The sequence below is a fragment of the Denticeps clupeoides genome, chromosome 10 (assembly GCF_900700375.1).
Source record: "Denticeps clupeoides chromosome 10, fDenClu1.1, whole genome shotgun sequence".
NCBI lineage: Eukaryota > Metazoa > Chordata > Actinopteri > Clupeiformes > Denticipitidae > Denticeps > Denticeps clupeoides.
In genome coordinates, this window is record NC_041716.1 from 5016306 (window position 1) to 5255803 (window position 239498).

General features: G+C 43.6%; 18 protein-coding genes and 2 non-coding genes across 32 annotated transcripts; 10 read left to right on the plus strand and 10 right to left on the minus strand.

The window, feature by feature from the left end:
• Window positions 1–369: 369 nt before the first annotated feature.
• On the minus strand, window positions 370–13604 carry samd10a (sterile alpha motif domain containing 10a). The gene is made up of 6 exons (XM_028992492.1): window positions 13524–13604; window positions 12545–12796; window positions 8403–8584; window positions 4403–4571; window positions 2405–2545; window positions 370–2080 (listed from the first exon to the last, which is right to left on the minus strand). The coding sequence occupies exons 2-6, from the start codon at window positions 12555–12557 to the stop codon at window positions 2058–2060; spliced, it is 528 nt and encodes a 175-aa protein (XP_028848325.1). The 5' UTR covers window positions 12558–12796; window positions 13524–13604; the 3' UTR covers window positions 370–2057.
• An 11827-nt stretch (window positions 13605–25431) lies between these two features.
• emilin3a (elastin microfibril interfacer 3a) lies at window positions 25432–28876 on the plus strand. Its single transcript, XM_028993368.1, has 4 exons — window positions 25432–25568; window positions 25759–25878; window positions 26025–26860; window positions 26949–28876. Exons 1-4 carry the CDS (start codon window positions 25432–25434, stop codon window positions 28874–28876), a joined length of 3021 nt encoding a protein of 1006 aa, XP_028849201.1.
• A 19475-nt stretch (window positions 28877–48351) lies between these two features.
• On the plus strand, window positions 48352–70522 carry opn7d (opsin 7, group member d). 3 transcript variants are annotated; one of them, XM_028993869.1, is made up of 6 exons: window positions 48352–48804; window positions 64569–64656; window positions 64985–65147; window positions 65963–66090; window positions 67798–68183; window positions 68402–70522. In XM_028993869.1, the coding sequence occupies exons 2-6, from the start codon at window positions 64569–64571 to the stop codon at window positions 68891–68893; spliced, it is 1257 nt and encodes a 418-aa protein (XP_028849702.1). In that variant the 5' UTR covers window positions 48352–48804; the 3' UTR covers window positions 68894–70522. The 3 variants fall into 3 exon arrangements, with proteins under 3 accessions (XP_028849702.1, XP_028849704.1, XP_028849703.1); XM_028993871.1 differs by having other exon boundaries at window positions 67849–68183; XM_028993870.1 differs by lacking the exon at window positions 48352–48804 and adding an exon at window positions 57198–57236.
• Window positions 66788–66951, plus strand: LOC114798948 (U1 spliceosomal RNA). The gene has a single exon (XR_003751157.1). It is a non-coding gene; the product is annotated as a U1 spliceosomal RNA (small nuclear RNA).
• Window positions 70523–83062: 12540 nt separating the features above from the next.
• On the plus strand, window positions 83063–88257 carry LOC114798630 (neurotensin receptor type 1-like). Of its 2 annotated transcripts, none has more exons than XM_028994493.1 (4): window positions 83063–83839; window positions 85065–85251; window positions 85331–85415; window positions 86776–88257. In XM_028994493.1, the coding sequence occupies exons 1-4, from the start codon at window positions 83177–83179 to the stop codon at window positions 87056–87058; spliced, it is 1218 nt and encodes a 405-aa protein (XP_028850326.1). In that variant the 5' UTR covers window positions 83063–83176; the 3' UTR covers window positions 87059–88257. The 2 variants fall into 2 exon arrangements, with proteins under 2 accessions (XP_028850326.1, XP_028850327.1); XM_028994494.1 differs by having other exon boundaries at window positions 86779–88257.
• Window positions 88258–92943: 4686 nt separating this feature from the next.
• Window positions 92944–97349, plus strand: rad21l1 (RAD21 cohesin complex component like 1). Its single transcript, XM_028993369.1, has 12 exons — window positions 92944–93087; window positions 93177–93306; window positions 94080–94182; window positions 94373–94473; window positions 94644–94763; window positions 94929–95018; window positions 95324–95544; window positions 95715–95805; window positions 96027–96181; window positions 96269–96391; window positions 96578–96652; window positions 97161–97349. The coding sequence occupies exons 1-12, from the start codon at window positions 92944–92946 to the stop codon at window positions 97347–97349; spliced, it is 1542 nt and encodes a 513-aa protein (XP_028849202.1).
• A 278-nt stretch (window positions 97350–97627) lies between these two features.
• snpha (syntaphilin a) lies at window positions 97628–104211 on the plus strand. 3 transcript variants are annotated; one of them, XM_028993769.1, is made up of 5 exons: window positions 97628–97734; window positions 99213–99325; window positions 99499–99630; window positions 99717–99866; window positions 100654–104211. In XM_028993769.1, exons 2-5 carry the CDS (start codon window positions 99282–99284, stop codon window positions 101894–101896), a joined length of 1569 nt encoding a protein of 522 aa, XP_028849602.1. In that variant the 5' UTR covers window positions 97628–97734; window positions 99213–99281; the 3' UTR covers window positions 101897–104211. The 3 variants fall into 3 exon arrangements, with proteins under 3 accessions (XP_028849602.1, XP_028849603.1, XP_028849601.1); XM_028993770.1 differs by lacking the exon at window positions 97628–97734 and adding an exon at window positions 97742–99130; XM_028993768.1 differs by lacking the exon at window positions 97628–97734 and having other exon boundaries at window positions 97742–99325.
• A 117-nt stretch (window positions 104212–104328) lies between these two features.
• Window positions 104329–111797, minus strand: mfsd2al2 (major facilitator superfamily domain containing 2a-like 2). Of its 3 annotated transcripts, none has more exons than XM_028994303.1 (14): window positions 111363–111797; window positions 111068–111190; window positions 110880–110989; window positions 109931–110063; window positions 109583–109661; window positions 109332–109495; window positions 109134–109224; window positions 108942–109063; window positions 108760–108843; window positions 108245–108328; window positions 106264–106376; window positions 105273–105416; window positions 104845–105027; window positions 104329–104770 (listed from the first exon to the last, which is right to left on the minus strand). In XM_028994303.1, the coding sequence occupies exons 1-14, from the start codon at window positions 111468–111470 to the stop codon at window positions 104509–104511; spliced, it is 1800 nt and encodes a 599-aa protein (XP_028850136.1). In that variant the 5' UTR covers window positions 111471–111797; the 3' UTR covers window positions 104329–104508. The 3 variants fall into 3 exon arrangements, with proteins under 3 accessions (XP_028850136.1, XP_028850137.1, XP_028850138.1); XM_028994304.1 differs by lacking the exon at window positions 111363–111797 and adding an exon at window positions 111300–111329; XM_028994305.1 differs by having other exon boundaries at window positions 104633–105027.
• A 2206-nt stretch (window positions 111798–114003) lies between these two features.
• fam110a (family with sequence similarity 110 member A) lies at window positions 114004–117911 on the minus strand. Of its 2 annotated transcripts, none has more exons than XM_028994283.1 (2): window positions 117762–117911; window positions 114004–116422 (listed from the first exon to the last, which is right to left on the minus strand). In XM_028994283.1, exon 2 carries the CDS (start codon window positions 116330–116332, stop codon window positions 115016–115018), a length of 1317 nt encoding a protein of 438 aa, XP_028850116.1. In that variant the 5' UTR covers window positions 116333–116422; window positions 117762–117911; the 3' UTR covers window positions 114004–115015. The 2 variants fall into 2 exon arrangements, with proteins under 2 accessions (XP_028850116.1, XP_028850115.1); XM_028994282.1 differs by having other exon boundaries at window positions 117740–117911.
• Window positions 117912–119704: 1793 nt separating this feature from the next.
• Window positions 119705–141145, minus strand: prickle3 (prickle homolog 3). 4 transcript variants are annotated; one of them, XM_028993994.1, is made up of 12 exons: window positions 140691–140756; window positions 140414–140495; window positions 138225–138307; window positions 130183–130366; window positions 129004–129117; window positions 127122–127259; window positions 126597–126800; window positions 124863–125049; window positions 124025–124363; window positions 122877–123158; window positions 121071–121421; window positions 119705–120990 (listed from the first exon to the last, which is right to left on the minus strand). In XM_028993994.1, the coding sequence occupies exons 3-12, from the start codon at window positions 138269–138271 to the stop codon at window positions 120500–120502; spliced, it is 2337 nt and encodes a 778-aa protein (XP_028849827.1). In that variant the 5' UTR covers window positions 138272–138307; window positions 140414–140495; window positions 140691–140756; the 3' UTR covers window positions 119705–120499. The 4 variants fall into 4 exon arrangements, with proteins under 4 accessions (XP_028849827.1, XP_028849826.1, XP_028849825.1 ...); XM_028993993.1 differs by lacking the exon at window positions 140414–140495 and adding an exon at window positions 139977–140099 and having other exon boundaries at window positions 140691–140706; XM_028993992.1 differs by lacking the exon at window positions 140691–140756 and adding an exon at window positions 139977–140099 and having other exon boundaries at window positions 140414–140491.
• Window positions 141146–142371: 1226 nt separating this feature from the next.
• plp2b (proteolipid protein 2b) lies at window positions 142372–150857 on the minus strand. Its single transcript, XM_028994165.1, has 5 exons — window positions 150558–150857; window positions 145332–145487; window positions 144303–144401; window positions 143945–144041; window positions 142372–143417 (listed from the first exon to the last, which is right to left on the minus strand). The coding sequence occupies exons 1-5, from the start codon at window positions 150654–150656 to the stop codon at window positions 143404–143406; spliced, it is 465 nt and encodes a 154-aa protein (XP_028849998.1). The 5' UTR covers window positions 150657–150857; the 3' UTR covers window positions 142372–143403.
• Window positions 150858–153744: 2887 nt separating this feature from the next.
• Window positions 153745–164747, minus strand: LOC114798576 (synaptophysin-like). The gene is made up of 7 exons (XM_028994379.1): window positions 164659–164747; window positions 163404–163469; window positions 157238–157362; window positions 156959–157157; window positions 156680–156871; window positions 155775–156104; window positions 153745–155483 (listed from the first exon to the last, which is right to left on the minus strand). The coding sequence occupies exons 1-6, from the start codon at window positions 164674–164676 to the stop codon at window positions 155805–155807; spliced, it is 900 nt and encodes a 299-aa protein (XP_028850212.1). The 5' UTR covers window positions 164677–164747; the 3' UTR covers window positions 153745–155483; window positions 155775–155804.
• Window positions 164748–165402: 655 nt separating this feature from the next.
• cacna1fa (calcium channel, voltage-dependent, L type, alpha 1F subunit a) lies at window positions 165403–184826 on the minus strand. Its single transcript, XM_028993699.1, has 48 exons — window positions 184632–184826; window positions 183889–184099; window positions 183664–183769; window positions 182166–182305; window positions 181924–182069; window positions 181657–181809; window positions 181373–181569; window positions 181180–181283; window positions 180964–181106; window positions 180781–180846; window positions 180627–180693; window positions 180489–180515; window positions 180167–180327; window positions 179846–180071; window positions 179202–179409; window positions 178991–179111; window positions 178799–178874; window positions 178645–178708; window positions 178518–178572; window positions 177828–177924; window positions 177628–177757; window positions 177442–177501; window positions 177104–177210; window positions 176739–176826; window positions 176541–176648; window positions 176409–176461; window positions 175752–175898; window positions 175459–175660; window positions 174444–174602; window positions 174113–174223; window positions 173867–173950; window positions 173740–173760; window positions 173530–173664; window positions 173346–173411; window positions 173169–173260; window positions 172924–173083; window positions 172713–172840; window positions 172513–172609; window positions 171771–171873; window positions 170463–170564; window positions 170241–170365; window positions 170048–170161; window positions 169716–169957; window positions 169271–169393; window positions 168819–169189; window positions 168626–168738; window positions 167884–168213; window positions 165403–166744 (listed from the first exon to the last, which is right to left on the minus strand). The coding sequence occupies exons 1-48, from the start codon at window positions 184648–184650 to the stop codon at window positions 166538–166540; spliced, it is 6165 nt and encodes a 2054-aa protein (XP_028849532.1). The 5' UTR covers window positions 184651–184826; the 3' UTR covers window positions 165403–166537.
• A 2629-nt stretch (window positions 184827–187455) lies between these two features.
• Window positions 187456–190069, minus strand: LOC114797739 (tubulin alpha-1A chain). Its single transcript, XM_028992778.1, has 4 exons — window positions 189943–190069; window positions 188970–189192; window positions 188635–188783; window positions 187456–188553 (listed from the first exon to the last, which is right to left on the minus strand). Exons 1-4 carry the CDS (start codon window positions 189943–189945, stop codon window positions 187573–187575), a joined length of 1356 nt encoding a protein of 451 aa, XP_028848611.1. The 5' UTR covers window positions 189946–190069; the 3' UTR covers window positions 187456–187572.
• An 8646-nt stretch (window positions 190070–198715) lies between these two features.
• On the minus strand, window positions 198716–202833 carry pmelb (premelanosome protein b). The gene is made up of 12 exons (XM_028993889.1): window positions 202714–202833; window positions 201797–201910; window positions 201563–201709; window positions 201351–201488; window positions 201068–201229; window positions 200601–200951; window positions 200245–200508; window positions 200039–200155; window positions 199857–199956; window positions 199574–199779; window positions 199397–199487; window positions 198716–199191 (listed from the first exon to the last, which is right to left on the minus strand). Exons 1-12 carry the CDS (start codon window positions 202766–202768, stop codon window positions 199041–199043), a joined length of 1896 nt encoding a protein of 631 aa, XP_028849722.1. The 5' UTR covers window positions 202769–202833; the 3' UTR covers window positions 198716–199040.
• A 2133-nt stretch (window positions 202834–204966) lies between these two features.
• On the plus strand, window positions 204967–212296 carry alas2 (aminolevulinate, delta-, synthase 2). 2 transcript variants are annotated; one of them, XM_028993175.1, is made up of 12 exons: window positions 204967–205106; window positions 205709–205836; window positions 206929–207113; window positions 207705–207866; window positions 208541–208639; window positions 208817–209039; window positions 209307–209491; window positions 210157–210336; window positions 210421–210585; window positions 211226–211494; window positions 211584–211746; window positions 211855–212296. In XM_028993175.1, the coding sequence occupies exons 1-12, from the start codon at window positions 205104–205106 to the stop codon at window positions 212016–212018; spliced, it is 1926 nt and encodes a 641-aa protein (XP_028849008.1). In that variant the 5' UTR covers window positions 204967–205103; the 3' UTR covers window positions 212019–212296. The 2 variants fall into 2 exon arrangements, with proteins under 2 accessions (XP_028849008.1, XP_028849009.1); XM_028993176.1 differs by having other exon boundaries at window positions 205003–205106; window positions 205765–205836.
• Window positions 212297–212424: 128 nt separating this feature from the next.
• On the minus strand, window positions 212425–219487 carry LOC114797907 (large neutral amino acids transporter small subunit 1-like). The gene is made up of 11 exons (XM_028993177.1): window positions 219293–219487; window positions 218274–218750; window positions 217355–217480; window positions 216841–216946; window positions 216389–216433; window positions 215991–216114; window positions 215787–215890; window positions 215602–215698; window positions 214683–214832; window positions 214227–214401; window positions 212425–214052 (listed from the first exon to the last, which is right to left on the minus strand). The coding sequence occupies exons 1-11, from the start codon at window positions 219360–219362 to the stop codon at window positions 213985–213987; spliced, it is 1542 nt and encodes a 513-aa protein (XP_028849010.1). The 5' UTR covers window positions 219363–219487; the 3' UTR covers window positions 212425–213984.
• A 3203-nt stretch (window positions 219488–222690) lies between these two features.
• On the plus strand, window positions 222691–222854 carry LOC114798949 (U1 spliceosomal RNA). Its single transcript, XR_003751158.1, has one exon. It is a non-coding gene; the product is annotated as a U1 spliceosomal RNA (small nuclear RNA).
• A 2632-nt stretch (window positions 222855–225486) lies between these two features.
• Window positions 225487–232709, plus strand: lrif1 (ligand dependent nuclear receptor interacting factor 1). The gene is made up of 4 exons (XM_028993819.1): window positions 225487–225746; window positions 229197–231102; window positions 231185–231433; window positions 231597–232709. The coding sequence occupies exons 1-4, from the start codon at window positions 225739–225741 to the stop codon at window positions 232218–232220; spliced, it is 2787 nt and encodes a 928-aa protein (XP_028849652.1). The 5' UTR covers window positions 225487–225738; the 3' UTR covers window positions 232221–232709.
• Window positions 232710–235318: 2609 nt separating this feature from the next.
• Window positions 235319–238649, plus strand: LOC114798514 (uncharacterized). The gene is made up of 5 exons (XM_028994287.1): window positions 235319–235462; window positions 235900–236478; window positions 236552–236695; window positions 237397–237504; window positions 238019–238649. The coding sequence occupies exons 2-5, from the start codon at window positions 235933–235935 to the stop codon at window positions 238523–238525; spliced, it is 1305 nt and encodes a 434-aa protein (XP_028850120.1). The 5' UTR covers window positions 235319–235462; window positions 235900–235932; the 3' UTR covers window positions 238526–238649.
• Window positions 238650–239498: the final 849 nt, after the last annotated feature.

Below are 239498 nucleotides of genomic sequence, written 5' to 3' on the forward strand. Positions count from 1 at the left end.
TTTCCAGATGGGTGGGATTTGGTTGTCAGTCACGTACTTTGTATTTTACAGGTTCTCCGAATCTTGATAAAATACGAAATAATATCTGAAACTAAAAACTAAACTAAAGTTAATGTACAATGATTTACATCATTTACATGAGGTTTAAAATATTCGTAGAAAAAAAAACTATGATAAACAAAATTTAACATTTCCATAGTGTTGGTTGACTGGTGGCTATAGTTTTTTTTTTTTTAAGTTTTTCTATAATATTTTGTTATTTTTTTTTTTATTGTTCTCATTTACCGACCTGTGTTGTCCTACACCATGGAACCACAAGATGGCGACGTGTGATACAGTCTTCAAGGTCAGAAATGAGAAACTAGATTCTATTATACAAAATGCATTATTTATTCATCAAATGCATACATACAGATCTACAAACAACAATACGAACTTTTTTTGGCAATATCTGCATAACCTAACACATAATGTCTGACTACACTGTACCCAGAATGCTTCAATTAAGCTATTAAGAGTCAACATGGTATTTCTCTTTCGCTCTCTCATTGTTTGCATTGAAGCGTGAGAATGAGACAACATGCAAATGTCCTGTGTGGTCACTGTTGGCTCTGGAATGGGAATTTTTTTGGGGGGAGTGCATTGACATTTACCATCTTGTAGCTCTTAGGTGTTCACATACACTAAACATTGAGATGTACCTGTCATACATCACTCCCTTCTCATTATTTTCAGAAATCAAGTCAAGTCAGTATATTTACAGAGCACATTTAATAACAACAGCAGTTGACCGAAGTGCTTTATGCTAAATATTTTAAAATGTCTAAGAATATAAGATTTAAAGAAAAGAAAGAAAAAAAGAATTGAAAAAGTAGCCACACAAACATACAGTCAAAAGTTAAAAGCCAATGTATAAAAATGCATTTTTTGCCTTGAGTTAAAAATATTTAGAGATGGTGAAGATCTGATGTACAGAGATGCACGTTTTAACCTGGATCTTGGAACACTGAGGAGTAATTGTTTGGCAGATCTAGTAGGGGCATGCATGGTTAAAGAGCACACAGGTATGGAGGAGCTGTAACAACAGATGTTTATAACAGTAAAATCTTAAAATCTGTTCTGAAGTGTACAGGGAGCCAGTATAAAGAAGCCAGTAAGGGTGATATGTGATCCCTTTTAGGTATGCCAGTTAAGGGAAGATAACAAATACCGGATGCTGTTGAACCAACTATTAAAATGGGCATCCAAAATCAAAGTATGCTATGCAGAAATTAGAATGTCACAAATAATATGTAATTATATAATACAAAAAAGCTGTGAGGCTGCATTTTATTGGTGCTATGCGCAGCACAAACAAGTCGTAGAACAGGGCCAGTCTCACTAATATCATATCAAGTGCATTAAGTGGGCAATAGGAATGAATACAGGCTGACAAGAAAAGGCTCAATTACTTGCCAGCTCCATGTTTCATTTCCAGTAATGCAGAAGATACCTGGTGAGTAGATTGGCACAATGGCATAGTGCTATCCACAGGGCAGTCAAAATGCGGCCTTTGCTCATTCTGGACCATTAAGCTCACAATGTGTGTACTGTGGAAGATCTGAGTTCATTGTGAGGCCTGTTCTCTAGGGCAGAGATGTGTCTGTTTTATGAATGCTATGAAACTGAGAAAAGGGCCGTGCATTCCGAACTTGATGTGTGACTTCCGGGGAGCTCGGAAGCCAACATTCCTTGCCGGTCAAATTAAATTTCACGAGACACTAGTCTACTGTACTGGCTGAATTCCCTGTTTGCCCATGTTTTGGAGAGGAGGCCTGGTGTCCCACCTGTGCCGACCCTTCTATTGCGCCTTGGATGAGCGAATTGACACTTCACTCCAGCTTTCAGGTGGAGGTTCACGTCTGAGGTCTGTCCCAATGGTTTCTTCGCAGACCTGTGTATCTGTCGAGTCTGTGGCTCTGCTTCCCTGACAAGCATGCAGGCTCCTCCCCGCATGGTCCGATCCCCCCCCCCGCTGTGGCACCGTGCCTGGGTGAGCTGCCCCACGGATGGATAGACTATGACAGGTTTCCGAATGAACCTGGGAGATAGCATGGAGAGAGGAATGGAATGACAGGCTGATGGATAGAAAGCTTAGGACATTGCACTCCCCAACCCAGGATCTCAGAGCAGCTTGAACTGGTTGCTCCTGGGCACACAAGAATCTCTGAACGCACAAACTATATTTAGACACACATTCAGGCCTGGAAAATATACCCTAACACACAAACATGCACACACACTGCTGAAAACTAGAAATTCTAGCTGGACAAGAACTCCACATAATTCATACACGTCTCCTACAGGACCACACGTACATAATGCCACACCTCACTCCCTCATGAACATGCACACACGCACGCACCTCGGCTGAGCAGCTGCAGGTTGCGGCCCTCCTCCTGCAGCTGGAGCTGCAGCACCTGCTGTAGAAGCTCCTGTCTGAGGGTCTCCTGAACCAGACCCATCCTCTCCAGCTTCTCCCCATTCAGCCGCAACAAGGCACGACCTGACAGACAGAGAGAGCATTTTCACTTCGCGTATTCAGATTGACCCGAGCTACAATCCTGCAAATCCAGTGAAAAAGGACCTCGAGGACGCACAGATTTCCCAACAAGAGCTAATCCTGCTCGCAGAACATCATTAAAGTCGTCAGATCATTGTTACTGCGCAACTTGAGAGGATTCCGTCCAAAATCCTGAATAAATTGTGCATGTGTGTATTTCGCCACATGCCATCTAAAAGCCTCTCAGCCCGGGAGCGTCTTCCCCCAACACACACAGCTCGCTGGGGCTCTAAACGCTTGAGCGCTAAGCCTGGAGAAAGCCCCCTCCTCCCAGCCCGTCCCAGCGTGCCTCTGCCCTTGATGTTTTGTGTCCAATTAGAGGGGAGCAAGGGGAGCGAACAGCGCGCCGGCCTGTTCCCCGCGGACCGGAGCCCGGCGACGGGGCTGGTGCTGCCGTCCTGGCGCTGGCTCGCGCGGTCAAACGCGTTCAGATGCAACTCAGGAAATCAGGACAGGATTTTACACAAACGCGCAGGCGAGATCATTTTCGCGTCCACCGAGCAGGAAAGACCTGGTGGGCGAAAGGTGGTTTGGAAGGAATCCCACCAGGTGTTCTGTTTTCTCGCGTTCGTGTGAAGTGAAGTGATTGTCACACGTGATACACAGCAGCACAGCACATGGTGCACACAGTGAAATTTGTCCTCTGCATTTATCCCATCACTAGTGAGCAGTGGGCAGCCATGACAGGCGGCCGGGGAGCAGTGTGTGGTGCTTTGCTCAGTGGCACCTCAGTGGCACCTTGGCGGATCGGGATTCGAACCGGCAACCTTCTGATTACGGGGCCGCTTCCTTAACTGCTAGGCCACCACTGCCCCTTGGTAACCATGGATCCTTCTGGGCGACGGAGATCCATTTTCATGAGGAAGCTGTTTCTGCGCACGCCTCTCCTCCCAGGGTGGAAACTCGGGAGGCACCTCAAAGCCATGAGCTGATTCGGCAACAGATGTCTTGCTTTCCCTCCCTCTCCCCCACGTCCTGCTCTGTGGTTCTTCTGCTCGGAGATCTGAGATGGCACGGTCTGGCGCTGAAGCTCATTTAGATGCAGCACCGCCGTCCATTAACCACCGAAGGGCTCGAGTTCTGATCCCCACTTAGCAGTGACTGCAGGAGTAGCGGAACTTCGGGTCACAACCCTTTAATGACTTCAGAGTCACTGGGTTTATTTACAATTTTCTTACACTTCATGGGTCCAGTGTTGCCGAGATAACCCCCCCGAAAAAACACACTCGTCCGATCCGGCAGAAGAGAAATGTTCTTCGTGACGACTGACCATGCAGAGTGCTGCGTATTTACGACTGCTGCCTGGGTTTTTGGCACCACTTAACTGCCCTCAGGCTACGCTGCCTGTTACGTAACACCGCAGACTGCATCTGGAGCTCGCGAAAAGCCCCACCGTAGACACGCATTCGCCACCAGTCGGTTTAGAGCTGCTCATGCAGAAATTTTGCTTTGCTTGGACGTCAATATGTGCCTATACCTACAGAACTGTGCAAAAAAGTGCTAGGTGTGTCGGAAACGTTAAATCGGCCGCCTCAGCGCCTCAGTTGCGTGGGATGTGCTGGACAGGGAGAAGGTCCCCCCAAAAAAACAACCAGTCCAAACGATGGTTATAGTACGTGCAGCCATAAACCTGGAAAAATTTACCACAAGACTGGATCAGCATCTATAAAACAATAACATGCTCATTTATTTTATACTTCTGGCTGGATTGTGATTGGCTGGTTACAAAAAACATTCTCTTTAGCTTCGGCACAGTAATGCATGAAAGCATGTTGATTTCCAAAGGTCTAACGTTGCTACCTGTGATGGCATGATGGGAGAAGGCCTCCATGAAGGTCAGGTAGTTGTGTGGACAGTGTCTCTTCAGCCACCGACACACGTCCTGCTGCGTCCACAGCACCACCGGCCGAGACAGACTGGGGAGGGTGGGACTCGTGTGGAATTTGGAGTAGGTGTCCCCAGTGCGGTGCTGAAGGTTGCAGGAAAAACACACACATGTACCCAGTAAGACATGAACAGCTTAAAATAAACTTTTTTCCCAATGTTTTGAGTGGTGTGCATATGGTGGGCCTAATGTGATCTTCTGGCACAGCAACAAACACACACCCTCACAAACTGGGATGACATTCATGCGTTGTGGGTTTTATTAACCACGTTCCGCCGTATGCGCCGGCCTTAATTAAGATGGATCATTTAATCCCAGACAGGTAGCTGACTGGTTGGTAAAGGGACCCGATCAGGACTGTGTAAACCCTGGTCATTAAACACCGCTTTGGCGCTTGATCCTCGCTTTCATGGACGCCGGGACACCGTGTAATGCGAGCATCCTTCAGATGTCACTCATCTCCGGTGTCAGCGCCAATCTTGGAATAATCAGTTTTGTAAACACCATGAGAGGACATTGTGTTCCTCCTCCATTTATTGTTTACCTCGACCGCATCTTTCCATTCACTTCCATTCACTCTCTATTCATTTTAAACTCTTTTTAACCGGCTTGATCAACCAACATCTGCAACTATGGCAGATTAGACTGTCAAATTAGAGACGGTATTATTCCAAAATGTATTTTTTCCCCCAGTCATTCTATTCCCGTCTACGTCTACCTTCCTATGGAGCTCGCCCCCCCCCCCCCCCCCCTTGTCTTTGACTCTAATTGTGATCCGTCACCGTTTCCCACCACCTCACCACCTACACGCTCATTAGCTCGCTCGTTCTGCCTCCTGCTCTCAAGGTTCCTGTGTCCTACCTACGCCTTTTAGCCATCCCACCCCCTCTTTCATCTCACTCCCCACTCCCCACTTCCCCTTTCCCCCTCTGTGTGGTTCAACCATCCACAGCCCGAGGGCTGTTGCACCGCATAGACCCAACACACACAGATTTACACACTGTTCTCTCAGACACAATGGAATGGTTGGCCGTTAGGGAATAGCGGCGCCCGTTCCTCAATTTATCATGGAAAATGACTCTGAAAGCAGCGCTTAATTACGACATTTATTACAGGGCTAAACACAAAGAAATGGCGATGCATATTCAGCATGGCTGGTAACGGTGATACTGAGCACCTGGTTTATACCCAAAGCTGCGCGCCGTAATGTGTCCGCTGGAGCCAACTAAAAAAAGAAAAAAGATGAAGAATGAGGTAGAATTAAATCTGGTTTCAGTGCCCGTACATGTGTCGGGTTTTATGAGGGAGGCTTTCATCCTCTCTCTGCAGCAAGGCCTGCCCTTTCACTCACACACACAGGCATTAAAGCAACGCGCTTCCCCGGGGTCACTGTGGGGTTAGGGGCTGGGCAGACAGGAGAGTTAAGTGGGAGTGTCCCTGGAGCAAGGCGGGGTTAAGTGCTCCGCTGCGGGGCACAGCTACAGTGAACGGTGTCAGCAGAGCCTTGTGAGTGACGAGAACTTGGGACGTCCCACACCGAAGCACTTATTTTCCTCCCCTGGGTGCCCATTTGGGAATGTGCATCTGTAATCATGGCTACAAAGGTCCTCACGCGTCCTTTTCACAACCAGTACAATCATACAATAGGAGGTGAAAATATTAATATCTGCTGAACCTCCATATCGCAATCACAGTTTTATTATTACTGCTGCATAAGCAATTCACTGCAAGAATGAATCACCATCGCCACATGAAAAGGAGAGAGACAATGATCCATCCCTTGACCGACTTCCTGTTTATTTCCAGCATAAGAAATAAATGACCGTGGTGGTCTAATAAAAAGCAGGGTTTGATCATGTATTCACTTTATGAAGGAAAAAAAAAAAAAAAGGAAAATCAAAGCAGGGCACATATCGCCTGCTCTGCTCCCCTCCTCTCCGAGAGAGGCGAAAAGTTCAAGAGCTTCAGATTCAAACTTTGTGCTGCTGCCCCAATTAGACCTCGAAAGAGGTGGAAAGAATGGCAGCGATGATGTGCAAGGGCGTCCGACAAAGCTCATCATGCCGCCCTCATGCCACTCTTCTCCCAATTAAACCTGGAAATTTAACCGGTCCACTCTGGACCGTGGATGGTAGTGGCCTAGTGGGTTAGACACTCGTCTATGAACCAGAAGACCCGGGTTCAAATCCCACTTACTACCATTGTGTCCCTGAGCAAGACACGTAACTCTAAATTGCTCCGGGGGGGGGACTGTCCCTGTAACTATTGATTGAAGGTCGCTCTGGATAAGGGCGTATATGCCGTAAATGCCGTATATATGTATATGTACTCTGAAGTTCAACGGTTTTAGTTGAACCAGCTAAACAAAAAAAAAAAAAACTTGTCGACTGATGCACGTCCAGCGTTATAATGGCTATGAAATGCGAAATAAAATGACTGACTTATTTCATTTATCAATTCCATTAAGCATTATCTGCCCGACGCAGCTTTAGCACATAAATCGTTCTAATTAACAAAGAGTGAGTGCATAATGGAGCTCGTGTGAAGGGGCGGCTCCACGCGACAGATTAGAGAACTTAATTTAGCTCGTGACAAAAGGTGACGGACTCTTTGACACCCCTCCGCGCTACATCGCTAGGTAATAATTGCTTCTGAAAAGCAACCGGCCTCCTCATTAAGATAACAGTGACGCCATCGAATTGGGGCAACGAATTTATGGTTAACGAACGCGAGTGAAACTAAAGAGCAGCCCACAGTCGGAAGCCGGGATCGATGGCAACGGCGACTTTACTCTTCCACGGACGTCTCTTCTGCTTCCTGACCGGGTGGAAGTTGACCACGTTAGGCAACCCCGATCTTTTTAAAGCCACGGACCGTGCCTCCTAGGTTAACAGCATCCGTCCCATTCTCTACAGACAAAGTACTCATTTGGATGGATGGATAGATGGATGGTTGCGGGGATAGAGGGAGGGAGGGAGAGTCCATTTAGACCCCCCCCACCACATTTGTCCCCTTCTTTTACTAGGAAGAAAGTCTTTGTGCTAATGCCTTCCGGCTTGCAAGAACCAGTCAGCTCAATAATGCAAAACAAAGACTCAGAGAGATTGTGGGGTAAATAATAAATGGCACCTCCATCCCGGTATCTATCATTTTTCAAACGCGAAAACAAGGACACAAAGAGAATGGACCAGTGAAAGCAGACGGGGCATTAAAAGAGCATGTTGTTCTTTGTGTTGCACAACTTTAAAGTGCTGCACAGCTCACTTTTTCATCTTCTTAGCTTTGCCGGGAAAAACACACAAATGCACAGGATTTGGTCCATTTGGTGCACTGTGTGTACTCATTTTTGCTGATGTTGAGAATAAGATTTACATTCATTGCAGAACACGGACACCCACAGCATTTTATCATTTATCATCATGTCATTATTTGCAAGTCATTTAGGGTATTTTTTAATTATTATTATTATTATAAATGAGCACAATTAGGGACAGGCCATTTTAAAGAAGTTTCCCTAGATGAAGTTTCTTCGATACTAGATACTAGAGGTCAATCTGAGAAAAACATTCAATTAGAACCACGGCTGTGGACTACAAGCCACTTTATTTCACCACCATCCACAGATGTGGGTGGTGGGTTGGTGGACGGGGACATAATCAAACTAACTTCAATGTAGCATGAACTGCATTGCTGTAAATGGCAACTTGAGCTTCCTGTTCCCGGAGAACCCCCAGTAAGGGTTAGGTGATCATTCACGTTCTAACAATGAACATGGCAGGATGAAGACAGATCCCACCTCTAGCCACAGTAAACAGGGTGGGAATGATGAACCTTTTCCTCAAATTCAGCAAACAGAATCCATGGAGGATGGAGAAAAAAAAAAAAACGACGTCCCTCAGACAGAAAATTGTCTACCTGGGGTCCCTCTGTCCCTGGCTGCTGGAGGAGCTTCACCGTTCGACCGCCTGCGGTTTTCTGACCCCGGACCTCATGCCAGGTCAGGTTTCCCCCTGTGCAGCGTGACAGCTGGTACTTAAAGTCCTCAGGCAGCGCTTTGTACTCCACCGCAGGCCGGCAAAAGCTGAAGCTGGAGGCGGCTGGAAGAGAAGAAGGGGGTTCAGGTGAGATTGGGGTCACGCCTCCTGCCATGGTTTAAAACAGCACTTCATAAACCATCATTTATCACCCAGGATGTCAGTTTTATGAAAATATCACGAAATCCGTTTTTTCGACACATCATTAAATCCTATAATGTTTCTTCTGGCACCGATGCAACAACTCCGTCTTCTTGATAAACGATGTTTATATCCATTCACAGAGCCGAATTCATCTCTCAGATAAAAAAAACAAAAAGAAAAGCCGGCAGCTCTAACCTGCTGTGGACACTGGGCTCGATCGGAGGTGTGTGTGTGTGTGTGTGTGTGTATGTGAGATCCCTGTTCGCCCCGTGGCCGCAGATGTGACCTCTGACCTTGACCTAATTGCGGGGCCATCTTCTGGTTTCCTCTGGCGCCAGCACAGAGGTGCGGTGTTTAACCTGTAGCCTCCCCGGGCGGAGCTGCTGCGAGTGATTAAATGGCCGAAGACAACGCGCCGTCACAATCAGTGTGACCTTTTGACAACTGTGGCGCGTGGTGATTTGAACGGTGAATAATTTATGAGGGCGTCGCTATAAGCATGTGTTTCGGTGTCATTTAAAAAAAAAAAAAAAAAAGATTTCAGTGCCGCCGCTTCAGCTGAAAACGATTCAGCTTTCGGATTTGCCTGTACTGCACGTCTCGGGCCCCGCAGCCCGATCCATTACGCACTCGCCGATGACAGGCGACAGATGTTGCCCCCGCTTTGCATTCTGGGCACTGGCGACCTGGCGGGCTCTCCTGCAGCAGGTGGCATGTTTTCTCATCATGGTGCCGAGATAAACATGCGTGTTCCGGCTCTGGAGCCTGGCGCGGAGGATTTTAATGATTCACCAGCCTAGGTTGGGCTGATTTTCTGGTGTGTTTGTGGGCAAGGCGAGGTGTGTGTGTGTGTGTGTGTGTGTGTGAATGTGTGTATACCCTCATTAAAAACTCTCTCCTCTAATTGACACCGTAGGTTTTAGCACAAACGAGGACAACCAGTCAACTGTGATGGCAGTAATTTGGGTAGGGGAAGGTGGGGATGGGAGAACATAAAAGGGTTGTCTTTGGTCCCTTTCCTTGAGTGTGTGTGTGTGTGTGTGTGTGTGGAGGGTGTGTGCATGCGAGTGTATCTGTCTGACTCTGCCTTCACTTCCCCAGCCACACACAGGGTGCACAAAGGCACTTCTCATCAGGCCAGTTCTAACGTCTGATCTGTGTGTGTGTATGCCGCTGGTTTCAAATTGAGCTGGAAAATGAACAAAGTGCCTTTGATTTCATCCCTCATGGACTTCAGAAGTGGCCTGGTGTGTGTGTGCATGTGTGTGTGTGTGTGTCTACTCTAGTTGTAGACGCACTTACAAAAATTCCACACAAGCTAAGCAATGACAATTGTTTTTGGACCCCATGAGGAACCAAAAAAAAAAAAAAGATTTTTCTATACAGTATTTTTTTTAATGATCTGGTGTTTTCAGAATACAATTTGTTTATATAAAACCGATATCTCAAACCATTAAAGTATTACCTAAAATCAATCAAAAATACTTGAATGGGGATGAAGAGTTGAAGATTCTGAATTAAATAATTTTTAGTGCACTAGTGTAAAAATGACCTACTCTCCACAAATACACAGATGAACTCAAAAGTAGGGACGCAGGAACGAGATGACCTGATTTCCAAAACGGCATGAAGATCACACCAAAGTTTTTTGGTTTTGGCCCATCTTGGAAAAAACGTTTACTTTCGAGGTTCAAGTTTTTACATTTAAGTTGCCTGGACCTTCAGCTTGTACATCCATGACGTTATGAAGGAAACCATCATTTTTAAAGGTTTGGTGTGATGTGCTGGCATTTTAATTGGGTTCGCTTCCCCCCTAAAACAGTGTTCCACTGCATGATCGATTTTGCTGGAGAGATTTCCGCACCCTGTTTCCTCCCAAACACACCGTTGCACTGCTTCCTTACTTAACATTGTCAGTCTTCAGAACCTCACTGGGCATCAGGCTGGTTTAGATGTTCCATTGCAAATTTGTGACCCTGCAGATGTTCCGGTTGCAGTTAAATGGTTTCGGATCAGCACTTTACAACCTCACAGGCAATTATCTCTTAGCCCCTCTCTGATTTCGTGATCTACCAGGCTTCGTCTTGACCTTGACTTCCCCAATATAGGCATGACTGACACACATGGTCATTATCATGACAATGTTACAACCCCTGAGGAATTAGCTCCCTCACAATGCCTTGCTATCGTCTTCTAGACCGCTCCTTCTTTATGAGAATCATTTGTTATAAAAGGACTTTGAGGAGCCGAAAAAAATTCGAAATTTGCATTTGAACAAGCCATTAACAGGCCAATTAAGGTCCGAGACCTTAGTTATTAAGTTATTACGTTACCTCGCAAACATTTGAACAGTTAAATATCTCAAGTATTCTGTAGACCAGATATATCGCAGCCTCCGATATTTTGACCACGACCGTCCCAACGTTTTCACGCCACAGTGCAAATATAAAGTCTGGGAGGCGGTGGGTAGGTTATGATTAAAGGGAATATGTGAGCGTCCAGTATGCATTGCATATATTTATCCTTACATTTGAATATTTATGTGCTTTTTATCTGGAGCAGTTTACATGCTCCTACAGATGTATAAGAGGGTGGAGGATGGCAGTGGGTGCAGCACAGAGACAAACACTCAATCCACAGCCTGTCGTCTGTCAGAAAAAGTCCAGTCGTGTTAAGTAATAATTCCATACGTGGACAGATTAGCATGAAGAACCCTGCAATCTGATTTGCAGATCCACCTCCTTTATTAAAAGTCGGCTGCATTTAACTTGACTTTGTAAATTAATGCACCATGTGGTGATTTTATGTTGCCTCTCCTTACTATTGTTGCCAGGCAACCGTAGCCTTCATGCTCTGCACTATTTGGCGCAGGATATGGCTGTTTGGATGATTCCTATTAACAAAAAAAAGTTATTATTTTATAACTGACATAAGTCATAGGCTACTCGTAAGTATGTGTGTTGTGGAGGCCACATAAAAAATTGCATGACCTGGCTCCCAAGGCTATTCAGCATTGCATTGTGTCCAATTTAGTCTGAGCCTGGGGCAAGTGGAGGACCATTTTCTTGCCCCAACTCTTCTCCAACAGGGCAATTGGTGCCTGACGCTGCCCCTGGGCACAAATACCACCCAGCAGGTCACATATCTTCTCCACACCTACCTGTTACATCTGTCTTATCGTCATCGTTGTCAAGTTGCTATCGAATTCATCCCCAGCCCCCCCCCAATTAACTCCGCCACCGGAGTGACGGTCATTACCGATGGCCAGGGTGCCATGCAAGCGTGCTTCCATTAATACAGCACAACCGGCCAATTAATCCCCAGTCTCACAGGTACTGGCCTGCACTAAACAATGGCAAGAACACAGAATAAAAGGCAAGAACAGAATCTCCAAAGTACGAAGTTGCCGGGGAAAAAGAAAACTGGTTTTAAGATGATTAACCTGGATGACTTTTGACCTGCAAGATGAAGGTGTGTTTTCATACAGTTAAAAACCAGTTTGCCTGTATATTTATAGATCTATATTTTGTCGCAGGCAACCTGTTTGCGTGATTTAACCTCGCACGAACCCGTGGAACTCGAAGAATTCGGGCTTCTCGAGAAACGGCCAGCGTCATTTTATTACATAAGCGCGCAAGCAGACGGACAAACGACGACAATTTAAACGATTTAAAGCCCGCCTACAATTAAAAAAAGTTTTAAATGACTTGATCCACGTTTCATTACACTAACAGACAAATGTTCTTTTAGTAAACGGCTGCATTTAAACAAGTTCTGTTCGATTTGTAAAAAATATCACATCGTACCGTCGCCTGAAATAATTCGAATATCTCTGCATATTAGACGTGGGGAAAAAAAAGAGAACCGAGATGACGGTACCGTCCACAGCCATGGCAGGTGTCCTCCCCTCCGCAGGACGCGGGTTCAGGCAGCGCAGCCCATCCTGCCGGCCGCCGGTCCCGGGAAGCTCGCCTCGTTATCCGGACTCCGGCTCCGCGCTTCTCTCCCCGGCGGAGCTCCGCCCCTCGGACCGGACAGGTGTCAGCGTGTTGGCGGCCCGGAAACCCTCGAATCGGGGGAGATAAGAGGGAACATGTCTCCTGGACACCTGTCTTCTGTAACAACTATAAACTATTTGAAAAAAACAATTATCGATTTTGTAGAGAATTAACCGAGAATTACAGGAAGATGCGCATACTGCCACCTGGTGGCAGAGCAGGGAACAAAAGGGAACAACAAGACTGATTTATATATTTCTTTAGAAATGTGAATGTAAATATTTCACAATATAATATAAATGTTTTTGAAGGGGGGGGGGGGGTATTGCAAACACCATGACAACAGAATGCACACAGCCGGGCTAAATAGAGGGATGTCTTTCCTCAACATGATGCAAAAATTGCATTGTAAGCATCTGCATTGTGATCCTAATCAACAATTTATTTCTTATATAGCCCATAATCACATACAGTATGTCTCAATGGGCTTTGACAGGCCCTACAGTTGACACCCCACACACTGACGGTGTCACTTTTTTACCCCTGATTGCTGGTGCTGATTTTCTGTGTTAGCTGAGCGCTACAGGACCACCACATGAACAAACACTGCACATCAAATAGCATTTGAAAAACCTCACTGCTATTAATACTTTTAAAATATTTAGTCTCTTGCAAGCCGGTTCCAGAACCTCGGTTTTGACAATGGCAACAGAATCCAACAAAGCTCATTGTGAAAGAAACAACAACAACAACAACAACAGAATAAATAAATAAATAGGTCACATCCTGTTGTAATGTACATGCTATAAATTGGTTTGTATACTTAGTTGCTCTTTTTAAAAGAGTAAAAATGTTCTCACCTCATTTATGTCCTGCTCATTTTCATTCTTCTGACAGTTTTTCCAGTAATGACACGTTGATCCAGCTTTTGACCAGGAGGGTTTGTCCCCGGCTGGAATAAAAGTGTGTGAAGGCAGGGGAGTCGGGGTAATGCTGCCCAGGGCCAGACAGGAGTCTCGGAGTGAAGCCTGTGGAAAGTCCCGCTAGCTGGAGGTCTGACTCGTCGTGAGAAACCCCGGCTCAGCCCTCTCCCACGATTTCCTTTAACAAACTACAAGTGTTGTGCAGAGCCCTGTAATTAACTCTAAAAGTGCAGACTTTAAAATGTGTATGATATGACGTAAAGGAAAAAAATATCTCTGCGTGGCGGAATTCCAGGGCCCCAGGCTGATGCTGCATTTATCTCCATTCATCACACCATATAACTACAGCACTGAGGCATAAATCAGTTAGGAATTTGGGGTCTTAGACATTTACTGAGTTAAACAAACAGTCACACTCTGTAGCTATTAATAAATGTGGATGTCACGCTGAGAAAATGCGAATGTCACGCCATCAAGACGTAATCTGGAAATATATTTTTTAATGTTAATATTAACATGTATAGAACAGATTAAAACATAAAATTTTGTGAAAAGGTTACATTTTTTTCACTCAGTTCAGAAAGCTATAGATTCTACGTGTAATGGATTCATTACACAGAGAGTGAGCACATTATTTGTGGTCCTTTTGATGATTATGGCTTACATATAATGAAAACCTAAAATTCATTGTGTTAGAAAATTTGAATTTTATATAAGATCAATAAAAATTTATTCTGAAAAGGTTTCTGAAAAGTATCCATGTTCTCAATCCTTGGTTAAGCCTCCTTTTGCATGAATTACTGCATCGGTGTGCATGCCTGGATGCAGTCAGCCTGTGTCGTTGCTGAGCTGTAATAGAAGCCCAGGTTCCTTTGATAGTGGCCTTCAGGTCATCTGCATTGGTAGTCTAGTGACTCTTATCTTCCTATGGAAAATACAGATTCCATAGATCCTCAATGGGGTTCAGCTCAGGTAAGTTCACTGGCCAATCAAGCACAATAACATCATGGTCATTGAACCAGTTTTTGGTACCCTTGTTTATTAAAAAAAAAATTTAATCGTCTACATAAAGCTTGTCATCAGAAGGAAGCATGAAAAGCTCGAAAATGTCCTGGTAGGCGACCAGCAGACGACATGGCATGCCAGATCATCACTGACTGTGGAAACTTCACACTGGACTTCTATGCCACTCCACAATGGCCCAGTTCTTTCTCTCTTCAGGGAACATGTTTCTGACCTGGTCTCTGGCCCAGGTGTGGCTTGACACGGGAAATGCAACGTTTGTGAGCAACCATGCCTAGGCTATGTCAGTGCACATTGGCTCTTGATGCCCTGACTCCCGCTTCCTCTTTGCATGAAAATCCTTTCAGAGCTGCAGTTTTCCCTGTTGCTGGTTCACCATTTCCTAACTTTTTCCTTCCACTCAACTTTCTATGAATATGCCTAGATGCAGCACCCTGTTAACCGCCAAGGTGACACTGCTCCCCTGTCATGGCTGCCCACTGCTCACCAAGGATGATGGGTTAAATGCCGTGTTTGTGAAAGTGATTGTCAATGTCATACACAGCACACAGTGACATAACAAAATGTGTCCTCTGCTTTTAACCATCACCCTTAGTGAGCAGTGGGCAGCCGTGACAGGTGCCCGGGGAGCAGTGTGTGGGAATAGTGCTTCCTTAACCGCTAGGCCATCACTGCCCCATTTGCTGTGCTATGCTGTAAGACAATGAAAAAAAAAACCTTTTCAATGACCTATAGTGGCTTGCCCTCCGTGTGGAGGATGTCAAAAAATATTTTTTCCAATATTCCAAATTTCTGAGACACTGAATTTTGGGCTTTCATCATTTGAATGGTTTCTGATATGAGTGACAAAAAAACTTTCACAATATAACATTTTTTTAATCATTTACAAAAAATGCAGAATGTCACAGGTATCACAGGTATTCTGCAAAAAAATCTGGTATTCTTGGAATTTTGTGCTACAGACCTTATATCTATATTTGAGATCCATATCTATATTTAAATAGGAACTTAATTTGATCAGTTGGCTCAGTTTTGTGGGTAAGAGTCACAACTACGCCTAAAGCAGCAACACAAACAGGGATGAGATGCGGTGGCAGAAATGCGCTTTATTAAAGAGTGTCAACATGCCGTTCCATTTCCAGGGACAACTTGTCTTGACTTGTCCTAACCCCCCCCCACACACACACATACAGACATTTCTGTTCACACAGAACAAAAAGTGGTGGAAATGAGCAAAAAGTATTTTTTTTATCTCCTGCTGGATCTAATTTTTTAAAACCAGTTTCTCTCATTATGGGACAATATCAGTTTCATCAGGCCAGTGACAAGCTTTGTACACAGATGCACACGTCCCTCAGAAAAGATGACATTGACACAAAAGGCATACATTTCTCTTGGTTGGCAAACATTGGCGAGAACATTTACATTACATTTACATTTACAGCATTTATCAGACGCCCTTACACTCTAAAAAACGCTGGGTTGTTTTTTCAACCCAAATGCTGGGTTGAGTCTGTTGTTGGGTTGATTTAACCCAATTTGGGTTGAAAATCGGTCTCGATCTGTAACCCAGCGGTGCTGGGTTGGGAACGCGGACCTGAAAGAGAGCACGCACGTCACGTGAACTACCTGGGACATCAGCGAGAGGAGCCGCCATTGTCTTTGCACCGTCTTTAGTTTCTGAGGGGCGAAAAAAAAAATTTCTGAAGGGCGAAAAAATTATTTTATGAGCGAAAGCCGCGGGGTTAGGAGACGGGCGGAAAAAAAATTCTGAGGCAAAAGCTGCGGGTAGAAGGACAGAGGAGAATTTTTTTCTTGCTAACTAACACTTGCTATGCTAACAATGCTTAATATCTTGCGACTGCATTGGGGCCAGCAATTTGTGTGTACTCACTCACACGGAGATAGGTAAGCTTTATTTTGCATATACAATGTGAAAGGGGGTTTTGGGGTTTAATGTTGTATTTTAGAAGTATACCTTTCTGTCTACATTTGTCTGTTTCTCTCAAGTTTGGACTTTTTATTTTAAAAGGAGTTTTGCTTGCTGCAACGAGAACCATTTTGTGGATGAACAAGGTGAGTTGTTTTCTCTATTCAAATTAGAAACTGCTGGAACATTTGTAGTTTGAAACATGCATTTAATTATGAGGTCATCTTAAGGGAACAGTGAGCATTTGATACTTGCAGCAATGTGTTTTTAGAGTAGCTCTCTACTTATCTACATACAGTTTTGTAGAATTCAAATTATTTCAATGTAGGTTTGAAAAAGTAAACACCCACTTTCAACATATGCCAGTTTTTTTTTTGCACTACTAGTTTTGTTTAAAGCCACTTTAATATGCTTTGGAAATGCAAGTACTATCTGCGAGAAGAGCACAGTTTTTTAAACGTTACAGGCTAAAATATGGAACTTATGCAAGAAGGAACTAAGCCCTTTCCTTGCTTGCATCAGGAATCATGTTTGTTCTTAGACGAGAGGAGGTTGTAAAGGATGAACCTGACATCAACCAGATGATCCAAAGCTGGCCAGTGCTTTTTTGACTGAAAACCAGGTTTGTGGATGTGTCCTTTAATGTTTTTTTTTTTCTTATTTGTTTTACATACATGATGTTCAGAGAGGTTTATTTGTGTTATAAATAACTCTGCCTGAATATCAAAACTGAGCATATTTAATATTTTTCAGGTTTACCTGGAGTTTAACAGGATTGTTGGTAGAAATTTTAAAGAAGAGTTCTTTGGTGTTCTTGATGGGTTGTGTCCAATTTTGATGGAAATTTCAAGAGGAAAACAGGTCGGATAGAAAAGCAATTAGCTGACCTGCTACATCACAACGGTGGGTTGATATTTCTCTTTTCTTCTCATAATGATATTGATGGTTAGTTCAATACATAAACTGTTCTCTTGTGGTATTTCTCTATATGGACAAATAAACTGATATAAGATTAATTTCCTTTGTTCTACATTCAAGTGTGTTTTATACCACTTTGCAGAGCACAGAGCCAACAGCCATTAGATGCCTTGTCCTGAGAGGACTTCCAATAATTCTTGGAGATGATGCATCTATGTTCTTCAAGAGCAGTTCAGTGAGTAAACCCTTTCTCCATTTGTACCATTCAAATATCAAATTGTGTAATATACCACCTACTGTCACAACATGAAAGATGCCTATATATAAACACACAAAATAGATTGTTTACAGTGCCTAAAATAAAATCACATTGAATTACAAAATCTATAATATTAGATAATTCTATACAGTTGATTGTAGACAAATTGCTGTTAACCTGCATATTCTCTTTTTGTCATGTTTCTTGCACTATGTAGAGTCTATGGAGACTCCATGGACATCCCAGTGGGAATCCTCTATTATGAGGACAACAGTTCAGCAAGCCCAGCATTGCCATAACTCAACCCCTCAAGACTGGGCATCAACCGAGAGGGCAAGGGAAGCACTCACCAACCTACCTCAAGCAATGTGCCTCTTGTTTGGCTTAACCTACGCACTTCACCTGCAGCACCCAAAGTGCTTGAAAACACGTTTACCTTCATTCAGCAGGCAATGTGAAATTAAGGTAGAAGTGAGCTACCTCCAAAGGTTCAGAAGCTGAAGAATGAGCTAGCAGGGTAAGACCCAATTATGCTTATAGCACAGCTCTTCATGCCTGATTGTTGTACAATTACTTTGCAGTGATTAGAGCAAATAGGCTTGCAGTTGTTCATTTTGTATCTGATTCTTCTTGTGCTTGATGTGTCTAGTATTGTATTATTATTTTTTTTTACAGAGGGCACATTTTAGGAAAGTTGCAAGTTTATTTTGACCAAATCTGATCCTTACTGCATAGATGTTCTTAATGCCTGCTTTGTTGTGTGTTTCTTACAGATGACTCTTATATCTTAGTTTATGCATGATAAGAAAACTTTTTTTCATTACATTTACATGTCAAATTGTGTTTTTCTAAAGTTAATTTGGCTTCAATCTGATTCATTGTTACTGACTTTATTCCAGAAACACTGTGACTACAGTTTGATACATTTTCATAAAAATTGTCTTAATGTTGAGGTGGAGATGGAAAAAAAAGTCTTAAATTCATATGGACACATTTTTTACATGTTTTGTCATTAATAAAATTCCATTATTGAAATATGTATTGCTGTATAATTGTTTTTATTTTAGTAATTTTAATCACAAGTTTCTATATTAAATTTCTGACCCATTTTGGGTTCCATTCAACCCAGCAGCGTAGTCATTTTTAACTAATAGTTGGGTTAATAATCACAACCCAGCATGCTGGGTTAAACGTGTAACCCAACTTGTTGGGTCAAAATAACCCAGCGTTGGGTTGGTCCCTTTTTGACCCAGCGCTGGGTTACCAAAATAACCCAAATTGGGTTGTTTTTAACCCAGCAGTTTTTAGAGTGTATCCAGAGCGACTTACAATCAGTATTTACAGGGACAGTCTCCCTGGAGCAACTTAAGGTTAAGGGTCTTGCTCAGGGACACAATGGTAGTAAGTGGGATTTGAACCCGGGTCTTCTGGTTCACAGGCCAGTGTCTTACCCACTAGGCTACTACCACCTTCGAACAAATGGTTACAAACATTTTTCCTGCATCACTCTGGTCACTGTCAATGTTCACTCCTGTCATTGGAAACGAAACATGCCCGGGAAAATATTAAATGGGATAATATTTCTAATGGAGAGGTTGTTCCTCTGCAATGCTCCTGACAAAGAGCTGTTTTAGTTGGTAACAGCTGTAAAATGTTCAGGATGTACAGGACAATTTGAGGTTTTGGTTGTTCTTCTGATGGATAGTGATCTTCACATTTACATTACATTTATGGCATTTATCAGACGCCCTTATCCAGAGCGACTTACAATCAGTAGTAACAGGGACAGTCCCCCCTGGAGCATTTTTTTTAGGGTTAAGTGTCTTGCTCAGGGACACAATGGTAGTAAGTGGGATTTGAACCTGGGTCTTCTGGTTCATAGGCGAGTGTGTTACCCACTAGGCTACTACCACCCTGATAGTGATCTTCACACAACATTCAGTGCAGGAATTGCCAAACTTGTCAAGATGGATGTATTTACTTTGAAATCTATGCATTCTGATTCTGAATTTGTTCTCTATATTCTGACCACAGAGACAGAGAGGAAAAAGTAGAAGAGAGTTAATATAGTAGAAGAGGTCCAGGAATTGAAGAAAATCTCGAATGCCCTGGACCAGCTACCCTCCTCTGAGAGACTCTGGTGGAAGGGATTCTGGACACAGGAGACAAGTGAGTGGGCCAGAGAGTGGTTATGACATCATAAAGGATGTGTGCCATGCTGAATTTAATGACAAGAGATTTCAGGGATCGGTGTCGCAGAATGACCTTGTGCCACTGTAATTTACTGACCTCTGGTGGACGACTCTGGCAGCAATTTTGATTTTGATGATGCTAGATAGTATGTTAGAGACGCACTGTTTTTAAAGAATGGGGTGGAATGGGGTGCTTCACAAGGAGCTGTGAGATCAGAGTACGTGGGTGGTAGTAGCCTAGTGGGGAACACACTCGCCTATGAACCAGAAGACCCAGGTTCAAACCCCACTTACTACCATTGTGTCCCTGAGCAAGACACTTAACCCTAAGTTGCTCCAGGGGGGGACTGTCCCTGTAACTACTGATTGTAAGTCGCTCTGGATAAGGGCGTCTGATAAATGCTGTAAATGTAAATGTAAATGAGTACCAGTTGTATTTCAGGGATTTAATCACACAGTGTGGATTCATGGCCCGCATTGATGTTGTAAAAGTGCCATCCCACAGGTCATGAAATGGCGCTACGCCACCCTTACTTTGCCGTGCCTTGATCTATGCAGGTATGAATTGCTCTCTGCAGTGGTGTTGCTTTTGAAAGAGCGCGGTTAAATTGGGTTTAAGCGGTCATAAACTCCATGTGCGGCCAAGAGAGGGCAGCTTTCTCACAGTAGGCCACCACCTCCAGTGATTAGTGATTAAGTAATAGTCTTAATATTTGCTCATTAGCCATTATAGCATGCATACTACTGATCAATGCATTGGACAGCATTTAACCCAATTTGAGTAATTGTACCTGTTTTATTTGGTTAAAAGACAAGAAATCAACCCTGTCTTCATCAATGCATCAGTTAAGGTTATAAAATATTTTCAATACCTATTTGCTCATATAAATTTGATATGCATCAAAGTGATTGTTTTTTCACTTCCAAGCAGGGTGTAATATAATGTAATATAATGAAACACTGAACCTCAATAGTAAAACAGTAAAATGCGGTCCATTTTATTTAAGGAAAATACTGGCAAACTTTATTTGGTTTGTTAAGTGTAAAAGCTAAAGGGCTGGCGGGGCTGCCACCGAGCCTTCAGAGAGGTGTGAAGTGTGCAGCAAACTGTTGTTTTCCCATCTGGCCATCAAACGGGTTTCACTTTCCCTGCCACATCACAGTCACTGGCAACGTCAGGAAACTGCACGTTCCTGCTGCCACACACACACACACACACACACACACACACACACACACACACACACACACACACACACACACACTCTCACATAATAAAACATTTCTGCATGGTCATGTCATGGACAAACTAAACGTTTTTTTTTTTCATAGACTTTTTTTTTTTTTAAACATTTTTTTTCGGCCCTCACTCTCTTTGCCACACTTCACACCCATGCTAACTGGTGACAAACAGATGGCCGGATTTAGACTTTGCAGCCGGGGTCTGAATGTCGATATCCGGTGTAAAGCGGTAAAAAGGGGAGAAGCTGTTCAGCTTACGGGCACAAAGACAGACAACAGCAAACACAAATGCTAGGCTTCCCGAGTTTTGCAACTAAGTGAGACATTCCACCACTGCTGAAGCAACTTTTTAAAAATTCTTTATTTTCTTGCTTTTAAAACGTCCACAATTTAAGACATAACAAGACACAGGGCAAGTCAATCAAGTCACTCACAGCATTGATTTCCACATCCCTCCTTATTTCAGCCACAGTTTCATGGAAAATGCCACGGTCGGTCAGTAGGAAACACAAATGCCACCCTTGTACGGCCACTTCATGTCACAGGCACATTGGTGTCCCACCTCTGCATAAATAAAAAAAGTTATAATGAGCAGAAGGAGTAGAAATGGCGAACACTGGCTTCGTTGTGAGGTCACCATCCTTGCACTTCCTGGGTGGAGTCCGTCTGTTTCTTCCTCCTCTCGCTCCAGACAAAAAGCCTTATTTTCAGTCATTATGGTCATTTCTCAAGCGCACACAAAACGTTCGAAGTGTTCAGCGGCTGAAGGAGAACAGAAGCACACAGCAGCAGTGTGTTATGAAGTGTTATGAAGGAACTAGTGCTGGGGCGTTTCCCGGGTAGGCGGTGGTTAGGAAGTGGGCCTTTAACTTGGACACAACGAGAAAAAAAAAAGCCAGCGCGAAGTAAGGGACACAAAGAGCGAAGTGTGTTTTCTGCACTAATTGCATATTTACAAGATTAGGTCAGATGGGAGTTTCTCTGATGGAAACCACTAAAGGTCCATGTGATGTTGCGTGAAAAGCCAGAGGTCACCTGGATTTCCAGAATCTGCCCTTATTTATACACCGAGACACAAACTTCACACATGCATGTAACAGTTTTAATTATGACGCAAATGCAATCTTTTCATTATGAAGGTCACATTTTAATGTAATTCCAAGAGAAAGTTTATATGCTCGTATGTGTGACCATAGCAACAGAGCAGGTTTAGGTTTATAACTTCTTTCTTGCCCACCTTGATTCAGAAGCTACCCAAACTGTCTAAAAACTTCAGCAGTCTGGCTGAATGCACTGAAAGTTGCGTTTTGAAAGTGAAAGTGAAGTGTTTGTCATTGTCAAGCACAGCACACGGTGACACGACGAAATGTGCCCTCTGCTTTTAACTTGTCACCTTAGCGAACAGTGGGCAGCCATGAAAAGCACCCGGGTGAGCAACCCTTCGATTATGAGTCTGCTTTCTTACTTAGCCTGAAAGTGAGTTAAACCAGATTTAATGTGGTAAAAACAATTCTATGAGAAGACTGATTTAGATAGACAGGCAGAAAAGTATGAAAGCGTTTGGCTGACTGAAAGGGATTCGTTGTCACATGTGACACACCACAGCGCAGCACCCAGTGCACACAGTGAAAATTGTCCCCTGCTTTTAACCATCACCCTTGGTGAGCAGTGGGCAGCCATGGCAGGTGCCCAGCAAGCAGTGTGTGGGGACGGTGCTTTTTTGCCACCCTGGCGGATCGGTATTCAAACCGGCATCCTTCTGATTAAGGGGCCACTTTCTTAACTGCTAGACAGCCAATTATCAGACAGTCAAAGTTGTGAATGTGTTAAAGAACACTTTAAAATAGATGGATTTCATCAGAATGAAGATAATCAGAAATGTTCTTAAAGTGACATCACTATAGGGTAGCATGTACAGAACCCTGAGGCAGCCCACAGGAGCAAGGCACTGGCTGATGTTAAAAAAAATCAGGTGCATTAATATTGACATTGACACAATTCTAATACTTTTGTCTCTATACACCATCACAATGGATTTGAAATGAAACAAAATGTGCAGACTTTCAGCTCTATATAACCAGTTCCATTGGCAGCCATACATGCCCACGCCACGACAGCACCACCACCATGGTTTCTTTCCTTCTAGATTAATCTTCTCTTCCCATCGCTCTTTGTCTCATCTGTCCATATGATGTTGTTTCAGAACTGTAGAGGCTATTTTAGATCTAATCAGGCCTTTCAGTTGTTGAGGCTTACCACCGGTTTACATCTTGTGGTGAACCTTCTTCTTTGGTGTAGTGTTCTATTGATTGTTGACTTTGACACACATACACCTCCCTCTTGGAGAGGGTTTTTTCTTTGTTCATGCACCACAGTTGTTTTCCGTGGTGTTCCGCGTCTTTTGGTGTTGCTGAGCTCACCAGAGTGTTCTTTCTTTTTAAGAATGTTGATTTGGCCACACCTAATGTTTCTCTCTCTGATGGGTCTGTTTTTATTTTACAGCTCTTTGGATTTCATATTGAGGGATGACAGCAACAGATTTAGCAGACTTGAAATTAACTTCTCTTTGTAAATGGGATAAGGAGGGAATAACACACACCTGAGCAGCCAATTGTCCCTTTTTTACCCTTGTTACTTTTGGTCTCTATACAAACTGTAATTCCTACATCATTCACCTGATTTGAAATTAAAGTGAAAAGTCTGCCATTAAGGCAAGTCTTGTTCATTTAATTTCAAATCCATTGGTGGTAGAGCCAAAAAAAAAATGGAATTGTGTTGATGTGCCAATATTTATGGTCCTGACTGTAGATGAAAGCCAGGCACAGTGTCTGAATATTTAAATGCTATCATTCATACGGGGAGGAGTACAGTATTAATAGCAGGATTTTAATTTAAATGAGGTCACTCATATCAGTAATGTTATAGAAACACATCAGAAAGTTTCATTAAAATTAACAAGTTTGGATTCAACAGAATCTGAAATAAAGGATTGAATGAATGAAATACATTTAATTTTTTATCTAATTTTTTACATAATTTTGTATCTACACCATGTGAGAAAACCATCTTCTAGGAGTGGGACATAAAACATGTCATGTTAAATGAAAAGTATCAGTAATGCTAATAAAATCTAAGGATTGGAGGTGGAAGGGGTCATCATCAATGGAGATAAGAAAACAAGGCTGTGAAAGGTCTGTAGAGACTCTGTGATCCCAGAACTCAGGACTTTTGAACAGGGTGGAGTCTCCCATGGAGAACACTGCACCATGTGCAGATCCCACAAGTTTTCCAGCAGCGGTCTCCACATCTCCATAATTCACACTTGTGATGGCATATCAAATATACAGGCTGTGGTCCAGGAGAGAAGAATGACAGATGTTGGTTTTTACCCAGTAACATGTTTGAAAACCCATTTTAACAACTGACCTCTGTAGAGCTCTATAGAGGTCAAAAAGAAAGAACTAATTAGGCCTGGCCACTAAACAGAGAGTGCTCTGTGTTCGCTACCCCGATGGAGAAGTTGAGATGTTGTTTACACTGCACAGTAATGATGCTTTCTTAAAAGAGGCAATGGGCGGGATGCATGTCTGTGAATGTGCTTCTGTGTGTGAGCTGTGGAGTCAGATTCGTTTTTGCACCTGATGTGCATCACAATGTTGCTCAGTGTTCATGCGAACCTGAACGATGCAGAAGTTTTCTACAATCAAGCCCCTGATCCTCATAGAAAACTTCTGGCCTTCTCTCTTTTAGACTGATCACTGCAAACTGTCGGAGTTTACAGAGTGTGTTTCGTGTTTGTGTGAGGGACAGTACGTTTGCTCCATGTGGCTCAATAAACAAACTCCTTTGTTGGGTTTATAGTCAGCTGTGGATTTAAATAAAACTGAGCAGGTCAATAAAATGTGCCATCTCATTTTCTGTATTGCATGTTTGACACGTTATTTTTCGAAATAAGTTACGATGTATTTTGGATCACAACTATTTAAACATCGGTCACTTTGGAATCTTTAATTGAATGCATACTGCATTGGTGCACCATTGAAAGCTCTACACACACCTCCCCCTACTCCGCAGGGGCGGGGACATGAAGGCCACTGATGGGAGTTTTCAGCCACCCGGCCGGCCTACTTAAACAGCAGCTCCTGCTGGGGAGGGTTCATGCGAACCACTGGAACCTCTGGTGACCATCCACTGAGCAGGACCGTCACAGTTTTTTCACGGTTGCACACTGGGCTTTTTGGGGGGTTTCTGCATGCGGAAGAAAGGAGCCAGTAAATGAAGATGCTTGTCCTGGACCGGCTTTATTCTCTTGCCATTTTCATCATTCTGCTTCCTCTATCAAGCGCCTTCCACTACAGCCTATACAAGTCAGGCCCAAGTTCTCATTACAATCATGGAAAGCCAACAAGCAGATATAAGTGAGTATAGAGCAATATACATCTATACTGAAGATATTAGCGAAAATCAGATATAAGGCTTACTGCATTTAATGTTTGCTATTCTTGTAGCCGTGTTGTCATGCCATTGCCAAAAAAATTTTAGTGTATATTTTTGTAAAGGATTCATAGTTTGTTGTAATGAATGTGCATCCTTTTATGAATGCGACAGGAACTATTGTTCTTATGTGGTGGAAAAGATGGTCTCCTTCACCATGCAGGATGGTGTGGCACCTCATGTAAAGGCCGAGTACAACAGGTGTCCCTGGCACATGAAATGCCCACCACTGAAGTAAGTTCAGCTACATATATTGCTATGAATGGGTCATATAAAAATAACTAAAACATGTGGCATTACATAGTACATTATGAAAAGTATGCAAAGATTGAATCCACTTAGTTAAGAGTATATTTTTTGCTTTTCTTTTGTTTTCGTAGATATCATCTTTACTACAAACCCACCTATAAAGTTGCACATAAGACAATGACAGAGCTAGAATGGCGTTGCTGTCCAGGATATTCTGGTATGAAGTGTGACACAGGACCTTATGCACAGTTATTGCCCATGCAGAAAGGTCCTTTACAGAAAAGTCCCATGCCCATGCAGAAAGGTCCCGTTCCCATGCAGAAAGGTCCCATGCCCATGCAGAAAAGTCCTTTACAGAAAGGTCCCATGCCCATGCAGAAAGGTCCCATGCCCATGCAGAAAGGTCCTTTACAGAAAGGTCCCATGCCCATGCAGAAAGGTCCCATGCCCATGCAGAAAGGTCCTTTACAGAAAGGTCCCATGCCCATGCAGAAAGGTCCCATGCCCATGCAGAAAGGTCCCATGCCTATGCAGAAAGGTCCCATACCCATGCAGAAAGGTCCCATTCCAATGTATGAGATACCCAGAATCCCAGTCCAGCGTCCATGGCATCTAGAGCCTCAGACCAACACTAATGGAGAAAACTGGGGCTACCATAATGGACCACAAAGTGAGATGACTCAAAGTCATTTTCATCAAGGGGACCCAGTTGCCTCGTTCCAGCTTTTTCCAAATCATGGCTACCCTGAAGACATCCCAGAAGACCACAATCCCCTACCTGATCAACACGATCCTGTCATAGATCACCATGATGCGACACTTGATCATGAACCCCCAGCACATCAAGACACTGTTACAGACGGCTATGATTCTGATCCTGAACACCATGAAGCATTGTCTGTAAATGTAGAAACTGACCTGATTCATGAGGACCAGACATCCTCAGTTGCCAGCTCAGCAAACCATGGTATGTATGATCTATGTATGAAGTACATCCATTTTAAACATCATAAATCGATATTTGCAATGAATTTCAAATTCAATGTTTTGGGCAGATAACGAGCCTTACACTGAGGTCACTGAGCGTCTGGACCGGATGGAAGAGGATGTGCAGCGTCTGTCCCGAGGTCTGGAGACACTCCGAGGCACTGTCACCAGTATGGAGGATGGCCTGCGTGCCTCACTGCGTGAGGATGCCAATCGCATGATCTCCGCTCTGCTCTCAGCTAGCCCTGGTGCGGCTGCCCACGTCGCCACCCATGACTCAGCTGTCGGCTTCGGCGTCCTTCCTGGTGGTCCTCCACACACAGAGGTCTTGGATGGAGTCCAGTTCTCCAGTCTGAGTGAACTGGCAGGGAAGGTAGCTGAGCTCCACAATGAGCTCCAGGCCAAAAGTGCTGAACTGGTGGAGCTTAGAGACACAGTGCTGGGCCATGATGGCACCCTAAGGCAGCTAACAAACCAATCAAAGGGCATCCCAAAGGGGCCTGACCGCCAAAAGGCCGTGAAGATGCTTTTGGAGACGAAGATGAATGGGACACAAGCTGCCCTCCTTGGAAACTTTGTGAGACGTTTGGAGAGTGCAGAGAGACGATGTGCGGAGAGGATTGGTGAGGTGCACAGCAATTGCCAAAAAGAACAGATGGATGGCCAAGGCCATCTGCAGGAGGCCCTGGAACAAAGCACCACTGATCTCAGGAAAGACTTATTGGACCTCCAGGCCCAGCTTCACGCTTTTGGTCTGGATGAGAGCTGCTGCAACCGAATGCCTCATCTGCTGGAGAGGGTTGTTCTGCTAGAGAAATCAGTCTCTGGGCTCAATGAGTCGCAGATTCACCTCCAAGCTGAGCTGGGAGGTCACAGGGACCACGTCGAAGGCATGATTGAAGGCCGCCTGGCTTATGTAGAAGATAAACTGAACATTAGCTCCACTGAGAAGGGAAAACAGAGTGTGAGCGCTCTCCAAGATTTCATGGGTGTGGAGGCCAGATTTGAGGACAAGCTGAAAGCCTTGGAAGATCGTCTGTTTAGAGCAGTGGGTGAAATAGGTAATGGTTCAACACCCATGTTGCTAGAAGGCCAGGTGATCCCAAGCGTGGAGGCAGACGTGGAATCATCCTGGCGCAGAATGGAGGTAGACGTGGACAGAGTGCAGAAGCAGATCAGAAGCTTGGAGGTTCTGTGCACCTCGTCCTGCTCTTCAGCTCGCATGCTCAGGCGAGATGATGATCAACTACAGGCCAGTGAAGGAAAGGAAAGGGAAGAAAAACAGACAGAGAAGTTAGACTACCTCAACGCCACCCTGGAACTTCTTCTACGTAGGCTTGCCGAGAGAGAGGATGAAGAGGGAGGTGTTCTCGGGGCGGTGACCCTGTTGAAGCTGAAGGTGAACACAGTAAACCAGACACTGTGGGGCTTGCAGAACACCCTCGGTGCCATTGAGCAGGAAGTGGGTTGGGCCAACACCACTTGGCAGCAGCGTGAGCAGCGGCTGGCCCAGCAGGTGAAGGGTGTGGTGCAGCTGGTGGCCCGGCAGGCCTCCATGCTGGGGGCTGGAGACAGGAGGCTGTCCCGGGTGAAAGGCGAGCTGCAGGAGCTGAGGAAGCGGTTGGCAGGGGAGCTCCACGGCTGCCGTACAGCGGCTCTGGGTGTCCAGAAGGAGGTGACAGAGGTCGGTGGCAGAGTGGCCCGGGTGGAGGGCCAGTGCGAGGGCATGGCACAGCTGGCAGAGGACCTGGAGAGGATTCGCGGCGAGCTGGACAGACACTCGAGTGAGTATCTCTCACAAGTCAACGGGACCTTGGTTAGCCACTCCCTCCAGCTAACGGAGCTAAGAGACAGTTTAAAAAACTGCACGAGTTCAGAGATGACCAAGGACGCGGGCGACTGGCAGCCAGTGTCTACTCAACACGATATAGAAGTTGCCCCGGAGCCAAGGGGAGACCAGTTCACAGCACCAGTTCACCCCAAGTTCAGGAAATAAACCAACTCCAGTCATCTGCACTGCACTATTTTTTTGCACTAGACAGTTTACATACCAATCAGGGTTTAATAAGCTGAAAAAATATACAACAATTAAGCTGTCAATATGGGAAGAACTTATATTTTATGTAAAATGCCTTGCAATACAAGTTAATTTGTGTGGTGGAGGTGTCCATCTTTAAAAGAAAAAGATGTAATTGATATTTTTATACCTTTTTTATGCTGATGTTAGTTATAAACCAATATAATTATGTTGTTGAGCTTCTTTTTTTAACTTTCTTTGTTATAATCCATTCTGGATGCTTTTCTTGATTTACTGTGTTTTACAATTTTGGATTTTATTTTTGTGTTCATAATAAAAACGTTTTGAAATTATAACTGTTTCTAATAATTAATATGAACCACTTCTGGTAGCACACAATTTATTGATTTTACGAAATATTTCACAAATACGTTGAATTGTTAACTGGATTCTCCATTAAGAAAACTGCTTAAGAGATGTGAACTTTTCCACTTGATTGGGTGTTTCAAAGGAAACACTCACCAAGTTTAAAACAGAATGGAACTTTACTCAGTGTAATTGACATAATTAAAAATGAAAGTAGGATTTTACAGCTGTTAGTCACGTCCAATACAGCGCCATGTGGTACAGAAAAGACTCCACTAGGGGGAGCCCACAGCAAATCTTTCAATTTGGTTTATTATGAGAGTGGAAGCTGCACCAGGACACACATCTAGATCTCTCTGATGACAAAATGCCTCTTTATTTGAAAAGCCTAAACAATGAAACATCTTGCTTTGTTGACTACATAACATCTATATATTATTTTGATTGTTATAGTTTATAGTTTTGAGTCTTTGGTTTGGTACAGTGCAGAAATTGTACAAAAAAGAAATGAATAGGTGTGCCAAAACTTTTGACCGATAGCGTAGTTGCATATTTTAAATCCATAACTTGGATTTGTTTGGGATTTATATTAGTCATAGCATATTCCTCTGAAGAGATTAAATTGCCCTGGTTAATGCAGTTGTTAATAAGTTCGAAAAGTTGAGGACGTCATCAAACATTTCATTCTAGCGTTAATTAAGTCCACAAGAACAAATTAGATCCAAAATGAGCTCTCCCAATGCATGGGTAGAAAGGGTCCGCACACATTCCCAAAGATGAACTCTTCCTCCTCCGTATGAACCCACAGAGAAATCACTTGAGACCTTGAGTTGGGACCAAGTTGAGTCATGTGACCGCAGCTCCAGCAGGTGCCCTTGAGTGGGAAACAAAGAGTCGAAAGAAGATAATTAGACACCAGAGGGGGGGAAACGTGCAGCGAGAAAGCTGCAACCCGAGTTGGGTGAGTAAGGAAGAGAGAACAACACAGTCTTGGAGGGTCATCGAGCCCTGAGGCTCTTCCCACTTGACCATCCTGCTGCAAACCAGGACCTTTAATCTAAAGAAACGGAACAACACATACTCACATGCATCCTGCAACAGAAAAAGATGCCCAAGGCTAAAAAATGCCTCCTATTTTCTGGCATTTTACAATCAGACTTATGAGAAACGTCTCTGCAATACTGATAATAAATGTTTATTATGCGGCTGAAAATGCAGTGCGGATGCAATCAGGCAGCACCTTCATCAGGTCAGAGGGAGACCTGTCGGGAACTCGGCTGACCGGCTGCCATGCCGCCACCCGGCCACTAATTAAGTGGCACCCATTTCCAGGATACGGCGCTCTGCAGAGCCGAGGTGACCTTTTTTCACAGACCCACCTCAGTCATGTTCAGCGGACGTCCCACTATTAAAATGACAGATGTGGCCGAGATGAACCATTGTTGTGTGAAAGTGTTCAGTGCCGCATTGTGCGTAGCATCTCAAGTAAGATGGGAAAGCAAGAAACAGAGAAAGGGGATAAAGTAACCAGCTACACTGCATTTTTCATGCCATAGATGTCAAGTCTAGCTTGCCAGGTTGCACCATACGGCACCATTTGTGTCTTTTATTAATAGTCCCTGTGCATGTCGCTTGTTTATCACCATCCTTAGTTAATGTCATGTGTCTCTATTATCTTGAGCGATGGATGCTCTCATTGTATCCCTGTGCACTGTTCTGATCTCACATTCAACCGTGGCAGACGAATTTCACGCTAAAGCTGGCAAATGGAACACAAGATAGGAGTTCAAGGGAGTGAAACAAGGATTCCCAAAGTAAAAATTGATAAATAATTTCATTAAGCATGCTGCTGCAAAAAAATTATATAGCGATGAAAGAAGCTTTGTATGAGCCTCTCTTTACCAGGGAGTCAAACATTGGTATTTACCAGTGAAACTCAGGAAACTCATTTCCTCCCATGCAGTATATACAGATTCACGGCTTCACCCTCGACCCACAGGTAAAGGAAGGCCTGGGAAATCAGCAGGACCTGGTCCTTGGTGATATAAAGAGCTCCATTTTATAAAAAAAAAAAAAAAAAAAAAAAAAAAATATATATATATATATATATATATATATACACACACACACACACACACACACACACACACACACACACATATATATATGTATATATATATGTATATATATATGTATGTATATATATGTATATGTATGTGTGTGTGTGTATGTGTATGTGTATATGTGTGTGTGTGTGTGTGTATATATATATATATATATATATATATATATATATATATATATATATATATATGTGTGTGTGTTGTGGGTACTGAAAACTTTGAGATCTTAGAACACAAGACATTTTTAGCTGTGAGAAGATCAAATATTGCAGCGCTCGGCCCTGCAGTATTACAGACATATGTCAATGTGGGATTGGGTTGCTGTGTGTCCTCTGTCCCCTGAGTGAGCAGTGTCCAGCCATGAAAGACGCCCAGGCAGTGGTGTGCGGGGACGGTGCTTACCTCAGTGGCATCTCAGTAGCACCTTGGCAGTTTGGTGATAGATTATATGTTCGTTTGGTGGAACTATGGTGACATTTAACTGCATGTTCTCAATTTTAAATAAAATACATGGCCTACCTGGTGGTCCTTCGTCCTGACAAACATGACAGGAAAATATATAAATGTAAAAGAAAAATGATAAAATGGAAAAAGAGAGAGGAGGGGTGAGAGGGTGGCCTGTTGTCATGCACGGCACTTCCTGACGACTCTTCTTATCCAGATGAGACCTGACACACAAGCTCTTATCGCTTATCCGAAATCTCCTCCACACGCCTCCCTATCAATCCAGCCACCGTTTTATCTAAACCTTATCGCGAGGCTCTCTGCGTAATCCGGCCCCCAGAGCTTCATTTTTATACCTGGACGGGTGTGTAAATCACTCTGATATACATTTACTTACAGATGAAGATGTTTGCCATTGTGTGTGGAAAATCTTCGGCATGCTTGATAGGAAACAAAATGCACCAGGGTCCCACAGGGGGATGTGCGTCTGTCCTCAGTCCTCGCAGCGGCTTCGATTACATTCAGGCCATAAGATAAATCACAGACTAAGACACTGGTTCTGAGGAACAGATTTTGCTCCAAAAATTGATGAGAGGAAATCGACGTTTAAATTCACTGTAACCTTCTTGTAACTAGACCTGGGGGACCTTGGGGGCCAAACAGAATACTTTCTAAATAACTTTCTTCCAAATTTTCTAAGCAGTGGGGTAGATATTTCTCTCTAATTTTTTAATTAAATCACTGATGATTGACTTATAATAAGAGTGTTCTAGAGATCAAGTGATTTCTCGCTGATGGAAAGGTATTTTAGTTGCATAGAGGACAGAGGGAGGAACGAGCTGTCAATCATGTCTAAAAGCTCCTCACAGTTTAAATTTTTTATAAAAAAACAACATAATAATAATAAAACACCACTAAATATCATTTTCTGGGTTTCAGGAACAATTTTGCACGTGCCAAAATCCGGGTTAATATCTGTGAAAGTGTGAAAATATGTATTCCAAAGCAAACCTCAAGATTGAAATAAGTGCATGGAAATATTTTCATTAGTCACAAGGACATTGTGAAAACGGTGCCATTTCATGTCCCCATCTTTCTTAACCTTTCCTGTCTCCAGCCTCTCCGCCAGCTCCTCCCTCCCTGTTCTGTTAATCATATTGGTGTCAACTGCAAATGACTGGTCCCCCTCCGAGCAGCACCCAGCCCTGCCGCCACTGAGTGTGCCACTCAACCGGAAGCTGAAAGTAATTTAAGCAGCGATGTGCAGCATGTCTTGGCCACAAAATGCGTGCGTTGGTTAGTTTCTGCCAACTGCGAGGGGAGCGCCAGCGCTGGGGAGGGCAGGCCAGGGACGGCCACTAATGAGGGGGAGCACAGTAATCCACAAGGATCATGCAACAGCGCCGTTCATTATTCATAATGCAGTGTTTCATTCACACAGATGCGTGATGCTTGAGACTATCGCGCTGAATATAGGCACGCTGTATATAATATCAGATGCTAATATGCTGTTTGTGTGAAATTAGTTATTTATATGTATATATTTGTTTTTTTATTTATACAAATATAAATATTTGTATTTATATATTCTGCTGACGTGACTGAATGTGAAAGTAACAATAAAAAAAATTCTATTACACTATACTATACTTTACAATACTATACTTACAATGTTTATCCTATACTAACATTTATACATGAAACTATATTATACTTCAGCAAACTTTTAGAGAAATGCACAAGTATTATTTGAGCTAAATATTTTCATCAAAATATAAAAAAGAATGGTCTATTCTCACCTTCTAAAGTAACTACTAAATAAACAGTTTATTAGTGATATATAGTACAGGCCAAAAGTTTGGACACACCTTCTCATTCAATGTGTTTTCTTTATTTTCATGACCATTTACATTCTCACTGAAGGCCTCAAAACTATGAATGAACACATGTGGAGTTATGTACTTAACAAAAAAGTAGAAATAACTGAAAACGTGTTTTATATTCTAGTTTCTTCAAAATAGCCGCCCTTTGCTCTGATTACTGCTTTGCACACTCTTGCCATTCTCTCGATGAGCTTCAAGAGGTCGTCACCTGAAATGGTTCTCCAACAGTCTTGAAGGAGTTCCCAGAGGTGTTTAGCACTTGTTGGCCCCTTTGCCTTCACTCTGCGGTCCAGCTCACCCCAAACCATCTCGACTGGGTTCAGGTCCGGTGACTGTGGAGGCCAGATCTCCACTTTTTGTTAAGTACATAACTCCACATGTGTTCATTCATAGTTTTGATGCCTTCAGTGAGAATCTACCAACGTAAATGGTCATGAAAATAAAGAAAACACATTGAATGAGAAGGTGTGTCTTTTGGCCTGTACTGTATATGCATATTATAATCATACTGTATACAGGTCCACATTGCCAACTGGATGGGACAAAACTTTCTGCAGTGGAATGATTATAAAACAGCAGTTACTCTATTATAGCAATAAAAAAAAAACTTGGCTGCTTTTCTAGATTCAATAACCCTTTAAATAAAAGGCCTTTATTTCAACCAGGATTTAAAAGTGTCACGGTCTCCTTCACAAAACAGCTTAATCTGATTCTCAATTGGGTTAAAATAAGAGAAGACACTACCATTCCCAGACCATGAGGTACAGAGAGCTGCATGGTGCAGGGATTCCAAGGGACATTTGGCACGTTTTCATCACACTTGGTCATCTGCTGCCTTTCACTGCTGTTGAGAACTTTTTCCATTTTCTTTTCACTTTGGCCAGCCTCTAGGGCAATACTTACACACTTATCTGAAGGTTTCATTAATTCCTCCTTCGAGTCACCTACCACTCATCTCTTTCTTACTGAATGACCCACCAAGCCAAATCCTTCTGATAAGGCCTTCTCTGAGGGGGTGTTGAACAAGATCTGCTGAGATATGCAATCATAGCTCAGGCTCTCTGAAAAAAAGAAAATTCTGTAGGAGCCACGCTCATCTATTAGAAATCATAGCAATAGTCATGTTAATTACTCATACAAATCATTCAGGACTTCAAAGTAGACATATGAACATATCCACTTTACTTTATTACCACTTCATACTAATTCTGTAAATTTGGAGAATTCGGAAAATACAGCACCCGCTGAGCCAGTCCCAGGGTTCATGTACAAACTCAGGATTATCCTGGATTATGTGTAAGGGTGAGATGAGGCAGTTTTCCGACAGGGGATGTGCCGGATTGAAGAGAGGCTTCACACACAAAAAAAGGAAATTATATTTAGTTAGTTTTAAACGCTGCTAGAATTGTTTTTTTTTTTTTTGTGTTTCATGAACTGGCTGCTCGGAGAAAATAAATCTTCTGCATGTCACAGCAAAATGTAATCAGTGCTGGTGTGGCACATTACATAATTCGATTAATTTCAGGGGTCGAAATTCTGCAGACTGCAGAACTGTTTTAAGCAACAACGATTCTTAAAAAAAACCCTATACAAACATAACATCATATGTTATTTCTTCACAATCTCCTGATGTCACGTCCACACCGGCTCCACCCGGAATATTTGGGTTTATATCTGTGCCTGCTTGTACCACCCTACCACCCACAATCATTTGGCAGTAACCCTTCTCACTCCGGGTTGTACGTTCCTTATCACGTTCCCTCCCTGGGGCCCTTTGGAACGGATAGTGATCCTTTTAATGTAACAAGTATCAGGTGCGGCTTGTCTTGTCTAATCGACCCCTATTTAAGACTGTGTGATCCGGAGTCCTACAGAACTGTTCTCCCACACGCATCTTGAGATGTTCCCTGTGTCCTACCACACTAGTTTGTGTTTCTTTATGAAGCTTTTTTTTATATGTGTGTCATACAGTATCGTGTGTAGTCACAGGCTTCTCCTGGGCCGTTCGTCTGCCATTGATCTGGGACTTTCTCATCAATGCTTCCAAGCGGTAGGACAAGAAGGCAGCAGAGAGACAGCCTGGAGTAACACACTCTCAAAGACCAGAGGAGATATTATTCAGTTGCTTGGTTATTCATTCATTCTCTGTTGTAATAAAGTCTGTTTTTCCCTCAAACCTCTGTGTCCATCGTACCTCAGCACCTTGGTCGTGACACCTGATGATGTTAATTTTCTTACTCATTGTATTGTAACATTGAACATTGACATTAACTTTTTATAAAAGTAAAGTCAAGAGGATAGGAAAAGAAGACTAGGTATTTTCCATTGTATTCCGACAGCTTCAGCTCCTTAAACTCGCCATTGATGACTGCAGTGTCCATGAAGTGGTACAGTAATGGCTGTTTGTGAGTTTCTTTTTTCCAAGATTAACTACCCTGCTAAAAATGCTATATGTTTCTAGTTTAATTAAAACCCAGTTTTTCCTGTCATTAATGTAAACGGGAGGAACTGACTACTAACCATGCCCAGTTTTTAAAAATAACAAATATACTATCCATATCCATATTATCTGATCAATTAGTATATTGAAAACATTTAAAGTAATTTTAGCATTTTACATAAAAAAAACATAAAAATTTACATAAAAATTTCTGTCATTTATCAGATCCAGAGTGACAATCAGTAATTACAGGGACAGTCCTCCTGAAGACTTGTATTGATCAGGGACACAATGGTAGTAAGTGGGGTTTGAACTTGTGACTTTTCTGGTTCATAGGCAAGTGTCTTATATACTAGGCTACTACCACTACCATTTTGGTGTAAATGTATGGAAAATGTATGTCAAGGTGTAAATGTATTGCCTGTATAAAAATGAAGCCTGTCCTACACCCATATGAGGCGCTTTTGAAGGATATCAACATTAATCTCTGTGATTGACAGGCCAACCCCAGCCCAGGTCCTGGTGTCCCAGCATGCATCTCTGAGCTTGCTGTCTCTATAACCTAGATTAAATGCATCTCAATGGAATCTGTCAGTCATGATGATCTCTGTCTGAACATGTGTGTGTGTGTGTGTGTGTGTGTGTGTGAGTGTCAGGGTGGTTAACCGTCCGTCTCTCTCTGTGTGTGATGCTTGATGATAGGATGGCCTGAAAAGTGTCATCAGGATGACAAGGTATGAGGGTTTCTGATGACTGATGCCGGAAAAGTGACCAAACTTTACTCCCGCATTCCTGCTGAGGCCTGCACTGTCACAATAAAAGCATCCAGGAGGTCCAGACAGAATTTTACACCCATTTGTATTAAATTAACATATAAGAGCAGTGGCAAATATAACATCTTGGGAGATTTTAAGGTTTTTAGGGTGGTGTAACTGTTTAAGATCATAATAAAAATGCAACACATTCATGCTGAGTCACCTGTTCTAAAGCTGCGGTGCTGACGCTGACAGTTTTTCAGGACATTCTTTCTTCTTGGGGAACTTTGACAACCTTGCTCTACACAAAAAGCTCTGAAAAACTAAAGGTTGCCACTCTCCTCCGACTCAAGCATTTCAAACATGGACATTGTGCATCATCCCATAATATAGTAAAGGTAGAGACAAACTAATACCAGATGGAAAAGTAGCAGCAATATAATAATATATCAGTGTATGGGTATATTTAGTGTAATATAGTATATTATATTATACAGTATATTAGTATGGACAGTAGTAGCAGAAATCCTGCTTTCTGTGATTGAAATGAACACACCATGTACACAGAGTATTTCTTTTTGAAAAGAGTTGCACTCTGTGATTTTATGCTAGCCTCCAGGGGGCCTGGACAAAATAAAAATTAAAAGAGCACATTTTGAAAGTACAGTCTCATATTCTTATGCACAAAAAAATTGCCTAGGTGCAAATGCAAAATGGTAAAAACATTAATTATAAGAAACATGCAAAACACCCCGAGCCCTGACGACAAAAGTAAAACTCACCCGAGCTTTTAAAATGCAAGTTCTCCACATAAACAAAAACCGCGTTTAGTCATTGAACAAGGTTAATTGAATTGTACTCTGATAAGGCCGTGGCATGCTTCAGCAGATGATTCACTGGGCAGAAAGCCACCCAGCTCCATTTCTCCTGACTCACTTTCCTGACTTCACTTTCAGGCTGATGAGGGCAAACACTTTTTTTTTTTGCCCAAAAAGTATAGACTTTTTCCTTTTGTGGTAGAAATATTTGTTAGAATTCACAGCTAATTCAAAAAAACAGGAGGTGCCAGAAGGAGCAGGATTTTTCATTAACCTTTGGAATGAGACTGGAAAAAAAAACAAGGCCAATCGCCAGAATAAACTGAGGGCTGCTGGCTTTTCACCGGCGGGTGGGTCCGATTTAGATAAAAGGAGTAAAACAAATTGTAGAATTGTGGGAGCGAATGACTTATTTTGTGCCACTACATGGGTCTCATTGGATCAGTTTACTGTTTGCTCCTTCTCGACAGGTACATTATTTGTCATTCATTTTTTGAAGGGGGGGTACTAATCGATTGCATGGCAGATTAGAAGACTGCATGGCATGTTTCTGAAATATGAAGTGAGCCCATAAATATGTAAATATGAACTGTCCCTGAGGAGACGATGGTTAACCCTCAGTTTCATTAGAGATTAACAGGTTTTGTCATTCTTCCTCATTCAGTCAACACAAAAGCAGCAGCAGCACGGAATGGAAATCTGTCCACAACGAACTCAAAATGTTAAACACCAGTTTAAATATGAGGCAGGGATATGAAAATATGTCTTTAAGTCTCTTTAAAGCTTACCTCTCAGAGAGGATCTCTAAAATGGACAGGGATTAAATGTTCGGTTCTCTTTAATCTTCAGCAGTGATAAAGAAATGGACATAATGTTGCTGTTGTTGAGGAGTTTTTCAGTTTTTCTCAAACTCAAGCACAACAATAAAATAAATGGAAACTGATTGCTTTGGGGCATTGGAGTCAATGTGCAACAACATGGACCCTTCAGGACAGTTGCTTTTGACTGACAATAATCAGCTGTTGCAACGCTATTTTCCTCTTTCCTGCCTAAAACTCCTCTTTTATCGATGCCAAACATAAAAGCACAACATGGCTGCATGACAGTAGCTCGCAGCGGCCTCTCCGGTTCCACAATGGTGCTTTTTTGTACTTTTCTGTCTTTCAGTGCACCTGAAAAGACACATGTACATCAGTGAAAACAATGTCCATTTCAACAAGCTTCATCATCCTTCTAACCTACAGGATGCCTTACGAAATGGACTGCAGGCCTCCAGGCCCCGGTGTTGCCTGATGAAAGTGAAAGTGAGGTAATTGTCAATGTGATGCAGAGCACAGCACACGGTGCACACAGCGAAACGTGTCCTCTGCTTTTAAGTGGGCAGCCATGACAGGCGGCCGGGGAGCAGTGCGTGGTGCTTTGCTCGGTGGCACCTCAGTGGCACCTTGGTGGATCGGGATTCAAATCGGCAACTTTCTGATTAGGGGGCCGCTTCCTTAACCGCTAGGCCACCACTGCCCCTGTTCCTGAGGGAAACGCCGCTGCAAGTGTTGCACAAGAATCCGGAAGTGTGGGAAACGGCTGGTCGTGAAACATATGAAGACATTGAGGCCTCTACCCTGGACCCACTGCAATTCACCTCCACGGATGATGCCACCCTGCATCTGACCCTCACATCTGACCAGGACAATAAGGACACATACGCACAAATGCTGTTCATAGACTTCAGATCAGCATTCAACACCATCATTCCTCAGCACCTGGTCATTTCACTGTGTACTAACATGTATGTAGCTGAAATGACAATAAAGCTCAACATCAATTTGAACTTGAAATAAAACAACAATGGTACTGTCAGATTGATCCAAATCCAGATTTAAAGATTTTAACAGTCCTGAGATTAAGACAAAAGGTACAATGGTGTTTGGTAAATGAAACTTTTTTTGGTTTAAATATTAGATTTTTTATTTCTAAATTAAAAACACACAAAAATGACAAAACGTTGGACTTAGCAGGCCCAGTTCTGTGAGTTCATTTGACGAAAGCCAGTTTAATATTCCTGCTGCTGATAAATGAAATAATAGGTACACAAGTGGAGGGCTTTGGCAGTCTGACAACAAATCACTTTACTCTCCTGAATCTGACACTTTTACCCTTCTGGCAAATGGCTACAGTTTAATAAAACGAAGCACAGCAGTGGCAGCTACAGAGAACGGTTCCTACATTATGATGAACTGCATATGACCTGAAAGTCATATTTATCATGTATGGTGGGTCAAGGATAAAGCTTAAAAAAAACTGAGAATACATGTGTGTTACATATGCACATGGGCAGTGTGCGTTTTGTGTGTGTTCCAGGTTGTGGGTGTTGCTGTAAGGGATTCTGGGTATATGGAAATAAAAGAGAAAAGAAGCAGACCGCGTGTCGAGAGTCCGCGTGGTTATTCGCAAATAGCAAACATAATCAGGAATACAGAAGGAATGGTTTTGGCACCAGCTGTCCAGATTCTCAATTGTCAGGCTGGCCATAAACCCACAATGCCTATGCTTTTGCATCTCCTTCTTCTCACAATTTACAAGCATCCCTTATCTGGTCATTATCGTGTGGTATAGTCTCATAGGTTCTGCTTGAGATGGTCACTGTAATAGTTAAAGGTGAATACTATGTAATATAGTATGTAACTCTGTCCTGTGTACAGATATGGAAGAGACATTGCACATGACATGCTAATTTGTTTTTCAATTAAGAGAAACCTGTGCATGGCCAATGGAATGAGTTTTTTTTATCAAGCTTGTATGGAATAACTTGATTTTAAAAATCCCGATGCCTTGCAGACACATTGTTCACATCTTTTCAAGGCAAACCTGGTCTACTTTCAGAATCAGAATAATCCTATTAAAAACACAGACGACTCATAATGACAAAAAACAATCGTCTCTCAGTAAATTGCTCAATTAACCGAGGAGAGCAGCAGACTTATTTAAATGGGATGCCATTGCAGAGACAAAGAAAAGGCAGATAGGGAGAACTCTTTAATTGAGTTGAAAGTTAGCCAAAGTCATTAGTGCCCTCACTGAGTACTGAAATCCGCCATGGAGGGTGTGCCACGATTCAGTTAAGAAGCATGCTCCCTATAAAATTTTAATTAATTACATAAATCACAGAGGCTGGGGCCTCAGATATATGCTGTTACATTGCAGCACCTAACCATGCAAACCATGTAAAATATGCCATTTCTATAGACAAAATATTATTCATAATGATAAAAGATCATAGTCAAGTGTAAATTTTTGTTTTATCATTATCAAAAAGAGAAGGGGCCAATATCAGTGCTTGCTTGTTGAGCTGGATAAGATAAGATAAGATAAACCTTTATTAGTCCCACAAGTGGGAAATTGCATTTGTCACGGCAGAAAGTGGATAGAACAAAAGTAAGAGCAGCAAAAAAATACATACATATATGTATTTATCTACACAATGTACAATCGGTATCTAAATGATTTTTAACATGATTTTTAAAATGCTAATTGCACACACACACAAAAAATATATATATAAATTAACCAACCAGAAATCCTCACAACAGAAGACACCAGAAGACACCATGGCCTTGATGAACAAGAACGATGACTGTTCCCACCAACCGCCCACATTGCTCCCTACTGTTTTTTTCCCCAGATATGAGCTTTAGGAACATATACTTCTCCTCTGCACAGCTCTGTACCCATTTTTAGACCGTGCTCTGAGCTTCGGAGATGTGCACCAGACAGCCCATGGCAGAGACTTGTTGGCTTGAGTTAGGAGAAACCGGTTAGGCGAAAACAGGAAAAGTGGTGTTCGAATAATTCCTGCAATGTCTGGCTATGTTGTAAACAACATTCATCACTGTCATCACACATACACTTTTAATATCTCAGTCCAAGCCAGCCAGTGGCTGGTGACAGGTCCCTCCAGGAAATAGTTATGGTTTTAGAGTTTAGTTTGTCTGGAGCAGGGTCTGTGGCTGGATTGTTGTTGTTAATCTGGAGAAAGTATATTGGCATCTGGGTTAATTATAGGATATTGCTGCAAATTATGCTGCAAATTAAAGTTATACAGGAAATATACTGAATGGCATCATACTTAATGGAATTAAAATTTCAGTCATATTTTAAAATTCATAACATCTTAACACCTTGTGTTAATGGAGGAACATGTGAAGATGCTGCTCATGTAGAATTTATGTCTACCCTGCTTAGTTGCCAATACTGAACGTCCTATACATATCCTAAAGATTAGGCTTCAAGTAATATATAGTAATATATTGATCGATATATCGATTACTAAGACACTTTTCATTCAGGATTTAAAGTTGATGCGCTATCTGCATTGATTTTTGTTTATTCATTTGGCCTGGGAAAAAAACATTCAGATGAGCAAAATGCCACAACCAACTATGACATTATAATTACCACCCTAACTTGGAGAAGGTCCTGAAACAGCCCCGACCAGTTGAGCTATGGACACCATTAGACAGCTGAAGGTCTGAATATTCACCACTCTATGAATATAATGGTGTCTCCATGGATCAGTGTTCGGAGGCAACACCTCAACCTCAAGGTTTTGTTCCTCAGACCTCTCTTGAACCAGTGTAGTGTGGCAGGATGCATTGTCCTGACGGAAGCGGATGCTGCCACCAGAGAATACCGTTTCAATAAAGGGGTGGACTTGGTTGTTTAGGTAGGTGGTACAGGATCAATGATGTCACTGGTCTTTTTTCTCCGAAACAACAAAAATATTTGCCATTTTTCTCCTTTAGTTGCCCTATCACTTAATTTTCTTGTCAGTTTCACTTTTGGACTAGTGCTATTGAAAAGGATGTCTAATGGACATAATCAGGGCTTAAAGAATCATTTATCATAAACATGACATTTAAAAAAAAAAAAGCGAACGCGGTGTATTGTAGAAGAGTGGATGGTGTTGAGTGGCACTTAACCGTTGAGTCACAGTGTTAAACTATTTGCCTTGTAATTTGGAGATATGCTAATGGAACGGCACTGGATGACGCAGGGAACCTCGCAGCAAAGCTGATTATGAAGAGAAGACACTACATGCCGTTATGTAATGCAGCGCGTCTGAATGCTTATGCTGTGGAGCAGGATCAGGAACCTGGTTGGAAGAGCACGTGTGAAATGGTGTGACGTGATCCCATGGCAGGCCAATCGTGTAAAATTGCCAAGCCCACCCACCCCTTAACTCGACCAGACAGTTTCTCCTAATGGTTTCATGCTGGGTAACAAATGCCCGGCGGAAAAATGGCAGCTCATTGATACTCATTCTTTAGCATGCCTTTTTTAAAGCACAGGTGGCCAAAGCATTTTACAAGCTCTCAAGAGGGGATATTTCAAGGAAAATTGAATGACCCGGAGATCTGAAAGTGAAGTGAAAGTGAAGCAATTGCCATTGTGATAGACTGCAGCACTGCACATGTGCACACAACAAAATGTGTCCTCTGCTTTTAACCATCACCTTTGATGAGCAGTGGGCAGCCATGACAGGCACCCGGGGAGCAGTGTGTGGGGACGGTGCTTTTGCTCAGTGGCACCTCAGTGGCGCCTTGGCGGATCGGGATTGGAACCGGCAACCTTCTGATTACGGGGCCGCTTCCTTAACCTGTGGGCCACTACTGCCCCCACTGTTTCAAAGGCACATCTGCTTTAGTAGATCATAGATGATCTATCTTACCACAATGTTCTAGCACATTCTGATAATCTATGAAATATTCATATCCTCTTCGAAGAAGTGCTCCTTTGAAGTTCATACTAGATGTGTGAATAAAAAACCCAGGGGGTTTGTAGAGAGTCTTGATGAACATCCTTTTTCGGAGACCCTGTTTCTCTGCACATGCTTTCTAAAAAGTCTCAGAGTCTGCTGAGGAGCATCAAACCAGAATCACTGTGCTGAAGAAATTATTGGACACAAAGTCTGAATGACAAATATATGCGCAGAACACTACACCAGAAAATTGGTATGGGACAATACAGATAAAAATGTGATATTCCTCTTTCTAAATGCTACAGTCAACATGCACAGCAAAAATCCAGCAGACAGAAATATCTCCCAGATTTCACTGCCCTCCACAGCAGCCAGCAGCAACTACAGATGGCTTTGGAAACATGGTTGGAGGGAGAGATAGATCCTCTGTGGAAAAACAAATATAAAAAATATCACCCCAAGATTGGTGGTTGTGCTCTACACTTTGCAGGAAGTGAGACATTGGCAGCCGGGAGGAAAGAAGTGGGAAATTTTATGAATGGTTTGATAGAGTACACAAAGAAATCTATAAGGTAAGATGAATATATGTATTCAATATTGGTAGGTTAGCATAGAAATTAACAAAACGTTATTGTCATACACAAGTGGTAAACATCACCATTATGTGAAAGTGACTGTTTTTTATCATTGTGATGCACGGCCAGCATAGCACACGGTGGGCAGCCGTGAAAGGCACCCGAGGGGCAGTGTGTGGGGACGGTGCCTTGATCAGTGGGACCTCGGTGGCACCTTGGTGCTTCAGGATTTTAACACACAATCTTTCAGTTAAGCGTCCCATTCCTTACCGAATACTAAAAATAGATTGATCATATACTGTGTTCAAGTCCATGTCCTAAGTTATTCATTCCCAAATCATCAGCCAAATTTCTACAATGTATACTGGTCATTAAATGTTCCCTATCGACTGAGCTGGACTCTGGTGAGCTGGTACATTTGAATCCAAAATCAGATTAGTTCTAACAAGCATTAAGAAAACTGTGAAATACCAACATGTGAAATAAAAAAAGTTGAGTCGGCATGGTGCCAAGCATACCCAGCTGTGACGCAATTTAACAGTGTTTGTGTAGACTGCGCGGATCATTTTTCTCAAACCGTGACGAGTGCCGTGTCTGCCATGGGAAATGAAGAGGCTAACTGCAGGTAGGCACTCCTGATATCACTGCATATTCTGCATTCTGCCATGAAATCCAAAGCAGTGCCAGCCTTTGGAACTAATTGACCCTGAGATGTTTTTTCTCAAAACCATCCTCTGACAAAAAAATAAAAATATGGGCGTGGCAGTAAACCAGCGCTATGCGGAGGTGAAATGTCAAGCAAACACACAGTTAAACGGATAATAAAGGAATTGGCTACACATCCACTTCCAAGTCCTTTCGATTTAACAAAGGACACTAAAGAGGATTTGAAACTGACTAGATTGACTCAATCCACTACCTATTGAAAATGAATTCATGCAGGACACCACTGACTTTAACAGAGAAGGGATTCACTAAGCAATACGCCTCTTCTCTTCAGTTTGAAATCAGATAAAGCCTTTTTTTTCCAAAGCTGTGCTTCACAATCACACATGGGCTAATGTCAGCCATAACAAATCCCACAAGAATAGCATGTGCACGACATGTTACCATAGACATTGGGGGTTGAAGTCACCCTATTTTAAATTTAATAGCAGTGTGACTATTTTAACTACTATATGAAAGTAATTTAACTAGTCACATTTGATTACTTTTTGATTACTTTTCTAAATTATTGTGTAATTTCTTAATAATTTCTTAATAATTGTGTAACCCAGCAGTGTTCACCTAAAAATCGATTATTAACAACAATAAAAAAAGAGCCTCTTGTCTTCTATGCTTTTTATGTTTCTAACACCAAGTTAGCATTATTTTCTGCTTGATGTTACAGATCAAAACAATTAAGAAAAAAAAACACCATTTTATGATCTGAAAAAGATTATGATACTGCCTATGACTGTAGCCTTTTATTATTTAGAGAATAACATGTTTCTCTGTGGCTGTTTGTATGGTGCTTTGTTGAATGATTGCTTTGCTGTTGTGGACTCTCCCCACTGCTCGCTCAGTGAAAATCGTGAGCAAATGGCAGCGTGGCAGTAATTTCGGTGAAGTGAAAGTGTGCACTTTAGAAACTCCTTTTCCTTTGATGATTCCTAGTACAGCAATGTTTTTTAAGCATTTCTTTAGTCAAGAACAATTTTAAACAATTTAAAATTTAGACAAGATGTAGGCTTGTGCAGTGAGTGATTGGAGCTATTTTTAATGGATGAGCTGCCCAGATATTTTACTTTGGTCATTTTACATTTACATTTACAGCATTTATTAGACGCCCTTATCCACAGCGACTTACAATCAATAGTTAGTGTCTTGCTCAGGGACACAATGGTAGTAAGTGGAATTTGAACCTGGGTCTTCTGGTTCATAGGCAAGTGTGTTGCCCACTAGCCTACTACCACCTTACGTGTGATCATTCCCCACCCCAGTTCCTGTTTTATTTATTTATCACAGCTCTTATGCTCTTTATTGACAGAAAGAGATTTTTCACTAAAGAAAGAATAAAATCCATCCAAACAAGAAGAGGCTCAGTCTAGACTGAGATTTCAGTGCTGCTCCTCGGCACCACCGTCTACAGCGGCACTGTGAGAGATGCTGATAAGACCGTGATGGATTTAGATATTTGGTGAGTGAAATGATGATAGTAGGAAAGTAAATGAGTAATTTTAATTATTCACAGTTAAGAAAACTGCACAACAACATGCAAGATGAATGACTAACATTCATGCCATGAAGTGAAAAGAAAGGGAGTCTGACATCTCGTTGCATGGACTGTAAAGCACCGTCACATTTTGATGTTAAAGTGAAGTGAGGGACAGCTAAAAGATCATTTGAGGAGATCTGCATCTAGATCTAAATAAGATTGCTCATATAAGATGGGGTAGTCTGGGAGTCTTCTGCAGACTAAGGTAAAATCCTATTGGCAATATTTTACTCCATCTCTATTTAAGATGCCTTGTATTACGTCCCCATTCACTAGTTTTTTTTCTTGACTTAAGTGTCTGATGTTATGTCAAGCTCATGAGACCAAGGGGATACATGAGACACAAGCCTCTATAAGGGCGTAGTTACAGCCTGTAACAGCCAATGACCTTACTAGGTACGTGGTATATGGCAGAAATCTGTGATTTAGTAAAAAAAAACTGAATCTGCAGATGTGGACAGTTGCCAGCTGTAGCATATTCACCAAGCCGTCTCATATTTTAGTCTAATTCAATAAGTCACATGGCAAGTATCCAGAGGACGCAAGTGCAAGTCTATGGTTAATACCTCGTCTCGTTAATGAAGAGAATCAATGAACAATAGAAACTGAACTCATTATAAAGGGGAGGACAGGAAACAAGGGATTTATAGAACACATGATCACAACACAAACAAAGGGCCACACGGTCCAAGTGTCAGTGTCAACAGATGGCCTCTAGTCCATGGGACTGTCACACTAATTGCATCTCGCATTTAAATACAAGGGTGCGTTCCTGCTCCACAGACGCAGATGCAGGTGTGAAGGACAGTTAATTATGAATAATATTCTTGTTGATATTTCAATCGTGTTCATGCTGAAAAAGTATTTGAGAAATAAATTCTTTACAAATGATGACACAGCACATCTGTGTTACTTATTTTCATTACTTTTCTAGTACTTTTTCAAAGTGTTTTGCCCAATGTTGCCCATGAAGAGAGGAGAAAGGGAGGAAACGGATGTTCACTTTTCGTCCAGGATCCCTGCATGGTACTCCAGCTGTTGAAGGTTTTGACTTGAGACAAATAAGACTATTGAGTCAACCTCTCGTCCCACTCAGCTGATGCAGAGACACGATGATGGATACATTGGCCCTTTGGGCGTTTCTCCAATGGTAATGTAGAAAAGAATTCTGGAACGAAGAGCATCTTCAGTAAAGTAACCCCCCATTTCAGAGGTCTCTGGAGACATCCCAGCAGAAGAACTGACTCTTATTGCTATGATCTCATTTTCTCCATTGGACTAAGGGTCAGCGGCTTGTAGTGCGGGTCACCAGCCCCGGGGCAGAGCGAGGGTCACCGCGTGCTCCTGCATCCCAGCATTCAGAAAGAGACGGGATGCGACAGAGAGAGAGAGAAAGCGAGGGCGAGAGAGCAGGGGCACACATGCGAAGCTGCCTGATTCCCCTGGGGCTGTGCAGCATGCTGAGCACCAGCCAGAACCTTCATTCCCAGTCCAGCATGATGGCTGAGTCCGTGTTGGTGTCGGCCGCCTGGTGGAAACCGTTATTTTGCAGATTCATGCATGCAGCTGTAATCAAGAAATTCTATTACATATAGCTAAACAGGATGCGCATGATGCGCAATTCACCTTGCCCTTTAACCCCGCAGGGTTCATAACTCTGCCACACGATGCACATTAGTGGCACTGAACAGTTTCTAATGAAACGGAAAAAACAGCCCGCAGCCGCTGAACTGCATTAACGGGAGGGAGTGTGAAACCCGCAGACAGATTCGGCCAGTAAATCTGTCGGTCGAATGCACGGATATATGATCCAATGTCGTCAAGCGTCGTGCGTGATCGATGAGCTCCTGCAGTCGTGGCACGGGATCGCGGTTTGGATGGCAGCAGAGGGGTAGAGGGGTGAAGCTGGGGGAGTGAAAGAGCAACATAGTGAGAAAAGAGGCTGATGTGGGTGAGGAATGGAGGAAGGAGGAGGAGAGGAGGGGTGTAGAAGAGAGAGAGAGAGAGAGGGAGGGAGGGAGAGTCAGAGTGACAGCACAGCTCACTGTTGTGCTTTTCTCTCGCCGCTGTGTGCATGGATTGGCATCACTGGGCTGAGTTGCTGCATCTCGGACCGCCAGGATTCTCCTCTATGAACCTGTGTCTGTGTGTCTATGTGCGCGTTTGGTTTTTAATCGGGTTGAAAGCACGTTGTCCCTCTGTCTATTGTCCCTGTGTGTCTCGGTGGCGGGTCTGTGGACCCACACTTCTGTCTGGGCTGAGTCTGCCCGCCTGTCTGACTGTGTGTGAATGAGTGTGTGTGCCAGTGTGGCAGAGGACGCTGCCTGGGATGATCACTCCACTCGGGTCTCCGTACACTGCCGCTGGCTCCACGTTTACCTGAAGACGCCGCGAGCCTCTCTCCAAGTGGAGTGAGTCCACGGGGATGCCACCCTGGACCCCACCTGGCCTCGATGAGTACAGCTGCTGACACACACCCTCTCCCTGAAAGGTAGGTGCTTCTCCAGAGCCGGTCAGTCTGAGTTTGGCGACACACGCTCTGCAGCCGTGCTGTGTTGTTATTATTGCCATCATCTACATGCTCGAGCCTCTGGAGGCGTCTGGGGCGGGAATCTGATACAGGTGAGCAAAAAAACAAAACCATGTGCATGTGTGGAGTCTGGGGGTAGATTAGTGTCAGATCATTTACCTTTCCAGCATTTACCAGACGCCCTTATCCAGAGCGACTTACAATCAGTAGTTTCATGGACAGTCCGGCAGGAGACACTGAGGGTTAAGTGTCTTGCTCAGGGACACTATGGTAGTAAGTGGGATTTTAACCTGGGTCTTCTGGTTCTTAGGCGGGTGTGTTACCCACTAGGCTACTACCACCCTGCTACATCAGAAAATGTGTAGACATATATAGAACATACATAGAAACATAGAGTCTGGATTTCACTATTAAGCTTCGTTCCCCGGTATGAATCCCCACTAATCTGGCACGTGTCGTAATGGTGTTCCGTTGGTAAGCCTGGTCTAAAATAAGTCTGATCAATGGAATGGTCAGCCTGAGAAGCCATTTGGAGCAGAGCATCGAATCATAAACTACAGACTGCTGTGTGAATGAGCCTTATTAGGAGGCTGTAGACTGCATTTTATTTCTCTGTATGGTCTCTGTGATCCATCGTTATACCAAATGTCCCTGGTCCTAACTCATTTAATTGGCATATAAAAACCTCTGCTGTTGACCAGTAGGTTAGAATGACCATGACTCAGGGGAATGGCTCCTGTTTCTGCCTGTTGTTTTTACAAAAGTGGAACATTTCAGTGTGGCTGAAGACTTAAATACACTACAAATGGAACTGAACATGCAGGCTTGTTGGTCTTAAAACATCCCAATAATTTTGCACCCAAGGGTAGACTGTGCTGTGTTTAGTTTCAAATTAGCAAGGATGTCCATCTGCGTAGCAGCATATCGCTAAACTGCGATGACTAGCTGATAAAAGACTCCAAGCACCCAATCCCATAGTCCCAGTACAGTCTCACTGATCCCAGGTCAGTGTCTAATGTGACAAGTCTGACCAATGTGACCGGAACTTAGAACGACCCCACCGAGTTTGGAGGGTCGATCTGAGAAACCGTACAGCATCCCAGCTGAGGTCAATTTATTGTCATCCACTCACTCACTTATCCAAATCCAAATGAACATGGCATCGTCCAGAGCCCTTCCCAGATTAACCCAGGGCACACACACCATTCACTGTGGGTGGAAACCGCAGAACCTGGAGGAAACCCACTCCAACACGGGGAGAGCACGAAAAATCTGCACACCTCGAGCCGGAGCCGGGGTCCAACCTAGTTCAACCACTATTTTAATTTAAACAATTCAAATCACGAACGAGATAAATCGAATCAAATGAATCTGAGCGCTACAAAGACATGTGCCTGTAATCCTGGAGAGAGACAGCAGCTCAGGCAAAATTGTAATTTGTAAATTGTTCATTGGTCCTGGGTTCCATCACCATTTATTTAGCGATGAGAAATGATTGAAATTACAACAATCTTGACACCAACTGTGGGCTGTAAAGGGTGCTGCTGGTTTGCTCATAGTTTGACGCACCCACTTCTGAAGCCTGTCGCTAGGTGTTCTTGTGAAGCCTGTGTGAAAGCTCTATTCATTCTGAATTAATATTTCTATGCACATATGAACTCATCCATAATGTCTGATAATGTCTGTTGCTTTTCAACGTCAACGAGCACTCCTGTCCGTGACTTCATCATGTCCATCGGCTCAACCCGACTGCTGTAACAGAATGACCTTTGCTCTGCTGTTCATTCTTGCACACCTTCAGTGCCTCTGGATGGTTGATCTCCATCACCAAGAAGCTTATGAGAGACATCAACGTGGAGACACAGAGACAAAACAAAACAAAGCACGAACCCTTTCACATCTTGTGTTTATTTCTTGAACAAAAAAATCACGGAAACGGCTCAAGCTGCGCTGGCTGTTGGGCAGTAAACAATACTGACAGCGTTTGTTGAGGCCTGAAACGCATCCCTCTGCAGATGTACTTTTCAGATGGACACCGTTTTTATACGTGCCCAGAGTCTGACGGCCAGAACCGGGTCCCTCCTGAGGCGTTTGGGTCACATTGTGCTGCTGAGAGCCACTCACCACGCATCATTTCGCAAAGAGGCGGAGTTGAAAGCTGGCTTTGGACTTTTTTTTTCCCCCAAACCTTCATGAGCACGCTCGGCTTGTCTCCGATCCTTGACAATTTGCCTGGCTTCACCCGAGGAATCCTGCTGAAACGCATGATTGGCGGCACTTAATTTGGCATGACAGCGTGGCGGCAGATATCATGCTTCTGATGTTTGATGCTGCGCCCTCGCCCTCCCCACGTGTGCCTTAATGACGACTGCTTACATAATGGCATGTGTTGTATTCGCTTATTTGCTTATTTACGCTTGGGAAGAGTTGGAGCAAATGTGACAGGAGGGAGCCGGGTGGAGGAACATGACCCCAAGCTGAGGGCCCTCACAGCTCCAGTCCCTCAGACTGTCTTTTCTTCTGCTATTTCGGCTGCTTGTGTCTTTTTTTCTGATAGTGGACTTGGTTAAGTAAAGGAATCTCCTAAAAGTTCCTTACTGCAGCGGTTAAGGACTCCTGACTGCCGGGATGTACTGAATGACCACACAATCCATCAATGTACTTCTTCCTCCTGTGAGCCAGAATTGTGAAAGGACGGTTCATTTTCACACATGGATCGGCCACCGCAGTGTCCTGGCAAGAACCTTTGGGATGTGCTGGAGAAGGCTTCTTTTCTTAGTGAAATAAATGAAACGACAACCAGAAGACAGACAAACAGACCCGTCCCGCAGGGCAAGGGACGTAACACAACCAAATATCGGAGCAGCAGGGCTGCATATTTCTATTCTATGGTTAGGTTGAATGAGGAGAATGTGGAATTCACATCTTTATATTATAGAATCCTGCTGGAAACCAGGCAATCGGAGCTTATCAACACATCAACGACCTTACCCAATCGTGGAGCATTTTCTATGCCAACCGTAAGTGGTTGTCATGCACAAGTGTTTGCAGCATTTGACTTCCGTGATGCGTCCGTGCCTGGTTCACAATGTTTTTGATTTCTTTTGTCTTCCATATATCTCAATGAACTTCATTAATCATTTATTCTGAGGAGTGGAGTGATTGAGGCCTTGCATGATGGATGATGCCGATAGGCACTTCTGCATCCTGGTGATGCTTGAGTGCAGAAAACTTTCACTCTGTATTCAAATTTTGGGCTGCTGCTCGGACAGTGCACCCGAACAGCTGCCGAGAGCCGTTGGTATATATATTCGTTTTTTCCCTGTCATCTTCTTGGCATAATAATGACACAATTTACATGGGATACATTTTCTGCACACTTCTATGGCAAATTGCTTGGAGGATTAAAGCAAAACGGAGAATAATTTCTTGTTTACTGGTGTTCTGAAAAACACCATTATCCTGATTTTTATTTTTCCCCTCAAAGGTCACTCGCATTTAGAATTTTGCAGAGAGGAAGAGAGTCTCCGACCCAGAAGACTATGCAGCTAGACTCCCATGTCACACAACAGGGACTCTTTTTAATAAACTGCTCAGACAAAACAGACGCTGAAAGCTGCAGGCTTAATGTTGCATTTCGTTTCACCAAAAAAAAAAGTCACCTTCACAGTTATTGACAAGTGACTGGGCATGTAATGGTACACAAAAATCACAGTTCCACATGTGCCGTGGAATGTACCACAGTTTGATTTCGGTCCAACAGGGGTAAAAGAAACAAAACAGCTTTTCTTTATTAAAAGACCCCTATCATAAAAATTTCACATTGTGAGATGATCTAACATTAAGAGTTCCCCCAGCATGTCTGTGGTCCTGCAGTGGCTAGAAATAGTGATATGTATAAAGAGTGCTTTGTCCATTCTGCTTCACCATTCAGCGGTCAGAGCTGGAATTTGTCCCCCTATGATGTCATAAGGGGAAAGGTTACCTCCCTTTTCTCATGTTTTGTCCGCCCAGAGAATACACCCACTCTGCATTTAAATCGTTTCCATGAATGCCCACTCACTTCTATAGGCCGCGCTCCTCCTCGTCCTGTAATTCTGCACCAAGGCTGAATTTCGGAAAGAGACTTCTGATACAGAGTTAAGGTACCAGTAGGAAACGATTATGTCTTTTAAAATGTGTAAAATGTACCGCTGCAAGACACAAGAGAAATCAAGATAAATATTTTAAAGGTAAATAAAAATAATAAAATATTAATTAATGTGCACATTTAAAAATTGTACAACGCACATAAACCAAAATATTAACTTTTTATTAGTGAAAGTGATTGTGAAACACTGTACCACAGCACAGGGTGACACAATGAAATGCGTCCTCTGCATTTAACCCATCTCCCTTAGTGAGCAGTGCGCAGCCATGAAGGCCGATCGGGGAGCAGGCCAACACCACTTTATAAGTAACGTTGTGAATGTTGAATTGATTTTTGGCATGTCCTATTCAGGCATATTAGTTTCATTAATAGTATATGAATTGTACATTAATTTTGATTAGATGTTACATAATGTTGCATTAGGGGCAGTGGTGACCTAGCAGTTAAGGAAGTGGCCTCGTAATCAGAAGGTTGCCGGTCCAAATCCCGATCCGCCAATGTGCCACTGATCAAAGCACCGTCCCCACACACTGCTCCCTGGGCGTCCTTCATGGCTGCCCACTGCTCACCAAGGGTGATGGTCAAATGCAGAGGACACATTTCGTTGTGTGCACCGTGTGCTGTGCTGTGCTATATCACAATGACAATCACTTCACTTTCTTGTTCATGTGTGAATACAGAACTCTTTCACTCTGTATTTAAATTCAGGGCTACTGAGGACATAAAGAGGGACGAGACTGTGTGTGACTGACAGCGGAGCATTGCTCCTCTATTTCCAAAAGATGTTACTTAAATTATTTGACATTAGTATATTAGAGGAGGACATGTCTGCGATTCTAATCAAGCAGTACATCGTGTGACAACCTTCTTAACACTGTTCATGACGAAATGTCACTTCATTAGTACTTGACAAAAATAGTAGATATAATTTCTCACATTATTGCCACTTTCTGTGTGCATCATACACGCACAGGCATTTTTCTACACATCTGCTACAAAATGGAACTTCTTCCTGTTTGCTGCCAAAAAACATGATAGCACAGACATGCTCTTTTTATTATCCCGTCCAAAAGTAAAGAAAACACACAATATCATCTTTTTATTATTAAATCCCACATGGTTGTGTTCACAAATTGGCTGAATCTGGCTGAATTTGAAATAGTTTAATTCCTTTTTATGGTGTAATTTACATGCCCTCAGCTCTTTGGGCTGGTGCAGCCTGGAGATTTTAACGGGGGTCCTGGCCCATACAGATAACGTGCAGTCAAAGATGCATTTCCTGCCAGAAGAAGATAAGTTTGTTAATACAAACACGCCGTACATCCAGCCACGAAGCTGAAGAAACGCTTTCTTAAAATCTGAATCTCATGTGGGAGTCGCCCTGAAGTCATGGCCCCATGCAAATGGACTTCGGGCAAGCAGCCGCTGCGGATAAAAGCACTTCAAAGTGCCCTTCTTATTTGATATGCAGTTTCCGTAAGCAAGGTTACAGACCATTATTGTTGTAAGGAATTTCAACAAAAGAAAGGCAAGGGAGCGAAAAGCAGCCAAGGTGTCGAGGGCCATAGTTTTTGGCAGTAAGGTGGATCATCACATTAGGCATTTAACATTATTTAATGCACTGCTACTTATCATCTTACCATTTATGATAAGCTAATGATTAATACATATGTCCACACACCAAATCACTCTTTCTGAAAGGAATATAAATTAGGCTATAGACGACATTTTAAAAAAGTAAAAGTTTCATACTTTGATATTCTTTTATGAACAGGTTGTATTGTTTAAAAATGTGCACAGATGCTGAAAAATTGATAAAACTTCAGCAATCAGCTGCTGGATGATTATGATTGGTTGCAATGGATGCGTCAGAACTTTAGAGTATGTTTTTCCCATCTGTTGCACATTACTGACTAGCTGGTTCAGAAAAAAAAATGAATGCAGGAAAATGTTCAAAATCAAGAATCAATGTAATATAAATGAAATTTCTTGGAATATACATAAAACACTAATTAAGTTGATAATATTTTGACAATATTTTCAGCAAGACAAGTTTCCATGTCTGCATGTTTTTTTTTAAAAGTTCGATTAAAACTAGACAAATTGGATTTTTAAAATGTTTTCTGATATATCAGTGTAATGTGACACAGCCAATCCAACGTGACCAATATCAGCTCAGGACTCAGGGAACTGCGGCCCATACAACACAATAAAGTTACCTCTTGCCTAATTAGATAGCAATTATAAATAATGAAATCAAGATTTCCCAGAAAACCTTCTGAATTCTCTGAAATATTAATCAGGAAATTAGAGATGTGCTAATTTGAAATTATCTTGGCCAATTTCGGATTTTTTTGTGAGCGTGATTGGTCGATATCGAATTTAGATTTTCTGAGAACAGCATATACAAATAAAAATTGTTTCATCAATGCCCTTTTTTTCATAAGAAAATACGTTACAAAATAAAAAGATTAGTTGAGGATATAACTAACCAAATAACTCAATACGTAAGGACAGAAGTCGAGTGAAATTCACAAGATGAAAAGACAAGCTGCTGCCATAAGGATGAAACACGAGAGAGAGACCCAGTTTCAGTGCAAGAAAGGTTTGGTTAAATCATAGTTTGGCACTTTGGGAAATTGTACAAGAGACACTGAGAGATTGAAACACTGTGCATGTCTTTTGAAGGGTGCAATTAGGCTCAGGTGGCTTATCATCATTAGGATTCATCACTAGCTGGTTTATAATTTGGTTGGGTTTTCTTAACTTGGAAACCCACTTTTCATGTACAAAAGTGGTGTGTATGCAAGCTTTTCTTGATATGGGATCCTGAGAGTGAAAAAAGTGAGTTAAAGTGATTAGTTGTCACATGTGACACACCATAGCACAGCAACCAGTGCACACAGTGCACAGTGAAATGTGGCCTTTGCGTTTAACCCATCCCCTGAGGGAGCAGCGGGCAGCCATGAGAGGTGCCTGCGGAGCAGTGTGTGGGGACAGTACTTTTGTCAGTGGCACCTTGGTGGTTCGGGATTCGACCTGATTGAGCCAGCAATCGGGTTTATTTCCTTAACCACTAGGCCAAGCACTGCCCCTAGATAAAGCTTACAGGACCTTCTTTAGGCTATACCACGCAGTGCACACCTACACCTGCTTGAACGCTGCAGCAAGAATGGTGCTTTCACTGGACTTTCAATACATTAATTAACATTATTAAAATTGATCAATTTAAAGGTAATCTAATAACAGCCACCACAAGGTTAGACTTCAGGCATCACTTCACCCAAGATTATGCATCTTACAACACATTTTTATCAAATTTTTTCCTCGTGGTGTCACGGTAACTGTTGAAATAAATTGTTATAATCAATTTAGAATAACTGCTATAATCATCCTCTCCTCCATCTTAATTTGAGAGCCCACATCAATGCTCTATTTTTATTGGTCATGCGACAATGCGTCACAGTGCACAGAGGTCAAGGGTCAACAAAATTCATCTTTGGCGGTTTTGGTGTCTGCAGAGGCTTGCTTTGCCACGCTGCTCGATAAAAAATCAATAAGTAAATGCACTGAAGACACTGAGTGCGACATGGGCGTGGTTCAGATTCATTTATTGGTTACAGGGTTGGCCATTCAAATAGTTTGAATAGTGTCCCTCATGCCCCCCATGAATCCCCTGTGATCTCGTACCTTACACCTACTTCATAGTAGCTGTCTATTCTTGTGAGATTGTTATTTCTATATGGCAAATATTTCTTTATTCTTCTGACATCTCTTTATTTGATAATGGCGGACACACACTGGCAATAGAAATATAATAGCGTGTCTCTTAACTTTATAATGATGGATGAATATAAATAGGAAAGGAAGCTCATGACTAAGATTATTCTTACTTTAACCCTGTAGTTATAGCTTTCGGGGGCAGGATACAGTGCACAGACTGTACAGCTCCAACATCCGAACAGACAGGTTCAATCTCAGATCCTGCGACTCGTCACGTTCAACTAACAACATCCGCTTCAGGGGGATTTTTATTGTATACAATATTAAGATGTTAACAAAATATTAACAAAAACTGTAATCGAGTAACTGTAATTTAATTACACCTTTTCCTTCAGTAGAGAGGCATGGGGTTCAAAGATGCTGCTGAGGACCTGGGATTGCGTCCAGAGCCATATGTTCCACACATCTTCACATGGAGGGTTTTGCCTTTGTTTCCTCTCAAGGTCGAAAGACACCTAGCGTAAGTGAATAACTCGCCCTAAATTGGTCCCAGTGTGCCCCTGTTCACAGTTGCTCCTGCCTTCCCCACATCCCTGGCTTCCATAAGCAGATTTGTCTTGAGGGGTTACGTAAACCCCTTTAGCCACATCTCCGTTCTACCTGAAACTCACAGAGCTACTTTGTACCCCAGTATTGACATGAAAGTCCTAAAGAGAGCTTCTCTAAACTGTTTTGCAGGTAGGTAACTTAATCTCAAACTTTACAATTCGATTGCATTCTTACCAGACTTGAATCTCAATGCAGATGCTCATAGCTTCAGCTGTATGATGTCATGCTCTGATCAGATAACCTTTACAGCGAGCCTTTTTAAGCGGGATTCTACCTGTGGGGTCTGACCACAGGGTATGAAGCTGAAAGTCTGGGGAAGCACGCAGTCACGGAAAGGTCCTTCATTTGCTTTTTTTGTTTTGTACGTGGTTTGATTTTGGAGAGAACTTTTCAAGCCGAAAACTAATTGCCCACAGTCCTTGATCATCGTGGCAGAGGACTGGGACACCAGGAGAGCTTAATTACCGATGGCTAATAGCCAAGTTGCATTCCGGCCCCGGAAGTGCAATGTCCTCCCCCTCTCTGAGCACCCATCAATCATTCTCCCAACAATTAACTCTCCACATGGGACTGGCAGGCTGTGTGGCAGACGCGGGTACAGAGAGCCCTGAAATGCAGTCAGCAGAATAAACTTTTCAGAAGAAATGTGACAGTCTAGCAGGAACAATTTCCTGTTATTAACTACCAAACAAGAATCCACGCGCTATTACTCTGCAACAGTTTTTTAAAAAATTTTTTGTTGTAAACCTAAAACGACTTGTATTTATGATTACACCATAAGCGGGTTGTAAACTGTTCTTAAGCATTAATTCATAGGTGTCAGCGATTCACTGTGTCATGTCAGTCAGTCAGCCAATCAGTCATAAAGATACTTTACAATGATGTACAATACCTGGTGCTCAGTGAGAAAAGGAACCAAGGCTCGAGAAGGTGAACCCATCCTGCTCTGGTCAGCCCTGGTTATTAACTAAGCAAAAATTACATCACAAATGCATCATTTGTACATTTTGCTACGATTATTGCAAATAATCGAAAAGACTAAAGTGTACTATTATGTAAGTATTACAGGGGGATGTGTGGGAAAGCGTCTCAGAGAGTTTCAAGCAGACTGAGCATCATTATAACCACAAAAGAACCAAATGATTTGAATTCATTTAACCTTAGGACAATGGGGATAACTGACCGCTCTCTCTCCTTCTGAACAATTTGAAACCCGTTCTGTCCGTATGCTGCACCCCGTTAAGTGTAGTGCACGGTCCCGTGTTCACAGGGCTGTCAGCAGACCGGATGAACACAATCTCCACGACCGAACCAAGCGATAAGTGCAGAGTGTAGGATAACGCCCTGCTTTTCACACCGACATGGATGCTCTGCCTCACCACATAGTTCCCTGCAAAATAACTCCAGTGAGCGTCCCGAGCTTTGACCATATGTGACATGGCAGATGTCATTATGTTATGTAAGCGCCCACGCTACTGTCAATGTATATTCATGGTCTGAGTCATAAACATCCAGCACCATCAGGGACAAAGTATGTTTTGCCTCATGTTGGCTCATGTAGACGAGACCCCGTCCTTGGTCTCAGTGCACACAGCCACTCCAGCAGTGCTATCTACCCACGGCCAGACGCGGAGACGCGCAGTCGGGCTGATGCATCCCGTCCGCCTCGGTACCCCTCCGTCCGGCGCCCTTCCACTGCCCAAGCCAGAGGATTAATGAGCGCACGGGCCAGCTCACTCAGCCGCCTGGCCCGACACCCAGAACGAGCGGAGCAGTGCTTTATTTTTAGCCTGCACCAAAATCCAGGATTAAAAGCCCCTTTTCTTGGACTCAGGGGGACTGTGTTTTTATGTCAGGATATTTTGACTATGGGTACTGTACTGTCACCAACCGCCCCCCCTCAGTGTGACTGCAGATTGTCGGCCGGGCTCCCAGTGACTCACAGCTATTGCGTTCATTTTTTTCCGCGTTCAAAATTCCTATTTATTTATTTATTTATTTTGTGCTGTCATCAGTCACATACTGTACATGTTGAGTCACTTCTAGAAGAAGAGGAGCAAAGGCAAACGAAGCGCTGTCTGCGGAGGGGGATCACGCCGATGGCAGCTCTGTGCCCCAGGGGTCCCCAAGTTTCACTTGTTCAGCGCCTATCTGGACTGATTTGAAACTCTGTCTGCTCCTCTGCTGGAACACCGCCTGCAGTAGAGTCTCTGGCTATGCCTGAAATAGCCATGGTACATTTCTTTATCTGCCCACGGCCTGTTACGAAGCACCGTGCATTGAATATTTTTCTGATTACTTGATGAATTAAAATATTGGGTTCCATCATCTGGAGTTCAGAAATGCCAAATGTTGCTGCCTTGGTCAGGTGCCATGCCGAGTTTGTAAAATAGATATTCATCCTTCGACCGTGTGCCATGACAGTTGCAGTATTTTTGTTTCCCAACTGAACTTATTTTTACATTTACATTTTACATTTTTTACAGCATTTATCAGACGCCCTTATCCAGAGCGACTTACAATTATTGACGTGCTTCATTTTCACAAAAAATGTACATTGCACACGACAAGCATTTAATTTAGATTTTTTTTTCTCCAGTTCATTCATCTGAGTTGCAAATGAAGTTTGAAACAGTGCAGTGCTGAAGATGGCAAGAAAAAGTTCTTTGTTTTCATAACTGGAGTCAAACATGAAAAATTGTGACATTTAATTACAGTTAATCACGCCCTCTGATTTAGGTGCATCAGATGCAACTCTACTCCTCAGGCGCATCTGGGACCACATCCAGTCTGGTCCCATCGTTCAGCCACTTATAATGCTGCTTAGTTTAACAAAGCGATCACAGCAACAATTCAGACTGTCAAAGTGAGTGTTTGCCCGGTCCCTTTATACAGTCGTCCAAATTGGAATTCTATCGTTTTCGGAACTAGCTGGCCAAGCACTACCGGCAGCAATCGATGCGTGGTGGCTCCACTTCAGACTCAGGACATATAATTAGGACACATAATGAGCCTCAGACAGGCTCAAGATGCTGTCCAGACCGGAGCCGAACTCTCGGGTTGCCAAAGACGATTATGTGGTTTTTTGCATTTTAACAGTCGGCCCCCTGGATTTGGCACTTCTTCAGAGCTGCATACATCTCCTGCCTTACTGCTGGGTAATGAAATCACAGGGACTGACGTGCCTTGCTGGAGGAATGTATCTGTCTTTGAAGTGTCAGCCCGCGCTGCTGCCATCGTAGTTTTGTATTTACTTACATCTCCCTTTGTAACACAGCAACAAGGCATGATGTAACATTTTAAGGAATTTTATGTAGGTCACTCAATGAATAATTTTATAAATGGTGGCCATGAGGCAGACAGAGCAGGAGGCGGATATTAAAAAAATCTACTCCAGAATGAATTAAATTGACTGAAAATATATTTAAGGTGCAGAATTTAGAAGGGAGGAATTCTAGTAATCATGTTTTTTCTTTGCTAGTGCAAATATGAAGTGTTGTGATGTTTATAGAAAGTGGGATGATATCACAATCAGCACTTTATCATTTTAACATTATTATTTAATGATTCAATGGCTCTTTTTCAACATTAATTGTGATTGCCATTCATTTAATCCTTTAAACCACATATCGACCTTTCTGACCACAATTCAACCCTGCATCAATACTTTTGGCATCTGGCACAGAAACCGGCATTTCAACAGTAGCAAGGAACAGACAAATTCATATCTAGTGGCATCCTGAATGGAACAGTTAAAAAGAGCAACCAATGATCAGATATTTACAAATGTTAGCATGCCAACCAGCAAGCAGTTGCCATCTTGTCTTGTGCAACAGAAATTATCAGCGTTGCTTTATTTATCTCTTTGAAAAAGGGACTTATTTGATAACATTAACCTTTTGGTGGGTGAAATAAACGTTCGCTAATATGAAATTAAGAAATATGAAATGTAAGCAATGTAAGATCAATGTCTTAAGAAGACAAGAAGGTCTATGGCATCATTGCTGGGTTTCTGTTGGTATGCTTACGCTCCATGATAATCAAAATGAATCATTTGAGCGGCTGGGACATTTCATTTTCTTTTTTGCCCCGTGTTTGATGTATAAGGTGAGCAGGTGACTAAATGTTACAGATTTGCACCTTTAAATTCAGCACCAACTGGCATTCAGCAATAAGGATATTGGAGAACATTAGAGGACTCAGCAGGAATATTTCAATCCATTTTTGTCAGTATGACTGCTGCACTGCAGCGCTGGCTGCAAATTTATGGGTGTGCATGACACGTTGATTGAATCACTTCGCATGGGGGTGTCTGGCACCGTGACATAATATTTGGCATGCTTACTCTCACTGAAATATTGGTCGCACCTTACTGTGATCTGACGGCCACCGTATGGTCCAAAACATGTTTGGAACAGGAAGGGTGAGGAGGGGTTTTTGGCTGGCTGCAGTGGTGCAACGTCAACACTCGAGATTAGATCTTACTCCTTTAAAATAATCCTTATTACTACTAAAGAAACCATTTGTTTTAATACTTCTGTCACAATGGCTGGACATGGCGAGGAAGAAGGACGCATACACATGATGACACGAACTGGGTTTAATACATGACCACACGACAGGGAAACATCACCCGACGGAGAACAGACACAAACAGGGCAGCTTTATACAGTCAGACACAGGTGAAAACAATCAGGAAGCATAATAACTCAGGACCAACATGAAGCTCCAGATCCGGAGTAGCCCCTGCCAGACCAGATCATGACAAATTCTTGAATGATTTCCCCTTGTTTAATTTTTAGAGGGAGGGTAGTTGAGTAGTCTCCTGCTTTCGGATGTCACACTTTCTCACACTGAGGTCCAACATTCTCCAACAGAAAACATCCACAGTCTTGTTGATCTGCTAATTTTGAACTTAATTACACTGCCATGCCAAACATAAAGTGAAAGTGATTAGTTGTCACATGTAATTCACCACAGCACATCACCCAGTGCACACAGTGACGGGATGGAATGGTACTTTGCTTAAACCTTCTGATTACGGGTCTGTTTCCTTACCTGCCAGGCCTTGTATGGTAAAGACACACTCACAGCACTCACTCAGAGACAAAGGGGACCCTGGCTAGAGAACGGCTCTGTAGATTCTGGATTACATCGGGGAGGATGCCTATCTGTGGAACCTGGGAAGGGAATGTGATGTCCCGGAAGCGTGAATGAAGTACCACCAAATGCATACTGTATAGGGATTGGGACGTTACCAGGGCGCCCGCGGCTACGAGCGACACGGCATGCTGACACAGACACAGACCCTGATACTCAGGGAAGGTGGAGCATGTCAGGGAGCTAGTTTGTTGACATGTTGACTTCAAAGGCACAAGTTGACGCCCCCTGAGAATAGTTGTCAAATTCTGTTTTTTTTTCTCTCTTTGTGTGCTTTTACCCCACAAATTATCACTCCATGATGGAAGGTGATAAGACAACTTACTAAACACCTAAACATGTAGTGTTGTGAGCAACCCCTCCCAGCAGCATGCGCGGCTGAACCCTGCCTCATGCAGAACTGAACCTGTCGCATGCTGGCCCGCATCAATCCGGGCTAGGAGGAGGATTATTATTCACCGTGCTGATGTGCGGGGAGGAAGAAGGAATGAGGGTAAACTGATGTGTTAAGGTGTGGCCAGCATGGATTATTTCACCCTGCCCCACCAAAGTATTGTAACGTGTTTCAGGAAGCACGACTGCCTTTTGGGGGTTTGTCTCCTGGGGTGAACCAGAAGTGGTTTCAGTTCTTTGTGTGTGTAAACTCGCTAATAAAACTGACACAAATTCAAACATACATATAAATATATATTTATTAAGGGGACATATGAAGGACAACTGGAGATGGTCATGTAGAATACAAAGTTGGCGGCTGGGATTACGCATGCGAAGATGACATCATGTTGACATTGACTCAATTGATAGATAAGTCAATCTTTAAAAAAATCGTAAATCGTTAATGCCATAAACCTTCAATTCAATATTAAAAACTGAAAGGATGGTAGGGAGCCATCATCTCTCAGGAAAAAAAGAAAATCCATGCATAGATGGACTCAAATGGAAATCAGTGGAAAAAGGTCATGTGGTCTGATGAGTCCAGGGTCAGGCCATGGGGTCACTGCCCCACCAGGTGGCACCTTTACCCTGTCACGCCTGGTGTTAATTGTGTTTGCCTGATGTGTTGATTGTGCTCACCTCATCCCAGTGTGTCTAAACTGCCTAGTTGCATACAGACCCTAATGTTTCTCCAGTCTGGGTCGATCCTCCGTGCTGTTACCCGTTGTGGTTTCTATTAACCTCGCCTGTGAGTGTGTTTGGGTTTATATTTTCAGAACCCAATGCCTTTTTTTTGGGTTAAAAATAAATTTCACTTTTCACTATGACGTGTGATTGTACTTCCTGCTTACCCCATGGCGCGAAAACTAGACATAACCTGGTCCAGAGTGATTGGTCCATCTTGGTTAGAAAGTCTCTGGAAGGCTCTGGAAGCAGGGTTAAATTCTGGGAAGCAATAAAAATAAATCAGCTTACTACCTGAATATACTGAATATCCATGCCTTGTCATCAATGGATTTTGTCTGATAAATGTTAGTCGCCATAAATGTTAATGTTCTGTTCCTCTCTTAAATGTCTGATGCATATTTCAAGACAACAATGCCAGGATTCATCAGGCTCTAATAATGAATAAATCAATCAGGTAGCATTAGAAATCAATCATGGGTTCTGAGAATCTTTGGGATTCTATTCTATCACCCGCAACACAAAATACTCAATTTTTTAGAATAGCAATTTTTTTAGATTGTGTGATTTTGTGACAACAATCCATGCTGAAATCATTGCGGTGATATTAGTGTGCAGATATTAGAGTGCATATTATGTCACTAAAAAAATAGGTTCCACAGAAGCCCCATGCCCATATCCAGCATGTCCTCTTTATGTCCAGGAGAATGGATTCACTGAGGATGCTGAACATTTTAGGACTGCTTTGAGCGGCAGTATCTCAGGCTCTGGAAAATGTTTAATGGAATTTAAAATGGGTTTTGTGAGAGGTCTGTTGAAATGTCTCCTGGGATTCAGAGGAGGATGGGGGGGGGGCGTCTCCTTTTTAATAACACTTCGACCAATAGAGAGGAATAGAACAGCACAACAATACAAACCTGTTCAAGTATTCTGCAAATTTCTGTGTTTCTGTGTTTTTCTGCAGATGGGAAATGCTTCAGAAACTCAACTGTTTGTTTCTAGCATCACAGCAGAATACGACGTCTTCATGGGAATCATGTACACAATCTTTTGTAAGTCGCTGTGACTGGGTTGGCTGTGATGTGATCTGTCCTGAATGTGCCTATTTCTCGATGTCATGTCACAAAGCATAAAGGATTGGTGAATTGGGGTAAAAACAAGAAAATAAAGTCACTGAACAGTGGAATTGGTCAGGTACAGCTGGAGGAGGGTCCTACATGAAGTTCAGAAAATCCGGTGATGAAAGCCAAATGATTCTAACTCCTCTGAAAAGGAAAGAAAAATGACAGTACATATTTATCCCACCACTGCTACTGTTTCTGACATTTAGAGTGAATTGCAGGTTTTAGTTCATGCCGCTCTTCTCCTTAACCCTTGCAGGTGCTCTGTCCCTGCTGGGGAACGGTGTTTTGCTGCTTGTAGCATATCGGAAAAGGTCGTCACTGAAACCAGCAGAGTTCTTCATCGTTAACTTGTCGATCAGTGACCTTGGAATGACCATCACCCTCTTCCCACTGGCCATCCCCTCAGCTTTTTATCACCGGTGAGTTCACCTCCAATTGCTCCATTATGTAAATAGAAAATTTGAGAACATTTGCTGTGTGTTTCATTATACTTCACCACAATACTGCTGTGCTTTATAAATCATTTCAATTATAAATATTATTTGTATTAGGATTGAAAATGATACTTGTAATTTTGCATATGTAGGTTGGAATACAAATGTTTTAGGGTCATTTAGTTCTTATTCTGTACATTAAAACAATTATGGTAGTTGGAAGTTGTACTCCTACATTAATATCAGCAAAAAATTGCCTTGAATTCCAGTGTAATGCATTTTCACTAATGCAATTCTGTCACTTTGAAGGCTTTGATTATTGGAAAAATCTTTGCAATGATCTTAATACAGATGAAATTAGTTGCACTGGTTGAAAAAGCAATAAAACTAGCTGAATTAGCAAATGTGGCTATTACTGCATTTGCTTTGTCAAAAACTTTTTCTTATTCATGTTTTTAAAAAAAGTTTAAGATCCGCAGTACTAGAACATTTGCAAACATCATGTTCATAACCATGATTCACTAAACTTTAACAGTTAACAGTTCCAGTCGCCCTTGATCGCGGTTTATGTGGTTTAAGTTGCATAATTTAAAAAAAAGAATGTGTCTGAATGTGTTTTTACTGTGACCATTTTTGGCAGGACAGAGGTTGGTTTTTAGTACATGTTAAATGAGCACCATTAACTGCAGTAAGAAACCACTGTAAAAAAAAAACAAAAAAAAACTATTTTGGCAAATTCGCTCTGATAATTATGTCCTTAACTCTCGAAATGTCTTGTTTGTGTCTGATTGTCTTTCCAGGTGGCTGTTTGGAGACTGGACCTGTCTGTACTATGCCTTCTGTGGCGTCCTCTTTGGCCTTTGCAGCCTGACTAACCTCACGGCTCTGTCCTCTGTCTGCTGTCTCAAAGTCTGCTTCCCACACTATGGTGCGTGTCGGCGGTCCCTTTATCGCCCGTCCTGGTCGCTGCCTCCACCGTAGACCTCGCGCTCTCCACACAGGTTCTAATCCAGTCCTGCGGCTGGATTAGCGCCGGGAGCCAAGGCACATTAGCTGCTTTGCTCTGTTTACATATTGTGGGATCCGTCAGCTTTGTCAGTGTTAAAAAGGCCAGAAGAGGATCAGCGAGCAGAAGAAAACGAGAGTGGTAGAGAAAGGCGGGAGAGGCGAGGCTAGGTTAAACAGATTAGGGGAAAAGAAGTGGCGACTTTTTCAACGTAATTAAACCCCGCCATCTTGGCCTCTTCCAAGAGACATTGACACACAGAAGGATCATCTCCACAGCTGGAAGACCTGATAATTCGTACGCACGCGCCACCACATTCGGTGTTGGCAAGTGCAAGAAAACAAATTAGCAAAGTGCTTCAAGCTGTAATGGAGTAAGAAGATGTGCACTGCCTGAAACGGAGCCTGAAAACAGACTCTAATTAAGTGCGTCCATGTGGTGGTGCGGTGTAGCATCTGCAGACACTTGCAGGCCTCAAAGGCTCGCCTCTACTTTTGCAGTTACTTAATCCAAAACTCGCCTGATTTTTTTTTCGCTGAATTAGAAGTGCAAATTACTACCAAATATGCATTGCGGTGCATTTCGCATTGGTGTGAATGATTGTAACAGCTACCACTACTTACTTACCTGTCGGGGGAGATACCGTGATCAAGAAGGCGGTTCACCCAGGGCGAGGCTCAGCCATTGCACTTGGGCTGTGCTGACCCCTGCGAATTCCCCAAATGTGGGAATCTCGACTGCATAGTTTCTGGTGGTGGGGGACTGCGTTCGCGCTCTCCCCTGATTGGGGCAGTGGTGGTTAAGGAAGTGGCCCCGTAATCAGAAGGTTGGCGGTTCGAATCCCGACCTGCCAAGGTGCCACTGAGGTGCCACTGGGCAAAGCACCGTCCCCACACACTGCTCCCCATTGCTCAGCAAGGGTGATGGGTTAAATGCAGAGGACACATTTCACTGTCTGCACCGTGTGCTGTGCTGCTGTGTGTCACAATGACAATCACTTCACATCACTACCACTGCAAAATAAGAGGTTTCCAGTGTATTTATGGCATAAAATACCTAAAATACCTACTCATGCAAGCATACAATTTGTGTGATTTGTGGTGACATTTTTATTTCACATTTAATGAAAGGAGCAGTAAAATAGAACTACATCTCGTCACTCACAGTGGCTGAACAGTGCTTGCATAGTATCAACAGTACAGGCTGCAGAAATTCCTGAAAATAGCACTGGCAACACTCATATTATCCCACAGTCCACTCTATTTATTTATTCCCCAGTGGAGGAAGCAGCCCCATGATCAGAAGGTTGCTGGTTCGAATCCCGATCCGCCAAGGTGCCACTGAGCAAAGTACCATCCTCACACACTGCTTCCCAGGCGCCTGTCATGGCTGTCCACTGCTCACCAAGGGAGATAGGTTAAAAGCAGAGGACACATTATGTTGTGTGCACTGTGTGCAATGCTGTATATCACAATGACTTTCACTAAAATGATAAATGAGTGGAACAAGGAAGTGTGTGCCGTGTTCAATGCTGAACTTTTGGCAGACGTATACTTCAGCAAGTCCTTCCAGTACTACATATATATTAATGTTCTAAAGTGACTGTGAAATTAATTATTTGTATTACAGTGTGTGCTGAACCTGCTCGTTTCCTCACCAAAGCCTCATCATTGGTTCTAGGGAATAAATTCTCATCGTCCCATGCACGTCTCCTGGTGGCAGGGGTGTGGCTTTATGCCCTGGTGTTTGCTGTCGGCCCCTTGGCTCACTGGGGACGCTACGGCCCTGAGCCCTATGGTACAGCTTGTTGCATTGACTGGTACGCACCTTCCGAAAACCTCTTGGCGATGTCATACATCGTCTGCCTCTTCATCTTCTGCTATGTGCTGCCCTGCACCGTCATCTTCTCCTCTTACACTTTCATCCTGCTGACTGTCCGGGGTTCCCGTCAGGCCGTGCAGCAACACGTCTCTCCACAGACCAAGACCACCAATGCACACACCCTCATAGTGAAGGTGAGGGGAGAACTCATACAGCTAATATTAGACATATGAATGTCTAATATAGACATAGGAAATAATAATAATAATAATAACAAATAATAATAGACATAGGAAATCTGCCAATTCCAACAAATATAAGACCCTGAAATGACAGACCACTCAGTTACTGATTGTGTTGTATAACCCTGTGTGTGTGTGTGTGTGTGTGTGTGTGTGTGTTTACCACATAGCTTTCTGTGGCCGTGTGTATAGGTTTCCTGGGAGCATGGAGCCCTTACGCCGTGGTGGCCATGTGGGCAGCTTTTGTTGAGACCAGCCTGGTGCCTCCTGTTGCATTTGCCCTGGCAGCCATCTTCGCCAAATCCTCAACCATCTACAACCCAGTGGTGTATTTACTGTTCAAGCCCAATTTCCGCAAGTCGCTGTGCTGCGAAACGGCACAGTTTCGGCGTAAAATCTGCTCCAGTTCCTGCCAGGGGACGCCGAGGCCTGGCCTGAAGGACCCCAACAGGCCAACATCCCAGCGCGGCCACAAGGACGTGACTAATTCCACCCGGCTCTCAAACGGTCTGCCAGAGAGCCACGGGCCCTGTCTGCACTGTGCGGAGGCGGGGCCCCAGTTGACCACGCCCCAACTGACTGCACGGGTGCTAACTGGCTCCACCCACAGTGAGGTCACAGTTAGTCAGCTTTCCGACAAAATGCAGGGTGACTTCCTCTGAGCCCCGATTCTGGCCACAGCGTGCCAGGGAGTCGGAGCGACAAGCAGACAGATGGACGGGAGGAAGCATCTGGAGCAAAATCTGCAGTGAATAAATGGTGCAAGATGGCGAGACAGGAGGCAAGACTGGCGAAGCACAGCTCTGTGACAAAACCTCTTGCAGGCAATATGGAAATGGCCATTTTCCAAAGGAACCTCCAAGACTCCAATCTCTTCAACTTGGTACGTCCTCAGCCCACAAACGATCCCTTATTTTTGCTGGAGAGACAGGGAGCCGTTTGATGCTGGCGTACGATAACAGGGGTCTGTGCAATCAATTCTCTTTCTCATTCAGGACGTGAACAAGAAATCAAACACAAGAACGTGTCACTTCTACCGGGAACGGGACGTGAAACAAAATCTGAGTGCAACTTATGCAAACCATTATTACTTATGTGCACATTCTGGCAGGATGCTACCACTGAAGGTTTTCCGCACTATTGTAAAAAAGCGTCTCTTACAGGAGGTTCGACACCCATCCCAACCGGATAAACATTATGCATTAAGGACTGATGTCATTTGGATTTTTTAAAAAGGAAAAATGAAAAAAATATTTTACTCTTCAATTAGGGACTGTGATTTGGATTTTTTTTTTACCGCACTGTGCACAAATTCCAGCTCTGTCACATTATGCAATACAAGATTCAAACATTCAAATGCTGAGTGCAGGTTACCATGGCACCGGAAGAGCATCGACTTTCCATGGTTGTGAAATCCCACAGGATAATATCATAATTTCATATTAATAAATATACTCTATGCGTGCTTGTATACCTGACAATCGCCTGGCAGGAGAGGGACAATGCAAAGTGTGGAACTCTGCAAAATTTTGCAGACCATCTCTCTCTGTAAATTCTCCTCGTCATCCTGCCAAAAAAAACACATACGTGAAGATGATCCCTGATCGCTCCAGTCCTCTCTGACTCTGTACTACTGTTGTACGATGTGTTTATAGGCTATAAGTGCTGTTTAAAGTTCAACATATCCGGTTTATTATTGATGGTGGTGACACTGCAGAGTTTTGAAATGCACTGTATTAATATGTTTACACAACTTGGCCGTTCGCTGAGTTTGGAATTAAATGTTTTATGAAGGTGATTGGTGAGTGGTATCTGAATCACAGTAAACATGGTCACAAGACACCACAAATTGCACAATGACCGGATGACAGGACACAGTAAGGATCGATTTATACTAAACATGACATGTGCATACGATCAGGAAATCAGGAACACACACACTGAACGTGAAACTTTGGCCTGGATCGCGGAACCAGAGCATTGTTAGGATTGTGACAGCCACATTTGGTTGTTTTATATTTACTACCATTGTGTCCCTGAGCAAGACACTTAACTCTGAGTGTCTCCAGGGGGACTGTCCCTGTAACTGCTGACTGTAAGGCGCTCTGCTCTAAATGTAAATGATATAAAAATTTATACCACTTCATCACTAGAAATGTTTTTTGCATACGTATGCAATCAGACGTATGTAAATCCATAGCTTTTGCTGTTATGGCAGCATTTCACATTCTTGTCCTCTCTCCACCAGGTTAGACAATGGGGATTGTTTCCAACAGTCTTGAAGGTTTATACTGAACACTTTCTTATCATTCACTCATGTTAATTAGCATCTCATGAAGCAGCTTTTGATGATGACAATAGTGAACAAAGCCGCCATGAAGGTAAAAAAAGGCGACTCTGCAAAAAACATCAAACATACTTCACTTTCTCCTGAAAAAAAAAATACTAAATATACTTCTTCAAATGGCTCCATCACAGTCTCCATAACTGCCACAGTATAGGCGGAGTCCACACCTTTGACTGGTAGGGTATACATGTATAGGTAACACAAAATATATGTGTGGCAAAGCAAAATGTTCTAATGAGGTTTAAAATGTATTTTTTTATTGTACTGTTTGTTTTGTGTTTTTTGGGGGTACAACACAAGTTACATTTATAAGCAGATCTTCATCAGTTACATTCCAAGTTACTGGAAATGCAATCAATGTTCCAGTGTAGAAGACAGAGTCTCAAATAATGAAACTGAAATAATAAAGAACAGGCAAAGACATTTTTCTCAAGAAATGCATAAGTGAAAAAAAAAAAAAAAAAACAGGACGAAATTGCATCAGGTCCACAGGGGCAGCCATAACTTCCTAACACACAACTTTTCAAATGTAATTTCATTAACAGAACATCCCAATATCTACACAGAGTTCACAGTGAGGGAAACACTGTCATTTGAAGACACCGAGGGTTACAGAGATCTTACAGAAAAAATACTGAATGAATGTGGCCTCATGATAACTCTGCAGACAGACGGGCGGGGGATGCGCTGTTTACTTTTGCTATTGCTTTCCTCTCCAGATCCATATGTGGTGCAGATGGCTGCGTTGCTGATCAATAATTTTGCAGCGCATATAATGTTGGAGGACTTGGCTGCTCAAACTCCTGTTGCCAAGTAAACACACTTGTCTAAATCCACTGTATCAACATGGTTATTATATACATGTATTTATTTTTTAAAAATGTAATGATGGATAAAATTTGTCTGAAATCATATGCTACCTTTCCTCACACGGGCAACCCTTTGTTTGTTATTTGGCTAAAGTTAAAACCCATTAAAGGATGCAGACGAACAAAATAATCTGGTGGCACCATTAAAAATCAAACAGAGCAAATGAGTTCATTTTTTTGGTGTAATATAAATCTGCTACTCTTGGAGGCCATCGATTTCCTTGTGTAAGTACAGAAAAATAAAAGTTTGTTCTGGAAGAAACCCTCGATTTAGTATTAATGGCTCCGATGCCTCACTACGATGCCTCACCACCAACCGGCAAATACACGCCGGTTAGGTGATGTCAAATTGTGTGAGTGCATCCCTGAAACAAGCCAGCTTGGATACTGGATGTTTGGGTGCGTTCCTGCAGTCTGGAACCTTTTGCAGATCATTTGCTGACACTGAACTTCATTTCTCTGTCCTTGCTGCCTCTTTTATGCCTAGAGGGGCAGTGGTGGCCTAGCGATTAAGGAAGCGGCCCCGTAATAAGAAGGTTGCCGGTTCGATCTGCCAAGGTGCCACCGAGGTGCCACTGAGCAAAGCACCGTCCCCACACACTGCTCCCCGGGCGGCTGTCATGGCTGCCCACCGCTCACTCAGGGTGATGGTTAAAAGCAGAGGACAAATTTCACCGTGTGCTGTGCTGCTGTGTATCACAAGTGACAATCACTTCACTTTACTTAGAGCTGTTTCTACTGGCAAAAAGATTATAAAATATTATAATATATTAAAAAAGCCAGTATAAGGATTTAGAAAAAACGCTTTTGCATAAAATATTAAAATGTTTTTAAAAAGAGACAGTTCTCACCCCTTAGTTTACAGAATATAAAGCTAATAATGTGAAACAATATATGAAATAATTAATAATGTGAAATAACAGCAATATGAGCTATGTGTGAGTCTGTAGGACTGTGGTGGGTAAAATGCAACCAAAACAGGAACAAAAAGAGACTCTTCCCTCTGCGCTGCCACCAACACTGTTGTCGTCCTTGTCACTTAGCGAGCTGGCAGCCAGCATTTTTTGAAACATTCTAGGCCACTGCAAGTTAAAGTATTTCTGACTGATTACAGCTGCCCTTGGCCAAAGAATCCTCAGGGGAGGTCAGCAAATGGAGCCAAGTCTGTCGCCGCACGTCGCCCGTCCCTGACTTTTCTCTCTTCTTTCGCTTTTCTCTTTCTGATTTAATAAACGAAATCCCGCCGCCTGTTCCCGACTGGCATTCCGCAGCCCAGCAGCAAGGAGACTAAACAAATGACATTTAATTGAGTGACTTTGCTCCGCGAAGCCGACACATGGGCTGGAAATGCGCTCGCCTGCGCATCTCTGTCCTCGCGTGTTTAGTTGATTTACTGTGTTTTACATTTTCCTGAGGATCACTTCAAAATTCCCACCACAGGTGTCATCAAAGAAGCCCGCAGCTGAGATTAATACTCCCAAAGAGTCGGCAAAGCCGCAACATGTTTACCCCAAAGCCTCAAAGCTGCAGGGAAAGGTGGCTGGTAGTAAAGTATTCATGAGCACTCATGCAAATGCATGCAAGCTGCATACTTCAGTCTTTAAAATGATCTCAAAATAATGCTCTTTTTGCAGGTTTGATGAATTTAGAGTGTGAATGTATTAAAATAAATTAACCCAAAAGCAAGCAACTGTAGAGTGGGCTTCTAGGAGGCACATATAATGTGTAACATGATGCATGAACATGAAGCTTTTTTTTTTACTTTTAATTTTACTTCCTTTGAACATGTGACTGGTCACATTCTCTGAATTGCAAAAAAAAAAATCTGATGAAGGATCACCAACTTTCAAGGAATTTCATCATGCTAAAGGGCAAAGTCAATTTATATACAGCTACCTCAGTAGCTGTTATGTATGTCTGCTCTAATAAAGTCACATTTATACATATTCCCCAGGTAGCAAACACACATTGGACCAGACTTGACATTGGCTGGACCAACACAACAGTGTGTTTGGCTGGAAAAGCGAGCCAGCCCCAGAATAAATATATTAAAATACATAGTTCCTGCCAATTAGTCATGTTAGCTGTGGGCGCGACCTGTTGCATGCAGGAGCATTAAGGTTCATCTCATTTCATAGTTCCATTTCTTTGAAATTACCAGACTAACCATGTTATCGATCAATTCCATTCCCCAAAGGTTTCAGCTTTGCTCTGAAAATGTATTTAAAATAATTTAGGGAAAGAGCATCTTTTACAAAATACCTCCATCAGATTCCTGTAATTCCATGTGTGAACCTGGCATATACAGTCCCTTGTGTACAAATTGACCTCAAGTGCCGCTGAAATATATTTCAGAAATGGCTCATTTTATTCCCAAAAGCTTTTGTAATAATCATTCAGTGCAAAACAAAACTGTCAAAAGCTATTCTAATATTCAAAGCTTGGTAAAGCCCATGGAGTCAATTTTTGCAAAGACATAAGTGTTGTCGCCTTGTCATATGAGCTTCACCTGTCACTAATAATGGATCAATTAGGTCTCATGTGTGTATAAAAAAGAAGCCCAGTAGACTAGACCTTCACATCAACTACAACTAGACCTCTGCAAACATGCCTAACATTCACCCTGAGACTAAAGTGTTGATGATCAAGAGGCTGAAGACCAGATCCACTGTTGACATGGCAGACACCTTCAATGTGTCTCAGCGTCAAGTACAGAGGATAAAAAAAATATTTGAATAGACTGGAGACGTTTTTGAGGAGCCCAGGTCAGGTAGACCATGCATGACAACTGCTCGAGAGGACCATTTGTTGGCTCGAAAATCCAAGGCCAACCCATTTTCCACTGCAGCAGAGCTCCACGAGCCCATGTCACCTGAAGTCCCTGTGTCAACCAAAACAGTTTGTCATATTCTGTCTCAAAATGGCCTCCATGGTCGAATCAGTGCCCAGAAGCCAGCACTACACAAAAGACAACTGAAAAACCGTGTGGCATTTGCCAAGGCCCACAGGACGCTGGGTTTTTCAGATTAATATTCTGTTGAATTGCAGGAGACCTACTGGAACCCACATGGATCCGAGATTCACCCAGAAAACAGTGAAGTTTGGTGGAGGGAACATCATGGTCTGGTGTTACATCCATTATGGGGTGTGTGAGAGATCTGCAGGGTGGAAGGCAACATCAATAGTCTGAAACCCAAAGAAATGTTATCTACCTTTTATATTCTCAACCATAAAATTCTGCAGCAGGATGGTGCTCCATCACATACTTCCATCTCCACATCAAAGTTCCTCAAGGCAAAGAAGATCAAGATGCTCCAGGATTGGCCAGCCCAGTCAAGCATGGAAGACGAAACCAAAGAATATTGATGAGCTCTTGGACGATTGCAAGGCTGCTGTCTTTGCTATTCCTGATGACTTCATCAATACATTGTATGAATCCTTGCCAAACCGCATGGATGTAGTCCTTCAAGCTCATGGAAGTCATAAAATATATTAAATTTGGATCTTAGTTAAACTTAGTGAAACTAATTCATTTCAGTGCATTAAACATCATTTAGTAGTGTTTTAGCTTTTCATATGAGTTATTTCTAACACCAATTGATTAATTTTAATTTTCAGGTTAATTTCAGGTGTTTCTACAAAATAGATAAGGGACAAGAATTTTGTCAAGGACTGTATGTATGCATGCCAACACATTCTTATATACATATAGATGAGAGAGAGAGAGAGAGAGAGAGAGAGAGAGAGAGACACTGCTCCCTTTAAAAGAAAGGCAGAAGTTGCCAGAAGCGTCATTGTCAGATGTTGGACCCTTGTCTGTTGGAATTCTGGAAGATTTCTTCATTGGAAAAGGATGAGGTGAGGGAAGGTTGATCAACATTCCAGTCAGACAGGATCTCCAGCTCGGTGCGTCTCGGCATGTCTTTGTTGACTCCCTCAGGCCACAGTAGAGGTTCCTGGGCTACTGAGGAGATTTGTCAGATGAGCTACTCCAGCCGGTTCCCAGCCACCTCCCCCAGGCAATATATATTTTGCTCGAATCACAAATGCACATTGGCACGCTTATCCATCAGGCCAGCGCATCTGCACCCCACCCCGGAATGTAAGGCAATTTCTGCTGGCTCGGATCAGGACGCGCTCGTGCGAATGTGCAGCTCCTGGGCACGAATTCGGAGGACATTCAGCACCACTCATCTGTTATGCTAATGTGATGAAAGACCCAAGCGCAATTTCCGCCATTGGCTTTGGACAGTTGGCTACAAAACAAGGCCATTCAGGCCACTGATGTGTTAATGAAGCGAGCTTCGTTACCTGCACACATTTTTAATCGTAAAACTCTGTGTAGACATGTGGCTCATGGTTATGGTTTCTATTTAATCTTGTTTCGCAAAGCGTGGCAACAGGTTGTTCAGCCCATGCTTCCTTTCCAACAAATGAGGGCATGAGAGTCTCAGAGGCAGTTTGGGATCTCGGCCTTGCCTTGATTACACTGAATTGCATGGAATCGGTTTCAGCCTCTCCTCCTGAGAGCCTTCATCAGCGTCGCACGCACCCCCCTTTCCCTCTCAATTCCACTCACGTTCCCCAACTAGGCATTGATTTATGGCTGGGGCCGGTGAGCGAGCGCTCGCGCCATGTCGGCGCATCGGGTCTCCTGAGTGACAGCTTCCATTAGGCGGCTGCTGGGTGACGGTCTGAGCAGGGAGCCCAGAGATCTCCGCGCCGAAGGAGCCCAGTCGGCTGTGGACACTGTGGGGCTGTGGGGCAATGTGCTGTTTATCTCGCATCTCCCGGTCTGTTTCCACCTCTCCTTTCACCTTGCTGCAACCTCTTAAAATGTCCATATAGGCATTTAATTCAGAAGATCACAGCCTGTCTAGAAATAAAACGGCCCACGTGGCCGATTTACAAGCGTCCACGGACCTTTTATACCTCATCTGCTGCCCTCTAGCTCTTCTGCCTTTCATTATTTTCAGGACGGCATGGGATGGTGCACAGATCAATGCTGCAGATCTTACAGAATAACAAACAATCAGTAATCACCGCATTTCATCAGCCCTTTTATTTATATAATTTCATCTGTTTTCTTCTCCTACTCGAACAATCTATACCACATCCAATTTCAGCAGCCGTAATGACAATCGATTTGGAAAAGAAAAAGATACGTTTGAAGTGAATTGTTTTTAATTGTGTAATATAGAGTAATATTACAGAAGCTGTAATCATGAGTTCAAGTTTGAGATGTGAGATGTGCTTTCCTACAGCACCCTCTGCAGGCCTGAAACAGAAGGGCTTTTATTGAAGCTGCGATTCATTGTGTTGATATAAATTTATGATTCTCGTTATTCCCAAAGTACATCTTTTGTTGTTGTTGTTAGAGTAGCCGATCAGTCAAGGGAAAAGCGTATCACTTTATCAAACACTCATTATGTGTTTTTGTTGTTTATTTTTGACTATGCAGATTTGTAATTACAACTTAATCTATGCAAATTACATTTGATCAAAAAGGCCTCAAATGCAATTAACTCAGCAACCATCCTTTGGAGTATATGCACTTGTGTGCATGTAATCTTTCAAAAACTTCTGCCTTTTTTAGTTGAAACTGCAAGTGCTGGCCAGATTGTTGGGGTGCAATTTTCAGAGATTTCACTTTGATTGGGTCATTTTGCATCGGTCGTTGACCTGGCGGGAAGAAAGGTTCCTATCTGGATTCTGCGGGGAAAATGTAGCATTTTTTTATATAGACTTTGCTTTTAAATTGCTGAAGCAGAGCGGCAAGCCTGTTCCATTATATATATACCATATAAGAACCGGCATATAACAATGCCATTGTTCTCCTGCCAGCTTTTTTTTTATTGTGAATGAAACATTCACAATACATTCTTAGCAGCAAGGTCAAGGGAACAAAATGCAGCTTATTATGCGCAGATAGATTTTCCATCCTTTAAAAAAATTTACTGGAGATCGCTGACCCTTTCTGCTTTCTATACATTTCCTGAGTCACTGCAGTAGGAAAAATATTTCTTCTTAGAAAATATGAAACATTTTTAAAGTCTGGCCATTGCAATGTGCTTTGCAGTTGGTTACACGCTGATGCGTTCATGGCCTTGACGATGAAGCTTTTATGGCTGTGGTGAAAGTGAAAAAAGAAAGCAATGGACATTTGAGCAGGCATGTTGGCGAAAATGGGCTCGGCTGTACTGCAGTATGTAGGTATGCTATTTTGAGTGTACCATTCTACTCTTTGGGCTTCGTGGGGTGACAGAGCATTTTCCTCAAGTATGATGAATCGACTGTTCTGGAGATGGCACCTGGGTCCTTGGGATGTGCACGGCTTGCAAGATGCGGGTTTTTTAATCATGTTAGCATTAGACCTCTCAGACACCAGTTTGAGGTCAGAATCCCATAGACCCCCGTGGAGCCAAAAGTAATTTTGTTGGGTTGAGCCCTAGATGCTGCACACCACCACAGTGCACAACACATTCTGGGGTGCACTTCTACTTCTTCTACTTCTGGACATGCTCTATTAAATCGGCTTTGTTTTACTTTAAAGGACTCCAGTCCTTGATGATGTAGATATTGCAAGTAGTTGTGGAACATGGTGGTGTAGCAATATGAAATATCTTCATACTGAAAACAATTTATTGTTAGCTCTGTGTTAGCTATTGTCTAGCAAAATATGTAATGACATATATGGGCAGTGGTGGCTTAGTGGGTTAGGAAGCGAACCGATAATTGGAAGGTTACCGGTCCCGAACCGCCAAGGTGCCACTGAGCAAAGTACCGTCCCCACACACTGCTCCCCGGGCGCCTTTTATTGCTGTGCACTGTTCACTAAGGTGATGGGTTAAATGCAGAGGACATGATGTTTCACAATGACAATTACTTCACTTTCCACTTTCCACCAGCGCATTGCATATGCTTAATCAAGTCAGTATTTGACTGAGATCCGAAACACATATCTAATTGGTGCAGATCACTTATTGGTCTAGTTTTGTCAAATGATTCCATATATTGCTACCTTCCACACCAGGAACGGAACACCAACACTCGATCAGACACATCAGGACTAATTTTCATATTGATAATAAAACAAAACAATATTGCTTATGTGTGTTACATGGATAAGGATTATTGCATGCAAATCACTCCAGATTAGTGTAATTCCACCCAGTCATCTCAACGCAGTGAATACGACGGCCCAAGATTTCATCTGGTGATGATAACATCATGGTTGCAGGATTTCTGGGCCTGGCATTTCTATCTAAATGCAGGCAGGGTGGTGGCAGCTCAAACCTTTACAACAACCTGAAGCCGTTCTGGAAGGGAAAACCACTATTTGCATCTGAATGTGCCTTGTGGCAACCATGGTACTTATCAACTGTTGCTAGGGACTGGGGACCACTCTCTGGTTACATAAATCTGCCTTTATTGTGTGACAGTGAGCCATTGTATGGACCTGTGTTTAATTATACAGCACACACAAGGACAAAGCGCAGGAATAAAAGGCCAAGCAAAACAGTCACAAATATTTATTTTTATCTTACTTATGGCACGAAAGGACAAGAAATTGAAAGAAAGAGCTAAAAAGTGCATGCATTATGGCTCTATATAAGACATGTCTGAGCATTTTGATGCCTCTGTCATCCTGTTTGTTTATTCTGGTCCCTGTGCACAGCGGTGTCTGCTGTTTTTTGGTCTGAGCCCCTTTCGGACGCAGCATGCAGTCAGGCTGAGAGTGTGCACCCTCTGTGGCTCCATGCGGTTCCTTACTCCGCCCCTGACCATTAGGGCCTCCACAACTGCGGATAAAGCGGGAACACTCTCATGGAAGTGATCTGTGGACAGCTGACCCAGTGCACCTGCATTTTTACACATTTTACAAATCCTCTAATTTTGTAGTACCATACAAAATTACTGCAACCATTTTATAATTTTCTATTCAAATGCCAGAGTCCTGCTTCTTAATGGAAGAAGAGTTGGTGAAGGTCCAGGGGGTCATTTCTGTTTCTCATGATCAACCATCATACATGACAATGTCTTGACATGATTAGTGCTAGATTATGGCTGCACCTACACCTGGTTGATCTTGAGGAAAAGGGGTTGAGCACTGATGGTTCAAAAAGTCCCCTCGGTGGTGGAATGAACTTCCCCTCGAGGTCAGAACAGCTCAGTCACTGAGTATAACGACAGCTCAAGACCTTCCTCTTTAAAGAATATTTAGATTAACTTGTTACTTTCTTATTGTCAAACTTGTGTACAGAATCTACAACAGCGTGAATAAAAAGATTGTATTCATAGTTGGGGGTCCTAGTGAACCAGAACTGATCACTTCATCAATGGTAAATTGAAAGCACATTGTAAGTCGCTCTGGATAAGGGCGTCTGCCAAATGCCTTAAATGTAAATATAAGTAGTAGGGTGGTAGTAGCCTAGTGGTTTATGAACCAGAAGACATCAACATCACAGGTTCACTTACTACCATTGTGCAACTGTCACACTGCATAATGGTGTCTGCTAAATGCTGTTCTTACAATATAAATGTAAATGTAAGTTGAGTGTAGGCTGTATTTTAATCAGTATCATGATCGATTCTCCTTCAGTTCAGAAATGCTGCCTTCATTCTGAGGATTTTAAAGAATGCATCAATGTCTAATGAGTTAATTGCACAGTTGGCAAATAATTAATTGTGATTCATTCTTAAGACTAAATCTGTTTAGTTAGTTTTAACAAACTAATTATATCAAATTAGCATTTAATGCATTAACAGTCCAAGCCTAGATGTAACCAACAATTTTATTATGATGTGTCTTGTTTGGTTTATGGTTTTCTGCAACTAGACTCTCTTCTGCAACGTCCTCTCCCGCCTTTTTCTGTAGGTTCTGTGGTGTGATTGCGGGCGAAAAGCCTTGCTAGACTGTCTCAATATCTCCTCTTGTCTGCGAGAAGGAGTCTGTAGGATTCTAGTCTGGACATGGAGACACAGATTGTCAACAGAAGAGTTCCTTGTCAGACCCGCCAAAAACTGGGGACAAAAGTATATCTTCCATTGTCCTGTGGGTGATTTTGTGGGAATCTTTTGTCCACCAAGACTGTGCCATGGTGGAGATGATGAGAGGTGTACTCAAAGTGGAACTTATGTTTAATACATGACACCCAGCAAATGATTGAAAAATAAAAAAAACATGATGCCAGTTCACCTTCAAAGACAATACATTAGCTGGATTATGATTCTTCCAGTCCACAAAGTCTTCCTAAAATGTATTTGCTTACTTAATTTTGCTTGTAAAGACCCAGGCACCTGATCAGCCCGACTATCACTCTAGTATTAGATTAAGTGTAGACGTTGTCTAAATGATGCAGCCTTGTTAAGCATTAAGCACAGCAAACTTACTGTGACCTCTGATGTTCACATCAAATATAGTTCAGGGAGCCCAAGAACTGGACTTCCTCTGAACGGGCTTAAGTGCAGCCCTGTTTCAGAACACAAGCCTTTTACAGGCATCAGAAGAACATCACTTGCAGACATCAGACCTTAAACCAACGCTAAAGGCAACATCTCCAGATAAAGGACTGTTTTCTCTGCATTTGGGTGACACAAAATGTGACTATTTAAGAAAGAAGTCCTAAAAGAAATCAGGTGTCAGTCATTTTTTGGAGTGATGGCATTGAGATATTTGTTCCAGTTTTTTCTGAGATATTTATTTTGTATAATATGGATGAGTACATGCAGTTTTTGTTTATAATTATGCAGCATCCAGTGTCCAGAATGATATAACTTGGAAGCGGACACGTTGTGAAATGTCTGGCTGCGCTGTGGCCACTTTTCAAACTGGCTGAAATCCCATCAGATGAATGCCTTTATTTTAGATGTGTCCATCAGCATAGATCACGTCTAATGCACAGTCTTTATTTAGATACTGACTGCAGGATGATTCAGAAGGACATTTCATCCTGAATGATCACTTTTACAACAACAAAGCAAATACTGAATTCAATGAAGGACAAACATATGTTAAAAATGTATTAGTTAAATTACTTTTAGTTTGGCAAAAATGGGACTTCAGTGATGAGCTTATTTTGGTACTAAAAGCTGCCGGAGCTGCAAGACAGGAATAGACACCAGGGTAGGATTGGTCTTACTGGCTTCGGGGTGAGCTGAGTCGTGGCTGGTTGCTGGTCTGCAAATCCAAGCCATGACAGCCATCCAAGCACCGGCGACAGGTGATTAAATACGATCACGTCACTCGTCTCCGTGATCCTGGTGCGCGTGTGCGGCATCACGTGACATAAAATCTCAAACAGATTTCAAATCAAGGCAAATATGTGTAAAGGTTTTACTCAGGAAGGGGACTAAAAAAAGTCATGTCACCAAAGAGGAAGTGGAAACAGGGAAACGGGGAAACTCCTGAAAACAACACACCTTCATATATACCAGACCCCAGTGACTAGACTCAGTAAAAACGCTGGCAAGGACAGCATTGGGTCTGGCCAGTCCACCAAACACACACACATCGTACACCACCACATATTCACACTCACTCATACCACGCACAGGCACTTCCTTTTTTCAGGGCTGCAGATTGATGTTCATTGTGTGGGTTCCTAATGCCCTGATTGTGTCCGCATGTTTTCATATATATAAAAGTACCGTTGTTGTGTCTCATCAACGTCTGATCATTTATGGTGTTCAGTGTGTATCTGTCTTTTAAGTCTGTGTCTGTGCGATGTTAAATTGTTACGTTCACGAGTTGAAAAAAAAAGTAAAGCACACAAATTATTCAGGTTAAAAAATGAAAGTATGAATTATGTTGAAAAAAAGGTTGTTTATATGTAGAGATGAGCTAGATGAACTGGGGGTTGGTCTCTTCAGTTTACATTCACAGCATTTATCAGACGCCCTTGTCCAGAGCGACTTACAACCAGTCAACAGGGACAGTCAACCTGGAGACACTCAGAGTTAAGTGTCCTGCTCAGGGACACAATGGTAGTAAGTGATATTTGAACCTGGGTCTTCTGGTTCATAGGTGAGTGTGTTACCCACTAACGAATGATCTACAACAAGAAAGAAAAATATGTTGGTTGGTTAAAAAAATCTGAGATAAACCAGGGTTTTGTTCTTGCTGGTTCCTATCAGTACTGTATGCATATTATTCATCTCTACATGCACAGCAAGTGTACCTGTTGTATTTGCACATCCGAGCCTCTGAAAATGTTAGATCGTATCGAATTTGCGTTTGGTTGCCGTCCAGTTGCGTAACGCAAGCGACCAAAACTCCCAATAGCTCCTCGAGCATAAATATTCAAATTAGGACTCCGAATGCAAGCAGTTTGACAGGCAGAATATTTTACCAGGAGATCCTCCTGATAAAAAGATTAGTGTTGCGCAGGCAGGGTGAACGCGATGCATGCAGCAGTTCGTTTAAAACTATAATGACTAATTATGACTTCTTGGCAAAGGCAAAAAAAAAATTACAAAACAACATTTTTGGACTTTAATATACTGAATCCGAAGTGTCACGCCGAAAATGAGCGTTATTAAATACAGATGTAATGGTTTGTTCGGAACGCCTCCAGCTGCGGCGGACTCGCTGCGTAATTCCCTCACCAGACAAAGGAGCGTCGCCACCCGTTACGCGCGCCGCCCTCCCGTCCCCGGTAACCGGTGGCCCGGTGGAGTCCCGCGGCCGGCTGCCTTTTAAAGTTCGCGTCTCGGCTCCGACCGCAGGCATGAGCGCCGGCAACGCGTCGCGCCCCGCCCACGGAAAAGTGCTGTCCGCGGTTCGCGCCCCGGCGCCGGAGAACGTCTCTCAGGTCCTCCTGCTCGGTAACTCCTCGCTCGGAGCCGAGGACTACCTGGACGTCAACACGGACGTCTACTCCAGGGTCCTGGTGACGGTGATCTACGTGGCGCTGTTTGCCGTGGGCTGCCTGGGGAACGCCATCACGCTGCACATCGTGGTGAGGAGGAAGCCCCTGCCCCATCTCCAGAGCACCATCCACTACCACCTGGCCAGCCTGGCCGCGTCCGACCTCCTCATCCTCGTCCTCTGCATGCCCGTCGAGCTCTACAACTTCATCTGGGTGCACCACCCGTGGGCCTTCGGGGAGGTGGTGTGCCGTGGGTACTACTTCCTCCGGGACGGATGCTCCTACGCCACCGCGCTCAACATCGCCAGCCTGAGCGCGGAGCGCTACCTGGCGCTGTGTCACCCGTTCAAGGCCAAGAGCATCGTGTCCCGCGGACGCACCAGGAAGCTCCTGTGCGCCCTGTGGCTCGTCTCGCTCCTGCTGGCCTCGCCGATGCTGCTGACCATGGGGCTGCAGACGGTGGGCAACGAGACGATCTGCACGCCGATCTCCTCCGTTTCCACCGCCAAGACCGTTCTACAGGTGGGTGAAATATTATTTTACAGCCAACAGATGTGACTGGCTGAGTATTCATGTTTTATTATCACTCATTATGAGTTCAAACCCACTGTGACCCTGAGTGACACCCTAATTTGTTGGAACTGATTCAACGTATAAAATGCACCTTAAGTGTCCAAAGTATATTTTTTCTGACAAAAGAAAGCAATATATATATACACACATAAAATTGTTGGGTCACTCTTAAAATGCATAACAATCATTGTACTGCATGCAGTAATCATTCAAGCAATCAATTTACAAGGGTTAGACCAAGGATGTCAATCAGTTAATGTCCAGATCCATTTTATGCCTATAGCCTAGAACACCTGGCTGTCTCTGTCATAGCTACTCGTCTCTGCCAGATGGTTTTAGTGGAACTACTCGCCATTACCGTGACGGACGTCAGTGAATGACGCAGTCAGATTGAAAAGTCTAATTTTTCTTGTTCGAACCCTTAGCAGGCATAACTTCCCTTTACTTATATGCTTTTTTAAATTTCAGACTAAAGTTAAAATCCTTAATAATATGGAATAACTAATTAGGCAAAATTAGATGATGGGACATTGAATGTATTGTAATTTACACAAACAGAGGCTGGTACAATAAAATTCTGTTCATGCCTGTAAATGTATTATTTCGGTATTTTGGAGGAACAAAAAGAAATGCCTTTAGGGTTAGGCATAATTTCATAGAAATAACATCTAAAGAACCATTGGGTGAGGATATCTGTTTATGGCTAAAGAACACAGATTATCACTATGGTTACAACATTGAGATGAACGCGTTGCGCTCGGCAAGACACAGGACCTCCCGCGGATGCAGATCCTCAGACGCGCAAATAAACGGGATTTATTAATGCCACACGCCGGCTTTGAGCCAGTAATGGGGGAATGGAGAAAAGGAGGTGGAGCACTTCAGCACTGGATAGGGATTTTCTTGCTCACTTCAGGCTACCGTTACTATTATTACTTCGTTGCCTGTGTATGTAGTGCACAGAGGAACAAACCTGCCAGAGTTAATCTTTTATTTGAGACCTAGGGTTAATAATGGATTACTCTAGGCCTTCCACCGGATTTCTCATTTGATCTCTCTGCCACTCAATTTCAAGTCTTATTCCTACGGCTTTTCCGAACCAATCTTGGCATGGCAAACAAGGTCCCGTGTGCTCCCTTTACTGAGACATTTCACTCGTTTTTCTTTCTGAAAGGTCAATGCCCTGCTTTCCTTCGGAATACCGGTGGCAGTCATCTCGCTGCTCAACTGGCTCATTGGCAGACAGCTGCAGAACCTGTCCCAGCAGGCCATGCTGCATGACTCCAACTGCGCGGCTGGCTCCAGCGCTGCTGCCGAGACGTCGCGCGAGCGCTCGCTGCGTCACAGCGTGGCCATGCTGCGTACGTACGTTCGTCCGGTCTGCACATACCGGAATACCAGCCAGAAAACTAACTGCAGATTCCTCTGTTTCCTTGTCAGGAGTGGTAGTCGTTGCTTTCGTGGTGTGTTGGCTTCCTTACCATACACGCCGCCTCATGTTCTGCTACATCACAGAGTGGACGGAGTAAGTACAGTGACAAAAATGCGAAGAATGGATTCTGTACAGGTGAAAACTATACGGTCCAAATGAAAGTAAAAAAGAAGAAGAAAATAATACAAATTCAATAATTAACACTAAAACAATAAAGTTCTAAATTGCATAATTACAAGTTAAAAGTCAGAACATAATGAGAATAAAATGTTACATTGGAAGAAGAATGATGATTTAGTGAAGCTATACTTTTGTATTGGATTTGAATTTTTTTAGATGAGCATCATATCATCATTAGTGGATCATATTTAATCGCCTGTCATCGGTGCTCTGATTCTAAAAATGGAACTGGGGTCAGCAACCTTTAATACTAAAAGAGACATTTGGACCTGCTTTCCACAAAAGGGAAAATTCAGAAGCCGCAAATTCTTGACTTGTAAAATGAAGATAACACTGCATATATTGTTTTTTCACGTACAGTACAGGCCAAATGTTTGGACACACCTTCTCATTCAATGTGTTTTCTTTATTTTCATGACCATTTACATTGGTAGATTCTCACTGAAGGCACCAAAACTATGAATGAAAACGTGGAGTTATGTACTTAACAAAAAGTGGAGACCTGGCCTCCACAGTCACCGGACCAGAGCAAATGGGGGCTATTTTGAAGAAACTAGAATATAAAACATGTTTTCAGTTATTTCACCTTTTTTGTACATAAGTACATAAGTCCACGCGTTCATTCATAGTTTTGATGCCGTCTGTGAGAATGTAAATGGTCATGAAAAAATGGATGAGAGGTGTGTCCAAACGTTTGGCCTGTATTGTATATGCTATGTATAAAAATTAGGCAAGCTTGTGAAATTTAATTTATGCAAAGAAAATAGTTGCGGGGGTTGGCAACGATTGTACGTCTGTGGATGTTTTTTTTTCACTAGAATGAATATGCGTGTAGAAGCTGATGACGTGACAAATGTTTAATCACCAAAACCCATTCGGACACGTTCGGGAGAAAGAGGAGATCTGGTCATCCTGATTACTAATCTAATTCAACAAACTGATTGACAGCTCTGGTGGAAGTGGCGGGCATAGATGCATATACATTTGCATTTGTGACATATGTTTAGAAAAAAAAAAAAAACATTGCATTTTAATGTTACAAGATCACAATAATTACTTCAATAACTGCTACAAATAAAATACACTTAATTTAATTTTTTGTTTTTTATTTAAGGACAAAGAGCCATGGGTTGCCAACCCCTGATCTAGAACTATTTTATGACATATTCTCAACTCTATTTCCATAATTTAATGACATTCATTTTGAAAAACAGAGTCATGATATTAAAAGGACTACTGTTTTTTATTTTTTGGCTCTTTTTTTCCCTCTCAGTAGCCTGTATGACTTCTACCACTATTTTTACATGGTGACAAACGTCCTCTTCTACGTCAGCTCCGCCATCAACCCCATCCTCTACAACCTGGTCTCAGCCAACTACCGGGAGCTGTTCCTCTTCTCACTCGGCTACTTCTGCCTCCCCTGCTGCCGGAGACGAGGGCTGGAGAGGAGAGCCACTGACCACCAGCAGCTCCAGCAGCTGCCCTCCACCGTGGCCACGCCACACACCAGCCGCGTCGTCCTCTGCTCATCGATTGTTAAGGAAGTGGTGTACTGAACAGAGGGCCGGCTGGGGCGTGTAAATGGAGTCAATTCATCACTGGATTCCTTAAGAGGCATTGCGCTTGTGGGGAATATTAAAAGAGACGTAGCACTTGGCAAAGGCCAGGAGATTAGGAGGATCAGAAACCTAAAAAAAAAAATAGAGGAGAGTAATGGGAATGGCCTGTCAGTAGACGGAAGCTCCGATCGCATAATTATTTCATGGGTAAAGACTTATCATATGTTCACAAGCGCAGTGCAGGCCTTTTCTTTTCATCCCCGTTTGAGACTATTGTCTATGACGGGCCAAGAGAAGGGCTTCAATGGACTATTGCGGGAGTCTGAGCTGTGAGCTGCGTATCAATTACCAGCATTGTTGCGGCTGGTTTGCGTGATGTCGCGCAATAGCTGTGTAATTTCTCACTCATGCTCGCCTCCATCCAAATATATGTATTTTTAGTTGCTGTGCGTTTTACACAAGGCTTATAAATGAATGCTGAAAACAAAATTAGTTTTAGGGGAAGGCATTGGTCCTAACGGTTTTGCTGTTTTATGTTATTCGAGTAATGGTGGTGTGGTTGCAACAAAAATACACAAAGAGGACATTTCAAGAACATTTTAAGGTCAAAGCTAATATGATTTTCCACACATTGAAAGCATTTTCAATGAAAGGACAATTTTTTTTATTAACTATCCAGCACAACTCCTCAGCAGGTCCAAGAAAAGCTTGTGACAGAGTGCAGATATTTGGACGTGACCTGAGCAAGGCAGTCCCCAGGCAAGGCACCAGCTCATCACAGTGTGACGTTATACGTGGGCTAATTTAGCACCTTCATTGCACTGAACCGTGAGTGTTAACGTGTGTCCCCACAGGGTTCTAACCCAGGTACACCAAGGAAACACCATGTGTTGCAGTGTCTTCATTTTTTACTTGAAGGACAGTAGGGTAGTCCCTGAGAAGAGACAGGCGCTCATTGCTGCTGTCTGACTGGAAAAAGGACTCAAGATGAACGCCTTTCAACTGCATGCATAATTTCTATGAGTCAAATGCACTTAGCCCCTTATGAGTGAGGCAAATTATGGACTGAATGTACAGCGATACTACATGATGTAGACGAGCATCTATAGGACACCATTGGTGCTGGTTGTCAGACAACCATCCAGCTAATTGGCCTTTGGCATAATACGACTCACCTTTTAAAGACACATTGGTAATAACGAGTGAGAAATTAAAAAACTGTATGTAAAAATGTTCCACCCCTCCCTTTCTGACCACTGTATGTCAGGTTTGTTTGCACCTATGTGACATATATGTGATGTTTTATTCGCTGTTATTAAAATCCTTGGGAAGCAGGTTTTGTTGTGCTTTGAATTGGCTTAGATTTAGAAATCTTTGGAAAATGACACCATATAAATAGAAATAAAAAGAATGAGCATGACGTTTTTACACATGTACTGTAAAGCCAAACCGAGGTCCGTTTTTCCAAGTGAAACCCTTACAGAAGACATCCCCAAAACTTTGTCCTTTTATAAGAAAAAAATGGAATGAGTGAATTAGAGAGGTAGAATAAACACGAGCCTTGTAATATGCATGTGGGCCGTGCGGTAGATAGCGATGCGGACTCACACCTCCAAGGTTGTGAGTTCGAATCCCAGTTTTGCCCATACTGCAGCTTCCTCCTGCCTTAAAAGGGCTGATCATGTACTCCTATATTAAATGGCAAATCTAAAAGCAAATGGTACATGTGCCCTGCACCCAGTGTCCTGGGCTCCGGCAGCCACAACCCTGAATAACAGGAAGGTTAAGCATAGTGACTGATTCCAGGTTGAGTGACTGATTCCAGATTTTTAAAAAATGTAAATCCACTGTGAAAGTTGAGAACAACTAAATACTGATGCCTACCATTGGTGGATCAAATCAATGAGAAATATGATTAGTGTGGAATTGTCGACCGTTCTTAAATGGCAAGCATTTGAGGTCAGCAGTGTAATTGAATGCTACCTTCATGACGTGCATCTTGAAATGCCAAATGCCCTTTTCTGAATAACCATTTGTATTGTTACTGTCAAAATGAAGAAAAGATTATTAGCCATGAATAACGTTGCATCACATGCATGCCATGCTACAAGCCTTTTGGAGTCTAAAATGCCATTCATTTAACCCAGGGTCAACAGGGCATGGAAAAAAATCCCGGGAACTGTGGCCCTTCGGCCATAACAGTTCTGCTTCTCTGAAATGACCACACATCTTGACCGATAGCCATACAATGAGAGCTGAGACAATGAGAAACCTTCAACAATGTCTATAATTATGGTGGCAAAAGAGGCCAAAATCTACACAGCGGTCCTTAAGGGGGGTTAGTGGTGGCCTATCGGGTAAGGAAGGTGCCACTAAGGTGCCACTGAGCAAAGCACCAGCCCCACACACTGCTCCCCGGGTGCCTGTCATGGCTGCCCACTCCTCACTATGGGTGATGGTTAAAAGCAGAGGACATACTTAGTTGTGTCACCATGTGCTGTGCTGTGTTTCACCATCACTTCCATTTCACTTACAACTGACAACCTTCATTGTAACCTACAGATTCATAATTGAAACACACATCCACATAATCCAGGCCACTTCTGTTGCTGTCAAAAACTCATTAAAAGCTTCACTTTTAATAAGGCCTGGCATAGCAACCCTGAAGGTCTCTAATGAGAACTCTGAACCCTGAAGGTTCTCAAAGTTCTCTAATCATTTTTTTTTTATCTAGGAGAAGTTCATTAAAGAGGAAGTAATGAGGAAAAACTTCTACATGCCCCACCCACAACTAAACATGAATGATATAACTTGCTACATAACTGTCTGAGAACTGTTTTATAACTGTAAATATGCGCTTTTAGATTATTTTAAAATTTATGTCACTCTACATCTTCCACTATCATACCTGTCTAGACTGAACATCATAAAGAAATTTAATGAGATACATGAGATTCCAGGTTCCACATGAGACTTGACAGGTGTTATGCATTTTTGTATTTTTAGCCAACCATTCAGCACCATCCATTTCCCTACCAATTTCTTATACTACATTATCATAGTACATCCCAGCAATTTCACCCTGTAGATGGTACCAGCGGAAGACCCACACAACCCTGGTGCAATCTGGAATCTCCAATCGACTTAACCTACATGCCGGTACTGAGAGAAAACAGGATGAAACCCGAGCAAAAAACATTTCTAGGTACAACATTCCAACATCTCCCTTCACCACCTTCTAATGCAGCATAGGACAGTATGTAAACAGAAAGTATTAATGTAATTGTAAATACAGCATTTAAGATTCAATATGAAAATATTTAAAGTTATAAATTTTGGACTGCATGTTTATCACTTTGCATATTGAATCTTAAATTCTGTATTTACAATTGAGATACAATCAAGCATTCAGTTGCAGCAATTTTGTATTTTTTATTTTTAATTCTAATACTTTTTCTGCATAAATACTTCCATAAGACAGTGGCCATTCTGTGTATAGGTTTACTAAAGGGTAAAAAACAGTTATCTACAGCTTTTAATGTCAATCTCTCTGCACTCTATGATATTTTCATGCTCTTTTGTTTCATACCAGAAATCGCATTTTCTGCCACATTACCACAGAAGTGAGAGCGGGAAAGCTGAGCTGCCTGTTATTAAATTACCCAACACACTAAAAAATTGGGATACCTTTGCTAAATAATTTGTCAATCAAACAAATCAAACTTCATTTGGCTTGTGTGGGTGGACCTCATAAGTAGCATAGCAGGTCACACAGGCCACATAAAATATGTTCAGGAAGACAGATCATGAAGGCATGTGAGAAGTGGATTTCTTTATCACAAGTTTATGCCAAGAGATAGCGCTGCTGCTGATGTTGTATTTCTGAATGTGGCTACATTCATATCCTTGAATTACCAAACAGATTCTTTTTCAAAAAATAAAATGTTGCATGATTGTTTTTGAAAACATGAACCATAAACCATGATGCATTCTCTTGTGAATATATTCGGCTAATGATGAGCAATTATTGAATTCCTTTTTTAAAAGTCCATTGTTCTTAAACCCGCTTAATGAGAATGACAGAGATTGACATAGACCGACTCCCACCCCAGAATGCTGAGATGATGTTTGGATGACAAGGACCATCCATTACTGACCAATGGGTGGTTCGCGTTGTCTGACCAACCTATCCAATACATGAAGTTACAGTTACATGATACAACATACAACACCAGATAAAGAATGAAAAATCCATGCTCCATACATGGCCCGGATTTTGAGGTACAATATTAAATGTAACGCCATGGCCACCGTTATAGACAACCAATCACTTGCATGATTTAAACCCCTTACAGTTAAATACAAGATCAGCAAACCCTCCCAACATTATCAATAGCATCTGTGAATAGGCAAAGTAATAAATTACTAAATAAACAATGGGCAAACACAAACTCCACTTCCGCTTCCTCAGTGGCAGCGGTGGCCTAGAAGGTAAGGAACTGGACCTGTTATCAGAAGGTTGCCGGCTCGAATCCCCAAGTTGCCACCGAGCAGAGCACCATCCCCACACTGCTCACCAAGGGTGATGGTTAAGAAACACACTTCATATAGTTCTATTTATGTCAATACATCTATAGATGTGGTAGTAGTAGCCTAGTGGGTAACACACTCACCTGTGAAGCAGAAGACCCAGGTTCCCCACTTGCTAACATTGTGTCTTTGGGCAAGACACTTAACCCTAGACTGTCCCTCTAACTACTGGTAGTAATAAAGGGCGTCTGCTAAACACCTAAAATGTAGATGAATAGTTTTTAAGATAAAAGAAATAAGGGTAACATTTTCCCCCAATACATTTTAAACGAAGGATGATTTATGTTGAGTCATCTACAGTACAGGCCAAAGGTTTAGACAGACCTTCTCATTTAATGTGTTTTCTTTATTTTCATGACCATTTACGTTGGTAGATTCTCACTGAAGGCATCAAAACTATGAATGAACACATGTGGAGTTATGTACTTAACAAAAAGTGGAGACCTGACCTCCACAGTCACCGGACCTGAACCCAGTCGAGATGGTTTGGGGTGAGCTGGACCACAGAGTGGAGGCAAAAGGGCCAACAAGTGCTAAACACCTCTGGGAACTCCTTCAAGAGTGTTAAGAAAACTACTTCAGGTGACGACCTCTTGAAGCTCATCTAGAGAATGGCAAGAATGTGCAAAGCAGTAATCAGAGCAAAGGGCGGCTATTTTGAAGAAACTAGAAAAAAAAAAACATTCAGTTATTTCACCTTTTTTTGTTAACTCCACCTGTGTTCATTCATAGTTTTCGGGCGAACGAACGTTTGTCCCATGCACGCCCTGTATGAAATTTGAAACTAAATCTATTTATTTTAATTGACGCGAGCGCTACAAGGCTCGTCCGGCGGGAAGCGCGAGGCCGCAGATAAAAAGTCTTCTTTTTCGCGTCGGCTAAAACTGACCGACAATTAAAAAATATATATATATATATAAATCACACACACAAAATCACGAAGAGACGAAGACATTTGTGCAACTTTCCTCAGCGGCTGGGTATCTCTGTCGAAACCGGTCTCTTGCTGTTGAATGCGGCGCCTTACCTTATTATGTTGATTATGCTAATGTGAAATGCTAAAAGGTATCTGAGGTAAAATATTGCGCTTTTTGACGTCAGTGACCTTGTTTCCTTGTTGTTTTTTTTATTATTAACTTTTCTTATCACCGTTGGTATCCCCAGTAAACGAGAACGTACTACTAGTCAGCTAGAAATGCCACGAGGTTGCGGACGTGTCCATTAAACCTTTAGCCGAAGCTGACTGCCGTTCTGACCGAAGTCTGCGTGTGTAGGAGCGGTGGCTCAGAACGATGTTCTACACGCATCTCTTCACCTCCAAACGAGGAACGCTGGCCAGGATCTGGCTGGCCGCCCACTGGGAGAAGAAGGTCACCAAAGCGCAGGTGTTCGACTTGAACCTGGAGACCACGGTGCAAGACATCATCGGTCCTCAGGTAGGTCTCGGCGAAGGCAGAAATACACGCGCTGTTAAATATGAAATATTTTTTTTACGATGTAAACCGTCGGTTTGCTCCAATAGCAGGTGAAAATTGGCCTGCGTTCCTCGGGCCACCTGCTTCTGGGTGTGGTGAAGATTTACTCACGCAAAACCAAGTACCTGCTGGCTGACTGCAATGAAGCAGTGGTCAAAATCAAGTTTGCCTTCCGTCCAGGTTTTTTTTTAATTATTATTATCATTATTAATGTCGTCGTTCTTGTATTAATCGCCATCATCTGGTATTTCATTGTTGTTGTTTTTTGTATTGACCTCACAACCGTTGAGGTGGTTTTATTATTATTATTATTATTTCCACACTATTGATGACAGCAGCAAGGCGTTTTGAGCATTCATTTGTACATGCTTTTAGTCACCGATGTTGCCAGATCCTAAATGTTAAATTATGGTACCAGAATCTTGAAATGACCGTATTTTGAAAAAAAATACGCAATTTCCATTCTTTTGCTTCTGAGAAAATGTGCTTCAATAATACATATTACCATAAACTGCATATTATATTGTATAAGGCAACTTTTACCTACAGAATGGATTGCGTTCAGCAAGGCTACTGAAGCACTGCATTATGGGATCTGTAGTTTGTGTGTTATCAGTGCTTCATATTGCCAGGCCAGTATAATAGATCTAAATGATAGGTCCAGAGGTGGCCTATGGGTCGCGAGTTTGACACCTATGTGTTAGATTGTGCATTGATTGGCTATAAAGGCACATGAGATCACTGTGCATAAACAGGCTAAGTATGTGTGCAGCCAGATGAAAACATCTGTACCCTGTCGTGGGTACTAATGAAATAACAGCCATTAAATGAAGGGGTAAAATAATCAGGATTTTTTCGGGAAAATGATGGGACCTTTGGTAAAATTATTGTGCCAATATGCTAATTATCATACATCTGGGAACACTTTTAGTTACTGTAGCTTCTCAAAACAGAGCAGACTGACCTTCCGCAGGATGGAATGGAGGCCATGGTCAAAGCCATTACGCTGCAGGAGGACTTCACCGACTTTGACCCGCATCTGACTGAACCCAGGTTGTTAATTACAGCACACATCCTCTAATTTATACCATACATTACTGGTTTTACTACACTAAAATGTTCTCCAGCATCAGTTACTTTCATGAAAAATCTCAACCAGCATAATTATATATATATACGCAGTTTAGTCTCTGTGTAATTTCATTATTCATAAAAGAATGTTATCTGGGTGGGCTATGTGGGACAGATTTGATGCTGTGGACCACTTCACACTGAATCAGTGTCGTACGGAGGACATCACTCTAAAAGAAGAGTTTGGAAATAGCATGCTCACTATGGAGTTTTTAAGTATATACTTCATTCTTTTTTTTTTTTTTTTAATGGAACACAGTAAGATGTTAAAAGTGTATATATTTTTTCCAAATTCACAGTCTCACAATAGCCCAGATACTATTTTTTTTCGACCTGTGATATGAACAAAGAGAATAATGTGCTTAATAACATATTTTAATGTTTAGGTGAAGAGACCTCATTGAACCAAACCGGATTGTTTGGATGGGCAGATGTGAGTTTTGCTAGTCTCGGTCTCCATGGTGATGGCTTTGGTGATGAAGGGAAAGAGTTCAGCCTGCTTGGTATGTCACAGTGCTGGCTGGCAAAAAGAGCTGAGCACAACTAGTAGCAATAGTTTTAGCAATAAAACCAGGGTGAAGAATACTGTTGTTATTATTTTACGTTATACATTGTTTTTAATCATGGCAAGTATTACATCATGTATTTTTAGCATGTTTGTTTTCCTGCAGACTTTATTGATAACTCCAGTGAAGAGATCATACCTTGTGCTGTTAATGAGACACCTGAGAGACCAGCGCCAACAGCGGTCACTGATGAAGGTAGTCCATGGGATGAAAGCGCACCCTGCTGGCTGTAGCAAGTATTGCAGTGAAACTGGGGGGAAAGGAAAAACATTTTGTTTGTAAATGAATGTCTGTGAAAGGTGACGCTTCAGTAGAAGTTGTGCAGGATTTGTCCACCCAGGTTTGTGCTCAGACTTCCACCATTCTGGTGGAGAACATGGCAGAGTGTTATGTACTGGAACCAGATGCTGCAACACGTAAGTGTTGGCACTTGCGGTTTTCACATAAATGGAGTTCATAACTCATAAGGAAACTGCTTGTCACGTGATTAACGACTTCAGAGATGAAGAGACGAAAGAAAAAGCGGTCTCTTTTGGTTGATGAAACCATTGGACTCTCTGATGAGGTCATGAAGGGCCAGGTAGCTGATGCCAACAGTCTGCTAAGGCCTATGGAGATAGCCCCGCCCACCCGCCAGCTTATGGAGTGGATGGCAATAGCAGGAGTGGACAGCCTCTTCCAGAGCTTTTGCACTCCAGTCATACACCCCACCCTGCAGCAGGTGACAAGGAACATAACACATTCATATATTCCTCCTGGTACCAAAAAAATGTCCTAAATGTCCACTTCACCTCGCTTGAAAGGTCGTTGCACATTTCTCATGCCTCATTGTTGAAGAACCGTGATGAGACAACTGTGATGAGCAAGTGGTTCCTTTCTTTCCCCTTCCAGCTTTTCCTGAGGGAAGTGTCTCCTGGAAAACTGGTGGCAGATGGCATAAGCGATGACAGCGACCCCGAAGACATGCGGGAGCGAAGAGAGGGTGCAGCACACATGAACTAGCACCCACGCCACACAGCCCCGTGCTAAGTAGTAAACACTCATCTTAATGGTACACACAGCTACAGTGTAAACCTGCTGTAATGGTCTACAGTTGTCCTCAAAAACTGCAGCTAATCTGGGATGTTCCCAGTCTGCAGGCCGCAAAACTGGCTTCAAATTCAAGTTTTTAGCCGTCCTCATATAAAATGTGTCTGAATTTAGGGGAGAGGGAGGCCAGCGCCTTTCCCTTGGAGGAGGCCACCTTTCTCCAGGTGTCTGCGGACTGGGATGGAAGTAGAGCCGCAGGAGCAGCAGAGGTTCTGGAGAGGGCCGGCCTTCATCGAACACGTCAATCAGGGCTTTGGGAACAGGCGAAGGTACCGGAAGGATTTGTGGTATTATCTACCCTCACCGTTCCCTGTCTGCCTCTAACACTCTCTCCATCCTGTTCTTCATCATCTCAGCACGACTCTCGTGCTCAGGAGGTGAGCATGCAGGATGTGTCCCTGCCCGACCCTCCTTCTGAGGAGTCCATGCTGCCCTCTGCAGAGGAGAGGGAACTCCCATGGACCGTGCCACATACTCAGGTGCTCACAGAAAACCTTCCAGTGCTTTTTCAATTCTGATCTACAAATGCCTTCAGCCGTGTTTCACATATTTCCATGAAATGTTTACCAGTTTAAAATTGAGCACTAGTTGCATCAGCATCATGTTTAAAGGTTGAAGACTCTCAACAAACTTTAATTGAAGGCCACTTTGTCCTTTGACTGCAGTCTGAGCCGGTGAGCCAGGACACGGAGGAGAGAAGGATGACCAACCGAGCACAGAACCTTCTTCTGGCCCTGAAAGTGAGAAGCAATCAAAGGCCTATTCTGAGCTTCATCGTCTAAATGCCTGTCGCGTTGCTCCCTGGAGTGAAATCTGAGCTGCTGTCCCGTAGCATTGAGGACGAAAGAGAAGGGATTAAGCGTCAGGCTGTGGGTGGGAGTAGGATGGTTTATTACAACACAGAGGGCACAAACTCAATCAACATGCCAGGCTTCTGCTGATCCCTATTCCAAGTGTGACATTCCACAGTCTTCCCAGTGATTAGATGAGTCTAAACTAAAGCCACAAGAGATTTTAAATTTGGCATTTCTATTCTTATTTCTCTTATTTCAGTCAATGGTTCATAATTAAATTTAGTCTAAATGACTTGGGCTTAAACTTTTATTGGAAAATGGAATTTTCTTACTTTTTATTGTTTGTATATATGAGGAATCTACTATGAATGCTACAGTAGCCTTAATTGTCAGTTCACGTTCTGTTTTTTTTTTTTTTTTCTTTACGTAAACGTGTGTGTGTGTTTTGCCACAGAGACAGAGCAGTAGCCGTAGCGCTGTGTACAGCCTGCATGCCCTGTGTGAAGGAAGCTCTCGCTCCCGTGCTGCCGCCCTTTTCTTCAGCCTGCTGGTGCTGAAGAAGCAGGGCGCTCTGAACCTGTCCCAGAGCGGGCCCTACGCAGACATCGTCGCCACCCCGGGACCCCACTTCCACCAGCTATAGGCAAAAGAAAAGAATCTACGAACAAGTTCTCTCTGAATTGAACATTGAAAACCACAAAACTTCCCAGTAACAACATAAATTGTTATGTGCGTTGGCATGGGTGTGTGGTTTCAACTTTTGAGCATTCAAAATAATATTTATTCAAAGCCTGAATATTTACATAAGATTTAAGCGATTTTCTTTGACCCCTGTATGGTTCTTTATTGTATTGATGCTTGGTTAATAAATATTGTGTAAGCTGCTGCGCTGGCCCTTTAAGACGCAGGAGCGCGCAGACGCGGTGGCGGCTGCGGCTTCAGGAGCGCCGCAGCATCCGCTCATACCCACCGGAGTCGCGGGCGACATGGGCGGCCACCGCGGGAGCGTCTGGAGCAGGCCGGTGAACGTAAGGGCCCGGTGACCCCAGGTTTTAGATTTCGGGCTCCCCCCCCCGTCTGGGCATTTTAGTGTCGCGCGTTATGTATGTGGGACATTATCACGAGTTGTCGCCTGAGAAGGGGCCACGTGACTTTGTGACATGACCGCGTTCGGGGACCTTGGCGGGACCTTCTCGATCCGTAAATAAACGGTTCGCAGGGACGCGCGTGCTCCGGGTCGCTGATTGGGCCGCGTCCGAGCAGCACGGTGCGTGACGTCACAGCTCGGCCCGTCGGTCGTGATGGAGGGGGGGTCGCGCTGCAGGCCGCAAGGTGAATTATTCCAGATGAGATTAGCACATGAATTGCTGCGGGTTTTTAAAAATAGCCACCCTGACTGGGACGACCTTCTGAACGTCGATTCGTTTATTGAATACAACTAGAATTCGGTTGCTCGTTTATTGATCGATGTGACAGCATGTCCTCTCTTCAAAATTCAAGATAATTCAAGACCAACTGTATGTTGGATTTATGATGCATGTCATTATTTGCTTGATAAAGCTTTATGGCAATGAGTGGTGGAATTACAGTAGATGCAACCCCTGCTTCATCTTACAGCCATATAACAGGTTCAGGACCTAAAACTTTGATGGATCTAAAAGTTAAGAGGCGCTCGTGAAATAAAGAAAAGTATGTTATGTAGAATTGAAAATCCTTTCAGATCAAAGTTCATTTTTAATCCCTATCCCTGGTCAACAATACGATGCAGCAATACGAAGTATCACGACTTGCACTCAGAAAGTGTAGCATGATGAAAGTCACCTATTTTTCCCCACCTGCTCACATGCACACACACGCCAGCTCTTTTCCATCAGAGCAACATTGCAAGTGACAAAAGTGAAGTGATTGTGTAAGACTGCAGCACAGCACACGGTGACACAACGAAATGTGTCCCCTGCTTTTAACCATCACCCTTGGTGAGCAGTGGGCAGCCATGGCAGGCGCCCGGGGAGCAGCGTGTGGGGACGGTGCTTTGCTCAGTGGCACCTTGGCGTTTCGAGATTCGAACCGACAACATTCTGGCCACTGCACCACACAAGTGGGTCAGTTGTGCTGGTAGCTTGAAGGCCTCGGCTGTGGGCATGCTGCCACTGTGTCTGCTGTCTGTGTCCAGCGTGTGAAATCCTGGCCTTGTTCTTCTGTTCTGGGGGGTTGGAATGAAGCGGGCTGACAGCGATGCTTCGCGTGTCATGTGATGTCACCTCTGATTTGCATGGGTCCCAGCCTTGCGTGAACGTGAATGTGATGAAGCAGCTTGTCACTTCAGGTCAGCCAGTTCGCTGTTGTCCTGTGACAGACATGCTTTGTCTTCAGCTTTGGACACCATGACTTCTTTCGCTTTGGCTCAGTTGTCGTCATGATTTGGTACGAAGAGTTAGTCTGTTTGTGAACAAGTCGTTCCTGGCATTATGATGAAAGGAATCAACAAGCACTGTATTGATCTCAGAGTCCCGACCTGATCACACCTCAACGTCAGCACAGTCGTATCTGAGGCGCAGGGAGAACATCGCCACCCATGTCTCTTCCTGCCAGTAGGAGGACCTCTGCAGGATCTCGCAGGTACGGAACCTCTGGCGTCCCTTAGCGCAGGGTCACGGTCACAGGATTTATGGTCACATAAAATAGACAACCGCTCATTATTCTTAAACAGTAGTTAGTTTTGGTTGGATGAAACGCTGCCAGACATTTACTGTAAGATCTTTGTTTAAATCCCTTGTCGCCTCTCATTGCAGGGACAGACGCTCCACCGCCTCTGGCAGCACGAGGCACTCGCATGGGGACTCGTCCACGAGCAGCTACTCTACAGGCTCCTGCAGGGGCAACGATTGCGCCGCCGCGTCCCGCTCGCAGCCCGCGACGCCCAGGTACGCAGCGCTGCTCCAAAGCAGCTGCTTTCCAAGCCTCGTGTCGTCTTTCTATTTATGCATTGGATTTTTTTTTACGACTCCAGACGCCAGGCCAAACACTCGACCTGCACCGATAACCACGGGATACGACCCCCCGCCCCTGAGCAGTACCTCACACCCCTGCAGCAGAAGGAGGTTTGCATCCGCCACCTGCGCGCCCGTCTGAAAGAGAATGTCGAGAGGCTGCAGGACAGGTGGGTCTTGTGTGATGTATGAATTGATAAAATGCCCGTAACGGTCGCACTTGATAACAATGCAAATAGATGAAATATTTATCACTGGATCACTGGACTTTAAATAACACCAGATATATATTAGATTATTTACATTCACGGCATTTATCATACGCCCTTATCCAGAGCGACTTACAATCAGTAGTTACAGGGACAGTCACCCCCCTGGAGACACTCAGGGTTAAGTGTCTTGCTCAGGGACACAACGGTAGTAAGTGGGATTTGAACCTGGGTCTTCTGGGTTCATAGGTGAGTGTGTTACCCACTAGGCTACTACCACCCTACTATATTATAATTTATATACATATGCATATACATGTACATATTATAACTTCTTTACAAGAGCTTAATTTCATGGATTTATTTCCAGGGTTGTGTAATTTATATGCACATTCAGAAAAAGAGTAGTATCTACTTGGGGGTGTGGATCACGGTCAATAAAAAATAATGTTCATGTTGATGCTGTTCGTGTTTATACCGGGACATCCCCTATTTTGGGCTACGTTGGTTATGCGTCAACATGAATATCTCCCATGACACAAAAGAAACCTAAACAAATAATTATCTGCTTCACACATGCATTATTAAAATATATTTTGTAATACTTATTCATAATAACAATTCTGACAGTTAGTATTCAGCCAAATATTTTGTCAAATTAGTGGATTTTTTTACTGTATTGGCCGAACATTTGTCATTTTGGTTGTTTTCGTCGCACAACGTGCAGAATCTTCCTCTTCTCTTCCAGGGACTCGGAGATCGACGGGCTTCGCACCCAGCTGGTGCGCATGCAGGAGGACTGGATCGAGGAGGAGTGCCACCGCGTGGAGGCCCAGATGGCGCTGAAGGAGGCCCGTAAGGAGATCCGGCAGCTGCAGCACGTGGTGGAGACCGTCCGCACCAACGTGAGCACGCGCGACCCCGAGCACGAGCCCAAGTCCGAGGGCTGGTGCGGGCCCAGGCTGGGGCCGCGCCCGGGGCTGTCGCGCTCCTGCGGCTGCTCGCCGGCGCACTCTCTAAACCGCAGCGCCACCTACACCCGGCTGAGCACCGACACGTCTCCGGCCGACCGCAACGGGAACGTCGCCGCCGAGGTCCGACCCGGCCAGGGCAAGAGCAAGACCTTGCCCAGGGGCAGCGGCCGCACCCACCTGCTGCTGGAAGCGGCGCTGCTGGCGGAGCAGCTGAGCCCGCGCTGCCCCAGCGTGCCGCGCTCCGCCACCTACGAGCGCCTGTGCAGCGGCGAGACCCTCCTGCCCATACCGCGCCCGTGCCACGCCCTCAACAACAACTGCAGCTGCAGCACACACACCTACCTTCCTCACCATCACCTCTTCCTGCACCTGCCGCAGGAGGACGTGAACCCGCCGGCTCCGCCCCAGGCCCCTCCCCTCTCCGAGCCGGCGGAGGCGTGCGACAGACCGGGGTTCCGCTCACAAGCCTGTAGCCCCACCATCACCTGGATCTCCGAGGAAGGGGCTGGAGAGGAGCTCAGCGTCATCTCCACGGTGACCGGCGGTGAGCCGCAGCCTTTTCCTCCGTCCCCAAGTCCCTCTTCGCCTCCTCCTAAACCCACCTACGTGGACCTCTCAGAGACCCCGGCTACAGAGAGGGGACCGCCCGCGGATTTATTGGCGGCCAAAGCGCTGAGCCCCACCGTCCAGACCACGCAGCCACGGAGGGTCTCTCTGCCGGCAGAGTCCGAGGAAGTGGCGAGCCCAGCCGCTGAGGAGGCCAAAGAGGAGGAAGACGCACCGCAGGAGCCGCCTCAGAGGAGCCACTGGAGCCGCTACTTCCTGGTTGACCTGCTGGCGGTGGCCGTCCCCGTGGTGCCCGCGGTAGCGTGGCTCTGTCGCCGCGAGACCCTGCCCGTCTACCACATGGGCTCCCTGCTCCGCGGCTGCTGCGCCGTGGCCCTGCATTCCCTGCGTCGCATGAGTGGGACGAGGGGGCGGGCACCCACAAGCACAGACGGGTCCACCCAAATATAAACGCGCCGACCGGGCACTATTTTCAAACTGGCGCCAAGTGCAGGGTGTGTTCGGTCGAAGGGCAGCCTCACTATTTACAAGAAACACCATCTTGGCGTTTGCACATGTGACGTGGTTGACGGAGACGAGTTAAAACCATCCAGAGTGAAGAGGTGGCGCACGTGAGAGGCGTCAGCGTGAAAATAGTGCGTGTTGCAGAGTGGCCACTGGGCACGAGGCAGAAAAGCCAATTCACAGCACAGGTCATATGCCCATGCTATTTACTAAAGAAAAAAAAACCTCTGACACTGTTGCCGTCACCACATAGCGTAGTAAAGTCATACTAAAATAATGGTGTCATTAATGAAATGTTATATAGCAATATTTTGTCTCATGCCTAGTGGCCACCTCATAGAAGAAACTCATCCAAAAAAAATGAAAAAAAGTATTAATATTAAACCCATAATGAACCAGACCCGCAGTGGACCTGGACTGGGTTTGGGGGTCTTGATTCATCGCAGCCCCTCTATTCAGAAGCCATTTATGACATTTCTGTCTTGAGAGCATCTTGTACGTTGACGTGTGAAGGTGACCCTGTGATACCGGTGTAGGAAACTGCGATCATTTACGGGATTTTTTTTGCCAGCATTTGCGTTTGAACTGTCTAATGGCCGGAAGTGAGTTTGCGTAACAGGAAAAAAAAAAAAAGTCTATTGGATGTGTGTGTCTGGAGACTACCAGGAGACTTTTACTTGGGCTTCTGTTTGTGGTTCAGCCTCAGGACAAGACTTATCTCAGGTGAGCAAGAAGAGTTATCCCAGTCCCACATTCCCAGCGTGGCCAAACGTTCTCCTACAGTACCACAGCATCTTAGATTCTGCACTTCTGCATCAAGGAATTATTGGACTATTCCATTTTCTGTTCTAAAGTTGATCGTATTGTCACGCAAACAGGATGATTTATGACATGGTTGATTTTTGCTCCTTTGCACATTGATTCACTTTAAAGGGTGAGGATGTTACTTGAACTTCTCGGTTGCGTTGAATACATTTGGTGACGTTCCTCACTCTGAAGTTCAAGAGGTTTCTTGTGAAACGTTACTTCTGCGAATGGTTTATGCATTTAACTAATAACGATCAAGATAAGCAATGATTTACGAATGTGATTTTGCTTCATCGTTGAGATTTTTGCTCAGGAGTCGGGGGGGGGGGGGGAAGCTACAAAGTTCCAAGCTATTTCTTTTGGTAAATGTCAAATCAACTGGGACTCTATAGTCATGTGGTTCATCATGTCCACTTTACCAATGTGCGTCAGTGCTGTTAAACGTAGTTTTCTGCATAGATTCCGTAACAAGTAAGATTCAGATCTGAAGATCTGGTTACATTTACATTGAAGGTGCAATGTGCAAGATACGTGACGGTTTATAATGCCAAAGAAGTCGATGCTTTGTGTTGGTTAGAAAAATCATTTGAGAAATCCAAATTATTGTGTTAGTCCGACGTAAACCAGCCTTTTACAGTACAATGGAAATGTGACTAAATCGAACTTCTCAAGGCCGGACTAATACACACTAATAATGCAAATGAAAGTTGAGCCACTCCTGCATGTAAACCAGAGTATTTGCGGATCCTTAAAAGTCTTAAGGCCTTAAATATGTCTAAAAATCAGTAGTAATCCTTGCATCCACAGTTCAAAGGTCTTAAAACACCACAGACCCATAAACAAGATCATTCTTTTCTGAGATCGGAATGAGTGGAACTGCCAGCGTGGTCCAGTTGTGGCTTTTTCAGGTACGAATGGATAAATCCCACATTTGCCACAGGATTAAAACCAGTTCCAGGCAATATCTGTGAGTCCCGCTGCAAACCTGATTCGGTGGGAGTTAGAGTCTTTGCCGGTTTGTGACACAAGCGAATGCCTTTAAAAATCTGGTAAACGTTCAGCTGGTCATTGCCAGTCTAACATTTATGGAAGGAACATGCAAACCTTCGTGGAAGTCGCGTGGAAACTGCGGGCTTATTTAATAATTCTAGAGCGAAGTAATAGCTACTGGTTTTGCAAGTTTTGTGCCAGTATATGCTGACCCCTATTTGGACACGTTCTTGCACATTGCACCTTAGTTAGCAGGTTAGGGTTTTTTTTTGTTTGTTGTTTTATTAATAGACTGACTTTATGGACACATCCCTGTTGTTCAGATATGGAGAATCTTTTCTTTATGAAGACTAATGGATGTTAAATACTGTAGTCCCTCTTGACTCTTGTCAAATGAATTATCTGGAGTTAGTAGATGCATTATGATTAGCTTCAAAATAAATAAATAAATATGGTATGTCTAATGCATATTGCATGTGTATTTATTTCATTTTAAAAATGTAACTGAAAACATTTTATTAAAAACCCATCAGAACACATTTTCATTAACCTGTTTATTGATGAAATGATGATGTGCTCTTCCTGAGAAGAAATACTGATGATATTTCTTGAGTTGAGTGCAGAACAGACCTCTAATGAAGTCAAATTAAACTACTTAAAAGATTAATAAAAAGGAAATTAGAGAGTGTATGGTAAGAAAGTGGCTGTACATGCTGGTGAGGGAGCAGCAGACCAGTCTGGATCCAGTCCACATTATTAATCTACACCCATGTGACCTTTGCATTTCTTGTGCATGCGTCACTTGACAGAAGGTGAAATTCTTCTGAAGTGTTGTATGAGCAAAGTCTTGGATTTTCTGTCCTTTCTTGCATGCTTACTGTGGGAGCGTACACATTTGGATGGGAGTTCTGAAAAGACGGGGTGCTCCTGTGACTCCGTGAACTTGACCATTGGCTTCTTGGCCGGAGAGGCCGTCCATCCAACTTCAGGTTTTGTAAGAGAGGGCAGTCTTTGGCTTTGGAACTGAAAAGAGAACAGGTTCAGCTAAATGTCTCTAACGTTCAGACACAGAAGCAGGGCTCTTCTGTGAGACTTGCCTCATATGTTCCTCGTATGCTCCTGCTGGGGCCTGCCGAAGCTCTTTCTCTTGGATGGGATAAAGGTAGAAGAAAACCAAGCCAAGCAGGAGCAGAACAATCGGCACAGGAACAAACAGGACCTGCAGAGCGGTGACCATTCTGTCTTCATGGTGGCAAGCGCCTGCTCTGTACCCGGTGAAACTATGAGAAGATAGACGGAGAAGCATTGAGACTTCATGACATATCTACAGTACATCCGGAAAGTATTCACAGCGCATAACTTTTTCCACATTTTGTTATGTTACAGCTGTATTCCAAAATGGATTAAATTCCATTTTTTTTTACCTCAGAATTATACACACAACACCCCATAATGACAACTTGAGGTTTTGGCAAATTTGTGATGAATTGCCTTTTGTGGATGAACCAGGACTGTGGAAACTCACTGCAGAACCAAAGTAGAGATGCCCGCCGATAGACCTCCACCCAGCTTGTTGAAAAATGTGTAGCTGGAGAAAAACAGCGGCTCCAGGTGCTTGCAGGAGGGGTTCTTCACTGCAAAGTCATCAACTACATCTGGCAACATGGACCTAAGAAGACACCGTAAGCATCGTCCGGGAGGTTATAGTGCAACTGCATTTCTGAAAGTGTGTCTATGAGACTTATTTAGTGGCCCATTTTCACACTTCGCAACACACCTCTGCTAGATCAGACTGAAGACCATGAGCTACCATGAGCTGATGGAGAAAGATGCTGAGTCACTTTCTCCTGGTCAAGAAGGCTGCTGGACGAATGCAGGAATAATGGCTGATATAAAATCTCGTAGCCAGGTATACTATGTCACCTTGATCGTCTGACAATGATGCTGACTTTTAGCACTCACTGTAAGAAATTTGTCTAATTGCTTGATGCATGATGTACTTTGGAGTCTTGGTTATCAATCTTGTGATACACCAGGAGCGTATTCTCTGCTGCTGTGTGTTTAAACTATTCTTCATATCATCAGCGTCAGACAGTTAACTTTCTCACTTGCTGTGTGTTTGACTGCATTTTGAATAGTGGATGACAGTAAACAATACACAAAATTCACATTTCTTCTTTACATTTCAATGCCACTCAATGCCACATTTACAGCATTTACCAGACGCCCTTATCCAGAGCGACTTACAATCAGTAGTTACAGGGACAGTCCCCCCCCTGGAGCAACTTAGGGTTAAGTGTCTTGCTCAGGGACACAGTGGTAGTAAGTGGGATTTGAACCTGGGTCTTCTGGTTCATAGGCGAGTGTTTTACCCACTAGGCTACCACCACCCTCTGTTCTGACTGAGAACACGATTCAACATGTGGTTTTATTTTATGTCAGTGAGTGTGTTGAACGTAGAGATGTATTCAGTATCATGTTAGAGCTACGAAACCTGATCTACGGGTCTCACTTACCAGGGAAGCAGGAACAGGGTGCCCAGGCTGCTCCCGCACAGAATACACATGGCCATGTAGACGGGCAGGCTACCCGGCACAGACGCTATGACAATCAGAACAGGCATAAAGATCTAGAAGGGAGTAATAAAAGAGCAATAATAATTACAGCAGCCTCCTCACTCCCACAGAAAAAAAATCATAATTTATAAGCAGCAAGTCGACAAGCGTCTTTATTGTGGGTTTTCTCAGCACACAATCTTCTAACCAGCCGATGGGAAACAGACGAAAATCATTAACACACACATCTCTGTCGAAAGGTTTGGATTGGAGTTTGGATTGACGACAAACTGAATCTGAACCATCACGTTGCTGCGATCTCCAGATCCTGCAAGTTCACTCTCTACAACATTCACAAGATTAGACCTTTTCTCTGGCAACAGGCTACGCAGCTCCTCGTCCAGGCAACGGTCATCTCCAAACTCGACTATTGTAACTCTCTCCTGGCTGGCAGTCACCATAAAACCACTCCAGATGGTCCAAATTGTGGTGGCCCGCCTCATCTTCAGTCAGCCGAAATACACCCATGTTACACCTCTTCTCACCTCTCTCCACTGGCTCCTGGTAGCTGCTCGCATCCTTGATGCTGCCTACAGGGCTGTAAATGGAACTGCACACTCCTACATCAATACAATACTACCTAGCTACACTCCTGCACGCCCTCTCAGATCAGCAAACGAAATGAGACTGAAAATTCCCTCTTCATGGGGTCTCCGTTCCCAATCGACTCTGTTCTCCGTTGTTGTCCCTGGCTGGTGGAACAACTTCCCCTCCTCCATTCGACTAGCCAAGACTACTACCACCTTTAAGATGCAGTTGAAAACCCACTTATTCAAAAAGTATTTCAGACGAGTCTAACATACACGCACACACACACACACATATATATATATATATATATATCCCAGATACCTTGAAGGCATATATATATATATATATATATTTCGTCTACTAATTAACAATTCCCTAGAATGTTCTTTTCCTGACAAGTTAGGCCTTATCAGGGCTCAGAGTTTTGTAACTCAAAATCTATAGAAACCGAATGAGAATTGCTGGTGTCTTCCTCTTGTAAGTTGCTTTGGATAAAAGTATCTGCTATGTAAAGTAAAGTAAAGTAAAGAAAGGTACAAAGGACTCGTAGAACTCTACATGTCAAAGTGACCCTTTTCACATAAAAACTAAAAAAAATTCACTGATCCACTCGCGAAACAAACCAATCAAAACACAAGAGCAACTGAACTCCAGACAGTATAAATTGCTGTGTTCAGAAATGTTGTAATTACTGGTTAGTGATTATTTATTTACGAGTGACAAACTCTGTGATATCCTAGATGCTGATTTATGATGTAGAAACATGACACCGTGAAAGACATCAGCCGATGGTAAGACAGTATTTGTTTTTAAATAATAATAATATGAATCAAAGTTAATCATCCAAACTTTGTCTTAATGATAATACACACCTAATATTTACTCTCCTCTTCAATTCTTTTTTGTTTTGTCAGCCATTAGCCCCAAAAATTGTGTTTTTGCCAGATCGTCCATTCTTATTGAAAAAGCAACTTTGTCATTTTCCATTTTAGCCACAGTTGAAATGTAATTTATTTAATATGTGTCTTTTTATTTAACTGTTCCTATAAGGCGTCCTCTCCTAGACATACTCAGCTGTTTTCTGCTGAACAGATTAGTTCTTCAGTTATTCCACTGCTCTCAAGCTTTTAATGTTGTATAACCGCATTTGCTACAGAATTGTAATGTAATGTGACATACTGAGTTTGACACGTGATGTCCTCAAGCATGTTAGGACTTGGCACCTTTACGCCAGCTTAGAAAACCCTGCATTCTGTATTATTAAAGAAACATTGAGGCATTTGTTGTTGCAGAGCAGAGCTTGTGTTACCATCTTTTTTGTACATGTTCAGGTGAAAGTCAGAAAACTCACAGGCAGACCGATGAAAACAGTCGTCCTTTTGCCCATCCTGACCAGGACCACCTGCCACAAAGGCACAGAGAGGGTGGCTGAGACCTGCGGATGAGACACAAATTCATCCTCGGCTGATCTGACTGGAATTACGGAAGCATTGTGTCGTTTGAATCAGAATCTTTTGTGATTGTAGTCGTTAAGTCACACTTTTTGTGTAACAAGGACAGTGGTGGCTCTAGTGGGTAAAGAAGCAAGCCCCGTCCCCACACACTGCTCCCCGTGCGCCTGTCATGGCCTCCCACTGCTCACCAAGGGTGATGGGTTAAACGCAGAGGACAAATTTCACTGTGTATCACAAGTGACAATTACTTCAATTTCACTGAGGTCCCCTTGAGCAAGGTACAGTCCCCTTTGCTCACTGAGGGTGATTAAATGGAGAGGACACATTTCGTTTCATCATCAAAATGACAAAAAAAAAATCACTTTGACTAGGACAGCATCTTTTGGTGATTATCACCAGGACAGTAACTCACCAGGAGCACCAGTATTAGGTATGGAAACTGGACCCCGAGTCCTGCAGCGTAGGTGCAGTATAGTGCAAAGTTCCTCAAGGACATCTGAACATGGTGGTGTGACAAGGACAACACTGATTAATAAATAAACCTGATAAGACAATTAGGAGAGCAGTAGGGAAAGGAGCAGAGGGATGGCGGACCTGGAAGGACAGTGTACAGAAGAAGAATCCCAACACAAGTCGTACATATGGGACGTGCTTCATCAGCTTCTTCATGCTGGAGAAGTATGGCACATTGGTGTGTTCTTGACTGCGGAGGAGCCCTGGGGACAGGGATCACAACTGTGTTCCTCTTACTGTATGAAAGATGGGAGATAAACAGTCTCAACTCACCGGGCTCCTCCTTCACACCCAGGAAGAGGACCAGGCTGCACAGGAAGTAGATGCCTCCGATGGCCATCCCAGATACCTTGAAGGCATTTCGCTGATGAAAGCACAGAATACATTAATTTCACCATCATGTGACCAGATTAATGTCGGAATTCCCAAATTCTTTCTATGAATATTGAAAGTTTTAGTCATTTTGGATACCGTGTTAATGAGTGTAATGTTATCTGAGGTCTGGCCGCTTTGGGTGTTGCCGTGGTTCAGGTCTATGTCCAGACAGGCAGCGTCCCTCTCAGTGTTGTAGACACTTATGACCTGACCCTGAAGCAACGATCCCAGTAGCATCGCCACCATCTCTGCACACATCCCTACCAGAGATGTAAAAAGTAAAAGAAAGGCAGAAATCTGAAATACAGCAAGATGTCGCTGGGGAACGTAAAGAAGACGGGTCTTACTGTAGGCCGTGGCGGAATCTCTGTCCCTCTCATCCCCACCCAGGAACATGTTGAGGGATATGTATGGAACGTTGTATAACTGCAATAATGCGAGATGCCACAACTGGCATGAAAACTACACACAAATGTGCACAAACTTAACACAACCACAATGTGGCTGTTTTATGAACCATCTGCTCAGCAGAAGGGACCAGATGCAAGAGAGACAAAATGGGTGAGTTCAGATGGAAATATTGAGGGGTGAAAACACCAATTTTTGCCAATGTTTTAAGTTATACATAGCTTCTAATTATAACAACAATGTGTATAGATCTGTTATATGGACAGAGAGAGGAATCTCAACCTTACACTCATGAAGGTCTCGAACAGGCAGCTAGTGATGAGGTGCCACAAGATGCAGAAGGTCACCGAGGCAAAGTCCTGCGGTGTGAACCACAGAAAGACGTAGGACATGATCCCCAGGGGTGTGGAGAGAACCACCCTAAAAGGACACAGATACTGTGGAACTATTCATACAATTCAAAAACAACAGGAACCACTGAGTATTTTTGAATGTGCTGCAAAACTATTGGAATAAGATAGAATAAATCGCAGAGAATGACCACAAAGTAGCATGGAGCCTCAGCATTTCCCTTCACTTTTGAAGTTTATTGCCATAAAGGAGGGCATTGAAGATTTCAGATATTCTTTCATGTGTTCTCCACATTTCATGGAATTCAGGCAGGAAGATTTTGCAAGATCAGAAACATGACCACCATGGTGGAACAGAAAAATGAATGCCTCTACTCTCCGGAACGTGGATCCCGGTGCATTTTACCTGTTACAGAAATAACATTCAAACACAAAAAGTGCGGTTCAGGTTGAGAGTGTGAATTTAAAAAGTTAAATGTCACCCACAATAGAACAGAAGGCCGTCTGTGAATAGATTAGTCTTCTAGAGAGTCTTCAAGAAGTTCCACCATGTAAGGATCGTGGTTGAGAACTTCCTAGGCTGCCCAGACTGCCTGGTGTGCATGGAGGGCAACACCAGGTGACATTCCGTGGAGGAGCATGGTTCTCTGGATGGAATCTTTCATAAAGAACCGAAAGGGGTTCTAGTTGCCTAGTGGTTAACACACTTGCCTAAACCAGAAGCCCCGGGTTCAAAGATTGTCACCCATTGTGTCCCTGAGCAAGACACTTGCTCCAGGGGGACTGTCCCTGTAACTACTGGTTGTAAGTCGCTCTGGATAAGCGGCAACACCTGAACAGGCCACCAGAGGTTCATTTTCAATGAGATGTGATGTGGCCAGCTTACCAAGGAAGGAGGCGGCCACTTCTGCTGACCAGGTAGCCCACCAGAGGGTCAATGACAGCGTCCCAAGTCTGGCTCACCAGCAGGATCAGAGACACAAAGAAAGCCTCCATCTGTATGTAGAAGACAGGTGGGAGTTTAGGATTATGAAGCACGGATTAAAACGATAACAGGCAACGACGGATACTTACTTTCACAACGTCCAGAAGAAAGATCTGTAAGGTGAAGTCGATGGAGATGTTGGTCATCCGATTGGGAATCCCACCCACAGCATAGCACAGCTTTCTGTAGATTGGGATTTGGCTTTGCTTCTTCTGGAAAAAAGGGTAAGTGGAGATTTTCATATTTCTGCTCATTTCAAATCCAAAATAAATAAACTGAAACAATCACGGCAGCAAAAACAGAGGTTCTAATTCCCCAAACCTTCTTATATCAGGAGGAAATGAACATGCCTTGTGCAGCCTACGAACGGCGGAAACTACTCACAGAATTGCTGTCCAGCCTGTTCTCCCCACGTCTTCGGAGCACGTCGCAGGTGAAAATGGAGCCGCTGCAGTTCCGGATTTTGCTCCTCCAGGTCGGGCTGCCGGTCATTATTCCACTCGACCAAGGTCAGCCCACGGCAGACGCGACAGGTCCCTTCACCGGCCGGCCGGAGACGGCTGGGTTTGCTTCTTCGGGAGGACGTGGCTCCGCCTATCTGCCGCTGCAAAGTGGAACACTCAGACACACACGGACACACAAAAGCCCACACACCTTCCCCGACTCCGACCTCGTACCAACGCTTCCAACCACTCAAGCCAATCAGAGGCGTGTGATTAAAATATGTCCAGCATGTGCATGTCTAAAGTCCTTTGCTTTCATTACAGGACTGAGGAAATCATGGCTGCCCAGCATGGCAGATTTGGGAAGGAACTAATGTTATTGTGCTTAGGACAGAAACGTAGTCCGACAGCCACCTGCAAATACATGCGCCTGGAAGTGCCGAAGGTCTCCTTCACACGGTAAACACGGCAAAGACGTCCGAAACACCACCTACTGGAAGCTGGACGTCTGAAGAGCGGTTCGCGGCGGCAGGAATCTGATATCCATGGGACTTCCTGAGGAGCAATATGCTTACATTGTGTGGAAATGAGTCCATTCAGGCCTGATGGGGTGTGAGGGGTTATCAGGTTACTGTTGTTCGCGCTGAAGGGGGGATGTGTGAGCAAACGTGTGTGTGTTTGTGTGTAAAACTCCAACAGACTGCAGTGAAAGCCAAACACAGTTCACAGGGTTGTACAGCTACAATATTATTTATAAAACGATCAGAAGAAGAATACAGTCCTACTGTGGATTTAGGCCTGTAGCTTGTCTTGTTTAAATGAGTCTGCTAAATTTCTCTTAGGCTAAATGAATTAAGTTGTGTGATATATCCCTTTTTACTATATACACACACACACACACAATGCAGACAGTTGATGATCACTAGAAGAAGCTGCCAATGTTCGGATGCCCACACATCTCCTGCGTGCTGAGGAGCATGACGCCCCTTTGTGGTGGTGTGTGGTGTGAGCAGCATTTGCGCAGCACCTTTCATCACACGACACCAAGAACTCCTCACTCCTCTTGTCCTGGCCGTTGGTTGATGATGTGCTCTTTACCGGATAAAAGGGACTGATACTAGAACCTTATTCATTTGTGAAAGTGTTTGCTTTTGTCATTGTGACACACTGTGAAATGTGTCCTCTGTATTTAACTATCACCTTAGTGAGCAGTGTCAGCCGCGAAAGGCGCCCGAGGAGCCGTGTGTGGGGACAGTACCTTGATCAAGGGGACCTCAGTGGCACCTTGGCGGTTTGGGATTTGGAGTCCTCTTCCTTAGCCACTAGACCACCACTACCCACCCCAAAAAAACACAAATGACATTTTTTGCCTAATTGTAATTGACGAGATGCTGTCGCCATGTCTCCCAGGTTAGGTGAACTGGCGTAGGTGTGGATGTGTATGAGAACCCCGCCCTGGGCCCAGTGTCCCGGGATGGGATTCAGGTCAGCGGGTGAAAATAGTTGTTAAACACCCTCCTTTGAAAGGCAGGCCCATGTGCACAATGTTTGGCTCTCATAGTTTCAGATTTGATTCTAAAAATAAAGTGAGGCGAGAATGTGGCAGTGAAAGGTCTTATTTATCACCACCAGATGGCAGTATTAACACACAGGAGTATTTACACTGCATTTATTCATAGGGAACCAGTCTTGTGTTTTATGGAGCTCAAACTCAGTCAAATATGGTTTTATTACCGTAGTCTCAATATTTTATCCAGTGAAAACATTTGCTTGAAAGAAATGTGGCTCCTATATATCATATTTATCTGACTAAAAATTATAAGTAAATACTCTTCAACATCAAAAGAAGTCTCATAATAAGACATTTACATTGGACTTTTACAAATTACATAAGGGACGAAGATATAATGATATCTGCCCGTCACTGGAACTCGATGTGCGTCATGGTGCCTTAGAAGAATTTGTTATCCTCTGAATTTCATGTCTAGACACAAACTGACCTGCATTACCACCTGAGTGTGTTCCAGAAGCTGTAAATCTAAATTCAATATCGCGGCATAAATAATAAGAGCATGTTTCTACAGGGGTGGTAGTAGCCTAGTGGTTAACACACTCGCCTATGAACCAGAAGACCCAGGTTCAAATCCCACTTACTACCATTGTGTCCCTGAGCAAGACACTTAACCCTAAATTGCTCCGGGGGGGGGACTGTCCCTGTAACTACGGATTGTAAGTCGCTCTGGATAATGGCGTCTGGTAAATGCTGTAAATGTAAATCTATTTAAAAAAAGATGGATTTTCAACCCAAACACCACGTGAAAAAAAACACCTTGAAAATTGGAGAGCAAAGTTTTGTATTCGGCGCTTATCTGACCCTGACCTGCAGACAGATACCCATCCCACGCAGTCCCAGCCCTGAGCAGGGCCGGTCTACCGCAGGGCGAGGAAAACGTTCTCCAGCATTTTCTTTTAGGACAGGTGTGCTGGTTAAAAGCGGAGGACACATTTCGTTGTGTCACCTTGTGTTTTACAATGAGAGTCACTCCGTTTCTCCTATAATTATAAAACCACAACGAATTGCAATCTTGAGAATTGTCGTCTTTATTGTGCAGTGGTGGGTGAGAAATGTAAAGACCCCGGTGGCTCCATCTGAGCACATGAACAATGCCTGGAAAACTAATACAGGATGACCGCTGCATTAGGGAAGCAGTGAGAGACAAGACAGAGAAATGCACAAATGCGGCTACACAAAACCATAGCGTTCTGGAACAAGGCGGGGAAATCTGAAGGAATTTGAATCCTTACACCATTTTTGGAAATGTAAATAACTACAGTTTATTGTAATAATAATAATAAAATAAAAACAGCAAAGCTTCCTGGTACACAAAAATAGATTTTGAGACGGTGACTTTTAGTATGAAAATCTTTGGAAATTTACGTGCTTGCCAAAATATTAAAATATGTGTGAGCTTGCATGCATCATCCGCATGATAACTATGATAACTATGAATAACTTCAAATGTTATATTTATAGCCAACTCTCATAAGAAAATGATTTGTAAACAGTTGCCAGGGAAAAACGGCCGAGACTGGCGACCGAGAAATCCACGACAGCCCGAACACCCAGACTCTTCCGGAAGGGATGTAGAGTGTGCCGCATTATTGCATTCGCCTCAAAACAGGAAAAAATGGTCAATATTTCTGTACAATGGGAGGCAATTCCTGAGAACCGAACTATGAAGAAACGGCACGTTCCCAACGTGGAAGAGCGCACATGAGGGCCACAGCCTCATAAATAGATAACGTGATCCCTTCTTCTAAACCTCCTTCAAAACCCTTTCAACTCCAACAGCCAACTAGTTAAACAATAATCCAGAGACCCCGGCCATTCCTCAGATGCTTGAGGAGAAATGGTGTGAAGCCAGCAACCCAGACGAACCTTCGAAGCTGCAGATCATGAGAGCGGGGGCTCATTCCACCGTACGAACCCTTCTGGTTTAGGATTCAGGCTTGATGGCTAAGATTTGGGTTTATCGGACAAGCCTGGTGCCTGAGGTACCCGTGCTGGGCAGTTTCAGACGGGGACCGAGACGGTTACACATTGGCAACCTTGGCAGGGTCCCGAGCTTGCCGTATTCCATAAAGCCATTTGATGACCCTGGCGTTCCTCTCGATGACTGAGATCCCATAGGCAGGGCGCTCCGGATGCTGGGCCTGCTCCTCCTCCTCGTCCTCCGGCTCCTCCCCCTCGGCCGTGTGCTCGGAGGCGGGGGCGCTGGCGCTGCGCAGGCGAGAGACGGACGCGATCTCGGACGCCGACTGGGCCAGCTCGTCCAGGTCGGTGGGGTCCAGGCCGCAGTAGTTGAAGAAGCGCTCCAGGTCGGCCCCCACGCGGGAGAAGCGGTCGCTCACGTCCGATTTGGAGCGGGTCAGGGACGGCCGCTTCCGGGAGCTGGTGGAGGACAGGCGGGTGATGGCTGGAGAGGGAGGGAGAGGCGTGAAGGTTGGAGAGAAGGGACCAGAAAGACCCGCCGAGGTCGGGGTGCGAGCAGCGGAAGGCTGGCCGGGGCCTGGGGTTTTAGGGCTCGGTACCGGAGATACGACAGGCGGAGAAGGACTGGGACCAGTCTGGCCGGAGCCGTTGGCGTTCTGGTGAGCGGGTGGACAGGCCTGGGTGGGGCTGGGAACCATCTGAGCAGCGAGAGGCGTGAACTGAACGGGGGATTTGAGCTGGTTGGGCGGGAATTTGGCATGGCCAGGGGGTAAAGGGGCAGGTTTAGGAAGGACCTGGGACTTAAGGAGCTGCAGGAGGGGCGACTGGGTCATTGGCAGCGAGGGCAGGCAGCCTGGGTGTGGCATCCGGCCGGCTTTCCGGAGCTGGGGCACGTGTGGCAGAACGTCCACCCTCCGAACAGTCACCGTGGCAGAGCCTTGAGCCTCGGATGCCTCTGGTAGGGCCCTCATTGGTGGGTTCTCGTTAGACGCCCGCTGGCTCCTCACCGGCTCAGCGGGGGTGTTGTGGGCGGGGCTGTCGTGAACGCCGTTTATCAGTTTGTTCAGATGTTCCAGGTCCAGCTGGCAAGAACCAGGCTGAGAAGTTGATTGGGACTGGACCTTCCTGACTGGCCAGGAGTTTCCGGGTCGGGCTTGGTCACCGCTGCCAGGAGACAGAAGGGGCTTGCGGATGGTGGGCGGGGCTCGGAACGGTTGCTGCCTGGTCTGGGCCACCTGCTGGCTCTTCACATATTTCACTTTATCGGCTTCTAGACGCTCCACGGCACTCTGCTTGCGACCTTCTCTGGATGAGGCAGAACGGATGCTGAAATCCTGGAGGATGTCCCTTGCGAGGACACGTTTGGGTGGGACAGGGGGACCTTGGGTCCTCACCAATCGTGACTGCTCTGCAGACATACTGGAAAATGTCTGGGCGTCAATCTCTTATCTTGTTCTTTGAAAAAAAAAAATTGTGGCTAATGACCTGCACAGCAATCCTGGTTTAATCTGAAATGCAGAAGAAAAACTGATCAGAATGTTGTACCTTCTTCGACAGCGCTTTTAAAATGACGTGACATCCCTCACGGGCAGAACAAGCCAAATTGGACGAATTGAGCAGACAGACGGGACGCGGTCACAGACACGAAATAAAGCGTTGCTTCGGTCCAAGACGGGATACGTTTGAGCCGCAGTAATCTGGTCTATAATAACACCCCATTACTCCAGAGACAACAGGCTGGCATGACCGCACATGCCGGGCTCGTATCTCAGCGAGGGATCTGCGTGCAAAATATGCATGTCTCATGGGCAAAAATAACGCAACATCACCAGAGGCGAGCGGCGGCGCGGCGCTTGTTTGGAACTCTAACGGGTAAACCGATCGTTACAGTTGCAGTAAAAAGCAACACTCCGGTGTTTCCACACACTGATGCATCACAGCCGCGTCAGTGGAGGGACCGACGGGCCAAAGAACGGCTCCTAAGATCCCCTGGCGTTCATCGCTATGAGGGGAAGTACAGAACTTCATCAAACGTGGTCAGGGTGTTCGTCACGGCGGCAGGTTGATTCTGAGCCACGCGGCTCACTGACCGCAGAGTCCAGTGGGGATGGGACACGGAAAGTTTTATGTCTACGCGCCAGAGATGTTCACTTAGGAACTAAAGGCAGGAACGCAGTGATATTAAAGCATGATAATGATCAAATTCTGCCTTTTAAAATACAGAAACAGGGGGGGGGCCGTGCCTGTCACTACTGATATTTACACAGAATCCACAGCAGAGCGACCACATCGTTGCCGCTGACGACAGGACTCCTCATGTCCATCCACTGGTCCCCCTGTCTCCGTCTCACCCAGTCAGTCTTCCTCTGCTTATCCGGGTCCGGGTGGAGGGGACAGCATCCCAAGCAGGGAACCCCAGACAGCCACCTCCACCAGGACCCCAAGGCGTTCCCAGACCAGAGCTATCATTGCTCCAGCGGGGGTCTCCTGACGGCAGGACATGCCGGGAACTCCTCCCCAGGTAGGGGTCCCGGACCTCCTCAACTGGCTCCTCTCGATGCGGTTCTACTCCGAGTCCCTCCCGAACGTCCGAGCTCCTCACCCCATCTCTACTGAGGAAACTCATTTCGGCCGCAAAAACACAAAGAAGTCGGTCCCCTCCGCGCGTCACGCGGCTATTGTCCGCGCAATTTAATCCCACGTAAAACAGCACAGTCGCGCATCTGCCTGCGGCTCAGAACCAGAGGGCGAAGGGCAAGAATCTGGGGGACCACGACCCCCCGACACCTCAGAGAAAACGGTCACGGCGGCGCGCGGCGTCTCACCTGCGCGCGCCCGACGTCTCACCTGCGCGCGCCCTGCGTCCGGAGGCCTCGAGCTGCCTCCGAGACGAGAAGAACCGGGAGGAGAAGAAGAAGGAGAAGAAGAAGGAGAAGAAGCAGAAAGCGGCGACTTCCTGCATCCGCGCGCGAATGGGACGGAACCGGCCAAACCTGTTCGGATCCTCGGCTCCTCCCACCCGGCGGAACACGCCGTCCAATCGGAAGGCCGCCTCGGAACGAGGAAGTGGGTCACGTGACGCGGCCCCTCACCTCCTCCACTTTCGGGAAAAGGGGAATTCCCACCCCCCGGAATTTCAACATGCGATGGGCTCCCACTCACCTGGAGAACTTTACTTAACAAAGTCCAGCTTGACACGTCACAGCAGAGTCTGTTGTGGCACTTTCCAGCCAATGGGCCCGTGCGAACTGGATTTGCCCATTTCCCAAACGCAGAACTCTGTCACTTTATGGAATTATGAATTGCAGCGGCCGCACATTCTGTCCATTTCTAGGGTTGTCTGCTCGTGGGAGTGCTGCAGTCTAGTGGCTGGGCGGTGAAATGCCTCCTTGTTGTGCGGGTCGCTTCGTTCTATTCCAACATCTAGAAGTAATGGTATGGGGCGCTAGTAGCCTAGTGGGTAACACACTCGCCTATGAACCAGAAGACCCAGGTTCAAATCCCACTTACTACCATTGTGTCCCTGAGCAAGACGCTTAACCCTGAGTGTCTCCAGAGGGAGTAATTAATGTCCCTGTAACTACTGGTTGTAAGTCACTCTGGCACCTTCAACAAGGGGACCTCAGTGGCACCTTGCCGGTTCGGGATTCAAACCCGAAACCCTTTCCTCAGTTTAGATGTGGATTCATGAAAAAGGAGCCGTATCGATCTGCCTCAACGAGTAAAACCACCACTGCTTTTGTAATGTGGAGGCCATCCACCCACAGGACACCCACACCTTGTGTTCCTCATGTGGAGAGAAGGCAAATTTATATTGAAAACATCAAAATAAACTAAAACTTAATAAAGGGGAAATAACTGAAAACATGTTTTATATTCTAGTGTCTTTGCTCTGATTACTTTACTTTACTTGACTTTATTTAGCAGACGCTTTTATCCAAAGTGACTTACAAGAGGAAGACACCAGCAATTCTTGTTCGATTTCTATAGAATTTTGAGTTCACAAAACTAAGAGCCCTGATAAGGCCTAACTTGTGCATGCTCGGAGATTGTTAAGTGCTAGACGAAGAGAAAATTTTAGTGTATATATACATTTTTTTTGTATTGTTTTGTGCAATGTGTACGCATGTGCGTGTGTAAGTGTTAGATTTGTCTGCTTTGCACACTCTTGCCATTCTCTCGATGAACTTCAAGAGGTCGTCACCTGAAGTGGTTTTCTTAACAGTCTTGAAGGAGTTCCCAGAGGTGTTTAGCACTTGTTGGCCCCTTTGCCTTCACTCTGCGGTCCAGCTCACCCCAAACCATCTCGACTGGGTTCAGGTCCGGTGACTGTGGAGACCAGGTCTCCACTTTTTGTTAAGTACATAACTCCACATGTGTTCATTCATAGTTTTGATGCCTTCAGTGAGAATCTACCAACGTAAATTCATGTGAGGTGTGTCCAAACTTTTGGCCTGTACTGTATATTAAGTATTTCCAAATAAACTGGGGCAGTTGTCTTAATATCACATGTTAAGACCATGTAAATGTGTTCATGTTCATGTTTTTACTTGGCTTTTTTTATTATGCAAGTAAGGCTGCTATGCTTTTTGTGGCCATTACTCTGTTGGGGTCAAGGGTGTAGATTACTTTGTTATGTCCACATAAGGATACTAAGTGTTATTTCTTTCATATTAAAGTTATTTATTCTCCCCAATTCAACAGTAACTTGAAACAAAAGGCTAACCATGGAAAAATTGCGCAATTTCCTAGAAAAAAAGAAAAAAAAAAAAGAGTAGTATCACAAACAATTTACCGTAAAAAATATAATACAAGACCAGCACCAAAAAGTATAGAAAATTGCTTTGGACCAAACATTCCCTTAAAACATTTCAGCAGTCAATGCATGTAGTGTTTTCATCTTCTAGCAACACGGCGGGGTCTTGAAATGGGAAAATGAGTCTCGAGCAAGCGGCCGATATACCGCAGTAAAGTACGCTGGGCGTACTCAGCCGAGCTGTGGTGTGTACGTGTGTCAGGGTCAGTACAAAGTACAGAGATACCAGCGCAAACTGTCTAAAACAGAGCAAAGCTATTTTCCCCTTCATTTTACAACCTGACATTAAATGTTCTAAATGGACTAAATATGTGAACCTATCAAATAAATTCATCCGTGGGACACGTAACATATCAGAAACATAACAGTAGTAATGCAGATTTATATATGAAAATCTAATCTGGAAGAAAAAAATAAAATAAAAAAATCGCTCTATTTTACAATACAGAAAGCGTGTGGTGAGATGTGTCTAGTGTTGGGTCTCTCTCAAAAACCTTGCATCCTCTCCTCCCGAAGCAACGAGCCAATCTTACAATCACAAGTAACATTATGCCTGAAGGTTTATTTACTTGACCTTAACGTTTTAGGGTTCCCTTAAACTGTGGACGTTGTTTTCTTGTTTCAAATGTGCATTCCTAACACTGCTGCAGACCAACTGGAAAGACTGTAAGCAAGCTCGCTAGATACTGAGATGGACCCAGTATTTCATGATGTGAATTTATTTAGTCCGTGAACGGAGGTAGACTCATCGGGGTCCAGCGGGCCACTCTCAGGACAGCACACAGTTTTTGTCTTTGTCTTTGCCACTGAGGCTGTGTGCCCTCCTTCTCCTCCTCAGGCTGCCCCTCAGCCCCGCCCACTCCTTCTCAGCCTCCTCCTTCCCCACTTCCTGTTCCTGCCTTGCCCCGTCCGCTGTGGCGGCCCGGCGCAGCTGTGGCGGGAGGGGGATAGGTTGGCCCAGGAAGAAGCCCTCCTCCTCAGAGTCTGAGGACGAGGAGCAGGTGGAGCACGAGTCCTCGTGTTTGTAGTGGGCGGGTTGGAGGGTGAGGGGCGGAGCTCGCTCAGGGGGTTCAGGACTCTGTACTGCCACGCCTCCAACACTCGCTGCCCCTCGCCAGTCCAGGGTGTCCAGATGCGGGCGCTCAGTGCGTGAACGGCGGAAACGTTTCTCCGTGCCCAGGTGCAGCGGGTGGTCTGAGGACATGTGGCCGCGGCTGCAGGCTCCTCCCCCTTTCCGGACACTGCGGTGGTAGGAGCCATCTGAGGACAACAGACATATGACATGAGATTCAGACCAAGAATGAAGGCATGATCGGGATGCATCGGAAACAGAGTCTCACCCAGGAGATCCATCTGAGGTGGGATTCCCTTCTGAAAGCGAAACCTTCTACCCAAACTCCCAACTGCCTCTCCTCCTTCCTGTTCTTCATCCTCGTCTGCTTTCTCCTCCTCCTCCTCTTCTTCCACTGAGTAGCTACAGCTGATTGGCTCCCGGAAACTGACACGCGTGGCACTGCGCCCCGACTGGGATGCAGGGGGCGAGGGGTGGGCTTCAGGCTGGGAGCAGAAACTGGAGTCGTGGCTTGGTGAGTCATAGGGCCCATTGAGGAGGGGAGGTGGGACAGGCTGCTGCTCTGTGGAGCTCCAGCTTTCTCCTGGGACAGGGGAGGGGTGTTGTGGAACAGGGTATGCTGGGAGTGGAAACAGAAACAAAAGGACAAAGAGACAAATTCAAAACAAAAAAGCAAAGGAGCTGACTGTAAAAAATCTGATGAAATGAGACTGAAAAATGCAACTAAAACAGGATCAAAATTTAGCCAGCGTCACAATTTTGTCCATACATTAGTATTACTTGCATTCACTAGTGCATCAAAAATCATAGTGAAAATTGTAGTCTTTTTTTTTTCACTGTATGCCAAACAGATAAACCTACATACATGCTACACTCATTACACGTAGAGCATTTTTTTGTGGAGAGGGTCCAATGTCAAACTTTCGATCATTAAACTGTTCTTTTAACTGCTTTTATTTAACAGGTGTTTTCTAGTATCATGCTGTGTTGCTTAATGTTTACTGTTAGTATAATATGATAATATAGAAAGGTGGTAGTAGCCTAGTGGGTAACACACTCGCCTGTGAACCCGGGTTCAAGTCCCACCTACTGCCATTGTGTCCCTGAGCAAGACACTTAACCATAAGACTGTCACTGCTATTACTGATTGTAAGTCGCTCTGGATAAGGGCGTCTGATAAATGCTGTAAATGTAATATGAAATTCTACTAATGAATGATACAGTTCAATTGCACTGCCTTGCACAATTGCACTGCCACTTTATCTGTTTTTTTTTTTTTTACTTTGTATTGAGACATGTCCAAAGAGTCATGTTGTTTTTGTCCAGTCCTTTTGGACCGTCATGTCTCGTCTACACCTTGTCTTGTATTGTTGCCCATGTCCCACCATTCTGGTGTAGAGGATGCTATTTCAACCCTTTTCTATGTGGCTGGGCTGACAATAAGATAATAATAAAATTCAAGAATGTTTAATTTTAAATATCTTTGGTAGCTGGAAATTTAATAGTTCAGCTGGAATGATGCTCTGTTCACTAAGTCTGTCACTTTGAAACCTTCAGTGGCTATCAGAAAAGCGCTATGCATCCTATTGCACTGATTCAACAAGCAATATAACTGGCCAAATTCAGTCTAGTTGAGTATACAGGGCATCAGCAAATGTGGGTTGAGCTGCATCATTGATTCTTATCAATACTGATCAGTAGCCTAGTGGGTAACACACATTCGCCTATGAACCAGAAGACCCAGTTTCAAATCCCACATACTACATTTTGTCCCTGAGCAAAACACTTAACCCTAAATTGCTCCAGGGGGGACTGTTCCTGATTGTAAGTCGCTCTGGATAAGGGCCGTCTGATAAATGCTGTATATATGTTATCAACATTTTCTATTCACACAAATGTATGTTTTTTTTTTTTAGATAAAAACAATGACATTTCTAACTTTTGAATAGTAAAATCATGAAAATCAGACAGTACTTTTTTCATTAAATGATGCAAACAAATGACTTTTCCCACCAAAGATACATTTTTCTAGACGCACTAGGATTCCAGGTTTCCTAATTTCCAGAGTGCATACCTGCACAATCCTTTTCAACCCAGCTCCCAGAATCCATTGTAGTTGATGTACCCCTTGACATGCAACTTGGATGGGAATATCCGTTCGTTTCAAGGTAGCTGCCTGGATGATCAGCCCTGTCACTTGCTGAATGGAGGCTTTCATGTGACTGGTCAGCAGGCCAAGAGGGTCCCCAGCCATTGGCCGAGTGACCATGAGGGGAAGATGAAGGGGAGTTTTGGCATGGATCACTGGTAGGAGAGGGAATCCTGATTGGCAACATTGGAGCAGAGACACAGGTACCTGGTGCATGGAGAGAGAGCGGGAGTCAGACCAAATGGACACAAGCGTGATCCACACATGGCCTACAGGGTTCACAAATTGTGACAATGAAGGAATATATTTTGCAGAATCTAATACAGGAAGATTATAGTGTACCTTCTGTACACTATAATCTTCATATTCAGCTTCATGAGAATGAAATGATCATCACCACAAATCAAGGAAAAGCAGCAACATATGAGGTCAGGAAGAACCTAGGAAGAACCTATGAAGGAATGGGTTGCCATCAGTCAGGATTTGGATCAGATGTTGAATGACTGACAGGATGAATTGCAGAGGTCTTGAAAAACACTGCAAATATTGTCCCGTTGCATAAATTTGATGTAATTTTCAGTAAAAGCCTTTGAAACTTATAAAATGCTTGTAATTATACTTCAATACACCACAGCAACAACAGACAAAAAGATCTAAAAACACTGAAGCAGCAAAATTTGTGGAAACCATTTTTGTGTCATTCTCAAAACTTCATAAAAATAGTCAGAAGAAAAAAGCACTGAAATATGTGGAGGTCTAACAGGACCTAGCATTACGTATAAATGGTTGAGAAGTGTGTACTGACTGTGTTGAAAGGTAAAGAGCCAGATTTAATTATTCTGAAAATACACCCAATAAGTTCAACCTGACAGCGTTAAAGATTAAACCAGACACATTCGGTAAAACGGATCAGGGTTGCATGAGTGTGAATGATGATGCTTTAGTTGGAACATACATTTTAGCAAGGTTCACGGGTCAAGTAAGGCATGAAAGGCTTTTTAATGCAGTGTACCTGGTAATACTTTGCATAATCTCCCTTTATTATACTAGTTTAAGAAGTTGGGATTTCATACCTCTGCTCTCCAGGCGAGGAAAGCTGCTGCCACCTGCAGAGATGGAGGTGCTGATGACAGAGGCAGACGTCTTCTTGATTCCTTCAGGGAGCGGGGAGTTGTACTGCTGCTGCTGCTGCTGTGATTTGCCCGGGCCCGGGTGGCTCTGGAGGGCGGAGTCGCACGAATCAGAATTGTTGGGGTCTTCGCCGAGGGAGCACGGCCGCGAGCAGAAGATGAGCCCCCCTCGAGGCAGGAAGGGCCGACCCAGCAGAGGCACCCGGCATCGGGCGCAGCAGAAACAAGCCTCGGATGCATGCCAGTGCTGACCCTCATACGTCATCTGGCCCTGATCTATACCTGAAGGGAAAGAACAGAGCACTGCGTTGGTGGCTGATAGTAGCCTGTGAACCAGAAGACCACAGAGTCACAGGTTCAAATCCCACTTACTACCATTGTGTCCCTGAGCAAGACACTTAACCCTGAGTGTCTCCAGGGGGACTGTCCCTGTAACTACTGACTGTAAATTAAGGTGTCTGATAAATACTATAAATCTAAAATCTAAATGAGTAGAAAAAATCTCCTTTTGTAATCATAATCAACTTTTCATAATGTTTTAAATCAACCTTCAACCCCCAACAAATCTTGTCTGTATTTTTTTCAGAATTTGGACATTTCTGTATAATGAATCCTTCTTTGATTCATTATATATGAGCATATTGTATATAATATCCTAATAATTTCAGATATTGGATTTCACACCATGACGATGATTATGTGCAACGATTAAATGACAAAGATCCACTAGTATATGTATTATGCCTGTGTGTGTGTGTGTGTATGTGTGTAAGTGTGTTACCTATGTGCTCGCCACAGGTGTCGCAGTACTCAGCGTACAGCGCCTCGTAGCACGAGCAGCAGTACGGCCGGCTCTCCCTCATAATGTAACGCTGCCCACCCAGCGCCGCCTCGCACTCGAAACAGCAGAAGTGCTTCATGTGCCAGTGCCTGCCCTCCGCCTCTGTACACTTATCTGCCAGGATTATCTGCAGTGTGCACACACACAAATACACAAAATTATTACAATGAACGTCCACATGAAAAATAAGATATACATTTTGTAGAAATTATGATTAATGACACACACACACACGCACACACACACACACACACACACATATATATATAAACATTTTAGGTAAAAATATACATGGATGCACCACTAGATGGAGCAGTGATGGAGACAGGCAGCAGTGTGTGAGAATGGTACCTTGATATAGGAGACCTCAGTGAGTTAATAGTGAGCTAATCAACCCACCCATTATATACTATTATTCTGGCACAGAACAATATATCTAATAAGTTGTAGTGGCCTTGGTTAAATGCCATTAGGTTAGAGTGTCAGATGGCATTGGATCAGATGTCATCAGGTTGTTTCATTGTACTGAAACAAAATGGCTTTTCACAGAACACCTGTGTGTGTGTGTGTGTGTGTGTGTGTGTGTGTTAGAACAATATTTGTGTTATAATCCGCCTACAGCAACATATCTTCATGTTCTGATCAGCTGATGCTGCATTTTTACCAACGCTTAAGACAAACTACCTTGCCAGAGAGCAGAATGCCCTGCTGAACGTCCCTGAAGAGTACAGTATGCACGGTATCACGTTTGGAAAATAACCAAATGAAATCTGTGTCACGTGGAAGAGAGTTGGAGGTTAAACCCGCCTGTTGAGTGTAAATGACAGCTTGAAGGTACCAGCAAGGCACTGACGCTGCCCTTGTACTCAAAGTACACGCAATAAAGAACACAGAAAAATGATGTCCTAATGTCCCATGGTCTCCATGAAGGTGTGTAAATGGTCATAGAGAGAGAGTGTGAGAGAAGTGTGGGCAGGTATGTGGGCCTGATTCCCTGGCCCCTGTTAGATGGGGGATTACTATCATCGCCACCAGTAGGAGCTGAAAGGTAAAGTTTTAAAGCTCTGTAATCCTGCACCGGATTGGACAAGATTTCCTCAAGTGAAAGTGAAGTGATTGCACACAGCAACCATGAAAGGTGTGAGGACTCGAACCGGCAACCTTCTGATTACGGGGCCATTTTCTTACCCACTAGTCCACCACTGAACCTCAAGTGAGTTGGTTAAAGTGTAAGCCCAGCACATTTCCGTCCTCTGGCTGACCTCCTGAGACTATTGTCACCCAGAGCCGTGGTTCCCAGCCTGGTCCTCTAACGTTTGTTCCGAACGTTATTCTCTTCCAGGTTTCATCAAGGCCGCCAGAGGGTGCAAAGATATGTGACAAATGCAGACTAGCTTCACAAACACATACCATGGGAGAACTCATAAATTATACTATTCAGATTCAGAATCTCTTTCTTTTGTTTTGATGATCCATGTTGTCCCTGAATAGAACATTCCAAAGAGATGATGCGGAATGTTGGAATGCTACTGAACGCTTGCAAATCTGACCTTTATATGCTCGTTGTAACAATAAATGTGATTGGTGACATGAAAAGTGTGAAGTCTTAAATCTTGAAGACTTTATTTTATTATTTATCAGTGGAGTCGGGTTCATAAAGGGAAAAATGGTTACCTCATCACAGGCCTGGCAGCGGGGTTTCAGCCTCTCGGCGTGGTGGCGGCCGCAGAAGATCTGCCCGTCCTGGTAGAAGTAGATGAGGTCCACCAGCAGCTCACTGCACGAGGAGCACTGGAAACACTGTGGGTGCCAGCAGCTGCCGTGCCCCGCCCGACTGGCAAACACAGCAATGTCGCCGCCACAGATCTGCCTGCCACACTTACAGAACAGAGAGGATCTGAATCATTTTTAATGTCTAACAAGCGGAAGTGGATCTATCTATCTATCTATCTATCTATCTATCTATCTATCTATCTATCTATCTATCTATCTATCTATCTATCTATCTATCTATCTATCTATCTATCTATCTATCTATCTATCTATCTATCTATCTACTGCACCAATGCTAATAATTCTTTCATTTGCAAAAAAATAGATCTCTTTAGACCAAATCTGACAAAAGTCCTTGGCCTGTAATGAGAAGGGCCGACTACAGCAAGAGGTCCAGTTCATCCAGTATGTGCTACTGGTTCCCACCTGCTGACAGATGGCTCCGGTCATGGTGACGGGGAAGAGACGGACGACGCCCCTGCCCAGGTTCTCCCTCTTCCGCTGCTGACTGAACAGCCGGAGCTCCTTCTTCTCCTCGTCATCCAGGGAGTTACAGTACTGAGGCTGTGAAAACGCACACTTGCATTCATATTTTTATGATGACCATGCACACTCAAAACATTCCAGACCAAGTACCCTGATTGTAAGGTGCTCTGGATAAGGACGTCTGGTATATACCGTAAAAATGTAAACGTCTACACACAAGAGCCTATAACCCAAAATTAAAGGAAAATGGTTTTGGTGCGATTTTTGTTGTTTTTGAAGTCCGCGGTTTCACAAAGGGACCAGAAACTCACATATACGCATCTATTCCCTAAACTACCAGCTAAAAAAACTCCAGATCTCAAGGCAATCCTCCCCACCTGTTGCCACATCAACGGCCACATTCACACCCAGGCCCAGCAGAAAAGCCAAAATAAGCTCAGATGGTGCAACTGGAGAGACTTATTACACTAAAAACCACATATGCCCTGTTGATGCAACAGCCCCGGTGGGATGATGGTTTAGAGGGCAGGGGTTCATGATGAAATGGGAGGCGGCTTTTCCACTCCTTAATGTACCTGCTATTTAATGTCAACTCATATTACTCAACAAGTCTCTGTTAGATATGAAGGTAAGTGCATGATGACGTCTACTGTCTACAGACAAACAGGTATTTAAAAAAGGTTTAACTTCTAGGGCTTCTGCAAAATTTAAGCATCATGTAAAATGTCACTTGTTTTTGGAATCTCATTACAAAACGCTATATTTATTACACATATAGAGAAATATATATGCTTTATGTTGACTAAGCCATAATTGTAGTAATAATACCAATATTATAATTTAATTAGAATATTACCCATAATCAATCAACAAAAGGTGACTAGGAAAATCCTTGAAATAAAGAAATTATTACTATTAGAGCTGGGTCATTATATGATCTCGATTAATGATCACAATCAGCCTTAGTCCTTTTTCATGATCACAATACAAATGCCGTAAATTAGCTTCTGTGTTTGTATTTAAATGACATTTATATGGATGTAATGCACGCAGCACCACGGCACATGAGGTTAACTGCTTAAAGCTAGCAGCGTGAAATTATTGAAAACGGAGCCAAGAAGGGCAGTGATAGTCATTGTTTAAAATGTTACGGGACTATTTATTATCTCTGGTGTCTTTGGTTTCAGTGAAAGTGAAGTAAAAGTGAATTAATTGTCATTGTGATACTGCAGCACAGCACACAGTGACACAAGAAATGTCCTCAGCTTTTAACCATCACCCTTGGTGAGCAGTGGGCAGCCATGACAGGCGCCCGGGGAGCAGTGTGTGGGGACGGTGCTTTTCTCAGTGGCACCTTGGCGTTTACGGGGCCGCTTCCTTAACCGCTAGGTCACCTCTGCCCCAATTTTTTTTTATGCAGTCGAGATTCCCACATTTGGGGAATTCATAGGTATCAGCACAGCTGGAGTGTGATGGGTGAAAGGCCTTCTCCCCAGCCAGGTATGTATCTGGCAATATCAGATAAATTGATGGAAAGAAAATTATCATATGATATGGGTATATAATATAAGTATATCGTGATCAGTTATTTTTATCGTATAAGTATATCATGATCAGTTTTTCCCATTTTGCCCAGCCCGAATTGAGATTTGTTTTATTTTTACAAGATGCTTCATTTCAACTCACTGTAAAGAATGCATTATTCCTAATGCAATGCAAGTCCAATGCGATACTGCCTCGATTCACAATGATCATATTGTAGTGTGTTGTAATGAAGAACAGCAGCTGCGGTGGCGACGGTGGCAGTGACGGTGACGCCTACCTCACTGTCGTGGGCCGGTAGCTGGTGGAGGAGCTGCTTAATGCGATACCTCTCCCCGGGGCTGTTCACATAGGGCACCCTGTCCTCCGGAATACAGCTGAAGTACTGATACACCTGCATCAGGAGGGAGGGGGTTAAAAAAATAAAAAAAAACACACAATATTTACACGCCAAACATACACATTAACAATAAAATCCCACTCTCACAAGGGACGTGTCCAACGTTTGCTGCGAGGGCAACGGTCGCAGGGCGCGCAGTGTAAGGAATATTTTTTAATGCGGCGTAACCGAACACCCCTGCAGTTCAGGAGACAAAAGCCTCGCCACAAAGCAGAAAGGTGAGCTGAGCTGCCAGCAACCAGCACGAAAACACACACACACACACACGCTCAAGCACAAATTACATGGAGGGTACAAACACACATGCCCAGACAGAACGCGCAGAACCCGGTTCTCCACCGCAGAGTGGAGGAATCAGGGGTGATCCTGAATAACAAACACTCCCACATTAACATGCTCACTTCTACGGGCTCCTAATATTTACCTTTTCAAACCAGTCTACACTGCTCGAGTGTGAACAATAATTGACAATTACCAACAATTATTGGTGACTGTCAACTATTGAATATTAAATAAAAAAAAAATGGATATGCAGTATTTGAAGTGAATACTCCTAGTTGGGTACATGCACGCATCATTAACACAGAGCTGTGGTAAAGGGATCTGGATGAGAGGGAGAGATGGGGTGAAGAGAGAGAGGGCGCTGATTTCGAAACGGCAAGAAACGCAGCGCTCGTTCGCCCGTGTAAGTTAAAGTCGTCCTCGTGGCTTTACATGAATTCATAGACAGAAGCGAGAAGCAGCGGCTCTTCAGCGACGTCTGCGCATGTGACGCATTAACATTTCGATATTTTGAACTTTGTTCCTCCCCTTTAAACCTTCATAGAAACTTCATTAAACACTGAGTTCTGGGTGACAGGAATAAATGCACACGGACGAAAAAAAGTAGTTATCTTCTCTTCAAGATACACACAACTTGAACGGGGTTTTATTTATCGATTTATCCTCAGGACGCCTTTGACCTTACACGAGCGAATGTGCTTCAGCGAGAGGGAGATACCTGCAGGAAGTCAGGAAGGGACCAATAAACCCTTTTAAAAAGAGAAGGCGGAAAGGCACCTGCTCCGGTTTGAGTCCGGGCGGGACCCAGGCGTACTCCTCCGAGGCGCAGCCCGAGTCGTCGTCGGAGATGGAGTGTCTCTGGAAGTCGGACACCAGCTTGGTCATCATCCTCTCCAGCTGGCCCGGCACGGCGCGCACAGCATGCTCCTCCCTCACACACTTACAGTGAACGCAGATCTTCCTGCACAGACACGGCACGGGCGTCAACGTCTCCCGCAGCGACCACCTCCATCGAGCACTGGAAAGCTTACGCAACAGGACCGGTCGTCTAGTAACGGTCCTGGTCACGGGTCGGAGCGATTTGTTTCGGAACTCTTCACTTCCTGTTCAGCGTGTATCGAGCTGTCAACTCTGTTCATGCAAACATTATTCTGGGTGTTGAAAATAATTACACACACAAAAAAAAAACCATGCAAATAACTGGAAGAAGCAAGAAAAAAAAAAACTGCCCAGCATTTTTACCCATTTATGCTTTATGGGTGACATGAAAGTTTGACTCGTGAGATTACTTAACATTTTTTTCTGGAAAAACGCAGACATTTTTACATTTATAGCATTTATCAGACGCCCTTATCCAGAGCGACTTACAATAGTAGCAACTTGGTGTTAAGTGTTACTACAATGGTAGTAAGTGGGGTTTGAACATGGGTCTTCTGGTTCACAGGCGAGTGTGTTACCCACAAGGCTATTTCCACTCTACCACTTCCAGTCTGCGGCAAACCTTGTTGGTAAAAGGTGTCGATGACGTTGATTTCTGTGAATGCCCGCTCACTTCTATAGGCCGCTCTCCTCCTCATTAGCATTTAAAGCTACAGACACAGATACGGCGAGTCCGGGGCGAATCGCATTGTGGGTCCGGATAAAAGTGGCTGTAATTCTGCACCACGGCTGAATTTCGGAAAGAGGCTTCAGATACAGTATTAGGGGACCAAAAAGATCGATATAAAGCAAAAAAAAAAAAAGGGTTAATGTCATGTGACCTTCAGTATTAATACCAGAAGTATTAGGAAATGCTGCATTTAAATGTGTGTTGCATGATAGGAAATGCTTCCGTTGAGTAAAACCCTGAAAGTTCTCGTCTCTCTTGTTTTTGTTTGTCTGAAACAGGCTGAGGTGAAGTTGAGGCCGAGGGGGGAAAAAAAAAAAGGCTGACGCAGAGCAGACTATAAATTATCATTCCACATGTAGGAGTTCTGTCCCGACACACAATACAGCTGACAAGTACACACCCACACACACACTTTCTGCTCACGCTGCTTCAGAGGTGTGATGCCAACACGACTGCAACCCACTGCAACCAATGAATGGACCCCTCAACCCTGAACCCCTAAACCCCGCCCCCATCAGGGTAGAGGATAGAATCACCACACCGACGATAAATCATCTGGGACACCGATTCAATGGGGAAAAATCCAGTCCGACTGTTTTCATAACCCCCGCCGAACACAAATCCTGCTTTTAAAGCCAAATCGGTCGCTCGTGTTACACAACAGACACAGGAAGCAACATAAAAATCTGATCATTACAACTGGGCACATAACACTGTTATAAATCCTTCCCATCATGCCAATTACACTGCATTTCAATTTTGTTTGATAATTCATACTTGTTCATACTCTGTAAAGTCTACACTACACTAGGGCATCTGGAAATGAGAACATGGCAATTTTTATTCCAAAATTTTAACTTTCATATTGAAAGTTTCATACGGGCCTGAGTGACATTTTTGCCAATTTTACAGGCGATCAAAATGATGGTGGCTGACAGTCAGGTTCTGGACCCACGACACCATCTGCATATTAGAATATTGCCACCTACCACTGAGCACTCAGCCACAACACATTAATCCAGTAATAGCTTCAGTCCTGCTACTTCACTGCTCCCGTCACACAAGGGCCACATTATCCGGAGGGGATTATGCGGAATTACGAAGAAAAGGAGACAGTTGAGCAGCAGAAATAAATAACGCCACATGTGAACGCCACACTGATCTGTGTGTCTGTGTGCACGCTTGTGCATCGTCTGATAATGAAAAAAAATAAAATAAAATAAAATAATGAACCCTCAGTACTTTAGTGGTTTACATTTACATTTACAGCATTTATCAGAGGCCCTTATCCAGAGCGACTTACAATCAGTAGTTACAGGGACAGTCCCCCCCCCCCTGGAGCAATTTAGGATTAAGTGTCTTGCTCAGGGACACAATGGAACTAAGTGTAAGATTTGAACCTGGGTGTTCTGGTTCATAGGCGAGTGTGTTACCCACTAGGCTACTACCACCCCCAGTGGTTAGCATAACCACTCTCTCTCTGAGAGAGTATAACTCTCTCTCTCTCTCTGTGTCTCTCTCACTCTCTCTCTCTCCCTGGTGTGTTTATATACAGAAGAGATATCAGATGCAGAGGAGGCGGGGCCTTTTTACACCTTGTCTGAACTGGGAATAAGGACCTGGCCGTGGTCTCGGGGCGGGAAGGCAACACTTTCGCTCTCCTCCCTGACTCAGCTGCCTCTGGTCAGAATGAGGTCACAGCCCAGGTCCCCGCCAGCCGAAGAAACAGTGGGTGGAGATGGTGGGTGTCGGCACGGTCCCCTCCATCCCACCATGGGATCTGAGGGGGTCTCTGTGCAAATCTGAGAGCTGGGACCATCTCCAAGGCGCTTGAGGTTGCGTAATGCCGCTCTCTTGGCCAGGAGGGGGGTATTTGTGGCGCAAGGCTCTGCCCCCGAGGCACAGATGGAGGACAAAAGCCGCTTTGCGTGGACTTGCTCTGTACACCCCCCCCCAAAAGGCAATCCCTTCTCGTGTGGATAAGCTGCCACTTCAATTCCAGCATCCGACTGCCCCCCTACCCAACTCCAACTCGCCCTCACCCTCTCCACACACTTCCTGATCAAAAGCTGCTGCTCGGCATGTGAAAATAACAGGTTCACGGCGGAGGCTCCGTTTCTCCACATCAGCAGATTTCTTTTCCTCCCCCGTGGCAAAGACCCCCAACCAACTTCCAATTCCCGAACAATGACCACACCCACCCAGAACTGAAGAGGGGTGTCACTAATGCAGCACGCAATCAGATGTAAATTACATTACACCGGTCCTAACAAGCACCCTTCCACAGACACACACACATACACACACGCACACACACTATAACATGACGTGGCCCAGGATAAACAATGATCAACATGACCGGTCAGGTAAAGCCCCATTGGCAGGACTCCAACGTTCCGGCTTGCAATCTGCTCTCACCAAGATGTGTGTGTGTGTGTGTGAGGCATCCAGCAATTAAAACAGCCACAGCTGCCACATCATGGGGAAGTGTGGCCTGACCTCACCTCCTTACCTAATACGGGCTTATCTTCACTTGAACTTGAACATCCTGCATCGGCACTTAAACGCGCCACCCTCGCAGAACCTCACAGAAGCTCCCAAAACCTCACTGAACATCCCAGAACCTCGCTGAACCTCAAAAAACATTGCAAAACCTCACTGAACATCACAAAACCTTGCTGAAACCCCACAATACATTGCAGAACCTCCCAAAACCTTGCAAAACCACACAGAGCCTCACAAACCCATGCAAAACCGCCCTAGACCTCACAGAACCATACACAACCTTGCAGAAGCTCATAAAGCTTCACAGAACTGTGTTCCCCTGGGATTCATTTCACAACTGCGCTTCTTCATAAACTTGTGTGTTTTTTGACATCCTCGTCCCTCCATTACGTCACCGCTGGGTTCTGCGCCCACGGTCATCTTGGGCTGTTTAGCGATGGCGGTGTGTAAACTCAGAGCACAACTGGCTCTTGCTGGATTATCCCCACCCGCCCCCATGTGACAAAATACTTAGGATGATGAAAAGGGGGACTGTGCTTCTAAATAAAGCTGCTGGGGTCAGGAACGGGGTAGCGAGGATGAACTGTTGATGGAATAAATTAACAACAACAACAACAACAAAAAAAAAACATGACAGAAACAATATTATATTTAAATATGCACATATGTTCACACCGACCAGAGCTTTCTACAACCAGTTAACCGGAGTAAAGAGGGACCATAATTCAACTAAAACCAATAAGAACATTCAGTACAGTTAAATTCAAGCCATTCTACCTGTACTTGCATAAAAAAAAAGTAGTAAAAGTTTGATGGAAAAAATATATATTATTATTATACTATATATATATAAAACTATTATTATTTTTATTTTTTAAATATATATATTTTACCTTTGGCTGCATTGTAGTCCCTGCTGCCCCTCATGCATCCTCCCATTAGTTAAGGTTAAACCAAAGTGCTGCTGAGAATCCCAGACCCTCCTCCAACCCACCCTATATAGACGTCCTTCACAACGTGCACTCCCCCTCCATCACGGCCGGTGACGCCGCACAATGGGAGGCTTCTTCAGGACACACTCACTCTCTCTCTCTTCCTACCTCAGGAGGGGCTCAGGATGACTTCCGTGTGACGTCCAATAACAGTAATTAAAAGTGCAGGACTGGGTTGTGTTTTCAGATGAATGTTCTGGTATAACTGGAGAAGAAGAACACTTCTAACATTGATTCCAATGATATGTAATCATTAGTTAAACACGTTTCATTACTACCAGACACTAATGTCCCTGCTTTTTTAGGTTCCGTCCGATTTGTTGCATTTATTAAAAAAAAAAAAAAAAAAAACACCAAAGAACCGACAACAACAACGAAAACCTACAGCCCAAAACCCTCATGAAAAGCAGAATGAACGGTGTTGGACGTTTCAGCCTATACACACGACCGCGGATTCGTCATCACCGCGATGAGCCGCGGTTGAAAGTCGGGATCTGTGCTTTTCCTGTGGGACAGATGGACACCGGCCGGCTAATTAGGCCCTGAGTAATCGCCGCCTGGCACGGGCCGCTAGTTGACGGCAGGGACAGCGCGCAGGCGGGGGTCGATGGTAACTCGATCCCACCCGGGCGCCACCGCAGCGCCGCCGGGTCCATCTGGGCGCAGGAAGACGGATGGCTTCCCTGACGCCCGGGCCTGAGCGATCATTTAACAAGCCAGCCATCAGGGTGATCGGATTAATTCATTAGCGGACGTGGAATTTGTGACAAACTGATTGATTTCACTGCTTTACAACAGGCAGGAGCCGTACTAAATAAATATGCTAAACATACTGCATCTAAAAAAAATGACGTTGTAAGAATTGATTTGTGATATATTTCTTTCACAATCATTTTTTATCTCATGTAAATATTTCCATCCAGAATATCACAATACAGAAACATTCAACTTCTGAAAGGGTTGAAAAATGTTAACCTTTGTGAATGAGAAAAAAAAAGCTACTTACTCCACAATATTTTGAGTTGCATTAGTACAGTAAGTAATGCAGTAAGATAAAAAAAGACCTCTTCAGGGCCATCATGAAGGTTTTAAACCCTTCAGCGCACGCATGGCACCCCTACACCCCCTTTTAAAGTTTCTAGATGCCTTTCCACGGCCAAGTCTGGTCTCGGTTGGACAGATATCCCCATTTATGGCTTTTTTTTTTGTTAATCCACATTATTGCCCTGTGTGGGCAGGGAGGATGCAGGATGCTGGTTTTAGTTGGTAATCACCTGTGCCCGCCGACGGCTCTATTACTGTCGACTTGGCAGCGGCTCCGGCTGTAGCGGCAGCGGGACTCAAAAAAGTTAATCCCATTAGCCTGACGGACGAGATCAGGGCACGGAAGAAGGGGGCCGGCTGGGTGGACATGTGGGGTGAATGGGAGGAGGAGGGAGTAACTGGGGACTTGAATAAAAGCTAAAAGGGAATAAAGGGAAAGTGTGTTGGGCGAGGGTCTCGTTTGACCTCAGGAACAGTCTGTGTTAGTGTGATACGGCGTGTTAATATTTAACCGATGCACAGTGGGTGCAGAGAGCATTATTAGCATTAAAGGGCACCCCTCCAAATATGAACATTATTTCTGTGACTGCGTTAATTAAACATGAATTGGTTTGGGAGGGGCGACATGTGGGTTCATGTAGAAGAGCACAAGAATCGAGTTAAGGCGGCAGTGATGTATGGGTTTGGCTGAAGCTGCTGCTTGTTGGAATAAAGGGTTGCAGTTGGGGGGGTGAGATGAGTTCAGGTTTTTGGGGGTGACTCCCTGCGCTCCCTAATTCACTTATTCATTTACCGACAGCATCTAGCTGAGCAGCATTTTTTTTGTAATTATTATTTTTAATCTTCGGCAGCCAAACTCAGCCAGTGTTATCAGCCAGTGTGCTGTTGCACTCAGACACACACACACACACACACACTGTGTCTAAGCCCTCTGGAATTCCCCAGTGTCCTTTAGAGTTTTTTCCGGTCGGGTACTTCATCTCCCAGCTCGACGGGTAAAAGTGTTTGAGACACGCCAAACTCCCGTCGCAACAGACAGAAAGCAAGGAGGCAAAATCCACGCAGACCATCACATACACACAACGGGACCTGAATCTATATATATATATTCATATACTGGACAATAGCATACATAGGGCTACATGATATTGAAGGTGATTGTTTTTGCCTGTTTTTATACTGTAGCGCAGCGCGCGGTGGCATAACGAAATGTGTCCTCTGCATTTAACCATCACCCTCAGTGAGCAGTGGGCAGCCATGACAGGCGCCCGGGGAGCAGTGTGTGGGGACGGTACCTTGATCAAGGGGACCTCAGTGGCATGTTGGGGGTTCGGAATTCCTTACCCGCTAGGCCACCACTGCCCCAACATATGGGTTACAATTAAATGTATGACACTATAAGGCGATATATGCGTTTTTAAACGTAAAAGTTTGAAGATCTTATAGTTTAAACAACAGAACCATGCAAACACAGTTTACTGCTTGTTACTCTAGAATGTCTACAATGAATCACTGATTCTCAATAACTAGGGTGGCAGGAGGCGGAGCCTATCCCAGGAAATCACGTGTTACCCTCAGTGCCAATTTAGAGTCTACCAATCCGCCTAGCGTGCATCGCTAATATTGTGCACCTCTCATATTGTGCAGCACACAATATTCATAGAATGACAAAGATTCAAAATATACTGATATAATGCAGAGCGAAAAAAAAATTCACCCAATAATTCGCTCCCTGCTGTAACACAACCCTGGTTACAGATACTGTGATTCTGGATTAAGAGCATTACATCGCTTGCCATGTCAGAGCGAGTCAAAGGTCATCAGCTCAGCTTGCCCTCCGCGTACATGAAATACCTGCAGAGAGTGCTGTAAAAGTTGCCGTGCACACCAGGCGCGGAGCACCCTCGCTCGGTGCCGCCAAACCTGTTCCAGCGCGGAGCGCTAATTGACCTTGAGCAGTGCTTATGGAACCATCTGTATTTCGGGCCGGGACTAAGTGGAGTTATATTCTTACCCGCCATCAACTGAATCCATTTTCGCTATGACCAGGTCATCAGGCCATAAAGACTGGAATGCATGGCGGCCATGGTCATGGTCATCAACTGAATCCATTTTCGCTATGACCACGTCATCAGGCCATGAAAACCGGAACGCATGGCAGCCATGGTCATGGCTTCGCTAAGCTCCTGTTACGGTTTTCATAGCGTTGTGTGCTTCGCCGGTGGTTAACGCCAAGTAATCTTGGACCTCAGAGGAGACGTGAGAATCCTGTTTCGTGGCTAATCTGCTCGCTCTACGTTCACAGTCCACGGGGCAAAGCTGCTTACGCCAAGGAAGGTGCAACCTGGCTTTGCAATGCAGCCGCCCGGCATGCGGTAAACAAGGAATGAAGAGAAGCCAGGCATGCTCGCTGCATTACATTTCATCTATTTTACACACGGCCATAAGCGCTTAATGTCACTTCGTAGATGTTTGGGCATGCCTGCTTGACAAGGGAGAACATGCATACGGGAAATCTGAAAACAGGTGCTGAGCAAAGCACAAAATGAGCAAATGACGGTAACGCAACACGGCAAAAGCTGCTCCACGCCGTGTCCATTCGTCTAATGAATTGTGCTTTTGTCATTTAAAGCTGATCGTAAGCATCAGGGCGTGAGGAGCAGGCATACCTCCAGCCATGCATGCGGAAGCCAGGGCACTGGTCCCCACAGCGCATACACGGCTGTCCTCGATCCGGGTCCTCGTTCTCATCCTGCAAGCACAGCACACAGAACAGAACCGGCATCAGCACTTCAATCCAAAAGCAAGAGCGAAAAGTGAACTGGTGAAAGGACAACACCCAAAAATACACAGCTAAAGTTTGTCTTGCAATGAAAAAGTGTTATGCATAATTCATGGGAGTGCATGATTAATATTAATGTGGTAGAAAGACGCTTTAGAGTGATTTATATGGGGACACCGATGCACACGTATACATCTTTCTGCGAGATGTTTGCATAGCATGGGGCGACAGAAGAGTATAAATCACTGGGAAGTATTTATGTTTTTTTTATTATTATTATTAAGTCTTAAAGGGAAAAAAGGTGTTCCCAAAAGTCTAAGGTGCATCAGATCTCCGGTTTGTCCCCACAAAAAACCCACTGCAGTGAGCCTGCTGTGTCTCTCTGTCTAGAGCAGTGGTAACACACCAAAAGGACAAAAAGACTAATAGGAATGTTGGATATTTTGTCATTATTCAGCTATTACACCACATATTACAATTCAGTTAGGGTTCTAGGATTCAGTGATTCTCAAATTTTCACACTGACGACCAACTCCACAAATACCAAGTAGTGCCAAGAAGCTGTCGTGAAAAATCTGATATGAAATATGCATTCAAACATCACAGCAATAAATCAAAGCAATGATAAAGTAAAAGCAAATTCTGAATAATAACTAAATTATTGTGATAAATAGAATCTAAATAGAATTTTAATGCACAGCTTGCATCAGTTAGCGCTCTTTTTCAATGCAAATTCCCGAAAATTCCTCCATAACTAATAACCAGAAGAAAAAAATTAGCTCGACACAATATTGGACTTGGTTATTGTGAATTTATTCTCATTTAGTACCGGGCAGAGTGTGAGCAGAGTGTCCCTTTTTTAGCGAGGAAAGGAAGGAAGCTGCACAGGACGTGTGCTGCACCCTTTCCTCCCTGCCGGCTTCCTCACCGACTCTGTTTACACTTTTCTTTTCACAACCGTCCTGCCTCTCCCCTCGTGCACAGCGTTAACCGAGAACGTTCTGGCTGTTTCTGTGTCAGACCTCCAACGAAATGATGCATAACAGCCAGAACAGTTTCAGCTTCACCAGGCAATGGGTGTGTCAATAAAAACCACATGACCAAACGATGTGACTTTCCCGAGATTCATAGCAACACGCGCCTAGGCTCACAGCCGCAGTCATTTATGTTGCCTCGCAGCCCGACTACAGTTTCTACTGACCCTGATATCTAATCTTCACGTTATTCTTACAGAACCCAACGTATATCAGATCGGCCTGGGCCCATTTTCCTCTCATGTTCACCTGCAGTTGTGTGCAAGGAAGTAGATGTAACGGCGTTTGATTCTAGAAGCTTCCAGGCCGCTATAGGGGAAAAGTTGCACGTTTCCATAGCAACACCCGGTCATAATTAACGCATGGGACAGGTCACCGTGAGCTGTGCCCCCCGTCCCAACCCCCCTCAAGGTGATCAGCCTGCGCGGCGTTCTGCTCGTCTAGGCAGCAGTTATACATTAACAAGTGTAAGGTGAGAGGTCATTAGCCGGGGGCGTACAAGGAAACCCGACAGGCGTTCTACCACGTCGCTGCGTCAGACACCGACGGCAACGGCTATTCGCCGAACTTCCATGAAGGAGCAACCAAAGAAATCCATCACGAACCTTGCACCAATGAAATCTTTCAAATGTTCCTTCCCTCGGTTTGCATTCTCAAGTTGCATAACGGATAAATCAGATTCCACTCCAGTTTCGGCAAAGTCTGTGCCGTCGGGAAAAGATTCTGGACTTCAAGCCGCAGGAAATAAAGTATTTTACAGTGATGTTGAAACAGAGGACTGATTGTTATTAATGAAATGTAGAAATAAATAGACAGAATAAAATAGCCATCAACTGCAATAATCACGAAAAAAAGATACGCAGGACTGAGCAGTAACTATGAAAAATGTTAATTTTGTTTCAATAAAACGAACATTGTCCAGGCTGCCAGATGTTCCTGATATTGCCGCTATTGTTCCAGGAAAGAGACATTCGTGACACAGTCACAGGTTCGAGCCCCCAGAGGAGGACGCCAAACACGAGCTTTTAAAATGAACTAATACCTGTTCAGGTAAACAGCGGTGACGTCAAGACGTAGATTTAAGCCCCTCCCCCACGTCGCATACCTCCACTGCTACATCTTAACTACAGAAAGACGAGTGGAGATGGGAATGAGGGCTACAGTTGCACAGAACTCTGGTTACATAAGTGGAAACGCGTGGAATTCTGTTTCACGCACCGGGCGAGGCGTTACGCCCGACCAGGTGCCATCCCCTGGTCCCCCCCTTCCCAAAAAAAAAAAAAAAGTTCCCGCGGATTTGGTGACGGTCGCCAACTTACCGCGCGAGCGGACCGGCGCCGCTTCGATCCGCGCGTGAACATAGTCGCCCGATCCGTCCGCTGACGTCACATGTCGTCAAAGTGCGCTTCCACCCACCGCGCCCGGACACTTCGTTGCTGCTTTTTTTTTTTTTTTTTTTTTAGTTCATCGCGGGAGAACCGATCCACGTGACGCGAACCAATAACAATAATGATAATAAGGATGATAATGATGATGATAATACAATAATAATCATTAAAAAAAAAAGCGCTCGGTCCTCACGCAGCACCAAGTTCAGGTTCCACTCCGATCTGCAGCCAGACGATCCAGGCATGAGGCACCAGGCGGGTGGGAGGGGTCACGGTCTTAAAGGTGTAGCGGCGGCGGCCAGGTACCTTTAATCAGAGCCTCGCGCTCATTAATAAACAGTTAATAACCCGTCAATAACGCGTCCTCCACACGGACGCCGTCGACTACTCAGAACGGCCCTCTTCACCGACAGAATACTTTACCTGTTCGCGGTGATGAGGTGGGGCGTGGCCTGAATCACCCGAGCGCACCTGGAGCAGAACAATCCAGTTCTGGAACCTCTGGACGTGCGCAGAGATCAGACGGGGCCAGATTATATCAACTCTAATCCATACAAAAAATCTGGCGGTAATCCATAATCCCCGATTTATCGACTGCATATATGAAATTTGCATAGAGCAGGAAACAGTTGTGTGGCAGACCAGGATTCGCAGAAATGTTCAAAAGTCTCTGGCACCAATGCAAACCAGTGAAAACAAAACCGCTGTTTATAAATTTATATAACTATAACAACAACAAAAATAAATATTTACCTAAATATTGATTTACCTAAAACGCCTATTGCAGAATTTCATTATTGTCGTGTGTAGAGAAAGAGTCTCTCTGAACAGCAATACAATATTGTTCTCCTGTAGACTTCTTCTAAGACATCTCTGCATATCAACGTGAACAGTATTATCACATTTACTTTTTAGTCAGTTTTATTTATGTTTTACACTAAAAGACAGTCCCTTCCTGAATAATTTCACAGTTACTATTTCCATCAGTATGGATCGGTTGTAATTAGCATAACCATCCAGACAATACATTTTCGCTGAAGATCCAGGTCTGATGTTCAAGCTCTGAAAGTGGTTCCATTTCGCCTGTGGATTTTTTTTCCGGAATTCTGTCTGATAACGCCCTCTAGTGGCTGAATCTCACACCTCACATCTTATAACACCCTTACATCAAAGATAAAGATTTTAGACTGATGATTATCCTGATTATTTCTGATATACAGTACAGGCCAAAAGTTTGGACACACCTTCTCATTCAATGAGTTTTCTTTATTTTCATGACCATTTTCATAGGTGGATTCTCACTGAAGGCATCAAAACTGTGAATGAACACATGTAAAAAAAAAAGGTGAAATAACTGAAAACATTTTTATATTCTAGTTTCTTCAAAATAGCCGCCCTTTGCTCTGATTACTGCTTTGCACACTCTTGTGCATTCTCTCGATGAGCTTCAAGCAGTCCAACAGTCTTGAAGGAGTTCCCAGAGGTGTTTAGCACTTGTTGGCCCCTTTGCCTTCACTCTGCGGTCCAGCTCACCCCAAACCAGCTCGATTGGGTTCAGTTCCGGTGGCTGTGGAGGCCAGGTCTCCACAGTCAGAAGACATATACACACTGATTTAGTGACAAAAGTGTTTTATTGCTTTTTTGCATCTTAACATAAAAACAAAAACCGATATATTAAAACACAATGGTGAAACCCTTTTACAAAACTGTAAAGGTCTGCATTTAATATTAGTTCTAAATGCTTTAGAACATGAAAAGTTACACGTTTCAAACCTTTATATAATATTAGCAAATGGAATGGCAGTAAACAGTGTTACCCCACATGTAACGTTTCCTGATGAAGCAGGCATAAGACAGGTAAGATGCTTGCAAGACTTTTCAAAAGATAAAAACTTCTGCTGTGAGAGGTCGCTCACCGCAGTGGCAGTGCAGTGAAAATACACAAACCTGTGGAACGGCACGAGTACAGTAAACGAACTACAGCAGCTAGAGGGATATATTTGGCAACATTACCGTTCGGGTTTAGAACAGAAAGCACGCCTGACGGCACAAGGAAATAATTTGACTGCAGTTCCTGAGCAGGGCACAAAACCAACGCCGGTAAGTGAAACAAAGTGAAGTTCCTGCAGAGATCAAAATGGCATCAAAATGGCGCCAAACCAAATGCTACCACATCACACTACACCACACTACTTGTTCAGTGTTGTTAACATCTTAATAAGAGGTTATCGCGGATGGGTGTATGGGATTTTATGATCATGGATAGTTACCCGGTTTCCTAGGATCATTCAGAAGAAGCAATTGATACTACATTGTGTTATGTCTGAAATTAAAATGTTAATGTAGTACTTTTACCCTAAAATAAAATAGCACCGATTGAACTAAAAACACATTTTCAGCCTTTTTGTAATATTTACAACCTTCCCTTTTATTGGAGTTGACGTGGTTCGGCCTGACTGTACTGAAGCTTTTCTCTCAGTCGTTTGATCTTGCTTCTTTGTATAAGAACAGAAAGTCCGTTTTGTGCATTTTGTCTTCACCATCTTCACCATATTTTGCGTTGCTTCAAAAAAATAATTGAAAGTTGCTGTGGCATATTGGTTTTCCCTATTTTTGTCTGCAGCAGTACCATCGCAGTCAAGCCTTACACCCTGTCATCTGGAAAGACAAAGAAGCACAGAAAATAACTTTAAAAAGCTTTTTTTTCCATCTACAAAATTGTAAATGTTACTAATAGCATTATGAAGGAAAATCAATCATGTGACAGTATTACACCACATATAAAACCAGACAATTTGCAGTTCACAGCCACGTTCACTAGGTGGCAGTAATCAACCTGAGCATCTGAACCAGGAGAACAGGAATGCGGTCTGCTCTAAAACGGAAATCTGTGTTATGGCTGCATGCACGCGTTACAGATGTCATTGAAATTTTGTGGTCAGTCGTCCCACATCTAACACGAGCCCCCCACGGGCTGAAAAAGTCTTGCTTGACCTGCCTCATTTCCTGTGCATTTCCCATAAAATGAAACCACCGTGTAAATGCGCTGGCATGATGAATCATCTCTTCCTGCTCTTTATTTCAAAACTACAGATTCCTACCGAGCTAAACATCCAGATTTCATATAATATAGGAATGCATATATTACATTGTGTGTGTGTGTGTTTAATGGAACGTGTGTTAACCTGTAGGGGCAGCGGTGTGCTGTCTGTTGCTCTTGATCTGCAGGAATATTGTGTAGGTATCATAAGCAAACAGGACTCCTGCCAGTAAGCCAAATACCTGCAGAAAGAAAGGTCAGCATGAGCAGAAGAATGGGCTGTAGAGCAGGATAACAGCAGTACAGTATATGCTGACAAAGGCAAGAAAAATGATGAGGAAGGAAGAGTTGGTCATGGCCTTGTGTTAGGAAGTTGGGTTTAAACCTGGAACTTTGTGCCGTTCTGGTTCATAGGTGAGTTTCTTACCCCCATAGGCTACCACCACATATATAATGATATAGAAAGTCTACACATCGCTTTAAAATGAAAAAAAAAGTCTCACCCCGCCAGCGATCAGAGCGCCATCCCCTGAGCCTCTAATTACAGCGATCAGAGAGGTGATGAGGAACAGGCCTGCACCAACTGCAGCGCGAAAGAAGTCCTGCAGAAGAGACACAAGTCACATGAGCATCCTATATTCTCAAAACCACTCAACATTAACAGGCCTAAACTAAAATAATGTAAATTCAACGTATTAAAACAGAAACAACAATAGCTGGAAATTCCGTGACGTTCACAGCTTACACTGCGCAATAAAAAACTTATTTCTGATGTAAATATGGCTATTTATTGATTTGCGTACATGAAAGGGAACACTGTGCGGTGAAACACTGGCACTTGTGTATTCTTTTCTAAGGCACAACGCCAAAGGCAAAGTTCAGTAGATTAGCACAGAGGCGGCGGTATCTAAATGCGTAGCACTGCCTTGACTGTGTTTATTTATGGGGCAGTACAGACTTTACATCTATCTCTTATGCACTGGTAAACTGTGGAATGATGTTTATCTAACTAAGGGCAGTGGTTGCCTAGCGGTTAAGGAAGCGGCCCCGTAATCAGAAGGTTGCCGGTTCGAATCCCGATCGTCCACACACACACACTGCTCCCCGGGCGCCTGTCATGGCTGCCCACTGCTCACTCAGGGTGATGGGTTAAATGCAGAGGACAAATTCCACTGTGTGCACTGTGTGTTGTGCTGCTGTGTATCACAGGTGACAATCACTTCACTTTTATTATTTTATTTATATTCTATGGTGTCTCGCAGAGCCAGGAACCTAATTCTAAATTAATTAACATTAACAGAAATGTGTTAAAATAATTATTGGCACTAGTATTGCAAGGAAATTTGGTAAAGCGCAGAAAACGTCCACTGATTTTTGACTAATACAATAATTCCTTTATTTTGTGTGTCAGAGCTGCTGCCCGGTACACTTCTGTCTTCGACCCCGTGCCATCCCATATTTCCCCTTGCTATTAAGTATTTAGTAAACCAGTACCACATGCTGTAGTCGTTGCACAACATGAATGCACTCACAGTCCAAATCCAGTTAATCACTAAGAACTGCTTATCCAGCTCCATCATGAAGACCACCAGGATGATAATGGCGAATATCATCTCAATGATGGGCACCGTTGAGTATCCTCCATAGCTTGAGGCCGCAATGCAGATTATGTTCAGGAAGCAAAGGAGCTGAGGGGCAGAGAAAAAAGGCATCAAAATTAAAACCTGTTTCACAAGGAGACACAGACTAAGTAGAAAATGGCACTGAGATGATCTTAAGCGCTGTTTTCACATGAATGCATATACCGAGTGAATGGGAGAAAAAAACAACACGGTTTTCAGAATTCGTAGAGCACCCCAAACAACTAGAGTAACACTGGGGCTCACATGGATTAAAGCAAAAAAAATGTTTTATGTGTGTTTATGTGTCACAATGGCAGAGGTCAAAGTTGAACAATGCTGCTGGCCGCTCTGCGCACCGCTGGCCACTCTGCATTTAACCCACCACCTTGGTGAGCAGCAGAGTGAACACTCAACCTTCTGATTATGTTTACCTGCTAGGCCGCGGCTGGTGCGCTCAGTTGATGGAAATTCCTCATAGTGACATAAAACAACAAAAATGCATAAAAAAAAATCATATAAAAAAATAACAGATTTGACATATTGTATTGTGCTTACAGCAGTCACCATTCTAAACAGCTAGATCAGGGTTTGGCAACCTTTAACATGCAAAGAGCCATTTGGACCTGGCTTATAGGGCATATGTGATGCATATTTTGAGGGACAAAAAAGATAATAATAATCTTCATTATTATTTTATTGTATTGTTTTTATTATATTATCACATTCATTAATCTTTCGTATTACAATAAAAGTAAGATACACTTAAATTTATATTTATTTTGTAAAGGCACATGGAGCGCAGTGTAAGGGTGTGCCCCGACCTAGAAGCAGCACACCCATTCTTGCAATACCACCTTACACCTTGAGAGGCAATAGTGAGTTACAGAAACTTTAAACAGCGTGTCCAGAACGTTCACTATACAGCCCACTACGTCATGAGCAAGTCTTCATTAGTCTACATTTTGACTTGTTATAGAGCACTTGATGCACTAAACAGGGAACTAGTGTATATTTCATACACTGCAGTCAGCCCTGTCCCCCTATCTGATGCAGTACAAAAGTTTCATATTTTTACAAGTTGCACCTTTAAGCAACACCTTTAACATTTATTTTACAAACTCATTACAATGAGGAATATGCACAGTTATCCTTACTTTATAAATGTGTAAAAAGAATGGATCGGTATGCTTAATTTGATCAAATCAATGAAAGGTTTACCCTCTTGTTGTGAGGTGAGTGCTTGGGGCGAGGATCTGATTGGACACACGTCAGCCGGTTTATGTAAAGCTGAGGTTTTACAAATCACTGCCAATCCCACAATTCCAAAGGCACGGTTGTATCTGGGAATGAATGGGGAGTGGGAGTGACTTGCAGCGGCTGCTCCGGCGGGAACGCGGCGTAACACTTGGGCATAACATTCCTCACATCTCCTCCCGGCCTCGTGTGAGGACAGCCTTAATTACTAAAACATGTCCGTGTTGGGAGTGAGACGCATTCCTCACAGTGGCACACTGCCCCGGTTTACTGGGACGGGGGCCATGTTCGGTTTTAACCCTTCTGGTTTAAAAAAATTACGCAGGCGGGCCTTTAGGGCACGCCTCTTCATTACATCACTCCTATTCTTTGCTCCAACTTCACTCGCTGCAAACTGCTGTAAAGTTTGCTCTTCTTTTGAATGTGCAGAGAAGAAAAAAAAAACCCAGAACTGTCGGGTTGCTGCAGACACAGTCTCTCCATTGTCCTGGTGGGACTCTTTTACTGCGGAGAGGAGGGCATGAAAAGACAGAGAAGTAACTCGTTTTAATTTGGAATACTGCAGGAGCTGTGATCGTTTCTATTTCATAAAAATGAAAAAAAAAAAAAATCCTGAGCCTGAATCACGTAGGTGACAGATTATGGGTCTGTGAACCAGAAGACCCAGGTTCAAACCCCACTTACTACCATTGTGTCCCTGAGCAAGACACTTAACCCTGAGTGTCTCCAGAGGGGGACTGTCCCAGTAAATACTGATTGTAAGTCGCCCTGGATAAGGGCGTCTGATAAATGCTGTAATAAATGTAAGGTTTGTACAGGGAGGGGTCCACATGTGATGGTATAATCAATGAGTCATGAACCCAAAGTGCACAGCGCTGACAAACGCGGCGGGCAGATGCACGACGTCAATGAACAGGCCGTTTATCAGCAGGCCGGCTACACCTGTGGCTGTAAAAGTGACACGACTTTGACGGGGTGGGGTCAGCTGTCTGGAGCGCAGCTGGGACCAAGAGGAGCAGGGGGGGGGGGGGACTGGAATAAAATGCCTGCTGGCTTCGCAGTGGTTTTTAAAGCTCAGCCTGCCACCTAACCCTGATCGCACTGCAGCGTTGACCTTCCCCGCATGCGGTATATACCACAACAGCGCTGCTGAGCTACCAAACTCTCCGGCACATAAATCTCTGAAACATATAAATAGAGGGTTTTCAAATAGGGAAAGCCCAAAAGGGATTTTCCACTGGATGGGGAAAAATTACTTTCCATAAGGGTGATGTCAGAATAGTGCATGTTAAAAAGGGCTTTTAATGGGTTCAACGCACTGTTTAATTGATTATGTACACACACAAAATATGCACAAATGAAAAATCATTTAAAAACGGTTACAGTGTGCTTTAATAAACCAAAAAATCTGGTGACATTATTCAATTCTGGCAACATCAGTTTTTCATTAATGTGTAAATAAAAAAACAATTTACCGGGCACATTTTCTGCACTTTTCAGTCATGCAAAGCTTTATAAAAAAACACATGCACGTTCCTACCTTTCCATACCTGATACACAGCAAACACCAAGCCAAACTACAAAGTCATCCTGTTGCATCACCATGCAACTGCCCTACAGCAACAATTGTCACGCATCCGTCGGCATTACCAGCTCAGCTCCACTAAATAGTTCCACGCTCCCCCCCCTGCCCGCCATTCCATATTTTCGGTTTCATCTATACATACAGGGTTTCATTTCATATTCTTTCTTCTTTCTGTGTCAAAATGTGGAAGTAAGTATTTGCCTGCCTCAGCTTTTTTTCTGACATGGCAAAGCAAAAAATAGCAGCCATGGGAAATGCCACCCTCAACTGAATAGGAATCTGCCACAGCGTGGGGTCTAAATGCAGCTTCGCCTGCGGGCCCCGTGCCACTTTGACACCTATCCTGCTGGAGGTCTGTAGACTGGCCGATACAAGAAAGGAGCGTCTGTGCCTCGCCCCGGGCTGTTAACCCCCGATGCAAAGAGATCAGGGCCCGGCCCGTGGGCCGCGGAGGGGCCCGAATGATGCAAGAGGCCACGCCTCCCCCGACACGCGCATGTATCGGGGCTTTATGCGCACCCGAGACTGGCACAAACTGCCTCTGTCGAACAGCGGGGCCCGGACCGGGCCGAGGGCCGCGAACAATGAGGCTCTCTGTTCCGCCGGACCCCCCCCCCCCCGGCCGCTCCGAGAACACCCACGGCCGAGGGCTCCGGCACCGCGTGCTTGAGAAGCACCGCTCAGGGGGACGCGAAACAAACACATGCACTTATCTCTGGCCAGCCCACGGCGCGCCACGGGCGCACGCGCAGACGGGCCTCGTGCCACCTTTATTCCACCTCACTCTGTAGGAGGCCTCGACCCGCGTCCAAACCTTATCGGCGAAGGCGTGTCGGTACTTTACCTCCCGACCTTTTCAAACGCTAGTCCAATTGAATTCACCAACCACAGGTACTGTAACAGTACCTATACTGCCAGCGCTTGAGTTAAAAATGCAAAAACAATATTCTATTTTTTTATTTTTTTAAAGCAATGCATCACAAAAATGTCAAATATTTCCAGCACGGTGGGGAGCATGGGCAGCTAAAGATTTTTTTTCTGTCTCAGCGCCACATTGCCGCATTGCTTGTGTGTGCATGAGATACCGCTGGTGCGGGCGTCAACATATTTACAGAATAAATTCAGTTGCTACTGCAGAGGTGACATGTTATCTTATATCTTTTTTTTTTTTTTTTTTTAAAGCTCACTCTTCGAGTTTCTATTAATCTGACTTTTGGAGCGGCTTGGGTCGATGATTTACAAAGCATTCAAACATTAGTGAGTATTTGAACTAAATCCTTATGCTGAACTAAGCCTGCACTGCTGCTTCCCTTTTTACACTTATGCTGTAAATGTGAAAAATGAGATCAGTAGAAAATCGAGCCTGTTGGGAGTTGCCAACCCTGGAGTGACATACTCTGTCAGGTGCTTAACATACACGCAGCCTACAGAAGTGTCCCGATGACAAAAAAAAAGATCAAAGGGTTTGATGCCTACTAAAAGCCAATTCTATAATGCATATATACTTATATTTAAATTTACAGCATTTATCAGACGCCTTTATCCAGAGCAACTTACAATCAGTAGTTACAGGGACAGTCCCCCCTTGGAGCAACTTAGGGTTAAGTGTCTCGCTCAGGGACACAATGGTAGTAAGTGGGATTTTAACCTGGGCCTTCTGGTTCATAGGCGAGTGTGTTTCACACTAGGCTATTACCACCCTCATTTATTTACAGCTTTTATCAGACGCCCTTGTTCAGAGCGCCTTACAGTCAGTAGTTGCAGGGACAGTCCCCCTGGAGACACTCAGCCTATAAGTGTCGTGCTCAGGGACACAGTGGTAAGTAAGTGGGGGTCTGAACCCGCGAGCTCAGGCTCCTCTGGTCCACTAGGCTACTATACTCCACACAGGCGCAGTTCTCACTCAGGGGGGTCACGAACTGTGCGATTCCAACGTGCACCATGACCTTTCGGGCCATCAGGGCTCCAGTCACACCCAGCACCACCCCTCCACTTCTGCGCATGCACGTTACTCACACGTTACGTGCACGGTACTCACGCGTTACGTGCACGGTACTCACGCGTTACGGAGCGCTCGACTGTGCAGCTCCACAGCCCTACATGGTCTTTGTAGTTTTTTTTTTTTTTTTTGCGCTGTTTCTAAGTAACCGGCCTCTGTTTGCAAAACCAAGAGATGTCGGTCGTCACGGAAAGAAGCGTGGGCCGCGCAGTCACGCCGAAAAGTCGATATATATATATATGTGTGTGTGTGTGTGTGTGTGTGTGTGTATATATATATAGAGAGAGAGACAACTCACAATCTCCGCCGACAGTATGGTGCCTTTGCGGGTCCGCACGTAACTCTTGAGTTTCTCCAGACAGTTGGCGGCGGGGCTGGACTGCGTCGCGTCTGCCATTCTGCTGCTCGCTCGCTGCTCCGCTCCGGATGTTCTGCTCCTCGCGTTTTAAAAGAACAATCGCAAAGTAACGTCCGTGTCCCGTGTCCCGTGTCCGTGGTGTCGCCTCCCCCCCCCGCACAGAGTTAAAAAAAAACCCAATAATAACAACAACAAGAAAAACGCTGCGTGCGAGCAGACGGGAGCGGAGAGAGTACCGGGGAGTAACGGGGAGTAACGGGGCGTTGGCTTCCGAGTCAACTTTCAGGGGAGGAGGAAGAGGAGGAGGAGGAGGAGGAGGCCTGTCCCTCCGAATTTCTGCCATTAGCCTATTTGTACCGGAGCTGGCTGGTAAGGGCAGCGTCTGAAAGACAGGAAACGAGCTGGGTTGGATTTGTTTAAAGTTCTTTTTTTTTATTTGTCTTTGCATGCACCGAAATGCAATTTTATATTAAATGTACAGTACAGGCCAAAAGTTTGAACACACCTTCTCATTCAATGTGTTTTCTTTATTTTCATGACCATTTACGTTGGTAGATTCTCACTGAAGGCATCAAAACTATGAATGAACACATGTGGAGTTATGTACTTAACAAAAAGTGGAGAACTTACCTCCACAGTCACCGGACCTGAACCCAATCGAGATGGTTTGGGGTGAACTGGACCGCAGAGTGAAGGCAAAGGGACCAACAAGTGCTAAACACCTCTGGGAACTCCTTCAAGACTGTTGGACCGCTTGAAGCTCATCGAGAGAATGCCAAGAGTGTGCAAAGCAGTAATCAGAGCAAAGGGCGGCTATTTTGAAGAAACTAGAATATAAAACATGTTTTCAGTTATTTCACCTTTTTTTGCTAAGTACATAACTCCACATGTGTTCATTCATAGTTTTAATTTCTTCAGTGAGAATCTACCAACGTAAATGGTCATGAAAATAAAGAAACACATGAATGAGAAGGTGTGTCCAAACTTTTGGCTGTACTGTATATAATATATAATATAATATATATACTATCGTTCTTTGAGAAATCACATCTTCCAAGGGTGTTGATATAAAAGACATGAAGACATATAAGATATTAGACTTAGACATTATCAGTGGTAAATGTAATTCCCTACTGTACTTAAGCAGTTTTTTTTTACTTTACTAAAGTATTTATTTTTGAAGAGACTACATTTCAAAGTCAAATATCGTACTTTTTTCTCCAGTGCATTATGCAAAATCTGTATTACCTTTTTACTTATGAGTTTATTACGTAGCGACATAACTGCTGCATAACTGTTTCTTATTTTATAACCCCCTGGCTTAATAACAAATTATTCTTTTGCACACAGTCTGCGCACCTCCGTCCAGAATCAGCCTCTGTTCACTGAATGTTGGTGGGAATCTGCAACCAGGATTTTTTTTTCCAAAAAGAGCAAATTTTAAACATGCTCTTCATGTTCAGTGCAGCAGACAATCAAAATATTACCAACGTCATCATCCCTACATATAGTATAAGACATACGTATGAGTCTGTATAAGTAAGTTTATGGTTTGGCATCTAGTAATCTAGTGTAATTACATGAACTATTTTTCCTCTAAGTAGAGTCTATTCAAAACTGATGTTTGTGCCAAAAGTGAGTCTAAAATGAATTGATCAAGCAAGCGCTCTCTTATCAGATGTTGTCCAGTTATGTCCTGTGCAACCGGTTCATTTTACAGAAAAGTTGTACTTTTCTCCTATAACCTGTACAGTATTTTACTTTTAGTTAGTATAGTTTAGTTTAGTGTGTATATTCATATATATATTTCTTTTATGATTGCATTATGGGGGGGTCTGTGTGAAACATTATTTCAATACACGGTGTACGGTGTATACTGTTGTACTGACAATAAACCAATCTTGAATCTTGAAAACTAATAATAGAACCATTATAGAACATTAGAACCAATAGAACATTAGAACCATAATAAATCACTGTACTTTTACTGCTAATACTTAAGTTCATTTAAAGGCAAATGCTTTTCTACTTTTACTCAAGTAGTATTTTAAAGGGAGGACTTTAACGAGTACGTCATCCACCACTGGACACTGTTGATGTTGTAAATGACTCTGGTAGCAGGAAATGCCTGTTAATGATGGAATATCCGGATACATGTACCAGGAACTGTGTTTATTAACCAGAGTCTGTCAATATAAAAACTTTTCTGCTGAAAACAGTTGCACTTATTCAAAAAGCAACAAAACTATTTTATTTTTGGGACACAGGGCACAGGATGGGGACACAGGATGTCCTGCCCATTGCAGGACACAAGCCATTCACTCACACCTTTCAATTCTTCGACGGCAGGAGGAATTCGGAGAACCCAGAGGAAACCCATGCCAACACAGGGAGAGCATGTTATCTCTGGCTTGAGCCAGGGTTTGAATGTACAACCTTGGTGTTGTGAGGACACATGACTAACCGCCGTGCCACTGTGTGCCCCAAATGAACTCGATTTCTGACTGTGTTGTTCGGAGGCCTATGCAAAGTGTTTAAATTTCAGCAAATTATAACAGTAGTGATGGTTTTATTGATTACGGTTATTTCCTAACTTGGTTTCCTGGCGGTAAAGGTGGAAATGACATGACATAAAATCAAATTTGCGTGTAGCACATGTTTAAAACTATCCTGCAACCTGGGTGATAGGGAGTTCGTAGCAGACCACAGAGTCACAGGTTCAAACCCCACTTCCTACCATTGTGTCCCTGAGCAAGACACTTAACCCTGAGTGTCTCCAGGAGGACTGTCCCTGGAACTACTGATTGTAAGTCGTTCTGCATAAGGGCATCTGTAATGTAAATGTAACTTGGGGAAGGACTGACCAGAATGCTCACGTCAAGGGTTTGTGTTTTACAGTAATTCTTTATAAGGTATAATGGCCTGAAAACAGAGCAGTAAAGGAGAGGTGTGGCCATATGCTGAACAGACATTAAAAAAAAGCATTTCTGCCCACTTGTGGCCATTTGCTAGAATACAACCTTTTTTTTTTTTTACAGCAGGGACTTTGCTTGGTGGTGCCAAAAAAAAATAAAAAATCCACAAATGTGATACGGCATCAACAACCAAAATAAGCATGCTCACACACTTTTAACTTCAACAGAATAATGTCAAGTTTATTTAATTTTGTTGCACATGGATTCCATATAATAAGAATACAACATAATTCTGCAGAATTCCGGGTCATCTTCACTCCGAACGGAAATAATCGGTAATACTAATAAGAATACAGTGTACACAGGAACACAGCACTACCCAAAAGCATTGAGAGTATCACAAGACATCGTTTACCACTAACAATAAAGTATTTTATGTATTTATATATAGGCTATTTATAAGAGACACACAGAGAGAGAGAGAGAGAAATTGGCGGGGTATAGAGGATGCAGGCTCCGCCCCATTCATATGAGTTTGCTGCAGCAGAATGAGACTAATAAAACAGAGTGTAAAATATCTCCGTGAGATGCTATTAACATGGTTTCAGGGGTCTTTATAAAAAGAGGACAATTCTAAACAGACCCATGTTGGCATCTGGTGGACCCACAATCAGTGCAGTTACTCTCAACAAGGTCAGGAGAGGTCACAACAAGAGCAGATTTAATCTCCTGCAATAACCCTTCACGGACGTTCGGTCGCACAGCCCCTACTGAAAGCCGAGATACAGCGTATGCAGGGAAGGTGTATGGAATACGGGAATGCGCAGCGATCGGGGAGTGACATGGCCGAGATGCCGTATAGAACATTTGTGCGTTGGTCCCAGCATCATGTCTGTGGCCGTCATATGCAAATTATCCGATGCACACACTTTTGCTGTTCCACTCTCTCATAAGCAATACTGCTGGCACCATGAACATGCTGATACCGTTTGGAGTATATCGGTAAACGTTGATGCATGCACTCTACAGCAGAGAGTGGGGCTGACTCAGCAAGGGGAAATAAATGAAAATTCTCAATTTTACATCATTGGATGAATTTTTTATTCAGTCTCAGAATCATAAGTCTTCGGGAAATAAGAGCATTGGTGATGTTCTACAGTTCCTGTAACAGCAGAGCAGGTTATTAGCACATACCAAATGCTACCATGCGCACGACTTGCTATGAACAATTTTGAACGTTTTCACATTTCAGGTATTGAAGAGGTTTTCTCGAACACGTGGTACACAATAAGTGTTTGCGTAGACATATATTCTTCAGCAAAATAATTTTTTCATATAAAGAATTTTGTACAAAAACAAAACGGAATAATACATGCAGAATCAGCATTCTTGCATCATTGTACCTGATGTATAAATGCCAGCGTTCTCAGCTCATTCCCTCTCTCTGCACCATCTTCTACTCTCACCCACTTCATTATCTTCATTACCTCTCTAATTTTATTCCATTCCCAACTAACCCTTAAAGAAATAAAAAAAAGTTGGAAAAAAATTCATCCCTCTGATCTAAAATGAACCAAAATGTTGTAGAGAAAAGGCAGAGGGAAACAAACGAAAAAACCCACAAATATATAGCTATTTATATTTATTTATATATCTATATCTTTTTTTTGTTATTTATTAATGTTTGGTAAAGTATTCAAGTTTTTCCATAACAGATCACATGGAACAATCCCTTGTGGTCTCCTGCGGCTGAATACAGGCTTGAGAACAAACAACATGTTAAAATTAGGACCCAGCTTCCTCCTCGTGCCCACACAGGGACGCCCCCCGTCAAGCCGCCAGACACCCAAAAACCCCACCCCACCCTCCACCCCCCACAGACGCAGAGACGAACGGAGGAGTGTGGAATTGTGGGTAGCAGTCAGCTTCCACACCCCCCAGTTTCACCTCCCTGTGGACATACAAAGTCACAAGGAATTACTTTCCTGAGCATCACACAGTTTAATTTAATTTCATTTATTGTAACTTACTCATAAGTAAGTTATTAACACTTGATAATCATGCATCCGAACCACTGGCTCTTTGAGTTAAACTTTCATGACATTTCCAGCTATAATATAGCTGTGGGTGTTGTTGCTAGGCAACAATGTGCAGTCATGCAGCCAGGCAATGACCAGTAAAAATGAGAGAATGATATTTAAAGAAATGTGGTCTCAGCCAATGACAATGCGGTAGAACTCACCAGCAAGAATCCACCGCTCTTCTGCCAGCCTCACATCTGATTGGCGAAGGAGGTGGGTCCGCCTTGACTGTACCCTCCCTGGTTGTAGTCTCCGCCCTCGTTGTAGCTCTGTTGGCCGTAGTCGGGCTGGTAGCCCCCCTGGGAGCTGGCGTACGGGTCCTGTTGTCCGTAGCCCTCCTGACCGTAGCCGTCCTGGCCAAAGGAGTCGGGTGCGGGCTGCTTCTCCTGGGATGGGACGTAGGTGCCGGCGAAGGCTGCCATCCAGCCGGTCTCCTTGAACACAAACCACAGGTTCCCCGCCCACAGGACCAAGTTACAGAAACCAAACGCCTGCAGAGAGAAATGAGGGCGATTAGTTAAAGATACAATGAATAGTTACAAAATGTGGAGAAATGGGGTTTCAAGGAATCTGATCAAGTATGAGCAGCATGGGACGATTTATGTATCGCTGGATGCTTGATAATAACCTTGCGGTGTTATAATATGCTCTGTGAAACAGTGTTCACATGGCATTACAATCTGATCTTTAAACAGAGGCTATGCTGTGAAAAAGATGGATTCTAATTAGAATTGTACATACAGAGAAAAGTATCAAATGATTCAGCCCACCCTGCATGTTCCAATATACCCTCATGGATCACGGGATTTGCAATTCATTTTGAAATTGTTAACTCGTGGGGAGGCCTTCTGCCCATTGGCGCTTACAGTCTAACAGGCTCGGATGCCCAGTGTGGAGATCGTTTCTTCTTCTGCAGTCCCAGAACAGCAGACATCACTGTAGCACCAGAACCCGTTAATCTAGAAGCGGCAATGGGCGAAAGAAGGCCTAAACCGAAATCCGTGGCCCAAGAAACACGGTACGGGCCACAGAGTGAGATGTTTCTGATGTTATTGATGCTGCGTACCACAGACGTGTTGAGCCCAGACACCACAGGGTCGGCGACTTCACGGCAGCGGTTCTCCTCGCGGTCACAGGCAGAGATGAGCGTCTTGACCCGGTCAGGATCGGTTGCCGTCTTAACATTTGACAGGCCCTTAGCCCACGCCGAAGAGCTCACCAACCACATGAACGTAAAGACGGCGGTCACGATAAAGTCCTGCGGAGGGAAAGCAAACCGCTCGATATGAACCGACAGAAAAAAGAGAAAGCAGAGATGCGATAATGCAAGAAGGAAAGTACTCACTAACTGAGCCCCCTTGTTTTTTTCTTTGTATTTGTCCAGGATGAAGACGTAGACGGACAGGGCTGCCATTGAGTACAGGAAAGAGAAGACGCCGATGGTGACGAAGAACTCAGCCGACGAGGAGTAGTCACCCTCCAAAAACAGGCGCTGCGGATTCCCCCCGGTGCACGTCGGGGCGTCAAAGTACACTTGGTGCAGCCTATAGAAGACAGAAGAACAGAGGATTATTTCTGTCTCCGCACACTTAACGTGACGCGAGCAAGTCGCCTCGCTGCTGACCTGAAGGGGTACTCAAACTCCACCTCGATTTCGAGGTCGCTCTCCGACCGGTTTTTGCAGTCCACGCTCATCTTGAACATGCCGGAGTAGCCGCCACATGTTGAGAATGCAAAGATTGCAAATATCTGGGAAAAGAATGCAATAAAGGAGCTTGAGGAGAAGGAGAACTGAGCAGAAGAGACAGAGAGAGAAAAAATGTGGGGCAGTGTGTGGGGACGGTGCTTTGCTCAGTGGCACCTCAGTGGCACCTTCTCATTATGGGGCCGCTTACCTTAACCGCTGGGCCACCACTGCCCCAGCCTTAGTGCATCTTTGGAAATTTCATTCCACCTTATTTGTAATGACACTGTAATGTGACCCAGCTGCCATTGAATGGCATTGCTTTGGAACATCTGGATGATAGATTAAGTAAATAAATCTAAAAGAATACATAAATTATATAAATCTCAGTTTCACAAAAAGCCTTGTTGCCATGGGTAACCATGGGTAAACTAGGGTATTGTCACGGCCGTATGGCATGGCGAGGCAGGTAATCTGACATGATGACAAGACTTGAAGATGAAGAAGGACGCATTCGCACAACGTCACGAAACAGTGAACAGTCAACAGGACAGGGGAGACATCCGGTAACAGGTGAACAGGTAACATGTAACAATGACCCGACGGTGAACAGACACGAACAGGGCAGCTTTATACCATCAGACACAGGTGAACACGATCAGGAAACATTACACAGGACGAACGTGTAACAGGACGAGCGAGTAACCCCTTCTGGACGGGATCATGACAGGTATATTCAAAATATTCAATTCAGTGTTTAACTATATACGATATTGGCATGGTTGTGCCAGTTCACACTGAAAAAGAACTTGATTAAAGATCAATTGATTTAGCTTTAAATGCTAATGAAGAGGAAAGAGGCGGGACGAGGAGCAAAGCGGCCTATCGAAGTGATCGGGCATTCGTGGAAATTACATTTTTTTTAATTCCCCTATTATTCACAGTTGCAAATATGAATTATTCTCATTCAGCAGTACATTAATAACACTGGATATTGGAGGTAATCAGGTCATGTTATTGCACCACGTTTTGTGAATGACATTTTCTAAATCTAAGAAAAATATTCTTATATTTATTGTGGTTCACTGGCAGCCTACTGAACTTGTGAGCCTCCTCAGGTGCGCGCCTTTTCTGGTCACATGACACACTCCTAACGCTCCACCATCTGCTGTGACTCCCACTCAGCCCGGGCTCCAGCCAATCACGGCTCGCGGCCGACAGCAGCGCAGGTGCTGCAGCTCAACGCAGCCATTGCCCAGGTTACAGCGCTGCACCCATCACCATGGTTACCTAGACACTCAAAGCCGTCTATGTCTGCAGGAGATGGGCTCCAAGCGGCATGGTGAATGACACGGCTTGTGCTGATATGTTGAGAACGCAATGCTGACGGCACACACACACACACACACACACACACTCAGACTCTCTCCTACACGCACACAGGAGATTAGTCGGTCAGACTATTTTTACCACACCCTCCCCTCCCTTCAGGCCAGATCCGATTGAACGGAAAATCTGGCTATTAATCTGACTGAGGTGCCCCGCCATCTGTCACCAAACACTCGACTTCACTAAGGTCCTGTCACAGGCGCACACCTCGCCAAACACAAAAGCAATCTCAACAGCTAATTCCATCCCTGTTCTCACACTTCCGCACGCCCGCAGTCCAAAGGATCCGCCGGCAAGGAGGCACATGAAACACACAACACTCCCACGTCTGATGCAATAGGATATTAGACCAGATGAAAATGCCTTTGAACACCGTAGTGGTTCAGGAGCCAAAAGGAATCTCCTTCCGAAGGACCCACCACCCGCTGGGGCCAATCTGTTAAAAGCCTGAATGCATCATTGTCCCTTTAAGTCTGAAGACCTTATGGACATTAGAAAATTACTATGGAAAAGAGTGTAAAGATTGCGAAATCTGTAGCACTGAATTGTTTAGTTATACTAGGGAAGAGTTTTTCATCACTTTTTATGTTGTTTTTGGACATAAATGACTATATATGACTAATTCCATTCGTGGCCAAAGTTGTAATTAACACTCAGGGAGGGGGCGTGGTTCCAGCTTCATCATCTCATGGCAGTGACTACTATTCGGTTTTATGATGTGAGAAGACCTTGCATGTTCTCCCTGAGTTTGGCCTATATAATTGATGGGATGAACTGTTGCTAAATCCTTCATCTTATTTTGCTTACATGATCTGTATTGATAAGCTTTTTTTTTTCATCCAAATTTGCATATGAAGGCCATAGACATGATTCCATCTAATAACTTTCAGTCCCCAAACTCGCATTAGTTTCTATTGGCTGATTCAGCCGCATTCTCTGCAGGTACACAAAGTAATGGACAGATTCCTGGACCTTCAGGATCAAAGGGTCAAATGTCAAATTTACACAAGAAAGACTGAGGGCTGGACTTTGGTTGCTGGATCACACAACAAAATGTGTCCTCTGCTTTTAACCATCACCCTTGGTGAGCAGTGGGCAGCCATGACAGGCGCCTCAGTGGCAACCTTCTGATTACGGGGCCGCTTCCTTAACCGCTAGGCCACCACTGCCCTCAGCATCATGAGGGTCATACTGTGTAACCACGGCTACCTTCTACCCAGACGCTGATATGTGCAGTGCGTCCTGTGCCAGACAGACTGAGCGAGTTGATCACAGTTTAGTCGCAGAATGAATCCGAACAGAACAGAGCAGGAGACACCTTGTCGTCACCCCGCAGGCAGGGCTCTACTAATGCCATGGCAACACTATACATCGGGGACGGCTGAAGAACCACGGTACCGTTTCTATGGCGATCTGGCAACGGGGCGGATATCTCACCTCTCACTTCGCTGGGCACACATAAACAAGAGCGAGTTAAACCCAGAACACACACACACACACACACACACACACACACACACACACACACTTTCACAGGCAGATAAAACAACAACAAGAGTAAAGGAAAGTGGCGGTTTATCCCTTCGAGGTGTGCTGCCTCAAGGCAACATATCAGGGCAGCCACATTAACTCGCACTGCATGAATACGACATTTATCTTATTGTCATGATCCAAACATTACCTGACACCCCACTCCAGGCTTTCCCGATGTCCTGTATCCTCCTGACTAATGTACCCTGTAGTGTGTTAGAAACGTTCCTGTATGTTTCCTGGTCTGCATTATTTCCGCCATGTACCATGTGTTGTTAAATCCCTCTGTTTTTGTTTTCCCCGAGTCAAGTGATTGCATCCTCCCTGCCCTGCACCACCACTCTGACACCTATATATATATATATATATATATATGTGTGTGTGTGTGTGTGTGTGTGTGTGTGTGTGTGTGTGTGTGTGTGTGTATATATATATATATATATATATATATGTGTGTGTGTGTGTGTGTGTGTGTGTGTATATATATATATATATATGGTTAAAAATATTCTGAAAACCACCGGCAAAAACCCAGAAGGTGAATTTATTAAACAGCACCATATCGACTCCTCCTGCTGTTCCTGAGTCGGCGGGGCGTTTTTTTTAACATCCTGCTCCCATTGATACCGTGTGATGGCTGTCGTCCACGGGACCAGGTATTTTTAGGGAGGCAAGAAAAAAAAAAGTCCAATTATCCATAGATATGTGGCTGAGGATGCCTCGGAGAATTCATAACTGCAGCATGAGTCACCCAACAAGTCCCCACACACACACACACACACACACACCTCAAAAAATGGAATGCACACTCAGAATTAAGGACTCCAGTAGTTGTGTGCAGGTTTTGTAAAGAGCAGTTACAACTTTAATTTCTTGTGTTACTCTCTGGTATTATATTGCAAAAAACATATAAGTATAATCCTTACCCACATGTTGATGTTGGCATATCATTAATTAAAACAATCCTATTCAGACATAAATAATGACCAGCAGCCCTAATATAGAGTGTATTTAACTGTACACGTGCATTAATTAATAAATCAAACATGACTGCACCCTGCATGGTGCTGAGGGGTTAACTGCCACGCCCACATTCCCGCAGCACCCCGGACAACACCCCAATTTAAGGTGACCCTTCAGGACCACGGCCAGGGCCACTCCGACTCGGCCAGACCAGCAGTCTGGGCCTGGAAGACCGGTGCATAACAACTTTGTCATTCCCAGACAGCTGTAGCCACAGCAACAGATATTTCACCAGAGAGGAATGAATCCCAGCGTTCTTTATCTTCCTTCAGCCCACAGAAGCTGTCTCTGTCCGCCATTGTTTCAGTGGCCGCACTTGTTTTTATTGCTGTTCAGCTCAAACATGCAGATTTATTTCTGTACAAAACACCTTGTCGACTTTTTTTCTTTTGCTGATATATTTCGGTTTTGTCTTCAAAACTTTTAGGTTCCTCCAACTAGTACTAACTGGACTTAATGTGAGAGATTAGTGGTGGGAACGGCATTCATGGCATATTTAAATGCATTCAGAATAAATGACTTTACAGACCCTGTGCTGATGAAAAAGAAGGACAAACGGAGGAGGCAGTATGGCACCTGGGTACGTTTCTAAAGCAATATAACAATAATAATATGAATAATGATGCCAATATGGCAGGACAGCCAATGGCCAAAATATAACAAATTAATATAGTGATTTATTAAATGGATAAGATTTTAACACAGTTTCTACAGGTAGCCCTGCACTAATAATAAAAAAAAATCTACATATTTTTATTTCCAGTTGCCTACTGGATTCATGTATCCATGTGACATTGAGACTAACATGCCTGGCCAATCCCAGGAAGTGAAAATGGAGGCTTATTTACAGCCTGTACCCGGTTTGTGAATGATCTACTGCAACTCCCATCGACCGGTGTCTGCCCCCTCCCTGTCCCATTGTGCTTTATCATTTCATCTGCTCCACCCACATGTCCGTTTTCATCCATCTATCCTATTTTCTTGCTCTTTCAGAAACTCTTTCAATGCAAATATTCACAGAACGTCAGTTCTAGTCATGGAGTGCATATCGATATTGGGAAATATTGTTATTGACCTCTACAGGTATCGATGGGCATAAGGATATGAGGTTTGCATGAATGATGTATGCCAATATTGTGATATATTGTCATTAGTCTCTGCAGGGATCAATAATGGAGGTTTATAAAATGTCCGCAATCTTTATTGAATCCATTCATATCCATTTTGTGACCTCTGTATTGTGATACATGCCATGTATGAAGTACCGGCCTACGCTCAGAACTACTTTAGACTCTAGTGCATTATGGGTAATGGGGGAAAAGACTGGTGCAGCTGCTGCTTGCGTTCCTGTGCATCTCCGTGAACGTGACCAGCAGAGTGAAGCATCATGGGAGCATGTCACACAGAGATCAGCACCTGAGAGGGGGGAGGATCACTTCCTCTGGATTACAGCGCAGCAGTGGTGAAAGGTGCTGGACACAAACACTTAAGCACAATGGCCAATTATACGGATCCTCATGTCTAATTTTGCAAAACATCATAACTGAGCCCCTCAATCAGTAAAATACTGAAAACTATCTGTGCATAATTCAAAAGTACGCCATGTTGGAGAGAAAAACCTCAGACCCCCTGCACTGGGATTTATAAAAAAGCAAATTCTGTTATGTGTCTCATGTGTCCTGTTTCAATGTCATCAATCTATCAAAAAACAGTTTAGAAAAATATGTTTGTAGGGGCATGTCTCCCAGGTATATTTTGACACTGTGCAGAAGGGGTGGGACAATAAAACAACATGGCCACCTATCCTGTTACTTCTCTCTGACACAGAATCAATATCCCTGCTCAAATGACTCAGATTTACTAAAAAAAAAAAAAAGACATATTTTGGCACAGTTTTATTGACTTGGATTGTAGACCACAGTCCTGCTGAGTGTCCCTGACTGTCACTGTGGCACAATAGCTGCAGGTGTCGCCAGGTCACCTTATTTAAAATCTTTTTCTCTGGAGGAGTATAAATCAGGCTCGGCTAAAGTTTGTTTCGCATGAATCATCACTTTTTCTACCAAGACGCTCATTATTCAAACAAACACACACACACACACACACACACACACACAGAGGTGTGCTCTTCTTAACAGGAAGTGTACAAAAAACTGCGACTTACCCATTCCAAGAGCTTTATAAATCCCAGCGGCTGTTTCACAATCGTGAACTGCCCGGTGGCAACCAACTGCAGAAACAGAGCAACGTATTAATTGATATAAATAACAAATATATACACTCAACTAAGGGGGCGGGGTAAGAGTGGGTGGAGCTAGGGCGGGTACCCTCACAAGCATTATAATAACAAAAACATGGTCCAAGATATTGGACCATTTTTTTTGGTGACAAGTTGAGAACTGGAATATATGTAGATGTGTACATTGGGTTGTATATGCATGAAAACGTGTGTATATACTTTTGGGTCTGTATGCATATATATATACACACACACATCTATCAAATATAACAACTAAAACATGAATCAATGATTTTGATTTTTAATAAGATTATTAACATTCTTTTCAGTCCCCCGTTTAGGAGAGGAATTGGGGGGGGGGGGGGGGTGTGGGGGACCAACAGTCCTTAAAACCTTAAAGCAAGAGATTTTAAAGCTACTTTCACCCCTTTTTATTAATAATTTGTCCATAGCTGGCTGAGGGAAGGGCCATATTTCGTTCCTTATATACGCAATTGCGGATACTGCTGGAGGAGTGAAGACAGCAGTTGGTCCCTGATGGAAATTCGAGCTACAGCGCCTTTTGCCCCGCAGTTCTGCAGACATTGTGAAAAAGAATGTGCAGCAGTTCGGACAAGGTCGAAAAAGAGAGAGAGAAAGAAAAAGAGAGAGAGAGAGAGAAAGAGGGGAGAGAGAGCATTAGCATTAGGAAAAGCAGCTTATCCCTTTTTTTCCCATCATCCTGCGTGCAACCAGATATCTGGCGTTCAAACGTAAAGACGCAAAACGCTGTCGGTGCGCCGCCGACCGACTGCGCATGTGCGGGGAGGTTTGCGTAAAGGTGTTATTATTATTTTTTTTTTTGGCTGTGCGTGGAGTGATCAGCGTCTGAATCATTGCGTGTCCATTAAACCCGCAGCCCTTCCAGCGTCGACGGGTCGGGGGAATGCGGCGAACCGGGGGTGTAAAAGAACATTTAAAAAGGCGACCGTGCGCAAATCTCCGCCGGAGGGAGGTGGCGCGTTGCAGTGCCTGAATAATTCATTTATTTACGGCGAGAGGGCCCTGAGGCGCGCAATGGTCCGAGAAGCCGCGACATAAACTCCCGACCCCACCACCGACGTTCCCCCCTCCTGGCCCGCACCTCTCCACCTCCACTGCGGCGTTTTCACCAGCCAGAGACGCGTCACGGCGCACCTACCTGGTTCACAACATCCATCCTGGCCGCCTGCTCGTGGTTAAGAGGATCAGCGGAGTGCGGGGCGGGAGGCGGACGCGGGAAGGATGACGCTGGCGGGGGGAGGTGGGGGCGGCCCTCCTCTTTCTGCCTCTTTTCCCGCAGATCGTGGAGAGAAGATGCGTTCCGCTTATTCATCTAATATACAATGCATAACACGCTAATAATATAAATAATAGAAAAAAACACACTAATATCACGTATATAAGGAATAATTTAATTTCGTATGTATGTAATATTTTATTGGCCGTAACACAATGAGAAATAAACTATATGAATGACGTCATTCGGTTCTTTGTACCAAATATTCGCGTTATGGGCCTGACTTTGAAATCTAAATATCCTGAGACGTCACTTCGGCGCGTGCCGAACGTCGGGACGCAAAGCCGCTGGAGGCGCGCGGATGACGCGGGCGCGCCGAGCAGCCAATGGCGTTTTACCTTTATTCTAAGTGACGCACGGCGCGATTACTGTACCGGGCGTCACGTGCGGCGGTGACGTCAGCAGTCCGTTCTAATTTAAGTGTGAAATAAAAATGACTTCGTGCTCATTTCCAGATTTTACTTTAAAGAGAATATACCGGGTTCTGCCACGTCATTCTTTAGGTTCTGTAGATTATGTTAGTGTTAATATTTTTTTTCTATCATAAATCCCCCAAATCTTCCAGTTTTTATTAACAACCAGGTTATTATCAGTCAAGTAATTTGATTGAAAGTAAGAAATCATTCTTTATTTCTGCAAATTAGTCATTTTGCAACTGACCCCATGTTGTCATCACATAAAACACCACATAAAATAGTGAAATGAGTGCAAAGAGTGCTGATCAGGCGCCCGTGATTAGAGCCCTGTAAGAGGAAGAGGAGAGCAGCAAGACGAGGAGAGACTGACGTGCATTGACATGGAGAGACTGTGTTTACGTTGTTTTCTTCCTGACAATCGTCACACGTTCCTTTTCAGCCATCACGCCTGTTTTGATTCTGTTTATAATACATCCCTTATTTCACAATGTCCCGCTTCTACTCCTCCTTTCCCACATGGCCCGAGATGTGACATCAAGGCTGAAATGCGCATAAAACGTGTTTTATTCAACCACAAGTTTGTCATAGTGCGACCTGTCCTCCAGAGGACTCAATATTCACATTAAAAAATCAGGTACATATTTCTTTTTCACGTGACTCGATCACCTGCCAGAGCTCAGTGCAGGCTGTTGGGGACAAATCTTGCCAATGTGTGTAAATGAGGCCGAGCACGACTGACACCAAATTTTGACTAGAATATTGACAATACAGTCAATTGCGAGCACTTAAAGACATTTTTCTATGAAGTTTCACTGTGACTCTCACTGTGTTGAGATGGAATATTCCAGAATATTCCAAAAATTTTGCCTTGTTATTTTTTCCCTTGTCAGCTGGTTTCAGTGACTGGAACCCCAGATCTGCACAACATCTGGGCCGCTCCAGATTCACAGTCCCTCGATGGACAGTTTTATGTTGTCTGATGTGCACAGTCTTTTTTTAGCAGTATTGCAATATGAATCAGGGTTCATGGTGTGGGGTTGTAACTGGAGCTCGGTAAACAGATTTTCAAAAACCATAAACAGCAACTAATATGGCGCTTTGGAGAACAGTACAGAAACTCGCAGACAACCTATATATTATGCTCTGTTTTTCCCAAACAATCATGTTGTTGGTATTTAAACAGCACTTAATGAGTGTATATCATTCAAATAATGGCATTCATTACATCATCTGTCTCTCCACAGAACAATGCCTGAATTTCCCCAGTTCTGAAAGATTCATAATTCAGAGGTGCAGCATGCAGACATCAATCCTCCTCCTCCTCCTCAGTATGAAATAACGCAGTTCATCTCGTCCGCCAGCTCTTCCTCCAGGCGCAGCGGCTGCCCCCGCGACCCGCAACCCAGTAGGTCGCTGGCCGCATTCTCCATCTCGTCCATGGTCATGTCACACGCGTTGGCAATCTCGCGCTTGGCGAAATCCACAAACTTGGGGTCCTTAGCGTACAGGCCGAGGCCTTCGGACATCAGGATCTAGAGGAGAACAGGAGGAGGCAAAGCAGGCCGGTGAGCACATTCATACCACCATTCTAATGATTGGTTTATAGCAATAAAGCACAAGCTGTGCCTATGCAGTGAAATATCATAAATGCAAATTTAAAAAATATGCTTTAGTGGAGGCCATCTTGGCCACAGTACTCCTGCTCATTCACATTGCCTAAATTTGCAAAAATGAGGCCCACTGTCCGTATTGATTATAGGACCCCCCCCAATAGCAATTTATACCCCACTACAACAAAATATCAATACCTTGCCCATGATGATATTATTAATTCTGGTAATTCTGTAATACTTGATGCATGAAATCATGCTATCATGATTTCATGCTACATCTCTGGACATATGCTTATACGTGTTCTGTGTGGCTGGCTGTGTTTTTGTGTCCTGTCTCTTTTAGGTTGACTTTGTGGGAGGAGTTGAAACCTACCAGCTCCACCTACCATCTGCCTATTGGTCACCTCCACCTATATAAAGACACTTCGGATGGTGTTCGGGGAGGTCCCCAGGGTCTGCTAGGCCCTTACTCTTTTGGGGGGTCCCCAGGGTCCACGGAGATATGCAAGGGGATCTCATTCATGTGTCTTGTTGCTTTGTGTTATAGACCTCTTTGTTGTTAGCCTGTGTTAGCCTGTTAGCTTTATGTGCCCTTTTTTGTTAACTTTTGTGCGTGTTTGAGTTATCACTACTGAAAATTCCTTCCTTTAGGCTGTACTGATGTTGGGTAGCTGTCCTGAGTCCGCTGTTTTATTGTACCTGTTAGCTCACTGGAAATAAAAGCACAGTTTGTATGCTTTGTTTGGTTGTGTGTGTAACAGTGGACGTCCTCCTCTCCACAACCTTGGCGCATTTCTTAGACCCCTAGACTTAGGAACGTGACATCCCTCAAAGTACAATTGCATGTTTTGAATTTTAAACTTGATCAAGAAACAATGTTTAATGCACAGGTTTAATCATTCAACGGCATATCGGTAAAGTCACCAAAGCATGCATCATGATATATTGCTATTTCCCTCTTTATGGCCTGTTTTGTTCTGCTTATTATTATGTATATGTATTATGTTTTGTTTGTGTGTTGTTCTGGTTATGTGCAGTGTCAGTCTGCAGGGATTTACTGATTCCACGAGGCTGTCGGCGCTTCCCTTCTGCACGTAGCTGGAGCTGGCCTGGGAGGGCAGTCTCAGGCTGGTGTAGGCCCTGCTCTGGGTGGGGGGCGCCAGGCCCGATCCCTCGGCGCCAGCATGCCAACCAGGTCGGGCTGCAGCCGGCAGGCTGGCAGTGCCAGCCCTGTCATCCCATACGGCCTGCTGGCCGCCCACCTCATCCACGAGAATGAGTGGCGCGTACAGGAGGCGGCCCCGTCGCGAGCTGTTGTTATTGGCCCAGGAGGCGGAGGACCCTGAGGAGATGCTGCTGCGACGTGAGTCGTAGTTGGTGCCCTGGGTCTGTGGAGGGATCCAGAAAAACCACATCTCATATCACACCAACAGTCTACGCATAAATCCACAAAGTGATTAAATGAGAAGTTTGCCGTCTATAATAAAACGGCCAGTGACAGAATAATAGGAAGGCCTGACACCACCAGCATGAAAACCATCTGAAATCAGGCAAAAGCCTCATAAGCATGATGGACCAGGACATGCCACCACACTTCCCACCTTGAACACCTCAATGTTCATTGTTGTTGTCTGTTCATCTGTCATCTTTACCCTGCAATCTGTTACCAGTGCCAGTACCAGTGCCATAACCATAGCCCTTCCCTGTGCTAAAAGTGATGAATCTACGAAATGAGTTGATTAAGCAGACAGTGAATTGCTGTGGAAGACTGGATGGCCACCAGCTGCTCGCTGCACCCACCTGTGGGCGACCGCGACATGGCGGCGAATTTTGATGGTAGGTTCCCGGAACGGGGAGGTCTTCACTGCTGCCCTGCCGCCTCAGACAGTGGATGTTGAATGACGGTTTGAGGCCTGACAGAGAGAGAGAGGAGGGAACAATGAATGAAGGAAGCTGAGGGAATGGGGAAGCGGAACAGGAACAGCTCAGCCACCTGCAGGTGTGGGTGGAAGGAGGCGTCTACGGTTGACAGTAAGGCTGTTGCCATTGTAACCATTCCCATTGCAGCTGCTTCCATTTCCATTGTAACTGTTTCCATTGCCATTGTAACTGTTGCCATTGTAACTGCTGCCATTGTAACCGTTGCCATTGTAACCGTTGTCGTTGTAACTGTTGCTACTATAGTCATTTGCTGGTTGGTTGGTTCCATTGTAGCCACTTTCATTGAGGCTGAACTGTGGTGTGATTGCATCGCTCCCAACGATTTCACTGATTCCATTGGTTCCATTGGTTCCATTGGTGCTAATGGGATCAGAAGGAGGTGGAGCCTCATGTTGGACAGGTGGGACGTCTGGGTACCATGGCCTTAAGAAACAAAAGACAGGTAAACACTACATTTCTGAAAACACACATCTCTTGACACAATGATTTTGTCTTGCTTGTCACCTTTCACACGACACCGTGCTCTGTGCATCGTCCTCCCTGTACGTCAGCTGCGACTCCCTGCCACTGACCTCTGGCAGCATTTCACCGTCAGGTGGGGCAGGGAAATCACTTACAGCCTCCATTCTGCAAAAGAAATGAGGAGAAAATAGCTGAGATGGACACAGATATCTTTTCAAAAAGTACATCAAGCAGTGAATGTGTACATTTGCGTAGGAGTCTCTATATACATTATGTCTATGTACTGTGTGTACAGTACAGGCCAAAGGTTTGGACACACCTTCTCATTCAATGTGTTTTCTTTATTTTCATGACAACTAAACTATGAACGAACACATGTGGGCTCATGGAAATAAAGAAAACACATTGAATGAGAAGGTGTGTCCAAACCTTTGGCCTGTACTGTATATTTTGTGCGTTTATGCATTTTTTTGGTCAGAGACCTCACCTGATCAGTGGAATGCTCCTCTGTGGCTGTTCCATCACCACCTCATTGACTGATAGCATGGAGGCAGATCTGTGCTCCTCCTCCTCCGCTGCGAAGCTGTCATCCATCATCAGTCTCCCATTGCGTATTTTAGGCATGGGTTGAATGTTCACTGAGGTCTCTTCAAACATGGGTGGCAGCGGGGTTGTAGATGGAGTTGGCGTCATTGGCGTGGCTGACACATCACTGAAGACACTGTCACTCTGCAGGAGGTTGGAATAACCGGAGTTCACTTATATATCCTTTACAGTAAAGTTAAGCAGAACTGTGGGAGGAAATGCATATCTTCTCACCCTGAAGAACTCCTCATCCTCCATCATCTCTCCATCCAGGACTTCACCATCCTCCTCCATGGCCATTGCCAATCGCATCTCTGGGGCCAAGTCCTGCAGCGTACGCAGCCCCGCCTGACAGACAACACATGACATTCTGAGTAAATAGATTCTTCACATATTCTCCAGTAGTGGATTCTGGGTAGGTTTTTACCTGAAGGGAGGCCGACTTGTCCTTCCCCTTCTTTTTCCTTTCTTTTTCTTTCCTCTTACGGAACTTCTTGAAGTAGTCCTGGATGAGAAAGCTTGCATAGAACTTCCCGGCCGTCACCTCGTCTCCTGAATTGAATTGAATCAAATCGAAAATGCATGTGTTGCAGGTGCCTTCTGGGTAATGTAGTCTGATGTGTGTGACAACTGACACAGGGTAGGTTACCTGATGGAGGCGGGATGATCTCCTCTATGAGCTTGGGCTTAGTGCGTTTCCAGATCTTCTTTATAATGATCTTCAGCTCCTCGTTCTGCTGGTCAGTGGGACCTAAAGGGACCATAAAAAAAGCAAAGGACTCCAAAATAGTTGATAAAACCAGATGAAGTGACAAATGTTTAAAGCTGAATTGGGTGAAATTACAAGGATCCAGCCCCTCAGGTGGAGGGCACAGATGTTTTGCTGTTATGTGTTTATGGATCATGAGCATGTACATGAAGTGGAAATCAAAGTCAAAATTCAAAGTTCACTTTATAGTCATCTCACTATATACAAGTACACAGAGAGACGAGATTGCGAAGCTTTGGAGATTCACAGTGTGCAAAAAGACAAATGGAATAACACACAACACAAAAACACGTCAAGGGACATTGTGGACATTGTGCACTGACCCATAAAATAGTGCAGGTCGAGGCAAACTAGACAAACCAGGCAGACAAGTAGCAGCAATGAGTGTATGTGGTATATGATATGCTATGACAATAATGGCAGTAGTAGTGATATGAAATTATATGATGAGCATAGCATAGCAGCATAGTGTGAGGAAGTAAGAGATTAACTATTAAAGTGCAGGCTGTAATACTTCAATTAAAAAGTGCAGAGTGCAGAGTGCAAACTGATGTTCAGTTTGTAATGTGCAGTTGAGGAGGGAGAAAAATCATCTGTAGATGGTTTAGGACTTCAGATGGGGTTGAGGTAATTTGGATGATACATGATATGATATGATTCTTTCTCCGCCGCTTAACCCGCAATAAATCTGGCTGAATGACCAACACATTGGATTTGATGGATTTTATTGAAGAAATGTGAGAAAAGCTATAATTATTAAAAATTTAATTTTAAAAATCGATTTGCGATTGTAATTTGTTAAAATTAATCATGATTAATCACAATTAATTCTTAAGACTAAAGAGGCTCTGGCCGTAACATTGCTGAAACACAAACGCTGAAGCCATCAAAGGAGGCGCTTCCCATTCACTTTTAAATGGGTAACATCATGGGCCGCCGAACAGAATTTTGGGCCTGCATTTGCATTGCTTGAGGCAGAAAGTTAAAAATTGTTGAACTTCAATAACATCCATCAAATCCTACGTGTTGGTCATTCATCCAGATTTATTGCGGCTTAGAGCGGCAGCAGAGAAAGAATCATGTCATATCATGTATCATACTGTTTGACATAGATATCTGCTCAGCCAATAAAAAGAAATAATACCACTACTTGTGATGGGTGTAACAGTGAGCTCAAGGTAATCTTGCCTTCTGTCTTAATCTTGAGAGAGTTCCTCACAAGAGCAAACAGGGTTGCGTTGAAGGACACCGTGCCATCAGGGTGCAGTGGGACATTCATAGCCACCAGCCTCTGTCCAGAAAACCAATTCAGAGAAAGACAGAGAGAGAGAGAGAGAGAGAGAGAGAGAGAGACAGTAAGTAATTGATGGAAAGCTCTTAATTGGCTTGGAAAGGAAGTCACAGGCCACGCAGCTCAAACTGAACAATCTGTCCTCTGCTGCCTTAACTAGCAAATCTGTGTTTTTTTTTTCATTTGGATACATAAAGAAAACGGTTGAATTGTTGTAAAATGTTTTACTTGTGCCAGTTACCTCAGACTGAATACTGAACAGAACTTAATGCCTGGTTTTTTTATAAAAACGCGAATTATCTTTCATGTCTATGTTCAAATTATGAAGTAGTTTGACAGTCTTTCATGCAGTGTAAAATTAATGTCCAATTACAGAACAGCTTCAGGTCAACTGATTGCCAAAAATGTTAATTCTATCACTATTTTCCATAATTTTCTTTAAACTCACAAAATGAACACTTTCCTCTTCAGTCTGCTGTTTATTGTAGTTTATTTTAATCATCTGACAACTTGTTTGAATGCGCACAATAACACATCTAGTGGTGCTTCCTTATATGACACTACTGATTATTGCAATTTGCCTTTTATAGACTAATATGCACCATTTTGTTGAACCTTTTTGATTGACATCTGCTTTACCTTGCAGGCCACACGGTGTGGACAGAGTTTGCCGAAACCTAGAGGTGGCTGGATCCTTCGCAGCATGGTGACCACATCCAAGTGCTTTATTCTACCCCTGAAGGGCAAATTACAATGAGAATTACACCAAACTGAACCCAGTAAAATTCACGAGAGCAGGGTTCCATATTCCATATCCATATTCCATATTGAAATCTCACGTGGCTTCGGGGTCATAATCTGACCAGACGCGTTTAAATTCATCCAGGTGATGGGTGCCCAGCACGGTCCAGTCTCTGGTCAGGTACTCAAAGTTATCCATGATGACCGCAATGAACAAATTGATGATCTGAAAAGCATGAACGTGTAGCATCTTAATATTCCTCACTGACCACTTCATCCCTCTTTTATTTCGCTCTCCTCCGCTCTCACCAGATAAGCACACAGCATGAAGAAACTGATGAAGTAGAGGTATGCCAGGTTGCTGCCACAGGTGAACTCCTCCCCAGGTCCGAAGTCAGATTCCGGGTCACAACGTCGCCCTGGCAACGCTGCCAGCATGATTTCCTGCCACTGTTCACCTGTGGCGCATCTGTAGGAGTTGAAGGAGAGTGGGAAAGATGTAGATGCTTGGAAATGTGGCCAACAGCATGTCAGAAATGACCGAGATCAGTCACCTGAAGAGCAGCAGCACAGCCATGAAGAACTGCTGGAAGTTGTTATTGCGGTTGATTTCCGTGCTGTCGTCAATGGCAATCTTCCCAAACATCTGCAAATAAAACAGCTGGCCGTAAACTTACTCCGGATAGAAATCAAAATGTGTCAGAAACAAATGAGTTAGAAGGTTAAACGACCTGCATGCCAATTACAGCGTAGATGAAGAAGATCATGGCAATGAGAAGGCCAACATATGGCAAGGCCTACAGGCAAGGGGACAGGAAAAATTATAATTAAAGCCTGCAATTACAAAAATAATGTCATAGTTGTAAATACATCATGGCAGCAGCTTGGCCAGTGGCCCATCATAGGATCACTGACCTGCAGTGACTTGACAAACGTCCAGAGGAGTGTCCGGATACCCTCCCCTTTGCTGAGCAGTTTGACCAATCGCATGACACGGAAGAGACGGAAGAAGGTGATGGAGACCTTGGCACTCTCCCCGTCTCCTTTGCCCTGGGATGGGAGACAAATGCTAAGCAAACAGGAAGACATCAGCACAAAAACAGTTGAATGTTAAGCCATCCTCACATCTTCGTTGTCTCCCCCTCCCTGTATCCACCGGAGAAAGGTCCAGAAAGGAAAGGAAATAAAAATCAGAATTTTGAAAATGTAATTTTTTTTAAATTCCATCTCAGTGCACAGGGTTCAAACTCACACTCAGCTCTGCGACCAAGATGTCCAGGACACTGCCCACCACGATCAGAGCATCGAAAGAGTTCCAGGCATCGATAAAGTAATGCTGATGCAAAGGCAAAAGAAAGCAAAAAACTTAAGCACCCTGATCACATATGCACTTCTTTTTATATAATAAAATAAAATTCAATTAATAATCAAATGTAATGATGAAATTAATAAATTAATCATTAAATATCAGCAACAAAACATTCAAACCATTGCTCACATAAGGTCTCAGGGCCAACAACTTAACCACCATCTCCACTGTGAAGACGGCCGTGAAGATCATGTTCAGGATGTCCATCACAGAGTTGAAGAGATCGGACTGTTCATAATGCTACAGATCACGCAAGGAAAATGTAAATGAAAGTTATCAGGCTTGATTTCTAACACTAGGTGGCACTGTCTCTCCACAAAAAAAAAAAAAAACACAAACTACTGAGCCAAGGCTCATGGGTAATGAGTCCTAATTCGATTTAAACACAACGTAGATGGTGGCTTTTAAAATGCATCAAATATAAAAACTTGTGAAAAGCTGGAAGGTTCCCCTCTTGTACCTGTACAGCCAGGGTGAGCGTGTTGAGAAGGATGAGCACAAACATGATGTACTCAAACTGGGAGGAGTTGATGATCTTCCAGAACTTGAGCTGAGACGGGTTTTTGGGGATGTATATTTTTATGGGTTGGGCTTTCAGAGCGTAGTAGACACACTGCCTCTATAGGAGGGAAATACGCAACGTTCAGGAGAAAGGAAAATATAAAGACAACGTGCTGAAATGGCAAAAGTATGGCTCCTGAGGAGATTCTTAAAGGTTCCCTAACATGAAAATCCTTTTTGCTTTTATATTGGTCCCAAAATACTGTATCAGGCGACTCTTTCCAAAATTCAGCCTTGGTGCAGAATTACAGCCACTTTGAGATTTCCCCAGGATGTGCCGTTTTGGTGTCTGAAATTAAGTCATCAGACAGCAAGTTGTGTCTGCATTTTCCCAGAAAAAAATGAAATGAACCCACTGGTTAACCCACTGAGTCTCGTGTGACTCAGGTAAAAAAAAAAACATTTATTGCCATTTTTACATCCAATCACAGAGCAACTGCGATGCCTCATACATTTTCAAGCCATGAGGGTCAGTGGAGTAACTTTTTTAGGGGAGAAGTGGGAAATTCTCTGGGTGAAAAAAGCATGAGAAATGGGAGGTAACGTTTCCCCTTATGGTGACATATGGGGACAAATTCCAGATCCTGCCGCTCTCTGGATGGCAAAGCAGAATGACCAAAGCACTATTTGCAGCTATTACCCTTTATAGACCATAGACATGGAACTCGTATTAATGTTAAATAATCCCACAGTGAGATTTTCATAATAGGCATAATAGACAATAGACAAAAGATGAGAAGGGGTGGAGCTCTTGGTAGAGAGATCTTGGTACCACCGATAAGAACAATTCAGTGACCTGAATTTGGCACACAGGGCAATGGGTCACCAAAAGAGGTGAAGTGACCTTCTCTGTTTGTTTGAAAACCAGACCATTCTGAACCTTCTCTCTTCAGGTTCACTTTACTTTTACTCACCTGGTTCTTGTTGAGCTCACAGTTCTTGTATTCAGCCTCTCCCTGCTCACGGAACGTGATGATGACGAAACCCACAAAGATGTTCATCATGAAGAATGCGATGATGATGATGTAGATGATGAAGAAGACTGAGATCTCCACGCGGTAGTTGTAGATGGGGCCTCGGTTCTCGGCATTGGCGTCGATGGCCTTATACAGCAGTCTGCGCTCAAAAACCAACAGACCCGAGTGAAGCAACCGAGCACAGATCCCACAGATTAACACTGATCACAAAACGTTAATAGGAAACTCACTGAGGCCAGCCCTCGAACGTAGAAACAGTGAAGAGCGCCAGCATCCCCATCAGCACGTTATCAAAGTTAAAGTTACTGTTCTCCCAAATTCGCTCTCTCACCATGGGGTGGTCCATGTCACCATCCTTAAACACCACAAATGTGCCCCTGAGAGCAAGATGGGTAAGAAAAGGATAGAATAGAGAGAATGGAATAAGTGAGAGGAGAGTGTGTTTGCCATTGTATGGTCAAATGAGTCTTCAGGGTTTACTTATAAGATATGTAAGATAAAACAGAACCTGCTTAATCGTTCCCTGTAATTGTTTCTGTTGTGCAGAACGCAAAATTGAATGTTTTTATAAACAGAGTTTATAATAGGAGGAGCCTGATGATTGACAGTGCTCACTTCCATCATTTAGTCACATGTGTATGCGATATGTTACATACATCATTACATTTATTATCTTGCTTAATTTATTATTTATCCATTAATGTAAATCCTGGTGACCTTACGCTAGCAAACAAGCAGCTTTGTATCGGTATTGAATATATATAGTAAATTAGAACACAGCCTGTAATTACACCTTTATTAAGATTTTCTGTTTCACTCAGAGAGTTGGTACTCTCTGAGTGTGTTACTTATAATGAAAAGTATATAAAGTATATAAATGAACTCACTTGCACTCTTCCGGTGTGTGTTTAGCCTCATCTGTACACCTGTAGAACCGGCCCTGCAGGATAACCACAGACAGCACTCATAAAAACATCCACAGCCAAGACAAAAGTAGCGACTAAGAACGGCGCCACTACCTTGAAGAGCTGAACTCCGATGCAGGCGAACATGAACTGGAGGAGCGTTGTGACGATCAGGATGTTCCCGATGGTGCGAATGGCCACAAACACACACTGTACTACGTTCTGTGAGCAATGCATATTCATATAGTGGTTAATGTGCTGACCTACAACCTATATAAGATAGACTGTCAGAGATGCCACGGCACCACAGACCTTAAGTCCCTTTGCTCGGTTGATGGCACGGAGAGGCCTTAACACTCTAAGTACACGAAGAATCTTTACCACAGAGATAGCGCTTGAGCTGAGTGAGAAGATTTGGGAAAGCAACAAATAAAGACAAGATACAGATTAACAAGCAGGTAATTTTTTTTTTAAAACCACAGATTGTGATTAGTGTCAAATTAGAGTACAGACAGTGGTTAGTGTAAAGTGAAATAGAAATGGAGACTGGGTTCAGTATGAGGTCAGAGTGTGTATTTAGTGTAAAATGAGATTAGAGACTGTGTGTATTATGAGGTCAGATTAGAGTCTGTGTTCAGTAAAAGGTCAGATTATATAATAACACTTGAGATACTGACTGTAGGAAAAAGGACATGAGCGACACACTGACAACCAGCAGGTCCAGCAGGTTGAATGCATTTCTGCAGAATGAACCTTGATGTAGAAAAGCACCGTACACCGTCATCTGAAAAGGGACAAAACGACACACAGTCTAGTGCACAGCAGATTAGAACACTACAAACTCAGAGTCACGTGTGAACATCAATGTTCATTCTACGTTTTACATTAAAATGAAAAATTCAAAGCACTCTTATTTACATTTATTTGATGATCTAAAGCTTCTCCCATTGACTGCATTCATTAACTACAAATTTACCCTTAACCTAATCCATAGGGAACTCTAAACAGTACAGACCTTCAAAACAATCTCCACAGTGAAGATAGACGTGAAGGCATAATCTGCATAACCTAACATCTGCACACATAGAGAGAAGAAACAGGAATCAGCAATGTGGCCCATACGTCTGGAGGGGGGGACTGGTGGGAGAATAAAATGATATAATAAATGATTCAGGTGGTCTGAGGACAAACAGGGACCTACATTGTTTCTGAAGGAATGAGCCCTGATTGGGTCCTCAGCAGCCAGAGAGATGCTGCTGAGGATGATAAAGACCAGGATGAGGTTGGTGAAGTAGTGATGGTGGATGAGGTTGTGGCAGGCGACTCTGAGGCTGAACAGAGGTTCATTACACATGATGTTGGTCACCATGATTAAAAAAGTTTTCTTATTCAGAGACTTACCAGTTCTTCTTCCCAAGAATGAAGAAGGAGCTGCCATCAGGGATGGGAACAATTTTCTCCTTTGGTTGGAAGCTTTCAACTTTCATTGGAACACCAACTTCAAATGACCAAGAGACAGAGATTTCACAGAAAGGCTTATTTTGATGCATTTTATAGTGCTAAAATACATTCAAACAGCTACCTTCTGCCCACTTTCTGTGTGGACTTAGAAACTATGTGTTTGCTGATCTCAGAATGATGGCATGTTCAGAAGGTGGACCACCCAGCAACGATACTCCAAGCAGATATGAAGAGGAAGGCATTTTCTTCTTTGCAATTTTATACTTTAATTTAAAATTTGATACATAGAATAAATTCCCAGTTAAAATTGTGGCAATAATATATATGACATCAGGGTGGCCCTGGACCTTCAGGTGGAACCAATTCACTTGCTTATTGTTCTAGATGTTGTGTTGCTAGATGTTGTTTTCCTTGCTTATCTATGGAATTGGGACATCTATAGTTGTTTATTCTCACTCCCATTTCGTTCGTTGGCCACATTCGCCCCGGCCCGCCCTTCACTTTTTATAATGTGCACACCAAAATGACTGTGCATGGTCTTGGAACAAATATCAGATCTATGATAGATATGCTACATTAAACTCAAATTGTAGTTTTTTTTTTTTCATGGTAATTTAGTCTACCACTTACCATCAAGCCCTTCTATCGCTCTCAGCTCTTCATTCTCCCAGTCGTCCTCTTCATTCTTCACAAAACACAGAAATAATTATATATAACTTGTGTGTGTGTAACTAAAAAGAAATGGAAAGGTTCTCACTTCAGCCTCATCCTCCTCTCTGTCCTCATCGTCTTCCCATTCTTCATCATCTTCTTTCTTTTCTCTAGAAGACAGGTGTGTAAGGGCATGCGTGAGTGACCAGTCATTTCATATCCAACTAATTTATCACTAGATCGTGGGTGACGTTTCTCACTCTTGTTTTTTCTTTTTGCCACCATCTCCGGCTAAGTTGTCCACAGCAATAGCCAAGAAGACATTCAGCAGGATATCTGACTATGAGTCAAAGAGTATGTGTGAACATTTCAATGACACTTTGTCATTGGAATTGACAGACTATACATTTTCAGACTGATTTACAGCTGGGGTTACACCAAAGAAAGGATACAGTTGCCGCATACGAACAGAATAACAAAGTAGATGCACACAATCATGTTGGGAAAGACTGGCCCGCCATAGGCCATAATCCCATCATACATAACCGAGTTCCAGTCCTCTCCAGTCAGGATCTGCAGAAGAAAGAAAGGGCCCAAACACATAAATGCACTGCAAAGTGGCTAGAACACCAGCCAGAATACAACCAAACCTGTAAAATTCACCTGGAAGCAGGTGAGCAGAGCCGAGGGGAACGTGTCAAAGGTGCTCCTCTTCATCTGCGTCTCGTCAAAGTTGAACTTGCCGCCAAAGAGCTGCATGCCCAGCAGGGCGAAGATGATGAGGAAAAGGAAGAGGAGCAAAAGCAGGGAGCAGATGGCCTTCATAGAGTTGAGCAGTGAGTTGACCAAGTCTGACAGAGCTGCCCAGTGCCTGAAAATGTAATTTACATTATTTTTAAAATTTGTTTTTATTATCTATCTATCTATCTATCTATCTATCTATCTATCTATCTATCTATCTATCTATCTATCTATCTATCTATCTATCTATCTATCTATCTATCTATCTATCTATCTATCTATCTATCTGTCAGCCATATGTAGGACAATGTGGCAATCAATGCTACTCAATTGCTTATCAATTCCAGACCAAAAATATACTTCAGCAAATAAAAGCAGAAATACAAAGGTTGTATTTGGACATGGATGTAGAGGCTTGTCTTTATACAAGGCCAATTTAGGGAAGATAGTTATTCTTTTTAAATCTTGGATAATTGTAATATATTTATCCATAAAATTGTTAATCATTAATAATCAAAAAGTGTGACCGAGAAAACGTGAAAGCAATCATGAGAGAAGCAGATCACCGGGTGACTTTGAAGATGCGGAGCAGGCGAACGCAGCGGAGCACAGAGATGCCTATGGGCGGAATGATGTCCGTCTCCACCAGCATCGTCTCTAGGATGCCTCCACACACCACAAAGCAATCAAAGCGGTTGAACAAGGCCATGAAGTAGATCTGGAACCCGAAGCTGTAGATCTTCATCAGCATCTCAAGGGTGAAGAGCGCCAGCAAGATTTTATTGGCCCGGTCTAGATTGTAAACAGATGTAATTATGGCATATGCCCAAGTAAAATAGTGTTACTTCAATTCATCACGTCTAAAGTAACTTGACTTGAGACTTAACCCTGCACATCAGTTAGCCACTTGGGTTGGTTGTAGTGCTCAGAGGCACTGGCTGCCGTGTTGAGAAACACGAGCAGCAGCACCAGCCAGTAGAAGTTGGAGGATTTCACAGCAACACGGCAATTCTTCCTCACCACCAGGTTCAGGTGAAACAGCTGCTCACTGGGCGACAACGACAGAGGAGAAGACATCTGTTTAGGGTCTTGCTGCTGAGTCAACCACAGCGTAGATGGCCAATAAAAGTGATGATCCAACGAGCCAATGAAAGTGGCCTGTTGAAAATCATTGATGGTTCATGTTAAAAAATGCCAGTGTGTACTCACCAGAAACTGATGGCCATCAATCGAGCCCTGGTCACAAAAGAAGAGAAAATTAAGCAATGACTATAATGCAATCACGCACCAAATACAACAAAGAGCCAGAGTCACGTGAAGTGTGTGAAGGATTCATTGTTTGTTTACGTGATGGAGGCACAGCAGCCATTGTCGTCATCAAGGAACGCTTCAAATTCTGAGTCGGAGTCAGATTCTGCCGAGAAAATACGATGATTCAGAGCCAAGGAAGAATCAAGCCATGGAGGACATTGTGAAAAATGACGAGACACATTGTGCATACCGCCGTCTTCACTGTGCTTGTACCACCCATACTTTTTCATCATCTTCTTTTTAGCCACCACAGCACCTGGACAAAAACCAGCGTACCCAGGAGAAAAGATGGAGGAGAACAGTTAATGAGCAAATGACTCACCAGACATGTGAAGAACATCAAATAGGGATATAAAATGGAGACTAGGCTTACGTTTGTTGCCGTCCTCATCCATGTCCTCAGCTTCGATGAGCCAGTCCATGTACCCTACCATGTCCTCCTCCATCTGCTGCTTCTCCTGAGCTATCTGCAGCTCCCCACGTGCCACAGCCTTCTCTCTCTCTTTAGAGAACTCACTGAGGCAAGCGATCATCTCATTATATTGATGAATGTTTCACAACACAGGATTTCGCATTAAACCACACTCACCCGCTCAACACACCCAACACAAGGTTCAGGACAAAGAAAGACCCAAAGATGACCAGAGACACAAAGTAGACCCAGGGAAGGTCAAAACCAATGGCATCATTCATCTGCACTCACAGAAATTGCAGATATCAACAAAAGATGTATATCAATGGAATGCACATGGAAATGTGGTTGATGCTTGAAAGACTCCTACCCAGTAGAGCACGTCGGTCCAACCCTCCATGGTGATGCACTGGAAGACGGTTAGCATAGCGAAGAAGATGTTGTCAAAGTTGGTGATGCCTCCATTGGGACCCTCCCAACCAGAGCGGCAAACTGTGTTGTTGGCTTCGCAGAAGCGGCCATTCCCGGCGAAAGCGCACGGCGTCGGGTCATCGTCCACGTACAGGTCTGAGCATTGAGAGGGAATCGCTTTTCAGAATTTACTAGATTTCCGTCTGCCACTCTGATGGAATGTTCCTCACGGGGCGGCCTGACCTGTGCCGACATAATAGCAGGTCTTGTGCATCCGGCCGAGGAAGAGTTCCAAGCCGATGATGGCATAGATGATGATGACAAAGCCGACCAGCAAGCCAATGTGCAGCAGGGGCACCATCGCCTTCATGATGGAGTTCAGCACAATCTGGAGACCTGGAGGCACAATTTACCCTTTAAGTCCACATTTACCGGGTCAGAGATGAGACATTAACAAGTCAATGACTTGTTAAAAAGAAGATAGATGTAACATCACACATGTAAACTCACTGGGTACACCAGAGACCAGTCGGAGTGGTCGCAGCACTCTGAATGCCCTCAGAGCTTTCACATCCAAGCCTCCAGGTTTGCCTGAAGCATGATGACTCTTGTCAGGCTTGTGTTCTTCACCCATCTCAGCAATGACACTGAACAGTCTGCATTACGAGACGAAAGCGCAGCTGCTGACGCACAATCCCACCACAACTCACAACAGAAACACACAGCCGAAAAAAACGTGAAGTTGTGCCAACCCCACAATGACGATGACGAAATCCAGCAAGTTCCAGCCACTGCGGATGTAGGCACTGGGATGCATGACCAGTCCATAGGCCAGGATCTTTGTGAATGTTTCAATCGTGAAGATGACCAAAAATACATATTCAACTTGTTCCTGGAGGCGGGAAAGGGAACAATTGTGAAAACTGGACATGATGTCTAACATTATGTCTTTTCAGATCACATTTCAAATCATAGCAAGTGCATAACACTTGCTGTGTTATGCACATTCATGCAAAACTAGACTAAAATACTACATGTTCAAGCTATTTTTAAATCTGGACGTCTGACTGCAAATAGAATAGCACATTTTCTTATGGTGTTGACGACAACCTCTCGCTCCTATCCAGCCGGCCTTCCAGCTTCCCCAATGTCCCATTTCTGCACTAATTAGCTTTCTGCCCTGTTGACCTACTGCCTAATACGTTAATGCTAATCATTAACGCTTGTTTCAGTGACCGTAGAGGTGCTAATGCACGAGAGGTCATGAGATCAGGACACACAGGAAGAAGATGAGGTTTTGGTTGTAAATGAGGTTATTACATATTAAGATGACTACGGTGCAGGACCCTGTCTTCTGTAGCTGTGATGCTCAAGATGACATTTGAAGTCGTAAATACAGTTTGATTCACTTCAGTCAACCACTTGCGCTCATTGGAAAGTATATGGATTTATTTCTTTACAGTCACAAGACCACAAGGAAGTGCAGCAAACCTCAAATCTACAGTCTCTCTTTTGCACCCACAGCAATCCAATAACTTGATCCTCCCAAAGCCAGCCACCTCTGTTCTACCCTGATCCCCCTAACAGATGGAGGACATCTGTCTCAGGTGCTCTCTGCATTATCCTGCATCAAGAAAAGATGTCTCCATTCAGTGTTGCGTTAAACAGTAAACTCTACAAATGGCTGTGGGATTAACAGAGAAATGCTGAGTTACTGGGCGGTTTAAGGCCTAATCCTATCGGACCAAGAACCACTTTTCCTCTTTAACACCACTGTTATTGAATACCCAGGTGGGTTTAACATGCTATTGACAATGACTAATAACTTTGTGGCTTCTCAAGAGCTAATGAAGAGTAGGCCGGAGACGAGGTCTGCTGAAGTTTGTAGTCTGGTCACACTTTGCACCAAGCTCCTATTCAATCATTTAAAATAATCATTTATCTACTAGGGCCTTCATAGGTGTTTAATCCTGACTTTTATTTCACAGTATCTGCAATTGAAAATAAAATATTCTGCAGATACTGCACTTTGGTTTTGTAAATTGCGTAGCCAGTGTAGAACCCTGACTGATGTCCTTAAGACCACAAGATGATCTTCTTGTGGACCAGTTGTCCATTTCTGGCCAATTCTCTTATATCAGTTGACTTATTTCAGCCTAAATTCCTTAATCTTATGAAAACATGCACAACACAATACATGTTTCATATGAACATCCAGGAGGTCAGAACAGACACATCTTCAATTCTTACCAGATTATGGTTTGTGGCATTAGAATCATCTTCAGGGAATGGTTTGGACACGCCCAAAGCAACGCAATTAGCAAAAATGGCCAGCAGGATGAATATGTCAAAAGGCTTGATGGCTTAAAGTTAAGGTTAATGATGGTGTAAAAAAGCTAGCAAATACTAGGTGGTGGGATGGTAGGAAAAGGGAAGAGGGAAAATGGTGGTGGCATGGGAACCGGTGAAGGATATTTCCACTCCACGAGGGCCAGTGCCGCCATGCGGATGGGGTTGCTCAGGGTAAGGCAGCAGAGGGCTCGAGGGGCTCTGAGTGCAGACTTGTTCGCCTGCATCTGCTTCTTGGCTCCCCCGGCCCTTCGCCGCCCGCCCGCCGAGCCGGTCGAGTTGAGCGTGTCTGACTTGTTGAGCTCGGAGCCCGCCATCGAGACGCCATCGGCCCCATCTGAGAATGCCAGTTTTAATGGTGAACATTGCTGCAGTATTGGTCATTTTCACGATTCCTGTCATCTAAATCCACCAATGGCAGGTCACTTCTTAATGTTCATGAATAATTTATGTTTTGCTATGACAATCATATACTGGAATTTCAGTCATTAACAAGCAAACGTATTTTCATGGAATGCAATAGTGGTGAAGTTGGTATCTAACTAAAATGACATCAAATATTGGTAGTCAAATTATTGTAGCTAAACGATTGAGAAAACAAGAGAGGCAAATGAGGGCAGCCATGTGTTGGAGCAGATGTTCTGGGGTGTCCTCCTACTGGACAAGCAAGATGTGACCTACAGCGTATATATGTGACACATAGCAGACGTTTATCGGCATGTCACTGTCGCATTCTCCACACGTTCATCAATCAGGAACAAACCAAAGAGTGCAAATGAATCGCACGCAATTGCAATATATAATGCACAGACCCTGTAGCATATGCAAGACAGTAAAGGGTGAAGAAGAAGCTGGAGTTTCCGTCTCACCTTTGCGTGCCGCCTCCATGTCGCCCCACCGCTAGGTTCGGTTCGGTTCGGTTCGGTTCGGTTTGGCTCGGTTCAGCCGGCTCTCCGGCACCACGCACCGCCTCTACAGGCGCTGCGCCATCCAAAATGTCATGTTTCTTCGCCGAGGATACCAGCGCAGCCTGCTTGCTGTCGGTAAGCCTGGCGTCGGGATTAGCGGCGCTGAGCCGGTTAGAGGGGATGACGGGCCTGAACCCTGGTAAAGACCGGGTGCGGGAAGGACGCGCAGAAGCTTCTCGGTCACCGACAGGCCGGCGCCTAACGTGCATTTTGTTGCTGTAAAAGTGAGACTTCGGTGTCCCAAAGCTCTTAAGCCCTATTTACATTACACAGAATTGTCCTTATCAATAAACCTGTGCATAAGTTCCCAGGTGGATTGTACAGTGAAAGCAGTGTTGTGCCAGACAGGTAAAACTTTACACTACAGTACAGGCCAAAAATTCGGACGCACCTTCTCATTCAATGTGTTTTCTTTATTTTCATGACCATTTACATTGTTGGATTCTCACTGAAGGCACCAAAACTATGAATGAAGTTATGTACTGGACACACCTTCTTTACGTTGATCTGCTTGAGCAGGTGTGTGTAGTTGTTGTATGTAGGTGCAACAGGTAAATCACATAAAGGTCTGTCCAAACTTTTGGCCTGTACTGTATGTCTACATAGTTTACCAAAAGCAGTGAGCCAAAGCTTTTAAACCCTTTTTATAAGAAAGTGAAGTGATCGTCATTGTGAAACACTGCAGCTAGGGCATGTGTCCTCTGCTTTTAACCATCACCCATGGTGAGCAGTGGGCAGCCATGACAGGTGCCCGGGGAGCAGTGTGTGGGGACGGTGCCTTGATCAAGGGGACCTCAGTGGCATGTTGGTGGTTCGGGGATTCGAGCGGCAACCTTCTGATTACGGGGCGTGGTAACGGGGTCCAGATCTACAAAGACTGGCCGATGTTTTTAGAAAGAGGAATGCAACGAGATTGAGTTTTATTGGCGATTTCTTTTGCGGTTAACTTAAACTATATTATTTATATATTTTAAAGCTGTATTTATTTATGTTTTTTAAAATGTCATTTAATGGAGTCTTCCCTGGCACCATCACCGCTCAGTTATCCTGCACTGGGAGATCTTCAGGTCCTCCCTTACATAAATACTCATTCTCACAGGGAAAAGGCATTATAACCGAACACCTATGGGGCTAATGAACAACGTGGTGAAATATAAGCTTACTATTCTGAAGCAGAAGTAACCTGTAATGAGTCTTGTGTGAGAAACGTTAACCGTCTCCAGCGGGATGGCGCTTTTATACCCAGATCGACGAAAACCTCCAAATACTGCAGTGCACATGCGCATGGCCCTTAAGGCCCCCCTAATTATTTACAGTAGACAATATATGGATGCAGTGTTTGTAGTGAAATCTTTATTTCATGTCTTAAATAATGATTGACATGAGAAATGGGAATTGAAATAATCCCCGCCCTAATGAATAATTTGCATTTTTCACTCTTCATTTGTGGTATTTGTCCCTACTGTTTTGTGTTTACTATGTTCATGGGGTTTGGGGGGTTAACAGTTAACACTTGAATTTTCACTCTTCTCTGCACAGTCAGCACGTGGCATTAGGACATTCAGCGGCTGTTCAGGGCCTGGCACCACTAAAACTCTGGCAGGGATGGAATGGGGGCCTACAGGCCACTGCACCTCCATTGGGCCTTCGGATGCTGACAAAAAAATGCAACGAGTTGAAGATCACATCTGTGATTAGTATTGTTTAAATCAGATTGTTATTAACTGTATTCAAAGTTAATCTGCTTATCTTTGATCATGTTTTTTCGCTTCTATTGAAGTGTTTTGATTTTTCTGTTGTTTTGAACTTTGAATGACCCACCAGTAGAGGGCATCAGTGTGGTGAAAGTGAGAGGGTGGCAACGAGACAGAATTCACAGCATTTCTGTCCCTACCATCTATCAAGATTAAGCATTTGTCATTCGGCATAATTTACCATAGCCGGTTGAAATAAAGTGTGCACCTGTTTTTGAAATAAATTATTAGATCGACTGACCTCCGTTTAAAAGATAAATGTGCTCTGTTTCCTTACAGGTTTCATGTGATGCTCCGCTGATACCTATGTACATAAGCATCAGTTTACCATGCCTTTCAGCAAACCCAGCTGCTTTGTGCCTTCTCTCTGTAGATTTTGTATAACTGACCACATCCAACGTATAAGAAAGGAAGGAGGGCTGGACTAGTTTCATTTCATATTATGCAACATCTTTAGAGCTCATAGGCTGCCATCGAGTCTTTCAAAGGAAAGAAAGCTCCCTGAATAAAGTAGACCACATGAACAACATACTGGGGGTGACACACCCTACAGGTGTGTAATATATCGTAAACACTCTGAACTTTGATGTCTCTTTGTATTTGAAGAGGTATTCTACAGTAATTCTCCATAACAGGTCTTCTTTTGTTGCAATATTTTTGCAACAATGCTCATAATGAAAATGAATCAGTCAGGTCAGTAGTAGCCTAGTGGGTAACGCACACGTCTATGAACCAGAAGACCCAGGTTCAAATCCCACTTACTACCTCTGTGTCCCTGAGCAAGACTCTTAACCCTACTCATTACACTGTCCCTGTAACTACTGATTGTAAGTCGCTCTGGATAAGGGCGTCTGATAAATGCTGTAAATGTAAATGTAAGACAACTCATGACATGAACGGAGAGAACGACTAAGCAGTACTTGGTAAGTAAAGCGTGTAACATTAAATACAAAGAAGGACAATCAAACAGATGTTTTCAGACATGGAGTTTTATTTGTTGTCAAATCCTGGATCTTATGCTGTTGCAGTGCTTTGCATGAGCACGATTTGTTGCAATTGCCCTTGTTCTACCACATCTGACTGTTGCTTTAGTACTCTTCTCCCTCCTCCTCTCCTTCACCCTCAATGGAGTCGACACCAACCTCCTCATAATCTTTCTCGAGGGCAGCCATGTCCTCTCTGGCCTCAGAGAACTCACCCTCCTCCATGCCCTCACCCACGTACCAATGCACGAAGGCACGCTTGGCGTACATCAGATCGAACTTGTGATCCAGCCTGGCCCAAGCCTCGGCGATAGCTGTGGTGTTGCTCAGCATGCACACAGCCCTCTGCACCTTGGCCAGGTCTCCACCTGGGACCACGGTAGGGGGCTGGTAGTTGATGCCAACCTTGAAACCAGTGGGGCACCAGTCCACAAACTGGATGGTGCGCTTGGTCTTGATGGTAGCGATGGCTGCGTTGACGTCTTTTGGGACCACATCACCACGGTACAGCAGGCAGCAGGCCATGTACTTGCCATGACGTGGGTCACATTTCACCATCTGATTGGCTGGCTCAAAGCAGGCGTTGGTGATTTCAGCCACTGACAGCTGCTCATGGTAAGCTTTCTCTGCAGAGATCACCGGGGCATAGGTAGCCAGGGGGAAATGAATACGAGGGTAGGGCACCAAGTTGGTCTGGAATTCAGTAAGATCGACATTCAGGGCACCATCAAATCGTAAGGATGCGGTGATGGAGGACACAATCTGCCCAATGAGCCTATTGAGGTTAGTGTATGTCGGACGCTCAATGTCGAGGTTCCTACGGCAGATGTCGTAGATGGCCTCGTTGTCAACCATGAAGGCACAGTCAGAGTGCTCGAGGGTGGTGTGTGTGGTAAGGATGGAGTTGTAGGGTTCCACTACAGCAGTGGACACCTGAGGAGCAGGGTAGATGGAGAACTCCAGCTTGGACTTCTTGCCATAGTCAACAGACAGGCGCTCCATTAGCAGGGAGGTGAAACCAGAACCTGTGCCACCACCAAAGCTGTGGAAGACCAGGAAACCCTGAAGACCTGTGCACTGGTCAGCCTATGGAACAGGTAAATGAATGTTTAATACATTTTTCATTAATTTCCTGAAGCAGGCATGTTCGTCTGTGTCTGTGTTTACCAATTTGCGGATCCTGTCCAGTACAAGGTCAATGATTTCCTTCCCAATGGTGTAATGCCCACGGGCGTAGTTGTTGGCAGCATCTTCTTTGCCAGTGATGAGCTGCTCAGGGTGGAAGAGCTGACGGTAGGTCCCAGTGCGCACCTCATCTGGTGATGCAATCATAATGAAACGAATGATGGGCAGGAGGTCAAAGACCAACTCCACAAACTAAAATGTGCTCCTCTAATTCCAAATAACAGTCTTCAGTCTTGAATACAAAATGACTAAAATATATAAAATATCACTAAATGAGTAGAAATACAACGTCTTTCTATGCTTGACGTGAGACCTACCAATAACAGTGGGCTCCAGGTCCACAAACACAGCTCTGGGGACGTGCTTTCCTGCTCCAGTCTCACTGAAGAAGGTGTTGAAGGAGTCGTCACCTCCACCGATGGTCTTGTCGCTGGGCATTTGTCCATCAGGCTGGATGCCATGCTCAAGGCAGTAGAGTTCCCAGCAGGCATTGCCAATCTGGACACCAGCCTGGCCCACGTGGATGGAGATGCACTCACGCTGTTGGAAATGAAACGAGCCGTTGGTTTAAAGGATTACTCCTTTCGGTTCTATACAGAATTTACAATATGCCATTTTCTGTATAATAATCAATACAACAAAATAAGTAAATATAGTTTTAAACTAGTAAAATAGTAGAAATTGGATCTTCGGTTGGGCTGCATTTGTCTGCTGCATTCACACAGGGCTGAACAATGGCCAGAGGGACTATTGGGCTTGGATCTCCAGATAGAAGAACCGCCGCAGAGCATCTGAATCTGGTTTCGTATCAGATGACTGCTGGTCAACCTGCACCCCGACCCTGTTTATCCAGAAAGCCTTTTAAATATTTGATGCGAGGCACGTTAGCAGATCCTTTAATTCGGCCTGAAACGAGAAACTGCAAGATAGGGTTTCTGTAAGCGATTTTCCAAAAAAAAAAAAAAAAATGTGTGGCTTCGGTGTGCGGAACCGACGGGCGATACGAGCTGCACCCAGATCATTTATTCCGCGCACGTCGCATTATTCCGGCTCCCTTTGTCCCCGTCCGCGCTCACGTTGTCTCCTATGCGAGGACATCCTCCGCAAGATCGCGTAACAATGAAACGGCCGTGATAATCACGTCGCACTGCGTCAGAATTTATGTCATTCATATGTATATATATTGTATTCTACCATTGTTAATAATTTTACACAGTTTAACAAATCATGCAAACGTTCTTATATACATATTTATATTAAAGAAGATATGGAAAAATATTACTTGCTTACCATTGTTCACAAAATATGTCCTGCCTATCGGGGTGGGGGGTGAAAGCTCTTCTCTGTGATTTCTTACAGCACGACAACTAGGGGTCGATGTAAGAAGAATGGATAGTCTGTCCACTAGCAAGTTCATATATGCAAGTGTTGCCCTGACGACAGCGTCTCCCGCGCAACGATTGGTCGGCCCGAGGAGGACCCGCCTACAGACGGACGCCGCGCAGCCTCCCATTGGACGGGGCCGAGACGTGGCGAGAAAGGGCCTCCTCCCAGTCGGCCTCGCCCAGTTCAGCAGCTGCTTCTTTTGACATTTTTTCTTTTGGTTTAAATTCATTTTTAAAAATATAATCAACAGTGGACAATATTCTAATTTAAACCACCAGAACACGTATGGTTTAAAACCGTATATGTATTGTATCAAAAGCGTATTGACTGCATCCTTTTTAAAATAGGTTAAAAAAAGTATTTTACGTTTTAAAAAATAATGTTTGTGTTCTAAACACAGTCTGAATGGCTTTCATTTCATATTGAATGTGTGACTGTTTTAATAAATGAACACACCATATCCTCAGTGTGAGCTCACCATTGTGTTCACATTGTCCATCAGCCTTGCCCCATTCTGCAGAGCATCACATCAATTTTCAGTTCATATCATCGAACGTCTATAAACATAACCAGTACAGCCTTTAATTTCAGGTCTCAAACCAAAAATATTTGCATAACCAACAACAAGTACAACGAAAACCTTTAATTTCAGTTTTGGAGTGACATTGTTTCATTTGAATGTGCCTGAATTAATTTGACTATTTTATTTGCCTTATTTCTTATGCAATAAAGCAACCTAAGCACATTAAACTTTTAAACGGAGGTCAGTCAATCTAGCTTTGGTATATATGGTATATAGGACAGGGTGTAACTGTCGCCCAACCCCCACGCCCTCTCCTCAGGATCTTGCTGTTGCTAGGCGCTGTCTAACAGAGTTGCTTAGATACCTAACGGTGTCCCAGAGACCATACACAATGCAAGCCATCAGCCTTTATCCTTGTCTTGACTCTTGGGGAGAGAGGAGACGTTTGTATGACTTGCAGTGTGGCCTGTATGTTGGCTCATTTCGTTGACCATGTAGGGGAACAGATGCTGCCATGATGCTGGCAAAATCTTTTGAAACTGTGGCGACCATGAGGCCAAATGTGACTTACTAAAGGTTGTATTTTTCTTTGAGTAAAAAGACAAGAACATATTAATATTTCCATTTTTTTCCATATCTGTGAATTAAATATGTGAAGCCTTAAATCTTTGTGTGTTTGTGTGTGTCATAGAGACAGAGAGAGAAAAAGAAAGAAAGAAAGAAAGAAAGAGAGTAATCCATATGTCACTATTGATGGAAGCAGCCCTGCCATCAGCTCATCTCATGCATTATTGAGCTGAAGAGGGGCTGCTAGATTCACATCCTGAGTAAAACCCTACAGGGACAAAGAGGTCCATTATGCAAATTAATCAAATTCAAAGTAAGGAATTGGAGTGAGTTGCATTTGCAGTTTTTTTTATGGAAATCAAGCCTCTGCTTAAAAATAATATAGGTACATATGGGTATAATCTGAAATGCCATATTTTCTTTTGTTTTTATATTTTTCAGGATTCAAAGTGTTCAACAGCTACACATTTTGTCATGTAATTATTCCTACTGATGTAATTTTAACAAAATTCATGTGTGTTGTGGGGAATGGCAGAATGTGAGCAGGTCAGGTCCTACACTGGTTGCCATGGATGCCAAGGGAATGCCAAATTACAGGCTGTCCCTTTTTTGTAAAACCCAAGGTGCCTTGAAATCATAGCTAATTCTGGGAATTATAGTCTTCGTCCTGTCTGTCTGGTTAGGCTCATTTTCCTCTTGAGGTCAGGCAGACATGCAGTTTTGCATCCAGGGACTGAAAATATTTGGACCTAACTCTCCTTTGGTCACTTTGAGATTTAAATACAACCCAGCTGTATTAAACTACATATCCATATTTATGTTTGCTGTAATTCTGTTCATCCGGTCATTAAGTGAAAGAGACCTGGTGGGGTTTTCCTGCAGCTGTCTGGTCTGTCCCAACCCACAGTGCTGAAGCTGCAGAATCTTAATTTGGTTCAGATTGGGCACGTTTCGGTCACACTCAGCATCACAAATGCAGGCACTACACCATAAACATTTCACTGGTTTAAAACACATTGTGTAAACATCCATTGTGTAATGGATGTAATTTTATCGGTTTAAGAATATCAAGAAGATTTAAGACGTGTTTACATTTGAGTTTTAAATATTCTGAGTTGGTACCACTGACAAACTAGCAGCACAATCTGAAAGAGACATGAATATGCATGTCGGAAAATGAGGGATAAGCAGAACACCAAAAACTGAAGTGAGTCTTTGTGATGTGCATTCCTCTCCCTGCTGCTTCATCCCTTTGGCACAATAAGTGCATGAGGTCATAAGACTCTAATAGTGGGAGAGAAATGGCCTCAACCGCTCCCCACACGGCTCTACACTGACAGAGCAAAATGCAGGACATGGTGGTCATGTGACCATCTGAGGAGAGATGACATCACGACAGCAAAATGTAGGCCAGTGAGAGAGAAAGAGGGAGAGATGGGGGGATTGCAGACAGACACTGCTGTGACTCTGGATCTGTGTAATCTCAGCTGAGCGTTGTGATAAAAATTCTAGCTCAATTTTCCTGATGTATTAAATTTACAACACAATCTGCATTTCGTTTTTATTATTTAATGCATTAAACAAGTCAACAATTTAAAGCTTTACTTATTTATTCTTCTTTTATCTTCCATCTGCCACAGCACTTTGCATAAAAATATCTTTGAAGAGATACCTCTGATAAGTAGGCCCTGCCATCACAATACGTTTGTTTTGCCAGTGAATGGTACCCTCTGTTCAGATGGCTCAGGACTTTTCATGAAAGCCCAGTGCAGTCTCATGTTTCCTTGGGGCAATGGCTCTCATCCTTTTTTTGTCATTCCACACTTTGGAGAAAATCTCCCTTGTCCCCCATAAAAAGGTTTAATCTCATGAATGTATAAATATTTAAAAAATATTGATTATGCAAAATACCAGCTGGTCCACAAGAGAGGACAGGTGTCAAGCCAAGAGACAGACTGCCATCTTTAAATCATTTATCACCTAAAAAGAATACTTAACTCATACTGAAAACATAGACAGTGCCGTGTAAAACATCAATGACTAGACATGGACAGGACACAGCAGGATGCATTTCTACACGGTCACACAGATGAAAACAATCAGGCAATCAGGGCGACATTAAACAAACACAAACCTCCAGTCTGGAACATGGACCCAGAGCATCCCACAGGGTCACATACAATACAAAAAGAGGATATTAGACATCACATTGGTTGGTATTTAAAGTAGTTATTTTTTGTCATTGTGATACACAGCACAGCCCACCCTTGGTGAGCAGTGGGTAGCCATTAAAGTCACCCAGGTTTAAGTGTGTGGGGATGCTACCTTGCTCAAGGGGAACTCAGTGGCACATTGGCTAATCAATTGAACCCTCTACCCTCTGGTTACAAGTCCGCTTCCTTACCAGCCTGACCACCACTGTATGTAGTCATGCCTGGTAGTCCTGTAAACTGCAAGCACATCTTTATTCAGCAAATGATAATTTTTCACATTTATTTAACCTAATGCAGAATTACTTGTCCTGCACATTTTTGGGTTTATTCTCATTTACCAGCCAGGAAGCGGCCCCGTAATCACAAGGTTGCTGGTTCGAATCCTGATCCGCTGAGGTGCCACTGAGCAAAGCACCGTCCCCACACACTGCTCCCCGGGAGCCTGTTGTGGCTGCCCACTGCTCACTAAGGGTGATAGGTTAAATGCAGAAGACAAATTTCACTCTGTGCACCGTGTACTGTGCTGCTGTGTATCACATGTGACAATCACGTCACTTTCACTTACTCCGCTAGTGGTACACTAGAAGACTCTGAGATTATTGTCAATATTGTAGTTATTATTCCTAATCGATGTGAGTTGACTGCATAAAATTGTCTCCTATTTTGATTTTTAAAAATTCTTTAATGTATTTGCAACAAAAAAGGTTGTAAATGTTTAATTGTATGAAATGTGAATGTGGTCCCTGTGACCCTGTGATGTCCCCACAGCAGCACCTCACCCAGTTATTGGTCCCATGACCATCTGTTTTTTGTTCTCTTTATTGTAAATATATATCCACTTTTTCCTGCAGAAAACCAATCCACTACCATGAGTGGAAATGTACAGGTGTGTAGGATGCCCATGATGTGACTGAGTATTTTCAAACGGCAGCTTAAGATTTTCCTCTTTAAACAATACTTAGGCTAACTTGTAACTGTCTTATAGTCTGACTTATGCCAGAAAAACTGTAACTGAGCAAATAAATTTATTTGCATTCATAGCCGGGGTCCAGAACTGATTACTTTATTGACGGTAACATGAAAGCACATTGTAAGTCGCTCTGGATAAGGGCGTCTGCCAAATGTAAATGTAAAATGTAAATGAATAAATTTACACATGTTCAAAAACCAGGACAACCCTAAATACCCAGCCAGACACAATTTCCAGGTCTCAAAAAGAGGACATGTCCAGGGAAAAGAGGACGTCTGGTCTAAGTCAGTGCTAAGTCAGAAGAAGGGGGGGTGCTTTTTTTTGACCTGAGTAAAGTTATCAGTGACATCTGTATTCGAAATATTTTCTCTTACTCATTAAACAAAACTCTATAAAGCTCCACTTTATACAAAGTTATTAATGTACACACCCACACAAGTTTTTCAATTGCTGAAGTCGATAAATTGTAAAAAAAAAAAAAAAAAAAAAAAAAAAAACTTGTTGGTACGCAATGTTTCAAAAGAACAGTTCCAAATGGAAAGACAGGTAGGAACCAGAAAATAATTGCCCTAAGCAATGCATTACACTCCTTTTAAAACACTGAAACACTTGCCACAGGAAAGACTTGTCTGAAATGGTTCAGACAATGGTTTCTTGGTTCACATCATTGTTTGATTGACACGACACACACTCTCAGTCCATCGTACCGACGCTTTCCACTTCGATTCACTGCTCGTTTCCACCCGTAGTCCACCGTACTATGCTGCATGTTCCCGGACACCACAATATGGTGAGTCAACTGCGCCCTGTCTATTACAAGCACTGTGATGACATCATTTTGTTACTGAACACCGTGTATCCCCCACATCTGCAGTCTGTGTGTGTGTGTGTATGTGTGTGTGTGTGGGGACGTTGAGGAAGGGAGCAGCAGCAGTTAGCAAACAGCAGCTGTGTGCCTTGGTTTCCCTCTGAAATGCTGGAGGCTTTGATTTCTTCTCCATATCACAGCTGCTTTTGTTTGCTGAAAAGCCGCGAAAGTCTCCTCATAGTACACATGCTGCTGAGGGCATTGATTCCTGTCACGTCTTGGGGCTGAAGAGGAAATGAGGCGCAGAAACTGGGCAACAGGAAAACAAGGATTTATTATAAACACAAAGAAAAAGGCGCAAGGGCCAAAAACAGAGAAACAAGGGATGAGCAAAAATGACAGCAGCAACAAAACAAAACAGGTGAGGTGTCCACAAAAATGTGGAATTTAAGGAGCAGCTTGGATTGATCTGGTGCAGCAGCTCCTGGGCGTTACAATTCCTTTGATTTTTGGGGTGGGGTTCATTACACTTCTTATGAATTCTAACTGAGTGTTTAAAAGAATACCTGTAGGGGAAAATTCTACTTGATTGATGCTGTGACATTTTCGACCCTCATTAATCATCACTAGGGCCAAATAAACCTTAATGGAAAATAATGTATACTGAGGATTGTTTTGTGAAATCAAATAATATTTGCACCCTTCCATCCAGCATGAGTGCATCTCCATCCATGTGGGCCCAGACAAATGCCCAGTGACAAGACGATTGGTGGAGGTGATGACTCCTTCAATGCCTTCTGGAGCAGGAAAGCCCATCTTCATAGCCGTGTTTGCGGACATGTTATGGGTTGGTCATAATTGTTCCTCTGGTCTATCAGTGTCCTTCCTGTTTTTTTTATTAAATGAACAAACACTTTTTGTCAGTCCTTTCAAATTCAAATTCAAATTCAAATTTTATTTGTCACATACACAGTCATACACGGTATGATGTGCAGTGAAATGCTTTCTGCAACTGCTACAGACCACAGTATTGCAAATGTTGCAAGTAAACAGTGAACCAATATGCAAATATTGCAAACATAACCAAGTATTACACTTTTACGTCTTTAACATAAAATATGTGTAACTGGTAGGGTGAAGGTGTGCAAATGAGTTACAGTTTTTTTACAATGTTTAAGGAAGAAGAAAGAGCCATAAAAGCCATAAAAGAAAGAGCAGTAAGGGCAAAGTGATTATGTGCAAAGTGGTTTTGTGCAAAGTTTTGTGCAAAAGAGTCCGGAGTGATTAGAGGTGAAGTGCATGAGTTCTATGTACTCTTGATGTTGAGAGCTTGGACAGCCTGCGGGAAGAAGCTCCTCCTCATTCTCTCTGTGTTGGACTTCAGGGAGCGAAAGCGCTTCCCTGATCGCAGCAGAGAGAAGAGTCCATTGTTGGGGTGGGTGAGGTCCTTCACTATCTTCCTGGCCCTGGTGCAGCACCGTTTGCTGTAGATAGATTGAAGGTCAGGGAGCTTGGTACGGATGATTCGTTCGGCTGATCGAACCACCCTCTGTAGGGCTCGCCTGTCCTTCATGGTGCTGTTCCCGAACCAGGTTGAGATATTTCCCGTCAGGATGCTCTCTATGGTGCAGGAGTAGAAGTTCCTGAGCACCTTGGAGGGCAGTCTGAAGTCTCTCAGGCGTCTGAGGTGGTAGAGACGCTGCCGGGCCTTTTTCACCACGGTGTTGATGTGACAGGACCATGACAGGTCCTGCGTGATGTTAACACCGAGGTAACGGAAGCTGTCCACTCCCGCCACTGGGCTCCTGTTGATAACAGGGGTCTGGTAGGTCCTCTCCTGCTTTGTACTGAAGTCCACTATTAACTCCTTTGTCTTGCTGACGTTCAGGTGGAGATTGTTCCTCTGGCACCAGTTCGCCAGATTTCCAACCTCCTCATCGTTGTCAGAGATCAGGCCCACCACGACAGTGTCGTCAGCAAACTTGATGATGGTGGTGGAGTTAGTAGTGGCTGTACAGTCATGGGTGTACAGGGAGTACAGCAGGGGGCTCAAAACACAGCCCTGGGGGGCTCCAGTGCTGAGAGTGATGGAGGCTGAGACATGTCCACCCATCCTTACTGCCTGTGGTCTCCCAGTTAGGAAGTTGGAGATCCACTGACAGAGAGATGAGGTGCTCCAGCTTGGTGGTGAGTGTGGAGGGGATTATTGTGTTAAATGCTGAACTGTAGTCAATGAAGAGCATTTTAACATAATTTCCCTTCCGAGTGTCCAGGTGGGTGAGTGCAGTATGGAGGAGATGTGATATGGCGTCATCCGTGGACTGGTTGGGACGGTATGCAAACTGTAGTGGGTCGAGTGTATCTGGTAGTGAAGAAATGATGAAGTCTCTGACCAGCTGTTCAAAGATCTTCATCACTACTGAGGTGAGGGCTACAGGGCGGTAGTCGTTGAGGGAGGCAGGATGGGTTTTCTTGGGGACCGGAACAATGATGGACTCCTTGAAGCATGTGGGGATCACCGACTGAGATAGAGAGAGGTTGAATATCTCTGTAAACACAGGTGCTAGCTGGTCCGCGCAGGCTCTGAGGATTCTCCCCGAGATGCCGTCTGGTCCTGCTGCCTTCCTGGTGTTCACTCTTCTGAAGGCTCTCCTCACGTCATGCTCGGTGATGACGAACGCATTCTCGGTGCTGGCAGTGTCCTCCCGTCTGCAGCTGTTGGAGCCGCTAGCTGTAGCATCGCTAGCGTCTTTAGCTGCAGCCTCGAAGCGAGCATAGAACGTATTTAGCTCGTCTGCCAGAGACACGTCCGCGTTCGTCGTACCGGATGTTGGTGCTTTATAGTCCGTTATTGTCCGTAGTCCCCGCCACAGGCTCCTAGAGTCACTCTGTTCGAGTTGTGACTCCAGTTTCTTCCCGTAGCGCTGCTTCGCCTCCTTCACTGCTTTCCTTTCAGTAAATTACTATTTCTGCAGGTGAGATGCGCACTGGTATCTACCTATGACATCTGACATAAGAACCTTAACATTGATCTTCCTTCATGCATTCATTGTAACATACTCATCAGTCATATTATGTCCTCCATCACTGCTTGCTTACTATTTGATGGTGCCCTGAATGAAGAGTGATCCATGCCACGGCAAGTAAATGCGGCCTGCTGTACCATGGTGATGTGGTCCCAAAAGACGTCAATGTAACCATCGCTACCATCAAGACCAAGCACACCGTTCAGTTTGTGGACTGGTGCCCCACTGATTTCAAAGTTTCTGGCCCACTTGGCCAGAAGGCTGAGTGCATGCTGAGCAACACCACAGCTATTGCTGAGACTTGGGTCAGGCTGGATCACAAGTTTGGTCTGATGTACACCAAAATAAGTACAGTAAATGTGGTGTTGCCTGCATCATAGAAAGCATGGTCAAGATCTTGCAAACTACAACTTATTTGAAGTCTGCATCAAGTATAAAAGCATTTAATGTTTGGCAAAGTATGCCACCTTCTGGAGAAGAAAGGAGCTTTTACACAATAATAGTGGTTCACATCCATACAGTGGAAGGTAGAGGTATCTTGACAACTCCTGAAATCAACAAACCAAGACATACTGTATATATTTATTTTATTAATATTGTTATCGTTTTGGTATAAAATGCTCTTCAGCAAATTCCTATGTTTAAAATGTAATCAGTGCTGGCACATTGTTGTGATTATGCAATTTTGTTTTTCTGCACTACAGCATCCATAAGTTAAAAAAGCATGTTTTTATAAAAAATGAATACACACAACCTTTTGGTTTATAGCAAGGTCTATATGGATTGCACAGCAGAATGATTAAACTCCAAAGCACATGATGCATTCTTAAAAAAAAAAGAAAGGTTCACTAGGTCACATTGGTTCATGGGGTCACATTGGCCAGATCCCATCTGATCATACCCCTCTGTGCATCAGAGTACGGCTTTCCCCTGGCATGCGACCACTCAGCAGACTCCAGACCAGCCCAGGGAAGGACGTCCACCCAGGGCTACCAGACTGACTGGTGGGAATGTCCTCTGTCAGAGGCCTATAGCCTTTCAGGCGCCTGGGGAAGAAAATTATGATTATTTAATGGATTAGGTTTTTTATGGGGTTTATTGCCTTGTCAGATGACTTTATCCATTATGCAGAGATATTATTCACATAACTCAGATAACTAAAATATCAAATGCAGTTTTTTAAGTTACGCAAGCATTTTAGTCAGATAAGAAGATTTCTGAAGTGTCCAGTAATTTTGTGGTTTCACTCACTGATAGGTGAATGCAACGGTCCCCACTGCCGATGCCACAATGAGCACGCCCAGCACCATAGAGATGGTGCCCGTGGAGGAGAATTTGGAGCCTGCACATAAAGGGATGATAGTTTGGTATCAGACAATTATAGAATGGCATTTTCAGCAATCGAAACTTGCAGCTTTCCACACGTACTGGCTTTCACGCTAACTCTTGTGCTGGTGACCGCCAGGCTGACATCATTGGTCATGGACACGTTGACGCAGAAAATTCCCGAGTCGTTGAAGTACTGACGGAGCACCAGCTGGCAGTCTGGAGACACTGGCACAGAGTTGCATATGGTCTTGACCGGCATGACGCAGTCTGCGTCTGAGACTATTGTGCACACCTCGGTGGGCAAGCTGAGGAATGAAGAAGTTAGATTCATGCACGTTTTTAAAATTGCACAAAATTGCACACAGGTGCATGTAAACCACACCTTCCACGACAGGTAATGGTGAAGTCCACAACATTGTCCTCCGGCTCGGTCATCAGCACAGCATTGGCCACCTGCACGATCTCTACGCTCTCTATTCCCTCTGTGGGTGAGGAACAAGAGGTCATTCTCAGAGCAGGGGCTCAGTAAACGGAGCAATGAACCACAAAGAAGGGAAAACCCACCGACAATGTTAATCTTGATGGAGTAGGAGCCGTAGCGATAGATCACGCAGTCGTCCATGTCCCTCACGTGCCGCTTGGCCACCACAACAGCAACTGGGGCTGGGTTAGTGGCCGGTGCTGATCACAAATGGACGGTGGTGTTCACCAGTGGCAACTAAAGAGCTCAGTAATCTAGATATCTAGAGAGGTTTCATATTCTGTCCTACCTGAAGTGGCATCGACCACTGTTGAGGAAGCATGCCTACCATTATCTTCTCTGGTAGAACTGACCAACATAGTAGTAGCAGAATCTGCAAGGCCAGTGACCCATTCGGCTGGACTCAGTGTCATGAGCTCGTCCTCGGCTTCATCTCCACCACCGGAAGCATCCGAGGGTGAAGTAGTCATGCTGACGACCATAGTGCGTTGGGTTGGGACCAGTGTGGAGAAGACAACTTTGGCTGATTGTAGTGGCTCTTGACCTGGGCTCCCTGCAAAACAGCTATCAGTGATTTTGCTTTATCTAAGTGTGTAAGTGTGTTTAATGCAAGATTGATTTGCCAATGACTTCTGAGTGTCCGACCTGTGCTCATCTGCTGAACTGGTGGGTGGGGGGGCCGGGAAGTGACAGTGACCCCGGTGGGTGAGTCACTGGGTGTGGCACATGCAGGGTCGGGGATGGCAGCCTGCACCACCACTTGAGGTCTGAAGTCCCCGGCTTGTGTGTAAGTGTGTGTGACTGTCGGATCTCTGGAGATCACCGTGCCACTGTGGTCACCAAAGTCCCAGTTGAATGTGACGTCGGAGGTGCTGAGGTACTGACTGGGATCATGCAGGGTGACGGTGAAGGCCACGGCTCGGTTTTGCACAAAACTTTTATCTACCACGTTGATGTCGTTCACCTGAGAAAGAGTAACCTCAAAGGGAATTTGATCTAAAGGTGCCAAGGGGAGTATGAGTGGTATGATTAGCACAAAATATGAATAACAGTCATTTTTGTATAGTTTTTATTCCTATTTGTTCACATTTTTACTAGTTTCTGATCCAGACCTGTGATGCAGAACTGTGTGGATGCATATCCCATAGGGATGAACTTGTCCTTTTTGCGATAGTGGTAGATGACCACATCCATGGCGTAGGATCCCAGAGGTATACCATCAGTGCCGATGGTCAGAGAAGATGAAGGGCCATCAGACACCTGCCAGTACTGACCTTTGTTGCACATTAAACGTATTTAGCTACATTAGCATGTACTGCTATCGGCATTGGTTCATTGGTGTGTGATACATAGAATTATCAATAATAATTTCAGTTTGAGATTTGATTCACATACCCCATGCCTTCCACACAAACACAAAGGGAGGTTTTTTGTCGCCGTCCTTTCCCAGCGTGGAGCCATCAGGAAATACCATGTCCCAGTCCTCTGATGGCTGCTGAGGATAAATTGGCTCACCTTCACGATGCTGTGTACCTGCAATAAAATCGGATTTTCTTTAATCATTGATATATTTTACTTTGGGGTAGTGGTCTGACATGACTGCTCACCATTTTCAGAGAAGGTCTTGGCCCACACAACCTGTCCATCTGGCAAAACCTTTTGGGTTTCTGGGAAATGAATGTCGATGGTGAAGGTAATCTTGGCTCCAGTCAAGGTTGGAGCGTCATTACTTACAGAAAACTTTGCCTGGCCTCCTGATAATCAAACAGCAAAAGGAGTGCTTATTATATAATGCATATAACAGAAATATATATATAAAATATATATTTGTGTCAGTTCACCTATCCAGCTGTTTTTGAACCGAGCATCCCCATCTCTCCACACTGGGTACATTTTTGTGTTCCAGAAACGATAACGTATAAACCTGGGTTGAAGGTCTACTCTTTCAACTTGTCCTTTATAATTAACAAAACAACAAGAAAATAGAGAATGTTCATTTACAGTTCATTTAAATTAGGGCAGGACATGAAGGATTATTGTCCCCGCATCATTGTTTCGCAGCATTTGGATTCAGGGCTGGTCAGATGAGAGACCCGTCCGGCTCTGCCCTCTGAACGAACACAATGCCTATTTGTTGTCTGCCGTATGGTCCTGATGCCATGGTGGGCAAACTTCACATTCGAGGGCGCGTAAGAGCTTTACCACCCGCTCAATCCCACCCATGTGAGGATCAACTGACCATGTGACCCCCCTCCACACTCCTGTCCTGCAGAGGCTGTGGCATTTCCATTCAAGCGGCGCCCAGGAAGAGATTTTAACACATTTCACTGTGAGCAGCCGCAACAGTAAACTGGATTATAAACAGTTTGACCTCATAAACACTTTATAGTGCTTTCGGTGATGTTCCAATATTTTTCCAATATACAAAGAAAATTAACATTGCATGGTTATTAACATATTGCATTGCATTTTTGTGCAAGCATTGATGAACACTTGCAGGCTGCCTAACAGTCGGGATATTTTATTTCTGAAAGTCAGAAACTCCAGTTTATTAGTAAAAAAGCATGTATTTATTTTTCTACTAAAATAAAAAGTGATTGCCAGGCTGCACCTCAGGATATCACCTGGCAGAATGTTCAGACTAAATCAGATTTACTGGGTGTAATAAATCAATTTCACAAATATGTAGCTCAGCTCACAAAATGGTATTAAAAAGTCGATCTCAATTTCATAAATACAGTGCCAGATGTATACTCACTTGCCAAAGCTGTGACAAACACTGCCAGTATCAAGGCTACTGAAAAGTTCTTCATGGCATGCGTCCTGATCGTGCATGCGGGTGAATAAAAAAAATCTCCTCTTTTGTGAAAATGTAGCACTGTGGCACACGGTCTTTTATATATGGTATCATTCTCTGACCTCACCAGCTTCAGATATCTGGCCCCTCCCACTGCTTAAGCCCTCAGGGCCAACTTCAGCACAGAGCACTTACATAAAAGCAATCTGTCAGCTCAATATATTAAACCTTTAGCAAAAAAAAGAGGCTCTAGGATCTAAAAAAAATAAACCTAAAAAATCTAGACACAATTTTATGCTTGTATTACATTCTACAAGATCAAATTCATTGGGGCAGTGGTGGCCTAGCATTCACGGGTCTATAAGGAAACGGACCTGTAATCAGAAGGTTATCAAGGTGGCACTGAGGTGCCACTGAGCAAAGCACCGTCCCCACACACTTCTCCCCGGGCGCCTGTCATGGCTGCCCACTGCTCACCAAGGGTGATGGTTAAATGCAGACGGCAACTTTCGAGTGTGTCACCGTGTGATGTCCTGCAGTCACAATGACAATCACTTCACTTTCATTAAAAATGGTAATGTGACACAACAGGGACATTGTTGGCACAACTGCCTCTTGATGCTTAGACTACAGGTGATTATCATTTTGATCATTCATTTTGTTTAAGGGGTCAGCGAGTATAAGCAGCTTAAGATGACTGAATAACTGCATGGATGATGTTTGGTCTACATATAAGAACACATGAATCGACTTTTGTTCAGGGAGAAAGATTTGCAGTTCAACATCATGTGACTTATGGGACTTAAGATACAAAAAGAAATCCAACTGATATCTAGGCATACACTCCCTGGTTTAGTTATTAGAAACATGTTAAATGTTAAAACACATTAATGTGATTGTGAGCAGTCATGGTACGTGTTTTACCAAAGGAATGTCACAGTAACTGTACAGTCTTGGGTGCTGGACTCCTCTCCATAAATGCAAATGTCTGCAAAATAAAGTAAAGTAAAGTAAAGTAAATGTAAATATCATCTGGTTAGCAGTGGTCCTTTGGCCAGATTGTGCATACCAGCAGATACTCTGCAGTCTGTAAGAGTGTGTTTATATCCAAGGTGGGCTTCATATTGTGGGCAAAAGCACGATTCCTTACTGCTGTACTAGGTTCCATTTATAGTCCTGCCAATGTATATATATATCTATATGTACATGGCAGGGGGCAAAAGTTTTAGGCAGTAGTGCAACTAATTAAATGTTTGTAATTAAGACCTGGGGGTTGGTCTGAATCGAATTCTGCAATAAACGGTTGAGGTGAATCATTATTTGATCTATGTTTGAGAGAGGATTTCTTTTTTACAATAACAAAATTGCTTATTACAATAACATCCGACAATGCACAGGGTGAATTTGTCATATGGAAGTTGATCAATAATTTTGAATGAGCTTTTTCACGTCACATGCAGCGCGAGTGTGGGGTTTGGTGTAATTCTCATCTGGATTAATTCCAGCTCTCCCGTATCAATAAAACAATAAGTCACACAATATGGCTGGAAGAAAAATGCCCGGAATGTAAAGTTAATCAGGATTACTATGGCACTTGTGACTCCACCATTCGGATTTGGTCCAATATCCTCCCAATAGTTTAATCACAGTTTCAGAATTATTATTGTCTGATGACGTTCAAACTATATAGGAACCACATCAAAGATGGTCCTGCATGATGCCAAATTTTTATAGTATTGTTATAATAGTCTTGATGTGACCAAGTGGCTTGGTTGAGCATGTTGCTCTGTAGATGCTGCTACTACTCTGAAAGGCAGTGGCATCACTTTGGTCATGTGGCTTCAGGGACATGACCAGGGACAGCTTCATGAGGAAAGCTGTTACCCCTGACTCTGCTGAATCAGGTTCTGACTACGTGTTTGAAGCCATGTTGGACTGACACTTTAAATGCCATTTTCACAGAAGCATGAGTTCCTCCTGTGTTCTCCCTGCTCTAGGTCAAATTTAGCCCTGTTACGTATCAGCTGATGACCTGTGTGTTTGTCTTTTACCTTATTTTCCTTCAGATAGGGATAGAGTTTATAAATCTGAGTGACTATAGAAGTGTCAAATAAAACCAAAACTGGATAAAAAAAAATGCACAACTGAGCTGTGTGAGAAGATATTCTGTTTTGAGGAGTGCCACCCCCACCCCATGAGGGGCTGTAAACAAGGTGTCGGGAGGAGATGATGTGGTCAAACTGACAAAACCATCACATGAACACTTCATGCGTGGTGCTGAAGTTCTTTTTTATTCAAATGAGGTTGTTGGACTGAGGTTTCTGTTTAAATTTTGATGATGAAGTCATCGCATGGTGAGTACATTGCATTATGTAATATAATATATATATAAAGGCTGGCGCTCTTTATCTTGTTTTACACATCATATATTGTTTAAAAAAGGAAAAACATGTAAGCAATGCTACATTAGCACTTATAATGTCTTTGTGTGACTTCATATGATTTGTCATTGATAAATTTGTGCTGTTAATTTATTAAAAGTGTAACAAATTAATCACAAGTTATTTTTGGTGTAATGATTAAATCCTACTACACATGACGAGTTTATGCCGACCACTGCTGTTTGTGGTCAAACTGAAATATCAACACATGAAGGCTCCATGCATGGTTCTGAACTTCTGTCTTCCTCTGTTGAATGAAGCTGTAAGACCGGGGATAATATAATATAATATAATATAATATAATATAATATAATATAATATAGTGGGAAAAGAAAATGTTGCTTTGGTCTCACAAGGGTTTCTTTTGAGTTCACTGATTTTTGGCACCTGATCTATCTGGTTTGGTGTTGATTGTGTCAAATAAAAATTCATAAACCAGCCAAAGAAATTAGTTAATCGATTTTGAAAAAAAAAAAAAAAAAACATTGAAAGCTACCACTTCCTTGTACCCCCAGTGCTGGTCCTATCTTGAGGGTGTGACAGTTAGGGGTTGTCTGGTGTCTCCACACAGCTCCTCTCTTCTACTCCTTCTGCGTCTCTGTCTGCTGCTGCTCGCCAGTTCGTCCTCAGTGCAGGTCAACAGGTGAGGCGTGTGTATTCTTTTTATTTTATTGTTATATGTGTGTTCTTTCTGTTATGGAGATATTCTAGTTGTTACCAGGGTTGCATGTTTTAAGTGACGATAAACAGGACTTCAGCATTAATGAGTGAAACCCTGTTTTCCATCCATTAACAAATCTATTTCATCAACATCAATGTAAAATGTCTACTTTTAGATGGATAGTTGGGGGGATGGTACCTTGCTCGAGGTGGCACCTTGACGGTTCAAGAATTGAACCCACAACATTCCTTACCCGCTAGGCCACCAATGCCAGCTGTCACTGCTGGGTCTGTATCTGCGGTCATATGCAGGCCATGCGACCCTGAACAGGAAAGCATGATGTAAACCCTAATGTAACCACAACAATGAAGCAGAAGAGCGTTACATGTCTTATCAGATGAGCACACATGCGTAATACAGTAGTATTGTGACACATGATCTGGAGGATCTACAGGTCTGCTGTTTATATATTCATAATGAATTTGTTCTAAAAGTTGGGACATGGAGTTTGCTGCATGCAGTTTGCTGCTCATCATTGGGATGTTTGCCTTCATTGCTTTAACATGTAGATAAAAATTGTATTGGGCCCTTTCAGAGTGACGTGAAATAACATGAAAAAATTGCAGAACCTGTTGGCGTGGACAGCGCAAGCTGCTGACGAAAGATAAACGCTATCAGCCACACCCTACTTCAGGGGTCGCACGCCCTGCAGCTTCCACTTTTACTTGGACAAGATATGAATCCCCACAAGAGTTCAAACTAATGCTAATATTGCCTTTCAATATGATCCTACTGGAAGCATAATATTAAAAAATGATAACGTGTTATTGTGAGTGGTATAAAGATCACAATACATACGTCCAGAGGTCATGGCATTTCCAAAACAGTGCCCATAGACTTTAGTTATGGTAATGAAGATGAGTTGGTTTGTCTATATGGTCATGAATAGTTTAAAACACATTAAGTACAGGCGCTTAGACATTAGCATGCAGCATGCTGATCCATTTTTAGATTTAGATCTTGCTGGTCTCCAGAAGTTCAGAACATTTATCAGAACATGTCTTTCTTCCCCAGTCGGCTCTGCTCAACGATGTCTGCCTTTCTGCACCACTGCCCTTTCCTGAAATCTGCCCCACGGCCCTTCATGAGGAGAGCCGGGCCGGTGCTGCTGTCACTGGCTGACCGCTGCCCCATCATCACCCGCCAGGTCAGCGCTGTGGCTTCGTCTACCAGGACACCCGGTGACAACCCAGAGAAAGGTCAGAGTCAGTTATTTAATATCTTTTGTCATAAACCTAACATTACCTGGCACTCCAGGCCAGGTTTCCCTGGTGTCCTGTGTCTTTCGTGTGCTTAAAGGTCCCCTATTATGATTTTTTTTTTTTAGTCCTATAGTCCTAGAACTATATCTGAAGTCTCTTTCTGCTTTAAATGCAAATGCGGAGGAGAGAGGCAGGAAGAGGACGAGAGGGGCTCACTTGTATATATGTTCCTATATGTTTCTAGTCCACATGCACGCATTTTCTCTGACGCTCCGTTTTGTCTTCTAAATTAATTGTGATTTTTTTATTGGTAAAATATGTGTTTCATTAACTAGATAAATTAAAGTAAATCAAGGCTATCGATCTATCTATGTTTCTATGTATGTATGTATCTATCTATCTATCTATGCATTAACGGTTCATTTAATACACGGGTTAAATGTTAGAAATTAATTGAAGCGATTGATTATGAAGGTTATCATTTATTAAGATGTTCTGTGGGATCCAAATTTGCTTAATTAGAACAATTAGACGCACAGAAGAGTCAGTGGCATCTGAATGTTAATCAGTATCGCTGATGTTGTTCAGGTCTCCTGCCAGCGAAGGTGGACCCCAAGCGCTCCATGTCCCAGACAGCTACACAGGTGGCTGTGTCCATTGCAAAAGGATGCCCATTTGTGTCCTCACAGATTGGGCTGGTGAAGGCAAGGCCAGAGGTACAAGAAGACGTCCAACGCTCGGGCAAAAAAGGTGAAAATTGAGGGCAATCAAAAAAATGTGGTTCGTAATGGTTTTGTAATTAGTAAAATGTACTGTTATTGCAATCTCTTATTTCAAATCCCAATGTGCCACTGAGGTGCCACTGAGCAAAGCACCGTCCCCACACACTGCTCCCCAGGCGCCTGTCATGGCTGCCCACTGCTCACAAAGGGTGATGGTTAAAAGCAGAGGACACTTTTCACTGTGTCACCGTGTGCAGTGCTGCAGTGTATCACAATCACTTTCTCTCTTTCATTTTCTATTTTGCATATTGGGATTTTCATTATCCTGGAAACCACATCCAGAGAAATTGATAATAGTGTGGGCAGCAGGAAGGTCGATAGCAGAATGCTGATAAGCCATTCGGCTGCAGAAAGGATATTGAATTGCGGGACATCAGAGATACAGACAACGATTGCAGTGTGTGGTGTGCTCCTCTGTCTGGATATTATGAAACTTTTTTGTAGAGTTGAATGAAATACAGGAGCTCCATACACACAGGCACTGATACATACCACTTCAAGAAATTGTCTTGAACATGAACTTGTCTTCACCAGAAATGGTCTTCACCAACAACAACTATGCAATTTGCTTATGAACAATAAATTGATTAACAACAGACTTTAGTGTCACAAGACACTAAGAAGTTTTCTCACGTTTCACAGGCATGCTGAGCTCTGTCTTGAGCAATCTGAAAAGCTCAGTGCTGCAGGAGGTCCAGAGTCAGACCCCAGAGGTGTCTCATCATCTCCAAGATAACATGGGTGAGCTCATGCTTTGACGTGAGTAGGTCCCTGATATGACGCGTGCAGCCCCTCCTGTAGATGTCTTCTTACTATGCAACTCAGACACATTATTTTGGCGCTAAAAAGCATGCAGAATTACTTCTGTGATTACTATGTGAACTGTATGCATTTCTCTCTTTTTGCGGTGAATCGCAGTGGGACCCAGCTTCAAATATGACTCCTTTTTCGACGGGAAGATCACAGAGAAGAAGAGTGACCACACGTACCGCGTTTTTAAGACGGTGAACCGACACGCTGACGTTTTCCCCTTTGCTGACAACTACTCGGTGGCGGGGCGGCAGATGGGGCAGGTGTCCGTCTGGTGCAGCAATGACTACCTGGGCATGAGCCGCCACCCCAGGGTTCTTGAAGCTATACAGTATGTTTATGCTGTTCTCGGTACCGTGTACACTGCATTCTTTTAATCTCACATTATTAGGAGTAATGGACTCGTAGCTCTTCCACAAAATGTGAAATAGAATGTAAATAAATGCATGCTTTTTTATGTAATATTGCCCTGTTACTTGATGTGATTTATGTTCACTAATTACATTTTAAAGCACTGCATAGCAAAATAAGCACATAGTAGGAGGATTAGCAATCTTTTGATGTCTATCCTGAGTGACGTGATGTGCTCTGCTCTTAGGGATGCTCTAGAGAAACATGGTGCAGGGGCTGGGGGTACCAGGAACATCTCTGGTACCAGCAATTATCACGTCTTACTTGAGAAGGAGATAGCCCTCCTGCATCAAAAAGGAGGAGCGCTGGTCTTCTCTTCCTGCTTTGTGGCCAATGACTCCACCCTCTTCACGCTCGCTAAGATGCTTCCAGGTACAAAGGAACAAATAGCATGTCACTAAATGTCATCTACAAAACAAAGAGTGAAAAGTGGTTGGGACATAAATTTGCAAGGGATTCCGAGGGTCCAACTAGAAAATTAAAGGCAATTTGATTGAAATCAATGCTACAAAATGTTGTTAAGGTATCAGCAACATAAATAAATGATGCCCTAACTATAGTTTACCCTCCTGCTTACAAAAAAGTGAACATATGTAAGTTTCTGTAGAATGATTTAAAAAATAATTAACTTAAACAAGCCAATGAAATAATTTATGCAATTGTCGTGAACATAAATGCTTTGGCCAGTCAGCAGTTAGCTGCCACTCCTGTGCTCTATGCAAGGCAGATAGGTCCACTCTACATTTACATTTACATTATTTATCAGATGTCCTTATCCAGAGTGACTTACAATCAGTATTTACAAGGACAGTCCCCCCCTGGAGCAATTTAGGATTAAGTGTCTTGCTCAGGGACACAATGGTAGTAAGTGGGGTTTGAACCTGGGTCTTCTGGTTCATAGTGTTTGTGTGTGTATGTGTATGTGTGTGTGCCACTAGTCTACTTCAACTCTCATGAATTGCAATGAAATGATTTCCTTAATTAGGCTGAAGTCAAGTGATAATTAAGAGCGTGTGAGCTGTTGTTATTCTTTCCAGGATGTGAGATATATTCAGACATGGGCAACCATGCATCCATGATCCAAGGCATTCGCAATAGTGGAGCCAAGCGCTTCATCTTTCGACACAATGACCCACATCATCTGGAGGAGCTTCTGAAACATTCAGACCGCAAAACACCCAAAATTGTGGCATTTGAGACAGTTCACTCTATGGATGGTAGGCCATCTTCTTTGGTCCAGTTTAAACTTCAGACTGGTCAGAGAAATCATCAGTGAAAAACTAACTTTGTGTCATTCTCAGGTGAAATCTGCCCTTTAGAGGAGCTGTGCGATGTGGCCCATCGCTATGGTGCACTGACGTTTGTGGATGAGGTCCATGCTGTAGGGCTGTATGGAGCCCATGGTGCAGGAGTTGGGGAGAGAGACGGGGTGATGAACAAGATCGATATTGTCTCAGGAACTCTGGGTTAGTCCTTAACTCACTTAATAAATATTCTAACAATGGTTTCGACATGCCAGATTCAGCTAAGTCTTTATTATTACAGAACAGGGCTGCATTTGCATTAACAATGACTCCTAGTGGATATGAATGTTGTCTGTGGTTTTATCTGTATTGTTTTAATGCCAATGTCAGATCATCAAAGGCACATGGTTAATAAAAAAATTTGTAAAAGAAGCATCTCAAATAAATGATTTTAGACAATTGATTTTAACATTATTAGGCTACCTATGCATAAATTTAACCTTTGTATATACATAAAAAATGTATGTATGTGTGTGTGTGTATGTGTGTGTGTGTGTGTGTGTATACACATACACACACACACACAGCTGAGCTTTAGTGAATTTGCACATGAAGAGTTAGAATTACGTCAGGCCTTATCATAGAGCACAAGCTGGCCTACTTGAATGAGTTATCTTCATTCATGCTCTCACACCCTGTTTTGATGCACACAGAATGTATCAGAAGAAATTCTGTGTTCTAAAAGAAGACCAGCATGGTCTAAATGCATTAATATAACATTTATTGCCAAGATCATACATAGATGGAATTAATAATATACATAGTTTCCTATGTTTTATGAGTCATGTGATGTTTTCTGCAGGTAAAGCATATGGCTGCGTAGGAGGCTACATCGCCAGTACCGCTGCCCTGGTGGATACGGTGCGCTCCTACGCGGCAGGCTTCATCTTCACCACCTCCCTGCCCCCCATGGTGCTAGCGGGCGCTCTGGAATCAGTCCGAGTTCTCCGCAGTGAGGAGGGGCAGCTGCTACGCCGTGCCCATCAGAGGAATGTGAAACACATGAGGCAGCTGCTGCTGGATGCCGGTCTGCCTGTTATCAACTGCCCCAGCCACATCATCCCCATAAGGGTACGATTTTTATTAGTCTGTGTGGAAGCAGATATTATTCACAGAGATTTCTTTTCAGAGATGCTTATTTTGCACACTCATTTGTACAGGTTGGCAATGCGGAAAAGAACTCCAAAGTCTGTGACATTCTGCTGGAGCATCACAACATCTACGTGCAGGCCATAAACTATCCAACTGTGGCCCGTGGCGAGGAGCTGCTCCGCTTGGCACCTACTCCCTTCCATGACCCAACCATGATGGACTATTTCGCTGGTTAGTCACCAAGCCCATCATAGTCCTGACATTATTTTGTGTCTGCACTCAGGCACAGAACGTCTATGTGCATGGATGTTAAAAGGTTGTTTCCTTTTTGCTTGACAGAAAAATTGGTGGAGGTGTGGCAGGAAGTGGGGCTTCCACTGAACGGGGCCGCTACTGCCTCTTGCAACTTTTGTGATCGGCCTCTACACTTTGACCTGATGAGTGAATGGGAGAAGTCATACTTTGGCAACATGGAACCGCTGTACATCACTGTCAATGCGTAATTAAAAAGCTAAGGTCAAGCAATAAACTCATATGCAGTAGCTAATTTTTCCTAAATATTCTCAGGTTGCAGCTGCAGGATATACTGAATAAATGCCCTGAAATGCAAAGAAGTATATATGGAACTTGATTGTGTGTTAATTTTGCATTATTGTACAATATATATTAAACCTGCACATGGTCACTTTTCATATTGACAGATGAAAGCATTCTGATTGTTATCGATAAACGTATTTGTGGTCTTCCATTCCTATCTTCAATATATTGCATCTTAAAAATACTTTTGCAGTTATTATTATTACTGGTGTAATTTTATCTTTCATGTGGATAAACACATATATTTTTGATATCTGAGTTCACAGAAAAATGTATTGTCCAAGGAACTGGCCATGGTCCAATGTACCTCAATACATTTTTAATCTTGCTGTCATGACAATCATATTTAAATGGAAAGAAACAGAGTTTTGTTTGAATTCTAACACACAAGACAGCGACATTCAGCAGTGATAAAAACGATACAATCAAATGATGGACGTCACTCTCCTTAACTGTTGAGCATTAAGGTTATTTTACTGATAGAAGAATGTTTAACGCACACACACACACACAAACTCACACACACACACACACACACACACACACAAACTGGCCTCAGTAAGAAGTCTTGTCAACATTTAATCCACAGGAAACCTCAGAGGTCAAATTATTGTCCTGCATCCTGCCCAAAGACAAAGTTTTTAAACTTACATTTTTTACATGTTTCATTAATCAGTACACCTTATACTTTATTGGAAAATGCACTAACATCACAATAGTTATTTTTGCAAACCGGACAGATTTTATTCAGTCATTTACTGAATCGATTCATTTTTGTTTTATGATTAGAGAGTCATGGTTTCGAAAGTGGATCATTAAAAAAAGTATAAAACAAGCACACTACAATATCCCTGGGCTACGCATACAGCTTAAAAAAAAAAAACCAATAAAAAGACAAACATTTTGGCCAAGAAAATAACTTGTCCTGAGACACTAAAGAGGCGTACTCCTCTACAAAGTGTTATCCGGTGGCCTTACACAGCCTGACCTTTAACTCCGTGTAAAATTTGCTGAGCAGCACCACCGAGGGGAAGCTGCTGGTGCAGCAGGAGTGCTGGTTCGCCACACCAAAACCAGTGCAAGCTATTGTTAATAAACCACATGTAGCTGCGGTTCAACATAGGCCTGTGCTCATCAACAACTCTCAAGTCTAAGATCAGTTCTTACGCTACGGAATTGTGGTAATACTGTGCTGTCCTCTTCAATGCTGTGTGCATTAGAATCTATGCTGGTATTCAGAGAAGTAAAAGCAATGTGTGGGCATCGGTCATTTCTTTCCAATTTTCTCATCTATGAGCAATAAAAACTGGAAGTAATTATCAGAAAATTCGACATAAAAAATTGGTAGCTTAGAGCAAACTGCAACCCCACATTTCCAATTTGCCAAAACAGATCAACAGTTCTTTGTAAAAAAAGGAAGGCATTACCTGTATAAAGTCCTGACTGTGTTGTTTCAACCCATCATTTAAGTGCAAAGACAACAAGAAGAGCAACGATTCTACAATTGTACAATTCTCTAACACACTATAAGGGTTGCTCTAAACCATTTTATTCCAATCTTAAGTAATTTTATAATGCTCGTTTTCAGCCAATCGTAAATGAATCACTTTTATCCAGCCTGGTGGGATTTAATTTATGATCCACTCCCCAATTTTACCCAAGTGAAATGGTGATGGTTTTGGTCTTATAGACTCAACACATATTTCTCGTAGAAGTATGGACAATGTGTGATAGGCAATGAAGGCAATTAAAGAAAGAAGAGAATTACCTGAAATCACAGCAACAAACACTAAGACATACTCATATTTGACAAATTTGAAACATTTCAGTTACAACACCCTTCGCTCATCAGCATCCTGGATTCACACTGGTTCAATCTTTGGGGCGCCGGTCCTCAGGAACAGACATGAAGATTTTCTGACAGAAGAGGGTGAAAATTTCTGGAGAAGAAATGTCACAATTGGTTTTGGATTCACAGGCAGCACTGTGCTACTGACATCAATGTACTGTATATCAGGGCTAGATCCCTCAAAAGATTACACGCACATAGATCTTTAATATCTACCAATTCATTATTCTGGTGACCGCATTAACGGCATAAAAGATTTTCTTACCAAGGATTTTCCTCACAACGTGTGGCTTCTGCCACTTGTATCCCAGCAGGTAAAAAGGAATTCCAGTTAGGATGATGCCAGTCCCAATCAGGCACTCAAAAGGAGCAGCCCAGAATGACACAATCACCATGAAGGCACAGCCCAGCACAAAGGTGAGAGGAACGAGCACACAAATCTAGAAATGACACAGGAAAAAATTCCAAAATTCACTTCCATTGAATTTTGCAGCATCAGGAGATACAACTGCTAACAGGAGAGAAATGTATTTTGCTTTCATTTGTGAGCATGAGACGCTTCATGAATTAAATGAAACTGTGGGTGAACTCATTTCCTGGGTTGATAACATCGTTCAAATGAATGAGAAGATACAAATGTAGCAACACCAATAACAAATGTTCCTAGCAATTTTCCTTTAAATTAAGTCCAACACATTAAACAAGCTAACGGGATGCTGACCTTGATGGGTCTATGAAGCTCAGGTTTGGTCCAGCGAAGCCAGAGCATCCCAGCGATGGCCATTCCCACACACACCCATGTGAAGAAGCTGAAGAGGTTGATGACGGAGAAGATATCCTTGGAGAGGGCATACAGCATGGACAGGCAGCACTAGAAGAGAGGCAGTTCTCAAAGTCAAACATCTCCTTTTTGAAGTGAAAGTGAAGTAACTGTCATTGTGATACACAGCACATGGTGACACAACAAAATATGTCCTCTGCTTTTAACCATCATCATTGGTGAGCAGTGGGCAGCCATGACAGGCTCCCGGGGAGCAGTGTGTGGGGACGGTGCTTTGTTCGGTGGCACCTCAGTGGCACCTTGGCGGATCGGGATTCGAACCGATAACCTTCAGATTACGGGGCCGGTTCCTTAACCGCTAGGCCACCACTGCCCCATTTTTTACGTCTCTTGAAGGGTCTCTTGAAGGGTCTCTTGAAGGGTCACAACTCCTCCCTATCTCCCCGTGTGTTTCCGTTTTCTCTGATCTTCCCCTGTCTTCCTGGCCTGTCTACCCCCTATGTGATGTTATGTACGGTCGGGTTGATGGCCCGTTTTTCGCTGGTATTTGCGACTACGACATGGTGTATTACAACAGCAATAAAGGGACTTCATCATCATCGTCATCATCATTTTGCAAAGTTAGGCACAAAATTCTGTCCTCAACTCTCTCTGAACATGGCACAGTGGATTACATCTCTATAAGAGCTTATATGGTATCAGGAGAGACCAGGTCTCTGCCCCACAGCATAGACATTTATTTTCTCATGCCAAGCATCACAGTAGTTCACACCTTGCCAATTGTTATTGGTGTTGACATAGGGATGAGAGAGTCAGTAAAATCCCCAGCTAATTGAATGGAACACCGAGTGCTACTTACAGTGAAGATAAGAGATGGCACGGGGGTGAAAAGGTCAGTGTGGACCAACCCTAGTGCTGCAGGGAGCTGACCCTCACGGGCCCCAGCATAAAACAATCTGAAGAAAATCAAGGGAATTGTTAAATTCATTTTAAGGTAAACATGATTACTATTATTCAGTTAGATAATTTGTTCAAGAATTGTACCTTGCTGACGTGAACAGGCTGCCATTAACTGCACCAAAGCAGGATAAACCCACAAACACAGGGATAACCCAAGACATCACACCCAGATGGTACTCGCCAAATATCTACAGATTAGTTAGAAATTGCATAGTTTATTAGGGGGTGATTATGGGAAAACAGATTTTAAAAAAAGATCGACCAGGATCATATAAATCCTACACTCACCACAGCGACAGCTTCTGACTCCACCATCACCTGAGGTGGGATTGTGGTGAGGTAAGCCATGTTGGTCAACACATACACCACAGTCACAATGGGCATGGAGATTATGATGGACAGAGGTAGATTTCTGCAGAAGGAGAACTGAGGTGAGAACTGGGAGGATGCCGGAGGTATTTTCTTACATTTACTGACAAATGTTGTTACGTAAAAAGGTCCACAATCACAATCTTCTTATCTTATAATGATCCATACATTTTTGGTGGGACACGCAAAATGGACACATGCCCATCACGTTTTTAATCACATTCTTTGGCCAGGCCTTGTAACCACCACAAATGAAAGCTACTCGGCCCCAGAAGTGCATTCCTTCACTGGGACTGAATGTAGGTACTGAGGGTTACCTCTCTGGATTGATCATTTCTTCAGTGACATAATTCAAGTAGTTCCTGAGGACACATGCAAAGAACAGAAATCAACATTTCATATAACCTTGCTCTTCATCTTTGGATCTGAAAAGGCTAAGAGGGATCTGAGTGTTTAAGACACTCGCCAAAACACCACAAATTCACAGGTTCAAACCCCACTTACTACCACTACCAGCTCCCTGAGCACACATTGGGGTGAATGCCATGAATGTAAATGTAAATCACTCTAACACCCTCTACCTATCCAATATATTGACCAATAATTTAAATTCACAATTACAACGGTGTAGGAAAAGCTTACTACAACATGATGGATAACAAGCTTTTGGCAATTCACATTTTTTCCACATAAGCAGACATAGGCAAAATACTGCATGCACTTTAATCAAACTAATCAAAGACATGAGTAATAAAATCAGTTTCCATACCAGCCTCCATAAGCAAACAGCCCACTGTACAAAGCCAAGACAATGTTGTCCACGCCCATCTTACTTCCCTCAAACACAAGATCCGGAGACAGATAAGAAACATCTCCTGTTTTGACAAAATCGTAAGTTAGGCCTGTGACTGAGGACTAGACCACAATTTGCTGAAACATCATGTGTGTGTTTACAGTTAGTAATGAGACAGGGGTATCAGATCATATTTAGCACACTGATTTTGAGCATTCTAATTGCAATTTCGGGTATATTGTACCAATGAATGACTCATTCTAGCTACTGAGTATCACAGATGACCTGCAGCAAAGTTTCCATGACAACCTTTAATCTAGCCAAATGGAGCGTGTGCTGAAATGTTACCCAATGGCACGAGAGGCCAGATTTCATCATGCCTAAAACTGAAATTGTAAATGAAAATAAAATTACTTTGTGCAAAGTGAATAAGTCGTGTCTCCCTGAAAAGAACTGCCACATTACCTCAAGCTGGCTGACAGATACACACCTCGACCAATCTGAATGAAGCCAAATGTGATTATAATTCCCAGAGCGATGAGTTTAGATGCAGTGAAGACATCTTGGACCTTTGTGGCTGCCTTTACACTGATGCAGTTTATGAAGGTAAGCAAGGCTGTGGGAGAGAAAAGATTTAACTTTACTGTTAGAATTAATTTTTACTAATCCCCAGCATCATTTTATGCTATACTGCATTTACAAAATAATTGTACTTAGTAACACAAGAGCTTATTCTTATAACATATTATAACAGTTGTTAACACATTGGGTGTGAGGTGTTTTTCCTTAAAAGAGCTTATTTTTCTCTTGTTATGGAACTACATTTGATTTGAACTACATTTTCTTCACTTGGTGGAGTGTAATCCTGTCAGGTAGAAATTTCTAGAGACATGTTTCTTTCCATTTATGCAACATTTTTAATTGGCCTTGAGAATTCATCTGCAATCTTATTAGGATGTTCATACATATTTTAAATCAATCAAACATGCTGCACAGGACATAGTTGTGAAGAATTCTTAATAAAACTTCTTAATAAGAGACAACTGTGGGAAAAAGACTTCCCATTCACTTTCAATGGCGTGACATCTACTGTAACATACTAAATATTTAAAATTATTTGTGACAAATGCGTTAATGCCAACTTATTAAAAAAGCAGGGATAAGGAATAAGAGCATGAACTATAATAGGCATACATAAAGACCAAATCAGGGCTACTTTTCTCAATGAACAATGATGTGCCAAAAAATTGAAAACTGAAAATAGATAAATCTGACACATGGAGGGGAAAAAAACAGGGGCTAATGGTACTAATTTAGAATAGATTTCCTGATTTCACTCACCCAGAAAATGTGTGATTTTTTTATGTAAAACTTGTACGGCAACACAACCTATTTTACACGATACTCACTCAGACAGAGGCAGGCAATGATCTTTGCAGAAGCCTCTGGAACAGGGCACTCTGGGAAGAGCGGCTTTAGAAGGTACGTGGCGAACACCAGTGACACCACATACTGTGACGACGGCCGGATGATCAGCATCTCCACCCACAGTTTGAGGAAAGCAGCCAACTCCCCATAGATCTCGAGGATATAGGTATAGTCACCACCAGACTTGGTAATGGTGGTTCCCAACTCAGCGTAGCACAAAGCGCCCATGGTGGAGACCACTCCGCAGACGGTCCACACGATCAATGACAGGCCCACCGAGCCAACCTCTTTCACTACTCCAGTGGGAGACACAAAGATCCCTGAACCGATGATGGTCCCAATGATCATGGCGATTCCATTGAACAGTGTGATGCTCCTCTTCAACTCGATCTTGTCTTTTGGAGGTTCCTCTGACTGCATGGGCTGTTCCTCCTTCACATTATTCTCCTCTATGGACTCTAGTTTACAAAAAATGCAAGAATATGTTGAGAAAGTTTGAACTGATCAGAGTCCACATTAGTCGTAGAATTGGGATAAAAATACAAAGTACACTATGGGAATGTTGATGTATTTTTCCTCGAACATCCATGCCTGAGTGATCATTTGAATACCAGATTTTGGTGAAATTTCCAGTTAAGCACTGTAAAGATAAATTCATTGCTGACTACAGATAACCTGGTATGGTTGTGCAGAGCCGATCTACAGAGCATGCGGTCTAGACACCATCTGTTAATGCTAGAGATTATCTGCACAAATTTGCTCTTTTAGTTAAGTGTATTTTGATTTGTTTCATGTTCTGTTCATCCCCTCCAAGCAATCCTGCTTGTATGAATGCTACTGCTTTAAGAACAGGCACTATAGCCACACCAACACAGCTCCTTACAGACACGCTCCACACACAAAAACGGGAGGCACAGCCACGAATCAGCTCCTTATGAATTAAAGCCATTTGATAAAGGGGCACCTGCCCATCTAAAGGAGCACAACAGACTGCACCTACCCTCCATCTTCTCCTGGCCCTCGACAACCTTGTTCACGCTTTCCCGGCTGCGAGATTTCAGCTCCGCCATCCTACTTCCCCGCCTGATGCTGTATCCCAGCCGTCTGGCTCCTCCCTGTTCTGACTACACACACTCATGCAAATGCACTCATACACGCACCGACACACACGCACACAGGCAGCCTGTGCTGCCCCTCCCCCTCCTCTTTCTCTCTCCCTGTCTCTCATTGTGAGGTAGGAAGGATGCTCCCACTCATGGCCACCATGCTGTTGGCAAGCACTTTGCTTTTAGCAAAATAAATGCATACAGGATAAAGCATATAGCACAATGTCACAGATTAACAGACGGTCCGGAGGTTGTGCTGTTGTGCTGTAGGTATTAAATAGGTCTAATCTCTACATTGAAATGTGTAAGCGTGTGTATGGATCAGGGATACGGATGCTCCCTCTGGTGGACAAGGTCGACATGGCTTTCTAAAGAGGATTTGGAAATTGTTCACAAAATGTCATCACTGTAAATACGGACATTGAGACACATAACACATTTAAAGGTTTATTGGAACCAAGAGCAACATTTATCCACCCAGCCCACAGTCCACAGGTTTTCTGTAGGATTAGGGTCAGAGCTCTCACTAGGCCATTCCAGGACATGAGATCCCTTTAATAAACCCCATTAACTGTTTAGGCTGGTGTCTGTCAGATTACTTTAATGTTGAAAGGTAAAATCCGTTGCTAACCTCCTTTTACTGGTGTAGAAAGCTGTACGTACAGTACAGGCCAAACGTTTGGACACACCTTCTCATTCGATGTGTTTCCATGACCATTTACATTGGTAGATTCTCACTGAAGGTATCAAAACAATGAATGAACACATATGGAGACCACAGTCCACAGTCACCGGACCTGAACCCAGTCGAGATGGTTTGGGGTGAACTGGACCGCAGAATGAAGTCAAAGGGGCCAACAAGTGCTAAACACCTCTGGGAACTCCTTCAAGACTGTTGGAGAACCATTTCAGGTGACGACCTCTTAAAGCTCATCGAGAGAATGCCAAGAGTGTGCAAAGCAGTAATCAGAGCAAAGAAACTAGAATATAAAACATGTTTTCCATTATTTCATCTTTTTTTGTTAACTACATAACTCCACATGTGTCCATTTATAGTTTCGATGCCTTCAGTGAGAATCTACCAACGTAAATGGTCATGAAAGTAAAGAAAACACATCTGTCCAAGGTGTTTCCAAACTTTTGGCCTGTACTATATTTACAGCGTATCGTACCGCATTTCTTCCAGCTGAAGGACAGCAGGTTCTTAATGGCAATTCTTTCCACACACATCATTTCTAGCTGCACCACTGCACCTCTAGAACAGTCCTATCATCAGACCACAACATTATTAGTGATATCTAATGCTATATTTCAAAGATGTCCACAGTCCAAAAGATTGGAACTTAAGGATGCACAACGAATGTGACATAGTTACTTATAACTATTAAGTATAAGTAATATACTTAATAGTTTGCTGTGTTTTGATTAGGACCACTGAGGGGTCATGTGAATAACACCGATTATCTCATGACAGCGGCACCTGGCAGTGGGTGGGATATATATATATCGGGCAGCATTTTGTCCTTGCAGCTGCATTCCCAGAACACACAAACTTCTCCCTTGTGCCTGATCCCGGGCGGGGGAATGTCAGATAAGGGGAACTGTCTCTAACAAAATGTCACCAATACAGACATAACTTCTCCATTTGTTACCTGGGTAATAAAAGACCCCAGCAGGATAAATAAAAACCCACTACTCACTCCCTCTATCACTCACTATACATAAATGCTTAACCCATCAAAGAGGAAGAGGACTGCATGATTTCACACCGTCCCGTTGCAAGACTGCACTTTAGAGATGTCGTTAAAAAGTTTTAGTCAACAAGAACTGATGACATTTTAGACAAGGAAAATTTGTGAAAATTTTACAATATTATACATTTAAACAAACTTAAGTAAAACAGATATAAAAGGATATAAAACCTGCCAGAAAGAAGTTTTTTGTCAGTATATTTATGCCATAAACTATAAATAGGGTTCAGCACAAAAGACAGGTCACTGTTTGCATCAAGTGAAAGACTGCAGCAGGAGCACGGCGACACAACGAAATGTGTCCTATACTTTTACCCATCACCCGTAGTGAGCATTGGGCAGCCGTGACAGCCACCTGGGGAGCAGTGTGTGGGGACGGGGCTCTGCTCAGTGGCACATTGGCGGCTCGGGATTCTAACCGGCAACCATCTGATTACGGCACTGCTTCTTTAGCTGCTAGGCCACCACTGTCCCGTGGGGCAAGATATTTTCCAAAACAAAGTAAGAGGTAATTCGGTTCTGTTTTTTAAAAAACTGACATATGTTAGACCAGAACCTTTTCGAAACAAATGACAAGTCTTCAGGGGGTCGTCCACAAAATGAGCACGCAACTTCTATACCAGGTTTAAAACGAGCTCGGTATATATGAAATCTCCTCGACTCTATTTCTTCAAAGAACATTGTTGCGAATACTCCAAACCCGTTTCCACTTCAGTCCTTTATTATGATTATTCCAAAAGGTAACATGAACACTAATGCCGCGACTCCGGAGTGACGTCATCCGTGCGACCGGAAACAGAACCCGCGACATAGTAACGCGATTAAACGAGCGGAAATAAAGCCTCGTCTCGTTAAGTTGCATTGTAGTTAAACTTATTACGTCTCGTTTGTATTAGTCAACAATGTCACAATAAATATTTTGTTATAGTTATCACCACATGACCAGCATTTACGTTTCGTCACCTGAGACGAGGTATGATCCTCTTTTCCACAGACGAGCCACTCGCAATATGGCGGAAACGTGTCATACCGTAAAATTTTTTTGTCAGCTGTAATTGTCTCACTCACAGACATTACAGACTTGATGTTTTTAATTTCAGTTTGAACAGTTTGTCTGATTCTGTCTCAAAATGGCCTCCATGGTCGAATCAGTGCCCAGAAGCCAGCACTAAACAAAAGACAGCTGAAAAAACGTGTGGCATTTGCCAAGGCCCACAGCCTGCTAAAAGGATGGACGCTGGAAAAGTGGCAGAAGGTGGATTTTTCTGATTAATCTTCTGTTGAATTGCTCCACAGTCGCAGCTCCACATGTTGCAGGAGACCTACTGGAGCCCGCATGGATCCGAGATTCACCCAGAAAACAGTGAAGTTTGGTGGCGGAAAAATCGTGGTCTGGGGTTACATCCAGTATGGGGGTGTGCGAGAGATCTGCAGGGTGGAAGGCAACATCAATAGTCTGAAATACAGAGAAATCTTAGCAACCTTTTATATTCCCAACCATAAGAGAGGCCAAATTCTGCAGCAGGATGCTGCTCAATCACATACTTACCTGTCAGGGGAAATACCGTGATCAAGAAGGTGGTTCACCCAGTGCGAGGTTCAGCCATTGCACTCCAGCTGTGCTGACCCCTGCGAATTCCCCAAATGTGGCAATCTCGACTGCATAATTTCTGGTAGTGTGGGACTGCATTCATGCTCTCCCCTTTTTTTTGGGGGGGGGGGGGGGGGGGGTGTAGCCTAGTATGGGGCAGTGGAATCGCTGTCAGTTCAAATCCCTATCTGCCAAGGTGCCACTGCTCTCCGGACGCCTATCATGGCTGCCTACTGCTCACTCAAGGTAATAGGTTAAATGCAGAGGACAAATTTCACTGTGTGCACCATGTGCTGTGCTGCTGTGTATCAAAATCTTTTTTTTTTTACTTCCATCTCCACATCAAAGTTCCTCAAAGCGAAGAAGATCAAGGACTGGCCAGCCCAGTCACCATACATGAACATCATTGAGCATGTGTGGGACAGGATGAAAGAGGAAGCATGGAAGACGAAATCAAAGAATATTAATGAACTCTGTGACTAAATGGGTGCAGTCCGTCAAGCTCGTGGAAGTCATACAAGATATTAAACTTGGATCTCACAGCACCACTATTTAATTTACTGATATATTTTTGTATTTGCAGGAAATTTGTTCAATTTCTGTATAGGTGACAAAACTTTTGTCTTGCCAAAATTTGAACTTTCTGTCTCGATTAAATGATAAATCGTTTTTAGTGAAATTAATTTCAATGCATTAAACAACATTTGGTAGGGTTTTTCATATGAGCCATTTCTAATACCAATTGATTAATTAAAAGTCAGGTTAATAGCAGGTGTTTCTACAAAAAATAAGCAACAAGACAGGTGTCAGAACAAAAGTCTCTTTCCTATGGGATGGGGGCGGGATGACAGATGCTCTGCTCTGTAACATAAATAAAATTTCATAACAATAAATATAATAAAATAAAATCTAACTTATGAAATGTTACACCATGATCCATTGATATTACATCGATCTTTGGTCGTACCGTCAGAGCAGCGTTGTAGAATCAGCTTGCAACCCTGTCCAAATATGGCGGCGGTATCAACGCATACCCAGAGGCTGAATGATTTTTTTCTTTTTTTATTACATTTTTAACAATCAGACATTAATAACAAAAACAAACATTTACAACAAATATATATATATAAAAGTAAGAACCCAGGGGCACATAGCAGCAGCATCTAAACAAACAAAAATGAAGGAATATGAGTTAAACAGAGAGACCAATATGATTCAAAATAATAGTAATAGTACCAAGGTAACATTTGATATCTGCCAAAAAGAAATTTAAAGAAATGCCATTCCGTGCAGAGCAATAAGTACATAACACCATGTGTGTTCATTCATAGTTTTGATGCCTTCAGTGAGAATCTACCAAAACATTGGATGAGAAGGTGTGTCCAAACTTTAGGCCTATACTGTATAGAATACTTAGTATACTATATATATAGTATACTATACTGAAGTATACTTAAAAAAATAGATTTCAGCCTGCTCATCAAGGGTTTTGTTCCTTTAAAAGTTGTTCACCACAGACACCCATACATTCCACTGAATATATCTTTAAATGAATGAAACAACAAAAGCACACACTTGGCAAACAGTCAAAAGAAAACTCTGCACTGGCATGTGGAATCGAAAACTAAATAGATCACATAGATGTATTTAAAGATTACTAATAAACTCTGAACCAGAGAAAACGTCTATTATTTTGTACTGCACTCTTACTTGACAAAAAGCCAAAAAAAATGTTTTTTTAAAAATGCATTCATCATCATCATCACCCAGAACCTCTTGTGCTCTGAGGAACTTGTGAAGGGCTGCCTTGTAATTTGTAACACTAAATAAAAGGTTGATTAAAAATTGTGAAGGGCTTCTTTCCGATTCTCTTCCTGCTCGAATCTGGTGAAAAACGGAAACGACGTGTTTTTGCCCGTGCGCAGTCCAAAAGGAAACAACGCGCCTCGTTTTCGTCTATGTCACGATATATATATTTCGTCATAGTTATCGCCATATGATCAGCATTTACGTCTCGCCTCTTGGGACGAGGTATGATCCCCTTTGCCACAGACGAGCCACTCGCAATATGGCGGAAACGTCACCGTATCATACATTTACGGCATTTATCAGTCGTCCTTATCCAGAGCGACTTATAATCAGTAGTTACAGGGACAGTCCCCCCCTGGAGGGTTAGGTTTCTTGCTCGGGGACACGACGGCAGTAAATGGGGTCTGAACCCGGGTCTTCTGGTCCATGGGGGAGTGTTCGCGTCCGACCTCACTGGGTCACCGCTGATCACGTGGCGTTCGCCTCCGACGTCACTGGGTTACCCAGGATCACGTGGTGCTCGCGTCATTTCTCTGACGCCTGTTACGCGCACCTGGCCGCGCCCTGTGCAGCTCCTTCAAAATAAGAGTCCGGGATCGAACACGCGTTGCTGGCGTGGCTGTTTTTATCCGTTTATTTAACTGTTTTTCGTGTTCTTGACTAGACCCTACGTGAATTTTTTGCACTGCTTCTCTGCATTTGATGGCCTTGGGCAGTGGTGGCCTAGCGCTTAAGGACGCGGCCCCGTAATCAGAAGGTTGCCGGTGGTTAAACACAGAGGACACCTTCCGTCGTGTCACTGTGTGCTGTGCTGCAGTGTTTCGCAATGACAATCACTTCACTTTCACTTAACATCGACCCTTGGTGAGCAGTGGTCAGCCATGACATGCGCCCGGGGAGCAGTGTGTGGGGACGGGGTCCGCCAGGCTACCCACTGCCGTGTTTGCTGTCTAACGTTTGGCTTCGTGGTGCTGTTGCGTGGCAGTAAAACGTCGCCAAATCTCCTTCTGCCCCGAAACACGATAGGCGCAACCGGACATGGGCGCTAGGCCGACCCGGAAGGTGACTGCTGTAGATAGCTCGAAGTGCTTCCGGGCGAACGCAGGAGTCGAACTCTGTGGATTTATAATGTAAGTTTCGACGCGAATTCGCCTGAGCTTACGCGACGCGCCTCTTGCATCCGTCCGACATGGAAGGGTAAGTACTAGCCGCGCATAAACATGTACGCGTCGACGCGTAAACGGAGAGCTCCTCCGTGCGCCGAGAGGCTGACGTTCTTGCCGAGGGACGCGCTTGCTGGTTGGTTCCAATATGGCGCGGTTCTAACGCGCAGAACCTGCGTTCTGCTTCCGCGGAGGAGGAGGGAAGCTCTGTCGCGTAGCGGCTCCGCAGGGGGCGTTCTTGGCGTCCCAACCCTGCCCCGGCCCGTCACGAATACGCACGACTCGAGTTATTGTAGTTATTATAATAATAACGACGCGAATACCGGTCAAGGTTCCACGGGACCGTCGTGCGAGTGACGTTCCAGGCGACCGGCGCGGGGGGGGGTTATTTAGTCCAGATTTGCCGTGTACTCCAGGTCAAAATCCCCCGCCCTTAAAACGAGCTCTCGACCCGTGTCCGACGATCGTCGAGCTTTTGAAAGTGAAGTGATTGTGAAACACTGCAGCACAGCACACGGTGACACAACGAAATGTGTCCTCTGCTTTTAACCATCCTATGTTAAACGTTGGTGACATTCATTATTTAGGTGTAATTTTAACCACTGTAGGGTATAAATTAGCATTTGGTGAGCAGTGGGCAGCCACGACAGGCACCCGGTGAGCAGTGTGTGGGGACGGTGCTTTGCTCAGCGGCACCCTGGTGGATCGGGATTCGAACCGGCAACCTTCTGGTTACGGGGCCGCCTCCTTAACCGCTAGGTTGTGTTGTGCAGATCAGTAAAAGAAGACACTTGCGTGTTGCTTTTAAATGAAATATAAAATAAAAGCAAATACCTTTTTTGTGAATTTTTGTCTTTTAAGGAAATGCTGTTTGACTGCTGTAAATGTAACTGAAACGAGCTTTGGCACACGATTTCCTGTCCGCTTTCTACTTTTGTTTGCTCTTCAATTCTGTCATCATCAAAATAAGACCCAGGACACAGTATGGTTGCACAATATGGCCCAAAAGTAATATTGCAGTATTTTTGCGCTATATCGTGATTCATTATATACATCTCGATATCTTGAAATTTCCTCTTAATCAGTAATAAATGCTAATTAGGGCTGAAACGATTATTCGAATAATTCTATTACAAAAAATGTTCACAAAAAAATTGCCCATTAATCAATGAAAAATTGACAATAATCGATTACTAAAATATTCGATAGTTGCAGCCCTAATGCTAATTTCTACCCTATATTGCTTAAAATGACACCAAAATAATGAATGTAACCAAAGTTTAATAACATTAATGTTTTTATAATATAGATTAACTTCATGGGTGTGGAGAAGTGGCTCATATGTGGTCGGCCACCTAATTATAATAATAATAATTGTCACTGAAATGTACAACTGTGGTTCTCAGAACAAAAAATAAATACATAAAATTGAGACCATATCATTGCCAATATTTTATTAATGTGCCATTGATCCATTTTACTTTACTTTACTTAGCAGATGCTTTTATCCAAAGCAACTTACAAAAAATAAAAGACACTAGCTATTCTCATTCGCTTTCTATAGATGTTGAGTTACAAAACTAAGAGCCCTGATAAGGCCTAAGTTGTCAGGAATAGAACATGCATAGGAATAGAAAATGTTCCATTTCTCAATTTTTTTTATTTTTTTTTGGTCATATGGGATTGATTTAGCAAACAAAGCAGACCGAGTGATATGCTTCTGACATTTTATTTGGTGTAGGTGGAGATGTGGACATACAAAGTACGTCATTGTTTATGTAGCTGTGGTTGGATTTTCTGTAAAAGTAAGGCTAGAGCTTGACTGAATTTGGTCCAAGCCCAACATGTAGCGCTTTTAAAAGCCCAAACTGGTTTACAGCCCAACATTATTTGTGCCAGCGGATGCCGGCAAACCTGATTGGTCCAGCATGCTTTGCCTGTGAGTCTGAGAGGGAATAGAATGTGTTCATTCATAGTTTTGATGCCTTCAGTGAGAATCTACCAATGTAAATGGTCATGGAAAAAAAGAAAACACATTGAATGAGAAGGTGTGTCCAAACCTTTGGCCTGTACTGTATATAGTTGAATGTTCTATGTTGAGAATTGTCTTAAATTGTTGCAATGTGTGTTACATGTAGATACACAGTTTAGTGTAGGTTGGTAATTAGGCATTGTCTCTGTTGCACAGTACCAGAGAATAAGAGCAGCCAGGTTCTCATCAATCAGTAACCAAAACGTGGGCGTGGTCCTCCTGTTATTTAAATGTTTGCATGCACGCAGCTCTTTTGCTTTGTCAAGAATGAGTCATTTATGAAAGAAGAAAAATATTAACATAATTTATTCATGGTAAATTTTTCCACATCTTTCCTTGTACGATCAAAACATAGTGGCCAGCAGCCAAGGTTTGCATGGGTTTCACCTCCTCATCATCCATTTTTGCATCGTTCTTGTGCTAATCAAAACACAGCACCTGACTGCTCATTTTAAAGTGAAAGTAACTTTTTCGTCATTGTGATGCACTGTAATAAAATTATAGCTGCACGATTAATCTAATCGCAGTTGTAATCGCGATGTCAGTCTGTGTGATTACATGAATGCAAAAAGCTGACTTAAATGATTAGTACATTAGTACACTCATTCTTTCAAAGTTTTCAAGCTGACCGAAGTCTCACTTCAGTCGAATGTGAAGTGTTTGGGGCTGTACAAACCGCTGTACGCTCCAAACCAGATCCCAGGGGATTACATTTCATAGGTAAGGCTGGACAATTGTTTTGAATCTATTTGGCCATTATAAAATCCCGTTTTATTAGTCTTAACCTTAGCTAAGCTAGGCTAAGATAGTGAAGCTATGCATTCCTGTGTTCAAGTCAGCCTCCAAACAACATTTTGGCTAAGCGTAGGCATTAACTATTTAGACTGTTCTTAGCTGTTTAGTTAACTTTTCTCAAACTTTGAAGGTTTCCAAAAGAAATTCACCTCAGTTTACAAATCTTAATTTTAGCTAAGCTAGCAAAGCTATGCATCCCTGTGTTCAAGTCAGCCTCCAAACAACGTTTTGGATAAACGTAAGTAACTATAACTATAGTAACTATAACTATAAGTAACTATAATACGGGATTTTATAATGGCCAAATATAATCAAAACAGTTGTTTAGCCTTACCAGGGTTTGTCGTTCGACAGTAATGTAAAGAGTTTTTTGTGATTATTTAATTTTGTTGAATATTGTATTTTGAAAGCACTGGGTATTTCAAGTTGTTATAAGTAGTTTGTATGTTTCACTTTGAAATTAAACATTTCACTATTAGTAATTTGTATGCGACTTTTCATTGATATACAAGCAAGTGCCCTTTATCATATCGCATTTCACAATATTGATCTCAATAATTGCAATATGTTGTTTTTTTTTTCCCCCCAAATCGTGCAGCCCTACTTTGTATGTTAACTTTTGTCCTACCTTTCTTCCTTTCTCTCTACCTCTCTCAGTGGCACCGGTGTCTTCTATCAGGTAATGCCAGCTGTAGGCCCTGATGGAAAAAATGTAATGAAACTAATACCAGTTCCGACGGTCAACGGACAATTCATGCAGCTTCAACCTGCTACCAAGAAGGATGTTTCTGAAGCGGCAACATTGTTGGCCCGTCCAATTCACATTACACCAGTGTCATCACAGAACAGGATCCCTTTTCTTCAGCCAACTACCGAAGGAAGATTGATTTTAAAAGGACCAACAGATATAAATGCTAACTTTGTTAGTCACCAAGTAACCAGTAATGCAACAAAAGCCTTACCGGTACGAGTACAGTTGCCCATTGTCACTCCCAAAATGACTCAAAATGTAGTGCCATTGCCTCTTATGAACCATGGCCAGGCTGCAATGCTTCCAAGACACCATGTGCCTATTGTAGTGAAACCAACTGTGCTCCCCCCAGGACATCGTGTGCAGGTTACACCCACTGCAAACGTTCAAATGCGGGCCACTTCCACAGTTCCATCTCCAGTAAAGAGGCAATTAGTGAGTGCACCGTGTGGCATGGCCTCCCCTTCAAAGCTATCAAAAGTCCTTTATGTGTCACCCGTGAAACCCCTGAAACTAGATACACCTAAACTGGCAACTCCTGCTCCATGTCCTAAACAAGGTCAACTGACCAAGACCGCTACTATCAGCGCTGTCACACCTCCACAAACAAATGCATCCATAGGACCCGTAAAACCCATGAAATGGGTGGTTGAGGAAACTGCCGGTTTGAAAGCCCCTTGTATTGTACCGGCTTCTTTCATGGCATCAGATATATTGAAAGTTGCGGCACAGATGGCAAAAGATGATTCAAATCTACAGATGTCAAACAAGCTGCCATCTCCCCGAGACCGTACAGAAATGTTGGAAAACTCAAAGGACAATTCCGGTCTTGTGTCTAACAGTGGAATTCTTGTTGTTACACAGAAACCTTCTGATGGTGCACAAAAATTGTCCAAAATGGTGACCAATGGATTAAATGCACAGAAACAAATGGCATCTTGTAATTCCTTGTCTGGCTTATGTCAAGCGAATGGAGCAAAATCAAACTCAAATTATATTCAAATAGATGATGTGCCAGATGATGTCATTGATCTGTGTGACGATGATCCCACGTGCAACTCTATAAGTAGAGTACAATCAAAGGGAAGAAGGTCTGGGGCAGTGGAAGATGAAGACTCAAATGTAATATTTGTATCCTACATTCCCCCTCAACCAAACAATGACCCCAATACCAAGGAGGCAACCACTTTGCCGGCTAATGCTAACAACACTGTTAGCACAGGAGTGGCTCAGAAATTGGTCAGAGGCAGTGGAAATCCAAACAGAAGTGGAGGTTGTCCTATTAGCAAACCTCTTCAAATAATAAACATTAAGTCACTCAGAGTCATGGAAGGAGGAGATTCAGCTGCTGGTGTAACCACACTGAACTCAAAGGAGAGTGGGACCAATCCAGTTTCTGTAAGAGTTGACTTGAAAGAAACAACCTCTGAAAAGCAGACAAGGGAATCTGATGGACAGGTTTTGGAGACACAAACTAAGAAAGACTGCACCATCACAGGACAACTACAAAGCAATAAGGATATTATAAGTATTCAGTCAATCACCAACCAAGACAATATCTTACAACCCTTGGCTGATGATGATGGTGTCAATGGTGTACAGGCTTTGGAGGCAAGTGCAAGTTCTACAACCGCTGTTGAAATCATCAAGCAGAACCAGGATAAATGCACGAAACCGACAAGGAATGATACTGACTTCTGCCAAAAACCTGAGTGCGGACAAATTACTTCCACTGTAACGGAAGAACCGAATGCAAAAGAGGATCCTCCGCCATTTTGGGGGACATGTGATCAAACGTCTCTTAATATGAAAGTATGTATATAAAGTTTGTACTGTTTTTTTTTTTGTGATTGAAATTTTTTTAATTTTTTTGTTTTATCGGGTCATTTTATAGGTTACTCCACAATCCCCCGAGAACACTTCCATAATGGCTCCGAGAGACCAAAATAAATATGACTGGGAGATGAGGCACATGTTTGGTATCACCAGCGATATTAAAGTGTCTTTAACGAAGATGGGTCCTAGGAAACCAGCAACACCAGCTAACCCTGGCTCGGTTTACAAATCCGCACTGGAAAGAATCCGACAAAATATGCAAATATCTGAAATAGGACAACAAGTAAGGAGACTCATTAAGGCACAGGTAAAAGAAATGCATATGTACACCATTTGCAAATATTTATAGTTTTTGGAGGCACCATTCAGAGTAATGAAAGTCATTATGAGTCGCTAATAAATTGCTGTTGCTATTTACCATGAAATAAATTCAGTCTTTCTGATGGTTGAATTAATTATTTTATTTATAGGTTCCATCTGTCAGAAAGGATGCTTGTCCTATACATGCCAAGCGAAAGAAGCTTGAATCACTTGGAGGAGCACAGGATCCAGCCATTTCGACTATTCAATCTCAGACCTGTCACCAGCAAGCAGACCCACATGAGCAGGACCCAAAGCATCAGCAGGAGGTTCACAGTGATCTTCTCATCAATGTGAAAACCTCCAGTGACTTGTCATGCCAAGATTCAAGGAATAACTCAAAAGAACCATGTGATTCCATAGAGGAGCACTTACCTGATGATAACCACAATGAGACGCATAGCTTTCCTCTGAATGTTATTGAGAAAATTGATGAAGAGTGTCCTACATCAGCCAGCAAGACCGAGGTGGCACGGATGAGTATGGACCTCAGCTCAAACCATACATCAGAGTACGAAAGTACGAATCTGCTCACAGGAGGACAAGAATCAACTGAGATGGACATTGAATTTCTGCAAACAGTTGAGAAAGAGGGTGAAGAAGAGACCACAAAAGAACTTTCCCCACAGCTCATGGATCTAGAGGAAATCAAGCGTTCTGAGAAGATTAAACGTTTAAAAGAACTTCTTAAGGAAAAAGAGGCTGCAATTGAAACGATACGGAACAAATGTTAAAAAAGCTTAACGCCTATTTATTAGTAACTTGTTTACTTTGCTTTTTATTATTGTTCTTGCTGTATTTATGGATTTAAGGATCTTTATACAAATACAGCATGATGTACAAATTATTTATGTTTTTGTTCATTATTTTTATGCAGACATAGCCAATGCCATCAAATGTACAAATCACAGTAATATTTTCAAAGACGGTGCTTTTTTATTTTAATCTAATATATTGCTGTATTTTTTAAATTTTTTTTAAAGTACTTTTCTTATTTGCCTGCTTTCATTAACGTGGTAATATAGCCTGAGTTGGTCTTAGTGGTTCTCGAGCATGTGCTCAAACCATAACTGTGACTGAACAGTAACATGTTCTTTTAACTGAATTTCTTTTGGATCTGATCTCATATTACTGAGTTCAGACCTTTTTTTTCATATTTTCATTTCATATTTGACTGTCAATATACTTACATATAAAATAAAGATTTGGTTTATTCACTTGTACATTGTACTGTTAAGTGAATTTTGTCATTGAAAATAATAGATAGTTTTGAAAATACTTTTAAATCGATAAGTATAATCAATTATATTACAGTTCAATCTGGGCACAATTAAGGCAACGTGATCTTGTCCAGTATTGTATGAAAGAACATGGGTGAATCATTGCGAAGAGATTATACCCATCTGGTGCACTTGGTCCTGCAACAGGTAAGGCATGAAAAATACATGTAAGAATACTTTTGACAATAAACAGTTTTACGCTATGCAATATGTCTGCTGTAGCCAACGTAACCAAAGAACCAGCAGAGCACAGCAGTTACAGCAGAATTAAGGGTGTAAGGTTTGTATGTACACTGCTCAGAAAGATGAAGGAAACAGTGTAATTCCAAGTCTATCACACTTCTGTGAAATCAAACTGTCCACTTAAGAAGCAACACTGATTGAAAATCAATTCCACATGCTGTTGTGCAAATGGACCAGACAACAGGTGGAAATATTCTGCAATTAGCAAGACGTCCCCAGTAAAGGCGCGGTTCTGCAGGTGGTGACTACAGACCACTTCTCAGTTCCTATGCTCTCTGGCTGCTGTTATGGTTACTTTTGAATGCTGGTGGAGCTTTCACTCTGGTGGTAGCATGAGACGGAGTCTACAACCCACACAAGTGGCTCAATTAGTGCAGCTCATCCAGGATGAAACATCCATGCGAGCTGTGGCAAGGAGGTTGGCTGTGTCTGTCAGCGTAGTGTCCAGAGCATGGGGGTGCTATCAGGAGATGTGGTGGAGGCCGTAGGAGGGCAACAGCCCAGCAGCAGGACCGCTACCCTCCACCTTTGTACAAGTAGTAACAGGATAAGCACTGCCAGAGCCCTACAAAATGACCTCCAACAGGCCACAAACGTGCATGTGTCTGCTCAAATGGTCAGAAACAGACTCCATGAAGGGGGTTGTGTTTACAGTCCAACACCTTGCAGCATGTTTGCCATTTGCCAGAGAACACCAAGATTGGCAAATTCGCCACTGGCACTCTGTGCTCTTCACAGATGAAAGCAGGTTCACACTGAACACATGTGACCGATGTAGTAGAGTCTGGAGATGCCTCCTCCAGGAAGACCGATTTGGCAGTTGGTCAGTAATGGTGTGGTGTGGCATTTCTTTGGGGGGGCCGCACAGCCCTCCATGTGCTCACCAGAGGTAGCCTGACTGCCATTAGGTACCGATATGTGATCCTCACACCCGTTGTGAGACCATATACTGGGGCGGTTGGCCCTGGGTTCCTCCTAATGCAAGACAATGCTAGACCTCATGTGGCTGGAGTGTGTCAGCAGTTTCTGCAAGATGACAGCATTGATGCTATGGACTGGCCCGCCTGTTACATCATGTCCCGCTCCATCCACCTACGCCACGTTGCACCACATTCTGTCCAGGAGTTGCTGAACTCCTTAGTCCAGGTCCCTCAGGAGACCATCCACCACCTCATTAGGAGAATGTCCAGGCATTGTAGGGAGGTCATACAGGCACGTGGAGGCCACACACACTACTGAGCCTCATTTAGACTGGTTATAAGGACATTATATCAATGTTGGATCAGCCTGTGGTGTGTTTTTCCACAAGTGTGACTCCAAATCCAGACCTCCATGGGTTGATAAATTTGGTTTCCATCGATAATGTTTGTGTGATTTTGTAGTCAGCATGTTCAACTATGTAAAGAACAAAGTATTTAATAAGAATTTCATTTATGTAGGATGATCTAGATCTAGGATGTCTTATTTTTGTGTTCCCTTTGTTTCGTTTTTTGAGCTGTGTACAAATGTCTGTTACTGGGAACCGCTTAAAAATTCTCCTACTGTGTAATAAAAGCACAATTTGTTTTGTGTGCAATCTTCAAGCAAGAGGGGACTAAAAGTGTAAACTGAAATAATTTTTTTGCAAATTTGTCTGTCAGTATAATGCTACCGTTGATATTATCTGGTAATTTCTCCAGCAACGAAAAATCACTGAACACACCATCAGCAGTTCCATTAGCACAATCAACTTAATTTGACATCGCTATGCAGTTTGCTCAATCTTTCATGACACTATTGTTAAAATTCATATACCTCATGATACTACATGATGTATATGAATTTTATCAACAGTGTCATGAAAGATTGAGCAAACTGTGAAATATAGCGGTACCTATGTTTATCTCACTTTATTATTTTCTTTTTTTCCCTTATAAAATAAGTATTTGCTTTTTATTTAGTCATCAGAAAAGAGCCCTTGCAATACAACACTCAAATTATGGAAACTAGATTGCCTAAACGTTCTATATCAGTTTTGGCCATTTTTATTCATGGATATGTAAAGCCTTTCTCCATGTAAGGCTATAAAATGAAATTATAATTTACACCCAAAATTTGCCGCAAAGTCGCAGTCACAGCTACTCTCTTCTTGGAGACGGAACAGAAGTTGAGCATGTAACTATTTTCACGTAGTGCGCCATATAATTAATCACTTTTTAAAGTGGACGTTTCAGACAACACTGCAAGAAGGATGCACACGGTTCAAATTTGAATAGAGTACCGGTGCGCATTGTGATGCGCCGCAATGGCCTAAAGAGACTTTTATTTTGACACGACGGACTCGGAACCCGGAAGTCCGACGCTTGCGTACTTGAAGAAAATCGTGTGCGTGATGTGGTCGAGCGCGTCCGATTGCGACATGTGGGCTTCGCTGGATTCACCAAAACTCTGCGAGGTCTGCCTGACCGACACTTGTAAGTAACGCCGTTCCTCGGTGCCACGTGGACGCGTCGCCGTCAACATGTACATTTACAGCATTTATCAGACGCCCTTATCCAGAGCGACTTACAATCAGTAGTGACAGGGACAGTCCCCCCCTGGAGCAACTTAGGGTTAAGGTCTTCTTGTTCATAGGTGAGTGTGTTACCCACTAGGCTACTACTAAACCGACTGGGTTTTAGGCTCGGTCCATGATCCGAGGGTTAAAGAGAATTTTCTTTTACGTGGAGACAGAGTTTTTTTTTCTACATGAAACAGCTGGAAATCTTTGTTTTGCTATTGTTTTATTTGCTATATTTTATATATTCAGTGATATTTTTGCTGGTCTTTTTTTGTGTGTTATTTTTGAGCTGCATGTTACGTATAAAAGGTTTGATGGAAATAAAACTTCTTTGTTCTACTTTTGCCACAGGGTAGACAGTGGGCCTGCAGGGTGTGTGAGAAAATGGAAAATTATGAGATTTATGTCCCAGAGGATTCCGGCATTGGGCTGTTGCCTCCTTCCATCATCTCGAGGCTGGGTTTTGAACAGTCGTACCACAGGGATCCCCGTGGCGCTTTCTGGGTCTCCCCAGTGGTTTTCAGAAAGAGGGATCACAGAGACTGGCCTGCAGAACCCGGTGAGGTTAGTACATCCAGGTGGTCCTTCCAGGTCGAGGTCAAGCAGCCCCAGGGCCAACATTCGCTCCCCATCATCAGCGCCAACTTCAGAGTCTTCAAGCTCCTGAAGTACTTCTTGCCCCAGGGCAATACATCCCATGAGCTGGACCATCAGTTCAACACTGATGGCCTTCCACAGATCCCTTTGTCGGACCTCAGTCAAGATGGCATAATCCTCTATCAACACAAGGTCTTCCTCTCGCTCACGAACACCAGGAGATTTAGGAGGCGTGTGAAGAGGAGCCACCCCTGCTCTTTACCGTGTTGTAGCCCCACTGAGATGGTCTCCAAGTCACTGAGGGGTTGTGCTTCGCATCATCCTCAAAGCAAGGTGTGTTACTGAAATGGGCAGCAAAAAAAATTGCCTACGCCGTGTCGTACTCGAAGCATGTTCTTCTCTGCAGGCGTTGCTTTCTGAAATGAAGGCTGCTGATGACAGGGCTTACCTTCGTGCCTTCAACATCAGACATCAGCTCTTTGTCCGTCTCGCCCAGATCTCAGCAACACGTCTGCAGAAGCTTTGGTACCAGGGCAGGACTCTAAAGCTGGTGAGGGGTTCAGTTCTTCTTTTGTGTACAGTACAGGCCAAAAGTTCTCATTCAATGTGTTTTTTCTTTATTTTCATGACCATTTACGTTCGTAGATTCTCACTGAATGCATCAAAACTATGAATGAACACATGTGGAGTTATGTACTTAACAAAAAAGGTGAAATAACTGAAAACATGTTTTATATTCTAGTTTCTTTGCTCTGATTACTGCTTTGCACACTCTTGGCATTCTCTCGATGAGCTTCAAGATGTCGTCACCTGAAATGGTTCTCCAACAGTCTTGAAGGAGTTCCCAGAGGTGTTTAGCACTTGTTGGCCCCTTTGCCTTCACTCTGCGGTCCAGCTCACCCCAAACCATCTGGATTGGGTTCAGGTCCGGTGACTGTGGAGGCCAGGTCACCTTTTATTGTTAAGTACATAACTCCACATGTGTTCATTCATTTTGATGCCTTCAGTGAGAATCTACCAACGTAAATGGTCATGAAAAACACATAGAATGAGAAAGTGTGTCCAAACTTTTGGCCTGTAGTGTATGTGTGTGATGCTTCACAACTAAAGTTTTCTTTTTTTTCCCCTCACAGCACAGTGAGAATATATGTTGTTGCTGAGTTATATATGTAAATGTGACCGTGCTAATGTTCAAAATAGACTCGTACCTCAATCTAATCTCTGAGGCGCCGTTTCTGTCTCCACATGGAGGATGAGAATCCGGCAGCTTTCTCACCCGATGACGGCAGACAGGCGGTGAAACCTGCAAGCGAAGTGCCAGTGGACACGTCATTCACTGCCGAACCCACCAACAGTAATGTGAGTTTTTCAAAAAACATTGAGGCAAATTGATAATAATGTACACTGCATCTAAGATGTGTGCACACCCTGCTAACAATGAACATTTCTCATATTTAACGTCACCTGTACAATTCAATTGAAAATCCGTTAGGGGATTAAATCATTCCCATTCCCTTAAAATGGTTGCGTGCACACCCTTAAACTAATACTTTGTTGAAGCCCTATTTCACGTAATTACAGCATTCAACCAAAACCTGCCATTCTAACGGGTGCCTGCCTTATATCCACTGTATTCTGGATTCCAAAAACGCTAAACTACACATCCATGCTTTTCTATTTGAGTGTTATAATTTCTGATAGCATATGTGGATTACCATAGCTTTAATTCAAGCATCTTGGGTGAAGTAGTTAATATGACATTATCAAACACCCCATGTATCATGTAGGACCAGAAATCTTTGCCTCTGGCTTCCTCAGTATTTATGATCTGGTGTAATGTATGTAACTCGCATTCTTATGCATTTACTTGTAGGATCAGAATCAGGAAGCACCAGCCATTTATCTCAGCCAGCAGAAAGAGGGGATGGATGTTTTGACCTCCTCTGGCAGCGAACTCAAGGAGATCGACATGGATGGAGACAATGAGGACCGCTCAAGCAGCCCAAGTGAGCTCAGAAATGGGAACAGAATTCGAAATGAGCCGACGAGCCCATTTAAAGCGGAGACGGAAGTTAAGAAGGAACGTTCCGGAGAACCCCACGCCGTGGAAATGTGTGCAGAAACTCCCGGCAGCCCTGCGCGAGACTCCGATGACAACGAGGGCGTCAAGAGCCAACGCGGCGAGGAAGAGACACTTTGGCGTTTTGGAAACGAGGAGCTTCCCGACGAGGGCGGAGCCATGCCCACCCCCTTCGTCTCCTCGTCCAGCCCTTTTGGGTTTGACTTTGAGCTGTCGGCCCGGGCTGAGCGAATCCACCGGATTCGGGCGCTGCTGCGGGAGAAGGAGGCGGCGCTGAGCACCTGCAAAGATTTGGTGTGAAGATTTGGCCCGTTTTATAAGATGGACAAATGATTGATTGGCTGCTAACTACCTCTCTGGACTTCTAACTGACGCCACCTTGTTCTGTTTACGTTTGTACTTATAATAAATATAACTGTAGTTATATTGTGGTACTTCACCCTCGACGTTTGGGGACATTCTCCACAGTCACCTTTCAGTTATTTCATGTTAATGTAATAAAAATATTATGTTGGAAAGTCAATTCAAATTGTGTTTTCCTTAACTTTTTCAAGCACAAAGTGAACTCGACAGCGTGTCATTCACTGTTTGAATGCATCATTTTTGTGTTCATGTGTAAGCTGTTTAACGTTCGTAAATCGACTTTGGCAGGATGAACCCAAATCGGTGCCACGTTATTTGGTTTGTTTTTATGTGTTGACGTCTTGTTAATAATTGGCATGCACTTTTTACGTTGCTGTTCTGCATATGCTTTAATATCGTATGGATATAAACCCCTGTAAGTCTTTCTGACTACTTTCTCTGTTCAGAATGTGAAATTATTTTTTTCCTGTTTTTGGCTAAAGTATTACAAAAAAAAATCTGTATATTATAGTCCAACACAATTTTATGTTCATGTTGGAAAGTTTTTTTTTTTTTTTTTTACTTCTACAATGTAGAACCTCTCGTCAAGGTTTGGACTTGGTCTTGAAACTCCGCTCACTCTTGAGGATGGAAAAATCAGTGTCAATTTATTTCTGTTTTATTAGTAGTACATTGGATTTGATGTCAATCCACATTCCACTGAACCAGCTTCATTTCATTTTGTAAATTGACAACAGGACTTTTTTTTGAAAAATTAATTCAATGTATGCAAATGAGAGCAAATAAATCTTGATTTACATCTCTAACTGACCTGCTGAAAAATCTTTAATCCTGGATTTTTGAATGCTGGTATACCTGTGCTGTATTTTTTTTTTTTTATGTTTTATACCCCTGTCTAGGATCCGTGGTT

Excerpts from the sequence above, each read along its gene's own strand:
- samd10a (XM_028992492.1), bottom strand. Across the intron at positions 4,572-8,402 it reads CAGGGACAGAGGGACCCCAG|CACCGCACTGGGGACACCTA; the intron begins GTAGACAATTTT and ends TGCAACCTTCAG. Across the intron at positions 2,081-2,404 it reads CCTGCAGCTGCTCAGCCGAG|GTTCATTCGGAAACCTGTCA; the intron begins GTGCGTGCGTGT and ends GCTATCTCCCAG.
- emilin3a (XM_028993368.1), top strand. The coding sequence starts at position 25,432 with ATGCTTGTCCTGGACCGGCTTTATTCTCTTGCCATTTTCATCATTCTG. Across the intron at positions 25,569-25,758 it reads AAGCCAACAAGCAGATATAA|GAACTATTGTTCTTATGTGG; the intron begins GTGAGTATAGAG and ends TGAATGCGACAG. Across the intron at positions 25,879-26,024 it reads ATGAAATGCCCACCACTGAA|ATATCATCTTTACTACAAAC; the intron begins GTAAGTTCAGCT and ends TTGTTTTCGTAG.
- opn7d (XM_028993869.1), top strand. The coding sequence starts at position 64,569 with ATGGGAAATGCTTCAGAAACTCAACTGTTTGTTTCTAGCATCACAGCA. Across the intron at positions 64,657-64,984 it reads AATCATGTACACAATCTTTT|GTGCTCTGTCCCTGCTGGGG; the intron begins GTAAGTCGCTGT and ends TAACCCTTGCAG. Across the intron at positions 68,184-68,401 it reads CACACACCCTCATAGTGAAG|CTTTCTGTGGCCGTGTGTAT; the intron begins GTGAGGGGAGAA and ends TTTACCACATAG.
- LOC114798630 (XM_028994493.1), top strand. The coding sequence starts at position 83,177 with ATGAGCGCCGGCAACGCGTCGCGCCCCGCCCACGGAAAAGTGCTGTCC. Across the intron at positions 83,840-85,064 it reads CCGCCAAGACCGTTCTACAG|GTCAATGCCCTGCTTTCCTT; the intron begins GTGGGTGAAATA and ends TCTTTCTGAAAG. Across the intron at positions 85,416-86,775 it reads TACATCACAGAGTGGACGGA|TAGCCTGTATGACTTCTACC; the intron begins GTAAGTACAGTG and ends TTTCCCTCTCAG.
- rad21l1 (XM_028993369.1), top strand. The coding sequence starts at position 92,944 with ATGTTCTACACGCATCTCTTCACCTCCAAACGAGGAACGCTGGCCAGG. Across the intron at positions 93,088-93,176 it reads AAGACATCATCGGTCCTCAG|GTGAAAATTGGCCTGCGTTC; the intron begins GTAGGTCTCGGC and ends CTCCAATAGCAG. Across the intron at positions 94,764-94,928 it reads AGAGTTCAGCCTGCTTGGTA|ACTTTATTGATAACTCCAGT; the intron begins TGTCACAGTGCT and ends GTTTTCCTGCAG.
- snpha (XM_028993769.1), top strand. The coding sequence starts at position 99,282 with ATGTCTCTTCCTGCCAGTAGGAGGACCTCTGCAGGATCTCGCAG. Across the intron at positions 99,631-99,716 it reads TCGCAGCCCGCGACGCCCAG|ACGCCAGGCCAAACACTCGA; the intron begins GTACGCAGCGCT and ends TTACGACTCCAG. Across the intron at positions 99,867-100,653 it reads GTCGAGAGGCTGCAGGACAG|GGACTCGGAGATCGACGGGC; the intron begins GTGGGTCTTGTG and ends CTTCTCTTCCAG.
- mfsd2al2 (XM_028994303.1), bottom strand. The coding sequence starts at position 111,470 with ATGACCGGCAGCCCGACCTGGAGGAGCAAAATCCGGAACTGCAGCGGC. Across the intron at positions 111,191-111,362 it reads ACAGGCTGGACAGCAATTCT|AAGAAGCAAAGCCAAATCCC; the intron begins GTGAGTAGTTTC and ends CCTTTTTTCCAG. Across the intron at positions 105,417-106,263 it reads ACCCTGTTCCTGCTTCCCTG|GTCCATGTTGCCAGATGTAG; the intron begins GTAAGTGAGACC and ends GTGTCTTCTTAG.
- fam110a (XM_028994283.1), bottom strand. The coding sequence starts at position 116,332 with ATGTCTGCAGAGCAGTCACGATTGGTGAGGACCCAAGGTCCCCCTGTC.
- prickle3 (XM_028993991.1), bottom strand. The coding sequence starts at position 140,732 with ATGTTCACGCGCGGATCGAAGCGGCGCCGGTCCGCTCGCGCG. Across the intron at positions 130,367-138,224 it reads TTCCGCATGCATGGCTGGAG|GAAGATCTGCGTTCACTGTA; the intron begins GTATGCCTGCTC and ends GTGTCTGTGCAG. Across the intron at positions 120,991-121,070 it reads ACCTCAGATGGATCTCCTGG|ATGGCTCCTACCACCGCAGT; the intron begins GTGAGACTCTGT and ends TGTTGTCCTCAG.
- plp2b (XM_028994165.1), bottom strand. The coding sequence starts at position 150,656 with ATGGCAGACGCGACGCAGTCCAGCCCCGCCGCCAACTGTCTGGAGAAA. Across the intron at positions 145,488-150,557 it reads CCATACTGTCGGCGGAGATT|CTCCTTTGCTTCCTGAACAT; the intron begins GTGAGTTGTCTC and ends TCTGCCCCTCAG. Across the intron at positions 144,042-144,302 it reads GCGCTCTGATCGCTGGCGGG|GTATTTGGCTTACTGGCAGG; the intron begins GTGAGACTTTTT and ends TTCTTTCTGCAG.
- LOC114798576 (XM_028994379.1), bottom strand. Across the intron at positions 157,363-163,403 it reads TTATAAAGCTCTTGGAATGG|ATATTTGCAATCTTTGCATT; the intron begins GTAAGTCGCAGT and ends TTCTTTTCCCAG. Across the intron at positions 157,158-157,237 it reads GAGTTTGAGTACCCCTTCAG|GCTGCACCAAGTGTACTTTG; the intron begins GTCAGCAGCGAG and ends TGTCTTCTATAG.
- cacna1fa (XM_028993699.1), bottom strand. Across the intron at positions 177,925-178,517 it reads AGCGATAGAAGGGCTTGATG|TTGGTGTTCCAATGAAAGTT; the intron begins GTAAGTGGTAGA and ends GGTCATTTGAAG. Across the intron at positions 168,739-168,818 it reads CCTTCCACCCACACCTGCAG|GCCTCAAACCGTCATTCAAC; the intron begins GTGGCTGAGCTG and ends TCTCTCTGTCAG.
- LOC114797739 (XM_028992778.1), bottom strand. Across the intron at positions 188,784-188,969 it reads CCTGGAGCCCACTGTTATTG|ATGAGGTGCGCACTGGGACC; the intron begins GTAGGTCTCACG and ends TTGCATCACCAG. Across the intron at positions 188,554-188,634 it reads TGGACAGGATCCGCAAATTG|GCTGACCAGTGCACAGGTCT; the intron begins GTAAACACAGAC and ends CCTGTTCCATAG.
- pmelb (XM_028993889.1), bottom strand. The coding sequence starts at position 202,768 with ATGAAGAACTTTTCAGTAGCCTTGATACTGGCAGTGTTTGTCACAGCT. Across the intron at positions 201,230-201,350 it reads GTTTGTGTGGAAGGCATGGG|GTCAGTACTGGCAGGTGTCT; the intron begins GTATGTGAATCA and ends TGTGCAACAAAG. Across the intron at positions 199,957-200,038 it reads CATCAAGATTAACATTGTCG|AGGGAATAGAGAGCGTAGAG; the intron begins GTGGGTTTTCCC and ends CCTCACCCACAG.
- alas2 (XM_028993175.1), top strand. Across the intron at positions 210,586-211,225 it reads TATTGTCTCAGGAACTCTGG|GTAAAGCATATGGCTGCGTA; the intron begins GTTAGTCCTTAA and ends TGTTTTCTGCAG. Across the intron at positions 211,495-211,583 it reads GCCACATCATCCCCATAAGG|GTTGGCAATGCGGAAAAGAA; the intron begins GTACGATTTTTA and ends TCATTTGTACAG.
- LOC114797907 (XM_028993177.1), bottom strand. The coding sequence starts at position 219,362 with ATGGCGGAGCTGAAATCTCGCAGCCGGGAAAGCGTGAACAAGGTTGTC. Across the intron at positions 215,699-215,786 it reads AGCCTGTTCACGTCAGCAAG|ATTGTTTTATGCTGGGGCCC; the intron begins GTACAATTCTTG and ends GATTTTCTTCAG. Across the intron at positions 214,053-214,226 it reads CGTTGTGAGGAAAATCCTTG|AAATTTTCACCCTCTTCTGT; the intron begins GTAAGAAAATCT and ends TTTCTTCTCCAG.
- lrif1 (XM_028993819.1), top strand. Across the intron at positions 231,103-231,184 it reads AAACGTCTCTTAATATGAAA|GTTACTCCACAATCCCCCGA; the intron begins GTATGTATATAA and ends GTCATTTTATAG. Across the intron at positions 231,434-231,596 it reads GGAGACTCATTAAGGCACAG|GTTCCATCTGTCAGAAAGGA; the intron begins GTAAAAGAAATG and ends TTTTATTTATAG.
- LOC114798514 (XM_028994287.1), top strand. The coding sequence starts at position 235,933 with ATGGAAAATTATGAGATTTATGTCCCAGAGGATTCCGGCATTGGGCTG. Across the intron at positions 236,479-236,551 it reads CGCATCATCCTCAAAGCAAG|GCGTTGCTTTCTGAAATGAA; the intron begins GTGTGTTACTGA and ends TCTTCTCTGCAG. Across the intron at positions 236,696-237,396 it reads AGGGCAGGACTCTAAAGCTG|GATGAGAATCCGGCAGCTTT; the intron begins GTGAGGGGTTCA and ends CTCCACATGGAG.